Raw genomic sequence first — 243,793 nt, forward strand, 5'->3', positions numbered from 1 at the left:
GCACAGAGGGAAACCAATGAAGCAATGGAAGTTCTGAGGGGTTGGCATTGGCTGTGCATCTCTGCTTTCATGGCTGGAGCACATGAGACGTGAAAGGAGTACACTGCAGGTGTTCAATTAAAACCCAGACAAAACTGTCACAAAGTAAAATCCAGCCAGATTTGCTGACTAGCCAGAAAGGAGGATATGTCCAGGACAACCTGGACATGAGGTAACCCTGTTTCAGTCAAATAAGATTTTCTCTTGCTAGTATAAAAATTCAGAGGTCGTTTGTTAAAAGGTTGCCCTCTGGTGCCTTTTCAGAGGTATCACCACCAGCAGAAATTTCTGAGTATCAGCCTCAACTTCTGGATTAAAAAAAAAACCCAAAAACACTCCTGGCATTGTTCTTGGGTCTGTAGTGAGAGGGCACACACTTAGAGCTAACATTGTTTTCTTGCCCATTTTTTAAATATAATTTTAATGTATTTTCCAACCACTGCCTGAATTTCTTGAATGCTTGTCCCTATGGAAACGTCTTGCAGTATAAATGATCCTGCTGGGTTTACTCTGTCACCTCTTCACCAAGTTAACATAGTTTGCATTGCCATGTTTCAGAAACTTAGAACAGTGGAATAAAATCAAGAATGTTTTATTTCTGTTGTATATAATTTTCCCTCGCTGCTGGTAATTTTTAACCCTTAAAGTTCAAACATACTTAATAAATTGTAGTATGGTACACCAGAAAATTAAAGTAAGCTCTTCTGGACTGGTCCCTGCTGCTCAGATGCCATGGAGTAAATGGTGCCTAAAGATAGGCAATAAGATACAGGCTGCTAAGTGTGAATTCTATAATGGAAGTTCTTTGTGAAACTACTATTCCAGTGCAATAGGTGAGACATTCTAGACCAGTGGTCCCCAACCCTGTCTTGGAGGACCACCAGGCCAATCGGGTTTTCAGGCCAGCCCTAATGAATATGCACGAGAGAGATTTGTATATAATGGAAGTGACTGGCATGCAAATACGCTCCATGCATATTCCTTAGGGCTATCCTGAAAACCAGATTAGCCTGGTGGTCCTCCAGGACAGGGTTGGGGACCAGGGGTCTCAATGTCCCTGCTTGACGGCCACAATTAAGTCAGGTTTTCAGGATTTCCCCAATGAATATGCATGAGATCTATGTGCATGCACTGCTTTCAATGCATATTCATTGGGGAAATCCGACTGGATTGCGGCCCTCAAGGAGGGACTTTGAGATCCCTGGTCTAGACCATAGGATTATTTTCACTACTCGCATTTGCTGCAGAAGAAATCTATTCCAGGTTTTTCACTCTGTCTCCAGAGTACATCAGAGGCTAGTTTAGCGCCCTCTAGCTGTATTTTCTTCTGCACGCATGACTAGCTGTGTAGATTCTGCTCTCCCTATTGTCCAGGGGTGCTTTATCATGAGAGTCATCCTCTCTGTAAAGTGTCCAAGCACCAGTGGTACAAGTGTCGAAGCTACAGGTGACGGTGCTTTCTTTGAAACATAAGCTCGATGTTTTGCTTTGAGAGGAACTTGGGGACCATTTTCAATTACTGCTCCCAACGCTTTCCGGTACCAGCCAAGCCCGAGTCTAATGTTACCAGGATTTCGGTGCCGTCAATACTCCATCGGTGCGATCCAAGGACCCTCAACACTGTTCCAGTCTGACCAACCATGCATCGATCTCCTGCTCGTCTTCCAGACGTTTTGACAAGAGCTTGATGAAGTCCGGAAAGGTCTCACGCAAACGCAAGCATTTAGTGACCCTGATACCTGATTGATATGGCTCAAAGCATAGGTCTTCTGTCCTGCAAGATTCTGATCTACAGGATGACTCGAATCCTGACCCGTCACCTTCCACTACTGATGCTGATGACTCTCCGGCATTGAAGTCTGAGGCATTCTCTTGCTAGAGCTTCTCTTACTAAAAAGCTTTCCTTTTCTAGATTTATTCGTCAATTAGGAAAGAATCAGTGAAGTTGGAGGCTGACTCTTAAGTACAGTGAAGAATTTCTGGAAACTGGATTATGAACAGCCTCCCCGAGAGATGCTAAAACTGCTGTTACATGGAATCTTAAGAGAGACTATAAGAATTGTGAGTCCTCCCTGTCGGTACCAGTGGCTCCTAAGAAGTTGGATTTGACAAACCTCAACTCACGCATCAATCCTTAGTTAGAAATCTACTCCATCAAAGGTTTATGCATCGGTTCCTCCAGGGAGGGAGGGATGTACTATGGACAGGTTTGGTCAATAGAATTGTCAATTACAACTTCTATTTCTCCTGCTACTTAAACATCTCATCAAGCAGTTTCCAGCATATCAAAAGCATATTCCTTCTCGTAAGCTGAAAGGTTTTCAAAATCTCATCAGCACTGTCCTTAAGTTATGGAAGTACTTGGTTCGCTCGGCTTATGACATCTTCAAACTCACGTCCAGGGCTTTGTACATGTCTGTGGCCATGCGGAGGCTGGCATGGCTCAGAGTCTCTGATATGGATGTCAATTTACAGGACAGGCTGGCCAACTTAGGAGATGAATATTTTGGGGATTTTATAGATGTTGCAACCCAAAAACTCATGGCTCATGAGACTCTAGGGATACCTTAGTAAAGCCTAAATCTAAGCCCTCCTTATTGAAGCCTTTCAGACCTTCTTCATCTTAGCGGTGCTTTTCAGCTAAAGCTTCTGCTCCAGTGAGACCTCAACAGAGGAAACAAAAACAGTAGCATCCTCCCAAAGCTCAGCCAGCTGCTTCCAACAAGTCAACTCAATCTTTTTGACCTGTTGCTAGAGAGCATAGTTCCAATCCCCTTGCTCCAGTCTCTCCCTCAGCCAATTGGATGTCGTCTTCAGATTTATTGCCATCGTTGGAAACTCATTACCTCCGATCTCTGAGTTCTAAAAATTATTAAGGAGGGTTACTCCATCTCCATCCCTCCAGATCATCCTCCAAGAGAGTCTATTTTCAACCCTCCTCAATCCTCTCTTCAGGAGATTCAGTCCCTTCAACGCCATTGAGGAAGTGCCTCTCGACCAGCAGAATCAAGGATTTTACTCCCGCCATTTTTTAATAGCAAAGAAGACGGGAGGTCTCTGACTGATTTTAGATCTCAGAGCCCTCAAGTTTTTGGTCAGAGAGAAATTTTGAGTGCTATCTATGGCCACTCTATAACTGCTCCTGGATCTCAATGATTGGCTATGCTCTCTAGATCTCGAGAAAGCCTACACTCATCTCGATTCATCCGGCTTCCAGGAAATACCTCAGGTTTCGTGTGGCAAATCACCACTATCAATACAAGGTCCTACCATTTTGTCTGGCATCTTCTCCCAGTCTTTACCAAGTGCCTGGTTGTAGTGGCAGCAGCCTTGAGGTCTCGGGGTCTTCAAGTCTTTCCTTATATGGACAACTGGCTCATAAAAGCCCTTCCTCTCCGGATGTCATCCTTGCGACAAACCGAACCATCTTGTTTCTTCAGAACTTGGGTTTCGAGATCAACTTTCCCAAGTCACAACTTCTTCCATCTCAAAGACTCCAGTTCGTTGGAGCCCTTCTCGACACCATTCAAATGAGAGTGTTCCTTCCACAAGATCGTCAGAGCACTTTGCTTCAACTTTGTCATCAAGTGGACCAGCTCCAGACCATTTCAAGGAGGCAAATGATGGTTCTTCTGGGCCATATGGCTTCTATGGTCCACGTGACCCCTCTGGTGAGATTCCATCTCAGAACACCACAGTGGTCTCAAGCGACCGATCCTCTCTCGCAACACATTTCTGTGACATCATCTCTTCGGTTGCTTCAGTGGTGTATAATCTCTCCAGAGGCCTGCTTTTTCATCTGCTCTCCTCATCAAAAAGTATTGACCATCGATGCGCCAACTTACGCATGGTGAACACATCTGCATGGTCTTCAAACTCAAGGTCACTGGGCATCCAGAGAGTAGAAGTTCCATATCAATCTTCTGGAACTCAGAGCGATTTATTGTGCTCTCAAAACTTTCCAGCATATCCTAATCAATCAAGTCCTCTTGCTTCGCATGGACAATCAAGTAGCGATGTACTATATAAACAATCAAGGAGGCACCGGATCTCTCCTTTGCCAAGAAGCTCAAAAGATTTGGCTTTGGGTTATTGCTCGAAACATCTACTTAAGAGCAGTTTACATTCAAGGGGAACAGAATTTCTTGGCGGACAAGCTCAGCAGAATTATTCAGCCTCACGAATGGACGCTCAACTGCAGCTCTCCATCCCATCTTTTCTCAATGGGGCACTCATCAAGTGGACTTGTTTGCCTCTCCCCCACAACAAGTTGCCCCATTTCTGTTCCAGACTTTACCTCACCGCCTAGAGGCGGATACTTTTCTGCTGGATTGGACACACAAGTTTCTCTACACGTTTCCACTCTCATTCTAAAGATGCTTGTCAAAGTTGAGCGAGAGGCAGCCACCATGATTCTCATAGCTCCTCCGTGACTCAGGCAGCCTTAGTTCTCCCTTCTACTTCAACTTACTGCCAGGGAGCCAATGCCTCTGTCGATATTTCCATCTCTTCTTATGCAGAGTCAAGGTGCACTTCTACATCCCAACCTTCAGTCATTATACCTGACAGCTTGGTATCTCTCGGGCTGACTACAGCTGGGCTTCGCCTTTCTCAGCCTATTCGAAATATCATAGATGCCTTCAGGAAACCAGCCACTCAACAATGTTATCAGCAAAAGTGGACCCATTTTTCTTTCTGGTATCTTCTTAATCACTATAATCCAACATCCCTCTCCATTGACCTACTATTGGATTGCCTTTTTCATTTGTCTGACTCAGGGCTCAAGTGTACATCTATTAGGGTCCATCTCAGCGCTATTACTGCTTTTCATTAACCAGTTGAGGGTGAACCCCTAACTTCTCATCATCTGGTCTCCAGATTTATGAAGGGTCTTTTCAATGTGCAACCACCTCTCAAGCCACCTCCAGTAATCTGGGATCATAATGTGGTACTTGCTACGTTGATGAAACCCCCATTTGAACCAATGTCTACGGCTCATCTTAAGTATCTTACCTGGAAGTTGTTTTCCTTATTGCACTCACTTCTGCCAGAAAAGACTGTATTGTTTGATAAATTAATTTCTTAAATAGAAGTTATATTAATAAAAATAATTCTACTCTGACTATTTTTAAGAAATATGTTGTACTTTTGCTGTTTGTATTTTTACTTCGCTGATTGTCCAGCTCTCTTCGGTGTAAACCGCCTAGAAATCGTCTGATTGTGGTGGTATAGAAGAATAAAGTTATGTTATGAATTTCAAGCTTTGGTGGTGGATCCACCTTTTATAGTTTTTCACCATGATAAGGTAGTTCTTCACACATATCCTAAGTTTCTGCCGAATGTCACTGAATTTCATCTCAGTTGATTGTGATTCCAGTTTTTTCCCTAAGCCTCATTCTCATGTAGGAGAAACAGCACTTCACACTCTTGATTGTAAATGAGCTTTGGCCTATTATCTCAACAGAACAAAGCCTCATAGAACATCTCTATTTTTTGTCTCCTTTGATCCTAACAAGCTGGAGCATCCAATTACCAAGAGAACAATATCCAGCTGGTTGGCTGCATGCATCTCGTTCTGTTATACTCAGGCTGGGTTGCAACTGGAGAGTCGTATCACAGCCCATAAAGTTAGAGCTATGGCAGCTTCAGTAGCTTTCCTCTGATCTACCCCTATTGAGGAAATTTGTAAAGCTGCTACTTGGTCCTCGGATCATACATTCACCTCGCATTACTGTCTGGAATCTTTTTCCAGATGGGATGGGCACTTCGGCCAATCAGTATTACAAAATTTATTTTCCTAAAAGGCCAACTCTCCCACCATCACATTCTTGTTAGCTTGGAGGTGAGAATATTCTGCCTGCTTGTCCTGGGATAAAGCACGGTTACTTACCGTAACAGGTGTTATCCAGGGACAGCAGGCAGATATTCTTACAACCCACCCACCTCCCCTGGTTGGCTTCTTAGCTGGCTTACTGAACTGAGGGACTGCGCGATATCACGATCTTTCTAAAATCTTAAAGTGGCAATGCACTTTTGAAGTGCCCGTACCGGGGCTCTGTGGATGTCATCACCCACGTGAGAATATCTGCCTGCTGTCCCTGGATAATACCTGTTATGATAAGTAACTGCTTTCTCTCCTGTCCCCCTCCCTACCCTCAGACTATGCTGCATGCCTGATCTGTAAGTGGGATGGGCAGAGACGGGAGGAAAGAGAGATGCAGGCAGGAAGCATTCGGGGTGAGGGGGGGGAGAGGAGGTGGAGGGCAGGCAACAGTGGGTACAGCAATCCGCTTCAGAAAAAAAAAATTGATTTGGCAATTTAATTGATTTTTTGATACCATTCAATTCACTTGCTATGATATAGCTTTTAAATTAGCTGGCATGTTTATTTTGTATCTTCTTCACCCACCTCATCCCACTTTGCCCTCTCCAATCACACGTTGGCACTGACAAGTGTAAACAAACACTGTTAGGTCCTAGCTCGTGCTTGCTGTCTAACCCCAGCTCTAGCAGGATACACATTTGAAATCTGACGTACTGTAATCACAAAATAGACAATTAATTTTTCTACCTTCTGTTGTCTGGTCATTTTATTATTAAAATCATGTTGATCCCAGGCTCTGGTTTCTGTTTGTCTTCTGTTAACTGGCTCGCCAGGGTCTCCTACCATTTGACATTTTATTATTTCTCCTTTTCACCATCCATCTTGCATCTCTGTACCTTCCCTTCTCCTCCCTGCAGGTCCAGCACCCCTCCAAGGGTCCAGTCTTAAGGACAAATTTCTGCCTGTCGCCTCTTCTCATGTCCTCTATCCCTAGCTACCCCTGGCAGTTTGTGAGGAGCCAGTACCCTCTCTTCCCTCCAGCCCCCACCTACTCCATGTGGCTAGCACCCTCTCTCTTTCCTTCCCATCAGCTCTAGCCTCAGCCAAATTGCCCCCACCCCCACGAATCCAACATTCTATCTCCTAGCTCCCCTCTGGGTCCATTGCCACCTATCTGTACAGGCCTGCTCTTGGGCTTTCCCTCTACCAGAGTCCTGCAAAACAGGAAGTTATGTCAAAAGGAAGAACTCTGGCAGAGGGAAAGTCCAAGAGCAGGCCTGAATTGGTGGGTCTGTTTCCTCACCCCCCCCCCACCCTAAAATGAATCAATCAATTCAGCCAAACTGAATCAGTGAATCTATTTGAATTGTGAAACGAGCAGCACTAGTGGTAGGCACCAGTGGCAGGTTAGTTTGGAGGATTCATATGTTCTCCCCTTAACAGTGCTCCTCATTAGCTCCCTGGGCAAAGAGCCAATCCTGGAAGCAATTCTTGGTTAAACAGCCAGTCAAAAGAATGGGCTGAAACAGGAAAGAAGCAAATGGCAGCATGAGGAATAAAAAAGTAAAGGTAACTTGAGCAATTAGTTTTATAAAGCTTGATTAATATTTTTAATTGTGTTTAATAAATGGTGTTAAGCATGATTAATGTGCAACTGAATTGAATGATTAAAAAAAGCAGCTTCTGTAGTTTTTTTTATTTAAATAAATGAGCTACTGTTAAATAGCATCATTTCTATCTTGTCTGCCATTAATATGGCAACAAGAGTCTTGTCTGCTGATCAGACTCCTACCACCTGCAATGTTTTTCCATCATGTCCCCAGCTGCTCAGGCATCTACTGTTAACTGCAAGATTCATCTATCGTTGCTGGCATCGATGAACATTTCCAACATTTAACAGATATTTATTTTTCTGTTCATCCACTACATTTTAGGTTTTCTTCTATACCCATGTCTGAAAGATAATCCAATTACCTTCTTAGATGAAGTACAAACTGAATCTTGGGAAAGTTGGACCAAAATCAGATCAAAATGGAAGACTCTAGAGCAGACATGGGCAACTCTGGTCCTCAAGGGCCGGAATCCAATCAGGTTTTCAAGATGTCCCCAATGACTATGCATGAGATTATTTGCATGTACTGCTTTCAATGCTTAGTCATTGGGGACATCCTGAAAACCCGATTGGATTCCGGCCCTCGAGGACCGGAGTGCCCATGTCTGCTCTAGAGAGTTTGAGGACAGGACGTGCTGGAAAGTGTTGGAATTGAGAAATGAGTCTTCCATCTCTGCCTGCAGCGCTTACAGCAACACGGAACGCCTGGGTGTGAGAAAGCCGCGATGGAGCCTGTGCTGCTGACGATGTTGTTTGTTATAAGGTACTGTATTTCGGTTTTGCGGTCAGGGTTCGGATGGGTGGGAGAGATGAAAGGGTCAGAAGGGGAGGGATTTAAAAAATACTCCACGGGGAGGATGGGAGGGATATAAGCTGCAAGGGTTCTGCTGCACAGGGGGATGGGATAGAAGGGGGGAGGGTGTAGGTAGATTTATGCATGTACTAATTAGTTACATAAACAAGTCACGTGTTTCTTAGTTTTCTAGGGGAAACCATAAACTCCTTACCCAAGATTCGTTATCTTGCCAGTTTATACTAAGAATAGAGACCAAAGCTATATGAAGTATTTTATTAGAAATATAAAAATATAATTCACAAGCCAGCAGTAAATAATAACTATTTGTTCACAATGTCTCTGAATACATATATCTCATTACATAATTATTACACAATAATCCCAAAGTAAATGAGTGAATATACTAATTCTTACACACTAAATAATTCCTTATTATAATAATTCCTGCTTAGCAGCAACTCTAAAAATATAGCTTATGACCACAGGTACTTCACTTCATTGTCCCGTAGCACACTAGAATTCTATCTAACCCCAGCTGATAAGATAGATAAATTTCCTTATCTCACCATCCTATTAGGCCTTAGCACAGAATCCAGGGAAAGGAATTCGTCTTCTACTCAGCACGGAAGATATGAATTCTCCGCTCAGGAACAAAGTCAGTTCGTCACTGGAATAGCTGTAAATTAGGTTGTCAGCAAAGGTTTCCTTTATGTGATGGAATCCAGATCTGTATAAAAGTCTGGTTTCTCTCTCTCAGGCAGAGAGTCACAAGAGGTAACTTTTCAGGTCTCAATTATTATAGAAGATGTGCAGAGAAACCTATGATAAGATGCAAGCTCCCTTATATCCTAGCACAGAGTAATGAATAATTAGGCACCTTCTACTTGGTTCTCGTCAGATGACCTCTCGGGATCAATCCAGAAACAGAACTTAGATGAATAGTCTTTCTGTGTAAAGTCTCGCACAGGCCGTGTAACAGAGGCGCCTTCGGAGAGATAAGAACAGCACAGGAGCAATGCCTCCCCCAAGATTCACACAGACTGAGCATGTAGGCATAGCTGGATGTCCTTGACTAGAATACAGTTCTGGTACATACCCAGAATGCATCAGGCATAAACAGCAAAGATGTTTTCTTCTTTCTCTTTCATTCATGGTTCATGCTGGAAAGATTTCTTGTAGACAATGGTTCAGGCTTTATGGCGTCAGGGAGGCCTAACCTTCAGGTGTGAATAAGGAAACACCCCTACACGGGCTAGAAAGATATTGCACAAGGGGATGGGTGAGAGGGGAGGAAAGATGCTGCACAAGTGGGGGAGAGAAAGGAAATAGGAAGAATTGGGGTAGAGGAGAGGAAGGGAGAGAGAATCATTGTACATTAAAAGAAATAAGACCTAGTGCCTTTTTGGGGCCCAAAATGAATATGGCTGTCTTATTTTCAGGGAAACACGGTAAATAAATGGCAGGCTCTATTTGTGATTTATAAACCAGTTGTACTGAATATTGTTCCTTTTTATATTTTAATAAAAGAGTTAAATATAAAATCATAAGTATTCAAGGCTTTGGAAAATGAGAACAGAGCTGATGGAGCTAACAGGGATGGGGAAAGAGCCCGGGACGGAAGGGGGGGGGGGGGGACGACGATAGACAAACTTTATCCCCGTGTCATTCTGTAATGGTATCCTGCTTTCAATTCCTGCTGCTGAAGTCTTCATAAAAACTACTGCCACTGGGAAATTCCCCGCATCTTTGTCTTAATTTTTCTAAGTAACTTTATATTGTCACATTGTCTATAGAAAATTAATAATTCAACACTGCCAGCTAGAGGCTGATGTGAAAATTTTAAGGGGAGATTTATGCACCTGAATACAGATTAATGACCTTATGTTATAATTGTGGAAACTGTTTGTTTGCAGGGAGTCTCTCCTTACCTCCTTGTTTTCTGTGTTTAGTACTGTTCAATTGTTTTGGTAGTAAGTGCAAGGGCTCTACAGCACTGGACAAGGAGGTGGAGCTGAAGTGTGTAAATTTCATCCTGCAATCAACTTGTAAGTATGGGATGTTCACCTGTTGTCAGGACTCATATGCTGTGGTAACAGAAAGAAAGAATGAACCCACTCTTTTTTTTCTGGTAAATATTGAAGAAGACACTCTATGTTAAAAGGACAGCATGTTTTCAGAAGACATGCAATGGGTCCAATAACTGGTTTGTACAGATTGGAAACTCTATAGCAGATGTCGACTACTGCCAGAAGCAACAACTCACACAAGGGAACCTTTGCTTGACCATTCTGTTCTGCAAATTAGAAAAAAAAAAAGAAACTCAAAAGATATTAAAATAAAACTGCTTGCTTCGTCCCTCTGCACTTCCTTCCCTCTTCCGCGTCCCGCCCCCGGAAATAGGAAGTACGTCAGAGAGAACGAGACACCGGAAAAGGAACTCTCCGGAGCTGGTGGTAGGCAAGCTGTGTGAACTGGTAGAGATGCTGGTGAGCTAAAAGACAAGTTTGAAGGTAGGAAGAGGTGGGATGCCAGGTCCGGGGTGACACGGGGAAGAGAGAGAGAGAGACGACGGACGGAGAGGCATACTGGATTGAGGAGAATAGAAAAGACAGATGTCGCATCTCGGTGGCGAAGAGTCCTGGAAACTTAAATGTGTTTAACTTTTTAATCTCTGTTATTTAGCGACAAATCTAGTATTTTTCTCGTATTTCCAAAATCCGTGTCAGGTTTAGTACTGACTGCACTACTGGAAGCAGTAAAGTGTGTTTGGGATTCTGGGGAGTCTGTAGTGCAAATGGGAAAACACTGGTGGAGTGTTGAGGGAGGGAGAGAAGAGGCATTCCAGAGTTATGGGACGGGAAGAATTGAGGCGTGCAGAATGCCTGGTAAAGGGCTATAGGAAAGCAGGTGTGCCGAGGGATAGGGCTGATTCAGGCTGGAAAAGGGCTTGGAACAAGCCAAGAACTTTACATCATGCTGCTGTGTGGCTGTGTAAGCAGAGAGCTGGCGGACAATCGCCCAGTAAGTTGCCGCAAGAGAACATTAATGCGTATCTGAGAAGGGTCCAAACGTCTTTTTTATGTGCTTACAAATAAGTTGCCCTAGATGTGTTGGTGTGTACCAGGCTTACTAACTGTAGAAGATTAGCTGAGTGGTTACAGCAGCAGCATGAGAATCAGGGAAGAAGCTAGGGTTCAAATTCTGCTTCTCCCTCCGATTCCTCTTGTGACTTTAAAGCAGGGGTCTCAGAGTCCCTCCTTGAGGGCCGCAATCCAGTCGGGTTTTCAGGATTTCCTCAATGAATATGCATGAGATCTATGTGCATGCACTGCTTTCAATGCATATTCATTGGTGCAAATCTTGAAAACCTGACTGGATTGCGGCCCTCAAGGAGGGACTTTGAGATCCCTCGCTTTAAAGTGAATCACTGCCTCAGGTATAACTTAGGAGGAGGTGCTGAAGTTCTCAGCCCAACCAAGGAGAGAATGACATGGATATGGTTCAATCAAATGATCTGAAACAACATTAAAAACCATAGAATTTTGTTTCTGCACATTGGCATTTAATGAGATGATAGCGCTCTTTTCAGCTATAGTAACAAAATTTAGGAATTTGGTTGGTTGTGCTGAGAACGTTCTGTACATTGTTTTTCTGCCTGAATGGACTTGTGAGCTATCTACATGATTAATAAATCACAAAAACACTATAAACTTAATCTCCTTTTTCTGGTGAGAGGGAAGCAAAATTGCTGCCAATCAATGTAAAGGAGAAAAAGACCTCAATTCCATCAAGGCACTCATCATAACAGAGCAACGCTGTAAAAAGAGTGAGCCCTCAAATCATCATTAGTCATAAAAAGAACTTCAAAAACATCAGCAATATCCCTTCCCAATCCACAGCAGGAACATGCAAGAAGGGAAGAACAGGTTAAAAAGGAAAAAATGTCTGCTTTTATGAGAAGTGTTAGTGTAACAAAGTCAGTGTGAAGTAGACAGTCTGTATCCAGCAAGAAAACAGAGCACAAAATCCATGCCACATTAAATAGCAAACTTCTTACAAAATTGAAGCATAAAGAGCATATCAAAGATAAGTACTTATCTGGACAAGCTAGAACAGAGAAACTTTTGTAATCACAGTCCATTCCTTCAAACAAACACTGGAAGCACCCCAATGGGAGACCCCGTTTCGCATCTGTGTCATCAAGGGGTTGGGTTTTAAAATAGCACTTAGCAGCAGCACATCTCAGCAAATGGCTTTAAAAAAGTGCTAGTATATATAGGAGTAAATTCTATAACAAAGCACCAGTGTTTAAGCATTATATTTCTGTGGGTAGTGAGCCATTTCTATAAGAGCACCAACATAAATCTGCATCAGCATGCAAACATTTAGGCATTATTTCCCCTGTGTTTCTGATATCTCACTGTGTCTCTCCCTGTCTCTGCTGTGTTCAGTATTTCATTCCCTCTTCCTTCATCCGCTTAGTATGGCAACTCTTTTTTCCTTCTCTTCCCTTCTACCCCTCCCCTCAACAGGTCCAGCACCTCTCTACCTTCCCTCCAGCAGCCCCCTTCCATAGATGCTGCACCTCTTCCCCTTCCACAGGTGCTGTACTTCTCCCCCCTTCCTTCCAGTTCACCCTTCTGCAGGTCCTGTAGCTCTCTGCCTTCCCTTCAGTTCCAGCCCCCTCCATAGGTCAAACACCTCTCTCCCTTACCTTCAGCCCCAGCCCCCTCCTGTGCCCTTATTTCCTGCCCATCTGCTTTGCCTTGCATTCCCTCTCTCTCTTCCTTGGGCTGACGGCTCCAGCTACCCTGCCCGCCCCCCACCCACCCTTGTTTGCGAGTCCAGTAGGTCTGGCCCCCTCTCCCTCGTGGGTCCGGCGGGTCCAGCCTGCCTCCCTCCCTCTCTCCTGCTGGCACACACTTTGAAGAACGAGCTGATCTCTGCACACATGCCTACTTGACGGTACTTCCCTCTGCCAGGCTCCTCCTTATGATGCAACTTCCTCTCTTTGTGACCCGTGCCGAACCTGTGAGGGGGGAGGGATACCTGGAGCCATGAATATGCATAATACAAAACACAGTGGTACAATGTGAGACCAAAAGGGACATCCTAGTGCAACCAATAAACAGTGTTCTCCCCATAAATTTTTTCCAGCTGGGTGACATGAAAAAATAGCCGGATGGGATGGGGAAATTTGGTGGTGGGGAAAATTAAAACGTGCACTATTTTTATTAATTAATTATTATTCATTATTTTCCAGTGCTCAATATGACTTCCTTTTTTAAGGTTTGACAATTAGGCAGTGTTCCAGTAGCATTTATTCGTAAGTCACCCTTGAAAAAAAGTAATGCAGATTCTCTTATTCCGAATAACTACTTATTCCGAATAACTACTCTTATTCCAAATAACTTATTCCGAATAACCTTCCATTTCTTTCAAAACTACCGTACTTGACAGAGTGGTAATCAACCAACTTCAAACTCATGTTGAATCAGTTAATGCTTTGCATCCCCGGCAATCTGGTTTTTGTTTAAGAGATAGCACAGAGACAGTAGTTATTGCCTTAGGGCTCCTTATACAAAGCTGCGATAGCAATTCTGTCACAGCAAATGCACTGAAGCTCATAAGAAATGAATGGACTTTAGTGCATTTGCCATGGGAGAATTGCTACTGTGACATTGTAAAAGGGGCCCTTACTGAGTGAACTCCATAGTCACCTAGATCAGTGTTTCTCAACTTCAAGCCAAATACCCCCTAAGTCTAACAAATACCAACCGAGTACCCCAGCCCAAGCTCTGCCCCTGACCCCCATCCCCATTATAATTGTAATGCAATTTCTTCCGTTCATTTTTCATGTACACACAATATAATCTTATCAATTCATAATGGTAACCACAAAATTAAAAAAAAACACAAAGCACACTGTATGCAGAGAAACTGTTAATTTATCATTTATATTTGTTTTATTTTTCAAAGAGGTCAAGGCAGTTGACTTTAAAATATACAATGTCACCTCAGTAACAACTATAGAAAAATAGACAAATATAGTGCAAAATATAGACAGAAGATTATAAATTCTCAAAACTGACACATTTCGATTATGAAATTGAAAATAAAATCATTTTTCCTACCTTTGTTGTCTGTTGATTTAATTAGTTTCTGGTTGGACTTCCTTCTGACTGTACATAAACATTTTTTTTCTTTCTGCCTCCTGCATGCTTCCTCTCGTCCGGACCTCATTCCCTTCCCCATCCAACATCTCTCTCTGTCCCTCCATGAGTCCAACTTTTCTTCCTCTCTCCTCCACCCCTATTGGCAACATGTCTCCCTCTCTCTCCCTCCTCTGTTATGTTCTTGCATCTCTCTATTCTTCCTCAGGGTCTCTCCCCATCTGTCTGTTCTGTATACACCTCCCATAGTCCAGTATCTGCCGCCTGTCTTTCCCCTTTGGCCCAGGCCTTTCTCTCTCTCTCTTCTGCTTACAATCTCCCCCCCCATCCCATATGTCCAGCGTTTGTTCTCCTCTCTTTCTCTCCTTCCTCCCTCCCTGGTCCAGAATTTGTCTACCTCTCTGCAGTCTCTTTCTCTTCCCTCTATACACTCCCAAGTCCAACATCTGCCTTTGTTTCAGGTTTCTCCCTCTCTACATTTTCTGCTAACATTTCGAGTCCTTCCATCTTTGTTCCAGGACTTTGTCTCTCTCACTCTCTTTATTTTCCCCCTCCCCAGGGCCTCGTATATCTCTCTCCTCGGTTCAAGGTGTTTCCCCTCTCTACCCACTCTAGTCCAGCATCTGCCCTCTCTTCCCCCTCCCTTTTGGTTCAAGTCTGCTTTCCTGCCCTTCCTCAAGGTCCTTTTCTGTCTCTTTGCCCCCCCCCCCAGATCCAGCATCTCTATGGCAACCCCCATCCCGCCGGGGCCCTCACGATGGAAACAGCTTTACCCCAACAGGCGGGGCCTTACCTCCACTGTTTCCGCACCCAGCGAGAGAGCCGCTTGTTGAAGACCAACATTTAAAGCTAATTATGGCAGCCTGCAGAGGATCGCCGGTGCTATAGTGAACTTAGCAGGCTGTCGTCGACCTCCCCAGCACGTTCCCTCTGCCACAGTCCCGCCCCTCCTCTGACGTCAGGGGCGGGACCGCGGCAGAGATAATGTGCTGTGGAAGCCGACGGCAGCCTGATAGATTTGCTAGTATCCTAACATAGCTCTGGTGATCCTCTGGCAGGCTGCCGTTAATTAGCTTTAAAGATGAGACCAGGGGGAAACATGCAGGCTATTGGCAAATTGGGCAGCGCTGTACCGCGTAGGCAAGTCAGCCGTACAGACCCCGAAGCAGGGCCCTTGGATGTGTTTCAAAGGGAGCGTGGGAGAGGCGCCTTGAGGGAAGGGGATGTAGAAATGCCGGCATGGAACTTTTTTTTCAAAATGTTACTTAATCCTGAGGGGGAAGTGTGTCATTGGAGGAAGACAGCCGGGCGCTCACCTAAATTAGTTGGGCAGAGCGCCTGGCTAAAAGATGCTAGGAAGAACACTGCAATAAACTTAATGGACTGTCTGTAAGAACATGCAATAAAATGCTAGGAGACAAATAGTCACAGCAACACAGATGCCCACCATGCATATCCTAACATAGTATCCTAATTGTAAATACAGCTGAACAATTTTAGCCACTAGATTAACCATAATTTGCTACAAAAGAAAAATATGAGATAAAATAAAGCAACAAGAGAAAAGCAGAAAAATACCCCACACACAGTAAACCCTTTACATTAAGAGCTAGATACCCCTCTGCCCCTTCCCCTCAACCCCCCCCCCCCCAACCTCCCAACCAGAATCCTTAAGCTCTAGATCAGGGGTGTCCAACCTGCGGCCCTGTGAAGTATTTTGTCCGGCCCTGGTCAAGGGTGATGCAGTGTTTTCCTCTGCTGCCCCCAGGTGTTTACCATCTTGCCAGTTCCCTCCTCTGTCTTGCTGCAGCGTTTATGCAGCCCTAGAAACATTTTTTTCGGCCAGTGCGGCCCAGGGAAGCCAAAAGGTTAGACACCCCTGCTCTAGATGTCAATGACACATATTTCTTCCACAGTAAATAGTAGGCTTTATGAGAGTCCCTTCTGTGCTGAAATCTAGCCTGTTCCCACTGAGCCATCGGCAGCATTAACTGCCATTGTCTAAAAGGAGGCGGGTTTTCCCCCAACCAATGCAACAAGATGGTTTTCTTAACTAGGACAAGGGCCAGATGGATAAAATATTTTTGATAATCCCCCACCCCTTGGCTTGCCAGGTCCCTATCTAAATCTAAACTCATTAATAACACCTTGTAAGACCAAGTGAAATCCAACACTCTTTCCAAATCAGATAAGACTTCCAGCCAGAAAGCATAGAGCAGGCCCCTGTAAAGTATTTTGTGTGGCCCCGGTCGAGGGTGATGCAGTGTTTTCCTCTGCTGCCCCTGGGTTTTTACTGTCTTGCCGGCTCCCTCCTCTGTCTTGTTGCAGCATTTGTGCGGCCCCAGAAACATTTTTTTCAGCCAATGCAGCCCAGGGAAGCTAAAAGGTTGGACACCCCTGGCATAGAGGGTACTACACTTCACAAAGTGATGTGTTAGAGTGCCAGCAGTAAGCTGACACTTGATACGAGTATCAATCTCCCAAGGACTCATCTGTTTCCCCCTGATTTTAGTGATGTAAACTTTATGGAGTACATTATCTTGAACTGAATCTCTAGTAAGCCCACGCTGGGAGTGATGATAAAAGCATTAACAAAACCTGCTGATAATTCCTCCCTAGTATCCTCTTCCCCAAGTAATGTAGTTTAGGAAGAAGCCAGCTGATCCAGAAACGGATCCTGTCAGTGTTTCCTACCCAAGGCATAACAATGTGCCAACTTATTATGTTGAGTGGGTTATGACATCCAGAGCTGCCTCTGAGGGAGGCATAATAGTGTCTGAGCTGCAGATACTGAAAGAAATAGTGGTGGGGAAAGCGTCCACTGCTGCTAGGCCTGCGGAAAGGAAATACTAATACCATTCGCAGCATTATAGAGTTGCCCAATATATCTGCAGCCCCTCTCCACCCAACCAGAGAAAGCTGTGTCACCCTGGTCCACTGGGAAATTGGAACTGGCTTGAACTTCCAAAAACAGGGCTGGGCCCACCGCTCTCTCCACTTTAGATTGCCACCAATCCCAGTCCAATTTCAAGAGCTGCAGCAAAAAAGGGAGACCGGTGGGCATGATCAGACCAAAAATGATCCGGGACATATGTAAATACTCATGAATCCACTGCAAAATCGCTGCTACATTGTATAAAGGTAGGTCAGGCAGATAGACGTCTAATTTATGATGCTAAAGGCTCCAATGAGAGCATGAACAGCATAGTGGGCAGGGCAGCCCTGACGAGTTTCCCTCAAGCTGAAATACCAGGGTGAGAACACCATTAATAAGAATTTAAGCAGTAGGGCCACTATAGAACGTTTTCACCCCCTTCAAAATCTCCCCCATAATACCGAACTGCAGGAGGACCCAGAAAAGGTATTCCCAGAGTATTTTATCGAACACTTTTTCAGCATCCAGGCTCGCTATAATAGCATCCCCTGCTGATTTCCATGAGTTAACAGGACAGCGAACATCCGGAGAATATTAGTAGATGCACACCTTCCAGGAACGAAACTGGTTTGATCAGTATGAATGAGAGAAGGCAATACTCGTCCCAAATGCTTGGCCGTTATAGATGCAAATATTTTAATGTTTATTTAAGATTTGATATATTGCTCCCGCATTTTACTGACCTAAGCAGTTTACGAAGTATCAAACTAAAATGAAATTAGGTACATGAGAAAATCACCCTATCTGTCCCGAAGGCTCACAATCTAGCTAAAGTACCCAATAAACTAAAAATATGTAATAACAACATATAATACATTTCCAAGATCAAAATTCAAAGAAATAGAAATAATGAAAGAAGATTAAAAAAATAAAATAAAACAAATTTAAGAGATAGAAAAGTCTCTGAAGCGGCCTGATAGCAAACAGTCACATTTTAGTGCAAGTTTTAATACAACTCCCGGCACAGCACACGTCACAGATCTGCCACTGGCAGAGTTTGAGAGCATCAAATAAATTAACATTTCTAAAACATATCCACTAATGTCCTGATTGAGCAAGGAGATGGGCCTATAAGATCCCAAGAGTTCCTTATCTCTCCCCAGTTTGAGCAGCACTACGATATGCGCATGCATCATCTTCTCCCAACTCACAAAAATCCCAACATACAGCTTGCAATGGCTGAATTACTCAGGCACCCAAAATTTTATAAAATTCAGAACCCAATTCATCTGGACTAGGGGCTTTGGCAAGTTTCAGATGTCAGATCGCATGCATTATTTCCTCATCTGAAACTGGGGTGTTTAGGAGTTCCCTCTGTTCATGAGCAAGGCAAGGGAGCTGAAGATCCTGAAAAAAGGCATTTCTTTGCTCCATATCGGAATGACTTTTATCGTAAAGAGACCTATAGAAGCTCACAAAGTCAGCCTGGATATCCTTCTTATTTGTAAGTTTTTGGCCAGCCGGGATCTTAAATGTGTGTTATGACTTGTTTTGCTTCCCTTTGTCTCACCAAATTTGCTAGCAGCTTTCCCACCTTGTTCCCCTACCTGTGAAGGTTATACTTGTATAGAGAATGCACTAGGAAAAATTTGTCCCTGCCCCATCCTCATCAGTTCAGTCCCCGCCCCATCCCTGCAAACTGTCTGATCCCATCTGCACAAGTCTTGACTAGTTATGATTTTATATTGAACTTATTAAAGTATAAAAAGAAACAATATTCTGTTCAATTGTCATTTTATAAATACAAATAGTACAGAGTAAGGTCTCCTTTCCCCTTCACAAATATCCCCTCTACTATCGAGAAAACTCAATAAGCCAAATTACTACAGAATGCTACACAGAAAAATAATGCTAACCGAATACCTCAGCATAGTCCATCAATAAAATCAATCTTAAATATAAACATCATGTTGCAATAACTCTTTAAAGTAAAATATGTCTTCTTTGAAAAGTGCTTAGTGTCCATATCTCCTTCAACAGAGCTGCTTAGGATAGGCATAGGATTCAAGAAAACTTGATTTACTCCCTGATAAGTTTAACAGAATACTTCAGTCACACTTAAGAATAGCCTTACTGGGTCAGACCAACGGTCCATCAAGCCCAGTAGCCTATTCTCATGGTAGCCAATCTAGGTCACTAGTACCTGGCCAAAACTCAGAGTAGCAACATTCCATGCTACTGATCCAGGGTAAGCAGTGGCTTGCCCCATGTCTGTCTCAATAACAGACTAAGGACTTTTTCTCCAGAGCTTAGCTATTCTCGGAGTGAAAAAATATTTCCTCCTATTGGTTTTAAAAAGTGTTTCCCTGTAACTTCATCAAGTATCCCCTAGACAAGAATAGTGTTAGGAGAGTACAACTAGGGCAACTGCCCCCTAGTCAGAGAGAGCCCTAATATTACAAAATAATGCCCTATTATTTATTTTATTTTGATATTTCTTAAATGGTTCAAATTTCTAAAATGTTATTAAATATTCAAATGTGATGTGATGTGCTCAGTACACCTTTGTCACGGCCATGTCCGAAGATAATGGAGCAACGATAATGAAGGGAACCATCACGGCACACACATGTTCCTTAAAGAACCAACCTTCCTTCTTAGTTAATTGTTATTGAAGAGTTTTGAAGATACTAAAAGGGATTAAACAAGTGTAGCTATTTAAATGCCTATACTTACCTTAATCAGTCATAGTCATTTGATCTTACAATTTTTGGAGCTTTTCAGTTTTTAGAATTTCAGCTAAAGGATCTTGTACCTGTACTTTACATTAGCATTTTAGGTCAATAGGTCAACAGATTGTACCTTCTTATCTCTCAGTTCTTAAAAGAATATTTTCTTTTATTTTGAGTAGGTTGGATTGTAATGCTGGACCTCTAATTTGTGAACCATTTCACTGGATATTTTTTTAAAATGGTATATCAAATACCATAAATAAATAAATGATGTTGGAGAGGCTAAGCAATATGTAGGTTTTCATCGCTAAGTTTGCAAAGTATAGTCCCAATCTCATGGAATCAAATCAGTATGTTTTGTGATGTACTGGGCTATCTTTACATTTCTGTATTTATAGATGCATTAACTTTGTAAGACAATATTGCTTCCTTAGCATCAGCCCCATTGTTCTGCACAAGTCTGTGTTATCCCCTCCTACCCTATAATAACACTGTAAAGTACCTGTATAATCATCTTTAAAACCCTATATAATATGACCCCCGCATTTTTATTTAAGTTACTAATTCCATATTCTGCAAGGAGAATTTTAAGATCCAACGAACAAAACTTACTGTCTATTCCCTCACTGAAAATTATTAACACGAGACAACAATTTATTTTTTCATGTACAGCACCACAGACTTGGAATGCCCTCCCTATTTATTTAAGGGAGGAGAAGGAATTTGGGAAATTTAAAAGTAACTTAAAAACTTTCCTTTTTAAAGATGCCTTTGCAACCTAATTTTATTATCTTATTACTCCACTTTACTTTATTATACCTTTTTTATTTATTACCCTCTTGTATTTTCCCTTAATGTTTCTTCTTTACTTTATGAATTGTATTTCATCCCTCCTTACCCAATGTTTAGAATATGTTAAACTGAGTGCAACTTAGTCTTATTCAAGTATTTGTATGTATTGTATTGTCCCCTAACAAATGTAAATTTTAATGTGTACATCGCTTAGAAGTTTGATTAAGCGATTAATCAAGTCACCTAATAAACTTGAAACTTGAAACCTACTGTTAAGAGCAGAGTGTAACCATGTTCATGATTAATTTGACTTATCTTTAATCACCAATTGAAATGACTCAACTCAAAAAAACTAACAAAATAAATTAGCCTAAAAATATGGGTATATCATAGTGCATCTGTTACTCAGATCATAGGATCTCTTATAACACACTGTTATTCCAGATTCCCATCCTGGGATCACAGCTCTAATCATATATATCCCACCTTCTATCTTTAATCTCCAAAAATCTAAACTACTATAAATTAATAAATACATTTTGTGTCTCGTAATCTTCAAAAAACCCACAAATATGTCTACAAATGGCAGAACTTCAAAAACTCCCAACTCTCACAATCATTTAAGCCAGGGGTGTCCAATGTCGGTCCTCGAGGGCCGCAGTCCAGTCGGGTTTTCAGGATTTCCCCAATGAATATGCATTGAAAGCAGTGCATGCAAATAGATCTCATGCATATTCATTGGGGAAATCCTGAAACCCCGACTGGACTGCGGCCCTCGAGGACCGACATTGGACACCCCTGATTTAAGCATTTCAATCCAAATGATCTTCTTTAAAGGGAACATCTGTCATCGTTGCCACACTACAAAATATAGAAATTATTATGAAACCAGCAGATGGAGATAGAAAAAAACCTGAGTTTATCAGTAACCACCATTATTAGCTGGTAGTGCACCCTGGAGAGACCCAGTGTTTTCTCTATCTCAATGAATGGTAGGTCATGCTATCTAATGTTCCTGTCCATGGCTTAGCTGTACAGCTTGGTTACACTTAAGGGCCACGCCCTGATTATTCAGTCCCTGTACCAAATCTGGTCGAGCATGAATCTTGGCTCCACTATGTGTCTATTAGGTGAGTGTTATGCTCAGTCCTACTGGTATTCAGTCTCCTCATTCCTCTTTGTCCACCCATCCTGTTTGGGTGTCTTTCTCCTGGGCTTTCCTGCAGCTACCAGGCTATAAATAAATAAAAAATAAAAACCTAATTGAGTTGCCTGTGTGTGAGTCTCCTCGGCTGGGCCATGTGGCTCAGGGAACTTGGAAACAGGAGCAGCTTGGAAACATCAATCATTTGGAGACCCTGGTGATTCATCTGGCCCTATTGGAATTCTTGCCGTTCTTTTGAGGGAAGGTGCTCAGGGTGATGCAAGCCACTGTAGTGGCATTGTCTGACATTAACAAATAGGGAGGTACCAAGAGTCTGGTGGAGGCCTTGTGAGGTATTCCTCTGTTGGTGGGTATAGAGACACCTGCACACTTACAGCAGTCCATATTGTGGGCAAGGACAATCTGCAAGCTGACTTTCTCACTTGATCTGGGGGAGTAGATGCTGGGGAACTCATCCTGGCCCTTTGAGGACCCTGTGGTTCAATCTGATGTCTTCTGCAGCCAATGCAGAAACAATGTTTCTTCAGTTGGATAGAGCCAGCATCTCAAGGATAGAGGGTCTAATTCAACTGTGGCTGATGGAGGAACCTCTCCAGTGCCTTCCTTTGCCTCTGATAGGTCATCTGTTGCACAGGATTACGTGTCATCCTCATCCAGTCTTGCTGGTGACTCTGGATTGGCTTCACCAGCTGTGGTGCACAAAGCTTGTGCACCTTTTGAAGGTGACTCTCTCCCATTGCCCAGAGGTCAGGGTCTTCTCAGGCAAGGGCTGGTTGAAATGGAAGATCAAGATCTCTTATGGCTTATAGTCTAGCCATTGTGAGGAGGTGATTTGAAATGCATGGTTTTTCTCCCACAATAGTTTCTATGCTTCTCTACTCTTGGAAATCCTCCACATCTCTGTCTCCTTGGAGGGCTCATGTCCTTGATTATTCTAGGATTCTTACAGCGGGGACTGGACCAGGATCTGGCATTGAGCTTCCCAAAATTCCAGGTGGCTGCTGTGCCCAGCTTTTGGGGTAAGGTGAAAGGTACCGCCTTGGCTTTGCATGGGAAGATGTCCTGTTTCCTAAGAGGTGTGACACATTTGTGCTACCCAATGTGTGCTACCCTTTTCTTTGTGGGACCTCAGTCTAGTTCTCTTGAGTGCTGGCCGAAATTCTGTTTGAGCCTCTGTTCTTGGCCTCCATTAAAGATCTTGCTCTCAAGATGGTCTTCTGGTCACCATCACCTCAGCTCGAAGTTTCCGAGCTGCAGATTCTATCTTTTCAGACCCTATAATCTCCATTGTGGAGGATTCAGTTTCTCTTTGCATGGTCCCTTCCTTTCTCCCTAAGGTGCTCACTCTTTTCCATGTGACTCAGCAAGTTTGTTTGCCCTGCTTTTATGGAAGAGGGCTCTGCTGGAGACTCCACAGGCTGGACATCCAGAGGATGTTGTTATGTTACCTAGAGGAGATAATGGTTTTTGCCTCTCAGATCACCTCTTTATTCTTTTCCATGGCCCAAAGGAGGGCCAGGCAGTTTCCAAGGCTTCCCTAGTAATGTGGATCAAGGCAGCTATTGAGACAGCCTACATATGCAAGAATTGTCTGGTGCCTGGAGGCCTGGTTGCAACATGGTCATCGCTGGTTGCATGGCCATTGTCTGGTGCCTGAAGGCCTGGTTGCAACATGGTCATCGCTGGTTGCATGGCCATTGTCTGGGTGCCTGAAGGCCTGGTTATGACATGGTCATGGTTATTGTGATATGCGAATTTGTAGGGTGGCGACATGGTTCAAGTTCAAGTTTATTATTTGATGAATCGCCTATATAACATTCTAAGCGATTAACAAATTTAAAAACAGCTTATGAGGTAACAGACAATATTAGAACAGTTTTAAAACAACAATTTTAGACAACGGATGTTATTAAAACACAAATAAAAAGTCAAATTACTTATAAATTTTCTTAGGGCATGTGGTTTAGTGACAGACATAATTTAAAGGGGAAGAGGGAAAAAGTTACAATTTTATCAATCAGCAAAACACATCGCTCCATTCATTTGTCAAACACTACAGATTGGATAAGGCAGTCAGGACCTGTTTGGACTTTGGCAGGGCTGTCCTTCATGTTTATGTTTATTATGCACTTGATACCCCGCTGATTGTCGAAAGTCACAGCAACTTACAAAACAAATAAATCATATTAAAAGAAAAAGAATGCCAGATTAAGAAAGTAAAGTAAAACAATCACACTAGACATCCATTCAAAACTATATTAAAATAAACTTTATATCTAAAATTTATGTTATTACAGTTCTCCAGCTAATGCCTCAAACTGAGCCATGTGAGTCTTCAGTCTTTAAAAACATTGAAGGGTTTTTGGAAGTAGAATGCTTTTAAAAGTGATTTAAATCTTGGAAATGAAAGTTCTGTATGCATGTTTTCATGTATGTATGCTAGCCATGTGTTCAGGCAGCTCAACTGAACACATGGCTAGCAAAACCAATACTTGAAGCCACATCATACGTGGACTTCAGAAAATCTCTGAAGACCCGCCTCTTCAACACCACCTAAACCCTCCCCCTACCAATTATAAACCACATCGAAAGTCCTTTCCCCCAACGTCTTATGCTTTACCTCTCTTACGCTTATCATATATATCTAGCTGTAAACAGCACTGATCCTTAGTAACTGTTCATATTGTATCATCCTATAACTTAGTATAACATCCTGTATCTGATTGTAAACATCCTATAACTGTTCTCTTGTCAATATCTTGAACCTTACTGTAATCACCCCAGCACCCGCTCACCTTATACTTTCCTGTATCTTATTGTAAACATCCTGTAACCGGTCTCTTGTTAATATCTTGTACCTTTCTGTAAACACCCCAGTACCTCATTGTAAACACACTGTAACTGTTTTTCGTGTTAACCTTTCTGTAAACACCCCAGTACCCTGTACCTCATTGTAAACATACTGTAACTGTTTTTTCGTGTTAATATTTCGTACCTTATTGTAACCACCCAGTACCTGCCCACTTTGTAATATCCTGTATCCTTCTGTTAACCCTGTACTCCCTCTAGACACGATTTCACTGTAAACCGCTTCGAACTTAAGGTATAGCGGTATATAAGAAATAAATTATTATTATTATTATTATTATGTGTGATAGAAGATTGTTCCAGAGAAGCAGGGAGATAAAAAAAAAAAAATAGCAGCATGGGTGGATTCATAATGTGCTAATCTGGGTGGTAGAAGAACTAATCTGTTAGAATCTAGGGAGCACGGTGTTTGTGATGGTGTGTAAGGAATAGTAATTGAAGCTAGATATGATTGCCTGTTTGTAAAGCTTTAAAGGTGAGATGGTATTTTTTTCTTTTTTTGAAACAGCACCTGTACTGTACTGGAAGCCAGTGTAGATGAATCAACAATGGCTAAATGTGGTCATAAAGAGTTTAGCCTTGCAGAGAAATCTAGCCACAGAGTTCTGCAATGTTTGAAGACAGCATTAACTAACAGAAGAAATACCACAACAAACTGAGTTATATTAGTCCATCCTAAAAAGGACAGATGTGTGTAGAAGAGTTTGTAAAGGTTGAGAGTCTAAACAAGAACTAATAGATCAAATCCGTCTCAACCAATAGAATCCCTTTTTAAACACTTGTGGGACCTCTTTATCTACTTTGGTAGGTCCCACTTGTGCAGAACAATGGAGCTGATAGTAAGGAAAGAGAATTTATTTTACCTGATAATTTTCTTTCCTTTACTTAGCCATGCTGTTCTGCAGCCTGCCCTCAGAAGACTTGGGCTTGGGACTTCAGGTGTTTTGTAGAATTTCCCTTTCAGGAAGAGTTAAATCTTAAGTGTTACAATTTTAAGCTATTTGAGTCTTCTGTGATAGTGCTATATCTTGGAGTATGCAGGGTAGCAAGTGTCACTATGTGATATTCATTTATTTATATAACACTTATATCCTAAGTGGTTTACATTCAGTAACTTTATCATAGGGAAGTGACTTGCCCAGGGTCACAAGGAACAGTGAGGGATTTGAACCCACAGCCTCAAGGTTGTGAGGCTGTAGCTCTAACCCTTGTGTCACACAGTGCCTCTCTCAATGTTATGCTTATCCCAGGACAAGCAGGCAGCATATTCTTGACTGATGGGTGACGACACCGACGGAGCCCCGGTACGGACAATTTTAGAGTGATTGCACTCTAAGAACTTTAGAAAGTTCTAGCTTGGCCGCACCGTGCGTGCGCGAGTGCCTTCCCGCCCGACAGAGGCGCGCGGTCCCCAGTTTTCTTAATTCCGCGGAGCTAAGAAGACGCGTGTTTCCAACGGCTGTTGGAAGTTTTTTCTCTTTTCACTTGCCTTCCCGCTCGCGCGTATTTTTCTCTTCATAATTTCTTTCTTTCTTTTTTATTTACCGTTTGTGTAAAAAAAAAAAAAAAAAATCGTTTTATTTTTCATTTTTTATCGATCTGCCCCGGCGGGGCCTGTTGGCACCATCGAAGCCTCGGGCTTCGATTTTGCTACAGCAGTTTTTCCCTTCATGCCCCCGTCACCGGGTTTCAAAAAGTGTCAGCGGTGTGCGCGCCCTATCTCCCTCTCCGACCCGCACAAGTGGTGCCCCCAGTGTCTGGGTCCGGACCATAGGGCTGAAACCTGCACCCGCTGTAGTTCTTTACAAAAAAGAACTTTAAAAAATCATCAAATTCAGCAGCGGATCCTTTTCGGTACCGCTATGGAAGTTGCACCGGTATCGACGTCGACGACTTCCTCCAAATCGACTCCGACTGCCTCGGCACCACAAGATACATCGCCGGTGTCGACTCCTGTAGGTAAGCCGGCTAAGAAGCCTTCCCCTACTGTTCTAAGCCCGCCAGTCGAGCATGCAGTGAGCCAAGTCCTGCAGACTGAGCGCCGGCCCCGTAAGCGCTCCGCTCCCATTGAAGTCACTGCCTTGTCATCGGCATCGACTTCACCCGAGCATCGAGCGGCACCGAAGGTACTGAGCAAGAAAAAACCGGTACCGGTGCCATCGGGACCAACGTTGGATGAGCGCATTGCCTCTATCCTCCAGGTCCAGCTTAAGGAGCAACTCCAACACTTGCTCCCGGCTCTGTTGACTCCGAACCTTCCAGTATCGGTACCGACTGAGCCTTCGGTGCCGTCTGTCGATCAGCCTCTTTTATTAACATCGACTGTTTCGGCACCGCACAAATCTTTATCCATGCCTGTTCTGTCAGCGGAACCGAAGCGGCGTACTACTCCTATGGTTTCTGACCCGGTACCGTTCTCTGAACCCCGTACCGTACTACATTCCCCAGGTACCGTCTCCACCCGTTCAGGTAAATCGGTACGCAAGACTAAGCATACTGAAACATCTCCACTTTCCCAGGGCCGTTTCCAATCGGTACGGGACCCTGACTTGTGGGACGACTCAGATGATCCCCTCGGTACCGAGGAAGATTACACATCTGATGAGGATGAACCATCAGTGCAGGATCCTGCTGCTAAGCCAGAGCACTCCTTCACCAAATTTTTAAAGGAGATGTCAGACACCCTTTCTATTCCATTGGAGTCTGACTCTAAAAAATCCAAGGCATTTCTGGATGCTTTGGATTTTGACCAACCTCCTAAAGAGTTTTTAAAGTTGCCCCTCCATGACATCTTGAGGGAAACTTTTTATAAGAATCTGGAAACTCCTTTGACGATTCCAGGAGCCCCAAGAAAACTGGAATCTCTGTATATAGTGATTCCAATTCCAGGATTTGACAAGCACCAACTTCCCCATGAATCTCTGTTGGTAGAGTCAACCCTAAAAAAATCTGCAGGAGCCAGTGTATATGCCTCTGTCCCTCCTGGCAGAGAAGGAAAGGCCATGGATAAATTTGGGAAACGCCTTTACCAAAATGCGATGCTGGCCAACCGTTCAGGTAATTACGCATTCCACTTCTCTTTTTACCTGAAGCATCTCATTCAACAGGTGACCTCTTTTCAAAAGTATATTCCGGACCGTAAACTTCCTGCTTTTCAGCAATGTACCTCTAGTCTTTTGCAACTCAGGAAGTTTATGGTCCGTTCAATTTATGATACTTTTGAACTGACATCACGGGCTACTGCTATGTCTGTGGCAATGAGAAGGTTGGCATGGCTACGGGTCTCAGACCTGGATGTAAACCACCAGGACCGGCTTGCCAATGCGCCTTGCCTAGGGGATGAGCTGTTTGGGGAGTCCATGGATACCACCACGCAAAAGCTCTCGCCCATGAAACTAGGTGGGACACCTTGTTGAAAAACAAGAAGAAACCTCCTCCTCCTCGTCCATTCAGGCAACAATCTTCATATCAAAGGAGGTTTTCTGCTCGACCGGCTCAGCCTCATCCCCCTCAACCTCGCAGACAGCGTCAACAGCAGCAACAGGCCCGTCAGCAACAACAGCTTACTGTAAAGCCTGCTCCTCAACCTAAGCCGACACAGCCCTTTTGACTCTCTTCTCCAGGGCATTGCCAGTCTTCCTCCCTCATGTCCTCTACCTCAGCCCATAGGAGGTCGACTACAGGTTTTTCTTTCTCGCTGGGAAGCAATCACCTCCGACCAGTGGGTACTTGCTATCATCGGCCACGGCTACTCCCTAAACTTTCAGACTCCTCCACCATTAAGTCTGCCAAAAGAGTCTGCTTCCAACAAGGCTCAGTCCCTCCTCCTTGCTCAGGAGGTTCAATCCCTCCTTCTTCTCAATGCAATCGAACCAGTTCCTCTAGACCAGCAAGGCCTGGGATTTTATTCCCGGTACTTTCTCGTACCCAAAAAGACCGGAGATCTCAGACCAATATTAGATCTCAGGGATCTCAACAAATGTCTGGTCAAGGAGAAGTTCAAGATGTTATCTCTTGCCACCCTATACCCTCTTCTTTCTCAGGAAGACTGGCTATGTTCCCTTGATCTCAAGGAGGCGTATACTCACATTCCAATTCATATGATGTCCAGACAATATCTTCGCTTCCTTGTCAACCAACATCATTACCAATACAAGGTGTTACCCTTCGGCCTAGCCTCCTCTCCCAGGGTATTCACCAAATGTCTGATTGTGGTCGCAGCTTATCTCCGCTCCCACAACTTTCAAGTCTTCCCTTATCTGGACGACTGGCTCATCAAGGCTCCTTCTCCTCAGGCCGTTCACATAGCCACCAATCAGACCATTCACTTCCTTCGACTGTTGGGGTTCGAAATCAATCTACCCAAGTCGCACCTCATTCCAACTCAGCGACTTCAATTCATTGGAGCCATTCTGGATACTATTCGGATGAGGGCGTTTCTTCCTCCAAACCGCCTTCACACCATCCTTCATCTCTGTCAGCAGGTGTTCCAGCAAACTTCCATCTCTGCAAATCACATGATGGTGCTCTTGGGACACATGGCCTCCACAGTACATGTCACACCCTTCGCACGTCTCCACCTGCGTACTCCTCAATGGACCTTAGCGACCCAGTGGTCCCAAGCGACGGATCCTTTTTCACAACTCATATCTGTGACCTCGTCTCTTCGACAGTCGCTTCTTTGGCGGTTGACATCCTCAAATCTATCCAGAGGTCTGCTGTTCCATCTACCTCCTCATCAACTGGTCATCACCACGGATTCCTCCCCCTATGCATGGGGAGCTCACTTGAACGAGTTCCAAACTCAGGGGTTTTGGACCACCCAGGAAAAGAAACACCACATCAATTTCCTGGAACTCAGAGCGATGTTTTATGCCCTCAAAGCTTTTCAACATCTTCTTTTTCCTCAGGTACTTCTCATTTGCACAGACAACCAAGTTGCAATGTACTACATCAACAAACAGGGAGGGACGGGATCCCGTCTCTTGTGTCAGGAAGCTCAAAGGATTTGGACCTAGGCGACTGCTCGTCACCTATTCCTGAAGGCAGTCTACATCCAAGGGGAACAGAATTGCTTAGCAGACAATCTCAGCAGAATTCTTCAACCTCACGAATGGACTCTCGACCCTTCGACTCTCCAGTCCATTTTCTCTCAATGGGGCACACCTCAAGTGGATCTTTTTGCAGCTCCCCACAACCATCAACTGCCCCTGTTTTGCTCCAGACTTTACTCTCCTCACCGTCTGGAACCCGATGCATTTCTCCTGGATTGGACCAATCTCTTCCTTTATGCATTCCCTCCTCTTCCGCTCATGCTGCGCACACTATTCAAGCTCAAGAGGGAACAAGCCACCATGATTCTCATCGCTCCACGGTGGCCCAGACAGCATTGGTTCCCCCTTCTGCTTCAACTCAGTTCCAGGGAACCCATACCTCTTCCACTGTTTCCTTCACTACTTACACAGCATCAGCAAACGCTACTTCATCCCAGCTTACAGTCTCTGCACCTGACAGCTTGGTATCTCTCGGGCTGACTTCGGCTCACGCTCTCCTTTCTCAGCCTGTCCGTTCTATTATTGATGCCTCCAGGAAACCGTCTACTCTTCAATGTTACCAACAAAAGTGGTCTCGGTTTTCTTCCTGGTGCCTCTTACATCACCTTAATCCCATGTCTACAGCAGTGGGACTAGTGTTAGACTATCTTTTGTCCTTGTCTGACTCTGGTCTTAAATCCTCTTCGATAAGAGTTCACCTTAGTGCCATTGCAGCTTTTCATGAGCCGATTCATGGAAAACCCCTCTCAGCTCATCCCTTAGTTTCAAGGTTCATGAAGGGCCTTTTCAATGTGAAGCCACCTCTTAAGGCCCCTCCTGTTGTATGGGATCTTAATGTGGTTCTTTCTGCGTTAATGAAGCCTCCTTTCGAGCCCTTGGCCACAACGCATTTTAAATTTCTAACTTGGAAAGTGGTTTTTCTGATAGCTCTCACTTCTGCCAGGAGGGTCAGTGAGCTCCATGCACTGGTGGCGGATCCACCTTTCACTGTTTTTCACCATGATAAGGTCGTCCTCCGTACACATCCAAAGTTCCTTCCTAAGGTTGTGTCTGAATTTCATCTTAACCAATCCATCATTCTACCTGTTTTTTTCCCAAAGCCTCATTCTAATCCAGGTGAACAGGTTTTGCATACCTTGGATTGTAAACGTACTCTGGCTTACTATCTTGATCGCACCAAACCTCACAGATCATCTCCTCAACTGTTTTTGTCCTTTGATCCTAACAAGTTGGGTCATCCTGTATCTAAACGCACTCTGTCCAATTGGCTTGCTGCTTGCGTTTCTTTCTGTTATGCTCAGTCGGGCCTGACACTGGAAGGTTCTGTCACGGGCCACAAGATTAGAGCTATGGCAGCGTCTGTAGCTTTCCTCCGTTCCACTCCTATTGAGGAAATCTGCAAGGCTGCTACTTGGTCCTCAGTTCATACTTTTACATCTCACTATTGTCTGGATGCATTCTCCAGACGGGATGGACACTTCGGCCAATCTGTTTTACAAAATTTGTTTTCCTAATGGCCAACCTTCCCTCCATCCCTTTTTTTGTTAGCTTGGAGGTCACCCATCAGTCAAGAATATGCTGCCTGCTTGTCCTGGGATAAAGCACAGTTACTTACCGTAACAGGTATTATCCAGGGACAGCAGGCAGATATTCTTGCGTCCCTCCCACCTCCCCGGGTTGGCTTCTTAGCTGGCTTATCCTAACTGGGGACCGCGCGCCTCTGTCGGGCGGGAAGGCACTCGCGCACGCGTGGTGCGGCCTAGCTAGAACTTTCTAAAGTTCTTAGAGTGCAATCACTCTAAAATTGTCCGTACCGGGGCTCCGTCGGTGCCGTCACCCATCAGTCAAGAATATCTGCCTGCTGTCCCTGGATAACACCTGTTACGGTAAGTAACTGTGCTTTACTTGCAGTTCATTACAGCTGCAGTGGTTGATGGGGCATGGGTGCATTACAAAAAGGGACCTTCTACTACTTTGGCAGATTTATACTGGATCTTTCCAGGAGCACCACTAGCTAATACTGGTGAGGTCACTAGTAAAACTCAGTGTTTTCTGTACCTCTAACTGCTGGTAGGAGAGGATAACACCCACTTGTTATGTAATGTAATATAATTTATTTCTTATATACTTGTGCAGAACAGTGAAGCTGACTAAAGGAAAAAAGAATTATCAGGTAAGACAATTTTTTCTTCCTGTATTAGCATCACATTGTTTTAATTTCTAGCCTAGCTCCCTAAGGAGATGTTCAGCAGTGAGCTCCATGGAGTCACGTCACATGGAAAAGGTTCTGCTTCCTTTAAAAGCCCAGCCATGCAAATCAAGATATGAAAAGCACATTCCTTTTTCCCCTTCCCATACTGAGGATCTAGAGCATGAGCAGGCAACTCTGAAGGTTACTAGACGAGGGGGACCTGAAGTAAGGAACAGAAACAACAGAAGAAAGCAGGATGGTCAGTGGCCAGGTATGTTCTGTTATTTGTTCAGCAGTTTTATAAAGAGTAAAATGAGATCCATCAACAAATACAGTGGTACTTCGGTTTACGAGTGCACCGGTTTGCGAGTGTTTTGCAAGACGAGCAAAACATTCGCAAACTTGGTGCCTCGTAAACCGAGCTTGCTTCGCTATACGAGCACCTCCCCCCCGCGATCCGGCACCCCCCCTGCCGCCATCGGGCACCCCCGCCCCCATCGAGCACCTCCCCGCCATAACCTGAGATCCCCCAACCCACCCGAACCCTCTTCTTACTTCCAGTGTAGCCTCCGCATCGGCACCAGCATGTCCTGTGCCCAAAAATCTGCTTCCTGTGCCGGGCCTTGAGATTTTTGGGCACAGGACATGCTGGTGCCGATGCCGTTGCAGAGGCTACACTGGAAGTAAGAAGAGGGTTCGGGTGGGTTGGGGGATCTCAGGTCGCGGCGGGGGGGTGCCCGATGGCGGCGGAGGGGATGTACGATGGCGGCGGGGGGGGAGGGTGCCGGTTCGCGAGGGGGGCCTTCGGGGGGAGCAATGCCGGTTCTCATGGGGGGGGGGGAACAGCGCTGCTGGCCTCGGGGGGATGGGGTGGGGGATGGGAACATATCAAAGCAAGTTTCCCTTACTTCCTATGGGGAAACTTGCTTTGATATACGAGCATTTTGGATTATGAGCATGCTCCTGGAACGGATTATGCTCGTAATCCAAGGTACCACTGTAATAGCTAAGAGTGTGATATGGAACAGAACACTACTTTTAATATAATGCTAATAGTAATCTGTTTTCCATAGCCCCCCCTCCCTCCCCAGCTATAGAAATATAACATGCAATGTGGATAAGCATAGTCAGACTTTTTAAAGTAGCTGAATGTTCTGAATCTAGAATTTGTTTCAGCAGTGATCATATCTTTAATCATTTCATATTTTATGTATGAGCTAGTGTTTCATCAGAACTGTACATGAAGTAAATGTACTGTTATCCACGTTTTTAGAAAGGTTTGAATGGCAATGACAGTAAGTACTTTTACTAGATGGAGTTTATCCTCTCCCAAGACTTTCTCATAGCAGACTCGGTTAAATAATAACACCAAAATTCATGTTCCTCCTCGTATATCCATATCTTCTTCCAAGAATCATTCACCAATGGTAATTCAAACAGCATATGCTCCTAGGTTACCTAATCCAAAGCACAAGCCTAACAAAGATTGGAGTTACTTGAATGGATTGCAGTTTTAACCCGAGTCCAGAGCGCATGGTGACTTAGGAAAAAGAGTGACTGAGTCAAAGAAGTTAATCTGGTATACTGTATCCTATGTTACCACCAATGTTACCATTCTTCTGAACATATTTCTGAAACGTACTCGACCATATTTGACAAAATTCTTCCAGTTTAGTAGAAGTTCTAGTTTCCTTAAACACTTTATAACATTGAAACTCTTTATGGCCCACCTCTTGAATTTGTTGGTTGTTGAATATTCATCTGGCCATTTTGGAGTAAGATCTGTAATACATTTCTCTCTTGAAGCCATTTATAATAAGCTGAGAAGGTACATAGAAACTGACAAGGGGACAAATGTGGCCCTCGTCCTGCAAACCGTCTGATCCCATCTTCACAAGCCTCAAATAGTTATTATTTTATATTGAACTTATTTTATTTAATATAAAAAAGAAACAATATTCTGTACAATTGTCATTTTATAAACACAAATAATACAAAGCAAGGATCAACAAAACCCCTATCCTCTCCACTATTGAGTAATCTGAATAAATTAAATGATTACAGCTAAATGACTACAGAAAAATAATGCTAACAAAATACCACAGTCGCACATGACAGGGATAGTGTTAGGGGAGTGCTACTAGGGTAACTGCTGCCTGGTCAGAGAACGAACATAAGAATTGCAGCTGCTGAGTCAGACCAGTGGTCCATCGTGCCCAGCAGACCGCTCACGCGGTGGCCCCCAGGTCAAAGACCAGTGCTCTAAAATGAGTCCAGCCTCACCTCTGTACGTCACAGTTTAGCAGGATCTTGTCCAGCTTAGTCTTGAAACCCTGGAGGGTGTTTTCCCATACATCAGACTCTCGAAGAGTGTTCCAGCTCTCCACCACTCTCTGGGTGAAGAAGAACTTCCTTATGTTTGTACAGAATCTATCCCCTTTCAACTTTAGAGAGTACCCTCTCGTTCTCCCTACCTTGGAGAGTGTGAACAGTCTGTCTTTATCTACTAAGTCTATTCCCTTCAGTATTTTGAATGTTTCGATCATGTCCCTTCTCTGTCTCCTCTTTTCAAGGGAGAAGAGGCCCAGCTTCTCTAATCTCTCACTGTACGGCAACTCCTCCAGCCCCTTAACCATTTTAGTCGCTCTTCTCTGGACCCTTTCGAGTAGTACCATGTGTTTCTTCATGTATGGCGACCAGTGCTGGATGCAGTACTCCAGATGAGGACGCACAATGGCCCGGTACAACAGCATGATAACTTTCTCCGATCTGTTCGTGGTCCCCTTCTTTATCATTCCTAGCATTCTGTTTGCCCTTTTTGCTGCCGCAGCGCATTGTGCAGACGGCTTCAACGACTTGTCAATCAGAACTCCTAAGTCTCTTTCCTGGGAGGTCTTTCCAAGTACCGGCCTGGACATCCTGTATTCGTGCATGAGATTTTTGTTACCGACATGTATCACTTTGCACTTATCCACGTTGAACCTCATTTGCCATGTCGCTGCCCATTTCTCGAGCTTGATTATGTCACTTTGTAGATCTTCGCAATCCCCCTGTGTCTTACTATACTGAATAACTTTGTATCGTCCGCAAACTTAATCACCTCACTCGTCGTATCAATGCCAGATCGTTTATAAAGAAATTGAAGAGCACGGGTCTAAGCACCCTGCGGCACCCTGCTTGTGACACTCTTCCAGTCCGAGTATTTTCCATTTATCCCCACTCTCTGTTTCCTATGCTCCAGCCAGTTTTTAATCCATGTGAGTATTTCACCCTCGATTCCATGGTTTGCAATTTTCTGAAGTAGTCATTCATGCGGAACCTTGTCGAACACCTTCTGAAAATCTAGATATACGATGTTGACTGGGTCACTCATGTCTATCTGCCTATTTACTTCCTCAAAGAAATGCAGCAAGTTCGTCAGGCAAGATCTGCCTTTGCTGACACCGTGCTAGCTGGTCCCCCATCAGACCGTGTCCGTCTAGGTGATCAATGATGCGGTCCTTTATCAGCACCTCTACCATATTTCCCGGTACCGAGGTCAGACTCACCAGTCTGTAATTTCCCGGATCTCCCCTCAAACCTTTTTTGAAGATTGGCGTAACATTTGCCACCTTCCAGTCTTCCGGAATCTTTCCCGATTTGATCGACAGATTGGCTATTAGTTGAAGCAGTTTAGCTATAGTCCCTTTCAGTTCCTTGATGACCCTCGAATGGATGCCATCCGGTCCCGGGGATTTATCACTCTTAAGCCTATCAATCTGCCTGCATACTTCTTCTAGACTGACCATCAACCCTGTCAGTTTCCCGTCTTCGTTTCCTCCATATAGCCTGATGGGTTTCGGTATGCTGTGTAGATCCTCTTTGGTAAATATAGACACAAAAAATGTGTTCAGTTTATCTGCAATTTCTTTGTCCTCCTTTAGCACTCCCTTTATGCCATGGTCATTGCAAGTCGTTTCCCCTTAATATATCGAAAGAACGGCTTGAAGTTTTTCGCCTCTTTTAGCCCCTTTTACCACCTTATGGCACCTGCGTTGATGCTGTTTGTGCTTATTCCAGTTTTCGTTTTTTACTTTTTCCATTCCTTAAATGAAGTTTTCTTGTCTCTGATCGTTTCCTTCACCTCTAGAGTGAGCCACGCCGGTTCTTTGTTCTTTTTCCCTTTGTTGATATGCAGTATATATAGATTTTGCACCTTGGTGACTGTGTCCTTAAAAAGGGACCAAGCTTGCTCTAGCGTTTTTACAGTGCTTATCCTCTTCTCAATCTTCTTCCCTACCATGAGTCTCATCCCTTTGTAATTCCCTTTTCGGAAGTTCAGCGCCGTCAGTGTTCTCCCCAGAAATTTTTTTCAGCCGGGTGGCATGAAAAAGTTGCCGGGCGGGACGGGGAAATTTGGTGGTTAGAATAGGGTCATTAAATCCAGTGGCGTACCTAGTATATATGACAGCCAGTGTTAATCATTTTTAACAACCCTCTCCTCTATATAAAAAAGTTATTGTTTAGTAATAATCCATGAGTCACACAACAAGGGTACACCTAGGACAAAGCAGCATCTTAAACACTGCAGTGAGCACTAGAACACCAACACACACACTGTAAAACTAAACAAACCAGATCCTGCACAATCAATTGATCCTGTACAGTCGATGCTAACAGAAAACCATGTCCTTTTCATACACACAGAACACAGATACACCCTTGCCCAATATGGAATAATCACAAACTAAAAATAAAAATATGTAGACAAAAATTAAACTTAACCACCAAGAAACCAGAATCTGCCACCACAGAAACAGTGACACTTGTCCCCTAATACTGTGCAAAATATAAAGACAGTAAATGTAAATTTGAAAAAACTGATACATAACAATCACCACTTTACAAATTAACAAATAAAAATAAAACATAAATTGAAGATAAGAATATACCATTTTATTAGGCTAATCAATTTTTCAATTAACTTTCAGAGGCCACAGCCTCCTTCTTCAGGTCAATATAGTATACTGCTGTTACATTATACTGTCCTGACCTGAGAAAGGGGGTTTTGCTCTCTAAAAGTTAGTAAAAAATGTATTAAAATAAGTCCAGTAAAAAGATTACCTTATTTTCTGTTTCTAAAAGTTTTATCAATACAACTACAATATTATTTTATTCTAAAGCAACAAAAAATCTTTTTTCTATCTTTTGTCGTTTCTGCTTTAATCATCTTGTCTTCACTCTCTTCTTTCTAGCCAGCATCTGTCCTCTCTCTGTCTTCCATGCAGCATCAGCCCTTTCCATTCACTGTCTGCCCTCTCCCTGTTCCATATGGTATCTTCCCTCTTTCTATGCTCCTTCCATAAACTGTCTATCCTGTGCCCCGTCTCTCCTTTGTACATGATTGATTTCAGCTCTGCCAGCTCTCCATTTTTCTCTCTCTGTCACCACCTCCTCTGGCATCTCTCTCTTCTCCTTTCTTTCCTTCCCACCCCACGGGCTGGCATCTCTGTCTCCTTCCCTTCCCTGAAAAGCAAATTCTGTAGTGACAGTAAAGGAGAGGTAAAAGACTGCTCAGTTTGGCTCTTCTGAGCTGCCAAAAAAACAAAAAACAAACTCCAGCTGAAATAACTACCAAGAAAACAGCAGTATTAACAAGGGAGCTTGCAAGAATTTCCATTAAGATGGCAATTCGTTAGTGCACTTTTTAAACAAATATTTATAGCAGTTCAGCCACCCTGCTCACACTTTTATTTTGAAATTCAGATGGTTATAAGTAATAAAAACCCCATATACACCCCCAACAACCCCACAGGGCCTGATACCTTCTCACTCTGGCCACTTTCTACCCCCACTCTCGCGCTTCCCATGCACCTGCGTTGTAGAAGTGATTGAGCACGCCGGTCTCACCAAAGTCCAGTTTGTTGAAGTGCAGCAGCTCCAGGGCGGCTGTCACGCCTCCCGCAGGCACTGCAGCACCACCGCTGGGCTCGCCTCATTGATTACATAAGGCTACCATCATCCTCCTGCTGCTACTGCCTGCGCCAGTAAAGTGCTGGCTGTGGTAACCACAGCCGATGGCCCCTCTCTGCACCACTTCATAAAAACTAAGGAGCGATGTAGAGAAGTGCTGCCCGGTCCTGCCTTCGCGGAAACAGAAAGTAGGCAGGACCCAGCAGCAAGAGCAACAAATTGTAAGTTTCCCTCCTTAGCCCGTAGCGAACTCATGCTCCAGGGCTCTGACGTGTGTGCCGGTTTCCTTTCTCTTCCCCCCTCCCCGCCCTGGACATAACTTCCGGTTTCGGAGGGAAGAGAAGGGAAGCCAGCACGCACATGTTGAGAGCCCTGAAGCAAGCGTTCGCTACGGGCTAAGGCGGGAGACAGGTTAGTGAAGCATTTGCTCTTCTTGCTGCCGGGTCCTGCCTACTTTCTGTTTCCGCGAAGGCAGGACCCGGCAGCATTTCCCCCAATAGAGCCCTGGAGCATAAGCTCGCTACGGGCTGAAATCTCCAAGCCGTTTTTTTTTTTTTTTTTTTTTAAATGTTCAGCAGCGGCGGCAGCAGCAACAGATGATAGCCGGGCGCTTGTCTAAATTAGCTGGCCGGACCGCTCAGCTAAAAGGCCCTAGGGAGAACACTGGCCGTGGTCTTCATTCTGTACCGATGTTTCTCCCCTGCATCCAGGTCGAAGCGGATCATATTGTGATCGCTGCCTCCCAGCGGCCCTTCTACTTCTACATCTTATGCCGGTCCTCGCAGTCCATTTAGAATTAAGTCCAGAATTACATTTCCTCTTGTATTTTCCTTTACAAGCTATTCCATAAAGCATCCAGGAACTTAGTCTCCCTAGCGCAGCCGGAGGTGCCTAGATTCCAGTCTAACCCCGGATAGTTGAAGTCACCCATGATAACTGCGTTGCCTCCCTTGCAGTTGCGTTTAATCTCATCCATCATTTCTCCATCAATTTCTTCTGACTGCCCTGGTGGTCAGTATTAGATGGCAATCTTCATTTCCAGTCCATTTGTTCCCGGAATTTTGACCCATAGAGACTCTAACTTATCTGCCAGTTGTGGATCCAGTAGATTCGATTTCCTCTGGAAGCTAAAGAAGCACGGCCTGGGCTTTGCGGTAGAGAATGACATGGGGACACTTGTTTCCCTGTCCCCCACAGGAACTCATTTTCTCGTCCCCAATGGATCTTTTCCTGTTCCTGCCCCATTCCTACAAGCTCTGTCCTCATCTGCACATGTCTCAAGCACTTTAAAATCATGTGTTTGAGGCTTGTGTGGTTAAGGCAGAGCTTACAGGAATGGGGCAGGGACAACGACAAAACTAATGGGGATGGGATGGGAAAATTGAGTTCCTGTGGGGACGGGGAAAAATTTGTCCCGGTGTCATTCTCTGCTTTGCGGTCCCCAGTTATGTCTAACACCAGCTCTAGCAGGATAAATATTTCAAATCTGATATATTCTAATCACAAAATAGAAAATAAATATTTGTTTCTACCTTTTATTGTCTCATTTTATTTTTCAAATCATGCTGATCTCAGGTTCTGGTCTCTGTTTTCTTTTACCTTCTCTTAACTCACTTGCTAGGGTCTCCTGACTATTTGACATTTCTTCTTTCTACATGCTCATGTTTCAAGTTTCAAGTTTATTAAAAAAATTTTATACCGCTTATTCAAATTTTCTAGGCGGTGTACAGCAATAATAAAAGAGATATCTTTAAAAAAAAACAACAAATTAGGGTTAAAATAATTATACAAAACAGTATTAAATTAGTAGACATTTACAGTAAAACACATATACTAACATCACACAATTGGGAAAGAGAGACTGAACTACAATATTTGAATAAAGCACACTTAGGGGTAAAACAATAGGTAGGGAAAGGGACTGTAATTGATTTAGTCCTAAAAAGGACAGTTTTATCCAAAAGCATCCTGAAATAAAAATGTTTTGAGTTTTGCTCTAAATTGCTTTGTCAAAGATTCCATTCATAAATAATTAGGCAATGAATTCCAAAGGGAGGGTGCAGTGACGGCGAAATTATTGGATCTCAATGTATTAATTAGTTTTAAAGATGGTACAACTAGGAGATTTTGTGATACAGAGCGAAGAGACTTAGCGGGATAGTAGGGAGTAAGAAGTCTATCGATAAACTCGGGTTGACTGTGTGAACGAGTTGTAAAGGTTAATAATAGAATTTTATAACTAATTCTATGTTCGACAGGCAGCCAATGAGCATCGATTAAAAGGGGAGAGACATGGTCGTATTTCTTTGCACCATAAATGATCTTAATAGCAGTATTTTGTACTATCTGTAGGCGTCTTATTTCCTTTTTAGTAATGCCCTTATAAAGAGCATTACAGTAATCTATACAAGAAATTACCAAAGAATGGATTAATGTATTCAGGGATGATAGATCTAATAATTTGGATAGAGAACGTATCATTCTAAGACGGTGGAAACATTTCTGAACCACTGTACTAATGTGATTGTGATAGGAGATCTTGCAGTCAAAAGTAACTCCCAATAACTTTAGAGAAGGTACAACTTTAATTGGGAGGGATTCAAATTTCAAAGGGGCCTGAAGAGTTATTCCCTCTTTAAAGGGAAAAATCATTAGCTTGATATTTGTTGATGTTGAGTGATAACCTATTTGAATCTAACCACAGTTTGATTTTTTCAAGTTTTAGGTTTATGGAAACAACATCCGCAATGTTATTTAGATCGATAGGGTGGATTAGTTGCACATCATCGGCGTAAGCAAAGGTGGTGAAGCCGATAGATTGGCCCACCGTCAGAAGAGGGGACAAAAAGATGTTAAAAAGTAATGGTGATAGAATAGAACCTTGCGGAATTTCATGTTTAATGGAAGAAGGTTCAGATGATGAATTGTTAAAGATGACCTTGGATGATCTGTCTGAAAAGTAAGAGGTGAACCAGTCCATGACTTGACCTATTACACCTATTTCATAAAGACGGGATAGTAATAAACTATGATCGATGGTGTCGAAAGCAGAAGAAAGATCTAGGGAAATGAGCAGAACTGATTGATGATGGTCAAGATGGTAAAGTATTTTTGTGGTTAAGCCTAGCAAAGAGAGTTCAGTGGAGTGATGATGGCGAAAGCCAGTTTGATTAGAGTGTAAAACTTTTGTTTTCTCAATGAAATCGGATATTTGATGTCCATCTTCTATGTCCGTGTATGCATTCCCCATGTTCAAAATCTCCCTTCTTTATGTGTCCTATATGTTCCTTTCTAATATTTCCCCATGCCCATCTCCTTGCCTTCATCATCTCACCATTCTATGATTCCCCTCCCTCTGTGTATAGTATCACTCCTCTATCCCTATGCCCCCCCATCCAACATCTTCCTTCTGTGTTCTTGTTCTCCCCCATGTCTAGCCATCTTCTCTGTGTGTCCATATACCACCCCTATGCAGCATTCCCATTTTGTCCCTGTTCTTATGCTCCCATTCATGTCCACAATCTCCCTACCCTCTTTTTGTATATCTCCATCCTTTTGGAACAAGCTCCCCCTTTCTCAGAAGGTTGCCCAGTTCCTAACAAATCTAAATCCCTCATCCCTGCACCATCGTCTCAACCAAACATAGAGACTTCGGAGCTCTGCCTGCCGCTTGGGTCCTGTGCGTGGAACTGGGAGCATTTCTGAAAATGCTACCCTGGAGGTTCTGGATTTCAGCTTTCTAGCCTTAATTTGGCTTCCAGAACCTCCCTCCCACATTTTTCTATGTCATTGGTATCTACATGTACTAAGATAGCCGGCTCCTCCCCACCACTCTCTAAAATCCTATCTAAGTGATATGTGAGGTCTGCCACCTTCGTACCAGGCAGGCAAGTGACCAGGCAATCCTCATGCCCACCAGCCATCCAGGTATCTACATGCTTAATGATTGAATCACCAACTACAACAGCTGTCCTAATCCTTCCCTCCTGAACAAAAGCCCCTGGAGGGACATCCTCGGTGTGAGAGGATATTGCATCCCTTGGTGGGCACGTCCTGGCTATAGGAATATTTCCTACTTCACCAGGGTGATGCTCTCCTTTTAGGAGATCAGGGATTTGGTCTTCTCTATGTACTTCTCTGTCTCCCTCAGATCCTCCAAGTCTGCTACTCTAGCCTCAAGGGAACGTACTTGTTCTCTGAGAGCTAGAAGCTCTTTGCAGCGAGTACACATGTATAACTTCTCGCCAACTAGGAGAAAATCATAAATGTGACACTCAGTGCAAAAGACTGGATAGCACCCCTCTTACTTCTGGACTACTTACTATCTGTATCTTATTGAGTTGATTAATTAAACCTTATTAAGCTGCTAGGAATATATTAGATTAGTATAGAGAGCCTCAGGATTATATTATATGCTTCATTTAGTGTTTGTTTCTTAGAGAGCCTTAGGACTATATTGTATGCTTATGTAGTGTTTGATTCTTAGCAGGTAATGAAGTATAGTAAGAATATGTAATAAAGAGTTCTGATGTCCTAATTTGAATAATTGACTATAACTTAAGACTAAATCGAGTCTTTCATTTGAAAGGAAGCTCTGGAATGAGAGGGCATAGGATGAAGTTAAGAGGTGATAAGCTCAGGAGTAATCTAAGGAAATACTTTTTTACAGAAAGGGTGGTAGATGCATGGAACAGTCTCCCAGAAGAGGTGGTGGTGACAGAGACTGTGTCTGAATTCAAGAAAACCTGGGATAGGCATGTGTGATCTCTTAGAGAGAGAGAGGAAGAGATAATGGTTACAGCAGATGGGCAGACTGGATGGGCCATTTGGCCTTTATCTGCTATCATGTTTCTATGTATAATCTGTTTCTATGTATAATCTGTAATCTCTATCCTAAGCCAAATGGTGTCAGATATAACCTTTTTTGAAAGGACCTTAGCATTTCAGACAGGCAAACTACAATGTTGGCTCGGTGAATGTCTTCATCAAGCCATGTCTTACTGTTCTTTTCGAAAATTAGTAGTCTGCTTAGTTTGACAAATTTATCACATAATTAGGACTTTTTAACATTGTAATTATTTTACTAACTTTTAATCCTGTTTTTTTAAATCTCATGACATGTATGTACTTCGCTGATTATTTAGTTTCTTATGGTGTAAACCGCCTAGAGCTCTTGGGTAATGGCGGTATAGAAGAATAAATTTATTATTATTATTGTAAATAAATTTGGAACTTCCAGAATATACTAAATTACAATAGTCAATTTGAAAACATTAGGGATTGAACTATAATTCTAAAAGTTGTTAAATCACAAGAGGATTGATTGCAAGAGGACCTCATGAGACTGGGAGACTGGATATCCAAGTAAATGACATTTTAATTTGAGCAAGTTCAAAGTGGTGCACGTAGGAAAAAAGAGGAGCCCAAACTATGGCTAGATGATGCAAAGTTTCAAATTAAGAGTCACCACCCAGGAAAAGGTTCTAGGTGTCATTGTTGATGATACATTGAAACCATTTACTTGGTGTGCAGTGGTGACTAAGAAAGCAATTAGAATGTTAGGAATTATTAGGAAAAGAATAGAGAACAAACTGAGAATACTATAAAGTCTTTATATCTCTCCATGGTGTGACTACACTTCAAATATTGTGTGCAGTTTTGGTCACTGCATCTCAAACATACAGCAGAATTAGAAAATGTAAAGAGAAGGGTGACAAAAATGATAAAGAGGAGGGGATGTCGTTTTTGAGGAAAGGCTAAAGAGACTAGGGGCTCCTTTTATGAAGTCGCGTTAGTGGCTTTGTCGCATGGGACTTTTCATCACGCGCTAACCCCTGCACTAGCTGAAAAACTACCGCCTGCTCAAGAGGAGGCGCGGCCGGCAGTTTAGCGTGCACTATTATGCGCGTTAAACCGCTACTGCGGCTTCGTAAAAGGAGCCCTAGGGCTCTTCAGCTTGGAGAAGAAATAGCTGAGGGGCGATATAATTAAGGTCTATAAAATCCTGAGTAGAATGGAATGGGTAAACAGGAGGCACACTGGTGTGCCATGGTACACAGTTTGCAATACACTGGTCTAAAGTCTTGGTCTTTTCCCCTTTTCATTTTCGATCCACTGCTTTTAATTTTGTTAACCGCCTTGACTTGACAATAATTGTTAAAAAAAAAAAAAAAGTTGGTATATTAAATAAACTAACTGTTTATTTTCACGTTTATAGTGTCAGCTTTTTCAAAGTCCATCCCAGTGTTGTCCTTTGCTTTCTAACCACTGCTGTGCATTACTTCCTTAGTTAATACATATACACAGTCTTCTTTGATTCTCTCTACAGGCTGCCAGAGATTAAGGCCCTCTTTTATCAAACTGCGATAGCAATTTTTAGCGCAGGGAGCTGCGCTGAATGGCCCACGCTACTCCCGAGGCTCATAGAGTTCCTATGAGTGTCGGGAGCAGCGCGGCTCATTCAGCATGGCTATCTGCGCTAAAAACTGCTATCGCAGTTTGATAAAAGGGAGTATAAATATTGGAACAAATTTTAAATAGGTTTAACTGGGTAGACAGTAAATATAGAGTGTTTAAAATTGTCCCTCTCACAGTGCCTAAAATTACTTGTGTATTATCATTGTATGCATACTTATAGCTGGACTAAAAAAGAGGCATTCTTGTGTGTATTAATGATATAAAGGAGATAAGTCATTTTTAGTGAGGTAGACTGAGGAGCAACATCAGGTAATATGCTTTCAGAAAAATGTTGGGGAACTTGTGATTAGAGGATGAAACAGTACCGTATTTTCGCGGATATAACGCGCGCGTTATACGTGATTTTACGTACCGCGCATACCCCTCGCGCGTTATATGCCTGAGCGCGGTATAGAAAAGTTTTTAAACATAGTTCCCACCCCGCCCGACGCCCGATTCACCCCCCCAGCAGGACCGCTCGCACCCCCACCCCGAACGACCGCTCGCACGCGCTCCCACCCGCACCCGCATCCACGATCGGAGCAAGAGGGAGCCCAAGCCCTCTTGCCCGGCCGACTCCCCGACGTCCGATACATCCCCCCCCCCCGGCAGGACCACTCGCACCCCCACCCCGAAGGACCGCCGACTTCCCGACAATATCGGGCCAGGAGGGAGCCCAAACCCTCCTGGCCACGGCGACCCCCTACCCCCACCCCGCACTACATTACGGGCAGGAGGGATCCCAGGCCCTCCTGCCCTCGACGCAAACCCCCTCCCCCCAACGACCGCCCCCCCCCAAGAACCTCCGCCCGTCCCCCAGCCGACCCGCGACCCCCCTGGCCGACCCCCACGACACCCCCACCCGCCTTCCCCGTACCTTTGTGTAGTTGGGCCAGAAGGGAGCCCAAACCCTCCTGGCCACGACGACCCCCTAACCCCACCCCGCACTACATTACGGGCAGGAGGGATCCCAGGCCCTCCTGCCCTCGACGCAAACCCCCCTCCCTCCAACGACCGCCCGCCCCCAAGAACCTCCGACCGCCCCCCCAGCCGACCCGCGACCCCCCTGGCCGACCCCCACGACCCCCCCACCCCCCTTCCCCGTACCTTTGGAAGTTGGCCGGACAGACGGGAGCCAAACCCGCCTGTCCGGCAGGCAGCCAACGAAGAAATGAGGCCGGATTGGCCCATCCGTCCTAAAGCTCCGCCTACTGGTGGGGCCTAAGGCGCGTGGGCCAATCAGAATAGGCCCTGGAGCCTTAGGTCCCACCTGGGGGCGCGGCCTGAGACACATGGTCGGGTTTGGCCCATGTGCCTCAGGCCGCGCCCCCAGGTGGGACCTAAGGCTCCAGGGCCTATTCTGATTGGCCCACGCGCCTTAGGCCCCACCAGTAGGCGGAGCTTTAGGACGGATGGGCCAATCCGGCCTCATTTCTTCGTTGGCTGCCTGCCGGACAGGCGGGTTTGGCTCCCGTCTGTCCGGCCAACTTCCAAAGGTACGCGGAAGGGGGGTGGGGGGGTCGTGGGGGTCGGCCAGGGGGGTCGCGGGTCGGCTGGGGGACGGGCGGAGGTTCTTGGGGGGGGCGGTCGTTGGGGGGAGGGGGTTTGCGTCGAGGGCAGGAGGGCCTGGGATCCCTCCTGCCCGTAATGTAGTGCGGGGTGGGGTTAGGGGGTCGCCGTGGCCAGGAGGGTTTGGGCTCCCTCCTGGCCCGATATTGTTGGGGAGTCGGCGGTCCTTCGGGGTGAGGGTGCGAGTGGTCCTGCCGGGGGGGGGGATGTATCGGACGTCGGGGGGGGGGGGCATCAGGCTTTCAGAATGGGGACAGACCTTCAAGGGGGACAGGACTTCAAGGGGGGACAGTGCACGGAAAGTCAGGGGGGGTGAACGGAGAGTCGGGACAGCGCACGGAAAGTCAGGGCAGTGCACGGAAGTCAGGGGGGTGAACGGAGAGTCGGGACAGCGCACGGAAAGTCAGGGCGGGCGAAAGGAGCGTCGGGCATCATGCGCGTTATATGCCTGAGCGCGGTATAGAAAAGTTTTGGTACATATCATCGTGATTTCTGCGCGCTATACCCCTGTGCGCGTTTTACACAGGTGCGCGTTATATCCGCGAAAATACGGTAATGGGCTTCATTAGGATATGGGTTGATCAGAGGATCATTAAGGCAATATGAAGAGAAATTAAAAGCATGATTCAGTTGCATGTTTTAAAACACTTTACTCAAACTATTCAGCAAATGTTTGAGCTGTCAGAATGAACCAGACATAGGAGAACCCTTGAACCATTCACACACCCTCCAACCAAAAACGTCAAAAGAAAAAAACTATAAGACAACTATAAGACATTTATAAAAACTATAAGACAGCCACTCGAGCTGCAACACTTGACCCACAACTCTACAACCTACTGACCACGACCACAGACTACAAAACCTTCAAGAAAGAAATAAAAACCCTTCTATTCATAAAACAGAACTAACACAATCAGAAATGTCCCAAGCATCACCTGCATCACCTACAACTATGTACCTCCAATATCTTGACAACTCAGATGTAATCTTTAGCAACTCAAAGAAATGTACAAACTGCTCCCTAAATACTTCTAATCTCCGGACAATCTATTTGTAATCTACCGTGAACCGCAAGGTAATGGTGGAATAGAAATCCCTAATGTAATGTAATAATATAATGCATTAGATGCCCTAGCAGAAATATTCTCTTGTGTAGCTATGTATAGCAAGCTATACAGGGGACATAGGAGACTGGTTGATGGACAATATTTATTTATTTAAAAATTTATAAACTGCAAACAACTATGCAGTTTACATATTACATACGTATTATCCTGCACTCCCTACGATCACCCCACATGTAACATAGACATAACTGGACAAACACCTTTTTTTTTACTTCCCCCCCCCCCATGGTAGATATCAAAATACCGAGTCAGCATATACAGGCACTAATATTGGTAGGTAGTTAGATGATTATAAAGATATATGATTACCTATAGAAAAAAAGAAGAAAATTTTGGTATGAATTTAATGGGAAATAAACTCTGTTGGATAGAAAGAGATCTTGCAAGTAGTCATACTCTATCTCTGGGATGTATTTTTGTGCTGTGAACAAAAATAGCTGGGCAGATTGGGTCAGTTGGCCTTTTTCTGTTGTCATTGTTAATATAGATTTGATTCTCAAAACAGTGCTTTTACCTGCTCCCTCCAGAAGTTAGCTACCTACAGACATAGTAGATATAAAGTTATGAAAGCTTGTATATTGCCAGGTTGACCATAGTCATCATAGGCCGTCAACAATTAGCAAATGTTGACAGACATTTTGTAAACATGCACCCTATAAGCATTCCTAATGAAAACTATACATGCACCTTGCAACTGGGCAGTTCATTGAAAAATTAGCAATGGTGTCTTTTTGTCTCAAGATGTAGTACAATTTATTCCCTTCAGTCTGTCTAAATTCAAATCAGGCCTAAAAACTTTTCTGTTTCAAGACACATTCATTATTTAAAGTACGTGTTCAGCCCATGATTAACTCTGTCAGCAGGCCTCTTGCTGTATCCTCTGCCCCTTCTAGTTCTTTTCCTACCCTTTTGGTTTGTCCTTCCCCCTCCCAGAATTTAAGTGATGTATCCTCTTACCGTTCTTCCTTATGTATCCATCTTTACCCTTTAGTACTGTATGTCCTTTTTATTTTTATATTATGTTATTACCTTTGAAGCATTTGTACAAATATTTTCATTTTATGTAAACCGCCCGCAAGTCGGTATATCAAATACAATAAACTTGAACTTTAGTGTACTGTTTGTTCTGGTCCATTCTGTTTTATTCCCTTTAGTGTCCCTTTCAAGTCACTTCCTGGTTGAGTAGAATACATTGTTCAGATATCTTTTATATATTGTTGCAAATCGATTGATATATTAATCTTATATAATAATTTTTTTCTTAATTGTGATTGTTTGACAGCAGAACCACCACAGCCATCTCCAAATAATTCCACTCATTCATTGTCCTGGGCCAGCATAGTATCCCAGTCACCCAAGAAAACTGTCACTTCATCTATCTTAGGAAGATGTTCGGATTTCTCACCTGAAAAAGGACAAAAAGTTCAACATGTTGAGAAGGTAGATGGGGAAGAATCAGTTTTCAGGCTATTTGCAATTGCTTACATAAATGTTTTTATGTTTTCCTATGATATTTGCTAGTCTCTATTCTACAGTTATCTCTATGTCCATTGTGACTGTTAACAAAAAGTTTAATCACAAGTAGCATGTTTTTTTTATATAAAGAATATATTGAGGGGCTGCAGAGTGAGTGCACTTGTAGGTCAGTAAGAGGAGTTTAAACTGCATTCAGAAATGGATAGGGAGCCAGTGAAGTGACTTGAGAGAGGGGTAATGGAGAAAAGGAGAGGTCCCAAGACAGAGCCCTGAGGTACACTGATTGACAATAGGATAGTGGTGAAGGAGGTTTCCCCCTATTGCATACACTGAAAGTGAGAAGGGAGAGAGAGAGGATGAAAATCAGGAGAGAACAGAACCCTGGAATCCCAGCGAGGACAGCATATCAAGGAGTATGTGGTGATCAACAGTATCGAAGGCAGTAGATAGATTGATAAGGACTTTAGCAAGGGCAGTTTCTATGGAATGGAGTGGGCGAAAGCCCGTGGGTCAATAATAGCTTGAGATGAAAAAAAGTCCAGGCTTTCAACCTAGTTCTCTGGTTCCCCAGTCAAAGAAATCCATTCCGATTCATTTGGCAGGATCTTCCTTTAGAAAAACCATGTTGCCCCAGATCTTGGAACCCATTTGATTCTAGAAAGTTCATCCTTTCCCTTGAACGGTGTATTCATGACTTTTCCCACCACTGAGGTAAGGCTTGCTTCATCTCTTCTCTTTACCACTTTTTATGAAAGGAGACTACACTGGCTCATCTCCAATCTCACACCTTCATAGACCATGCTCTTTCATGGTGCACATCTGGATGCATCTTAAGCAGTAGCTTTTTTACTAAGAAACAGAGCCCTTACCACTGTTCATCTCACACTCTGCCTCAGCCAGGCATGTTTGACAAATATCTACAATATTATCAGACTTTTAGGACACATGGCAGCCACAGTGCACTTCCTGTCTCTGGCAAGATTGCATATCAGGCTATTCCAGTAGCATCTCAGGAGATAGTGGAATTGGCATAGACAGTCCTTCAACAAGAGGATTTCTATAACATCAACCATTTCATTCTCTCTCTAGTAGTGGACCCAATGTCAATTTCCTCGAAGGTTATCCTTTTCAAAGGCCACATCCACTAGCTCTCTCACCACAGATGTCCACCTGAAGTTAGGGAGATTATCATCATTTTGCCACAGAAGGTTTATGGACTTATCTCAAAATTTGTTCTCTTTACATTAATGTGTTAGAGTTCAGAACAGTATTCAGTTTCCTATGGGCCTTCAAGTCCTGAATAAGATACCAGGTGGTTGTGATCAGGACAGACAGCTAAGTAGTTATGTTTTACATAAGCAAGAAGGAGCAAGATTAGCAACTGTGTTGAAGTCCAATGAATATGGCACCTTACATGTTCCCCTCGTGCCATGCTACAAGAAGTTACTTCCCAGACTCAGAAAATCAACTTGATCCCACCAGTAGTTGCTTGATGATAGTTTCTTGTCGCTTCTTCCAATGATGGGTACATTGATAATCAATCTTTTTGCACATATAGAAAATGCAAAATACTCTCATTTTTGTTCCATTTGTCCAAGCTGTTAGACCAGTGGTCTCAAACTCACGGCCTGGTGGCTACATGCAGCCCGCCAGGTACTATTTTGAGGCCCTTGGTATGTTTATCATAATCACAAAAGTAAAATAGAACAGTTTCTTGATCATATGACTCTTTAGCTATAAATTACAATATTATTATTAAGTCTTAGCTAAAAGGAAAGATTTATAAACTATAAAGAGTTTTACCTTATGCAAAATTGTCATTTCTTTAATAAGACATTAACTATTTTTTCTGAGGCCCTCCAAATACTTACTAATCTAAAATGTGGCCCTGCACACTGTTAGACTAACCCATGATCCCTTTGTGATTCCAATGATCACAGGGTTTCTGCATGCTTTCCCACCATTTCCTCTATTCGATACAGTGCTCCTCAAAATACATAGAGACAAGGCTCACATAATTCCCATTTCCCCTATATTGACCCAGACAGATAAGGTTTCCATTATTTTTTTCACTTTCAATGTCACAACTGTTGTCACAGGAAGGTGGTGTATCAAGTCTCATCCCCTTCCCTTTTTAGCAGCCTACCATGCACCCATCAAGAGGAAATCTCTCTCTGTGCATCCTAGTGTGCCCAAGTTCGTTCACCCCCCTCCAAAATCAGCCTTACCTACTTGGGATTAGAGAATGACATGGGGACAAAATTCATCACCGTCCCCGTCTCCGCGGATAACCGCAGAAAACCATCTTCATGTCATTCTTTAAGGAGAGAGGGAAGAATCAGAGTATAATTGGGCACAACCACTGACCCACAAGCTTTGCTTTGAAGAATGCTGGTGTAGAAGGACTGAGGTTGAAATAGACACTAGAAAATGACATGGGATTATTTCATAGAAACATAGAAGATGAAGATGTCGGCAGAAAAGGGCTACAGCCCATCAAGTCTGCCCACTCTGCTTACCCACCCCCTGTCTATGTCCTAATGACCCAATTTCCTTATCTTGACCCTCGTAGTGATCCCACATGGGTATCCCATTTATTCTTAAAGTCTGGCACGCTGTCTGCCTTGATCACCTGCACTGGAAGCTTGTTCCAATGATCAACCACTCTCTCTGTGAAGAAATACTTTCTGGTGTCGCCATGAAATTTTCCGCCCCTGAGTTTGAGCGGGTGCCCTCTTGTGGCCGAGGGTCCCTTGAGAAAGAAAATATCATCTTCCACTTCGACACGTCCCGTGAGGTACTTAAATGTTTCGATCATGTCTCCCCTCTCCCTACGTTCCTCGAGAGTCTAGAGCTGCAATTTGTTCAGTCTCTCTTCGTACGAGAGACCCTTGAGCCCCAAGATCATCCTGGTGGCCGTCCGCTGAACCGATTCAATTCTGCGCACTCTTTACTGTAATGTGGCCTTCAGAATTGCACACAGTACTCCAGATGAGGTCTCACCATGGCCCTGTACAACGGCATTATGACTTCAGGCTTTCGGCTGACGAAACTATTGATACAACCCAATATCTGCCTTACCTTAGATGAAGCCTTCTCCACTTGATTGACAGTTTTCATGTCTGCACTGATGATTACTCCTAAATCTCGTTCTGCTGAAGTCCTAGTTAAAGTTTCTCCGTTCAAGAAGTATGTCCTGCATGGATTTCCGCTTCTGAGGTGCATGACTTTACATTTCTTAGCATTGAAGCCTAGCTGCCAGGTTGAGGACCAACTTTCCAATGTAAGCAGGTCCTGCGCCATATAATTCTGTAAACTGCATTCACTTACTATATTACATAGTTTGGCGTCATCGGCGAATAGTGTTATTTTACCTTGAAGCCCTTGAGTCAGATCCCCTATGAATATGTTGAAAAGGAGTGGACCCAGGACCGAGCCCTGCGGCACTCCACTGGTCACCTCCGATGTTTTAGAGAGGGTACCATTAACCACCACCCTCTGAAGTCTGCCACTCAGCCAATCATTGACCCATGCAGTTAGTGTCTTTCCTAACCCTATCGATTCCATCTTGCTTAGCAGCCTGCGGTGTGGGACACTGTCAAAAGCTTTACTGAAGTCCAGGTACATGATGTCTAAAGACTCTCCCAAGTCCAACTTTCTTGTTACCCAGTCAAAGAAGCTGATGAGATTGGATTGGCAGAACCTACCCTTGGTGAATCCATGCTGACTGGGATCCCGAAGATTCCCTTCATTCAAGATCGTGTCCAATTTGCTTTTAATTAGTGTTTCCATGAGTTTGCACACTATTGTTGTGAGACTCACCGGTCTATAATTCGCAGCCTCTGCCCTGCAACCCTTTTTATGCAGAGGAACGACATTAGCTAATTTCCAGTCCAGGGGAACTTTCCCCTTACTTAGGGAGAGATTGAATAGCTCAGCCAACGGTTTCACCAGGACATCGCTCAATTCTCTGAGCACTCTTGGGTGCAAATTGTCTGGTCCCATGGCTTTGTTCACCTTGAGTCTTGCCAGTTCACTGTAAACTTCACCTGGTGTGAACTCAAAATTCTGAAACGGGTCTTCTGTGCTTTGTGTTGCCTTCAACTGCGGACCGTGTCCCGGTGCCTCTCAGGTGAAGGCTGAGCAGAAGTATTCATTCAGTAGTTCGGCTTTATCGGAATCTGCTTCCACATAACTTCCGCCTGTGTTCCTTTTTCTGTCACTAATATACCTGAAGAAGGATTTGTCCCCCTTTTTAATGTTTTTTGCCAGAATTTCTTCCACTCAAAGTTTTGCCTCCCTAACTGCCATTTTGACCGCTGTAGACCTGGTCCTATATTCTACTTTTGCCTCTCTTTTCTCCGTGCGCTTGTAAGAGAGAAACGCTTTTTTCTTCTCCTTAATGAGGTGCGAGATCTCCGCGGTGAACCATTGGGGTTTATTGTTTCTTTGTCGTTTATTTACTGATTTTATGAAGCGGCTAGTTGCTTCATGTTAACCACTTAGCTTCTACATCATCGGTCTCCGCTTGGTCCTGCAGCGTCTGATGGACGAAATCTCCCATGCGTGCGAAGTCTGTGCCCCGGAAATTGAGTACCTTTGTTTTCGTGTTTGACCTAGGGAAGCCTTTCCTAAGGTTGAACCATACTATGTTGTGGTCGCTGGAGGCTAGCGAATCTCCTACTGAGACCTTTGAGTCGCTTTCTCCGTTGGTGAGTACCAGGTCGAGGATCGCCTGGGCCCTAGTGGGCTCCGTTACCATTTGTTTGAGACGTGCTCCCTTTATGGAGGTTAAGAGCCTCCTGCTACCACTGGTTGTCGCTGAAAATGAGTTCCAGTCTGCATCAGGCATATTGAAGTCCCCTAGCAGTACAGCTTCTCCTCGTAGAGTGATATTCTCTATGTCTTCAATTAATTCTGCGTCCATGTCTTCCAGTTGTCTTGGGGGTCTGTATACCACACCTAGATACAGGCATTTTTCTCTGCCTCTTGCCAGGTTTACCCAGAGGGACTCCCCGGTGTACTTGACATCTGTGATCCTGGTGGTTTTGATGTCCTCTTTTATGTATAGAGCGAGGACGGGGACGGTGATGAATTTTGTCACCGTGTCATTCTCTACTTGGGATTTCAACATTGTCCTCACTAAACCATAGACTCATCCTTTCAGATATTAGGCCTCATCTTTCTTATACACCTCAGGATTACTTCTGAATTTCACCTTGCTCATTTTTTTCCCTTCCTCGTTCTGCTCCATCAGATCAAGCTGTCCATTGGTTAGATTGCAGAAGAATGTGCTTGTATTATCTCCAAGCTACAAAGGATGTCAGGAAATTGCCACGGTTACTTATAATCCTAATAACGCACACAATCTGGCCTCAGAAAAAATGAATTTGGGATTTTTTTTTCCCTTCAAGCAGTCAGGCTCACAACTGCCACATTGATGCCCATCAACTTGGGTTGAAAGCAGCATGCTTTACTCTGGTTTTCTACCCAGTTCTCAGGACCACATGGCCAGTCGGGTTTTCAGGATACCCACAATGAATGTGCATGAGATGTATTAGCATACACTTTCTCCATTGCATACAAATATCTCTATACTTATTATGGATATCCTGAAAACTCGAATGACCAGGTGGTCCCAAGAGGACCCAGTGGATACAAGAACCCATTGCTCTAGAGCAATCTCCATTCAGGGATATCTATAAGGCAGCTGCATGGGTTCTACACACACTTTTTAAAACATTACTGTTTGTGTCTGCAGCCTTTAGCCAAATTTGTTTGCACGCTGGCATTTTCTCTGCCATCATCCTGTTCATTTTATGGGCCATGTTACTCTTATTTCGTTTATGTATTTCCCATGTATGTGGAGTCCATCCATCACTATGGTACTCAGCCAAGCACAGTTCATTTGCTTGTACTGTTGGGCCCAAAATCATATTGAATGGTATTGGTTCACTTTCTCTGATATTTTGTTCCTGTCTCTAGTGTTTCAAGAGCCTACCTACTACAATAACTTTCATTTTTCTTTGTGTATGATGGTGGTTCTCTACTATACTATTCTTCTTGCACTCAATTAGTTTTGTTCATTTTCTCAGGTGGCAACACACAATATTGCCAGAGAAGCAGAAGAACTGGCAGAAGGGAAAAAAAGGAAAAAGAAAAAGAAAGCAAAACCAAATGGTGCTGAAAGTGAGAAACTGCAGAATGAAAATCTTGTAGTACAGGATCCACCAAAGCTAGAGGTAATTTTGTGCACAAGGCTGAAAGGGAGTAGAAGATGATGGGATAGATTAGTGTTATTAATTTTTAGGAACACGTAGAAGTAGCCTAATTGTTGGAATAGCAGGCTGAGAACCAGGAAAGCCTGGGTTCAAATCCTGCTAATGTTTCTTGTGACCTTGAGCAAATCACGTCACCCTCCATTGCTTCAAGTACTCACTTATTACCATATGTATTGCAGGTCCCATTTTTATGCAGTGGGACAATACAATACATTCTTTATTTATATACCACCAATACCTCCATGAAGTTCATAGCGGTTTACATAAGTAATTATGGTGATACAAATTAAAAACAAGTATTACAAAATTTAGGAATTATTAGTAACAAATTCTTGAAATAGATAGGTCTTTAGGTTTTTTTTGAAACATTTAAAATTAGATCGTTGGATAATATTCGTTGGTAATGCTTTCCACAGTTTTGCTGCTTGAAATGCCCATGTGGAGTTAAAAGTTCTATTGTATCTAATGTTCCTAATGACTGGATACTGAAAAGTATCATTGTTTCTTAAGTTCACCAATAACATTTATTTGTTTACATTGTTTATAGCCCCATGATCTAAACATCCTCGACAGGTAAACATGTCCAAGTTTTTAAGTGGGCTCAAACAATGCACTCGATGTCAAAGGACCATTTCAGGTACGGACTAGAGAGCTGCACGGGAACGGGGACGACGGGAATCCCGCGGGCATCCCTTGGCTTCACCCTTCGGGTCTCGGGGATCCCGTGGGGACGCCCCCTAGGGTCGCGGGAATCCCGCGGTGACGCCCCCTAGTGTCACGGGGATCCCATGGGGATGCCTCCGAGGGTCGCGGGGTTCCTGCGGGGCTGGATGTACTCAGTCTCGCGGCTTCTCTTCTCTCTACCTGCTCTGCTTGCAGCACAGAGCCGAACGGAAGTCTTCCCGACGTCAGCGCTGACGTCGGAGGGGAGGGAGGGCTTAAACAAAGCCCTCCCTCCCTCCGACGTCAGCGCTGACATCGGGAAGACTTCCGTTCGGCTCTCTGTGCTGCAGGCAGGGCAGGTAAGGAGAAGGAGAGTAGCCTCGCGGCTCGAGTGGCTACCAAGGGAGGGGGCCGCCCCGGGTGCAGCACAGCCGGCCAGGTCCCCTTACTTTTGTGGCGCTTCCCCGACCGACCGACAACAGCTCCGGTCCGACAAACCTCCCTGCCCCATAGCCGCGAATCTAAATTACCTTCTTACAGCAGCTGTAAGAAGGTAATTTAGATTCGCGGTTAAGGGCAGGGAGGTTTGTCAGACCGGACCTGTTCTGTTGTCGGTCGGGCGGGGAAGCGCCAAGAAAGTAAGGGGGCAGGGAGAGAGAAAGGGAGGAAAGATGGAGTGGAGAGGAAAAGACGCTTAAGGGAAATGGGTAAAACTGAGGGGGGAGAAGGACGCTGAAAGCACTGGGGAAGACAAAGGAGTGGAGAAGGACGCTGAAAGGCCATGGGGAAGATGGGGGGGAGTGGAGAAGGACGCTGAAAGGACATGGGGAAGACAGAGGGGGGAGAAGGACGCTGACAGGACATGGGGAAGATGGGGGGGAGAAGGACGCTGAAAGGAAATGGGGAAGAGAGAGTGGGGAGAAGACGCTGGTAGGGAAGAAGACAGAGATGCCAGACTATGGTGGGAGCGGAGGGAAGAAGATGGGTGCCACACCAATTTGGAAGGGGGGAGAAAGGGAGAGGCACAGTAACAGAGCAAATGGAAGACGCAGAGGAAAGAGAGACAGTGGATGGAAGGAATTGAATGAGAACATGAGGAAAGCAGAAACCAGGCAACAAAGGTAGGAAAAGAATTCTATTTTTTTTTTTTTTGCTTCAGGATAAAGTAGTATATTAGTTGTGTTGATAAAAATTTATAAACATTAGAGGCTCTGGTAGAAAGCCATTTACAAAGTATGTATTCTTCCCAATTAATATTTCCAAATTAATAAAGTCTTTTTGCTTATTTGTAAATGGGTTTTTACCAGAGCCTTTAATTCAGTAGCATAATTAAATGAAATAACTATTTCTGAAGTTTATAGGGACGGGTGGGGACGGAGGGGATTTCTCGTGGGGACAGAGGGGATTCCTCGCGGGGACGGGTGGGATACCTCACGGGGACGGGTGGGGATGGGTGGGACTTTGGCGGGGACGGGTGGGATTTCTGTCCCCACGCAACTCTCTAGTACGGACCCACACAACTGGTATGTCTAATGCCTAGATCCTGAACACCGGAGTATTTCTTGCACACTGCTCCAAGTTTCTGAAGAGGTCACTTAAAGCCAGAAAATTGAGATTCGAGAAAAGTTTTGGTTCAGCTTTGGGAACATCAATAATGTCTGAAAACTCAAATGCCGACGCATAGCACCAAACATCTGTTTCTCCGGTGATGCCTTCCTTGGGTGAGCCTGGTAAAAAGCATAAATATATTTCTTCCGTTAGGTCTATATTCATTCAGTCTTCACCATCAAAGCACTCTATTAAGTGCCAATATACTGAGACTGAATCACCTATGAAGCATGCCTTGGAGTCACAAATACTTCAACACTTGACGCAGCCTGTGCCCAGGATAACTTTGCAAGTATTGATACCGGCACCATCACTGCATGATCAGTGCAGAGAACTATTACAGAAAGAACTAGCTGGGCTGCTGCAGGAGCACGCTGTGCAAATTCGTGCCTCAACATTCCAAGCCTCTGCTCAATCGGAGCATCAAGCACCGACATCATTGACACATGTCAATGCATGTCATGGGTGTTCATTATTGATACATGACATCGGTGCATGTCAGATGCACAATGTCGAAGCACATATTTGTTTATTAGTATTTATATACCGCTCTTTATTACAACATCAGTGCGGTATACATCAATTAAAAAGGAAAAGAACTCTGATTATTATAATACAGGTATAAAGAGAAAAAAGACCAAAAAAATAATTTAGTTACTGTTTGATTCAACATCCAACTAAAGGTTAAAAACCCTATTATGCTGTTCATTTGTGTACAGTGCCGAAGTACAACACTGGCAGCCACCGATGCATGATACAGATGCACTCATCACTGTTGTGCGTCATAGGTGTGCATTATCATCATTAAGACATGCATCCACATCAAGGGAATGGAGTCCATCACATCGCTCTTAAAGTTCCCTATGATCTGAATCTCCAAGATTTGGTGTATAGAAATATGACTCGGATTTATCTATCTGCTCTTCCAGCAGCTGTCCAGATGTGTTGGCATAAGATTCTTACAGTACACTGTCAAATTCGCATACAGGTCGCCCCCAAAAAGTCTTTCTTTTGCAAAGATTATCAGACAAATGGGGCAGACATTGCCTATAAAAATGGAATTTGAAAAACAACCACAAGCAGAATACATGGATACACTTGACTACAAAGAATGACCTAAAAGACTACCTAAAGGTCTCACTCCACAAACTCATGAAAGAGGCCTTATTAAAAAAAACAAACCAGGAATCTCCTCTTAACATCCAAGTAGTGCCACATAACCTCTACAGAATCCAATCCTGTCCTGGCTTTGATAGACCACAATTGCACCACCAGTCTTTGGTCATAGAGTCTGCTTTGAAGTAGGCATTCAGTACTAGGATTTATGCCAGTAATCCCCCCCCCCCCGGGAGAGAAGGTAGAACTCTGGATAAATTTGGATGCAAAATGTTCCAAGCAACCATGCTGGCAAACAGAATTTTAAACTACAATTTTTGCATGACATTTTATCTGAAATCTCTGGCCCAAAAGATATCTCTTTATGACCATCAGAACTTCTTCTCTCGTACCATCATTTAGTCAATGATCTCTTTGAAGCAAGGAAATACATGGCTTGTTCTACATTTGACACCTTTGAGATTACCTCTCAAGCCTCTGCAGTATCCATTGCAATGTGCAGACAAGCTTTGCTGCAGGTGTCTGATCTGGAAGCCAGTGTTCAAGGCCAACTTTCTAACATACCCTGTATAGGAGATAATTTGTTTGGAGACCATATAGAGGAGGCCATTTAAAAAATCAAACCTCATTCTGACTGCATGATGACCTTGTTCTCAAAATCTCGTCAATCTCATCTTATGTGGAGATAGTCATACACTTTTAAGTGCAGAAATTTCTACTTGAAACACATATCGCCAGCCTGCTACATCTACTCAACCAACAACACAAAGACAGTCCAGACAACAAAGGCAGCAGAAAGCTGTTGTGCCTTCTCAATCCAAGTCACAGCAGTCTTTTTGACTTTTTCTGGAGAGCGTATCCAGTGTTTCTTAACCTTCACTTCAGACTTTACCTGTTGGGGGTCAACTCACCCATTACCATCGACGCTGGGTCCTTCAAGTGGTGAGTCTGGTCTATGCCCTTCAATTACAAAAAAGACTCCTGAATCATCAAATAAGAGAATCTCTTCAACTCCCAGCAAAAGACCAGAATCTCTTAGCTCTACTCTATCTCAGTGTCATAGAAGAAATTCCCTTGCAGATTAGGAGCAAAGGGTTCTAAGCAAAGTATTTTCTCATACTGTAAAACATCAGAGGTCTCCGTCCAATTCTGGACCTCCGTGCCTTCAACAAATACTTGAAAGAGAAATTTTGAATGATCTCCTTGGGAACTGTATTACCTCTAATGAAGAATGAGAATTGGCTGTATTCTCTAGACCTCAAGGAAGTTTATATACATAGACCCATCCTCCAAACCCACAGGAAATATCTTTGCTTTCGAGTGGGAGGTGCTTCCTTTTGGACTGGCATCGGCACCCAGAGTATTCACAAAATGCCTTGTCGTGGCTTCAATCTTTCGCTCACACATTTTCATATGTTCCCTTACCAAGACGACTGGTTGATCAAGGCCTCCACACCTCAACAGGCTCACCAGGCCATGAATGCAACAGTTCGTCTGCTCATATTTCTGGAATTTGCAGTCAACTACAAGAAATCACATCTAGAACCCACACAGACTCTGGAATTAATTGGAGCCCTCTTAGACATGACTCAAACTTGAGCCTACCTGCCTCAACAGAGACTCTATACTACTTCAGATATGTCAGAGAGTCTCCTTACCTCATCACATAACAGCACAACAAATACTATGACTTCTAGGTCACATAGCCTTTACAGTATAAGTGACTCCGTTTGCCCGTTTACATCTCAGGAAGCCTCAATGGGCACTTTCGACCCAGTGGTTTCAAACCACTGGTCTACTATCTCAGTTGATCAGAGTAACCTCGCAACTGCAACAGTCTTTTCAATTGTGGCTGTCTACGACCAATTTTCCAAAGGACTGCTATTCCAGGCACCACCACATCAAAAGATATTGACAACTGATGCTTCCATGTTTGGATGGGGAGCCCATCTTGATTTTTCCCATACATAAAGCTCCTGGACTTCTCCCGAGAGAGCTCTCCATATCAATCTTCTCAAGCTTCGAGCAATTTACAATACTTTATGCACATTCCAGGATTATCTCCTCAATGAGGTAGTGCTCATCCGCATGGACAACCAAGTAGCCATGTACTACGTGAACAAATAGGGTGGACCAGGGTCATACCTCCTCTGCCAAGAAGCAATCAAAATTTGGTCTTGGGTGATACCTCGCAACATTTTCCTCAAAGCAGTTTAACTGACAGAAAAACAGAATATCTTTTCAGACAAGTTGAGCAGACTCCTGCAGCCACATGAGTGGTCACTCAACTGAACCACTCTACATGAGATCTTTGTGACTTGGGGGACCCCAGAAGTGGATCTCTTTGCTTCCCCCTACAATCACAAATTTCTACACTTTTGTTCGAGACTCTACACTCCAAATCATGTGAAGTCGGATGCTTTTCTCCTCGACTAGCAAGACAAGCTCCTTTATGCTTTCCTTTTAGTTCCTCTACTTGGGAAAACTCTACTCAGAATTCACCAAGAACAAGTCATCATGATTCTAATAGCACCTTGGTGGCAAGAACAACCATGGTTCCCTCTCCTCCTACAGTTCAGTGTTTGGGAACCCATCACACTTCAAATCTTTCCTACCTTGCTAACATAGAACAAAGGGTCTCTCCTTCATTCCAATCTATGCTTGTTGGCTCTCACAGCATGGTATCTCTCAGCTGCTAAATGCTTTAGCAATATCTGCACTAGCATCAGCCATCATTGAAGCCTCTAGAAAACTTAGTGCTGCTATCATTTCAAATTAACTTTTGTCTGGTACAATAACAAATCACTAGATCCAATCTCTTGTCCTCTTCCATCGATCCTGGACTACCTTGTATATCTCTCTGACTCTGGTCTTAAAACTACTTCAGTCAGAGTTCGTCTCTGTGGCGTTAGTGCTGTTCACACTCAACTAGAAAAAGCCATTGTCTGTACATCTTTGATTTCATGCCATACCAAGCCTCCAATTAAATCTCCTCCAGTTGGTTGGGACCCTTAATATTGTACTTTCAACTCTGATGCAGCCTTCATTTGAGCCTTTTTTGACTTCATCTCTGAAACATCCAATTTGGAAAGTGATATTCCTTGTACCTATCACATCTGCATGTCGAGTCAGTGAACTTCAAATGCTTGTATCATATCCACCTTTATACAAGATTCTACAATAACAAGATAGTTCTTCAAATTCATCTGAAATTCCTCCCAAAGATTGTCTCAGAATTTCATTTAAACCAATCTATAGTTCTTCCCGTCTTTTTTTTCCAAAACCACATTCTCACCCTGGTGAAGCTGCACTCCACATGTTGGACTGTAAATATGCTTTTGCTTATTACATTGATCACACCAAACCTCACAGGACTTCAACTGAACTTTTCCTGTCATTTGATCCTAACAGAGTAGAAGCTCCTGTCACCAAGAGAACCATCTCCATATGGTTAGCGAACTGTATCTCCTATTGCTATGCTCGGACTAGGCTGACGCGTGAAGGCTATGTTATTGCATATAAAGTTCAAGCAATGGCAACTTGAGTAACTCATCTACGTTCCACTCCTGTTGAGAACATCTGTAAAGCAGCCACTTGGTCCTCAATTCATACCTTCACATCCCACTATTTCCTGGACATTCATTCCAGAAGGGATAGTCTGTTTGGCTAAACAGTTCTACAAAATTTATTTTCCATTTAGAAGCAAACTTCCCTCCAACCCTGTTGTTTTCGCCAAGCTCATGGTAATTTTTATTGCCTTTTTCTCTGAGGTAAGAGCCTTGCAGCTAGGGAGTCCCACACATAAGAACATGATGCCTGCTTGTCCTGGAATAAAGCAAAGTTACTTAGCAGTTGTTATCCGAGGACAGCAGGCAGATAGTCTCATTACCAGCCCATCTCCCATATTTATTTTCTTGGCTTTGTAACTGAACTGATGGTCCCGTGAGCCAGCAGCAGGCGGAAAGGCACTCGCTCATATGTAGTATGGGCAGTTTGAGATTTTTTTCATTTTAAAAGTAACAGTACACTTTTGCATTGTCCATACCAGGTTCTGTGGATGATGCCACCCACATGATAGAATATCTGCCTGCTGTCCTTGGATAACACCTGCTACAGGTAAGTAACTTTACCTTCTGTATTCACATTGCGATCCCTAGATATGGTGCATGATATATCAAAATGCTTTACCCAAACAGGAGATTATACCCCCTCAAGGTAGAACAAAGTAAAACATGGCATTGTTCTCTCACACACAGTTGTTTAGAGAGTAATTGGAAACATGGTGCTCTGTATTGATGATAAAACCCCTGAGGCAGGCCTTATGGCCAAAACACATACGTGTCGGGTCTTGAGTGAATAAAAGGATTGCGCACCATAGTCCGCCTCTTTTTTTGTTTTTCTTTGTATTGGAATGCTTTAACACATACTTTGTCAAAAGAGGCCTTCAGCCCTGGAAATCCCAGAAAATCTCTGGCAGAAAGTAGTTCATGGATTCATTGGCACCATCTTGTTTTCAGGCATGTAGACCCAGAGGCATGAATACCTGGGTTTCTTTTGACATGCTGTAAAGGAAATGCTGCTGTTCTAATATCTACTAGTCTCCAATATATTTTGAGTAGTGTGCTCTTTTCTTGAATTATTTGTGCTTCCTTAGCAACAGCAGCTGATGAATCCAGAGACCAATGGGATAGCACACATCTACCAGCAGGCGGAGATAGAGAAACTGATTAACAGGTGGTCCTATTGGCTGGCACTCCTCCTGTATCTCCAGTATGCTCTATCTCCCAGCAGGTAATGGTCGCTATTCGAATAGCTCCTGGATTCTGGCTGTGACTGGAAATTTATTTCTCCTGTTGAGATTTTCTCTTCAGTGAGACTGCCATTCTATTTCTCAAGTTTCAAGTTTCAAGTTTCAAGTTTAATATTTATTTGTTTAATCGCCTTTTCAATATTCAAGGCGATTTACATGTTAATAAAATTACACAATAAAATAGTTAAAAAACTGACAAGACTAGACAATAACTATACGAACTGGGAACAAAAGGAAGGACGGGAAAGAAGTTACAATGTAATTAAGCAAGGAGGGGAACCAATTAAGGAAAACACGAAAGGATGGGATAGAAATAGTTGAATATATGAAGACAAGAGAAATAGAAGTAAATGAAATTGAAAAATGTTAAAAAGAAAACTGTAAATCAGAAGACAAATGCGTCGTTAAATAAAAAAGTTTTCAGTTTAATTTTAAATTTGTCTAAATTAAGTTCCTCACGTAAATAGATGGGAAGAGAATTCCAAGTTTGGGGGGCCGTTACTGAGAAAATATATTGACGGCGAGTATTGATTGTTTTTAATGATGGAATCGTTAATAAATGCTGTTGGTCTGATCTTAGAGTTCTATTGGAAGAATAAGGAATTAATAGTCTATGGATGAAAGCCGGAGTTTTAAACAGAAGAGATTTAAATGTGAGCAGACAAAGTTTGTAGGTTATTCTGTGAGCTACTGGAAGCCAGTGAGCTTCCTTAAGAAGAGGAGTTATGTGATCGAATTTTTTAGCTTTTGTGATCAGTCGGATAGCTGTATTCTGAATAATCTGAAGACGTCTGATTTCTTTTTGTGATATACCGTTAAATAAAGCGTTACAGTAGTCTAATTTAGAAATTACAAGGGAATGGATGAGAATTTTCAAAGAATCATTATTAAATAGCTGGGAAATGGAACGTATCTGTCTCAGTCTAAAAAAAGAAGATTTAATAACACTACTGATGTGATCGTGAAAAGTAAGTTGAGGTTTCTCTTCAGTGAGCTGGCAATGCTATTTCTCCTATTGAGATTTTCTCTTCAGTGAGACAGGGTGTCCGGCTGAACGGTGCCGGCTTTAGGTGTTACACCTGGGCCCCCCCCAGGTCCCTGCCTCACCCTCCCTCCATTGCTAGAAGGTCTGACAGGGTCTCGATTTTTTTCTTCTTTCCCCTTTCTGTTTAAAAATTTTTAAAAAAGGAGACCACAGTTGCTACATTCTGCTCTGTTAGTGCTGCACATCCAGCTCTAACTGGCTTCAACCACCCTAACAACAAGCTTGTGAGTATGTATGTATTTTTTACTATTGTTTGAACTTCAGGTTCTGTTTGGGAGTCTTAGTACTGTGGGTTTGGTCACCATACATTTAAGGAATGGATATTTTATGGAGGCTAAGTTTTTTTGACTAGAAATCCGTGGAGGGAGCCGGGACTTTCCCTCCCTTTGCATGCATGCGCTTAGTTTCCTTGTTGGTTACAGCGCGGCAGTAGCGGTGCGATTTCATGCTCGCACTTGTTCTCCTCGTTGAGTTTCAGTGCAGAAGTAGTAGTCCTGTTTATTCCGAGGTTCTCTTTCGTCGGTGTTTGTCATGGCCATGTGCAGATGATTGTGCAGGTGCCGGTTTATAGCAGCGCACATGAGATGGGACATGTTTTTTCCGGTGCTGTGGGAAGCACTGCACTGTTCTTCTGGTTATTCCCCGAGTCTGATTTTCTTTCTGTACAGGCACCATCTTGTTTTCAGGCATATAGACCCAGAGGCATGAATACCTGGGTTTCTTTTGACATGCTGTAATGGAAATGCTGCTGTTCTAATATCTACTAGTCTCCAATATATTTTGAGTAGTGTGCTCTTTTCTTGAATTATTTGTGCTTTTGCATTTGTTATTCTTGGAATATAGTTTGTGTTGTGCTAAGCCAAGACAGCTTTAAAAAGCTAAACATTTTATGTTGGAATATATAGTTCTCGTCTTGTATTTTCCAGTTTGGTCATAAAAGTCTTTAAAACGAAATGCATTGTTTTCTTTTTTTCTTTACTTCATTTTATCTCCATCTTTTCTGTCCCTAACCCTAATTTACGTTTCAACTGGTGCTATCTTTGGTTTCTTTGATCGCCAGCTTTATTGGTACTTACCAAACAACCCCCCCCCCCCTAAGCTGCACTGTCAAGCAGCACGAACTAAATGCCAAGTTGCCCATTCTAATCTTTTGGGCGGCTCGGCATTTAGCTCACGCTGCTTGGCAGTGCAGCTTGATAAATCGTGGGCTAAGACTCCTTGCTGGACATTTTATGATTTTTACCATGTTCAGAATTCCATTAAGTTAGCTATGACAAAATTACACCTAATTAATATACCAAATTATTTGCCCACTAATAACCACTGTTCAGGTAATTGAATGTTAAGTTTCTGTCCTGGTCCAGTAGCAACCTCTAACAATTAGATTATTTTCATGCGTGGCATAGTGGTTAGAGCTACAGCCTCAACACCACCAAGGTTGTGGGTTCAAACCCCGCACTGCTTCCTGTGATCCTTGGCAAGTCACTTAATCCTCCACTGCCCCAGGTACATTAAATAGATTGTGAGCCCACCGGGACAGATAGGGAAAATGCTTGAAGTACCTGTATGTAAACCACTTTGAATGTGGTTGTAAACTACAAAAGGCAGTGTTATTTTACCTTAATGGCTTCTTTGTGTTTCTTAATTGCTTTTTTTTTTTTCAGGATATTGAAGAGTTTCCTGACCTTGCAGCATCCATAGGTAAATTGGACAGAGAGTTAAAAGTAAAGGATTCAAAGTTGTTCTCAGACAGTCAAGTAACCCAGGAACAGCCAGAGGTAATATATATGCAAGTATTCTTGTAAACCTGTGTAATCTAATGGCATCATATTCTACTTCTGGGGTGTAAGGACTGAACTTGAAACTACAAAGTCCAAGTATTTCCAGGTGTTTCATCATGTCCAATGCAGAAAAGGAGGCAACAATTTTTGGTTTTGTTGTTGTTTTTTAGTAAGGTTTTGTGTGATACAACTAGGCGCATTATTTTGTTTGCAGTACTCCTGAAAATGCATTTATTAAATATCAATGTGTAAAGTACATCATCTTTGATCCAGATAAGTTGTCTGCCTTTTTTGAATTCTTAGAATAAGGAGCCTCCTCTCTTAACCTCTGAGCCAGCAAGAACTTCTGCTCCATAGAAATGATAACATTGCTCACCTACTTTCTGTTGTCTATTTATTTGTAAAAGTAATTTCTTGATATATTTCCTTGCTCCTCCAATACTGGGTTGAAGGGGTAAATTTATAAACATTCTTTTAAAATTTGTTACCTAATTATCAGTTTTTCCGTTGTATCTTGAACCAAAATAAGAGGAGATTTCATTATCTTGGAAGAATAATGTATATAAGCATATAAAAATAAAATAAGAGACCTTCAGCCCAGAGTCTGGAGCTTGCTTGCTATTCTGCCAAAATCAATTCCTCAAAATAGCTCAGTGGAACAGAAAAATCATGGAAGGCTTCTGAACCCCAGTAAGGCTCAAATGTCTAGGGGACGTGCAACATCTGCGTTAGAGAATGACACGGTGACAAAATTCATCACCGTTCCCGTCTCCGCGGGAAACCATCTTCATATCATTCTTTAAGGTGAGAGGGAAGAATCAGAATATAATTGGGCACAACCACTGACCCGCAAGCTTTGCTTTGAAGAATGCTGGTGTAGAAGGACTGAGGTTGAAATAGACACTAGAAAATGACATGGGATTATTTCCCACAGTTATCCGCGGGGACGGGAACGGTGATGAATTTTGTCACCGTGTCATTCTCTAATCTGCATCTTACTATTTATATACCCACAGCTATAACCATTTGGGCCATAAGAACTGGGAGCTTTTCTTTGTGGAACAACCAGATCCTCCTCAGTCTGATCTAACTCCCTCAACTTCAGTGCCCCAGAGGCCAATCCCCCTTTAGGACATTCTTCACATCATAACCCTCTGAAACTGACCATGAAGCACTAGATTATGAATCCCCAGCTTCAGAAGCCTGCTTAAGCCTATCGCTATCCAAGCTGCTACCTATCCTTAACCGGATGGCCCCAAGGATAAGGAGTTGTTGGATGAATAAAAGGACTTTTTATGGAATAAATGGAGTCCACCAGTCTTTATAGCACATTTCCACTCCTTTTTTTTTTTTTGCATCAAATATGGATATGCAAGGACATCTCTGTCACCATCAAACAAGAACTGATCACTGCCATTGTGTTCCCAATTGTGACGTATGACTGCGAGACATGGACACTCATGAAAGCAAATAGAAGAAAAATTGGCGCCTTCAAGCTGTGGTGCTGGAGAAGACTTCTACGAATTCCGTGGACAGCTAGGATAATAATAATAATAATAATAATAACTTTATTCTTCTATACCGCCACAATCTTGCGACTTCTAGGCGGTTTACAATCAAGAGTGCTGGACATTCAGCTAAATACAATAAGTAGATATTCAAAGGAAATACAGAGATCAGAGACCACAGGAGGCAATAGTATAGAAATACAATTTGCTGCACCAACAAAGATGTTCTTGATCATATAAACCCAGAGTTGTTCCTGGAAGACAAGATTACCAGATAGAAACTGAGCTATTTTAGACATGTGATAAGGAAAGGAGATACTACTTGGAACGGTCAGTAGTAAAAGGAAGCAGAAGAGACCAAAGGTCTGTTGGCTAGATATCATCAAGAATGACACGGGAATGAACATCAAGCAATTGAAAGAAGCCATTGAAAACAAGGAGGACTGGACTACAGAGTGTCCAAGGGTCGGACGCGACTGAATGGACAGTAGTAGTAGCTGCACCCATGTTGATGGGAGATTCATGTTTTGATTATCTCTCGAAATCCTTACAATTCTTCTAATACAAAAATAATACTGACTAATATAATATAGTGCTCAGTCAATTAACCATATCTACACTGGCAATGGTGTTTCAAGATGGTGTTATATCCAACATCATAGCACCCACCTGCCTCCTATAAACTGTACTGTGTGTAAATATTCAAAAACTGGTAGAAATAACAATCACATTTACCTTGTTCTTTGGATGATACTGTGTCAGGCGAGCGGGTGATCTTCAAACAGCATAAAATCTGCTCCATTGTTGCTGGGAGATACCCATGTGAAAAATCTAATATTTCAAAGTCATTCTGCCCCGTACTCAACAAAAAAGTGTCTTCAAAAAATATATCAAATCAACTATGATCTTCAAAACAAACTTCCAAAAGAGTCAACATGATCTGAATAATCCTTCACAATATATACTTCCTCAACAACACTGACTGTGTTTCACGTTTGCTTCGTCAGGAGGAAAACTTTCAGTCTACAATAAAACAAGCAATTTGGATCAATGATACCATTATTATGCATAACTTTTAATACTTTCAAAACATATTAAATTGAAATACGAACTTCAGGACTCCAATAGGAATGAAAAACAAAAACGCAGGTAGTTGTTCTGTTCCGCCTGCCCAAAAGAATTCCTCATAGCTACAAAAAAAACTGACATCACATATAATGACATTGATGATAGATTGCTCCTGTCTGTGTTACTGATAGATCGAGACGCTAAATGCATTAATCCACTTTTTAACATAGAAAAAATTTGATGAACAGATGTCCTTTTTTCAATAAAGTGTTAACCATTGAATTTCTTTATTAAGTCGCAGGGGAGCAACCGTTTGCCATGAATAAATGAATGGTTCGTAGTAAGTGAGAATTTGAGAGATATCACCCTTATTGTTAAACGAGAATTGTCTGATTATACAAAATTTCAGATCATTCAATAAATGATGCACTTGCTGCCAATGGTTTACTAAGGGCGCCTCTGTTTTGCCGGTATGGATGCAGCTAAGGTGTTCTGCTATTCTAAGTTTAATTGCCCTCTTAGTCTGGCCTATGTAGATTTTACAACATGGGCAAAAAAATCACGTAAATGACTTGAGCTGAGTTAAAAGTAGTCCTGTTCTTTAATTGATATGTAACATTCATATTAGGGATATCAATTTTTTCCGTGGTCAAAGAATAAGGGCAATAGCAACATGTGCCGCATCCAGAGTGGCCTCCCTGTTCAATCTGAACATTGCTCTTAAAATTGTGTTTTAAATGTTCTCCTAGATTCTTACCCCTTTTATAAGCAAACATGGGTGGCTCTACAAATTCTGGATAATATTTTAAAACATCCCAATGTTTGCTAATTACTTGTTGTAATTGAGAAGACATATTAGAAAAAGGTAACATGCAAGTAACCCTATGGTCAGATTGACGAGACCCGTATTTAGGAAGAAAAAGCCAGTCTTGATCAGCATGTTAACAGCTCTTTTCACAGTATGTGTTGGATACCCATGCTGCTGGAATCTTTGTGTCATTATGTTAGCTTGGGATTTGAATTCTGATGTAGATGAGCAGAGACGCTTCAATCTCAATAATTGTCCTGTAGGGGTACTATCTCTAAGGCATTTGGGGAGGAAACTTCTATAATGTAGCTTTGAATCCCTGTCTGTGGTCTTGCTATGAATGGTAGTCTCAAATTTACCAGTTTTATAGAACAATTGAACATTGTATGCAATGATTACAGCTATTTAAATACTGTATGGAATTGTCCAATTCAGAATGAGTGCCAAATGAAAATTATATCGTCTATAAAGCGTTTCCAGCTCAATACTTTAGAAAAATGAACAGATGGATAAGCGTGGTTTTTTTCAAATTCTGCCATATAAAGGCAGGAAACGAAGGGCCCCACAGTTGCCCCCATAGCCACACCCTTTATCTGGAGATAAAATTGATCTTCAAAACAAAAATAATTGTTCTCAATTACTAAATGTGCCTTAAAAAGAAGCAAATCCATCTTGTTCCCTACCTAACGGATGCAGCTAAATATTGTTCCAGCACAACAAGAGCCTCATGCTGTGGTATACAAGGATGTAATGTCCAGTGTAACTAATAGAGAACATCATCTTGTAATGCAACTGGGATAGATAAATTCTCTAATTGTATTAAGAGATCCATAGAATCACAAATGTAAGAAGTGATTTTTTGGACAAAAGGCTATAAGTAAAAATCTATGAATTGTGACAGAGGTTCTAATAAAGATTTCTTGCACGAGATGTCCCGGAGGTTTCAAATGAGACTTGTGAATTTTGGGGAGAAAAGAGATAGTAGATATCACTAGAAACTTGCAATAAAGATATTTGAACTCTTTCATTGAAATAATTCCCTCTGAAATAGCCTGACACAATGACATATGAATTTGTTCCTGTAACTGAACTGTAGGATTATGACTCAATATCTGATATGTCATCGTGTCTGATAGTTACTGCATAGCTTCCGATCAATATGTGGATACATCCATAACCACTACCCCTCCCCCCCTCTGAGGAGAAGCCAAAGGCACTTCAGAATCTGCAGTCGTGTTGTTCTGCTGTCCTTTTTTCCTTTCTGCACTTGAAGAGCTCTCATGGGGACTGACTAGCACAACAACTATGGAGGAAAACAAGCATGATGAGCAGTGCTCAAAGACTGAGTGCCTCACCCCACACTAGGAGCAGTGTTGTGCTGCCACAAGACTGAGCCTGCCTGCTGCTGAAAGCCTGATTCGATGCTTGAGCCACCATAAGCAAGGCTCACAGAGCTAGCTAGCTTGGTAAACTGGTAAAGCTTCTCTTCCCTCTCCTGGGAAAAAGTATTTCCAGTGGCCCCCCTTATGGCTTCAACTCTGATCAAAGCGTAGCACCTCTTGTTGCTTGAGATCCTCATTACAGCCTCCCAATATTAAGCGAATCCTGTCTCTTCTTTCATTTTTTTTCCTTTCTTTTTTTTCTTTAAAGAAGCAGAAGGCGGAGAACTGCAATTTATGTGAATGGGGAAGGGGGACCCCCCTGCCACCTGCAGCTAGTGCACTTCCTCTTTGCTCATCTGGGAACCAGTAACCAACTAGACCAGGAGCTGCAGAGCACATTGTCTACCACCTGCTGGAGAAAGAAAACTACTGAATTATTGGAGCTGCACACAGGCCCAAAGAGCACAGAACAATTCTCTATGCTCTTATCTCTATCTGTTGATCAATGGGCACAACAACCTGCAAGTTCTGGCTGGTCTGTTGAACATGCTAAGGAAGTATGGGTTATTTTTCTCTACCAGTATATGAAGGCAAAGAGCATCAAAATGCTGATGTGACCCTATATAAACATGCCCATGCAATGCCATCACTCTAATATTCTCATCAGAAAGCTAACTATAGGTGAAAAAAAATTATCTAGCAATTGAGCAGAACTGTGAGGTAACTGAATGACTCAACATCCCCCTTCTTTCTCAAATATCTACTAGATAATCAGCAGAAGACTTCACCGATCACTCCTGGCTTCAGTACTGTTATCTTTCAAAATGGTGGTGCCTGACCCCTAGCAGTGCATTCCAACTATTAGGCAGGATTTAACCTGCCTAATAAGGCATTTCTCTTTCCTTTACAAGGGTGTGGGGGTTGGGAGGTTGAAGGAATTACAGGAGGAGTGTTAGGGTGATATCCTGGGCAGTCAAAGGAGCGTTTGGTGAGGGGAGAGTGTCTTACAGGCCTTGCACTGAAGGACGGTGTCAAAAGGTGGACCCCTTCAGACTTTAAGAACATAAGAGTTGTCATTGTGACCAAAGGTCCATCAAGCCCAGTGTCCTATTTCAACAGTGGCCAACCCAGGTCACAAGTACCTGGCAAGATCCCAAGGAGAAAAACAGATTCTATGCTGCTTCCAGCACAAGCTTCAGATCCCAAGACTGCAGCACTGAATGTTTTAACACCAAGCCCCACCTCCTACCCCCTTATCCCCAGAAAAAAACAGGCATCATCTGGATGCAGTGAAAAAGCCACTGACGGAACCTTCAAGGCATTTAGGACCAAGTTCTTCTCTGACCCTTGCCCTAGAAATGCCAATCTGGGATATTAACACCTGGATCTACGAATTGCTCATTAAATGCGGGCTGCACCCCACAGTAGCTTTCTGCATCAGCCCCAGAATGAGGGGTATGTCCAAAAGTAATTTACCATTTATATCCTTTGTGAATGGTAGCAGAGGGATTGCATGAGAATTTCAAGAGCTTCAGTTACATTCTTGAAAGTGTTTCATTCTCAAAGTAGTGTCCTACTTGGGTTTTTTGTGGGGTTTTTTTGTTCTATCTTATCAGTAGGCAAATGCTACTCACATTTGACTGAACAAAGAAGAGTGAAATGTGAGTGCTTTTATTGTTACTAAACCTTCCTCCTTCTTTTTTTAGTCTTACACTGGAAGAGTGCTTGCTTTCAATGAAAATTATCATTCTTCTCATTTACAAACTCCTGAATCAGATAAAATACTGGGGAAAAAAATCAAGCCACGGAGTTCATCAGCATTGGAAACCAAGAAAATACAGGTGGTGAGTTAATTCAGATTTCTAATATAATTTTAAGGGAATGCTGCCATGTGTGAAAAAATTCAATAAAAGCAGCTTTTCAGTAAGAACATAAGAATTGCCATACTGGGACAGACCGAAGGTCTATGAAACCCAGTATCCTGTTTCCAACAGTGGCCAGTAGTAGTTCAAAGCAAGTTATATTTAGAACATAAGAATAGCCTTACTGGGTCAGACCAATGGTCCATCAAGCCCAGTAGCCCGTTCCCACGGTGGCCAATCCCTGTTCTTAGTAGCTGGCCAAAACCCATGGAATAGCAACATTCTATGCTACCGATCCAGGGCAAGCAGTGGCTTTCCCCTTGTCTTTCTCAATAATAGACTATGAACTTTTCCTCCAGGAAATTGTCCAAACCTTTCTTAAAACCAGCTACGCTATCTGCTCTTACCACAACCTCAGGCAATGCGTTCCAGAGCTTAACTATTCCCTGAGTGAAAAAACATTTCCTCCTATTGGTTTTAAAAGAATTTCCCTGTAACTTCATCAAGTGTCCCCTAGTCTTTGTAAATTTTGACGGAGTGAAAAATAAATCTACTTGTACAGTAGGTAAATAGAGCAGTTATCATAGTAGGTTTTGCAGGAGTCACCCTTCTACAACACACAGTAAAAACTAGATTATCTGTTTATATGAACAAAAATTTTTTTATGGCCAAATAAGAAAATGATGATTAAATAATAGAAACAGAGAAAGTGACAGCAGATAAAGACCATATGACATGTCCAGTCTACCTAGCCATACCATCTACTAATCTCTACTAACCCTTCCTCTTTCTGAGATATTCTCCATTCTTCTCCCATGATATTTTTGATTTCAGATATAGTCTTCATTTCCATCACTTCTGGGAAGCAATTACACATATCCAGCACCCTTTCATAAAGTATTTCATTAAATTGCTCCAAGTCTATCCCCATTTACCTTCTTCCTATGCCCCCCTCATTCCAGTGCTTTCTTTTACTTAAAGAGGCCCGTATCCTGTGCATTTATGCCACGGAGGTATTTAAATGTCTGTCATATCTTCCCTTTCACCTTTTTCCAAAGTATACATATTGAGATCCATATACTTTATGACAAAGACCACTGACTATTTTAATAGCTGCCTTCTTTTCCTGCTCCATACTGTTTCTAAATTATCTTGTCTTCAGAATCGTACATCAGTACTTGAAATGAGGTGTCACCAGAAGCACTATCACCTTCTTTTACCTGCTGGCCATTCTTCTCTCTATTCTCCCAAGCAGTCTTCTAACTTTTGCCCCTGTACCAGCGATCTTCACTATTTTTGAAGTGAGGACTTCAATGTGATAACCAGGACTTGTGCTGGATAAAGCAGATGATGCACAGAGCCCTGAATGGTAAAAGCATGGTCACTTTCTAATGATGCGGTTCAATAGTCTTCAGCATATATATATTTTTTAAGTCTGGGCCATTTCAGGTCCAATGCTGCTGAAGGAGAGCTGATGAATATCTTCCAGAACAGGACCATGACACTGACCAGTGAGTGCCAATGACATACATCCCTATCAACCTTTTCCAGGTTATCACCCAAAGGGCTCTAGACAAATGTGGCATAATCCAGGGCTCAACAAACTTCAGACGTCAGGTGCCACGGCAGCTAAAACAAATGCATCCTGACACCTAGGTCCTGTAGCCCTCAACATATGTGCACCTCACTGGGGGGAAGTTCTTTTTAAAAAAAAAAAAAGTGTTCCAGTACCTCTGACCTGTTAAGTTGCTTGTTGTGCACACAGTCCCTCTCCCCTAGCACTGATTGGAAGTGAAAGAAAGAGCGGCTTGTTTCAGGTCCCAGCTTCCTTCTCTGCCGCTTTGGCACAAAAAATAAAATCTGAACCACATGGTTCAAATTGTACTTTTAGCATCAAAATGGCAGAGTTAAAGTTGTTCCTTCTGCTGTTGGTCAAAACTGAGGGAGGAGATGGTTGGTGAGAGAGCAAGGTGTGAGTGTGCTACAGGGGTGGCTGTCTTTACACTGGAGAAGGGGAACATGAATGGCTGGCTATGTGCTTGGAGGGTAGGGGAAAGCAGGATTTGACTGGTTGTGTGCTTGGGGAGCAGAGGCGGCTCTCTGTGTGCTTGAGGAGGGGTTGGAGAGAGAAAACACTAAATAGAGAGTCCCTGCCCCATTCCTATAAACTCTGCCTTAACTGCACAAGCCTCGAGCACTTATGATTTTAAAGTGTTTGAGGCTTCTGCAGATGAGGATGGAGCTTGCAGAAATGGAGCAAGGACAAGAAAAGAACTTATGGGGACGGGATGGGAAAATGAGTTCCCCTGGGATGGGGAAAAATTTGTCCTCGTGTCATTCTTTACCTCCAACTTCTCTTTCGCTTTCTCCCCAGACTATGGCTGAGTACTTCTATGGTGAGGATCTTGACCAAATTGCCTCCACTCATCCTCCTCCAGTCCGTTCTGTCTACCCCTGCCACCTTTTTTTCCTTCTCTGAAATCACTGAAAAGGAAATTGCACATTTTCATTCCTCCTCCAAAGTCAATACCTATTCCTCTGATCCCATCCCCACCCGTCTACTGATCACTGTCTCTCCAACTCTCATCCCCTCAATCTGCCATATCCTCAGTCCATTGCTCTTCATTGCAACTGTACCTGATGCTTTCAAACGTGCTGTAGCTTTGCTACTCCTCAAACCTCGGTGGACCCTACATGCCCCTCCAATTACCACCCCATCTCCCTCTGTCCATTCTTTATCCAAGCTACTTGAACGTTCTGTTCACTGCTGTTCTCTTGACTTTCATATAGAAACATAGAAGATGACGGCAGAAAAGGGCTACAGCCCATCAAGTCTGCCCACTCTGCTTACCCACCCCCTGTCTATGCCCTAATGACCCAATTTCCTTATCTTGACCCTCGTAGGGATCCCACATGGGTATCCCATTTATTCTTAAAGTCTGGCACGCTGTCTGCCTCGATCACCTGCACTGGAAGCTTGTTCCAATGATCAACCACTCTCTCTGTGAAGAAATACTTTCTGGTGTCGCCATGAAATTTTCCGCCCCTGAGTTTGAGCGGGTGCCCTCTTGTGGCGAGCTATCCTCAACCCTCTTCATTCTATGGAAACTGCCCTTGCTAGAGTCTCCAATGTCCTGCTCCTGGCCAAATCCAAAGGCCTCTACATCAGGGATCTCAAAGTCCCTCCTTGAGGGCCGCAATCATAGAAACATAGAAACATAGAAATAGACGGCAGATAAGGGCCACGGCCATTCCAGTCTGCCCACCCTAATGACCCTCCCCTATCTTTACCTTGTGAATAGATCCCACATGTCGATCCCATTTGGCCTTAAAATCAGGCACGCTGCTAGCCTCAATCACCTGAAGTGGAAGACTATTCCAGCGATCAACCACCCTTTCAGTAAAAAATAACTTCCTGGTGTCACCTCGCAGTTTCCCGCCCCTGATTTTCCACGGATGCCCTTTTGTTGCCGTTTGACCCTTGAAAAAGAAGACATCTTCCTCTGCCTCGATGCGGCCCGTGAGATATTTGAACATCTCGATCATGTCTCCCCTCTCTCTGCGCTCCTCGAGTGAGTATATCTGTAATTTTTCTAACCGTTCATCATACGGGAGATCCTTGAGTCCCGAGACCATCCGGGTGGCCATTCTCTGAACTGACTCCATCCTCAGCACATCCTTGCGATAATGCGGCCTCCAGAATTGCACACAGTATTCCAGATGGGGCCTCAACATGGATAATGACCTCCGGCTTACGGTTGACGAAACCCCTGAGTATGCAACCCATGATTTGTCTTGCCTTGGATGAAGCTTTCTCCACTTGATTAGCAGCCTTCATTTCCTCACTGACGATCACCCCTAAGTCTCGAGATGCCCGCACCGCGCATGCGCGAGTGCCTTCCCGCCCGATGGTCCGGGCGTGTCTCCTCAGTTCTTTTCTTTCCGCGGAGCTGAGAAGTTTGCTTCCACTCTCTGCGCTGAGTGAACCCGTGTTCTTGCCTTCTAGTACTGCGGTTTTGAGTTATTTTTCTCTTAATCGTGTGTTTTATTCCTTCGATCTAGCGGTGGAGCTTTTTCGGCCTATGTCCCGGCCGATTATCGGTTTTAAAAAGTAAATCAAGTGCCAGCGCGCGATTTCGCTGACGGACCCGCATCGACGCTGTCTGCAGTATCTTGGTCCGGAACATCTTCCGAAATCGTGCCGGCCTTGTTCCACTCTAACAGCACGTGCGTTTAAGCGTCGCTGTTTCCTGTGGGAGTCGATGTTCAAGATGGAAGCTGCTAAAGAACCATCGGGGCTCTGTCAGATGACATCACCATTAAGGGTATAAGTCCTGCATGGATTTTGGCTACCCAGGTGCATAACTTTGCATTTTTTGGCATTGAAACTGAGTTGCCAGGTCCTAGACTAGCACTCCAGTAGGAGTAGATCGTGCATCATGTTGTCGGGCATCGAGTTTTTGTCCGTTGTGCTTTTGCCCACTACATTGCTTAGCTTGGTGTCATCGGCGAATAATGTTATTTTACCTCAGAGCCCTTCTGCCAAGTCACTTATGAAGATATTGAATAGGATCGGGCCCAAGACCGAGCCTTGGGGCACTCCACTGATCACCTCTGTCATTTCAGAGGGGGTGCCGTTCACCATTACCCTTTGAAGCCTACCTCCAAGCCAGTTCCCAACCCATTTTGTCAATGTCTCGCCCAATCCTATAGAACTCATCTTGCTTAGCAACCTGCGGTGTGGTACGCTATCGAATGCTTTGCTAAAGTCCAGATATATGATGTTCAGGGACTCCCCAACTTCTAGCTTCCTCATCACGAAGTCAAAGAAGCTGATCAGGTTGGATTGGCAGGATCTCCCCTTAGTAAATCCATGTTGATGGGGATCCCGTAGATTCTCCTCATTAAGGATCGTGTCTAATTGGTGTTTGATTAGGGTTTCCATTAGTTTGCTCACTATTGAAGTTAGACTCACTGGTCTGTAGTTTGCTGCCTCTATTTTTGAGCCTTTCTTGTGGAGTGGAATGACGTTAGCCGTCCTCCAATTCAACGGGACGCTGCCTGTACTAAGGGAGAGGTTGAAGAGCGCGGCCAACGGTTCCGCCAAGACATCACTCAACTCCCTGAGCACCCTGGGGTGTAGGTTGTCAGGCCCCATAGCCTTGTTAACCTTGAGCCTTGACAGTTCACTGTAGACACTGCTGGGTGTAAACTTGAAATTCCTAAATGGGTCAACTGAGTTAACCCTTGTCTGTAGCTGAGGGCCGTGTCCCGGCGCTTCTCAGGTGAAGACTGAGCAGAAATATTCATTTAACAGTTGTGCCTTTTCTGAGTCCTTTTCCACATATTCTCCGTCTGATTTCCTAAGACGTACTATCCCTCCTGAGTTTTTACTTCTGTCACTGATGTACCTGAAGAATGATTTATCTCCCTTCTGGATGTTCTTTGCTAGAGACTCCTCCACGTGGAATTTGGCCTCCCTGACTGCAGTTTTGACGGCTTTTGACTTGGTCAGGTACTCTGCTCTAGAGTCTTGTTTCCCTGATTGTTTGTAAGAGATGAATGCTTTTTTCTTCTCCTTGATGAGGTCTGAGATCTCCGCAGTGAATCACTGCGGCTTATAGTTCCTACGCCGTTTACTTACTAATTTAACATAGCGGGTTTTCAGGATTTCCCCAATGAATATGCATTGAAAGCAATGCATGCACATAGATCTCATGCAAATTCATTGGGGAAATCCTTAAAACCAGTCTGGACTGTGGCCCTCAAGGAGGGACTTTGAGACCCCTGCTCTACACCATCCTCATCTTTCTTGATCTATCTGCAGCTTTTGACACTGTAGATCACAGCCTATTCATCAGTAATACTGTTCTCCCTTGAATTTCAGGGCTCTGTTATCTCATGGTTTTCTTCTTATCTTTCTCATCCTACTTTTAGTGTAAGCTCTGGACGATCCTCCTCCACCGCCATACCGCCATCAGTCGGTGTACCTCGGGGCTCTGTCCTGGGACCTCTACTTTTCTCCATCTACACTTCTTCCATTGGTGCTCTAATCTCCTTCCGGGGTTTCCAGTATCACCTCTATGCTGGCAGTTTGCAAATCTAACTCTCTACATCTGAAATTTCTACATCTGAATCTAATCCTCAATCTCAGCCTGCCTGTCTGACATTGCTACTTGGATGTCTCACCACCATCTAAAATTAAACATGACCAACACTGAACTCCTTATCTTTCTTCCTAAACGCGCCTCTCCTCTTCTGTTTTCTATTTCAGTAGATAACACTCTTATCCTCCCTGTCTTGTCAGCTCACAACCTCAGGGTCATCTTTGACTCATCTCTTTCCTTATCCAACAGACCGCTAAAACCTGTCATTTCTTTCTTTCTTTACAACGTCGCTAAAACCCAGCTTTTCCTTTCTGAGCACACTGCCAAGTTTCTCATCCACACTGTCATCGCCTCTCACCTGGACTACTGCAACTTTACTCCTCGCAGGTCTTCCGCTAAGTCATCTCTCTCCCCTTCAATCTGTTCAGAATTCTGTTGCATGCCTCATATTCCACCAGTGTCGTTATGCTCACATTTACCCCTCTCCTCAAATCCCTTCACTGGTTCCCTGTCCGTTTCCGCATACAGTTCAAGTTCCTCTTATCGACCTATAAATGTATTCACTCTGCAGCTTCTCAGTATTTCTCCTCTCTTATCTCTCCCTATACTCAGCCCCGGGAACTCCATCCACCAGGTAAGTCTCTCTTGTTTGTACCCTTCTGTATCTGAATTCAAGAAGGCTTGGGATAGGCATGTGGGATCTGTTAGAGGAAGAGATAATGGTTACTGTGGATGAGCAGACTAGATGGGCCATTTGGCCTTTATCTGCCATCATATTTCTGTTTCTTTACTGCTAACTCCAGACGCCGTCCCTTCTGCCTTGCTGTGCCGTATGCCTGGAAAAACTTGTCTGACTCGGTACGTCAGGCTCTGTCTCTGACAATATTCAAATTCATGCTGAAAGCCCACTTTTTTGAAGCTGAGTTTAAGTCCTAACCCAACCCACTTGTAATGCACCCATATCTGTTTGTTATTCCCTCTATAGTTCCCGCATCACTTCCATTGTAATTCCTTACCTGAGTGGCATGTATAGAGTCACCCTTTTTGTCTTATAATTAGATTGTAAACTCTTTAAAGCAGGGAAGTGCTATAGAAATAATAAATTTTAGTAGTAGCTTTTTTTTTTTCTTTTATTTATGCACTTTTTGTAACATATCTACAAAAGATACAGGATATGGAAAAACAAAAAAAATACATATACATCATTTCATAAGGATAATATAATCCTTTAAACATTCCATGAAGTCCACATTATGAGAGAGAGGTGCTCAAATATTAAGGAGAATAAACAAAGGAAATCTTGAATATTAAATCCAACATTTTAAGGCACGAGAACTACTTTTCTTTCTTAAAAGATTTTAGTGCATTGTAATACCAGGTGAGCTCTGTGAAGTAATTCTTATTTTTCAAGTTCTCTCTTTCAGGAGGCTTCCAAGAATAAGAGCAATGGTAAGAAGAGTAAAGCTCCTGTTCAGTTAGATTTGGGTGACATACTGGCTGCACTGGAACATAGGCAGCACACTGAAAAACAGAAGCCATCTTCCAAACCTATTGTGGTGTCAGGTGAGCCACATCCTCTAAATTTCCTTCCATTACATTTTGAGTATCCAGTCAGGAAGATTGTTGGTCTTATCTATGATACATTGATCAGATTTGTACTAAGATCTTTAGTATAAGTTTCATTTTTAATACAGTTGGGATATAATTTAATAACAGGATGCCTTTGGCAAAGTTCTATAAAGGTTCAGACTAAGTCAAAATTTGAGTGCCAGGGAACTATTCACTTATAATGTAACAAGGATCAAAAGAAAAACTGGAAGCACAACTAAATGATCTCTTGTATAAGAATCTTGAAGAATTAAACCACCTGAATATAGTCCTATTGAAGGACTCACCACCCAATCACTTCATATGTAGCAATTTATAGTGAATATTCTGCTCTTTAACGTGAAGAATAATATTTACTTTAACTTGAAAAAATTAGCAAAATTTTTAAGCCAGACTTGTTTCAGGGGTCCCGACGCGGACCATGTTTCGCAGTCTTCCTCAGGGAGCCCAATGAAATATAGGTGTTTAAACCAAAATCAGGTGTTTAACCAAAATATAGGTGTTTAAACCAAAATATAAGTGTTTAACCAAAATCAGGAATATGAGCTGAATTTCAAATTTTCAATTCAAGCAGGAAATCTCTGCAAATGAAAAAAAATTATCAGTATACTGTTATAAACAATCAAAAAATGTTCCTTACTTTATACAGTCATGTGAAAAAATGAGGACACCCCATGAACATATTCAGTTCTTTTATAAGAAATGTTCACATATTGATGTCAAATCTTTTTTTTTTTTATCTCTGGTAAAGAAAGTGATTTAATTGCAGGTAAACAACAAAAAATTCCTTGATTTACTCATGAAGCAAAAAATATCCACAAAAAAGTGTATTCTGAGGAATTAATTAGGACACCCTAATAGCTAGTGTTATCCCCTTTGGCTGAAATAACTGCACTGATGCGCTTCTTGTAGCCATCTACCAGTCTCTGATATCGGTCTGAGGAAAGTTTTGTCCACTCCTCAATGCAGAATTCTTTCAGCTATTCTGATTGGCCCAGGTGTCTTAGGCCCCACCAGGAGGCGGGGCTTTGGTGCCCCTGGGCCAATCCAGCCCCATTCTTCGTTGAGCTGCATGCCGGACAGACGGGTTTGGCACCCGTCTGTCCGGCCAACCTAAAATAGTTATGGGGAAGGGGGGGTGGGGTGGGGGGTCGTGGGGTCGGCCGGGGGGGGGTCGCGGGTCGGCTGGGTTCTTGGGGGAGGGGAGGTGCGTTGAGGGCAGGAGGGGCTGGGATCCCTCCTGCCCGTACTGTAGTGGGGGTGGGGGTAGGGGGGGGTTCTCCTGGGCCAGGAGGGCTTGGGGCTCTCTCCTGGCCCGAACGAGTCAGGGGTGCCGCGGCTGCCACAGAGCAAGAGGGCTTGGGCTCCCTCTTGCCCTGATCGTGTCGGGGGGGTCGCGGCTGCCGCAGGGCAAGAGGGCTTGGCCTCCCTCTTGCTCCGATGTTGTGTTTGGGGGGGGGAGTGATTCATCACGGCAGGAGAGATGCCTCATCTCCCCTACCGCGATGCCATCACTCCTCTTCCCAAACTGCCGCAATGGTTAGGTTGCCGGGCCGCTGAACTGATGGTGCCAACGGCCATCAGCTCAGCAGCCCGTTTTTCGGCACTTAGACCTGGTTTTATTTCATCTAAGTGAAAAAGGTCTAATTGCCGACTAGGCAACCTTTAACTGTTTTGGTTATACCTGTTGTACGGCTAGGTGTAGGTCGGCCCACCTCCCGCCCTTTCCCCTCCTCTAAACACACCGCTTTTCTCTCTGTGCGTTTAGAGGCAGGGGAAAGGCCTAAGTTGGTTTTAGATACGTCTAAAAACCAGCTTTGATTATGAGTACTTGGACGATCAGGCTTTTTGATCGTCCAAGTAGCCATTTAGGACACTTTTTAGACTTTTTTTTTTTTTTATTAACCCCATAATTTTTAATTCTCCCAATTCATGTTTAAAATTGTCCACTTCATTCTTTAAGGTATCAATTTGTTTCTCATGATCTTGTATATGTAATTGATGTGAATTAATCTGTGGACATAAAGCTTGACCCAGTTACTGAATAGCACACCACATAGATTACAGAATGAATTGCTATGGATGTTGCAAGGTAATTCAGTATTTGTAAGATAGACTGACTTTACTTTCCCAAAGAAACAGCCAAGTATTGCTGTAAAGACTCTGGGATTCTAGGAGAGAAAGAGCTCTCAGGTTGTAGAAGAAAATTTGCAGCCTCCGCCACTAGAATAGCCGACACAAGTTACTGGATTGGCAAACTTGTGTTTGATTTGACACCTCAGACTTGAGAGACATCAATACTTCGAATTTGTCTCACCCAGATCTAGTGGGAGAAGCTGATAGTTGTAGCAGAGGGAAACGCTGATCTGGGCTTAGAAATGTATCTCCAATCTAAGTGCTTTCTGCTGCAGCCGGCTCTACCTCAGCATTAGCTGGTTAACTTTTGACTTGTCAAAGAAGAATCCCAGGAAGAACATGATGATCTATTGGGCCATACACGGTAGGGAGGGGTTGGAGTCACTGAGGGAAAAGCCTGAGCCACTTTTCTTCCCATAGAAAAGAGAATTTACGAGAAAGTCTTAGTTGTTAGACTTCAAACTGCCACCTTCCAGGCTCCGCTGTCCTACAGAATTACAGGTTTTATGTTGCAGAGAGTGGGAAATGGTGGTGCTTCTGCATGTGCCACCCTTTGTTTCTGAGGTGTATTTTGATCATTGTTTCGGAGCAAGCTGGGGGTAATGAAGGGCAGCATTTTTTTTTGCATCACTTGGATATCTAGAGATAATCGCACAGTTATCTGAAAAGAACAGGAATTCTTTCACTTGGACTGCTTGTTTGTCCTTTTATTGGGGGAGGGGGCAAGAAAAGGAAAGGTAGCCTCAAAAGCCACATTGGCATGGTGATTTAAGGAGGCCATTGCTTGGGCATATATTCTCAAGCAGTGCGAGGATCCTGCAGTGTTGAAGTCTCATTCTACTAGGGGGTCAGACAACTTCGGGGCAGAGCTAGTTTGATTCCTTCTCAGAACATTTGCAGGTCAGCCATGTGGTCTTTGCTATATTCCTTTGTAAATAGGCTAAATTTGCAGGCTAGCCAGAATGTGAATTTTGGAGCAAGTGTGTTTGACTGCAGGCATGGCAGCTACCCACCCTTAAGATTCACTGCTTTTTTCATGCATTTAGACTGGTTAGGAGGGATGCTAAGGAAAGAGAAATTAGATTTTACCTGCTAATTTATTTTCCTTTAGTCCCGTTATACCAGTCCAGAATCCACCCAGTTGCAGTTACTGGCACCTACAGAGGTGTACCTGGAAGTGCTGCCCATGAATAAGGCCAGACTCTCAAGTTTTCGTAAAACCATGTTGACCTTTCAAGGAGCAATGTGTTGGAATGCATTGCCTATTGAGATAAAAAAAAGCATCAAATGTTTTGCAGTTCAGGAAAATGGTAAAAACCATGCTATTTGATCATGCATTTTCTTAATGACACATGTAATTTGGTTTTGTTTTGTTTTTTTCAGTGCGCTGTTGAAAACTTGCTGAATTGCGTTGTTATAAAGAAATAGTATTAGTGATTTTATATTGCTTGTTTCTTAATATATTATGTATTGTTGTTACCTGTCCGGAATTGTAGGATGTAGCAGGATATAATTTTTTAAAATAAATAGATGACATGTTCAAGTGGGAGCAATAGGCTTTCTACCTTGGAGATTATCTTACAATTCTATTTTTCTGAATTGGTTATTCTTGTCAGTTGCCATTTGTTCCCTTGTTACAGGGATTAGTATTTGTTTTGCTTCCTGTCATGGTTTTTGGGGTTAAGGTTATCTGCTTTGGTATGACTCTGGGCTGCACAGGATACTTATAGGATCACTTCAGAGTCAGTTCTTAGTCTCCATTTTCTTGTAGGAGTTTGTTTGCCCAAACATCTGGACTGGTATGGAGGGACTAAAAGGAAAAAATAGCAGGTAAGATTTAATTTCTCCTTCTCTGTCTTAAAATTTACAGTTTATTTCTTGCTGGCTATACTTCTACTCCAGATTTCTACAGAGAAGCTAAGTACCTCAAATTTACTGTTCAACTCATGACTGTGCCGGCTTGGCTGATTTTGGACGCTCTTGTATCCTTGGATGAGGGGCAGAGACAGTCTAACTAACTTATTTATTTATTGATGAGATTATTCATATATATTTTACACTTTTAGCACACTAGTTTGTGCACTATTTTATTATGTTGAATTTGCACACGGGTTAGCCAGGGCATGTTTCACAGATAATACTCTTTTGGGTGTATGACTATGACAACTGGTGCATTAGGGGCGTGTTCCCACTGCAGGCTGTGTGACTGAGGACTTCCTGTTCACCTTTAAAAATTTGTGGTAGTTTGTTCTTGTTGGGCTGTCTCTTCCCTTCACCCCTCTTTTTGGGTCAGGGGAGACTTGTTCTCTTGATTAAAATTTACAGCAACTGCTCATTTGCTGTATACTCATCATGACTTGAGTTTGTGAGTCAAGTTTGTAAAAATAATTTTGGCCAAATTTGTCATGTGTTTAATATTATATTCCTGAGGTCTATGACTTATTTTGTTTCATTTTTACCTCAGTTGGTAGTGCTACCCAAGTGCTTCCTAAGGAATCTGTGACTGCAACCAAGCATCAGCAATTAAAGCAGGGGATGTTACCTCATAACCCGCTGGACTCCAGCGCTCCTCTAGTCAAGAAAGGGAAGCAGAGAGAAGTCCCCAAAGCCAAGAAACCAACCTCGTTTAAGAAGGTATAAATGGAAAAATAAAATAAATAAATAAGGTGATATACCAACTCAAGGAGTATAATATAAAGCTTTTATTTTCTTTAAATGTGCGTTTTTTGGCACCAGAAATTGGGGGGGGGGGGTGTTTCCTTTCATTTCATTAGTTTAGAGCAGTAGTCTGCAACCTTTTCATGTAAAGGGCCACCGTGTGAATATGAGAAAGCTCTGAGGGCCACCAAAAGATTTCAAGTTGACACATGGTACTACTTCTATAAACCTCCTTGTTCAGACTGGGTACAAAGCATTAAAATTTTATACTAATATTGATTCTTCAACACTTCAAGGATATGTTTTAAAAACTTAGTTTGGATTGTCAGCAGTAGCAAATTCCATAAAGAGCCACCTGAGTAGAAAAATGAAGGCAGATGAACATTATAGGGCCTATCTAGTCTGCCTATTTATGCCTTCTACTATTCTTTCCTCTCCCTTAGAGATCTAATTTACTTATCCCAATCTTTCTTGAATTTAGATAAATTTTTCGTCTACACCACCTCTACCGAGAGGACATTCCATGCATTCTCTGCCCTTTGCGTGAAAAAATATTTTCTGAGGTTAATTTTTAGTCTTTCCCCTTTCACCTTCATCTTATGCCCCATCATTCCAGAGCTTCCTTTCAAATTAAGAGACTCACCTCATGCACGTTTATGCTATGTACCATGTTTCTCCAAAAATAAGACACTGTCTTATATTAATTTTGGGTCCAAAAAACGCACTAGGTCTTATTTTCGGGGTAGGTCTTATTTTTTTCATATACAATTATCATCTCTCCCTTCCTCTCCTCCACCCCAATCCTTCCTCTTTCCTTTCTCTCCCCTATATGTGCAAGATCTTTCCTCCCCTCTTACCCATCCCCTTGTGCCTTCCATCTGCAGCCATCCCCTACCATCCCCTTTTGCCTTCCCTCTTTCTATCCTTCCCTCCTCCCATCCCTTGTGCAGCAGAACCCTTGCACAGCTTCAATTCCTCCCTTCCTCCCGTGCAGCATCTTTCTATCCCCCCTTGCACAGCCGAACCCCTGCTGACCCTTCCATCTCTCCCTCTCATCTGAACCCCGCCAACTGCGAGACCGATATACCCTGCAAACGGCAGCGGCAGCAGCAATGTAATCAGGCTGCTTTGCGGCTTTCTTCCACCCGGGCAGTCCTCTGCTGCATCACTGATGATATCATCAGCAACGAGGCACACGGAACACCCCGGGACATATGATCACACCCAAGTCCCACTCCTCTTTTGTGCCCAAAGTTCTTCACCTCCTTCAGACCATTCTTCAATCTTCACCAGGTCCTTCCTCATGTATTCCACACCATCAGGAGTGTCTACCCTATTGCAGATTTTAGTATCATCCTCAAAGAGGCAAATCTTAACAAACAGCAATATCGCTTATAAAAATGTTAAAATGAACAGGCCCAAGAACTGAAGAATATGAAGAGAAACTTGCCAAAGAGGCAAAGTCTCATAACAATTTATTTAGGTGCTTCACATGCAGAAAACCAGTGAGGGAATCTGTGGGACCTTTGGATGATCAAGAAATAAAAGGGGCACTCAGGGAGGATAAGGCCATAACGGAGAGACTGAATGAATTCTTTGCTTCGGTCTTTACGGAAGAAGATGTAAGAGATCTACCAGAACTGGAAATGGTATTCAAGGGTAGTGATGCAGAGGAACTGAAAGAAATTTCTGTGAATATGGAAGATGTTCTAAGCCAAATCAATAAGTTAAAAAGTGATAAATCACCTGGACCGGATGGTATACATCCCAGGATACAAAACGAACTCAAACATGAAATTGCTGACCTGCTGTTAGTGATCTGTATGTAACCTGTCGCTAAAATCATCTGTAGTACCTCAAGATTGGAGGGTGGCCAATGTTATGCTGATTTTTAAAAAGGGTTCCAGGAGAGATCCGGGAAATTACAGACCGGTAAGCCTGACTTCAGTACTGGGCAAAATGGTGGAAACAATTATAAAAAATAAAATTGTGGAACATGTAGACAAACATGATTTAATAATACAAGAGTCAGCATGAGTTCAGCTGAGGAAGATCTTGCCTCACCAATTTGCTTGACTTCTTTGATGGTGTAAATACACATATTGATAAAGGTGAGCTGGTTGATATAATGTATCTAGATTTTCAGAATGCTTTTGACAAAGTTCCTCATGAGAGGCTATTGAGAAAATTAAAGAGTCATGGGATAGGAGGCAAAGTTCAGTTGTGGATTAGGAATTGATTATCAGATAGAAAATAGAGGGTAAGATTAAATGGTCATTTTTCTCAATGGAGGAGAACAAACAGTGGAGGGATCTGTACTGGGATCGGTGCTATTTAACTTATTTATGTACGATCTGGAAATTGGAACGAGTGAGGTGATTAAATTTGCAGATGCGAATTGTGAAACATTGCAGGCAGACCTTAGGAAATTGGAAGACTGGGCATCCAAGTGGCAGATGAAATTTAATGTGGACAAATGCAAAGTGATGCATATTGGGAAGAATAACCTAAATCACAGTTACCGGATGCTAGGGGTCCACCTTGGGGGTTAGCGCCCAAGAAAGGATCTAGGTGTCATTGTAGGCAATATGATGAAACCTTCCACTGAATGTGCGGCGGCAACAAAAAAGTAAACAAGATGCTAGGAATTATTAAAAAAGGGATGGTTAACAAGACTAAAGATATTATAATGCCTCTGTATCTCTCCATGGTGCGACCTCACCTGGAATATTGCGTTCAATTCTGCTCTCCTTAGCTTAAGAAAGATATAGCGGCACTAGAAAAGGTTCAAAGAAAAGCGACCATGATGATAAAGGGGATGGAACTCCTTTCGTATGAGGAAAGACTAAAAAGGTTAGGGCTCTTCAGCTTGGAAAAGAGAAGGCTGAGGGGAGATATGATTGAATTGTTCAAAATCCTGAGGGGAGTAGAACGGGTACAAGTGGATCAATTTTTCACCAAAGTAAAAAACCCAATCTTTCCTTTATGCCCTCTAGCTTTATCATTTTCCCTTCTATGAAAAAGATTTGGTTCTATATTAATACCTTTCAAGTATGTAAACATCTGTATCATATCAATCCTTATCCCTCCTCTCCTTCCAGTCTCGTACATCTTTTGGCTCAAATCCCATACTATTTTCCTCGCCTTCCTCTGGACCGCTTCAAGTCATCTTGTATCCTTAGCCAGATACAATCTCCAGAACTGAACATAATGCTCTAAGAGGGGTCTCACCAACAACTTATACAGGGGCATCAACACCTTCTTTCTTCTGCTGGTTCCGCCTCTTTCTATAAAACCTAGTATGCTTCTGGCTGCAGCCACTGCTTTGTCACTTCAGATTCTCAGACACTATCTCCCCAAGGTCCCTCTCCCCGTCTGTGCATATACAGTACAATACAATCTTTATTTATATACCACCAATATCTCAAGGAAGTTCACACTGGTTTACATAAAACAAACAAGTTAATACAAAAATTGTCATACAATTATAACTTCTTAAGTACAAATTCCTCAAAAAGATAGGTCTTCAGATCTTTTTTAAAACTCTTAGGGCTCGTTTTACTAAGCCGCGTCAGGGCATTAACGCGTGGAATAGCATGCGCTAAATTGCCGTGCGCTAGACGCTAATGCCAGCATTGAGCTGACATTAGTTCTAGCCACGTAGCGCAGGTTTAGCACATGCTAAAATGCTGTGTACGCTAAAAACGCTAATGCAGCTTAGTAAAAGGAGCCCTTAAGGTTCATAGACAAGTCGGCGAAAGACAAAGGCGCGCGCCGACAACTGAGCGCAAGACGGAGGTGCACGCTGAAGAAAATTAAGTTTTTAGGGGCTCCGACGGGGGGTTTTGTTGGGGAGCCCCCCCAGTTTACTTAATAGAGATTGCGCTGGCGTTGGGGGGGGTTGGGGGGTTGTAACCCTCCACATTTTACTGTAAACTTAACTTTTTCCCTAAAAACAGGGAAAAAGTGAAGTTTTCAGTAAAATGTGGAGGGTTACAACCCCCCCCACCCCTCACAAAGCCCCCACAATGCGGCGAGATCTCTATTAAGTAAAGTGGGGGGGTTCCCCCCCATGCCCCCCCCCCGTTGGAGCCGTAAAAACAGTAATTTTGTGCAGCGCGCACCTCCGCGCTGCGCTCAATTTTCTGCGCGCGCCGTTGTCCCGGCGCGCTTTTGACCTGACACCGCCCTTAAAGTTAATTTGCTGAATAATCTGAATAGGAGAATTTTCCATAGTTTAGCTTCTTGATAAGCCCAGGTTGAATTATAAATTCTGATATATTTTATATTTTTAATTTCAGGAAACCAAAAAGGATGGTTTTGCCTTAAATTAAAAGCTTTCTCAGTGGAGAATTTAAAAAGTTATGGTATATGATCTGGAATGTCCCCTTAGCGAGTTTTAAACACTACAATAAAATTTATTATAGATCCTAGCTTCAACTGGTAAACAGTGAAGCTCCTGTAGGTAAGGTGTGATCCTATCACTCTTCTTCAATTTGAAAATGAATCTTATAGCTATATTTTGCAGAGTTTATAGTTTTTTTAAAATATTGTTTTGGAACAGTCTAAAAATGTAACATTGTAATAATCCAATAGAGACAGGAATAATGATTGCACCAGCAAACAGAATTGATGATGTTTGAAATATTTTCTTAACTTTCTTAGTTTACAAGAAAAACCAAATGATTTTTTAACATTTTGACTTGGGGTGACAGAGAAAGATTGTTATCAAAATGTACTCCTAGAATTCTGATTATTGCAGTCAATATTGTTTACTGATAACACTTTAACTTCACTCCCCATTTTGAGATGATTAACTAAACATAGATTTGTTTTATTTGTATTTAATTTCAGTTGATAAACCAGCTCTCTACTGGATTCATACAATGGTTTACTGTAGATTTGATATGTTTTAAGGAACAAGAAAAGTGGATAAGTATAGTAATGTCATCTGGATAGATGAAAGAAATAAAGTTAGCTTTTTCCAATGTGTAGCCAAATGGATAAAGGAAAATATTGGAAATTGAGAGAGATAGTGGGGAACCTTGAGGGACACCATAAGGGAATTCCCATTCAGTGGATATCATGGAAGACATTTTTACTTTATAAGATCTCTTCAAAAAAATTTTAAACCAATATAATATGTTCCCTGAGATAACAATATTCTTAATAATAGTATGTGATCTACTAAGTTATAAGCATTGTATAGGTTGAATTGAAGTAACAATACTCTGTAACCCTTAGAAATATTAGTTTTTAAAATGTCTAACATGGATCCTAAAATGGTTTCTGTGCTGTGACCCTTACGGAAACTAGATTATGTGGAATATAAAATATAAAATTTTTCTAAATAGGAATTTTATTGAATATTGACTAGGCCTTCTAATATTTTAACTAGTAATGGTATTGACTCTACCAGTCTATAATTGGATACCTGGCCAATTTGCCCCTTAGAGTCTTTTATTAAGTGTGTTAACGTTATGGGGCTTATAATAGAAAGAGAAAAACCTCCAAAAACTGGCCTAAGTCGGCACTTGGACGATCATAAATGAAAGACGTCCAAGCGCCGATAATCGAAACCGGTTTTGGACATGATTACAAACAACCTAGGCCTTCCCAGTGCCACTGAACGACCTGAGCTAAATGGGGCGTTTCAGGAGGAGTGTCAAGGGCGGGATTTGGGTGGGCCGTGCTAGACTTAGTTGTACTGAATGTATAACCAAATGTTTTACAACACAGCCTAGACAGAACTTGGACGTTGTAACTTAGGCCATTTAAAACATGGTCTAAGTCACAAAACCCAACCCAAAGTGACCAGATAAGCACTTCAAACACAAAGTACGGACCCTCACACATTACCCCAGTGATCACTGCCCCCCCCTAAAAATTGTAATAACAACTTTAAATATCTGTCTCCAGAACATCAGCACCTGGCAGCATGGCATAGGAAAGCCTAAGACAGAGATGTCTTAAGTCGTCTTGGGGGTGGTTTAGGGACCCATGGAGAGCAGGACCCAGGCCCATAAGCCACTGTAAACACTGCATTCATGGTGCAACATGTGCACGCCCCTAAACCTTTTTGCACTGCCCTATAAGTGGCTCCTGCAGCCATAAGAGCTATTGGGGTGGTAGATAGGTGGGTCTAGGATATTCTGAGGATGTTTTGGGGGCTCACCATGACCTATAAGGGAGCTGTAGTGAGATTATAATGTGGCACCCTTTTTGTGAAGTTCACAGCAGTGCCCACTATTCAGGTGCCATGTCTGGGTGTCCAGTGCATCACTTTGCTGACCCCTCTCACGTCCAACAGGGCTTATTCTAGGCGTTTTTGACTTGGATGAATATTTGGACGAAAATGTGGTATAAATTTTGACGATTTAGCTGCATGGACGATCAGATGGCTGGACGTATAGTTAGATGATTTTCGGGAAAAAAAATATTTTGGGCATATTTTTCGAAAATGTGTCCTAAGCTGTGTCAGACTTTGGATGACTTGTGACTTAAGCGAAAACGGACTTAAGATGTTTCTTTCGATTATGCCCCTTCTTCACGTGTTTTAAATAGTTTGGGAAAAGACCTCTATAGCCTCAATCACATGGCATTTTAATATTAATTAAGTTATTTACATGGTTGGATCAGGGAATGAGCGATCATGCAGAAAATCAGGCGGTGAGTTGTTTTCTGCATTGAGTCGGCAAATGCGATCATTGCTAAGATGTTAAAATGATCACTGAGTTTAGTGCATCTGGGCCTGTGTTAGGAGTCACTGCCCAGGAAAAGGATCTAGGTGTCATTGTTGAGGATATGTTGAAACCCTCAGCTCAATGTGCAGCGGCTGCTAAAAAAGCAAATAGAATTTTAGAAATTATTAGGAAAGGAATGGAAAACAAAAATGAAAATGTTATAATGCCCTTGTATTGCTCTATGGTACGGCCGCACCTCAAATATTATGTGCAGTTCTAGTCGCCATATCTCAAAAAAGCTATTCAGTAGTAGAATTAGAAGAGGTACAGAGAAGGGCAACGAAAATGGTAAAAGGAATGGGATGACTTCAAGTTTCAAGTTTATTTGATTATTTGATTAAACGCCTATCCAAAATACTAAGCGTTGTACAATAATAATTAAAACATTAACAAAAGTACACAGAGACTAACAATCTTAACATACTTCGGGTTTTTTTTTGTTTTTTTTGTTATTAATCTACAAAGACACAATAGGAATAAAGGGGGGGAGAACTACAATATTTATTAAGAAAAGATACAGCAAAGGAAAGAACAATGGGACAGAAAAAAATCAAGAGTAACTGGACTTGAAACGAATAGTCAATTGTAGGCATCTTTAAAAAGGAAACATTTTAAACTAGTTTTAAATTTCTGTAAATTGTGTTCAGATCGTATATATATATAGGAAGAGAATTCCAAATCGTGGGGGCGGTTACTGAAAAGATTGTATTACGTCGAGTACCTATTATTCTGTGAAGAGAAGCTAGGGTGGCTGGAGCTCTTCATCTTGGAGAGGAGATGGCTCAGGGGTGATATGATGGAGGTCTGTAGAATAATGAGTGGAGTGGAATGGGTAGATGTGAATCACTTCTTCACTCTTTCCAAGAATGCTAGGACTGGGGGACATGAGATGAAGCTACTAAGTAGTAGATTTAAAACAAACCGGAGAAAATATTTCTTCACACAATATGTAATTAAACTGGAATTTGTTGCCAGAAAATATGCTGAAAGCAGTAAGCTTAGGGTTTAAAATGTTTAGAACTTGGGGAAATCTACTGCTTATTCCTAGGATAAGCTCCATAAAAATCTGTTTTTACTCTTTGGGTTCTTGCCAGGTACTTGTGACCTGAGTTGGATACTGGGCTTGATGGACCTTCGGTCCGTCCCAGTATGGCAGCTCTTATGTGAGCCAAGTCTAGGACAATCAAGCCTCTCACCTCCCAGCACATACATCTCCCTATGATTTCTACTCTCCAAATGCATCACTCTGTACTTCTTAGCATTGAATTTCGGTTGCCAAATATTAGACCATTCTTTCAACTTTTGCAGATCTTTTATTCATGTTTTCCACTCCATCCATGGTATCCACTCTGTTACAGATCTTGGAATCATCTGCAAAAAGGCAAACCTTGCCTTCTAACCCTTCGGCAAACATATTGAACAGAATTAATCCTTGAGATACTCTACTACTCACCTTTCCTTCCTCTGAGCAAATTCCATTAACCACCACCCTCTGATGTCTGTTTGGCAACCAGTTTCTAATCCAGTTCACCACTTTGGGCCCAAACATCAGCCCATCAAGTTTATTCAAGGGCCTCCTATGAGGAGCCGTGTTAAAGGCTTTGCTGAAATCTAAGTAAATTATATCTAGCACATTTCTCTGGTTGCCCAGTCAAAGAATTTAATCAGATTAGTTTGGCATGATTTACCTTTAGTAAAACAATGCTGCCTCGGGTCTTGTAACCCATTAGATGTTAGGAAGTTCACAATCCTTTCCTTCATCAACACTTCCATTATTTTTCCAATAACTGAAGTGAGGCTTACCAGCTTGTAGTTTACTGCATCATCTCTACGACCACCTTTGAGAAAAGGGACCACATCCACTCTTCTCCAATCCCACGGAACCTCTCCCATCTCCAGGGATTTAGTGAACGAATCTTTAAGTGGATCTGCCAGAATATCTCTGAGTTCCCTCAATATCTTGGGATGGATCTCATCCAGTCCCATGGCTTTGTCCACCTTCAGTTTTTCAAGTTGTTCATAAACACTTTCTTCCGTGAACGGCGTGGTATCCATACCATTCTCATTTGACAGCCAATTGCAGTCCTCCAGATTTTTCTACCGTGAACACAGAACAGAAGTATTTGTTTAGTACATCCGCTTTTTCCTCTTTGCTTTCCACATAACAGTTCTCAGCATCTTTTAGTCTTACAATTCCATTTCTAGTCTTCCTCTTTTCTCCAATATACCTGAAAAAGTCTTCTCTTTTTACATCTCTAGCCATTTTTTCTTCCGCCTATGCTTTCGCCAATCGTATTTTTCTCTTCACTTCTGTGAGTTTTATCTGGTATTCTTTTCTGTGTTCCTCTTCTTGAGTTCCTTTGTATTTCTTGAACACTATCTCTTTTGCCTTTATTTTTTCAGCCACCCATTTAGAGAACCATAATTTCCTTTTCCTGTTGCTTTTATTAACTTTTCTTATATAGAATTCAGTTGCCATTTTTATAGCTCCTTTCAGCTTGGATCACAGTCTTTCCTCTTCCCTTATATCCTCCTATCCCATCAGTTTTTTCTTCAGGAATGCGCTCATTTTACTGAAATCTGCATGTTTGAAATCTAGGACTTTGAGTATTGTGTGCTCTCTGTCCACTTTAGCTCTTGCATCAAGCCATATTGTATGATGATCTCTGCTACCAAAGTGGGTGCCAATCCAGACATTAGACACACTTTTCTCCATTTGCGAGCACCAGATCCAGTGTTGTCCCTTCCCTTGTACAGCAAGAGTTTGTGTGTTTGTTTTTGTACAGCAGTATGCATGCCTTGTACTGCCTAGAAATGAAAATATCAGGGAGTCTAGATAAAAACCCATGCTCTATGCATCAGCATTTAATGGATTGAGCACAAAGGATTCCATGTGGTTCTAGCTCAATTAACTATTCATGATGTATAGAAACTTGGTTTCTCAGTAAAACCAAGATATCCTTTTGCTCTGTTGTATATGGTGTGGTTTTGGCTGCTTCTGGTTCACATGTAAAACTAGATGCGCTGAACATTTTACTTGGGCCACAAAATGGGGAAAATTCTTTTAGTGGTTTAATGGACATCTACAGTCCACTAATACAAATACAAGCTTTCTCTTAGGGAATAGCTGAATGCTTTGTATACAACCATTTTACAAAGTGACTCTTTATTTTTTAGATCATTTTGAAGGAAAGAGAACAGCGAAAGCAGCAGCATTTATTACAAGGGCATGAAGTGGTGGCACAGAGTAAAGGCATTGATCCACAGGATCAGCGAGTGAATTTTGAAGAGATGACACATGACAATATCCAGGAGAACATACTTCAAACAGGTGTTTGCTGCTGAAATATTTAATTCCACATTAGTTTGTGTTAGTGTTACTCCTAAAAACTGCTAAATGTGAAAGATATGGGAGCACCAGTGTTGGGCTACATCAGTTCTTTAAATTTTTTGGTGAAGGGGTTAGCAAAAAGAGAGACCAGAAGTTTAAATTTAAATAAGTAGTTCAGGGCATCTTTCTTGATCAGCATAAGTTATTCCCATGAGCTTTCAAGATCACAGATGTCCTTTCTTGAGATCCAATATAGCACAAATATTTATGTTCCCTTTAGAAGAAAACAGCATGCTATAGTAAAATGAATTCGTACACAGCTGTCTAACTATGTACCTGCCATCTGTCATGCTTTACTACTACTACTACTACTACTTATAATTTCGGTAGTGCTACTAGACATTTGCAGCGCTGTATGCTAAACACACATGAGAGAGTTCCTGTTTGAGAGAGCTTACAATATTTGTAAACCACTTAGAACCTTTCTGGAATTGGCATTCTATAAAAGTTATATTAAATTAGATTACACTTCCCCCTCCCGATTCACGGTTTTAAGACTCGCTATTTTGATTATTCGCAATTTCCTAAACGAAACTAAAGCTTAACTTTATATACCGGGCCATCAACCTAAGGAAGCTCAACTCGGTTTACAACAATTAGATAAAAACTAAAGAAAGTTTACAATGATTAAATCACTCCCTCCTGCCTCCCAGACCCCCCCGGACCTTACCTGGTGGTCTAGCAATCCTTCGGAGCAGGGGTGATCTTCCTACGCTCCTGCCCTATGCTGATCACTCATCCATAATTGCAGCCGTGAGTTCCCTTCGTAGTATCAAGAGACTATGGAAACTTATGGCAGCCATTTTTGATGAGTGATCAGCACTGGGCATGAGCGTAGGCAGATCGCTTCTGCTCCGAAAGACTGCTAGACCACCAGGTAAGGTCCAGGATGCTGGGGAGAAGGCGGGAGGCAGGGGTGGGTCAGAGTCGGCCCAAAAGATATTCGTGAATTTTCAGTATTTGCAGGCCGGCTCTGCCCCTAACCTCCGTGAATATTGAGGGAAGAGTGTATATCTATTTGAGACAAACAGGACAAATAAGGGATTCAGGAATTATTTATTATGGGAATGATTTAAACGGACAGGAGTACTGAACAGGTGAATAGAAATTAAAAGCAGCCTCGTAAAGGTAGGCTTTTAGCTTTGATTTGAATACAACCAAAAATGTAGTGTGATGTACTGACTCAGAAAGTCTGATCTGGGCATACAATGCAGTAAGATAAAAGGAACAGAGTCTGAAATTGGCAGTGTTGGAGAAGGATACAAACAAGAGAGATTTACCTGATAAACGGAGTTCCTGGGGAGAAGTGTAGGGAGAGATATAATTGGAGAAATACTGAGGAGCTTCAGAATGAATGCACTTGTTGCCAGAAGGATGCTGGGCTATATAAAGAAAGGCGTAACCGGTAGAAGAAAGAAGGTGTTGAAGCCCCTGTACAGGTCATTGGTGAGGCCCTACTTGGAGTATTGTGTTCAGTTTTGGAGACCGTATCTGGCAAAGGACATAAGAAGACTTGAAGCGGTCCAGAGGAGGGCGACAAAAATGGTAGGATGTTTGCGCCAAAAGACATATGAGGAGAGACTGGAAGCCCTGAATATGTATACTCTAGAGGAAAGGAGGGACAGGGGAGATATGATACAGACATTCAAATACTTAAAAGGTATTAACGTAGAACAAAATCTTTTCCAGGGAAAGGAAAATGGTAAAACCAGAGGACATAATTTGAGGTTGAGGAATGGTAAACTCAGGAGCAATGTAAGGAAATTCTTCTTTACGGAGAGGGTTGTAGATGCCTGGAATGCACTCCCGAGGAAGGTGGTGGAGAGGAAAACAGTGACAGTTCAAAAAAGTGTGGGATGAACACAGAGGATCTAGAATCAGAAAATAATAGTAAATATTGAAGGAGAGTACTGGGCTGACTGTGTCCATATATGACTGTTTGGTTGAGGATAGGCTTGGGAGGTCTTTGATGGCTGGGATGGTTTAGATCAGTGTTTCTCAACTCAGTTCTGGGGTATCCCCTTGCGATTCAGGTTTTCAGCATATCCTCAATGAATATGCTTAAACTTTATTTACATGCACTGCCTCCATTCTATGCAAATTTATTTCATGCACATTCATTGTGGATATCCTGAAAACCTGACTGGTAAGGGGGTACTCCAGGACCGAGTTGAGAAACACTGGTTTAGATGGGCTAGAGTGAGCTTTGACAGAGACTTCAGTAGATGGAACCCAAGCACAGTACCGGGCAGAGCTTTGGGTTCTTGCCCAGAAATAGCTAAGAAGAAGAAAAGTTTAAATTGAATCAGTAATTTAAAGAGTGGGTAAGGTTGGGCAGACTAGATGGACCATTCGGGTCTTTATCTGCCGTTATCTACTATGTTATGTTTTTCAATAAGAGAAGTTTGAATTGTTTGTGGAAGTGGATAGGGAGCCAATGAAACTACATGAAGAGAGGATTAATATGCACGTAGCAACACTGGCTCTGGTTGAATATAAGTTATGCAGCAGAATTTTGAACATATTGAAGAGGAGAGAAATGATTCAGTGGGAGACTTGTGATAGGGGTTTTGGTAGTGTGTTCATAAAGGAAGGGATGCATTTTGATGATGTCACAGAGAACAATATAAAAGGTTTTAGCAGTCTGTTGGATGTGTGCAGAGAAAGAGAGAGAGGAGTCAAAGACAATCCCAAGATTACAAGCAGATGAGAGAAGGAGGATTAGAGTATTATCCACAGAAACAGAGCATGGGGAAGAGCAGAGGTCAGTTTAGAAGAAAAGATAAGATCAGTCTTGTTTTTGTTAGTTTTCAGATGGCAGTGAGACATCCAGGCAGCAATGCCAGACAAGCAAGCTGAGATTTGGGCCTATATTCTTGACAAAATTTCTGGCATGGAGAGGTAGTCCTGGGAGTCATCAAAGGTAGTCCTGGGAGCCATCAAAGAAGATATGGAAAACCACGGGAGGAGATCAGAGCACCAAGGAAATAAGTATAGATGTCCTGAGATAGAGTCCTGAGTAAGATAGTAGTGGAGGAGGAGCCACCAGAGCATGCGCTTATAGTGCAATGGGAGAGATGAGAAGAAAGGCAAGACGAACATAGCCCCAAAATCCAAGTGAGGGCAGTGTATCAAGGAGTAAGTGGTGAACAACAGTATCAAAAGAAACAGATCAAGAAGGATGAAGATAGAATAGAGGCCTTTGGATCTGGCCAGGAACAGGTCATTGGAGACTATGTAGCAAAGGCTGTTTCTGCTGAACATAGCGGTTGAAAGCCTGGTTGTGGTGAAAAGAATAGCTTGATATTGAGGTCTACAAAATCCTGAGTGGTGTAGAATGAGTAAAAATGAATCAATTTACTCAATCAAAAATTACAAAGAGTAGGGGACATTCAATGAAATTATATGGAAATACCTTAAAAATATTTTTTACTCAAAAAATAGTTAAGCTGTGGAACTCCTTGCCAGAGGATGCGGTATCAGCATTTATCATAACTGGGTTTAAAAAAAGTTTAGACACACTCCTGGAGGAAAAGTTCATGGTCTGCTATTGAGACAGATATGGGGGAAACCACTGCTTGCCCTGGAATCGGTAGCATAGAATGTCGCTAATATTTGAGTTGTGGAAACAGGATCCTGGGCTAGATGGACTATTGGTCTGACCCAGTATGCTATTCTTACTTTCTTATAAAGGAAAGTCAAGATAGTGGTGGTGAACAGCACATTCAGATAGCTTGGATAATAAAAGGAAGAGGAAGATGGGGCGATAGTTGGAAGGGCAGGTAGGGTCCAGTGAAAGGGGGGAAGGTTGAGTTGTGATATAACCACAGCATGTTTGAAGGCATCTGGAACAGTTAAAGTGGAAAGAGAAAGATTGAGTATATGACAGTAGGAAAGATAGTGCTGAGTATATGGGTGGGAATGGGATCAGAGGAACAGAGAGGGATAATTTGTATAATGTTGGCACCCATGCACTTGTCTGTCTTAGAGAAATGTATAAAACTTTTAGATTATCTACTTGGAACCCCACCAAATAATGAATTCAAATGTAGTTTACAAAAACAGGAAATCCTTCTAGCAGTGCTAAGTAAATAAAAAGGATGATAGGAGAGAGGGAGGCACATGGCAAGTATACAGTTTACAAAATACAGGATTTCATTTAAGAATGCAAATTAAACCTGGTTTTCATGAAATGATGATTTCCTTAGCATCCGTACCAGACCAGTCCAGAACTTGTGCATAATGGGAATGGGACTTGTATACTGCTTTTATATATACAGGTACTTATTTTATACCAAGGTCAATAGAGGGTTAAGTGACTTGTCCAGGGTCATAAGGAATAGTGCTGGGATTCAATCCCATAATCTCAGGGTGCTGAGGCAGCAGCTCTACCACTAGGCCACCCCTCACCTCTCTATTGGGGATAAAAAAAGTAATTCTATATGATTTGTTCTTTAAGGGCACCATGCAGCCCTAGAATGCTCAGTATTTTTCTGTCTCCAGTGGATGGAACAAACAGCCATGTGACTCTGGACTGAATGATTCATACAAGCTCCTCAGGCAGTTTCCACTGGTACAATTGAACTAGGCTTTCTTTCAGCGTGAAATTCTATCTGGAATTGGAGTTTGGGAATGCTTAGAAGGCTCCAAGTTCCTTCCTTTTGCTCCCCTTATTTATTTATTTAAAAAATTTCTATACCTTTTAAAATGGAACGGTTTACAGAATTACATACATAATTTAAAACAAAATAATCATAACATAAACATACAATTGATCCTTAAAAATCATATCTACAAATTAAAGCCATGTTAAGAAAGGTCATGAACAGTTCATCAGCTAATACTTGAGGTTTAGGTATCTTGGAGTTGGAAGAATTGGCTATGTGTAGCTGGTTCCTGGACCTGATATATTTTTTTTCTGGTTCAGTCCTGGGGGTTCTTTATATTTTATTACAACTGAAGATTGAGCTAATGTACTGTGTAGGAATACTCAGACAGGTCGACAGGTCTGGGTCCTTTCCTCCCAATCTGCACGATCTGATGATTTCATCTGGGAAACTGCAAGTTTAATTTCTTATTTTATTTTGTGTGGCTAAGCTGTATGTATTTTTAGCACTGTTTACCATGAAAGCAGCTTTAGAGAAGGATTTCCCTAACGATGAGTCTGGGTTGCCAGTCATTTCATGGCTGTTTGCAGTTCTAATATTTCAGGACTTACCTATTCTCAACTTGGTTGTTCAAGTCCCTTCTTTTCCATGAGTGGTTTTCTTCATTGATATCTTTCATCTGAAAGTTTCTTGGGGGGGGGGGGGTGTTCAGAATGTCAGCAATGGCCATGACAGCTGCCTTGTGCCAATTTTGGCCTCTATAGCAAGGTTGGCTTTGAGTAAGCAAAGGGAATTATTTTTTTTCTAGCATTGATTTTTCCTTTACTTCATGAATTCACTTATCAGTCCTGGTGTTGTATAGCCATTGTTTGCCTTATCTTTACTGTTCAGTTCCTCTCCTGGTTGCTGAACTAATAGTTTTCAAAATATTCCTAATTGTTAATTTTCCCTGCTACAGCCTTTTTGGGCTGTCTTTTTCCTTGATTTCTAGTCTGAGTTAATCCAGCAGCTCACAACTAAGGAAACCTTGTTAAAGTTCCAGTATTATTTCTTATGCCCTCTAGCAGTTTTCTCAGTCTCTTTGCTTTAAGTACAGGACTTGTTCTGCCACTAAAGAACATAAGAATAGCCTTACTGGGTCAGACCAATGGTCCATCAAGCCCAGTAGCCCGTTCTCATGGTGGCCAATCCAGGTCACTAGTACCTGACTAAAACCCAAAGAGTAGCAACATTTCATGCTACCAAATCAAGGCAAGCAGTGGCTTGCCCCATGTCTTTCTCTATAACAGACTATGGACTTTTCCTCCAGGAAATTGTCCAAACCTTTCTTAAAACCAGCTATGCTATCCGCTCTTACCACAACTTCAATTTTGGGTGACCAGTTTACCCCGTTGTTTGTTCTTTCTTACAAGCAGTCTATGGGAAGTTTTATTGTATTATTGGTAATTTTGCTATTAGAGGGATTTTCCCTTCCTGGTTCTTCTGATTATTTCCAGGGGGGGTATCTGATCTGCTCAGAGTTCCCTCTCTAAGTATCATTTGGAAGCACAACACACCCTGTTTTGTTTCATATATATTTGGGAACTATTACTTCAGAGTGTGTTGCAGTCTGATAGTCAGCTGCTTTTTACTCTCGGGTTTATTCTATCCTGAGACAGCTATTTTCACTGATAGAACATTTTTATTGGGGTTTATATTTAGTTAAATGAAGAGAGTATCATTGGGTTGAAGGTACTATTGGGTGGGGAGGGGTGGGTGTGGAGAGGGACTGTGCGGGTTCAATCACATATAGATAAAATGAGGGTTTATTGACATTTGCTTTTTTAACTTTTAGATGTTACATTCATTCAGCTTATAAATTTCTGCTGCTCTCCATTTTACCCATTTTCAGATTGCAAATCTCAATTTTGCTTCAGCTTCATGGGATTATCCATGTTTTCACCATGAAAACTCAGGAGTGCTTCAGTCCCAGCTTATCTCCCTGCTCAAGAATTATCTGTATAGTAGACTCTGATATTTCCTTACTTCAGCTTAAGTATCAGGATCAGCTGAGGTTAACCTCACAGAGTTAAGCACAGCGCTTTGGCCTCACAGAGATTATGCAAGATTTTACAGAGCTCAGCAGGGTGCTTCATTCTGCAGATTTTCTGTTGGGAATTTACTTTTCCTTTAAAAAAAAAGGGAAGTGTCCTTCTGAAGTGAGTCCCTTTTTCATATCTTCCTTCTGTCAAGCTATTTGTTTTGTGGCAACCCTTGCTATATGCTGTTAGGTTGGTTTCATATTGCTATTAAAAAAATGACTTGAAGAGGAAGTAAGACAAACCATGCAGAATATTTCAGTGGACTTTTCCATCAAAGTCCAGAAAGCATGCCCATTATTTTTATCCTATAGTCTTCAATATCCTTTTTGACCTTAGCAGATACTGCTGCTTTGTCACAAGGTACAATTCCCTTAAGGGGTGAATCATGCAGAACTACTTTCTCTGTCTCCATCTTCTCGTCTGCATGCCTACAAGTTTTGGACTTGTCTGATAAGACTAAAGGAAAGAAACTTTTGTCAGTTAAGACAGAATTTTTCCACATGCTTAATAATATTGTCTTCTATGTTAGTGACAGCAGAAGGCAGCACTGCAGTCTCCCCTGTTTCTGTGACTCAGAGTGGATCACAGGTTCTTCAGGATTCTACAGAAATTAACTCTTCATGCCCACAACCATCCAATCTTCGCAAAATTCATAGCAGAAGATTTAGAGAGTAAGTACAGTATATTCATAGAAGGCTCAAATAGCTTTTTACTTCCATGGGTGACAATATAAAAGTTGTTTGTGGATTACCAAAAAGCTTGGCTGCACCTTCTGTATATGGAACAGTCTCACCAGGAAACAGACAGTACACTGTAAATCTTCATAGCCTCCACTCTGCAAAACTACTTCTTTTGCTGGATGGTATTCCTTCAAGTTGGATCATTTTGGGCTCCTGAATGAAGTTGTTGTCTATATATGAAGTTCAGGTAAAAAAATTAGGTGATATCTTGGTGAAAAAGATGATGTTGATACCTCAGTGTGAAGTTTCTAGATGAGGCAAGTCGAGCAAATTTTGCTCCTTAGAGGCTCTTAGGCACACAAAGTACCATAGGTTTCTATGATACTTTGTGTATCTAAGTTTTTTGAAAATAAGCCTCTTATTGGATGAAAAAGATCTTAGGAAAGTAATGAACATAAATTGTACTGATCTCCTTTTATCCTTGCCCAGTCCAGCCAAGTGGGTTATGTTACCTTGCGAGGAGATGAAGATAGAATAAATACTCAAAAATGACTTCAGCATCTTTGTATTTCTCTATCACCAGCAGATAGTGTAGCAGTTAGGAGAAGGCTATTCTTGAGCATAGACCTTAGTCTGGATACTCTCAGCAACAGCTCTGTTGAGACCAAGTTCTCCTCACTCTTGAAAACCAACTTGTATGGGTCTGAGTTCTCATATTGATAGGCCCAGCAAAAGGTGGTTTCTGTTGATGTTTTTATCCATGGTGGATCCTTGAAGGCACTAAAGATTTCTGCCCCACCCCTCCTAAAAAAAAAAGGCCTGCAATGCAGTCTCTTCCCCAGACTGTCTTCTTGTGCTATGTTGTATTTGGTAAAAGGTGTCTGAACTGATTGTGCTTGCTTCTGTATATTGGGGGCTGGGGTATGCTAGATGGGGCAAGGTGAGGGAGGCAGTTTTGTGGATTCTGTGGGTGCTCGAGCACCTACAATATTTTTGGGACCTCATGTGACAGCAGACACACTACTACTACTTTGGTGGCGTACCAAGGGGGGGCAGTCTGCCTTGGGTGCAGCTCATTGGAAGTGCTCCAGTCCAGAGTCTGGTCTCTCCACGCTGCAGCTTGCAAGCTTCAGGTTAATGGCAGCGTTAATGAGCTGAACACGCTACCTTTGGCGGCCCCAGAAGCTTTTGCTCTGCTGCAATGTCCTGCCTTTGCAGGGACAGGAAATTTAAGCAGAGGGAAAGCTTCCGGGTCCGCCAGAGACAGTGGGTTCAGCTCATTAACGCTGATGGTGGCCTGAAGCTTACAAGCGGCAGAGAGAGAGGAGTACGTGAAATGTCACACCCATTTGGAGAGAGGAAGGGATAAAGGAGAAAGCCACCAAATTGTAATGGAAGAAGGAAGAAATAAAGTCCACCAGGGAAAGGAAGAGAGAGATGCCAGACCACAAGGAAGGAAGGGAAGAAATGAGAGATGGAAGAGCAGGAGATAGAGATGCCAGACCATGGAGTTGAGGCTAGGACAGAAAAAGGAATAGTGAGGAGAAAGAGATACCAGTCCACAGGGAGGGAAGGAAGGAAGGGAAGCAGAGGAGAAATATGCAAAAGCATGGAGAGGGAAGGAAGAAGGGAGGGAGAGATGGAAGGTGACAGGGATGCCAGACCATGGGATAGGGACAGGGAAGAGAAGGGTAAGTGAGATGCTAGTAAGGAGGAGAGGCGCTTATAGGACATGCCTCTCATCAGCCGACGCTAATGACTCTCCTCCTCATCAGCTTCTCTCTTCCTCTCCCTGCATCTCTCCTCCTCTAGGATTCCCCACTGAAGTGACAGGTTCAGGGCCACAGCCAGATGGACCTCCGCACATGCGCAGACATTGACATGATGTCGTGCATGCTCGTGACATCATTTCATCGACATCCACACACTTCCAGGTGCCTTTCAGCTGGGGCCGGGGCCGGTTTAGTGTGCCACCAGCCAAAAAGTTTGCAGGACACTGCTCTAGATAGATGAAACAGGAAATTGCCTCTTTGTTTTATGTGTCACCATAGCCTGAGTACTCACTAGTCTCTCTTGATCGCACATGTCCCCACCTCACAGATGTCATCCAGTTTCTCGCTTGCTTACAAATATCCCCCCCAGCCTTCACCAAACATCATGCTTCCTAGTCCCCTGCTGTGATTCAGCTCTCGCGTAAACTTGGGCCGCACAGTACAGGAAGTTCAGACTGGTCTCTCGGTTTCAGTCCTGCAAGACTCCTGAAATTTCTACGTCATGTGGATCAAGCTTAGAAAGCTGAAATCATGGTGAGAAGGAAGGAAGGTACTGTTTGAAGCAGTGCTACAAAAAAAAAAAAAAAAGCTAAAAATCAGGGGGAGGAGGCATGAAATCCTCGGTGCTAGAGCATAGTTTCTAGGCGCCATGGTAACCTGGCATCCAAGATTTGTCGAGACCTGGCTTAAAGCATTAAAATGATCTTCACTTTGCAATTGCAGTTTTTGTAGGTTGTTTGAGGGGCAAAATGAAATGTTTGCAGTCTTACACTTAACCCTCTATTGCCCCAAATACCATAGTTAGATTATGAGTCTACCAGGACAGATAGGGAAAATACTTAGGGTTGTTGTTAGATGCCATCGACTTGCTTGCGAGACCTAGCCAAAACAACCTGTACACTGCACTGATCTTCTCCAAGATAGGGTGGTATATCAAATGCTGCCTTTTTAATGTGATGCAATGAACATACTGAACATATCTCTTAAGAAAATACCTACTACAGGAGTCCTACCTTGTTTTATTGTCGGACAACAAAACCAAATGCTCTTATATGTTCATCGTGCTAGCTTTTTCAGGAGTGAAGGGATAGTTTTTTGTTTTGTTTTTTTATAAGTTACCAAAGCTGAGAGTTCTGGTATACAAGTAAGATATGACATGAAAGCTCTGATCCAGAGCTCGACAAATCCTAGGTGCTAGATAACTGTGATGTCTAGAAAATGCACCCTGGTATCAATGATTTCTTGCTGCTAATGCAGCAAACATATTTCCTATTTCCATGCTGCAGTTTGGCTCTCTGAAAGCTTAATCTGTATGGTGCAGGAAGTTCAGGAAGTCTCACAGTTTAAAGTCATATGAGACCTGAAACTGCAAAACTAGCCCAAACTTCCTGGCTCAAACTCAAAAAGAGCTGCATGGATCAAACTCAAAAAGAGCTAAATGCAATAGAGAAGTAGGAAACATGATGTTTCTTCTGCAGCTGTAGTTGGCAAAGTGAGGGGAATAGCCTTTACCTAGTCTTAGAGACTAGGTAAAGGCTGCAGGGGTATGAGAAAGAGACTGAATTAAGGTTGGGGAGAGGTTTGAGAGAGGAACGACTTAAGAGACTGGGATTGTTCTCCCTTGAGAAAAGGAGACTGCGAGGGAATATGATCAAGATTCAAAATACTGAAAGGAATCGACAAAATAGAGCAGGAAAAAAAAATTATTTACAATGTCCAGTGTGACACGGACAAGAGGACATGGACTGAAACTAAGGGGGGACAAGTCCAGGACAAATATCAGAAAGTTCTGCTTCACGCAACGAGTGGTGGACACCTGGAATGCTCTCCCAGAGGAGGTTATTGCGGAATCCACCGTTCTAGGATTTAAAAGCAAACTAGATGCACATCTCCTTATGAGAGGCATAGAGGGATATGGGTGACTAAAATTACGCTAGGTGTACACCTGGCTAGTCCTCCGCATGTGCGGATCGCCGGACTTGATGGACCGAAGGTCTGATCCGGAGATGGCAGTTCTTATGTATGAGAGAAAGGTAATGACTCATGCCAAAGCTGATATGTGAAACAAGCAATTCTGGTTCACCTATCAAGTGGTTGATGTTACATAGCTGATTCTATGCTTCCGGATGTGCAGTGATATTTAAGAGACAGATTTACTACAGAGACAGTTTTGAAAGGAGCTGCTGCATTTTGGAGAGGATTCTCCACCTTCCCCCACCCCTCCACTTATACTTCATTGTGGAATGGTTGGATGTGGGGTAAAGGAGAAACAGAAAAGTTTCAGCTGCTGGCTCCTAGATTTAGGGCTCCTTTTACAGAGGCTTGCTAGGGTTTTAGCGCGCACTAGCTGCTACCGCCTCCTTTTAAGCAGATGGTAATTTTTCAGCTAGCGCACGCTAATCTTATGCATGCACTAAAAATGCTAGCGCACCTTATTACAAGGAGCCCTTAACTGAAGATCTATTGAGGCCTGCTTCTACACTTTTATAAGTGTATTTGACTAGAGAATATGTTTAATTTGCTAATCCATTCTGTCGTGCAGGTACTGCAACCAGGTACTAAGTAAAGAAGTCGACAGCTGTGTAACAGAGCTGCTGAAAGAGCTGGTCCGCTTCCAGGATCGCTTATATCAGAAGGACCCAATAAAAGCAAAGACCAAACGCCGACTTGTTATGGGGCTCAGAGAAGTCTTGAAGCATCTAAAGCTGAAAAAGTTGGAATGTGTGATTATTTCCCCAAATTGTGAGAAGATTCAGTCCAAAGGTAAAGATTTAATTTTATGAGACATGGAAGCTGGCTGATTTTCTCGAATTTAAATTTTCTCTCAAACTTAGGAAAGTAAAGTTATTCTGAATTATTATGTTTAAATGTACCAGTAGATTAAAACTCCCGCAGAATTCAACTCTTCGCCTTCCCCTCCCTAAAACTATGGCAATCAAAAAAATTCCTTGACAAAACCTTTGCTTTCCGGGCCGCCAAACTAAACCCAAGGCTAGCCCAAATGGTCTTCAAGGCCCCCAACTACCTTGACTTTAGAAAATTACTCAAAACCCACCTATTCCAAGACCAGGACCCTTAATTACCCCTTCATTAACCTCCACCTCTCCCCTAATGAACCCCCCCCTGACTCCCCCCTCTCCCCCTTACTTCTCTTCGCTGTTCGCAACTCTGATCAATCTTGTACGGAATCACTTGTAACTCTGTTTAATTAATGTGAACCGCCTAGAACTCATCTGGGTATGGCGGTATACAAAAATAAAGTTATTATTATTATGACATAGAAGAGCTAGATAGACTATTCTGAACTTCCTGCTCAAAACTTTAGGGAAGGAGGGGGTTGGAATTAGTTCATGGCAGGAAAACATTCTCTAGGTTGAGGAAAGAAGCAACTCATTTCAGTGCACATGATCTGAGTATTATAGCAACAGTCTTTCAAAATGCCTTCAGTTTTCTGAAGAATGGTCAACTATCAAATCATAGTATTAACTAGCACTAAATATACTTTTTCAATTGCAGTATTATCCCCTGTTTATCATCCTGATGTTTTGCACTGTCAGTTTAAAGCAGTATTCTTGAAAGCTTATTATTTCTGGTTCTGGTAATAGGGAAGAGAATGGAAGAGGTGCAGCATTGTATTTTCAATATCTTGCTCCTTGTGGCTTTTAAGTTTGAACTGCACAGTACCCATATTCCCATATTATTCTCACAGTGTTTGATGTGAGGCATTGAAGTGCCAAGTACTGGCATTGCGTAAAACAAAGTGAGTAATGAGAACCAGACAGAAGTGGCAGACAGTACGAAATGAGGACTATAGAGGAACAATATAGGGTGAGGGAGAAATGAAATATGGAGTAATGGGCGATTTGTATGGCTGGCCTAATTTACTAAATTTCTATTGTTCTAGTTTATATCCACTGAAATAAAATTTGTTTGCCGAGAAAAATCATTCTTTCCTTTTTCCTATTGATTTCTCCTGTTTTATTCTTTTAATAAACACCAATAAAATACCCAGTAAAATAAAAATTTTAAATGAAGATCCCTAATCATCTTTTGTTGAAGAAATTCAGCCACACTTATACAATAACAGTTCTGAAATTGTCCCTATTTTTAGTTTCTATCTCTAAGCAGAATTAGTGTCTGAAAGAGACAGCATCTGAGTCTGGATATGACTTTTCAGTTTTTTTTCATGAATCCTTGTAAATTGAAGGCTTCACTTTCGAGTGCATTTCTTGATGTAGTTTGTGTGTTAGAAAACAGAGAGCAACTTCTTTCACATGAGGCAGAATAAGGCAAAATAAAAAGCAAGAATTGAAGGTTGAGTTATACAAAGGTGCAGCCATCAAACTGCAGGAACAATATGCTTGACAGAGGACCAAATACCTGTAGATGTTCTGCATTCTGGTACAGTTTGAAAATAAACATTCTACATGGAACAGATAATAGCAGGGAAGAAGTATACTGATAGGACTGTATTACCATCCACCAAGACAGAATGAACAGACAGATGAAGAAATGTTTACAGAAATTAGAAAACCTGGCAAAATCAGCAAAAGTATAGTAATAGGTTATTTTCAGTTACGCAAATCATATATAACAATATCCAACTATACCATATTTCCCCATGTATAGGCCAAGGCCTATACATGGGTTTTGCAAACTGGCCTAGTGGGTGCGGCTTGCTTAAATGGGGCGATCTATACATCATCCTCCTCCCCCTCCCCCTGAAATACCTCCCTCGCCGGTAAATATTTCCTGGCCGGCTGCCTTCTTCTTTCTTCCAATCACGCTGTGCAGGGCAGGAGCGATGTTTGCGATCTCAAGCCTCTCCCTGCACCGCTTCCTGATTGGCTGCCATTGCAAGAACTGTCGGCAGCCAATCAGGAAGTGGCGCAGGGCAAGGCTTGAGATCGCAAACATCACTCCTGCCCTGCACAGCGTGATTGGAAGAAGGCGCAGCCTTCCAGGAAGTATTTACCAGCGATGCAGGGAGGTATTTCAGGGGGAGGGGGATGATGTATAGGCCACCCCATTGTATAGGCCGATTTACATTTTAAAATTCTTAGATAAGCTGCAGCTTATCTAAGAGTTTTAAAATGCAAATCAGCATTTCCTGCGGCCTATACATGGGGAAATATGGTAAGTACAGCCACTTAAACCAAACCTTAAAAATCATGTATTGCTAAACTTAAATCTCAACTTACTAAAAAATATGGAGGAAAAAAAGCCTCAGGACGAAAGGAATGAATCCTAATTAACCTAGGACAATTATCATTAACTGAAAATAACTCCACTTTTCACATTCAAAAACAAGCATATATTATACTTGAATATAGATTCAACAAAAAGTAGGAAAATTATATATGGTGAATACCTCCACCACTTCGGAAAACTAAATTATTAGTTAGTCCACAATCTTTAGAGGCCACAGAAAGAAAACTAATCAATAGAAACGATTAAACATCTTCAAAAGAGACGGTATTGGAGGTGTTAAACTGGCAACCAGTTTGCGTTAATCTGTGGGAGGAGCTACAGATCTTATTATTACTCCACCCCCTTCTTTAGCCACAATGAAATCCAGCAACTTTTTTTTCCCTCAAACATATTACAGGAAATTTTAAAATAAAAGTGGTGCCCTAAGCAACTCTAGGCCGACAAACCAAGAAATCTTTCCTCCTTCTTTGTGAAACTTGAGATATATCAGGAAATAGACAAATTGCCAAATCAAGCAATTGCTCATTTATGTATATGAAATAAGTCCTAAGAAATAAATCTCTATCATATTCCAAAGCAAATGTGACGATAAGAGTTCTTCTTTACACAACAACTTCCAGAGAGTTTTCCAAAAACTCCCCATGCATAGCTCCAATATTGTCAGTTGAAGCAGAACTTCCTGGTTTATTCTTAATAGTGAGATATTGAGCTCTCAAAATTGGTGGTAAACTCTGTAATAGTATCAATAAAATCTCACATAAGTACCATTTCAACAGCTGACATGATTGGAGATCTAGGAAAGTTCAACATTCTCAAATTATTTTTCTTTTGATAATTTTCCATATATTCCCAACTTAAAAAAAAAATCTCTCTTTAATAAGTTGCTTAGGTTGTTCTTCATGTTTTTTTAATACTCTCACTATGCTCCTGTAAGGTTTCACTTTGGGTATTCACCAACGAGTTGATAGTACCACAATCACTTCTCAATACTGAAATAGCATTTTTTTGAGGTTGGAGTCCATAACTTCAATAGCCTTCCATTGAGCATTCATATTGATTATAGCAGGCTTCACCATTTCTCCAAACTGCAAGATCTCATTTCCATTTGTGATTCCTTTCTCAGCTTCCATACAGTGTGCTAATGTTAAGGCCTCCGCTGGATAATTCTCCATAGAGATTCCCCCTGCAGTTCCTCCAGGTCTAGGCAATGCTAATTCCTCTTGGGAAAACAAACCCATTTCTGTTCCTGCTGGGCTCACACTTCCGGATTGGAGAGGGGCCTGTCTAAAGATCCAGGCTCAACGAAGCCCGATCCCCGCTAAGGTCAGCTGTTTGATCCAGCGTCTCTCTTGAAGCCGGTTGCATCTCCTTCGCAGTCCACAAAACTGCCCCCGGAATGGTAGTCTGAACAAGACTCTTCGAGACCGCAGACTTCGGAGGACCAGTACATGGAATCCCTTTTCGCTTCCCCATAGAAGAGACCACAAATGGAGGTAATAGCGTCACGTTAGCACCAGCCAGGGAGAGAGTGTTGTTTATGCGTCTGTCCCTGAAGCCATCTAGGCCCCTCGGTTGCTGCTTTTCCATACAAATAAAGTGCCCAGTTCATTAAATACAGTGACTATTAAATAATCAAAATTAATTCAGTCCAGAGACAAAAGAATAATCCAAAGAATGGAGACACAGTGGTTCCCCATGAAGTTCAAGACATAGAAGTCTTCAAGCAAGGTGTTGGCATCTGTCTTCTGGGACAAAGATGAAATTTTGCTTGTAGATTACCTGGAAAAGGGTGCAACCATCATGGCAAAGTACTTCACAGACTACTTTAGCCAATAAAACAGCGTAGAGGAGACAGTTGGCTAGTTCCCCTCCCCCCAATCAAGAACACGATAGGATTAGCACAATAGGGATATAAACAGACAAAGCACAGAAGCCAAGAAAACTAGACTCTGAGGAAGATATTTCAAAGATAAACATAAAACACGATACAGATACGTGTAAATAGATTATAGTTGAAATGGCCAACCTCCTTAGGAGGTATGTAAGTTTTGTGTACTTAACTGCAATAGTAAACCTAGTATTATATGTGAATATACATAGGACGATTGATTTGGTATAAACGTATGCATATAAATAAGATGATTGTTTTGCTGGTAACGTAAGTAGGATGATTGATTGTCATAATTATGCCAGTATTAATAAATCTGTATTGTAACAGCCCCTGTAACTGTATAGAGCCCATGTATTGTAACACCTTGCAGAAGCTCTATGTAACTCTGTATTGTAACACCTTTACAGAAGCTCATGTATTGTAACACCTTTATAGAAGCTCATGCAAACCGCTCTGAATTGACTCCCCAGTCATTAGTAGCGGTATAGAAGCTCACAATAAATAATAAAACATGTTCTGTTTCTCAAAAACTAGAGCTGATAGGAGAAAACTGGTGCCATTTTTGGAATCAGTAGGTCAAATATACCCATAAACAGGTCTAACATTTGAGGCATCAAAATGAGTGAGTGTTGGCCAGTGTTGTTCAAATTGTGCACTTTTGTATTTTGAGTTTTCAGTGGGACAGCCCCACATTATATGTTTTCACTTTTCTTTACGTTTGGATTCAAGAATCTGTGTCAACATAATTTGCTGTATTTCTTCAATTTCCATCACTTATGTAGGTTAGATTGAAAGATACTTTCTTTAACATTGTTGTATCAAGCAGCTTTGATATAGAATTCCCTTCCATCAAGTTATATGAGTTTTAGGGGTAAAGTAAACCTTTCTTTTTATCTAAAATATGTGGTTAAATATCTAGTGGAAATAATATATAAATGTTGTCATTCCTAGTTCTGTACTAGTTTTCTATCTTTTATTAACTGTATTGATCCAGTTTTGGGGAGATTTTAGATTGTATTGTATTGTGTGCCTGTTCATTTTTAGTGATACGCTCCTTTGTGTTTGCTCCAGGTGGGTTGGATGAGACTCTACATACCATTATCACTTGTGCTTGTGAACAAAATATCCCATTTGTATTTGCTCTCAATCGCAAAGCTCTGGGGCGCTGCTTGAATAAAGCAGTGCCTGTCAGCGTGGTGGGAATTTTCAGCTATGATGGTGCCCAGGTGAGCAAAGCAGAATTGTTGTTTTATCATTTCTTTTGACTGATTGCATTTATAAATAGGAAAAAGAACACAGAGTGAGGTGAAAAAGGAACCAAACAAAAATGTCCAAACAATGATCATTTTTAATTTGAAGAGTCTCATTTCAGTGAGGTTTACAAACGTGGAATCTCCTCACAAATTTAAAGACTTATGCTTCATGAAAAAGAACACATGTGGAAGCTTTATATGCATAAAGTCTCTTCACAAAAATGAAGACACACTAAGTAGAGATGTACAAGTATGAAGACTCGACAAGGCTGTGTTTTAGCAAAAACAGTGCCTGTATCAGGAGTCCAACCTCATAACATAATGTAATGTAATTTATTTCTTATATACCGCTACATCCGTTAGGTTCTAAGCGGTTTGTAGAAAATATACATTAAGATTATAAATGAGAAGTAAGAAGGTACTTAAAAAATTCCCTTACTGTCCCGAAGGCTCACAATCTAACTAAAGTACCTGGAAATTAATAAAGAAGAGAAAATAAAGATGGTTGAGAAAAGAAAAATTCTATGTGAACTTATAGGATGGAAATTAAACTGACAGTGAAGAACTGTATGAAACATATGAATGCAGTTAGAGAGGGTAGGTTACAATCTATTTATGGTATTTGTTTAATTGGAAGGTGTTAAGGTGGGTAATTTGGGGGAAGGTTATCTGAAGGTAGGTGAATCTTCTGGAGGTAAAAGAGGATAACATGATACAAGTACATCCCACATCAGCCACTTAAATATATGCAGTTTGCTTTCTCAGCAGCTCCCCAAGGCATGACTATCCTTTTTCAAATCTGAACTGAAAGTGAGTTACATTCCAGTGCACAAGTTATTTCCTGCCCAAATAGGCTTCCAGTCTAAGATGTTCTTGAGTGACCACAGGGCTTCCACACTGCCTTTGTTCTCATCTCTTTTTCTCACATCTCTTATTCATGAGTTCCCCAAAATTACTAGATTGCTTCCTAACAGTAGCTGTCCTGCCTCATGGCATAACTAGCTGAACTTGTCGGCAACTCCACTCAACTCTTTCCCTCCCAGCTTTTGCCAACTGCTTCAGCGCAGGCCTTCGAATATAATTCATGAACTGGAATGTAACTCACCTTTAGCTCAAATTTGAAAAAGGATAGTCATGCATTAGGGAGTCACTGAGAGGGCATACTGCATATGTTTAAGTGGCTGATGTTGGACTTGCTTGTAACTTGTCAGGTATGTTATGAAGTTGGGCTCCTGACACAGGTAATGTTTTTGCCAAAACACGGCTGTGTCAAATCTTCATATCTGTACATCTCTACATAGTATGAGTCTTCATACTTGTGAAGAGACTCCACATTTGTAAATTTTGTTAAATTGAGAATCTTATTTTTCCTTGCCAGAAACTTTTATTTATGCTGTCTTTTGTGCAGTCAGACTTCATGAGGCCATTTTAAGTTTAATTTCAGTTAATATTATCAAGGAGTATCTAGACAGATTCAAAGTGCATTCAAAGTACTTGATACATAAAGAACAGGCATCTGGGAGAACTTAAAGGTTAAGGTCAGTAACACCATGTACCTAGTTCTTCTGCTGCAGTTTCCCATGATTACGAAGGACCGATCAGTAGGTAATTCTAGAAGAGTGGAGTAGCTCTACTTCAACTGTTGCGCCTCAAGTGATTAAAAAAATTGTCAATATGAAAGGAGATAAAATGAAGCACCGTTACAGCAAACTGAAGCATTCAGTATGCTATAGAAAGAAAACATTTATAGTGAGAAGCTATTTTGAGCGCTTTCTCATATGCTTTCACCATTTGAGAAAGTTTATGCCAAGGTAGCTGTAAGTTGCAAAGACATTAGAAATCCAATGGCCAATAATATGGCAATCTTAAAAGTTATTTGGCCACTAGACTGAAGCATTAGATCAGTGTCTCTCAAAGTTTTTTAGATCCAGCACACTAAGGGCTCCTTTTACAAAGGTGCGCTAGTGTTTTAACATGCGTAATACCGTACGCTAAACCGCCGGCCGCGCTAGCCGCTACCACCTCCTCTTGAGCAGGCGGTAGTTTTTAGGCCAGCGCGGGGGTTAGCACGTGATGAAAAGTCATGCGCGTTAACCCCGCTAGCGCGGCTTAATAAAAGGAGCCCTAAATGGAGCAATTTTTTTTGGGGGGGAGGGGGCGGCACACTAAACAGAGCAAATGTTTTTCATGGCACATTATAATTGAAACTATAAAATTGCAAAACCAACAAAAAATTAAGTATGAGAGTTATTTATTTAAAGATATCTAAACTATACATGGGTAATTTTAATAATGGTGAAACTAAAGTAGAATAAATTTGTTAATCAATGTGATGGATGTACTTGTATTTTGAGTGCAAATTAACTCAAAACATAGCTCAATAGTTGACAAGCAAATATGCATTTCATCATCCACCATCTGCAGTCGTTCTCTCTCTTTTTTTAAATTTCTGTTAGAGCTGAAAATCCAAGTTCACAAAGATAAGATCCAAACGGTAACAAAGCCTTGATTGCATTGTTGCTCAAGTTAGGATAACTATTGCATAAAAATAACACTAAAATAATTTGCCATTAGTTTTCAAGGACCACTCACGTCAAAGAATGATGCTTCTCTGGGTGGTTGTATCTTTATGCTCACAGACACACATAACATTGACAAATTTATGCATATGCGACATACATGTAATCTATTCTAGTGTATACTTATGAAGGGAATTTTTAAATTCTGGAATCTCTCGTGGCACACTAGGAATTTCTTCAGGACACACCACTGTGCCGAGAGACACTGCATTAGATGATATATTACCAAATTTGGAAAATTTTCTGCTGCTGTTATAATAAGGATTCCTAAGCCTTAAACTTGAGGTAATATAATGAATGCAGTCTATCTCCATGAAGGTATGTCCCTGCTTACTTATCTTTTTATCTAATACCCTTTGCCGAGTCTCTCATTAGTTTTAGTATCTGATCTGGTAGCATCTCTAGAGATAACAGCTGATCTGGATTTTTCTGAATTTGTGCAGCAGTTGCTATGCAGCTGCTATCTGTGAGCTGCCTCCAGCTTTTTTTTTTTAGTTCAAGCTTACATCATGGAGAGCTTTCCTTCCTGCTCTTGCTATTTTCCTTTTTTAAACTTTATTTTTCTATACTTTTCCCCTAATCCCACTATCCTGGAATTCTTCGAGACCTGACACTACCAGATCTGCCCACATACTCAAACTATCTTTCCCCTCGTTAAAAGGTGTCATGTATGCAAGTAAATTAGGGAGATCCCTTTTCTTCAAATTCACTGAGCTTTGGAATAACCTTCCTGCCCCGCTGCAGAATCTAGGCTCATTCCGATTATTCTGAAAGCATCTGAAAACCTGGCTTTTCTCCAAAATGTAAAGCTATCTATTTAAAATGTAAAGCTAGCTATCCTCTTCATAACCTCTAATTTCTTATTATGTCCTTCCCTCATTTATTGAATTACCTGTAAACCGTGTCGAGCTCTATCTTTAAGGTTTAGTTTAGTTTAGTTTACTTTTCTGTAGATACAAAATAGCATAGAACCAAAATAAAACTGCAGAAAAATGTACAAGGTGCAGGAATTTATTCAATAAAAGTCATAAAAACATATATAACATAAATGAACCAATTGTATCCAAAAACTTATCCTTGTTCTCGTGTGTACTGGACCCTACATGGCCAGTGTTTCGATAAACACTTCTTCCTCAGGGGTCTCTGATGGATGGTATATAGAGTCAAAAGACCGGATTGGATGAAAATAACCAAAATCTCAAATGGAACAGTCGTGAAAAACTCCTGTCGAAAGTGCTGCACAGAGAAACACTAAGGGCTCCTTTTATCAAGCCGCGACTTTTCATCACACGTTAACCCCCGTGTGGCCTAAAAAGTACCGCCTGCTCAAAAGGAGGCGGTAGGGCTAGCGTGGCCGGTGGTTTAGTGCGCGGTATTAGGCGCGTTAAACCGCTAGCGCGCCTTTGTAAAAGGAGCCCTAAGTGCTGGATACAAAATAGCATAATATAATTTAATGTACTTCATCAAGGCTATACCAATAGTACTACCCAATCGCTTTTGCTATTCTTCAACAATAATTACTGAGATCTTATATTTTCCTCCCCTGAATCACCTCACACATCAAAAATAATGAAAACAAAATTTTATTTCAGCTTGATAGAGATCTATTCTAAATAACAAATTCCTCCCTGTTCTCCCCTCACCCTTTAGCGCAGGGGTGTCCAATGTCAGTCCTCGAGGGCCGCAATCCAGTCGGGTTTTCAGGATTTCCCCAATGAATATGCATGAGATCTATTAGCATACAATGAAAGCAGTGCATGCAAATAGACCTCATGTATATTCATTGGGGAAATCCTGAAAATCCGACTGGACTGCGGCCCTCGAGAACCGACATTGGACACCCCTGCTTTAGCAGATTCAAAAAATATAGATGTGGATGGAAAATGCTCATCACTAACACCTACAAGATCCTTTACAAGTATGAGGCCTGAATGGCATCCCCAGCTGTTCTTACTACGTACAGATGTCTAAGGGCTGAGTACTACAGGACCTTTAAGGTGTAGGCTCAGTGGCTTATTATCAGTGACTTCAAGAAAATTGGGGTGTCTAGGCCATGCCCAAGAATTAATCATTCTCCAAAGAGTGCTGGATTGTACAAAGAACTATACAAGAAAAGGAGGTTGAATCCTGCAGTACTGCATACCTTGTCACTGGATCTTTGGTGCTGAATAGGAAGAACAGAGACAGGACAGCTGATGGTATAGACAGCATCTTCTACCTAGTTTTCATATTAAGATATGAACAGCCCTGCCATTGGATCCACTATCTCTTCCTGCTTGTCATCCTTGCGCTTGGTGCAGTCTGCCACAGTCTTTCTAATCAGTACAGAAGTATTTTGGTGCCAAAGATTAAGGAGCAGCCTCCCTTATTACTGAAGACGGATTATGCTGAGCTTGGCTTCTCCAGGCATAGGAGCAGTGGCAGTATACAGGCTCCCACAAAACAGAATGTGGCAGAACCTGGTATTGTGAGCCTCAATTGCCAGAAAATAAGATCGAAAGTAGAGATTTCATCTTAGCACATGCTTTCATATAATGTAGTTGTCACCACATCAGTGGTGATAGCCCCAAAGAAAGCCAAGTATTCAAAGGTACATATGAACACATCATTTGGCGAAGATCCTAAGATTCTTTATCTTGCAGGAAAAGGTTTCAAGCTTCATGTTAAGTCTAAGAATTGAAATACAGTGGAACCTTGGTTTACGTGCATAATTTGTTCCAGAAGCATGTCAAATTACTCGTATATCAAAGTGAGTTTCCCCATAGAAAGTAAGGGAAACTCGCTTGATTTGTCCCCGCCCCTGCGAGGCCAGCGGCACTGCTCTACTCCCCCCCCCCCCCGAGAACCGGCATTGCTCCCCCTGCTCACGAAGGTGTGTCTCCCCCCCCCCCACACCCATCCACCCACACGAACACATCGCTTACCCCCCCATCTTGCACCCAGCACTGGCACCAATGCACAGAACATGCCGGTGCCCGAAGATCTGCCTCGGAAACTCGAAGGCCTTGAGCATGGGCAGATGCTCAAGGCCCAGCAAATAGAAGAGGACAGATCTTCCGGCATTGGCATATCCTGTGCGTTGGTGCTGGGTGCCAGATGGGGGGTAAGCAATGTGTTCGGGTGGGTGGATGGGTGCGGAGGGGATGTCGGATTGTGGCGGGGGAGCAACACGAGCGGGGAGGATGCCAGTTCGCAGGGGGGGGAGGTGCTCGTACATCGAGGCAAGTTCGGTTTCCGAGGCGCCGATTTTGTGGATGTTTTGCTCGTCTTGCAAAACACTCGCAAACCGGTGCACTCGTAAACCGAGGCACCACTGTATATCACTCTGTGTATAGGGTGATTATATGCACTGTTGTCTGAAGATAATTTGTATAGACTGTTCTATAGTTGGAGAGGTACAGATTTGTGGAGCAGCTATTCAGCAGTGGAAATACTTCATCATAGACCAGTGGTTCTCAAACCTGACCTGGATAAACCTAATAAATATGTAATCCCTTTGTTTGCCTGGACACTGGCAAGAGGCACACAAAATATTTTCTTGGTTTAGGGAGCAGCAAGCTCATACCAGATTTCCATTCTTACTCTGAAATAAATCAGACCACACCAAGGATGAACTGTTAACTTCACTTCTTCTTCCCAAACAGGAAGAGGTACACTCTTGAATGGTGAACAGTTTCTCTAAACATACAGTTCAACTATGCACAGCTTTTCAATTCCTTTACTCTCCAACATGTAGGTCCTAGGTTCAAACTCTGAGTGTACTGGTCAGTTGGTTGGGACTGGCCCTAAGGCTCATTCTTCCAAGAATCAGATATTACACTGGTCAGTTGAGCTCTGACGAAAAGACAAATTTACCACCAAGAACTAGGTCTTAAATCTCCTCTAGCGTGAGGTCATTTTCTAAGACCAACTTCCAGGAAATCCAAGGGCTTGGCTTCTTACTTTCCTTTAGGCTTCTGGAAACTGCTGGAACCCCAAAGGCTGGAGTCCCTGACGGTTTCAGCCACAAAATTTAAAAAACACAAAGCACACTGTACGCAGAGAAAATGTTAATTATCCTTTATATTTGGGAGTTTTTCAAAGAGGTAAAGGCAGATGACTTTAAAATATGCAATGTCACCTCAGTAACAACTATAGACAAATAGAGTGCAAAATATAGACAGCAGATATAAATTCTCAAAACTGACACATTTCGATCACTAAATTGAAAATAAAATCTGTATCTGAATGTGAAATAAAGTTTATAAAATAATTATACCATTCCACTTCCTAATTAAGGCCATTTAGTTTGAACAGTCAAATTTTCATAGATCCAAAATTACTGCTTTCAGGTAAGCTTGCCCACATGTCCCACCCTATCCAATGGCTAAATTATTGGCACTTGTAAATTATTGGAGCAGAGGCCAATAGGACACTGATCATCAGTGGGATGATTTGGACAAATTGATCTCTGTATTGAGATATTTTGTTTTGGCTCTACAAAGTGCCCATATTTTGAAGAAGCATTGGCATGTCTTTTTTAATGCAGTTTTTGTTGGGGTTTTTTTTTTCATTTTGGCCCTGTGTATCTCTTTCCAGGCAGGGGGAGCAATATTTTTTCTGATAGTCCATCTTACATTTTCTTCAGCTTCTTGCTGCCTTCCCGTATAGGCAACATTTCTGGCATAATCTAGAAATCACTGAAAAGTCAAAAAATTTCACCATTCACAGCCAGAGATCTTCTAGTTCTTTTAAAGTAATTTTTGGCCTCTTTAGTGTTCTTCCTCAGCAAGTTCTTTAGTCAAGCTGTACCTCCAAATCCATTAGATATGGATTGGGGAAATGTTTTCATGGTGTCAAACTGCTTTCATTTTTAGTGGTGGACCTAACAGTGCCCTAAGGAGATTTTCAGGAACACTGAAATTTTGTTATAGCCTTCCCTCAATATGTCCCTTTGAATAACTTTATCCCAGTTTTTGATGTCTCCATGTTTAGACCTTTGCTTCAAATCCAACTCATATACTTGAAACAGCTGGATGAGACCAGGGAAACAAACTCCTGCATTTTGAACTGTATTTTTCAAAAAGCAGAATGTCCAACACACATAAGAATGTGGAGACTTTACCAAGGCACTGAACATAATGGGCAGAATGATTGTTCTGTCTGCACTTCTAATCTGGGTATTAACATGTGGCATTTAATTATTGTGTTTAGATTACTGGTCTTGATCATACAAACTCTAAACTGGGGGAAAATTATAGTCGCTGAATAGTCTTTGCTATTGTTTCCCTAAGTTTTTGCATTTATATTATACAGTAGTTGTCAGACAGTTATCCATGCTAAAATTGGATTGTGATAACTGTCGCTCGCTAGTACACTGTTTTCAGACTATAACTATTGGGGTTAACTGATTTTGTTTGTGATCTTGTGGTATATTTTTTAGGATTATTTTCACAAGATGGTTGAACTTACAATGAAAGGTAGGCAGGCCTACAAGGACATGATCGCAGCTTTAGAGAATGAGCAGGCTGAAGATGAAAACAAAAAGGACCTATTGAATAATCTTGAAGGAAACCATAACATTTCAGAAAGTGACCAGACACCACTAGAAGATGAGCCAAACTATAGTAAGTAATATACCGATCTTTCTAGTAGCTTGAATTTACAGTACTGAAGCATGATTACTTAATTTTGCTCAATATATCACTTATGCATGCAGCTGTTCAGGTTATACAGCAATTTCAGATGCAACCCATGTTTTTTATTGGAGTATAAACACCCCCCCAAAAAACTAGTGGTTACCAAATTGTTAAATCTATCACACATCAACCACCAACATTACCATTTGAGGCCTGTAACCCTTATAGAAGAAATACCTTCAGTCTCATCTCTTTTCACCAAGTGTTAATCTTCTTCATAGCTATGCTATGTTAAGTGTTGATAATTCTTGGTGTTTCAGAAGAGTCCTATCTGAAGATGATCTCTGTGCCTTTTGCATATGCCTTTAATAAAAGTTCTTACCAGAAGTGACCTTCAAACCAAGTTAGCATCATGATAAACAATTGGTCTGTGCTCTGTTGTTATAGTTATGGGAGACTACAAGTATGTCTTTGATGTCTTCTAGATACCCTTCTCCCCTTCCCCAATTGGAGTATGCCAGACAATTGGTCTGCAGATAAGTTTGAGAGACTTATGGCAGGCATAGTAGCTGAATGCTATTCAGAATTCCCTTTTAGCCTAGAATATTAAAGAACAATTTGTCATCTTTTCTTTTTTTTTTGTCCTTAGTAAAATACAGCCTCCAAAACTAAACACAATGGAAACATAGAAACATGAAGGCAGATAAAGGCCAAATGGTTCATCCAATCTGCCCATCCACAACATCTACTATCTCCTCCTCTCCCAAAGAGATCCCTCATGTCTGTCCCACACTATCTTGAATTCAGATACAGTCTTCATCTCCACCACCTCCATCGAGAAACTATGCCATCCTTTCTATAAAGAAGTATTTTCTTACATTACTCCTGAGCCTTATCACCTCTTAACTTCATCCTGTGCTCTCTCTACTTTTTGGAGTTTTCCTTCATTTGAAAAAGACTCACCTCCTATACATTAACGCCACAAAGATATTTAAACGTCTTTCCTTCAGATTATACATATTAAAGGTCTCTACGTCTGTCCCTATATGGTTTATGGCAAAGACCACTAACTAGTTTTGTAGCAGCCCTCTGGATGGGGGTCTCCAAAATTGCACACAATATTCCAAATGGGGCTTCACCAGAGACTTATACAAGGGCATTATCATCTCCCTTTTCCTACTGGCAATTTCTCTCCTTATGCACCCAAGCATCTTCCTGGCTTTGACCATTATCTTTTCTACCTGTTTTGCCACCCTAAGATCATCAGACACAATCGCTCCCAAGTGCTCTTCTTCTGAGAACAGAAGTACTTTGCCTCCTATACTATACCGTTCTCCTGGATTTTTGCAACCCAAGTGCATGACCCTGCATTTTTTAGCACTAACTCTTAGTTGCCAATTACCAGACCATTCTGGAGTGTCTGCCTTATTACAGAGCTTGGTATCATCTGCCAAAAGACAAACTTTTCCAGACAGTCCTTCTGAAATATCACTCACAAGATGTGAAATAGAGCTAGCCCAAGGATAGATCCCTGGGGTACTCCACTAACAACATCCTTATCCTCTGAGCAAACTCCATTTACCACTGCCCTTTGTCTCCTTCCACTTAACCAGCTTTTAATCCAGTGTGTCATTTTAAGGCCCATACTGCATACATTCAGTTTATTTATCAATTACCTATGCAGCTCAGTGTCAAAAGCTTTGCTGACTCCTCAGGACAAGCTAGTATTCAGACTGTTACTCCCAAATCACTATATTCTTAATAGATGTTCAACCGACTCTCTCCCTGTGTACACACTGACTCTCTCCCTATGCATGCTTCAGGCTTCAAGTGTCTGCTAATCCAGAACAACTTCCTGTTGCTGTATAGGCGGGATAATGGAGAATGAAAGGTTCTGGGGCTGGTCAATGGCAGAAGGCTCAATTTGTTGTCGCTGCCAACTGCCTGAAGATTTAAAATTATGGCGACCAGGAAGGAGGTAGGTGGAGGGAGTCAGGAGAGCCATAACTGACTCTTCTGACCTCTAACTACCAGATTTGGGAAGGCCATGCCCCCCCTCCCATTGTGATGCCTATGCACACAAGGCCTCGCAGTTGTTGAGGCTAGCCCTGATTGTAACTAGGTGGGCTACTCTAATTGCTGAAAATCAGATATGCAAATGTAGCACTGAATGATATTACACTGAGTTTTAACACATTTTAATGACCATTGTCTGCTTTTATTTTAGTTAAAATCTGGAAGAGAATGCTTGATGAGGAGTACGAACCATATTCTTTGACCGGTGAAGAAAATGCAGATCTTTAAAGAAATCATTGGACATTTTGTCTGATCACTCATATATTACTGATTTCTAAATTTATGTAAATTTGTAAAATAAGATAAATATTGTTATAGAACACCATATATATCTATTCAAGTGTAACTAATTCTGTCCACCCCTCTAATAAATCTGATTATTTTTGCCATGTTTGAATACAAATGTTTTTTTAGATATAGATATGTGTGTATTTTCATTTTTTTTAAGTACCTGAAGGAAAGGTTGGTGAAATGTAAATTAACTTGAAAAAAAGTCAACATTTTTGTGAATAAGCGAATTCACGAAAGAGCATTAAGTATGTTAGCATGCGCACGCTAACTGCTAAAGACACCATTAGGAATATAGGGCTAGATTCACAAAGCAAACCGATCGTGTACCAATTGGTTTGCGACTCCTTTGCAACCAGATTTCCCTCCTGCACTATTCACTAACCTCTCCAGCGATCCACTTCAAATCTGTGCATGCAATGTGCGGTGGTGGCAAAAAGGGCAAACAGAATGCTAGGAATGATAAAGAAGGGGATCACGAACAGATTAGAGAAGGTTATCATGCCGCTGTACCGGGCCTTGGTGCGCTCTCACGAGTACTGCGTCCAGCACTGGTCGCCGTACATGAAGAAGGACACGGTACTACTCAAAAGGGTCCAGAGAAGAACAACTAAGATGGTTAAGGGGATAGATTCCGTACGAACGTAAGGAAGTTCTTTTTCTCTCAGAGTGGTAGAAAACTGGAACGCTCTTCCGGAGTCTGTCGTAGGGGAAAACACCCTCCAGGGAATCAAGACAAAGTTAACAAGTTCCTGCTGCAACAGAATGTACGCAGGTAGGACTAGTCTCAGTTAGGGCACTGGTCTTTGACCAAGGGCCTCCGTGTGAGCGGACTGCTGGGCACGATGGGACCACTGGTCTAACTCAACAGCAGCAATTCTTATGTTGTTATGAGAGGAAGCGCATGCAAAGCAGGCAGGGATGCGATTCACCAAACAAATTTGGGACACCGATTGGGCTGGCCGATCAAGAATAGAAGCGACTGCTCAGGACCAGTCGCACACGTCTCTGCTAACTCTCCTGCTTCATTGCCCTGCTCTCTGCCCTGATGCTGTGTAGGAAGAAAGGTGTGCAGCACCGGGGGAATAAACACATTCCTCCTCGTGGCTCCTGTCCCTGCTCTGCTCTCTGCCCTAAGATCTTCAACCTCCTTGTGGCTCCTGTTCCTGCTCTGCTCTCTGCCCTGAGCTCTTCAACCTCCTCACGGCTCCTGTCCCTGCTCTGCTCTCTGCCCTGAGCTCTGCCCAACCCAGCCCATGTGCCTAAGGCTACTGGGCCGATTTCGGCTGGCCCAGGTGCCTCAGGCTCCACCTGTGGGCAGGGTTTGAGGTGGCTGGGCCAATCAGGCCCTTAGGACCCATCCGGCCAACATTTTTACAGATACAGAGGGATGTCACGAGGTCGGTGGGTGGGGGGGATCGTGGGAGGGGGGTGCACCAAGGGCAAGAGGGCCTGGGATCCCTCCTGCCCATATCTTAGTGGGGGGTTGCCTGGGCAGGAGAGGTTGGGCTCCCTCCTGCTCAGTTTGGCATTTCAGGAAGCTTTTCATGAAAAAGAATTTCGCTCATTGTTGATCAGAGCTGTTTCCTATAAACATTTCAGAAAACAGTTGAAAACACCTATTTTCTAAATATTTGACTACTTAATTTATTCTATTCCATAGATTGTCTACTCTTTTTAATATTTTGTAAACCGCATAGAACTTCTGGTAACGCGGTTAATAAGTACATGCAGATTTCCCTCTGATACTAGGCAGTTAGTGGGGTGGGCCAGAAGCATATGTATATTTCCACAGAAACCACCTTATTAGGAAAAGAGATCCAGAGAAATAGAAAGGAGAAGGGATGGGGATTTTCTGCTTTACCACTAACTTGTGATGAGCACAAGATAAGAGGGAGAGTGTCTCCTTCTATGTCAGAGGTCACCCAGTAGCAGCAACTTTGCCTTATGAGGTCAGGAAGCCCTTTTCTGGTGATCAAAAAATAGACTGGGTCCATTTCTGATGATATTCTAGAGGCAGTTTTGGCATTCAGCTTGAGGTGGATAAAGCATAATTTGGGGCAGGTTGATGGGGTATGGTCAGAGCTACATCTCCATTCTATTGAGAGATGCGACTTGTGGGTATAAATTCAGACTGGCTGGCATATTGGAATCTGCAATGTGGCATGGTTTCAGTTTGATGAATTGTCTGTGATAATGATATTTAAATCTTTTGATTAGGCCTAGATAAAACTGTATGCAATATTAGAACTAACAGATCACCAAACAATGATATCAGAATACTCAATTAATTGGAGTGGAAAAGTGTAGATTATTTGGGTTTTCTATGTTATAGGGAGCTTTGGCTGTTGAAGTGGATGGAAATAAGATGAACACAAAGCAATTTCAACAACCGCCTCACTGAAAATAAATTTATAATGGTCCAATACTTTTCCAGATGAGTTTTCTAGGCGTGCACTGAAGATCAAATTTTACCGAATGTCCTCAGGAAAAACAAAATCCTGAAACTGTCATTACAGAAATGAAAACTGACTAGAGAAAAAAGTTAGGATAATTTGTTCAACTTTTATTGATTATCATGTAGCAGATTTTGAGACGGGAAAGTCTGGATGCACTGTCAAGATTATTTTGACTCTTCTCGTGGGTTCTTAACATTTTCCTGAAAAAAAAAGACAAAAATCTTGTTTTACTATTGTTATTTAAAGTGTGCTGGGACTGATGCTTTTTAACATAGTTATCAATGATCTAGATATGGGAAAAAGTAGTGAGATATTTACACCCCCCCCTCCCCTTTTACTAAACAGCGATAGTGGTTATTAGCGTAGGGAGCTGTGCTGCTCCCAATGCTCATAGGAACTCTATGAGCATCGGGAGCAGCACGGCTCCCTGAGCTAATAACCATTATCGCAGTTTATTAAAAAGGAGGGGAGGGAGGTAAATTTGCTAATGACACAAACTTGTTAAATTACACGAGGATTGTGAAAATTTAAAGAGCACTTTGCAAGACTGGGAGACTGGGCATCAAAATAGCAGATAATGTTTTAATATGAACAAGTGTAAAGTGATGCATGTGGGAAAGAGGAACCCCAGTTATGCAATGCAGGGTTCCACATTAGGAGTCACTGCCCAGGAAAAGGATCTAGGTGTCATTGTTAAGGAGATGTTGAAACCCTCAGCTCAGTGTGCAGCTAAGAAAGCAAATGGAATGTTAGGAATTATCAGGAAAGACATCAAAAACAAAGATGAGAATGTCATAAGGCCCTTGTTTTGCTCCATAGAGTGGCTGCAAATTGAATACTGTGTGCAATTCTGGTCACTGAATCTCAAGATATAACAGAATTAGAAAAGGTACAGAGAAGGTGAACAAAAATGATAAAGGGAATGGAATGATTTCTGACTAGGGCCTAGATTCACTAAGGGCACGGATCCAATCCAATCTGTGAGGGATCCGATTCAATCTGTGTCCGGGGGGCTGATTCACGAATCGCCCTCATGCAAATGAGGGCGATTGGAATCATGCCCCCAACCGCCTGCCCGGATCGCTCTATAGCGATCCCAACTCATGCACAGACCATCTGTAGCTGGTCTGCGCATGTGCTGGCCCTCCGTGCCCGGCAGAGCTAAATTTTACTTCTTTTTTTTTACTGGTTTTTACTTTTTCGTGAGCCCGTGGTTTTAACCTGCTTTAAACCCACGGGTTTAAACCATAGGCTTGTATAGCAGGAAAGGAAAGGGGAGTCGGGGGAAGAGATTCAGGGCAGAGCAGGGCGCAGGAGAATCGCTGCTTGAGTTGGGGCAGAGAGCAGGAGATTCAGGGCAGAGCAGTCACAAACGATGTGAACGGCTGGTCCCCAGTAGTTGCATGTTTGCTGATCGGCCAGCCCAGTCGGTGTTGCTTTTTTTTTTTTTTAGTGGATCGCTGCCTGCCTATATTTGAATGCCGTTCCCCCTCATTTGCATGCATGGATCAGAAGATGATCGGGAGAGAGGTTAGTGAATCGGGTTGGAAGGAAATCGGGTCGCAAAGGGGCGCTAAGTGGTCTGAACTTAATCAGTGGGCTTATTGAATCTAGCCCTAGGGCTCTTCAGCCTGAAGAAGAGACAGCTCAGGGGAGATATAATAAAGGTCTATAAAATACTGAATGGAGACGAATGTGACTCACTTGTTTACTCTTTCCAAAAATACTAGGACTAGAGGACACACAATGAAATTACTAAGTAGTTGATTTCAACGTGTAATTAAACTCTGGAATGCAGTGAAAGCAGTTAGCTTAGTAAGATTTAAGAAAGGTTTGGATAATTTCCTAAAACAAAAGTTCTTGGGAACATCAACTGCTTATTCCTAGGATATGCATCATAAATATGTTTTACGCTGTTGGCTGCTTTATTCAAAATAAATAAATATGTTTTACTCTTTGGGATCTTGCCAGGTACTTGTGACTTAGGTTGGCCACTGTTAGAAACAGGATACTGGACTCAATATGTAGACTTTGGAAGAAAGGCAAGAGAGGGGAGATATGATAGAGACCTTTAAATATCTACGTGGCATACATGTGCATGAGGCAAATCTTTCATTTGAAAGGAAGCTCCGGAATGAGAGGGCACAGAATGAAGTTAAGAGGTGATAGGCTCAGGAATAATCTAAGGAAATACTCTTTTACAGAAAGGGTGATAGATGCATGGAATAGTTTCCTGGTAGCGGCAGTGGAGGCAAAAATTCAAGAAAGTGTGGGACAGGAATGATGCATGGTCACATTAAGAACAGTGTGTGGTTTGTGCATGCTGTACCTTAGAGGGAGCATTGGTAGAGACTTGACCTTTTTGTCAGCTGGGAGCAGAGGTAAGCAGCAAAAATCTTAAAATCTACAATTTCTGAATTACATTCAAACCCAACTTAAAAACTAACTCGTTCTTAACCCAGGGTCTGCCTGTACTAAAGATGAGGTTGCTTCATGGAGCGATACAGAGGCATTATAATATTCTTGGGTCTTATTTACCATCTGTTTCCTAATAATTCATAGCATTCTGTTTGCTGTTTTGGCCACCAGTGCACACTAGGTGGAAGATTTCGGTGGTCCTGCAGAAGCAGGCCACAAGAGGGCATTATTCCATTTATGGACTAGTTTTATTCTGCCTTTTTTCTTCCTACCTATGAATGGAACAGGACCCCTGAAAAGCAGATTTAATAAATGCTCTTTTTCTTTACCTGAAACTGCTGTGTGCTTCTGTCTTACCTGGGCACCAGGCCTGCTCTTGTTTGCGTTAGCCTTGTTGTTTTTATTGTATTGCTTTTATACATTTTTCTTCATTTCTTTATCTTTATATAAATCATAACATAATAGCAGATTTCTAGACCGCATAGCCATGAGTTCAATGCGGTTAACAAAAGATTATGCTATGGAAAAATTCAGGAATAATATAATATACAGAAATCTGAACAAAAATTTAGAAAAAAGAAAAATTTTCAACAGTTTTCTAAAATGTTCATAAGATGTGGATCTAATTAATAATGGACAGATATCTTTGCCATAGCAAGATGTTTCTTACTTTTAGAGCCCTTGGCTGAAGGGAATGTAAATAGGGCATGAGATTTTCTACTATTCTTATGCACCACAATAACAAATCTGTCAGCAAGATATAATGGGGCAACACCAAAGGCAGCTTTATAATATAAGCATCCTAACTTAAAGATCGACCGGAAGCAAATGCAGCTCACGGTAATAGTTTTCAAGTTTTTTTTTCAAGTTTCAAGTTTTATTTAAATTTGATAATTCGCTTATTACCATCTAAGCGAGTAACATTAAAAGAAAAAGTATAAAACATACATTAAAATATATATTGTACTACATTAAAAGGGGGTATTCGACAGACTGACATTACGGACTGACTAAGATACATTAGGAAAGAACAAAAGGAAATAAAAGTTACAAAGTGATGTTTCCCAGAGGGAAGAGAAAGAGGATCAGGAGGGGGGGAAAAACATTAGGATTAGGGTTCGATAAATGAAAAGAACTATTTTTGGATGTTGAACATTAAGAAATAATGAATAAAAGAGGTATTTTAGAGATTAAAATGGGTTTTAAAAAGAAAAGTTTTTAGATTAGTTTTGAATATATTAAGGTCTTTAATTTCTCTAATATATAAGGGAAGAGTATTCCAAGTGAGCAGGGCCATGACTGAAAAGATGTCATGACGTCTAGTCCCTATGATTTTTAGAGAAGGAACCATTAGCAGCCCTTGTGTGTTCGACCGCAGGGAACGATTTGAAGTGTAGGGAACTAGAAGCCGATCTATGAATTGTGGTTCATTGGTAGTTAATGTTTTAAATAGGGGGTTATATGGTCATACATCCTCAGACCATAAATCATTCTTACTGCTGTGTTCTGAACCAGGGTCAATCTAGCCAAATTTTTCTTAGTACTCGTCAAGTATACAATAGTCCAGTATATTCAGTCGTATTGTCTGAACTAGAATTGTGAAAGCAGAAGCATCAAAGTAGGATCTGATGGTACATAGTTTCCATACGGTATGGTATCCCTTTTGAACCACTGGGTCAATCTGATTTTTCATGGTCAAGAACTGATCAAGAACAGATTTTAATTGTAGGGCTTATTGTGTATGACATTGAATTGATCTTAATTATTGGTTCAGAAATGATTTTTTGTGATGACACAAGGAAGAATTTTGTTTTGTCCTGGTTTAATTTCAATTTGAATTCCTGCATCCAGGATTCCATCGTGTTTCGCATAGACTTAATAAATTGAGTACTGTTGGATAGTGTTTCACAGCATTGGATGACTATTGTGATATTGTCAGCAAAGCTGAACACCCCCAGACTCAGGTTGCTGATCCAATGGCCTAATATTTTTCAAAGGTGGGTTGCACATGCATCTCTTGAGACTGTTCAGAGACTATTAAGCTTTGAGAAGGGACTGGTGGAGGAGAGTATAATGTTTTAGCCACAGACATCAAGGCGGCATTTCAATAATAGGATGCCACAATTTAAGCACCTTGGGGGTCAGTATGCAGCCATGTGGCGAATCGCCTTTATAGAATAGTGCTGGGTGCCATTTACTGAATCCATCCCTAAGAGTATATGCTGGGACTTTGGGAAAACTCTCCCAAAAATGTTACTACTCCCAGATAGATTTAATAAAATCTCAGGAGTTGAGCAGGAAGCAGTGGCTATGGCTCAGAAAACAATGTGAATCTCATACTTTCCTTGAACCCTCAAAGGAGTTTCACTAAAATGAGCCCAAACCTTCCTCAGCTGCTTTTTGCATCTGAACTGAAAAAGCTTGCAGGTAGGGTTACCAGACATCCGGATGGCTTTTCAAAACACGGCACTTTGTTCAGGTTTTGAAAAGCTTCTGGCAACGAGCGACATTGGGACAGCATTCATGCATGTGCAGATGCAATGCGGTGTGTCATTGCATCACACCAATGAATGCCTTCCAATGTTGCTCGTGCAGATCGAGGGACAGGGCCTGGGGGCAGAATGGGGCATGGCCAGCCGGAACGAGATTGGCCTGGGTGCATGGCCATGGATCCAGATTTTTTGTTTGGAAAATCTGGTAATCCTACTTATAGGATAAAGAAAAAACACCCGGACTGGATAGGGGGAGTGGCAAGATGGCGGGGGGGTGAAAACCGCTAGGGTGAAGCTATGGAAGACCCGGCGATTGCTGGTGCCTTTCATCCAAATTATCTTACTTCTTTCGCATTTTCAACATGCCGTATTCAAAGAGGAAGGGGCGATAAGGGCCGTACCTTCACCGGCTCTTTCTTCTATGCCCATGTAGCAAACCGTTGACCACTTAAGAACATAACATAAGAACATAAGCAGTGCCTCCGCCGGGTCAGACCATAGGTCCATCCTGCCCAGCAGTCCGCTCCCGCGGCGGCCCAAACAGGTCACGACCTGTCTGAATCACCAGAAGGGGCCCCTTGCCACCTTGGTTTCTCATTAAAGTCCTATCTTCCCATCAAAGTCCTCACCCTCCGGTCTTGCCCATGGTTGGCTTTCTATACTTGCCCATGGTTGGCTTTCTATACTTATTACCTGGTTAGCTTTCTATACTTGTGTTACATCCCAGCACCTCTCTCAGTATCCCACGATCCCTTTATCCCTCAGGAATCCGTCCAATCCCTGTTTGAATCCATGTACCGTACTCTGCCTGATCACTTCCTCCGGTAGCGCATTCCAAGTGTTCACGACCCTTTGGGTGAAGAAAAACTTCCTTGCATTTGTTTTGAACCTATCTCCCTTCAGTTTCTCCGAATGCCCCCTCGTACCTGTTGTCCCCCTCAGTCTGAAGAATCTGTCCCTATCCACCCTCTCTATGTCCCTCATGATCTTGAAGGTCTCTATCATATCTCCCCTGAGCCTCCTTTTTTCCAGAGAGAAGAGCCCCAGCCTATCCAACCTCTCGGCGTATGGGCATTGTTCCAGCCCTTTTACCAGTTTTGTTGCTCTCCTTTGGACTCTCTCAAGTACCGCCATGTCTTTCTTGAGGTGCAGCGACCAATACTGAACGCAGTATTCCAGATGTGGACGCACCATCGCTCGATACAATGGCATGATGACTTCCCGCGTCCTGGTTGTTATGCCCCTCTTTATGATGCCCAGCATCCTGTTGGCTTTTTTTGAGGCTGCTGCGCACTGTGCAGATGGCTTCAGTGATGCATCCACCAGCACACCCAAGTCTCTCTCAAGTCTGCTATCTCCCAACAATGCCCCCCCAATTTGTAGTTGAACAACGGGTTCTTTTTCCCTATATGCATGACCTTGCATTTTTCCACATTAAAGCGCATTTGCCATTTGTTTGCCCAGTCTTCCAGCTTGTCCAGGTCCCTTTGCAGGTCCTCACACTCTTCCCTGGACCTAACTCTGCCGCACAGTTTGGTATCGTCTGCAAATTTTATAACCTCGCACTTTGCCTCCTTTTCCAGGTCATTGATAAATATATTGAAGAGTAACGGCCCCAGCACCGATCCCTGTGGCACACCACTCGTGACTCCCCGCCAGTCAGAATATTGGCCCTTTACTCCGACCCTCTGCAGTCTACCCGACAACCAGTGCTTGATCCATCTGTGCACATCCCCTCCCACCCCGTGGTTCCACAGCTTCCTAAGCAGCCTTTCATGTGGCACCTTGTCGAAAGCCTTTTGAAAATCGAGGTAAATGATGTCTATGGGTTCCCCATTGTCCACCCGACTGCTTATTCCCTCAAAGAAGTACAGAAGGTTCGTTAGGCACGATCTTCCCTTACAGAATCCGTGCTGGCTAGTTCTCAGTAGGCCATTCCTCTCGATGTGTTCGCAAATGCCGTCCTTGATCATAGCTTCCACCATCTTCCCTATAATTGAAGTCAGGCTCACCGGCCTGTAGTTCCCGGGGTCACCCCTTGATCCCTTCTTGAAGATAGGTGTGACATTCGCCAATTTCCAGTCCTCTGGTACCTCTCCAGTTTTCAAGGATAGGTTGCAAACATGCTGGATTGTGCCCGCTATTTCTTGTCTTAATTCCTTCAGAACCCTTGGGTGGATCCCGTCCGGGCCCGGTGATTTGCCGCATTTTAACCTGTCTATCTGTTTGAGGACATCCTCCTTACTTACCTCTATGTGCTCCAATTTTTCGGCCTGTTCCCCACTCATGAGCTCCTCTGAGTCCGGTATATTAGATGTGTCTTCACTCGTGAAAACCGACGAGAAAAACGTGTTCAACCTCTCAGCTACCTCTTTATCCTCCTTAATCACTCCCTTCCTATCCCCATCATCCAACGGCCCCACCTCCTCTCTCGCTGGTCGCTTCCCCTTTACGTAACTGAAGAATGCCTTGAAGTTTTATGCCTCCCTGGCCAGCCCCTCCTCGTATTCCCCTTTTGCTTTTCTAACCTCTCGGTGGCATTCCTTTTGGCATTTCCTGTGCGCCTGGTGATTTTCCTCCGTTGGGTCCTTTTTCCATCTCCGGAAGGATACTTTTTTGTCATTTATTGCCCTCTTTACTTCAGTTGACATCCAAACCGGGTCCTTTGACCGCTTGTTCTTGCAGCCTTTCCTGAAACTGGGGACGTACATTCTTTGTGCTTCCTGCAGGGTGTCCCTGAATAGGGTCCATGCGCTTCCTACAGTCTCCATCCTAAAGATGTTTCTGAGCTTCCTCCTCACCATTTCCCTCATAGCAACATAGTTCCCTTTCCTGAAGTTGAGCGCAGTTGTTGCGGTCCTCCTTACTATGGGTGTCCCCCTTTCTAATGTGAATCTGATCGCGTTGTGATCACTGTTGCCTAGTGGTCCTCCCACTTCTACCCCTCTTGCAGGCCCCCCTAATCCGTTTAGGATGAGGTCAAGAGTAGCACCCCCTCGCGTCGGTTCCTTGACTAGTTGCTCCATGAAGCAGTCCCTCACAGCTTCTACAAATCCTGTTTCCCTAGTGCAGTTGGAGTGACCCGTACTCCAGTCTATCCCCGGGTACTTGAAGTCCCCCATCACTGTTACACTTCCAGTCCTGCATTCCTGTCTCAGTTCAGCTTCCAAGTCGTGTCCGACTCCTTCTGGCGTACCAGGTGGGCGATAGTACAGCCCCAGTTTTATGTCTGCACCCTTGTTTCTCGGCAATTTGACCCATAGCGATTCCAGCCCCTCTGCCTTTGTCGCCATATCCATCCCGACCGAGTAGATAGAGTCCTTTATATATAGTGCTATGCCTCCCCCCTTCTTGTGGGTCCTGTCCCTCCTGTAGAGCTTGTACCCCGGCAGCGCCACATCCCATTGATTTTCCTCTGTCCACCAGGTTTCTGTAATTCCAATTATATCCAGGTCCTCCTCCTTGGCCACGACTTCTAGTTCACCCATCTTGGCCATGAGGCTTCTTGCATTTGTGTATAAGCACCGCAGGTCCCGTCGTTTTTGCTCCACCTCTGCATTTACCTGGGCCGCCTCCCCTTGAGTTTTGGGCAGTTCTCCCGTTCCCTGTGCTTCTGCTTTGCTCTCAGCCTGTACTCTCGTAACTTTCAGCTTCCCCATATTCCCGCCACCCCACTTCCCCGCTTTTCCTCTGGGTTTTCTAGCCCTACCGGCCCCCTCCTGGGCTATCATCCCTTGAACCTCTGTTTGATCCCCCTCGCCTTGTGGCACCTCTATATTGCCCTCAGCTTTCGCCCTCGTGCCACCCAGTCCCCCTGTGTCTTCATGCCCCTTAGTTTCCTCCCAGCAAGCTCCCTTTACCTGATGGTTCCCTCGCTGTCTGATCACAAGATCCACCGGTCCCTCTACTTCCTTCCTGCAGTCAGCCCATTCAGCATCTGTTCTGGATACTGTTGTCCGAAGCGTCAACATCAGTTCAGCTGTCGGCTTTCCCCCTTTCCTCAGTTTAAAGCCCTCTCGATCTCCTTCCTCACATTGGCTGCCAGTAGTCTAGTTCCCGCTGTGCTCAGGTGTAGTCCGTCCCGCCGGTAGAGCTTGCTCTTTCCCCAGAAGGACGTCCAGTTCCTCACAAAGTGGAAGCCCTCCTCTTGGCACCATCTCCTCAACCATGCATTCACAGCCTGGAGGTCTGCCTGCCTCTTTGCATCTGCCCTCGGTACAGGCAGGATCTCTGAGAATGCTATCCTCCGTGTACTTCGCTTCAGCTTTCGTCCCAGGACCCTGAACTGGTCAGTCAGTGTGGCTATGCTGAAGTTCCTCCTGCTCATATCATTTGTTCTGACGTGGATTATCACCGCAGTCTCCTCTGTCTCTGCTCCGTCCAGGATCCTCTCGATCCTATCAGTGATGTCTCGTGTCTTGGCCCCTGGGAGACAAGTCACTAGCCGGTCCTCCCGTCCTCCGGCTACGTGACTATCTACCTCTCTCAAGATCGAGTCTCCCACCACAATAGCAGACTTCCCTTTCCTCAGCAACCTCCTCTGTCTCAGGTCCGTGTCCTCGGTGTAGAGCGGTGTCTCTCCCTCAGGGTCCTGGTGAGTTGCGGTCTCCTCCTCTTGCGTGGTTCCTCTGCTAGGTCCCTCCCCGGTGTCGCCTTGTGGATCCTGGGTCTTGTCTGCCGACATCCATCTGTACAGCTGCTGGTCCTGTTCCTCCACCTTCCTGTAGGCCTCCTCGATGAATCTCTCGAGGTCCCTCACCTGGTCCACACTGGAGCCTGCTCCGTCTGTGTCCTTGGTTGACCAGCTCGTCTCCTTTGTGGTGCGGGGTCCCTCCAGCCCCTCCAGTTCCTGGACCCTGACCCTCAGTCTGCCGACCTCCATCCTCAGGCTTTCCAGTTCCTGACACCGACTGCATATGTACTCCCGCCTTCCCAAGGGGAGGTAGTCGTACATATTGCACTCTATGCAGTATACCGGAAAGTACCTCTGGGATCCTGGGTCCTCCATCGCTCTTGTAAAGTGCTGGTGTGCTCCTGGTGATTATGGAATCCTTGGCTGTCTTCTCTCGGCCCTTCTCAAGGCCCTTCGCAAAGGCGCTCTCGCTAAGGCGAGCGCCTTCGCCGTGCGTCGAATGTCTGCGCGCCGTTGGCTCCACCCCTTTTCAAGGGGGAGTCCGACGCTGCCTCCGACGCGGTGGGGGTGGGCGGAGCGTACTCTCGCCGCTTCCCCGAACCTTCAGCTCCCACTTGCCTCCTTCTCCTGCTCTGCCCCGACTCTGGCCGCTTCCTGGTTGCTGAGCACGCTGCTTCCTGCTTCTCCTGTGCTCAGCACCAGCACCACTTCTTTGCGGTTTTGCCCTCAGTTGCACAGGATACCGTGACCTGGCTTTTGGGGAAGGTTTTGGAGAGCCCTTCCCCCTCTTGGGACTTGAAACATCTTTATCCCCCACGTTTCCATCCAACCCTATGTGTCCAGCCTTTGCCGGGGCTCAGCTACAGACCTATGGAGGTTTCCTGGCAAGGGCGCAGAGCCAGTAATGGCAGAGCAGCTTAAGATACCATCGGAGAGAGAGGGAACCTATCCCGCTCCCACGGAGGCTTCCTTAGGAGACATTTGATCACTCCTTCAACGGCTGGAGACTGCAATGGTTAAAACAACTGAGGAGGTAACAAATATTAATTCTAAGCTTGATAATCTTACTAAAACTGTCGACTCAGAGAAAATGGATTTCTCAAACCAATACAGGAGCTGCAACAATTAAAGATAATTTCTTTATACATAGAAAATTAGAACAAATTGAAAATCATAATCGGAGATTAAATCTTTGCAACTTGAACTTTCCATTTTCTCCAGGAATTCCACCTATAGATTTCCTCAAAAGATACTTAATTGAAAATTTAAAAATTTCCCTTGACAATATTCCTCCAGTAAATAAGATTTATTGTTTTCCAAATAAAAAGATGCCTCAAAAAGAAATGGAGGAGAGAAACAGATTGGCTTTGGGAATGTCACCGCTCTTTTGGAACAAACTTTGAATGTAGATACTAAAAGAGCTACTCTTCTAATATCTTTTGTTTTTGAGCAAGACTTAAATATGATTTTAAGATTATACTTTAAGAACTCTCAAAAGCTATTTGGAGAACAACAGATTTGGATGTATCCAGACGTTTCAAAAGTTACTCAAGAGCAAAGAAAATATTTTCTTTACGTCAAGAAACTCTTAAATTGGGGGCTACGTTTCTTTTAGCTTATCCCTGTAAATGTCTGGTGAGGTATTTGGGAATTAAATACATTTTTTTTTCTCCAGACCATTTGAGGGAGTTTCTAAAAGTAAAAAAGATCATTAAGGATTGATTAAAGAATGGATTATTAGTTAGATGGTAACCGATTTCACACTAAGCTTTTTTCCTTTGAACTTATTACTTTAATTATCTTCATTATTATGCAATTATCACTCCCCCCACATGGTCTAAGGAAGGGGTAAAGTTTTACTTCTGTATTTTGACAAGTTTTGTTTAAATGGTTAAAATTGTTTCTTTCTCTGTGTTACATGGAGCAAGATTTATTCTTGTGACTTAGGGCTCCTTTTACAAAGGTGTGCTAGCATTTTTAGCGCACGCACCAGATTAGCACGTGCTAGCTGAAAAACTACTGCCTGCTCAAGAGGAGGCGGTAGCAGCTAGCGCGTGCGGCATTTTAGCGTGCGCTATTCCGTGCATTAAGGCCATAATGTGCCTTCATAAAAGGAGCCCTTAATGTGAAAATCTAATAAATTAATAAATAAAAAATAAGAAAAAACCATGGAATTATGTACTGCAGAGATAATTTTTTTTTATTCTATTGCTACCATTTATTTGGAAAATCTGAACATTATTATGAATGTGAATATAGTGGGGTGAAAAAGCCTCAGATTATGGAGCAATTAACCCAGCTGGGTTTCAAACGTGAACAACTCACTCGCTCCCAATCATGACAATAAGCACTCTCTACTGATTTATATATATATATATATATATATATATAAATATATATATATATATATAAATAGATATATATCTTATTTTTATCTCTTTTTATCTTATATTTATACTATATATATATATAGTATAAATATAAGATAAAAAGAGATAAAAATAAGATATCTATCTATTTATTTAATAGGAAGGAAGGATTTTTTTGCCTATGATCTGATTGGGAACGAGTACCGTAAGTTGTCCATGTTTGAAACCTAGTTGGGTTAATTGCTCCATACTCTGAGGCTTTTTCACCCCACTATATTCACATTCATAATAATGTTCAGATTTTTCAATAAATGGTAGCTTTCCAAATAAAAGGTAGCAATAGAATAAAAAAGTTATCTCAGTAGTACATAATTCCACAGTGGGTGTTTTTTCTGTTTTCTATTACTTTTGGACCACATAGTCAGACAATTATTAGGATTTATTGGTTAGCCCTACTTATAGGACCAGATTCTATAAATGGCGCCTTAGTTAGGTGCTGCCTGGCGCCCTAATTGAGACCACCTAGTGATCCATAACTAAAATTCACATCTAACCTAAATTCGATCAGTTAGCTTAAATGGTATGATAATTGACCGTGCCTTTGAAGTTACTATATTTTTCGCTCCATAAGATGCACTTTTTCCACCCCCAAAAAGAGGGTGGAAATGTAAGTGCATCTTATGAAGCGAAGATAGAATTTTTTTTTAACCCGCCGCCACTGTAGCATCTTTTACCCCCCCCCGCATATTTTTTAACCCACTATTGCCGCTACATCTTTTAAACCTGTCATACTTGGTGGTCTGGCGTATTTCCCAGCGGATATCAGGAGCAAGTTTTCCATGCTCCCACATGGGCCCACGCAAATTTCTGAATGGCTGCAGTCAGTTCTCGTGGAACTCGCGAGAACTGACTGCAGCCATTCAGAAAGCAGCGTAGGGCCAGGCAGGAGCACAAAAAGCTCTTGCCTGACCTCCACGCTCCTGACCTGTGCACCGCTGGCTGGGAAATAGAGACAGCCATCTAGGGAGAGAGGGATTTAAAAAGGTGTAGGGTGTATGATTAAAAAAGGTACGGGGGATGATTTAAGGTACTGGGGGGTATGGGGGGATGATTTAAGGTAATGGGGGGTATGTGGGGGGTATGGGGCCTGCCTGTCTGCCACTAGTCCTGCCTGCCCTGTACTGGCCTACCACTAGAGGGGGGACAGGGAGCAGAGCCTAGCAAGGAGTGTGGGGTTGGGTGCAGAGCCTGGCAGGGAGAATTTGGCTCAGATTGTTTTTTTCTTGTTTTCTTCCTCGGGGTACATCTTATGGAGCAAAAAATACTGATAAATTGATTTTAAAAATAAAACTAAAAGGTAGGCATGTAATTCCACACAACTCTTAGCAATGTCTAAGTCGAGACACTTTGAATGCCTAATGCCGCCTATGTGAAAAGTAGGCGTGATTAGGGGCGAAGAATAGGCACGGTAGACTTAAGTATTCGAGTTAGGTACAGGTAAATTAGGCCACGTTAAACCCGGCTAATATACCAGCGCCTACCTCAAGGATGCATAGCAGCTCCTAAGCAGGATTCTATAAGCATCACCTAGTGATTGATTGACAACTGCGCCGAACAGCATCTACAGTGTAAGCGCCGCTAGGTGCTGTTTATAGAATTATTCCAGGGGTTACATGAATAAAAGTGCATGTAGTGACAAGAAGGCATACACTTTTTACATTAATTACTTTAAGGTAGGTTCAGGGATAGATCGCAGACAGAGCTGTGATTTCTGTGTATAGCTTATAAAATACATGTGTGTGTGCATATTTCGCATGCCAAGATTTTTCCCTGCTTCTGATCAGGCATAGATGTCTTTAGCTATAATCAGGGTGCAATTTCTGCCCATTTACTCCTACACTAGATGTGGTGTATTTAGATTTCAACAAAGCCTTTGACAGTGTTCCACACAGGTGTCTAATAAATAAATAGTGCCCTCAGTATAGGCCCCAAAGTGGTGGACTGGGCCAGGAACTGGTTGAATAGAAGATGACAAAGGGTCAATGAAGATCTCTTTGTGAAAAGGGATGCATGTTACCAGTTGTACTCAAGGCTCAAGGTTCGGTTCTCGGGCCTGTTCTTGTAAACATTTTTGTAAGTGATATTGCTGAAGGGCTATCACATAAGATTTGCCTCTTTGCAGATGATACCAAATCTGCAATAGAGTAGACCCCACCTGATGGTGTAAAGCAGTGGGTCCCAACCCTGTCCTGGAGGAACACCAGGCCAATTGGGTTTTCAGGCTAGCCCTAATGAATATGCATGAAGCAAATTTGCATGCATATCACTTCCATCATATGCAAATCTCTCTCATGCATATTCATTAGGGCTAGCCTGAAAACCCGATTGGCCTGGTGTTCCTCCAGGACAGGGTTGGGAATCACTGGTGTAAAGAACATGAGGAAGGACCTAGCAAAGCTTGAAGAATAGTCTGAAATTTGGCAGCTAAGATTTAATGCTAAGAAATGTAAGGTCATGCATTTGGGCTGAAAAAAACCCAAGGGAATGATACGGTTTAGGGGGTGAAAAACTTTTGTGCACAAAAGAGGAGTGTAACTTGGGTGTGATAATATGTGATGATCTTAAGGTGGCCAAACAATTTGAAAAGGTGATGGTAAAATCTAGAAATTTGCTAGGGTGTATAGGGAGAGGTATGGTCAGTAGGAAAAAGGGAGGTATTGATGCCCCTGTATAAGATTCTGGTGAGACTTCATTTAGAATATTGTATGCAGTTCTGGAGACTGCACTTTCAAAACAATATAAACAGGATGTAATCAGTCCAGAAGAAGGCTACTAAAATAGTTGGCGGTCTTCATCATAAGGCATATGGGAACAGACATAAAGATATCAATACCTTGGAGGAGAAGGGAGATATGATAGAGATGTTTAATTAAATTACTGCAGCAAAAAAGTTGTTGCAAAAATGTTATAAGCCAAGTGGTGGAACTATCCTTTGAAAAACCATTTAAGTAAAGTAGAGAAAAAAGCCTCAACTAATTTTATATGCAGACGGCAACCCAATGAGTTTTTAGCCGTTCTTACTCTGTATCATAGGCAAAAAAAACTCCACTACTTCTCTAAATGAAATCTTTCAAAATAGGAAAATATTTCACCACTGTGCACAGGGAACAGGAAAAAGAACCTTCAGGAAGATAACACTTATCTTCACAGCTGTTGATGTTAGCCAGGATCGTGATCCAAAGACGCAACGATCTTACTGCAGTCACATTTCTGGCATTGAAGTGAAGACAAGGAACCGATGTCCAGATCCAACAAGGCACTTGTTTCACCAACGAATGGCTGCTTCAGGGAATTCCCTCCTATTCCGTCCACAATCTGGCTCCACAATGGTGCCTAACTTGTAGCTCCCGATATTGTGACATCACTTCCTCCAGAGACTCAACAAAAATAACTTTATTGAAAAAACAAAATGTAAAGACTCATAACTTAATAGAAAGCATACCATTCTATTTTTTATTTAAATCATTGGGCCAGCTAGTATTAAAAAATTAAATTGATCTTTGCTCACTCTTGTTATAATTTGGTTTTTACATCTCCTTTACAGGCTGTTAGTGGAATATGATCAAGTACAAAACATTTGAAGTCCTCAAACGAATGTTCCTTTTCAGCACAATGACGAGTCAGCACATCATATTGTCTTCTATGGTTACTTTGCTACCAGACAGATTTAATAGGACATCAGGCTGCCCAGTGGTATAAATTAATTTCTGAATTTGTGAATAAAAAACCAAAAAATAGTCTTAAAGATATTTGGAGCATCGAGATTAAGCAGTATATTTCTGTATCTCGTTGGCCACGAATTTGAAATTGGAGGTTAAAATGTACGGTGTCAGCATCTATGAGACAAACATGGTTATTTTTATTGCACAGAATTTTTTGGACCCCAGTTCAGTTGCAAAAATTAGATAGCTCTAGATCAAATAGATGCTGGCATTATCATACTGGCATAGGGACTTTAGATCATCTGTTATTTTTTTGTCCGCTGATATTTAGTTTTTGGAAGTCAATTTGGGGACAAATAAATATAGTCTTAGAATCAGATATTCCATTAACATATGAAGCAATTATTTGTGGTACTATTTTACATATTAAACTCCCCTTGATAAATTTAAAAGCTGTCTTTTCATGATTTTAACTGGAATTGCGGTTCAAATGATCACAACAAACTGGAAAAATCATGACAGGTTAAATTATACATTTCGGTGGACAAATGTATTTAATACATATAGATATGAGAGAATGAATGCAGAATGTTTAGGGTTTAGTGTTTTATTTAACAAAATATGGAGTACATTGGCTTTATTTGCTGTTTCACATTAAAAGATAATATAATGCCTTCTGGGTTTTTTCATTACACATCTGGGATGGGATGGGGGTAGGGTAGGGAAAGGTACTGAAAATATAGATATTAATTCTTCATATTAAAGATGTTTAATATTGTCAATATTAATAATTGATGGAAAGGGGTTGGGTATAGCTATGATTCTATAATATTATTGTTTGAGATAGTGTATTCTTTGTAATATATTGTTACTTTCAATTAAATGTATTACACTATTGTAACTAAATAAAATAATAAAAATGTTAAAAAAAATAAAGTTCTTTTTGTTGAGTTTCTGGAGGAAGTGATGTCATGATATCGGGAGCTACAAGTCAGGCACCATTGTGGAGCCAGATTGTGGACAGAATAGGAGGGAATTCCCTGAAGCAGCCATTCGTTGATGAAACAAGTGCCTCGTTGGATCTGGACATCGGTTCCTTGTCTTCACTTCAATGCCGGAAATGTGACTGCAGTAAGATCGTTGCGTTTTTGGATTGTGATCCTGGCTTACATCAACAGCTGTGAAGATAAGTGTTACCTTTCTGAAGGTTCTTTTTCATGTTCCCTGTGCACAATGATGAAATATTTTCCTGTTTTGAAAGATTTCATTCAGAGAAGTAGTGGAGTATTTTTTGCCTATGATACAGAGTAAGAACGGCTAAAAAAACTCATTGGGTTGCCGTCTGCATATAAAATTAGTTGAGGCTTTTTTCTCCACTTTACTTAAATGGTTTTTCAAAGGATAGTTCTACCACATGGCTTATAAAATTTTTGCAACAATTTTTTTGCTGCAGTAATTTATTTAAGATTGTTATTGTTAGTATTGTTTCTAGAGAGATGTTTAATTACCTAAATGGCATAAATGCACATGAGATGAGTCTCTTTCATTTGAAAGGAAGCTCTAAAGTAAGAGAGCATAGGATGAAGTTAAGAGACTCAGAAGTAATCTAAGGAAATATTTTTTTTACAGAAAGGGTAGATGCGTGGAATAGTTTCCCGGTGTCTTAAGGAGAGGAAGAGATAGTGGATGCTGCGGATAGGCAGATTGAATGGGCCATTTGACCTTTATCTGCCATCATGTTTCTATGTTTCCATTTTGTAAGGGAAATACTGTACATGTTGACATTAAAAATTCTAGATATCAGCATTTACACCTGCCTCAAAGCAGCCCCCTCTCCAATCACCCCTTAGTATGAGATCCCCCACATAATCCAGCTAGAATTAAGCTTCCCAAATGGCCCTCTTACAGACACCAGACCCATTCCAGGCTCTCACTGGGATGCTTAATAGTTTAACATGATCAGGAGTGATCCAATCCTATTACTCTTCAGGTTTCAAAATGGAATCCATGACCCTAAATGGTATTTTCAGTCATAGGCCCCATTTTGAAACCAGGAGCCACTATGTGCAGGAGTGACTGGAGATTGCTTTTGCTCCCATTAGTCTACCAGCGACCTCGGTAAAAGCCAGGGATGGGATTAGGGGGATCTGCCTGTGGGGGAGGGAGGGGTGCATAGTAGAGAATGACACGGTGGCGGTATACCCGCGGCTACTGCGTTTAGCAGCGGGTAACCCGCCAAAAACGGGGAATGAAAATTAGCAGCCTCTGCGGGGACGGGGACAAGGCCATCACCGCCCTGTGGAGCGGTGAATGGTCTTGTCATCGCAGTGAGGCATAAAGGATCGTGCGGTTCCCGCAGCCCCCACCCGCCCACCCGCACGCCGGCTCGATTGTTTAACCAGCTTCCTTTCTCCACCTCACCTTAGTTTGCCGGCTTTCTTTTTCGGCGACCGGAACGCTTTCAAAAGAGCCGTGCACGCGCGGCTGCTCAGTATTCAATCTTCTGCTCTGACCCAACCGGAAACAGGAAGTTGCAGCAGAGCAGAAGATTGAACTTTGAGCAGCCGCGCGTGCCGGTCGCTGAAAAAGAAAACCGGCAAACTAAGGAGAGCTGGAGAGCAGTAGCGTACCAAGGGGGGGGGAGGGGCAAAAAAGATAATGGCGCCAGGCCTTGTAGCACCGAGGCAGACCGCTTCTCCCCCCTCCCAGCCAAAACCCCGCTGACCCTCCTATCTCTCCCCCCCCAAGTGAACCTTTCCGACCCTCCCAGCGAAAGCAGCAAACCTCCCTCCAGTAGCGTCGGCTTTCTCCTCCCTCTGCCGCATCACTGATGACGTCATCAGTGACGCGGCAGAGGGAGGAGAAAGCCGCGAAGGAGGTTTGCTGCTCTCGTTGGGAGAGTCGGAAAGGTTCACGGGGGGGGGGAGATAGGAGGGTCAGCGGGGGTTCGGCTGGGAGGGGGGAGAAGCGGTCTGCCTCGTGCTCCATTACCTTCTTCGGGCAGCAGCAGCGTTTACAATTCGCTGCTGTTGCCGGCTTCATGCCTTGTTATCTGCCAGGTCCTGCCTATTTCCTGTTTTCATGAAGACAGGACCCGACAGAAAGGAAGACCTGAAGCGGGCAACAGCAGTGAATTGTGAATGCTGCTGCTGCCCGATGAAGTTCAGGACATCAGGACATCGGGGAAGGAGCAGGGAGAAATCGGCTGCTGGATTGGGGGTGAGGGTAGGGAAAGAATCGTGGAAGTGGAGAAATTGGCACGATGGCTTTGTGGGGGCTAGGGGGAGAGAGAAAGAAAGGCAGAAATAAAGAGGGGTCAGAGGGAGAGAGAAAGAAAGGCAGAAATAAAGAGGGGTCAGAGGGAGAGAGAAAGAAAAGCAGAAATAAAGAGGGGGTCAAGAGGGAGAGAAAGAAAGGCAGAAAGAAAGAGGAGGGCCAGGGGGAGAGAGAAATAAAGAGGGAGGCCAAGGGAAGAGAGAAAGAAAGGCAGAAATAAAGAGGGGGTCAAGGGGGAGAGAAAGAAAGGCAGAAAGAAAGAGGAGTGCCAGGGGAAGAGAGAAATAAAGAGGGAGGCCAGGGGGAGAGAGAAAGAAAGGCAGAAATAAAGAGGGGGGCCAGGGGGAGAGAGAAAGAAAGGCAGAAATAAAGAGGGGAGCCAGGGGGAGAGAGAAAGAAAGAGGTGGGGGGCAGGAGAAGAAAGAAGGACCAGAGACTCATGAAATCACCAGACAAAAAGGTAGAAAAATGATTTTATTTTAAACTTAGTGATCAAAATGTGTCCGTTTTGAGAATTTATATCTGCTGTCTATATTTTGCACTATGGCCCCCTTTTACTAAAACGCAATAGCGGTTTTTAGCGCAGGGAGCCTATGAGCATCGAGAGCAGCGTGGGGCATTCAGCGCAGCTCCCTGCACTAAAAACCACTATCGCAGTTTAGTAAAAAGGGAGGGGGAATATTTGTCTATTTTTGTATAGTTGTTACTGAGGTGACATTGCATAAAGTCATCTGCCTTGACCTCTTTGAAAACCCGCGGAATATAAATGATAATTAACATTTTCTCTGCGTACAGCGTGCTTTGTGTTTTTAAAATTTTATTGTTGGTAGATCATTTTGACTTGGCCACAAAGGTAAGGGGGGGGGGGAGGGAGGGAGGGTAGCTGCTGAAAGACATCTAGTAATCTTTGCAGGCTTGACTGTGCAGGGAATTATTTTTGTAAAATCATGTTTTGTTATGTGACTGGCATTATCTAGACTTTAATTTCTATGAATGAATAAAATGAAAATGATATAAAATTACTTGCTTTTTGCGGGGACCGCGTGTTCCGGCTCACACAAGGAAGGAGGGGGTGAAAGGGAAAAAGTTTCTCTTCCTTGGAAATAGATTCTGAAGTGACCTCATCAAAGAAGACCAGCACCAAATGTACAAGAAATCCCTTAAACAATGTCAAAAGAGCACAAAATAGAAAACTGCTACTGCCTTGAGACTCCATTATTGAAGGAATCAACTTGAAATCACAGAAGAGACAGGAAAAGGTTAAATGCCTCATGGAATCCTCAGGTACAAAACACAAACCAAATTGTGAATGAAATCAGAGCAGACAGTAAGAATTATAAAATTGATGTCATTATCCATCTGGAAAAAAAGGCGTACTAGAAATAATGCCTCAGCAATACAATTTTCAGAAGTTCTATTTGCTCATGGTAAGGGAGAAGAGAGACTGCTAGTGATGGTGGGGGGACTGATAGAAGATATGAAAGAAGGGTGGTGGTGGAAAGGTAAAGGAGGGAGGGAAGGGTGGTGGTGGAAAGGAATAGAACAGACATTGAAAGAGGGTAGAGAGGAACAGACCCTGAAAGGAAATGTGGAAGGCAGAGTGGGGAGAAGATGCTGGAAGGGAAGAAGACAGATGCCAGACTATGGGGGAGCGGAGGGAAGAATATGGGTGCTAGACGGTGACGGTGACGGGGCGGTGAATGGGATGGCAGTGGCGGTGATGGGGTGGTGAAAGGGATGGCGGTGACGGTGACGGGGTGGTGAAGGGAACTGCGGTGACGGGGCGGTGCAGAGGATGGTGGGCCGGGGACGGTGCAGTGACGGGGACAGATTTTTTTCCCCGTGTCATTCTCTAGTGCATAGGTAGGAAGACTTGATATCAGCGTTCAGATAAGGGGATCTTATGCTGGGGGTTGAATCGGGGAGAGAATCTTCTGTCAGTGGTGTGATTGGGAAATGCATTGATTTTGGGAGAGGGTAAAAAAATGGGACTTGATACTAGAGTATGTTGAGAAGTGAGGATGGTGGATGCTGTTTTAGAGCAGGGATTAGAAAGTTGCTTCCATGTACATCTTGGAATAAATTGCATATTTTCCCCCTACAAACAATCATTGCTCCTGCTGGATATGGCAAAACATTGAGATACAAACCTGCACATCCTTGCATGTATATTCCACACAATGACCTAGAGATCTTATTTCCCCTCTTCATGATCTGCCTACAACTGGTCTTTTTATGTATATAAAATAGTCTAAAAAATAGGCTCCTATGTGGCCTTAACACAAAGGTGATCTGTTCTAAAATTACTTAATTTCACATAAGACATCAGAACCTTTATCCTTATCATGATTGTCTTCTTCATTTTCTCTGACTCATCTTAACCAAGGGAGGATTTGTACTTTATTTGGCTCTGTAGGCTATTATGCTCCACCAGTCTTCTTAAATCTTTGCTTACAGCCAGAAAAATGTGCCAAAGGTGTGGCTAGGCAACAAAGTGGAACAAAATTTCAAAAACAGCTTTGGGAGAAAGCCTTGCTATCAGCTGAAGGCAATCAGAAAAAGAATTGTTTGAATTAGTCAAGAAATAAGTATTTTCCAAATGGATTTCAGGAGCTACATGAAGGATCTTTGGGCTGGAAGCTATACTCATCAAGGTGACACAGATTCAATCTGTTATATCTATGGATGTGATCGCTATAACTTGGGAGTCTGAGCAGTAGAACCTTCTATTACTACCACTGCTATTCTTTGACTCAGCTATTACCTCTTTCAGGACATAGCTCCACAATGTGCTGAACAATGTATTGAGAAAATGTATTGTTTAGCCCTTCTTCTTCTGAGATGCAGTGGTAAACCCCAGTATCAGCCGGCTTGAAATTAATGATGAGAAGCGCATCTTTCAGAAATAAATACTTGGACGTATTTATTTCCAGGATCTGGTCTTCAAATTTCCAAACTAAACGGGCAAGGTTTGATTTTGGAGAACATTTCAGTTCCGCTGTACTTTCAGGGTTGAACGTATGATAAAAAATCTCCTCTTTTATTTTTTCATGACCTAGAATAACAAAGTAAATGAATATTAATGAATTGTTAAAATAAAGAAATGCCAACTCAGTGAAAGTGTATCCTATCTAGATAAAGTGATGTTTAATAAAACAGTGGGAGACAGCTGCAGATGCACATTCACTTGGAAGAATGAGAGTTAATATGGAGAAATACAACATCAACATCTATATGTATAAACCTAAAAGAAAACCAACATACAATATTATACAGATGGGTGATAAAAATATATAGAGGGACATATTCAATATGACGTCCAAATCCAATGCTGGACATTTTGCAAAATAGCATCCAGAAATTGATCTTGTTGGTTCAAAAATTGCCCTATTTTAGACATATTTCTGCTCAGTATGTCTATCTTTAAGAGCCATTTTCAAACAAAAAGTTCCAAGAGAAAAATGCACAAAAATATGCCATTGGGACATCTGGGAGCAAGCAGTTTTACTAGACTGACCACACAGACATCCCAGAAGAACAGCAGAATAGACTAGGGAGCACTGCAGTGAACTTCACATAAGGGGGAAATGGATCAAGACTTGTATACTGCCTTTTTGTAGTTATACAACCACAATCAAGATGGTATTTACAGGTATTTACAGGTTTTTCCCTATCTGTCCCAGCATTTTCCCTTTCTATCCCAGTGGGGTCACAATCTATCTAATGAACCTTGGGCAGTGGAGGAGTATGTTACTTGCCCAGGGTCACAGGGAACAGCAGCATGGGTTTGAATCCACAACCTCAGGGTGCTGAGACTGTAGCTCTAACCATACAAGGTCCTAAGTACAATCACATAATCTACTTAAAATTGTATGGTGAGTCTTCCAGGAACAGCAAAAAATAAATAAATAATAAAGTACTGTGTCCAACTGTACACTACTACAATAGCACTTATGCCTGCAGGGTTCAGTAGGTATTTTTGTGGTTTTGAGGACACTCACAATTTCTACCTCAAGTTTACCAGTCAGAGTGGAATATGATAGGGGGATGGGTCCCTTTCTCTACAGTCCACTGTACCAACCACTAGGCTATTCCACTTTCATCTCTTAGAATGGTGGGAGGGGGGTCAATGACCATGTGGGGATTAAGAGGAGGAATCATGTCTTTATCCCTCCCACGGTCATCTGGTCTCTTTGGGCAACTTTTATGCACATATCCGGACATTCCTTAATCCATCGCTCCAGTGCCACATTGCCCTGAGCTCCCCATACCCACTCTCCCTGAGAGAGAGCAGCTGTCTTCAGAAGAGAGCAGCAAGTCAGAGTGAGAGAGACATAGTAGATCCAGTTTACAATATCAGTGGTGCAGCTGATGAGAGAAACCCATACTATCCAAACCAAAAAGACCTCAATGACTTGATCGGAGGTTTTGGTCTCACCAAGTCCAATGTTGAGCTTTTGATGTCTAGGCTCAAGCAGTGCAAGTCACAGATCAGAGGAAGTATCACTAAACCTTTTCCACCTTCTTCACCCATCAAGATGGACTCTACTTCTACCACTACATGACCAGTCTGTTTGAGGCAATTGCCTGTAACCTGAAAAGTGGCATCTCTTTACGTCAGAAATTCTTACCTTTTTAAGAGATCTTGATCTTGTGCCATTAATAACCAATTCTACTCACATAGTCCAAGCTTCTCTATATAACTCCTTTTAAGTCCACAGTCCAAAATTAAAATCTAAAACTATTTCCTCTAGAAACTATAATAACCTGGAAGCTTTGTCCATTCTGACTAATTTTGACCTTACCTTAAACAAATTATCTAGTCTCTCTATCGACGACAAAACCCTAGAATGGAATAATTCTATTACTAAGCTCCTAGATTCACTTGTACCTGTTACCACCTTTACAATCTCCCCCCGCAATGTAAAAAATCCCTGGTATTCAGTTAATTTGAACCTAATCAAAATACAACTACGCTCCCTTGAATGTAAATGGAGACGGAACAAAACACTCTTCAATCTTAATAAGTTTAAGGAACACGCAACATATTACAAATCTGAAATCAATAAAGCTAAAAGAGAATACTATTCTAAACAAATCAAAAAAGCAAAAAACACGTCCGCCCTATTTGCAATAGTCAAATCTTTAACTTCAAAGCAAAAAGAAACAAATAAAATTAATCAAACACCATCAGCACAAGCCCTTGCAACTTACTTTGCAGACAAAATAAAAAAAATCAGAGAGAATTTTTCACAAATTCCTACCCCTAGCAATGCCAATGATTTTGCTGACTCTATTGCTATCAATCTGCCTTTTTCAAAATGTTCTAGTTTCACTCTCCCTACTTTACAGGAAATACAAAGATGTCTAAACTCTCTTAATATAAAAAGGACCAGCTCAGAAGTCATTCCTCTTTTCCTATTAAAACGCTTTTTTACCATTTTTGGATCATACATCAAAGAGTTGGTCAACTCTAGCCTAGCATCAGGCTCTTTACCCAAACTCTGGAAACAATCAGTCATTTATCCAATTGTTAAGGACCATACTTCTAGTATTCAAGACATGTCTAACTATCGTCCCATTGCTAACATACCATTCATAGGTAAATTGATGGAAAAAATCGTGTTCCATCAAATATCAGATTTCATTGAGAAAACAAACGCCTTGCACCCTAATCAAACTGGTTTTCGCCATCATCACTCCACAGAACTCTCCTTATTAGGATTAAGTACAAAAATTATTTACCATCTTGACCATCACCAATCAGTTTTGCTCATTTCTCTAGATCTTTCCTCTGCCTTCGACACTATAGATCATAGGTTACTACTATCCCGTCTTCAAGAAATAGGTGTTACAGGTCAAATCTTGGACTAGTTCACCTCTTACTTTTCCGATAGATCATCCAAGGTCATTTTCAACAACTCATCTTCTGAACCTTCATTCACTAAATAAGGTATCCCACAAGGTTCTATTCTGTCACTACTTCTTTTCAATATCTTTTTGTCCCCTCTTTTGACAGTAGGACAATCTATCAGCTTTACCACCTTCGCATATGCCGATGATGTACAATTAATTCATCCTATCGACCTGAATAACATCGAGGATGTCATTTCCATCAATCAAAAACTCGAAAAAATTAAATCATGGTTGGATTCAAATAAGTTATCACAACGTTAATAAAACAAAATTAAAGATCTTTCCCTTTAAAGAGGGACTAACTCTTCAGGGCCCTTTGAAATTCGAATCGCTATCAATTAAAGTTGTATCCACTCTAAAGCTTTTGGGAGTTACTCTTGACTGCAAATTCTCCTACCACAATCACATCAGCACGGTGGTTCAGAAATGTTACCACCATCTTAGAATGATACAATCTCTAGCTAAGCTACTTGATCCATCATCTTTGAACACATTAATCTACTCTTTGGTTATTTCCTGTATAGACTATTGTAATGCCCTTTATAAGGGCATCACCAAAAAGGAAATAAGACGCCTTCAGATAGTACAAAATACTTCTATTAAGATCATTTACGGTGCAAAGAAATATGACCATGTCTCTTCTCTTCTAATCGATGCTCATTGGTTGCCCGAACATAGAATTAGTTATAAAATTCTATTGTTAACCTTCACTACTCGTTTAAACAACCAACCAGAGTTTATTGACAGACTCCTTATTCCTTATCATCCCATTATATCTCTTCGTTCATCACAAAACCTCTTAGTTGTACCGTCCTTGAAACTGATCAACAAGCTGAGATCTAATAATTTTGCAGTCAACGCATCTTCTTTATGGAACTCATTGCCCAATCATTTATGAGTGGAATCCTCGATAAAGCAATTTAAAGCAAAACTCAAAACATTCTTATTTGAGGATGCTTTCGGATAAAACTGTCCTTTTTAGGGCTAAGCCAACAATAGTCCCTCTCCCAACCTATTGTTTTAATCTTTAAGTGTGCTTTATTTTAAATATTGTAATTCAACCCTACTTTCCTAACTGTGTGTAGTTTGTATATGTGTCTCATGTCAAAAGTCTATTAATCTAATATCGTATTGTACTATATTTTAATATCCACTTGTGTTGTTTCTTTTTAAGATATCTTTTTATTAATGCTGTACACCGCTTTGAAACTTGAGTTAGCGGCATAAAAAATGTTTTACTAAACTTGAAACTTGTCTCTTCCACTGGCTCACTCAGTGTACCTCAAAGAGAATTACAACAGAACATAAGCAATGCCTCTGCTGGGTCAGACCTGAGGTCCATCGTGCCCAGCAGTCCGCTCACACGGTGGCCCAACAGGTCTAGGACCTGTGCAGTAATCTTCTATCTATACTCCTCTATCCCATTTTCCAGCAGGAAATTTTCCAATCCTTTCTTGAACCCCAGTACTGTACTCTGCCCTATTATGCTCTCTGGAAGCGCATTCCAGGTGTCCACCTGGGTAAAGAAGAACTTCCTAGCATTCGTTTTGAATCTGTCCCCTTTCAACTTTTCTGAATGCCCTCTTGTTCTTTTATTATTCGAAAGTTTGAAGAATCTGTCCCTCTCTACTCTCTCGATGCTCTTCAGCATCAATACCTTACTAGGTGCCTTGAAGTATGATGATTATGGCTGGGAGGGCATCGGAGACTTAAAAATGGTGGCATTCCTAATGGATCACCATGGTGGTTTTACCAAGTTTCTCTGCTATCTCTGCCTTTGAGACAGTAGGAACACAAAGGCGTACTACCAAAGGTGGGATTGACCACAGCAGACTGAGTTCTCTCTGTAGGGAGAAACAATATCAAATGGGAACCACTGGTAGACCCCCGGAAGGTGCTGATGCCACCACTGCACATCAAATTGGGCCTAATGAAATAATTTTTCAGAGCTTTAGCTAAGGAGTCAGCAGCCTTCAAGTACCTTCAAAACAGCTTCTTTAATCTGTCTGAGGCAAAGGTCAAAGCTGGTATCTTCGACGGACCACAGATAAAGAAGATCCTGGAGTGCAATGAATTTCCCAAGAAGCTATCTAGGAAGGAGAAAGCAGCTTAGATTTGTTGCAATGGATCAGGGCTTTCTGGACAATTACAAGGTCGATAACTACGTGGAGTTGGTTGAAAACTTGGTGAAGAATTATAGTAAAATGGGCTGTAGGATGTCTCTCAAAGTCCATAACCTTGATACTCATCTTAAGACATTCAAGGAGAACATAGGAGCATACTCGGAGGAGAAAGGTGAGCTTTTCCACCAGGATCTACAGGACTTCGAACGCTGCTACCAAGAATAATATAATGAGAACTACATATAGGGGCTGAATTGTGAAAGTGACTTACAATATAATCACAAATCTCAAAAAACTACTCACTTCTAAATCTACTGTGGTCATCTCAGTGATGTACAAAGGGGGGGGGGGGTTGATGGGGCGGTCTGCCCCAGGTGCAGCCTTAGGGGGGGTGCACAGCCGGCCAGATCCGGAAAATGATCGATTGCCTTGGCGATCGACCATTTTCCGGACCTGGCCGGCTGTGCACCCCCCTAAGGTTGCCGTCGGAGAGGAAGTTCGGGCCAGCCAATCGCTGCCTGGCTGGGCGGAACTTCCTCTCCGACGGCAGAATTGACGTCGGGGGGAGGAATGCTGGTCGGCCCAACTGTGGGAAGCAGAGAGAGCTTGGGACAGCCACGGCGGTGGCTTTGGGGCCTATTTCCCCCGATGGTGGCAGCAGTGGCTTTGTGGAGGGTAGGGAGAAAGAAAGAAAGGGGGCAGGCAGGGAGACAGAAGGGAAACAGAAAAAAAGAAAGGGGGCATCAAGAGAGAAAAAAGAAAGAAAGGGCAGGGAGAGAGGAAGAAAAAGTTAGGGGAGGGAATGAGGTCTGGAGGAGAGGAAGCATACAGACTGAAAGAAGGGAAGAAAGATTGGATGCACAGTCAGAAGATGAAAGTGCAACCAGAGACTCATGAAATCACCAGACAAGGTAGGAAAAATGATTTTATTTTAAATTTAGTGATCAAAATGTGTCTGAATTTATATCTGCTGTCTATATTTTGCACTATGGCCCCCTTTTACTAAACTGCAATAGTGGTTTTTAGCACAGGGAGCCTATGAGCGTTGAGAGCAGCGCTGGACATTTAGCACAGTTCCCTGCGCTAAAAACTGCTATTGTGGTTTAATAAAAAGGAAGGCGGGTATATTTGTCTATTTTTGTATGGTTTTTACTGAGGTGACATTGCATAGCGTCATCTGCCTTGACCTCTTTGAAAAAAAAAACAGCATAGGAATGATAATTAATATTTTCTCAACGTATAGTGTGCTTTGTGTTTTTTAATTTTATTGTTGGTAGATCATTTTGACTTGGTCATTTTAAAGTAGCTCGCAAGCCCCAAAAGTTTGGGCACCCCTGAGCTAGATCGTTGAAGCTGTGTGTGGCTGCCATGAAGGTCATCTCTGACACAACCGGAAGTTGCATCAGAGACGACCTTTACGGCAGCCATATGCAACTACAACGCTCCGGCTGCTGTAAGAAGGCAGTTTAGACATCGTCGGCCACAGGGCAGGGAGGTTTGTTGGACCAGGCCTGTTGTCTGGGGGGGGGAGGAGGGGGGCGTTACAGATCTTGTTGCCAAAATCGGAAAGGTGAGGAAGGGAGAAAGATGGGCCTGTGGTGGATGGAGAGATTGAGAGAAGGGGGCAGATGATGGAAGTGGGTAGAAAGGGGAGAGAGAAGAGGTCAGATGATGGAAGTGGAGAGAAGGGAGAGCAAATGCTGAATGGAAGTGGAGAAAGAGAACACATACTGGATGGAAAGAGGGATAAAGAAAAAGGACATATGCTGGATGGGGGAAGAAGATAGAATTAGTGAGATAGTGGAGGGGTGAAGGAAAGGGGTGGCATGCTGTGGGTAGACATAGTGAAAAGAGGGAAACTGAGGACTGCATAGTAAGAAAGAATTTAATTTAAACGGAGGCAGAAAATAAAGAAGGAAGACCAGAGAAGGAAAGGGAAGAGAGAGAGAGGAGAGAGAGATGCCAGAGAATGGGGAAGGAGATAGAGATATCAGATCTGAGTGGAGGAAATGAGAAGAGAGAGATGCTAAAAACCACAGGGGGGAGGGAAAGAGAGATGAAAGGAGAAAGATGCCAGACCATGAGGGAACAGAGGGAAGATGATGGATGCCAGACCAAAAGGGGGGGGGGTCTAGAGGAGAGATGGAAGGGGGAGGCATACAGTTTCTGGAAGGGGCATAGAAGGAGAGAAGATGCCATATAGAGAGGGGCAGAGAGATGGCAGACAGTGGATGGAAGGAAGACAGTAACAAGAAGATGAGGAAAGCAGAAACCAGAGAAGACAAAGGTAGAACAAAAAGTTTCTATTTATTTATTGCTTTAGGAGACATATGTCACTGTTTCTGTGGTGTTGCATTTTATGCAGAGCCAGCTTCTTGCTGGTTCAATTTAACCTGTCTGTGTATTTCTATTTTATCCCCCCTTTTACAAAAAGGTGTTTTTTAGCGCCAGCCGTGGTGGTAGCAGCTCTGATGCTCATAATTCTATGAGCATCAGAGCTGTTACCACCGTGGCTAAAATCCACACTACAGTTTTGTAAAAGGGGGAAGGGTTAGTTTGTGATGACATATTCCTTACTAGGCGAAGGTGTTTTCTGTGTTCTGTGTGTTCGAAAGACATGGTTTTCTATTAGGACTGACGGTATAGGATTGATCTGTGCTGGTCTGGCTTGTTTAGTTTTACAATGGGTGTATTGATGTACTGCTCACTGCAATATGTAAGATGCTGCCTTTTCCTAGGTACTCATGTGTGACGTGTGGCTTGTTACTAAAAATCATGTTTTTCGTACAGATGGGGGGAGGGTGCCAAAAAATGATGGGCCCCGGGTGTTACATATGCTAGGTACGCCATCTTTTTATAACTTCAATATAAATACATGTTAATTGTAAGTCATATGTTGCTTTTTATAATTTATAAGAATGAAAAGATGAAAATTCAGCATTTTCATATTTTAAATAAATAGATAAATTACAAAATTTGACTATCGGCACAAAAGCAAAGTTTTATGGAAATAACAGACATTGTCTATACTTCTTAGGCATGAGCAAATAGGAAATTACACTTAATGCCAAGGAACAAAAATTGTGTTACATAGTGCTATCATTAGTCTTTCTTCTCCCAGCTGTGAAATGACTATTTATTTATAGAAAAATAACTGCAGATAAAGGCCAAATACCAAATCCAGTCTGTCCATTTGCAATATCCACTATCTCCTCTCCCTAAGAGATCCCACATACCTGTCCCATGCTTTCTTGAATTTAGATACAGACTAGATCAAATAGCAAAGGCTTTTAGACCTGGGTTCTCAAAACGGTGTCATTCGGAAAGCGCCGGTAGGTGCCCAAACAGTGCCATAAAGTGTGTCATTAAGTGTGTGGTAATTGATAGCCCTGTTAAAAATCAACTAAAAATTAATTAAGAAAAAAAGTAGATGCCACAAGGCGGCTACAAAAAAGGCACCTGAATTACATCTATGCAGATGCTTACTGGCGCTGAATGTCAAAATAGGAGTGGTTATGGGTGGGGTTGACATTTGGCACCATTAAGCGTGATTATACGTCAAAGATAGGCACTGGAAATGTAGGCCTGTAAAAACCTTGCCTTCATTTCTGTAACCTATCTTTGACACAGACCACGATACTGAAAATGGCATCGTAGTTTGAGTAATGTGCAACTGGTGCTGTTTTTTTAGGTGCTGACAAATTCCAGCACCATTTTGAGAATCTGGGCCTTAGAGAGAACTTTGCTAACCTCTACACCATGAATTTGAGCTCTCAGCAGTCACTGGTGTATTTGGAGGACTTCCACCTTCCTTGCTTTACTTCTGAAATGCTGGAATTGCTGAATACACCACTAAGGGCCATTGAGATCTATAAGAACATAAGATTTGCCGCTGCTGGGTCAGACCAGTGGTCTATCGCGCCCAGCAGTCCGCTTCTGCGGCGGCCCCCAGGACAAAGACCAGAGCCCTAACTGAGATCAACCCTACCTGCGTATGTTCAAGTTCAGCAGGAACTTGTCCAACCTTGTCTTGAATCCCTGGAGGGTGTTTCCCCTATAACAGCCTCCGGAAGAGCGTCCCAGTTTTCCATCACTCTCTGGGTGAAGAAAAACTTCTTTATGTTTCTACGGAATCTACCCCTTTTAACTTTAGACAGTGCCCTCTTGTTCTTCCTACCTTGGAGAGGGTGAACAACCTGTCTTTATCTAGTAAGTCTATTCCCTTCAGTATCGTGACTGTTTCTATCATGTCCCCTCTCAGTCTCCTCTTTTCGAGGGAGAAGAGGCCCAGTTTCTCTAATCTTTCACTGTACGGCAACTCCTCCAGCCCCTTAACCATTTTGGTCGCTCTTCTCTGAACCTTTTCGAGTAATACTGTGTCTTTCTTCATGTACGGTGACCAGTGCTGGACGCAGTATTCCAGGTGAGGGTGTACTATGGCACAGTACAGAGGCATGATAACCTTCTCTGATCTGTTCATGATCCCTTTCTTAATCATTCCTAGCATTCTGTTCACTCTCTTCGCCGCCGCCACACATTGTACGGACGGCTTCATCGACTTGTCAACCAGTACTCTCCAAGTATCACCCCGTACATCCTGAATTTGTGTATAAGATTTTTGTTACCAACATGCAACACCTTACACTTATACACGTTAAACCTCATTTGCCATATCGCAGCCCATTTCTCGAGCGTGTTTATGTCCTGTTGTAGGTCTTCACAATTCTTCTGCGTCTTCACTACTCTGAATAACTTCGTATCGTCTGCAAATTTAATCACCTCGCTCATCGTACCAATTTCCAGGTCGTTTATAAATAGTTGAAGAGCACGGGTCCAGCAGACTATTCGCAAAATGAAATTATCCACAGCCCTGGGACCTGATGGTTTTTCAGTGGAATATTTCAAATCCCTTATGCAACATATAGTAGGGCCTTTAATGAGCTATTATAATCAATGCATTACAGTACATCCATATACTTTCCTAGGGAGGGGGGGCAATGAAGCACTAATTTCTTTGATCCACCGTCTAGGATTTAAAAGCAAACTAGATGCACATCTCCTTACGAGAGGCATAGAGGGATATGGGTGACTAAAATTACACCAGGTGTACACCTGGCTGGGCCTCCATGTGTACGGATCGCCGGACTTGAAGGACCGAAGGTCTGATCCGGAGATGGCGGTTCTTATGCAACTTATGTAACTTAACCTGGGGAAAAACCCTTGCTCGTAGACTCATATCGCCCCCATCTCTCTGGTAAACATGAATGTTAACATTCTTTCCTGGGTTCTTGCAGACAGATTGGCAATGTATCTCCCCATATTAATTGGTGAGGAACAGGCAGGCTTTGTGAAAGGGTTCCACTTGGTCATGAATGTTCGGAAAGTATTGTTGGCCCTCACACGTTTTGCAAAGCCAGAATTGTCCAGGCTTATTAGTGAACTTGGACACTGAAAAAGCCTTTGATAAAGTTGATTGGTCCTTTTCTTTTTCCACATTATAACATATGGGTTTTGAGGGATGATATATATGGGGGTTACGAACATACTACCATGAACCCCATGCTTCAGTGATGGTCAATGTTCATTGCACATCCCCCTTTTCAATCACGCAAGGCACACAGCAGGGATGCCCCCATTCACCTTATTGTTTCTTTAATACCTGAAGCTTTTGATTTGTACCATACAAAGAGATGTTCATATCATGAGAGAAGTTGGTGAACCATGTGGTCAAAACATTGGCTGTTGCAGACGATCTCCTGCTGGTACTCACAGATTCAAAGAGGTCCCTCGTGCACCTACTAGATGCAGTTAGCGGAATTTGGGATCCACTCGGGGTTCACTTTGAACAAGCATAAATCCATAGCATTGCCATTCAAATGCAATCTGCTCAATGGGGAGTGCCCTTTTACTTGCTGTGGGCAATAGATTCTTTGTTATATTTGGAGGTAACTATCCCTAGGGATCTGAGCTGTTTATATGTCCTGAACATAAAGCCACTGGTGTTCTGTACCAAATCTCAGCTGCTTACAAGGCAAAATTATCCAGTATCACTGTTGGGACACATACTTGTAAACATGATGGTGATTCCCCAGTGGATGTTATGGGACACTTGTCAATGTATAACTTAACACTAGCCTGCCACCTGAGACATATTTATGATTGGTTTTTGTCAGCCTCCCGTTTTTCACTGTCCTTAGTTGAGATGACACTGGAAGCCTTATCATTTTAGTTATCTGCTTCATGTGGCACGTCTACCAAAAGAACAACTAGGGAATCCTTTCCTTTTCCTGTTGAAACCCCTCCAGTCCACCTGGAAGAATCTCTGTAAACAATTCATAAACCCCCCATTGTTACTCCATTATTGCCAATATGGGGGGATGATAGTTTTTCCCCTGGCATGACAACAGGGATGTTTCACATTGTCTGTTTAGATTATAAGCTTTTTCGAGCAGGGACTGTTTTCTTCTTTTTTGTGATAGGAGGAGGAGGATTGAAATATCTCTACCAGGTGTTGACTGATGAGGGTACCATGAAAAGCTTTGCTGCTGTAACAACGTGGTTCAACTGGAGACACATGGACGCTCTTGCCTATCTATAGCTTAAGCACTGGATGGGGTCTTTGGAGGTAGCCCAACTGCAGACACTTATGAAAGCTTGTCCAAACTTCTCTGCTTCAATGCTCAATTGTAAGTGCCCCTGATATTTTTCCATAAGTACTTGCTAAAGCTACCATCTGACTTGGACTATGACCAGCTGGTGGTGGCTGTGACTTTGCATGATGAACAACTGCAGAGGTACTGTGGTTTGGTACAAGATGTGTCTTATTATGAGATGGGATATAAGTTTATCTGTCGAATGTATATAACCCTATGGCGAGCCTACTGGGATAAATCACCAGGGTGGGTGCATGCAGTGGCGTACCAAGGGAGGGGAGGGGTGGGGGGGGGGCAGTCCGCCCGGGTGCAGCCTTAGAGGGGGGTGCACAGCTGGCCAGGTCCAGAAAATTCAGCGGTGAATGGTGTTGAAACAGCTCCCTTTCTCCCTCCCTGCCCCTTACCTTCGTGGTGTTTCCCAGCCCACCCGACTGACCGACCACAACAGGCCCGGTCCGACAAACCTCCCTGCGTTGTGGCCGCGAGTCTAAATTACCTTCTTACAGCAGCTGGAGTATTGAAGCTGCGTGTGGCTACCGTAAAGGTCATCTCTGACGCAACCGGAAGTTGCATCAGAGACGACCTTTACGGCAGCCATATGCAACTACAACACTCGGCTGCTGTAAGAAGGTAATTTAGACTCGCGGCCACAGGGCAGGGAGGTTTGAAAGACCGGGCCTGTTGTCGGTCGGTCGGTCGGGCGGTGGGGGGAAGCGTCACGAAGGTAAGGGGCAGGGAGGGAGAAAGGGAGGAAAGGTGGAGTGGAGAGGAAAAGACGCTTAAGGGAAATGGGTAAAACAGAGGGGGAAGAAGGACGCTGAAAGCACATGGGGAAGACAGAGGAGGGAGGAGGACATTGACAGGACATGGGGAAGACAGGAGGGATAAGGACGCTGAAAGGACATGGGGAAGACAGGAGGAAGAAGGACGCTGAAAACACATGGGGAAGACAGAGGGGGAGAAGGACACTGACAGGACATGGGGAAGAGAGAGTGGGGAGAAGATTCTGAAGGGAAATGGGAAAGAGAGAGTGGGGAGAAGATGCTGAAGGGAAATGGGGAAAAGAGAGTAGGGAGAAGACGCTGGCAGAGAAGAAGACAGAGATGCCACACTATGGGGGAGCGGAGGGAAGAAGATGGGTGCCAGACCAATTTGGAAGGGGGGAGAAAGAGAGAGAGGCACAGTAACAGAGCAAATAGAAGACGCAGAGAGAAGAGAGACAGTGGATGGAAGGAATTGGACATGAGAAAGCAGAAACCAGGCAACGAAGGTAGAAAACAAATTCTATTTCTTTTTTTTGCTTCAGAATAAAGTAGTATATTAGTTGTGTTGATAAAAATTTATAAACAAAGCAGTGGCGTACCTAGCATATGTGACACCCGGGGCCCATCATTTTTTGGCATCCCCCCATCTGTACAAAAAACATGATTTTTAGTAACAAGCCACACGTCACACATGAGTACCTAGGAAAAGGCAGCATCTAACATGTTGCAGTGAGCAGTACATCAATACACCCATTGTAAAACTAAACAAGCCAGACCAGCACAGATCAATCCTACACCGTCAATCCTAACAGAAAACCATGTCTTTTGAACACACAGAACACACCTTCGCATAGTATGGAATATGTCATCACAAACTAACCCCTCCCCCTTTTACAAAACTGTAGTGTGGATTTTAGTCACGGTGGTAACAGCTCTGATGCTCATAGAATTCTGAGCATCAGAGCTGCTACCACCACAGCTGGCGCTAAAAAACGTTCCACAGTTTTGTAAAAGGGGAGATAAAATAGAAATACACAGACAAAGGTTAAATTGAACCAGCAAGAAGCTGGACTCTGCATAAAATGCAACACCACAGAAACAGTGACATATGTCTCCTAAAGCAATAAATAAATAGAAACTTTTTGTTCTACCTTTGTCTTCTCTGGTTTCTGCTTTCCTCATCTTCTTGTTACTGTCTTCCTTCCTTCCACTATCTGCCATCTCTCTGCCCCTATCTATATGGCATCTTCTCTCCTTCTATGCCCCTTCCAGAAACTGTATGCTTCCCCCTTCAATCTCTCCTCTAGACCTCCCCCTTTGGTCTGGCATCCATCATCTTCCCTCTGTTCCCTCATGGTCTGGCATCTTTCTCCTTTCATCTCTCTTTCCCTCCCCCTGTGGTTTTTAGCATCTCTCTCTTCTCATTTCCTCCGCTCAGATCTGATATCTCTGACTCCTTCCCTGTTCTCTGGCATCTCTCTCTCTTCCCTTTCCTTCTCTGGTCTTCTTTCTTTATTTTCTGCCTCCGTTTAAATTAAATTCTTTCTTACTATGCAGTCCTCAGTTTCCCTCTTTTCACTATGTCTACCCTAAGCATGCCACCCCTTTCCTTCACCCCTCCACTATCTCACTAACTCTTATCTTCTTCCCCCATCCAGCATATGTCCTTTTTCTTTATCCCTCCTTCCATCCAGTATGTGTTCTCTTTCTCCACTTCCATTCAGCATTTGCTCTCCCTTCTCTCCACTTCCATCATCTGACCTCTTCTCTCTCCCCTTTCTACCCACTTCCATCATCTGCCCCCTTCTCTCAATCTCTCCATCCACCACAGGCCCATCTTTCTCCCTTCCTCACCTTTCCGATTTTGGCAACAAGATCTGCAACCCACCTCCCCCCCGGACAACAGGCCTGGTTCGACAAACCTCCCTGCCCTGTGGCCGGTGATGTCTAAACTTCCTTCTTACAGCAGCCGGAGCATTGTAGTTGCATATGGCTGCCGTAAAGGTCGTCTCTGATGCAACTTCCGGTTGTGTCAGAGATAATCTTTACGGCAGCCACATGCAGCTTCAACGCTCTAGCTCAGGTGTGCCCACACTTTTTGGGCTTGCGAGCTACTTTAAAAATGACCAAGTCAAAATGATCTATCAACAATAAAATTTTAAAAAAACACATAGCACACTGTACGCTGAGAAAATCTTAATTATCATTCCTATTCCGGTGGTTTTTCAAAGAGGTCAAGGCAGATGACTCTATGCACTGTCACCTCAGTAACAACCATACAAAAATAGGCAAATACACCCCCTCCCTTTTTACTAAACCAAAATAGCAGTTTTTAGCGCAGGGAGCTGCGCTGAATGCCCAGGGCTGCTCTCGACGCTCCCTGCGCTAAAAAACACTATTGTGGTTTAGTAAAAGGGGGCCATAGTGCAAAATATAGACAGCAGATATAAATTCAGACACATTTTGATCACTAAATTTAAAATAAAATCATTTTTCCTACCTTGTCTGGTGATTTCATGAGTCTCTGGTTGCACTTTCTTCTTCTGACTGTGCATCCAATCTTTCTTCCCTTCTTTCAGTCTGTATGCTTCCTCTCCTCCAGACCTCATTCCCTCCCCCAACTTTTTCTTCCTCTCTCCCTGCTCTTTCTTTCTCCCTGCCTTTCTTTCTTTTTTTCTGTTTCCCTTCTGTCTCCCTGCCTACGCCCTTTCTTTCTTTCTCCTGCCCTCCACCAAGCCACTGTTGCCACCATCGGGGAACAGGCCCCAAAGCCGCCGCCACCACAACAGCTGCCCCAAGCTCTCTCTGCTTCCCTGCGTTGGGCCGACGTCAATTCTGCCCTCGGAGAGAAAGTTCCACCCAGCCAGGCAGCAATTGGCTGGCCCAAACTTCCTCTCTGACGGCAGCCTTAGGGGGGTGCACAGCCAGCCAGGTCTGGAAAATTTTTGATTGCCAAGGCAAAGTGAGTCGATCTGCGATCGACTCACTTTGCCTTGGCGATCGACCATTTTCCGGACCTGGCTGGCTGTGTACCCCCCCTAAGGCTGCATCCGAGGCGTACCGCCCCCCCTTGGTACGCCACTGAAACAAAGCCCTGCCAGCTGAACATCTCTTTCTCCAATTCAGCAGCCAGAACTTTGATTTATAAGGAAGGAATAAGCTAAATATTGCAGTACTGAGGCTTGTATGGATGCTGCAGGGACGGTGACGGGGCAGTGAATGGGATGGCGGTGACGGGGCAGTGAAGAGGATGGTGCAGTGATGGGGACAGATTTTTTTCCCCGTGCCATTCTCTAGTGCTCATGTCAAAAGCTTCCCTCCGACTCAGCTTCCTGTTTCCGCTTTTGACTGAGCACCGCGTTGCCGATCTGAAGTTCTGTTGATGCCAGGGGTAGAAGGAGGCCCGTTGCCGATCTTCAGTGTCATCGCGGGGGTGGGGGGGGGAGGGTTTCAGATCTTGTTGCCAAAATCAGAAAGGTGAGGAAGGGCGAAAGATGGGCCTGTGGTGGATGGAGAGATTGAGAGAAGGGGGCAGATGATGGAAGTGGGGAGAAAGGGGAGAGAGAAGAGGGCAGATGATGGAAGTAGGGAGAAGGGGCAGATGATGGAAGTGGGGAGAGAGAAGAGGGCAGATGATGGGGGAAAATACTGGAGGGAGTGAGGGAAAGAGGTGGTGAGCTGTAGGTAGAGAGTAAAAAAGAAAATTGATGAAAGGGTAGTAAGAACGTAATCTAGATGGATGCAGAAAATAAATTGAAAAGGAAAAGGAGGGAAGAAAGGGATTGCAGAAGAGAGGTATGAGAGAGGGAAGGAAAGGAGAGAGATGCCAGACCAATGGGGTGAAAGGAGAGATGGAAGGGGGAGGCATACAGTTTCTGGAAGGGGCATAGATGGAGAGAAGATGCCATATAGGGAGAAGCAGAGAGATGGCAGACAGTGGATGGAAGGAAGACAGTAACAAGAAGATGAGGAAAGCAGAAACCAGAGAAGACAAAGGTAGAACAAAAATTTTCTATTTATCTATTGCTTTAGGAGACATGTGTCACTATTTCTGTGGTGTTGCATTTTATGCAGAGTCCAGCTTCTTGCTGGTTCAATTTAACCTTTGTCTATGTATTTCTATTTTATCCTCCCTTTTACAAAACTGTGGAGCTTTTTTTAGCGCCAGCCGTGGTGGTAGCAGCTCTGATGCTCAGAATTCTATGAGCGTCAGAGCTGTTACCACCGTAGCTAAAATCCACACTACAGTTTTGTAAAAGGGGGAGGGGTTAGTTTGTGATGACATATTCCATACTAGGCGAAGGTGTTTTCTGTGTTCTGTGTGTTCGAAAGACATGGTTTTCTGTTAGGATTGATGGTGTAGGATTGATCTGTACTAGTCTGGCTTGTTTAGTTTTACAATGGGTGTATTGATGTTGTACTGCTCACTGCAATATATAAGATGCTGCCTTTTCCTAGGTACTCATGTGTGACGTGTGGCTTGTTACTAAAAATCATGTTTTTTGTACAGATGGTGGGAGGGTTGCCAAAAAATGATGGGCCTCGGGTGTCACATATGCTAGGTATGCCACTGGGTGCATGCCCTAAATATGTGAATCCCAAGGCTATGCTATCTCACATGTTCTGTACTTGCCCCTATGAGCGCAGCTTTTGGTCTCAGATATTCATTCAAGTAGAGTGCATGTGGCAGATTCGGTGGGATATGAATAGCTATAGCTTCTTTTGGCTCTTTAATATCCAGCATTCTGTCCCAAAAGGTTTAAAGATATCCTTAAAAGAGTCATGTTATTGGGGATGAAGGTGATATTGACTAAATTGTTAATGTCGGACCCTCCAACTAGCCAACACTGACGTACAGGATTGATCCAGCTTTTGATTATTGAGCGCATGGATGTGACTGGGAGCATCCACAGGCAGGTTATTGACCACTATCTGGGAGCCATTTTGGAAAACACTGCCTCACAAGCCTTGTAGTAGAATGTGGTAATAAAGTGCTAATCCCTTTCACAGTGTCTATAGAGAAGGGGGAAGAGTTGGGAGTTTGTGTGCCATAGTTATTCTTTGATCTTTGCAACTTACTTGAGAAAGAATGTTAATTGCAGATCAACTTGAATTCAATAAAACTATTTAAACATAAAGGGCTAGATTCACTAAGTAAACCGATCGTCTACTGATTGGTTTGCGACCCCTTTGCAATTAGATTTCCCTGGGGCCCCATTCACTAACCTCTCCTGCAATCCACTTCAAATCCGTGAATGCAAATGAGGAGAAATTCATATAAAGTAGGCAGGGATGCGATTCACAACACAAAATTCTCAATCTGACTGGGCTGGCCGATCAACTGAAGAAGCGACTGCTGGGGACCAGTCAAAAACGTGTTTCCAACTCTGGAAGCCCTGCTCTCTGCCATGCTTGATGCCCTCTCCTGCCTGCTCGCCGCATCGGCGCCCCGGTTCTCCTGCCCTGACTTCCCCGAATCTCTCCTGCCCTTCCCCATCCTGCAAGTCCATGGTTTTAACCCATGGGTTTAAAGCAGGTCAAAACGACGGACTCACAGGGCTAAAAACTAATAAAAAAGTTTAAAGTTAAAAAAAAAAAAAAAGATTGCAGATCCGATGGGCATGCGCAGACCATCTACAGATGGTCTGCTCATGAGTGGGGATTGCAGAAAAGCGATCCGTGCTGGCAGATGGGGGTGTTCCTTCGATTGCCCCCATCTGCATATTTTAGCTTCCAGAATTTGTCAGACCTGCCCGGATCGGGCCCAATTGGGCAGGTTGATGAATCTAGCCCAAAGGCCTACATTTCCAGCGCCTAAGTTTTTTTTAGAGAATCATGCCTAGTGGCACTTAAGGTCATCTCAGCCCCTAAACATACTCACTTAGACCTAGGTAGTGCTAGGTGCTAGTGCTGCCCGATTCAGGGGGGAAAAAATTTCAATTCGATTCGATTCAGCCTATTGAATTGGTTTTTCGATTCGATTTGGTTTTCCTGCCCAATTGGGTGGTTTTTTGTTGTTTTTTTTTTCAAACATCCTGGTGGGTTTATTTTATAGCCTCTTCATCCCCTTTGCCTTCTCCTAACCACACTGGCGCTGTGGTGTAAACAAAATAAACAAACAAAAAAGACTTTTCCTCTCTCTGTTAAATCCTAGCTCACGTTTGTGGTCTAACACCAGCTCTGGCAGGATACACGTTTCAAATCTGACATATTGTAATCACAAAACAGAAAATAAAATTGGTTTTTCTACCTTTTGTTGCCTGATCATTATTCAAATCTTGTTGGTCCCAGACTCTGGTTGTCTTCTGATAACTTGCTTGCCAGGGTCTCCTTCCTTCTTCTTTCCCTGTTCCAACCATCCATCTGCCATCCCTGTCCTCCCCTTCCGTTTCCCTTCCCTCCCCAGGAGGTCTGGCATCTTTCCTTTTTTTCATCTCCCTCCACAGATCCACCTTTTTTTAACTACCCTTTCATCCAGCATCTATCCCCCCTTCCCCACCACCCCAGGGTCCATCATCTCTCCATTTCTGTAACTTTCTCCCTAAATCCCTTGGTCCATCATCTCTCTCCCTCTCCTCTATTTTCAGAACCATTATTTCTTCCCCGTAAAGTCCGGCATATGCGCGTTTCTTTGAATCCCCCCTTCCCTGCCTCCCTCCGTGTACTTCTACACCAGGGCCCCCCTCCCCTGAAGGCCTGTCCCCTCCTTAAAGTCTGCTTTCTACCCCTCAAGGCCTGTCCCCCCCCCCTTGAAGGCCTGCATCCCCCCAAAGGCCTGCCTGCCTGTCCCCTCCCTTGAAGGTCTGTCCCCCCTGAAGGCCTGCACCCCCCCTGAAGACCTGTCCCCGTTGAAGGCCTCCCCCCCCTTGAAGGCCTGCATCCCACCCCTGAAGGCCTGCCTGCATCCCACCCCAAAGGCCTGCCTGTCTCCCTTAAAGGCCTGTCAGCCCCCCGGAAGGCCTGCATCCCACCCCAAAGGCCTACCTGTCCCCCTTAAAGGCCTGTCTCCCCCCTGAAAGGCCTGTCTCCCCCCCTGGAAGGCCTCCCCCCCCTTGAAGGCCTGCATCCCACCCCTGAAGGCCTGCCTGCATCCCACCCCAAAGGCCTGCCTGTCTCCCTTAAAGGCCTGTCAGCCCCCCGGAAGGCCTGCATCCCACCCCAAAGGCCTGCCTGTCCCCCTTAAAGGCCTGTCTCCCCCCTGAAAGGCCTGTCTCCCCCCCTGGAAGGCCTGTCCCCCCCTTGAAGGCCTGAATTCCCCCCCTGAAGCCCTGTCCCCCCCTTGAAGGCCTGCATCCCCCCGAAGGCCTGTCTCCCCCCTTGAAAGCCTGTCCCCCCTGAAGGTTTGACTGCTTGCCCCACTCCCCACCCTGAAAGACTGCTCACCCCCCTGGCCTCCCTGCACCCGCGTTTACCTTAACGAAGTAGCCTGCGATCTTTGCACTGCTTCGGAGCTGTTTCAGAGGAGGGGCGGAACTGCGGCGGAGCAAACAGTTCTGAAGCAGTGCAAAGATCGCGGGCATCGCGATCTTACTGCAGGCTGCTTCGTTAAGGTAAATGCCGGTGCGGGAGGCCAGGGGGGGAAGCGAGATGCCGGGGGGGGAAGCTGGACGCCAGGAGGGGGGGAACTGGACAGCAGCACTAACTGGCTGAGGCTCCCCCTCGCCTTCTAAAGCAGGTGCGGCAGTGGCCGGCCAGCAAGAGCAGCGCTGCTGCTCCTGCTTTAGGGGACTAGGGGGGAGGGTCAGCCGAATCGGGAAGCTGATTTTTTTTTTTGTTTTGAATCGATTCAAATCGATTCACCCGAAGTGAATCAGTGAACCGATTTGAATCGTGAATCGGGCAGCACTACTAGGTGCCATACTGTAGACATGATTGCAACACTTGCTTTTTAATGTATTTTTAATCATTTTTAAATGGTGCATTCAATTACCATGCCAATTACAGCTGATTAATGCAATTAAGTGCTGGTGCCTAACCTTCAGTGCTGGTTACAGAATTTGGCCCTTGGTGCTGACTTATTTAAGCTTTGCAAATATTGCACAACTAGTCAATTATATACCAAATATACATAAAAATTTTATTTTAGAAGCTCTAGTTATGTTTTGGACATCTGAAAACTGGTATTTAGAGATCCATATTGCATAGACATCCAAATTCCAATTTTATAAAGCTGGGATATGGACATCTAAACCTGCAGTATGTCCTTATTGCAAGAGATCATGGTCTCAGCATATCTGGGAATGACTAGGGAGAGACCAGAATACGGATGTTCAAATCTCATTTCAGAAGGTTGAAGGGATGTAGTATGTTAAAAAAAAAAAAAAAGAAGATTGGTCTAGATCAGGGGTGCCCACAATTTTTTGGCTTGCGAGCTACTTTTAAAATGACAAAGTCAAAATGATCTACCAACAATAAAATTTTAAAAACACAAAGCACATGGTACGCAGAGACAATGTTAATTATCATTTGTATTCAGGGTTTTTATCAGAGATTAAGGCAGATGACTTTAAAATATGCAATGTCACCTCAGTAACAACTATACAAAAATAGACAAATACACCCCCTCCCATTTTACTAAACCACAATAGAGGTTTTTAGCGCAGGGAGCTGAGCTGAATGCCCCTCGCAGCTCCCGACGCTAAAAACTACTATCGCGGTATAGTAAAAGGGGGCCATAGTGCAAAATATAGACTACATTGAAAATAAAATCATTTTTTCTACCTTTTTGTCTGGTGATTTCACTTCCTTCTTCTATAAATCCAATATTTATTTATTTCTGCCTTTCATTCTGCCCCCTCCTCTTTTCTTTCTTTCTCTCTCCCCCTGCCCCTTCTTTATTTCTATCATTCTCTTTCCCACTGCCTGCCTGTCTTTCTTTCTTTCTCCCCCTGCCCCCCAAGCCACCACACTGATTTCTCTCTGCTTCCCTAAGCCAGGCCTGGCACATACAAGCGCTGGACCCACAAGCCTTCACCTCCAATGTCAATTCTGACGCCGGAAAGGAAATTCCAGGCCAGCCAGGCAGCAATTGGCTGGCCCAGAACTTCCTCTCCGACATCAGAATTGACATCGGAGGTGAAGGCTTGTGGGTCCGGCACTTGTACGTGCCTGGCCTGGCTCGGGGAGGCAGGAAGAACAAGAACGCAAAGGCAACATGATCGACCCGCGTTGGCCTTGCAATCTACTAGTCGATCATGATCGACCATTTGGGCACCTCTGGTCTAGATTACAGAAAGATGCTCTGACTGAGCAGTTTTCCACTGGAGGGACTAAGGAAGTCTTAATATGTATTTTTCAATCCCTTGAGGGCTCACACTTAAAAAAAAAACCCCAAAAAGAGCAAAACTAAGAAAATCACAAAATACTGCAGTGGAATTTGAACTGGTATCCTCTGGTTCTCTGCAGCGGTTTGCAACCTGTTGCTGTAATCTTTTGGCTACTCCTCCAAATGACTGTCTATGCGGCCATTTTATAACATGGAATTTTTCTAAGCTGCTTTAATAAATCCATGTCCCTTATTTTGACCTGTTCATAGTCTAGTCATCTCAGATTATAAAATTGTTTTTTATGCTGAATGTATCAAGCACTTGGACATCCATGGTTTCATGTCTTTTAGAATAAGCTATACCTCAGCAGATCAAGTTCTAAACTACATGAGAAATGGACATCCTATGTGATGTGCTAACACACTCTGTGTGTTATATGGGTTGACCTTTCATTGGCTGCAACATTTTTAATGGAGAACATTTGCTCTCCTCATTTTATGTATATTCTGGTCTCCTGACTATTTGTAAACCGAGTAGAGCTCTGATGAGAGATGACCCAGTATATAAACTGAAGACTAGGGGCTCCTTTTAGGAAGGTGCGCTAAGCATTTTAGCGCACGCACTGGATTAGCGTGCGCTAGCCGAAAATTTACCGCCTGATCAAAAGGAGGCAGTAGCGGCTAGCGCGTGCGACAATTTAGCACGCACTATTCCACACATTAATGCCCTAGCGCGGCTTTGTTATTAAAGACTTTTAGATCAAGAGAATCGTATCCACAGTTTCTTTTTGTGTTTGTGCTAACTTTGATGCCCATATTCTGAGTTGGACCTCCTTTTTAATGACTTACCAATGCAGGGAGAAGCATCGCCATTTAGTTCCTGAATCAAATCCCTGCAAAACAGAGTATAACCCAGTTGGTCAAAACTCATATGCCTTTTGCACTACAAATGATTTTCTAAAAAGAGAATGTTTCAAACTGGAAAAATATTAACAACTGAGGGGTTGATCATCATAATTAAATGGGCAAGAGAAACTCCTTTTCAATCAAAGTGTGAGCCATCCTCAGGATTTCAGTGCTGCAAAAAAATTTCAATGTAACCACTGTGGTATCATTGGAGAGTTTTGGGGTGGTCTGCTGGCAGAGTTGGAGAAGAGCCAAGCATTATGGTGGCCCTAGTGTAAGTGCTTGCATAGTTAATTGGGCATGTAGAACCACACAAAATCAGTTCTAACTTTGCTGATTAGCTATATGGGTACAATATTGAATATCGTCTATACCCACATAATTTTCAGGCATCGCCAAGAACCTGGCTGTTCAGTGCTGGACCATATCCAGGCACTGGCTCTGAATATCTGAGTCTAAATGAGCCAGCAGTGGTCAGCATTTAAAGAAATACTGACCAACACTGGCTGAATATTGACAGATAAGTATTTTATTTGTTCAAGATTAAATAACTACGGTCCCATTACCCATTTATGTGTTCTTCCTTTAGAATGTTAACACAGGTGAGTTCATGTGGATTCCATGCACAGTAGGGATCTCTGGCTAATACACAGTCTATGCAGGTTTGGTACTTCTCACAGAATGCAACTGGAGTCTGCGCCACCATAGAATTGGAGCCTGCGTAGATGTATCTCTGGTTCTATGGCCAAGATAAAAGAATAATTATGTTTATTTAGGTATTTATACCTTTGTGAGATCATCAAGGCAGTTTTTCCATTCAGGTATTCTAAGTACTTAATTTTTCCTTATCAGTCCTGGAAGACTCTCAATGTACCTGGGCCAATGGAGGGTTAAGTGACTTACCCAGGGTCACAAGGAGCAGCTCAGGGGGTTGAGGCAGCAGTTCTAACCACTAGGCCACTCCTCTCTACACTTCATACCTGATCCAGAAGTGACTAATTAAGAAGAACACTGTATTTCATTTTAGAAGATATATTTATTTATTGCCAGCAGATTAATCGTTCCCCTGAACTGTATTCATGACATCCTGTTTGTCTGTCTTGTCTGTTTAGATTGTAAGCTCTTTCGAGCAGGGACTGTCTTCTTTGTGACTCTTTACAGCGCTGCATACGCCTGGTAGTGCTATAGAAATAATTAATTATAGTAGTAGTAATTTTGATTTATTTCCCACCCTCCCATAAAGCTCAGGGCAGGTAACAGTAGAAAAAAACACAGTTTCAGAGAGTGGGGTAACAAAGGACTGGTAGGGTTACAGAAAACAGAGGGAACCTAGGTACAAATATTAAAGGCTCTCAAATTATTATCAAGGAGAATTGTACAGATTCCTTAAGCAGTGGATCTAAGTACAAGGTGAGGCTAACATGTTATCATGCATGGAGGGGAACCAAGAGGGACAAAGGGCATGCATAGTTTAGGGGGAGGGGACTTGGGTAACATAGCATGGGCTGAAAAACATATTGGAGGCATATAGAGGGGAAGTCAAGCAGTAGTGTAATCTTGTTCATATAAGTGTCCTCAGGATTTTATTTTAGTATCCATATTAGGATGCTAAAATAAAAATCCTGAAGACTCTGCAAACAGCAAAGCAATCAGAATAGCCTCAGATCTTTTCTACCCAATAAGGGCCACAAATTTGAAATGTTAGAAGCTTTCAAACTTCGTTTCTTTTTAATTAGAGAATTGTAAATTCCCAATGTTATATTCTTTTTTTCTTACTGTAAACCACTGGACCAGAGTAGTCTTCTGCCCTTGCTGCACCTACTTCCTTTGTAGTTTAAGCAAACAATATTTGCTGAGCCTAGTAGGCTGGTAGGCTGGTGAATCAATACCTTAGATTAGGCTTGTCCAAACTATGGCCCTGGGACGAGAACCCAACCGTCCATGTGCTTTTTCCTGGCCTTCAGAAGTTTGGTAATTCATGTGGTATTTATAGCATAGACGTTGGAATGGGGGAGGCCACAGGGGTCATGGCCTCCCAAAAAATTGGCAGTCGCCAGTTGGTGCCTGCCCTCCCACCCGTTTCCCAACGTTGTACTATAAATCTTTGGGGCAGTCGACGCACAGTGTCAACAAGCAGGCCTGCTCCAGAACCCTTCATTCTACTTCCAGGGGCAGGCTTGCTCGTTGACATTGTGTGGCAGCTGCCCCAAAGATTTAAAGTACAACACCGAGGGGTGGCAGGAGTGGAGTCAGGAGCTGGTGACAGGCCATGCCGCAAGATTCCATTGGGGCTAGGGTGGAGCTCCTGGCCCCTCCCCAAATCAAACAGGATTCCACTGCCTATGGCTTATAGCAAGATTCATAGAAGCCAATCCAATCCAATCTTTAGGTTTTTATACTGGGTCATTCCTAAGAAAGGGCTCAACTCGGTTTACAAGAATTGGTTCATCACAAAAAGATAGATCATTATAATTAAAGTACATAGAATGGAAAGCATCATTATTTATGATCTTCTAATGCAGATTAGGAGAATCTATTAGTGATTTCTGAAACAATAGTATTTTTAAAGATTTACGAAAACTTTGAAGTAAAGAATGGATTCTGATTTCAGAAGGAAGATCATTCCAAATTTTTGCAAAAATTAATACAAAAGAACAAACTGTATAGCCTAGTATTTTAATCCCATTGAAAGAAAGGAAAGCAAGTTTACATCTTTGAGAAGTTCTTGAATGTAACGACCATAAAGAATTAAGAGACTGAGACCAACGGAGAAAAAAATTCCATGAAGAATTTTAAATATTATGCTAGCACATTTCTATAGCGCTGAAAGGCGTACACAGCGCTATACATTTAACAAGTAATAGACAGTCCCTGCTCAGAAGAGTTTACAATCTATTTTGGGCAGGCACATAGGACATACAGGGTTGGGGAGTTTCTTGCAGAGAAAATGATAGGATGAACATAGATATCTTATGGTGAGTGGGAGTTATGTATTGAAAGCAGCCTTGAAAAAATGGGTTTTTAGCTTGGTTTTGAATAGCTCTCTCTTTTGTGGCGAGCGCGTGAAGATGGCGGACCTGAAGGTGAGGCGAGCGGCATGAGCGCCCCAAACACCCCCTCTTCCACTATATACACTAGGCAGAGGCTAAGCCCTTACTAGGTATAATCCCCCCTCCTATATAAAGGATTTGGAGTGAGCCTTTCCTAAGCATTATTCCCTCCCCCTCCCCCCGTATAAAGTATCTACAGGCTGAGCCTTTGATTGGGATAATCCATCCCCGTTAATAAAGCACCCAGGGGCTTACTCATTCCTAAGTATAATCCTCCCCCCTAGTATAAAGGATTTGGGGTGAATCATTCCCAAGCATTATGCCCCCCTATATAAAATGAGCCTTTCCTTGGGATAACCCCCCACTTAGGTATTTTAGGCAAGATATCAATTTTTTTATTAGGTAAATTATAAAATAGCCAGGGGCAGAGGGAAAACATTTTAAAGACTGCTCCATCTGGAGCCAGAGCCCCTCCAAGTCCGACGGCCAAGGCGTGCGGGTGAGCCCCGCTCTGCCCCTCCCCCAAGCCTGGGAAAACATCTTAAAGACTGCTCCATCGGGAGCCAGAGCCCCTCCAAGACCAGGCCCCTTTGTGACGCTGCGAAGAGAAGCTGCAAAGAAACAGAAAAAACGCTGGACTAGAAAATAGACACAGTTCCAGCAGCAGATGCTCCAGCCTGCACAACAACCTCAAGGAAACATTGCGGCAGCCCCATTCCAACAAGAAGGAGAGGTAAAATACCCCTCACACAAACACCACCTACATAAACACAATGGCAACCCCCACATCTAGGTTCATTCATGTCCTACTACTGCTCTCCCTGCTCCTTACAAACTGGAAAACAGCAGGATACCGCATAACTCCTATCCCAACTGTGATATCATCCCACAGACAAATTCAACCATCCAGGAAATCTCTCTCCCCCAGAAATTTGATACCCTGCCCATTGACCACCAATGATAGCATCCCCCCTTTCTGGGGAAAAAGGCCACCTCCAAAGATCAAGACGACAATCCAAAAACCTTGGACACTACCAAGAAACCTTCTCCACCCAAAGATTATCTCCACCCCCCACTCAAAATTCACTTCAATAGCCTGTGCGTATATGAACATAAGATCAATTAGCCCAAAGGCAGACCTAATAAAGGACTGGTTAGTCAAGAAAAACTAGGCTGCCTCTTCCTAGCCAAAATCTGGCTTACCTCCGACTCAGACCCAAGCATAACTGAATTCTGTCCCAGAGGATACAAACTAGAATTAACCTGTCGACAAAACAAGCGAGGGGGAGGTCTAGCTATTCTAGTAAAAAACAAACAACCTCAACCTAAAAGTCCTAAATAAACACTTCTCCCCCCACATGGACCTACTAGCCTGCCAACTATCCGATGACACTCTCACAGGTACCATGACATGCCTTCTTTGCTACATTACTCCAGGAAAATGGAATGCCTCAAAACACGAACTCGAAGACTTCATCCTCCAAAATTCTCTAACCTCACCATATAACTTACTCCTCGGAGACGTTAATCTACACCTTAAAGACCACACCTCCAAACAAGTCGAGGGTTTATTCACATACCTCAATGCTCTATCCTACCAAATTCTCAACTCCCAACCCACGCACGAAAAAGGCCACCAACTTGATATTGCTGCATACATGACCCAAAATTCCCACACACCAGACATCCATATCTCCAATGGTACCTGGCACCCCTCCCTCTGGTCAGATCACTACAAATATACCTTCAACATTAACTGGGCACAAAACAACAATAAACCCAAACCCCAAAAAACATCCTTCAAAACCCGCCAAAAATTCAAGCCCTCCAAATTTTGGGGCAAAGTAGATCCTGAAATCTGTTCCACAGACCCCAAAGAATTCATACACCACTGGCGTAACATAAGCGAAACAATACTGAATGAGCTTGCTCCAATAAAATCAAAAAACAGAATCTGCAGACCATCCGACAAATGGTTCGACACCGAACTTCTACAACTGAAAAGGCACTGCAGACAGCTCGAAAGAGCCTGGAAAAAACAGAACCACGAACAAACCAAAGTAGCATGGAGAAGCCTAATCAAACAATACAAGCTCAAAATCAAGGAAAAACGAAAAGCCTACTACTTCATACTAGTTGGCACCGAAACTCCTGACACTAAAATACTCTTCAATCTAGTAAAGAATCTCACTAATACCAAACCTCTCCTAGCCACACAAGGAAACCACCCACCAACAGCCTCCCAACTAGCAGACCATTACAAATGCAAGATCACCACAATCAGATCCACCTTCAATAACTCACTAACCCAACTCGATGAGATAATAACAAACCCCACAATGGAAGAAGCCACAGCAGCCGACAGGACATGGACCAATTTCCCACCAGTCCAATGGACCGACATGGACCGACTCTACAAAAAATACAGCAAAGCATCATGTGATCTGAATAACTGTTCCTCATATCTCCTAGCAAACGCTACCCCTAAATTCAGAGCGAACCTCATGCAATGGATGCAATTAACTCTCACGGAAGGTCAATTCCCACCAGAACTAGGTGAGATCATAATCACCCTTCTATTGAAAGATCCCAAAGGCTCAATAGACAACCCCTCCAACTATAGACCCATCACCTCAATCCCACTGTACGTTAAACTGATAGAAGATCTAGTCGCACAATACCTCACCAACTACCTTGAAGACCATAACTTACTTCATCCCTCTCAGTCAGGATTCAGAACCAACCATAGCACAGAGACACTACTGGCAACTCTACTAGATACAGCCCAACAGCATCTTAGCAAAGGAAGAATGATGTTGATAATCCAACTCGATCTCTCTGCTGCATTTGACCTGGTAGATCACACCATAATACTTCAAATACTAGACGCTATAGGGATCTCAGGCGGAGTATACAACTGGTTCCAAGGATTCCTCAAAACAAGATCATACAGAGTAAAATCAAATGATCTAAAATCAGATCCCTGGTCTAACCCCTGTGGAGGTACACAGGGCTCACCATTGTCACCCATGCTCTTCAACCTCTTCATATCTTCCCTCGGTACCACTCTAGATATTCTAAATGTTACATCATTCAGCTACGCAGATGACATAACCATACTCCTCCCCTTCAACACCCAAGATCCCACCTCAACAGGCAACCTGAAAACAACACTGGAAGCAGTGGAAAAATGGATGTTAGACCACAAACTAAAGCTAAACTCGGACAAAACAAAATTTCTACTTCTTGAAAAAGACAAAACCCCATCCATAACAGAATTAGAATTAAATGTCACCAAATACCCCATACAATCTTCTTTAAAAATCCTTGGAGTATCGATAGATAGATGCTGCACAATACAGGACCAAATCAACATAACTACCAAAAAAGCATTTTTCACCATTCACAACCTACGAAAAATAAGAAAATCCTTCGACAAACATAGAAACATAGAAAGATAACGGCAGAAAAGGGCTACAGCCCATCAAGTCTGCCCACTCTATTGACCCACCCCATTAAGTCTGAATGCTAATGACCTAGTTCCTTAACTCGACCCTCGTAGGGATCCCACGTGGATGTCCCATTTATTCTTAAAGTCGAGCACGCTGGTGGCCTTGATCACCTGCACCGGAAGTCTGTTCCAGTGATCTACCACCCTTTCTGTGAAGAAATACTTCCTGGTTGTCACCACTAAATTTCCCTCCTCTGAGTTTGAGCGGGTGCCCCCTTGTGACCGAGGGTCCCTTGGGAAAGAATATATCGTTTTCCACCTCGACACGCCCCGTGACGTACTTAAATGTCTCAATCATGTCACTTCTTTCCCTGCGCTCCTCTAGGGTATAGAGCTGCAGTTTGCCCAGTCTTTCTTCGTATGAGAGACCCTTGAGCCCCGCGACCATCCTAGTGGCCATCCGCTGGACCGACTCAGCTCGAAGCACATCTTTCCGGTAATGTGGCCTCCAGAATTGCACACAGTATTCCAGATGAGGTCTCACCATGGTTCTGTAGAGTGGCATTATGACTTCAGGTTTACGGCTGACGAAGCTTCTATTGATACTTCCCATCATTTGCCTTGCCTTTGATGAGGCCTTCTCTACTTGTTTGGCAGCCTTCATGTCTGCACTGATGATTATCCCCAAATCCCGTTCCTCTGAAGTCCTAGCTAGCGTTTCTCCATTCAAGGAGTATGTTCTGTATGGATTACCGCTGCCGAGATGCATGACCTTACATTTTTTAGCGTTGAAGCCTAGCTGCCATGTCGAGGACCAGTTTTCCAACGTGATCAGATCTTGCGTCATACTATCCTTGAGGTTGCTTTCACTTACTATGTTACACAGTTTGGCGTCGTCGGCGAACAGTGCTACTTTACCCTGAAGCCCCCGGGTCAAGTCCCCTATGAATATGTTGAAAAGGGATGGTCCCAGGACTGAGCCCTGCGGCACTCCGCTAGTCACCTCCGATGTCTCAGAGAGGGTGCCATTGACCACCACCCTCTGAAGTTTTCCACTCAGCCAATCACTGACCCTTGCAGTTAGTTTCTCACCCAAACCCATCGATTTCATCTTGTTTAATAGTCTACGGTGTGGGACACTGTCGAAAGCTTTACTGAAATCCAAGTATACTATGTCCAGAGACTCTCCCGAGTCTAGCTTTCCTGTCACCCAATCGAAGAAGCTTATAAGATTGGATTGGCATGACCTGCCTCTGGTGAATCCATGTTGACAGGGATCCCTTAGATTCCCTTCATCCATTATCGTGTCTAATTTACCTTTAAGTAGAGTTTCCATGAGTTTACACACTATTGATGTGAGACTCACTGGTCTGTAATTTGCAGCCTCTGCTCTGCAACCCTTTTTGTGCAGAGGAACGACGTTAGCCATTTTCCAGTCCAGGGGGACTCTCCCCGTACTTAGGGAGAGATTGAAGAGCATGGCTAACGGTTCCGCCAGAACATTGCACAGCTCTCTGAGCACTCTTGGGTGCAAATTGTCTGGTCCCATGGCTTTGTTCACCTTGAGTCTTGAAAGTTCTCTGTAAACATCAGCTGGTGTGAACTCAAAATTCAGAAATGGGTCTTCCTTGCTTTCCTTTGCTTCCAGCCGTGGCCCATGCAATACAGGATCATAGTCCAATCCCTTGTCTTGGGACTATTGGACTACTGCAATATCCTCTACCTACCATGCCCCACAAACCTGATAAAACAACTACAGCCCATTCAAAATACTGCCCTCAGACTGATCTACTCACTCAGAAAATTTGACCATATCACCAATGCCTACCTAGACTCCCACTGGCTACCAATAAGAGCCCGAGTTCAATTTAAATTCTACTGTCTACTATTCAAAGCAATAAACGGAACTTCACCTATCTACCTACACAACCGCCTAAACCAAAACCTCACATCCAGACTACAGAGAATCCAGACCCCATTCTCCTACCCACCACTCAAGGGAACTCAGCGCAAGAAGATGTATGGCGCCCTCCTAGCGACGCAGGCAGCGAAACTGGACCCCTCTATCTCCAACCTGCTGACAGCAACAAGAGACTTTAAATCATTTCGAAAAGATCTCAAAACTCTGCTATTCAAAAAATCTTTAGAGTCCTCTTAACTTTCTTTACCTATAGAGCTCTCCTTCTCTTCCCCGCAATCTCCCCGGTGTCTCCCTCCCCTCTTGCTATCTTTCCTCAATTACTCCTCAAAGCCTCTAGTATGCATCCAACCCATTTTGTAATTTCCTGGAAATGTCCAGCCATCTTCTAATGTAATCCGCTTAGAACGGCAAGGTACAGGCAGAATAGAAGTCACTAATGTAATGTAATAGTACTAGAGATGGAGCTTGACGTATTGACTCAGGATGTCTGCTCCAGACATACAGTACAGCAAGATAGAAGGGATGGAGTCTGGAGTTGACAGTGGAGGAGAAGGGTATGGATAAGAGGGACTTACTCGATGAACAGATGTCATGGTGGGGAGGGGGGACATAGAGGGAGATGAGTGAGGAAAGATATTGAGGGCTGCAGAGTGGATGCATTTGTAAGTCAGTAAGAGGAGTTTGAACTATATGTGAAAATGGATGGGGAGCCAATGAAGTGACTTGAAGAGAGGGGTAATGTGAGCACTGTGGCTCTGGCAGAATATAAGTTGTACAGCAGAATTTTGAATGGATTGAAGGGGGAGAGAAGGTTGAGCAGAAGACCTAGAGAAGCAAACTGCATTAGTCTAAATGAGAGGTGATAAGAGTGTAGATAAGGGTTTTGGTTTTGTGCTCAGAAAGGAGAGATCAGATTTTAATAATATTATAAAGCATGGGTCTCAAAGTCCCTCCTTGAGGGCCGCAATCCAGTCGGGTTTTCAGGATTTCCCCAATGAATATGCATGAGATCTATGTGCATGCACTGCTTTCCATGCATATTCATTGGGGAAATCCTGAAAACCCGATTGGATTGCGGCCCTCAAGGAGGGACTTTGAGATCCCTGTTATAGAGGAAGAAGTGACCAGCTATAACGGTTAGTTGGATTTGAATGGAAAAGGAGAGAGAAGAGTCAAAGATGACACCGAGGACGAGGTTATGAGTTGACAGAACAGAGAGGAGGAGAGTGTTGTCCATAGAAATAGGGATCGAGGGGAATGGGGAGGTGGGTTTAAGCACTATCACATTTGAAATAAGAGCCACACAGCAATCATCTTCCACAGGTATACCCAAGCAATGAAAAAAACAAGTTACTGGCATCTAATTAGGACATTGCAATCTTTTTTCTTCCAGGTGCTACTTACATTTTTGGAGGACAGGAGCAGTGTCTGAATGGGCTGAGAATCCTGGAAAAGCATTATTTCTTCTATTATATGTGTTCCATGCTCAGAAATAATAACCTTATGAAGAGTTCCTTTATCTGAAATCAGAAGAAATCGTTCAATTGCTTGTAGTGTCAAGTTTCAAGTTTATTAGGATTTTATATACCGCCTATCAAGGTTATCTAAGCGGTTTTTACAATCAGGTACTCAAGCATTTTCCCTCTCTGTCCCAGTGGGCTCACAATCTATCTAACGTACCTGGGGCTATGGAGGATTAAGTGACTTGCCCAGGGTCACTAGGAGCAGCGCGGGGTTTGAACCCACAACCCCAGGGTGCTGAGGCTGTAGATCCAACCACTGCGCCACACACTCCTCCAGTGTCTATAGCAGTGTATGTCAAACTGTGTGCCAAGGCACACTAGTGTGCCTCCTGAGATTCCAAGTGTGCCACTCGATTCACCGAAGGCCTGCATGTTTCCCCCTTCTCTCTAGCTTCCCCCCCCCCTGGCTTCCCGGTCTCACCTTTAAAGCTAATTACAGCAGCCTGCAGAGGATCGCCAGTAGATAAAATGATTTTATTTTCAATATAGTGATTGAAATGTGCCAGTTTTGAGAATTTATATCTGCTGTGTATATTTTGTGTATATGAAAAATGAATGGAAAAAATTGCATTACAATTAGTAAAGGGGATGGGATCTGGGGCAGAGCTTGGGTGGGCCTAGGGAGGTCTGTGGCTGGGGTACTCAGTTGATATTTGTTAGACTTAGGGGGTACTTAGCTTGAAGTGGAGGTGGCTAATTTTTGGTGGACCTGGGTCTGAGATCCTTGTGTGTTTAGTACAAAAGAAGTGCATATCTGGTTTTATTTCTCCAGTGTTGTGATACTTGCTGAGTATAATTTTTTGGGGTTCCTAGTTCAATTTCTATTTGTGATCTCTTGTTCTATATTTGGTAAAGGTCTGTGTTTTGTGTGTGAAGAAACAGCTGCGGCAGGGAGAGGCAGAGCGGTGAACAAGGCAGGTGCACCTGCGTGGTCCCATGCACCTGCCTGAATGGCTGCAGGCAGTTCTCTCAAGTCGCGAGAGCTGACTGCAGCCATTCAGGCAGCCGTGCGGGACCAGGCAAGCGCGCCTGCCTTGTTTGCCGCTCTGCCTCTCCCTGCCGCAGCTGTCTGGTGAAGGAAGCACCGGGATTAAAAACAGGTACAGGTGGGGAAGCTCACTGCTGGGAAGGAGGGGGAAGCTCACTGCCAGGGGGGGCTCACTGCCACAGCCGTCCAGCAAGGGAAGTGCTGGGATTAAAAGCAGGCACAGGGGGAGGAGGGGAAGAGGACAGGCTGGAAGGCAGTGAGGGGAACATAGGAGGGAGGGAGGGAGGAAGGGACAATTGTTGGGCCTGAGGTGGGGGAGGGGGGGAGATGACAAAGGCAGTGAGGGGAACAAAGAGGGAGAGAAGAAGGGACAATTGTTGGGCCTGAGAATGGAAGGAAGGAAAGAAAGAAAGAAGGAAAGAAAGAAATCACCAGATAACAAAGGTAGGAAAAATGATTTTATTTGCAATTTAGTACCGTGTCAGTTTGTAGAATTTATATCTGCTGTCTATATTTTGCCTTATATTTGTCTATTTCTCTATAGTTGTTACTGAGGTGACATTGCATATTTTAAAAAGTCATCTGCCTTGACATCTGTGCCCTTTTCCTGCCCGCCCTGTGCCCTGTCCCAGCCTACCACTAGACCACCGGAGGGGGGACAGGGTGCAGAGCCTGACAGGGAGAATTTGGTTCAGAATGTTTTTTTTCTTGTTTTCCTCCTCTAAATTTAGTGAAATGGAGTGAAAAATATGGTACATATTGTATTTCTTTATTATTATTATTTATTTATACAAATTTATAAAATTTTTCCAAGCATAAATATCTTGTACGGAAAAGTACGATCAAGACACTTATAATTTAAGTTAACTTTCAATTCTGAAAAGTAATTCACTCAATTATTAAAGGAAAAGAAAAAATCAGCTTCCCTTGATCACACACCAGTCCTCTAAATTAGATTAGATCCAAGATTTAATGAAACTCAAATTATAAAGAAGCACATTAACTACTACTTAACAGAGAACTAATTATCAATAGGCACTGTTGTTACTTAATTCTCAAGGCGTTTCATTGAGATAAATCTTATCAAATGAGATAGATCTACAAATACATATTTCAAAGAACGATATCTAATGACACATTTACATGAGTATCTTAAAAAGAAAAAAACCCCAATTTGAGTCACTCCAGGTTTCAGATTTAGGAATTCTCTTCTTCTTTTTTGAGTCTCTCTAGAGACATCTGGGAAAATTTGAATATGGAGACCCAGGAAATCCTTGGATCTATTCTTGAAGTAAAGATTTAGGATCCAGTCCTTATCTGGAGCCAAAGCCACGGTCAGCAAAAAAGTGGCTGGTGTAGCCACTTCTCTGTCTGATTGTTCTAATATAGCGGAAATATCCAATGGATGTTACTGAGGTTCCTCAACTTTTTCTTCTTGAAGAGTTTGAGATTTAACAGGAAGGTAATAAGCCCTTGTAAGGGAAGGTAGAGAATTTTCAGGTATCTTAAGAATCTCCATAAAATATTGTTTTATCATATCTTGAGGGGAAATTGATGGAATCGTAGGAAAGTTTATAATCTGCAAGTTGTTAGCCTGAGTATTGTTCTCCAGAGCTTCCAATTTCCTCCTCATAATTAAATTATCTTTAACCAGTTGGTCTTGGTTTTAACAGTTATTAACTCTTTATTGGTTTCCTGCTTTAACAAAGATAGATCTTGTTTTAGAGTTAATTTCTTCTTTCTGTACTTTTGTTTCTCTATCCAAATTTTTTATTTGAGGATTTAGGGTATTCCCCAAATTCACCACCAAGTCCCAAAGAGCTTCTAATGTGACTTGTGGAGGTTTAACCACTGAGAATAAATGTGTTTGTGTGGTTAGAGTCAGTTTGGGGGGCTGGTTTACCTCAATGGAGCCTTGTCTTTCTTTAGTGCTAGATGTCCCGGTCGCAGGATCATGTAGTGCGAGTAATTCTCTCTGAGGTGTTCCATTCAGTGAGCCCTCCAACATGCTAGCCTCTCGAGAAGAGAGTACTTCCTGTCCGGCTGCACTCTGCTCTTGCGGTGAGCTGGCTGCCTGCTGCTGCGGCTGGAGAGGTGGCGTCCGTACATCAGGGCTCAGAGAGATGTCAAGCCCTAAGGTATTCGCTGCAGCGCTACTTTCCGGTGGTGTTACCAGTGGGCATATCCCTAGCGATTCTTGTTCTCATTGCTGGCGCTGTAGGAAATCGTTGATTGTAGCCAATGGAGGTACCAAGCGTCGGGAGGCAGTACCAGCGCTTTTCCCCCTTCTTTTCGGCATTTCTTAACCGAAGTAAGGCTAAAAGTTAAGGGCGTCCGAGCAGCAGTTAGCTAGCGGCAGCCATCTTGGATCGTCTAGGGCACTTCTAATATGACATATTGTATTTCTTTTATTGTGAATATGATTATTTTATGTAAATTGCTCTGAAAGGCTCTTTGAGGGTGGTAAATCAAATATGATTAAACTTGAATGAATGTTAATACCAGTTGGGTTTTTTTTTTAAATCTGCTGTTTACCAGACATCTGTAGATTCTGTTAGAAAGAGCTGGAAGCTGTTATTTACCTCATAGTTGGCCGCAAAGGTGATAAGAACATAAGAATATAAGAATAGCCATACTGGGTCAGACCAATGGTCCATCAAGCCCAGTAGCCCATTCTCATGGTGGCCAATCCAGGTCACTAGTTCCAAACCCAAGGAGTAGCAATATTCTATGCTACCAATCCAGGGCAAGCAGTGGCTTCCTCCATGTCTTTCTCAATAACAGACTATGAACTTTTCCTCCAGGAACTTTCTTAAAACCAGCTATGCTATCCGCTCTTACCACAACCTCTGTTATAGGAAAACATTACAACATTGCTATATTGTAGTGGTCTTCGCAAATTTTTAAATGAGAGCCATTTGGGGTCAAAAGGGCTGACAGAGAGCCAACAAATATCTTCCTTCTTGGGGCCATGATATCTGGCCTTGGTCACACGTGCAGAACATAGATAAACCCTATGCAAATACAGGACCACAAACTAAAAGTCCTAGTATTCACAAACAAAACCCTAAGATGCCAGACTCTGCATGCAGTACACCAGAGAAATAGAAAAAATTACATTTCTTCCTGAACAGTGCAAAATATAGACAGCAGATGTAAATTCTCAAAACTGACACATTTCAATCACTAAACTGAAAATAAAATCACTTTTTCTACCTATGTCGTCTGGTGATTTTATTTGTCTTCTCATCTTCCTTGCTCTTAACTCTGTTTCCAGGGCCTTCTTATCCATTTGCTGTTTTTCTCTTCTTCACTTTCTGCCCTACATCTATCTTTTCACAACAACAAACTCCACATTTAAAGTAATTTCTTCTCACAGCATTGTATAAGATGTGAAATGCTTTAATTGAAAAACCTCATGTGCACCATACGGTGAAGACTTTTCACCAGTGGTGCATAGCATATTCAAATCATCACACATGAACTCTATATGAAAAAAGTGGAAAAAAAATCTCAAACACTTATCTTGCAAAGGCTATCAAAGGGTTAACCCCAGCTTTAACATGAACTGTGTTTCACATTTGATGCCTCAGAAAGCTGAGCAAAAGAGTTTTATTCAAAGTGCCTGTGAAAAAATAACAGCCTATAAAATCAACATATAACTTGTACTCACAAACTAGTAAAATCCACAAAATAAACGTGTTGATTGTTTATACATTAAGACCACAGCAAACTGGATAGTACCTCAATCCTTGGACGAATGAAAAGATGCCCCGCAAACCAGCACCACAATGAGGCTTAAGATGCCGGCAGCGGTGACATCAAGAAAAGCCCGCTTGAAAATCCAAAGATGAACAATCTGAATGTGAAAATGATGACAACTGTATCGTGTTAAAGCCGGGGTCATCTCTTTGACATCCTTCGCAAGATAAGTGAGATTTTTTTTCCACTTTTTCATATAAAGCATACTGGTGAAAAGTTCATAGATCATAAATTAGAAGTAAAAATATGAATACCAGAGCTGAACTGGAAAATTCCCAAAAGTTAAACTCGGCAAGTATTGTACTTCATTTTGAACACAATCAGTTGCACAACCATGAGAGGGGGCTGGACCTTCCACTTTGAGCTTAGGCCCCCTCAAAATGAACATTTTCCCTTGCTGTAGCTGGTGGGGATGCAGGCACCGTCAGTACTGAGAATTGCAACTTTTTATCCATAATGAGTAAGATTTAATGATTATCCTTTGCCATTTTCTCTTTCCTAAAACACAGACTATTATACCTGAATATACTTATGGAAATAATAAAACCACATTTCCGGCACCATACCTGTACTGATGAACATAATGTTGTATATGTTGCTATCCAATGCTTTCACCATGTCCACAACAATTTGCTGATAGTTCACATCCTGCATGATTAATTGGGGTTTTTTCCCAAGAGGGCTCACTGAGTCGAGCATCAATTGGTGGTGCTTAGCAAACAGCAGAGTTCTGTCTGGCAGGTCAAGGGAGCTGGTATAATTCATTGCTCTGTCATCATTGTTTATGCACTGTCACAACATTAAAAGGGAAGAGATGAAGCTATGTTTCATCTTTTAGTGCACCCTTCAAACTCTAGAACCCATCCCACTCTGTTTCCTTTCTTAAGGAGACTGAGGGGCAGAAGCACAAAGCCCTCTGTGCTGGCAACCTTTCATTTAGACTGGTTTTACCCAGTTTAAATGAAACATTATTCCGCGGCCAATGCACAGAGGCTTTTGCCCACTGCTGTACCGTGCATGGAAGCAGTGACTGAAAGTTCCATGCTAATGAGCTTGCTAGTATTAAAATGAGCTCATCAGCAGATCCATGCAATGCCCAGAACCACGGGACACTGCAAAGCTACCCACAGCTCAGAGCTGTCAGTAGAGTTCTCTGTCATACTTTTCTGTCAGTGCCTGAACGCTGATTGGCTTAGGCACTGGCAGGACAGTCAGTCATACCCCTGAACCTTTCCCACCCTCTCCCAGCCTCTCAAACGCTTAAAAAAAAAAAAATTGTTGGTCCAGTGAACCTCTCCCAACCCCATCCCAAGTTTAAAAAAAAATGCTTCCTGACCCCTCCAGGGTGAAAAAATATGCTTGTTGAAGGTTCTCGGGAAGGGGTAAAACGCGGACCTCATGGACCTGACGGACCTCGCGGTTCTAAACCCGCACGGCCTTAAAAATCTGAGGTCCGTGCCAGTTTTAGGATCCGTCAGAGTTAAATTGTCATAGAGCTCTGTCAGAGCCAGACTAAAAGTGCGCGGATCTCGGATTTTTAAGGATGTGACGTGCAGTTCAGATCTGTGAGGGAGTCGGGGGCCTGAGCTGAGCTGCAGGGAAAGCGAAGGCGGACTTCAGATCCTCCCGCAGTTTGGGTTGAGGAAAGAGAAGCCCCAGTTTGGGTGGATTGGCTTAATGTTATGTTGTTAATGGACAAACAATGGACACATCTGTCCTTTCTTTAGAAAGCTAAAAGCTCATCCTCTTCAATTTTTTTCCCTCGCTCGGCTAATGGTAGAAACTAGTAATCAGTTTTAAAAGAACTAATAACATCTGTGTATTCAGCTAGATCACCTCTGTGCTAAAGACAGGCAAAAAAGGGGGGAGGGTTTCTTTGTTTCTACCATCAGAACTGGCTATCGGGAGGATCCTCTGAACAATCTATTCGTCCCCTTCAACAAATCGTTCAGGGGTCCTACACAACAGGACCTCACGGATCTGAACTGCACGTCACATCCTTAAAAATCTGAGGTCCGTGTCGGTCCGTGTCCCTGCCGCTGTAGTTTCTGTCGCTGACAGACCTTGATTGAGATTTGAGCGCTGACGGATCCGTCTCAGCATAGGGAGGGAAAAGTGTTAGGATCCGTCAGCGCTAAAAATCTCTTCAAGGTGTCAGAGCCAGAGACTAGTGCTGGAGTTTGGAGACTTCTTTTCCCCGCTCCAGCACTAGTCTCTGCTCTGACACCTCGAAGAGATTTTTAGCGCTGACGGATCCTAACACTTTTCCCTCCCTATGCTGAGACGGATCCATCAGCGCTCAAATCTCATCAAGGTCTGTCAGCGACAGAAGCTACAAGCGGCAGGGACACGGACCGACACGGACCTCAGATTTTTAAGGCCGTACGGGTTTAGATCCGCGAGGTCCGTCAGGTCTGTGAGGTCCACGTTTTACCCCTTCCCAAGGTTCTCCTCCAAAGCTTGGGGCTTTCCAAAACCTGGACAAACTGCCAGACAGTCCTCTAAAAAGAGGACATCTCCAGGTCTTCCCAGACATCTGATATCCCTAAACATTGGCTCCTAAAAACAAACTGGTGTTTCTTCAGCATTATACCTCTACAGAGCCAGAATTTTGTGCATCTGCCCTTCAGTACTAAATCTGGTTAGACTTATCAGGTCTTTAAGCTCTGAAGGTCAGTGGGTGAGTTAATTGTTTTTTGACTTCCAAATAGACACTCCCTTGCAGTTTGCTTCCAAATTTCACTCATGTGGATACTTCTTTTGCACAAACATCTTGCAACAAAGTTATCCCTAATAGTCTTTTGATATACTGAAAATCTGGTAAAGGTTCTTATTTTATATTTTACAGCAAATGGAGAGGCAGAAAAAAAAAGTTGGCATTTGGCCTTGACCAGAAGTGGGCAAACTTTTGTAGCCAGGGCCCAAAGGCATAGGATCCTGAGTGGAAAAAATGAGATAGCCCCCGCCCCCCATTATACTATCTCTTCGAAGAGAGTGGGGACGGAAGTGGGAAGATGTACATTTTCCAAAGCATTCATATTACAATCAATAAATTCAGAAATAATATTTTATTTTCTATCTTTCTTATCTGAGCATTGTTTTGGCCCTAGTGTCTTCTGTTTTTGTTTTTCTTAACTCTCTCCAGGGTGTGACAAACCCAAGTCCATTTCAGGTTTTTCCCATAGCAACCCCAAATCCGTCCTGGGTTTTGTCCCAAGAAGCAGGAGAAATCATACTGAGCCTAGGTTTAGGAGAGCTGATCAGGTGATTAATCAATTAACTGAGCAAGCAGATTCCTGCTCAGACTATGATATGGAGATAGAAGAAGCAGGGCAGGAAAAGGTTAAGGGAAAAACTTACACTCTGTGCAGACCTGTCCCTGACAATGTCAGAAGGCTGAGAACATTTGAGCAGCCCGTTAGAGACAAGGCTAGAGAGAAACTTGCTGGTGTGTGGAAAACCCTTCCCCCACCTTCTCAGAGGGGGAGTGGTTTTCCACAGGATATAACGTGGCTTCTGAGAACAGGAAGGGGGCACACAGGAGAGAAGCAGACAGGAAAGTGGAAATCTGAGGAGAGGCAGTCCCTCTCAGACTGTCCTATGTTAGAGACAGAAGAGTTGCCTCCTGTCTGGAATACTGGAGAACAGCCAGAAGGAGAAGCCATGGAGGTACAGGAAAGCTGTTTAGGAGCTGACACACAGCCAACTGCCATGGAAACGCAGTAAGCATGAGATTGGGGTTTTTGGCTGTTCATTTCTCTGTACTGCCAGCTGAACTCTTACCTGTTTAAAGCCAGTCTGGAATCTCTCCTGAAAAGCTATGTTTTGGAGGCTTTCTGTAAAGCAGGAAGGTGTGGGTTATTGACAAACCGTTTTTGAAAGTATTTCCTGAATGTTGAAACAAGCTAGGAAATCTCATTGTCCCTGCACAGCTGTGCCTGATAACTGCAGTAGCGTTTTCCAGAGGAAACGTATGTCTGTTACTGAGGCTTTGATCAGTACAGGATTTGTGGGTGATAAGAACTGTGTGGTGAAACATTACTTGCTAAAACATTACTGCTCTGGTGATGAGGACGATGGTTCTTACCTGATTAAAGTCCCGAAGCAGAGGACTGCATATCATTTAGTTTGAACCAAACTCTAGCTTACTGAGTGCATTATCAGAACTGTTTTATTATGATTTCGTGCAATGCAAGTTCATCCTGAGTTACAAGGCTGAAGTCTGTATTTTTGGTTTATTCAACCGGTGGTTGAAAATAAAGCTATTTTGTTTTTGCCATTTCTGATTGAGATTCTTTTTACCTTGCCTGCTCATGAGACTGTTAATGTGCCTGATTTAAGACCTAAAGGATCCCTTAATGGAAAGGGATACGCCAGATCTGAGCTTTGGTCACGTCCCCATGTGCTCGCTGCACCTTACAGGAGCACGGGTGGTGACAAGGGTCTACTGTTCTTTTGACATTTCTTCTTCTGTGTTCACCATCCATCTCTCTTGTTTGCCTCTATCCATCCTGTCTAACATTTCCCCTCTGTGCACCTGTCCCTATGCTCCCTCTAGAACCAGCATCCTTTTGTTTCCCTGTCCCTCTCCATATCTCTCTCAATTCCTTCTGCGAATCCCCCTTTAGTCCAACATCCGTCCCATTTCTTTCCCCTCCTCTTTGGTCCAGATCTCTTTCATTGTCTTTGCTCACCTCCCAAGTCCATCATCTTGCTCCTCTTTCCCTGACCCCAAACTTGGGATCTGTCTAGCTTCCTTCCCTCATACACGAGTCCAGGACCAGCATTTCCCCACGTTGGCCTCTGTCTACCTCTTCCTGTCACGCCTGTAAATGCTGCAGCATGATGCAGCAGTGGCAGTGTCAAAAGCTGCTCTCTGGTGGAGTCTTTACTCTGCCATGTCCTGCTTCTCTGATGCAACTTCCTGTGGGCAGGATGCAGCAGAGGAAATACTCAACCAGAAAGAACACAAATGCCAAGATAGTAAGATGCTGGACCCAGACCCAGGTGCATGAGAAGAAGAAGAGGAGAGGAAGGAAGGGTGCTATTTCAGGTGGTTCTTATTAAGCAGTCTTGGGCATTTTGCTGAGCTTGCTCAATGGTAGTTAAGCCCCTGCCAGGACCATATTAGTGGCTATCATTATCAGGAATAAACAGGAGGTCCCCTTCAGAGCACAAAGTAAGAGCAGAAGGTCTGTTTGCTGGAAGATTTGTTTGCTGGAACTCCCAAGAAAGCGACAAGAGGCCTCTACTCTGACGCAGTTCAATCGAAACATGATCATGTCGAGAGGCTACTTCAGTTGACTTGTATCTACTTTTTAAGTCAAGTAGAGAAAGCTTATATTTTCAAATATCACAGATAGTTTGAATTGGAAAATTAGATATTCCTTGTGGATCAATGAAGAAGTCTGTGATTTTGCTTATGCAAATAATATTGCTAAATTCACCTTCTGAGGATCTAGTGCAGTGATTCCCAACCCTGTCCTGGAGGAACACCAGGCCAATCGGGTTTTCAGGCTAGCCCTAATGAATATGCATGAGAGAGATTTGCATATGATGGAAGTGATAGGCATGCAAATTTGCTTCATGCATATTCATTAGGGCTAGCCTGAAAACCCGATTGGCCTGGTGTTTCTCCAGGACAGGGTTGGGAACCACTGATCTAGTGAATTAGTATCATTATTGTGAGTTCATGATTTGATTGTCTCTCTAAATAACTGCATACTCCTTGTAGCACTATATAAATGATATTTATGTGGTCAGAGTAGGAAACTTATCAGTTAGTCAATTAAACATTACTTTCTTCCAGAAAGGCAAAGGAAATAGCTGCCAACATATCTCAGTGGAGAAAAAAAGGACTTCTATATATACTGTGCTCAGTTAATAATAGCATTTGCTCCAAATCAACCACAGCTTAATCATATGTCATTAAAAAAAACTCCACAATTATTGTAAATGTAGACCAGTGGTTCCCAAACCTGTCCTGGAGGACTCCCAGGCCAGTTGGGTTTTCAGGCTAGCCCTAATGAATATGCATGGAGCAGATTTGCATGCCTGTCACTTCTATTATATGCAAATCTCTCTCATGCATATTCATTAGGGCTAGCCTGAAAACCCAACTGGCCTGGGGGTCCTCCAGGACAGGTTTGGGAACCACTGATGTAGACCATCCCAAACCAACTCTGGGAAAACTGACAAACTTTTTCTCTCAGTCTTATATATAATGCAGAGACAAAACAAAGGACTTAGCTTATAGGATATCCTTTTCAATCATCGCCTCATCACGAGTCTTAACAAATCCATTTCTACAAAAATACCAGAAAACGCAACATCAGGGAAAATCAGTAAGAGTCCAGACTTGTAGCTTTTCCAAAATGGCGACTCCCATACAAGATGCGGACATTTCAATGCTACACATTATGACATTGATATCAATTGCAAGATGGAAACTCCCATACAAAACACCAACATTTCAATTTTTTACATCATGACGTTGACGTCAATGGCATTATAGCAAATTTAAAAAACCTTGCAGGTAAAATTAGAAAAACACTTTCTACTAAATAGATGAATTAAGTCCTTTTGGCTGTATTGTTTATAGAAAGAAAATCCAGCGTTGCTCCCACATTCTTAATTGCTTTCTGATATCCCCACGCCGTTCATTGGGAGGTAAATGTTCAAGCACAAAGCTCTTAAAAGTAGAAAAACTGTTTTTTCAACTCACTGTGTTCTACTAATAGCTCCATAATTTTCTTAGATGTTACACAGTGTCTATTTTTAATTATCCTCATTTTTAGTTGCCTTAATGTTTGCCCAATATATAACAATTGGCAGGGGAATACCAGTGCATAGATCACATTACTAGTAGTGCAAGAGGTAACCGATTTTAACTTTATTAATCTCTGGGTGTTAATATCAAAAAACTCTAATTTCAAAATATAAAGGAGCACACGGAACAATGGCCACATTTCCTGTGTATATCGAGGACTTATCATGTTTAAGGATGAAATGGAATTTATTACACAGTGGAACATGATATTGAATTATTGTTTGCTAGATTTAATATTATTACTGATGAAAAGATTGCAGAAAAATATGGAGGAGGAAAAGAAGAATTGTGATGAATTGTTGAAAGAATTAAAAACTGAAGTAGATTTTGAAAGTCAATTATAGGATTTGAATAGGAAGATAGATAAATTTCATTATGAGCTAAAGTTACAGAAGAATTCCATAGAGATAAACAAGATTATAAAGTGGGTTATGTGTATCCCTGGATGTAGAAGGAACTGGAAGATCAACAGAATAAGTTGTCAAGTTCCCATATACTTCAGCAAGTTCGGACAGCAGTGATAGTAGAAAAACTTTATGACAACCTAATAGCCTCCAAAGCAGCTAAACTGGACAGACAAATCACTACTCTGTTATCTTTGACTTCAGACTACAAAGCCTTCAGGAGAGATATTAAAACCATACTCTTCAAAAAACACATAAAACCTATCCAGCACAACCAATCCCAACCAAATATCTAACACTCTATTTACCCTTAGATCTCTCTAATACTCTTTTATCTATCAAACGTTATCTAAAACCCATAATTTCACCATATTCTTATCTCCTAAAGACCTCCACTTCCCTTTGGTAACTCTTTACCCAATGTTTATTACCTTAAAAAATTATATGTCATCGCTTATTCTATTCCTTTTAATTTGAATGTAATTCTTGTTTTTAGTTTGAATGTAATCCGCCTTGAACTGCAAGGTAATGGCGGAATAGAAATCACTAATGTAATGTAATGTAATAGTAGAACAGGAGGACTGGAAGATCTGACAAAAGGGGGAAGAGGAAGTCAAAGATGGAATTGGAGGTCTCGGAACAGAGGAAAAAGAGGTGCTTGTTCAGAGACCCAACACTCAAATGCAGCCGTGGTGAATTTACCTAAACATGTTTTATCTGAGTCTGAAGAACAGGTTCTACAAAAAGGATTATCCTTTGCTCCTTCCTGTCTTCACGATGCATTTCAATTTAGAATTGATTTTTTTAATCTTCCTATTCAAATTCTGTCATTGACCTTCAAAATCTACTTCGGTCTTTTATTCTTTCAACAATTCATCACAATTTTTCTTTTCTTTCTCCATATTTTTCCTGCAATCTTTTAGTCCCTGATTCGCTAAAACAATGGCCAATCAGGGACTTCCTTAGACTCAGCCCTAAGGAAGTCCCTGATTGGCTCAGGTGCCTCAGGCCCCTCCCAAAAGAAGGAGCCCGAGGCACCTGAGCCAATCAGGGCCTTAGGATCTTCCCCGTGCATTACATGATGCACCAGGGCAGGGCCTAAGGCTGTTATTGTGTAGGAGGCCACAGGAACAGGAGGGACTGAGCACCCCTCCTGCTCCCAACTTGTTAAAGGTATGGGGAGGGGAGGTGGCATCCACTGTCCAGTAGCAGGAGGGAGTGGGCATCCTTCCTGCCATATTTTTAAGCGGGTGTTTGGCGTGCAGGTGTTCGGCTGGCCACGGGTGAGTGGGGGGGGGGGGCGTCTGGTGGCAGGAGGGAATGGGCATTCCTCCTGCCATAAATTTGGCATTTTTTTGGTTCAGGGAGGGAGGAAAGGAGGGAGGGGTTTTGTCGTGGGACGTTAGGGAGGGCTTTTAATTTTTTTTTATTGGGCAGATATTTTGCATGTGTAATATATGCAAAATATCTGTGCCATTTAAAAAAAGAAAAAAAAAGCCTGGTAGACCTGTCGGTAACACAGTTTTCCGACAGATCTGCAGCAATTGGGATTTAGGATAGTAAAACCTGATTCAAAATAGCTAAGCAAATGTTAGTGAATCAATCGATTGGCTATTTTGCATGGGGTTTTACTAATTTGCATGGCCAGATCGGGAAATGGGCAATCAAGGGGGAAAACACGCGGTGGGCAGTTTTGTGAATCGGGTCGATCGCTGACTTTAGTGAATCGTGGCCTATACTGGTTAACCTCTGATCAGGATATCATCAGAGGTGATATACTACCTTCAGACTAAAAAATTATTCCGTTATCAAGAATCAAAAAAAGAGGAGGTGGTTTAGCAATAATTCTCTGAGACCACTTAAAGTTCCAAGTGTTAGACTCCAAACTGACTACTGACCTGGAAATTCGGTTCATAGACAGTAACGCGGAAGACAAAGGCGTGCGCCGACAACTGAGCGCAAGATGGAGGTACGCGCCAAAGAAAAAGACTGTTTTTAGGGGCTGCGACGGGGGGTTTTGTTGGGGAGCCCCCCTACTTTACTTAATACAGATCGCGGCGGTGTTGTGGGGGGTTTGGGAGATTGTAACCCCCCACATTTTAGTGAAAACGTAACTTTTTCCCTAAAATCCCCCAAACCCCCCACAATGCCCCCACAACGCGGCGCGATCTGTATAAAGTAAAGTGGGGGATGTTCCCATCCACCCCCCCGTCGTAGCCCCTAAAAACAGTCTTTTTCTTCGGTGCGCGTCTCCGCGCTGCGCTCAGTTGTCTGCTCGCGCATTTGTCCCGGTGCGCTTTTGACCTGACACTGGAAATTCTCACCTGTAAAATATCTAAAGAGGATTGCAAAGACAACTTGATCCTCACAATATTTTACATTCCCCTCAACAAATGGCACCTAGCAAAAGAGGAATTCTATGAATTCCTCCTTGCAAACTCGGTAGCCGGTGCCTACAACTTTATAGCCTGGGATGTTAATTTACACCTTGAACAGGCAGACAATTCCAATGTAACTGACCTACTTTCCTTCCTTACATCATTAGGGTTCTTCAAACCTTCCCTGACTTAAAATCCATCAGAAAGGTCACCACTTAGATCTGATCACATTCCTTTCTAATGCCCCAACAACCCCCATCTCTTATGCAACTTTGAACTATGCAGGATTAAAAGACAACTTAAAACAAAACCAAGGAACAACTTCAAAGAGAAAACTATTTGCACAAGAGGACAGCTGAACCCAGTAGAATTTTGGATGCACTATAGCTTAATCTCCAACCCAGCTTTTGACCCTAACTTCATTTTAGGATGGAAAAACTTTAGTGATCAGGTCTTAAACGACATAGCCCCTCAGAAAAAACGTAAAAAAAGACATTTATCAGACAACTGGTACGATACCAACTTAATGGTATTAAAGCGAGAATTACGCAAATTGGAAAGAATATGGTGCAAAACAGGGAAAGATGAGGATAGACTTACTTGGCGACTAAAGGTTAAAGAATACAAAATAATAATCAAAGAAAAGCTTAGCAAACATTACTCCCAAAAAATTAATTCTCCTATTTTAAATAGTCACGAACTCTTCAAAATAGTCAATTCTTTGTTTGATATTGAATTCTACAAGCACTCCAATACAGACTCTCCACCCCCTGCAGCGATCTTAGCTGACTTTTTCACTACAAAAATCCTCAAATTGAGATTGTCTCATGCAGGTTCAAGCATAGATTTACCTATCATGTTTCCTGCCTTAGACAAAGAAGGTAGAGTTGTTGATATGATCTGGAATCACTTTGAAAACCCAGACTGAAAACCCCACTTCCTTAAGCTTTACTCAAAATATGTAAAATCCAATTGCCTATTAATAATAATAATAATAATAATAACTTTATTCTTATATACCGCCACAATCTTGTGACTTCTAGGCCTATTGGACAACTGCCCACCCACTATTATGATAACAGCTCCTATCTCCTTCAAGGCTAAACTTTTTAACTGGGTTTCATCATGCATATGTACCGGTAAATTCCCATTGGAACTTGGTCATATCCATGTGACTCCTATTATCAAAAACCCAAAGGAGTCCGTTTCCTTGACGGCCAACTACAGACCCATTGCCAACATACCATTCTTTCTTAAAATAATGGAAGGTCTGGTTAACATCGACCTCATGGAATATTTAGAGAAGTTTAACATTCTATATGATTCTCAATCTTGCTTCCGAACAAATTACAGCACTGAAACAGTTTTGGCTTCCATGACTTACCATCTTTTCCATTTGTTTTCCATCTTTTCCAGTTCGACCTGAGCAGTGCCTTCGACCTTGTTGTTCATGACCTCCTGCTTAGGTGCCTTGTATCCATCGGCATTTCCAGACAGGTACTAAATTGGTTCATGGGTTTCCTAAAAAAAAGGTACATGCCAGGTCTACAGCGAAGGAACCTACTCTCAAGCTTGGTTCAATCCCTGCGGAGTGCCATAGGGATCCCCACTCTCCCCATCACTTTTCAATATCTATATGGCTTCACTGGGAAATATGCTATCCGATTTAAAACTGAAATCGTACATATACGCGGATGATATAACAATTATTATTCCTATAACCTCATTGACCCAAGAGACAGAACAATTCATCTCATCCGTCCTTACCTAGGTAGAACATTGGACTATGCACTCCAAACTAAAACTGAATCCCGAAAAAACCAAGATCTTCTTGGCAAGTTCCAATAACAAGATCGTGAATACCTACTTGAGACTAAATGGATCAGATTACCCAATTAATCCCACAACCAAAATCCTTGGCGCCACCCTGGATCGAAGCCTGACGTTTGAAGATCACACTAATGCTCAAGTCAAAAAATGTTTTCTCACTCTATAGAAACTTTGTACCATTAAACAATACTTTGATTTCTTTTCCTTTTGACTGCTTGTTCAATCCCTGATCTTAAGTACCTTAGACTATTGCAATATTATATACTTGGGATCTCTCAAGAAAACCATCAAACGACTGAGAGTCATCCAAAATGCTGCAGTCCATCTCATTTATGGCCTCAAGAAATCAGACCATGTAAGCCCATATTACAAAAAAACTACGCTGGCTGCCAGTGGAAGCAAGGGTCATTTTTAAGTTTGCTTGCCTTTGCTTCAAAACCATGACAGGTTCATCCCCATCCTATCTGTCTCACCAATTCAAATTCCCAGGCACAACTAATACACGCAGTACCTACTAGTTCACTTTTCCATCCCTAAAGGGCTGCACCTACAAGAGATACCTCGATAGAACACTATCATTCCAAGCAGCAAATGGAGCAAATGTTTAACCAACTTCATCTCAAATGCACTTTCGTACCAAACGTTTAGGAAGTCAATAAAAACTTATCTCTTTGACAAATTTCTCTGACCCCACTTCAACCTAATGTACCTCAACCTGATGTACTTCTAAAACACTTCCAGATAAACCTGACTAAACTTAGCATATCAATGTAATTTTGAAACTTCTCTGTAATGTTGCTTTCTGTAAACAGTCTCTTCCCTTGTAAACCACTTAGAACTGTTTATGGTATGGCGGTATATAAAAATAAAGTTATTATTATTATACTGTATACTGAGGTCTTTTTTTCTCCACTGAGAAATGTTGGCAGCTATTTGTTTTGCCTATCTGGAAGAGAGGTGTTTAATTGACTAGCTGAGACTACTGCAGCCCCATGGCAGAGGAGAAATAGAAGTAAACACCAAAAAGTCCAACAGGACAGAGAACCCACAGGTATAAAACAGTACAAAAGGAAGTGGGAACAGACAATGAACATCCCACTGAAGATCACTGATGTAAAACCAACTTGTTTATTTCATAAAAGGACACAAGCAGAAGCTGTGGACCCGACACAGCACTGTGTTTCAGCGTCTGAGGAATGCCTGCATCAGGGGTCACTATGGCGTATATGTTCACAGATGACAGGTCTGGGATAAAACAAAGCTTGGTCCAACTAACATGCCAGAGTAACCAAAGTCACTGAAAAGCTATGGAAGCATTTTCAAAAAGGAGGAGAAATAGAATTCATGTCCCACTTACGGCTCCAGGTCGGGGTGTAGGGATCTCTCCAGTGTCTTGCAGCCACATGGTTTCCCAGTTTTCCACGCTGACCTGTTTCATGTATTGTCCTTCAGCAAAAACCTTTTCCACAGAAGACATACTGTATGTGCATACAGCTGACACCTCAAAATTATTTCTTTAATAGAGGAATACAAGTATCATGTTTCAATTCACTGTTTTAATTTTTTAAAGCCAACTGAATGAACACTAAGGGGCCCATTTTAAAAAAAAGATAGATGTCCAAAAGACAGCATAAACCAGCACTTGAATGTCTTACTAGTCAAAACCTCCAAGTGGGTATTTTAAAAACAGACTTTCTAGCCACCTTTCTGGTCACTTTCTCTCCAGTTCATCTAAATCATAAGAGGGTGTGTTAGAGACGTATTTTGGGCAGGCGTAGGACTTTATCGTTCTGTAGGCATAATCAAATTTTAAACAAAATGGCCAGACACCATTTAGACCAGGGGTGTCCAATGTCGGTCCTCGAGGGCCGCAGTCCAGTCGGGTTTTCAGGATTTCCCCAATGAATATGCATTGAAAGCAGTGCATGCACATAGATCTCATGCATATTCATTGGGGAAATCCTGAAAACCCGACTGGACTGCGGCCCTCGAGGACCGACATTGGACACCCCTGATTTAGACGTTTGAGGTTAGACCTGTTTTTAAAATGAATAAGGATCAAAAAGGTACCCAAACTGATCAGATGACCACTAGAGGGATTAAAGCATGACCCTTGGTCACCAACCCCCTCCTAACACCCAAACATGTAAAATAAACCAACCCCACAATACAGATTCACATGGCTCATAAAATACATCTCCACAGCCGAGCAGAGGAATACTCCAAGGGTTAATGCAGTGAGTGTCACATTAAAAGTCCCAGGTCAGATGCCACTATAACTTGCTTATATTGAATGGTGAGCCCTCCAAAACCTACTTATACCTACATAAAGATGACACCTGTAGGTATAAGAGCTATTGTTGTGGTGTACAGGTGAGTACAGTAAGTTTTGGATGGCTCACCATACAATATAAGCAGGATATAGTGATGTGTACCTTGGACATTTTATGTGACATTCAATAGCGTACCTCTTTAAAATGCCCCTCTACTGTGCTCAGCTGTCTGAACAGTTTGCTAAGAATGCTGCCTCCTTGGAGGTCCAAAAAGTTTGCGTTTGTGCATTTTTCATGTCGACATTTTTATATTCAAGAAGGGTCAAAAAAGATAAATGTACTAGGGGCCAAAACATCTACATAAGTCATTAAAAAATATATATATATATAGACGTCTTGCAATTTTGAAAACGAACATTTTCTCTACTGGAGTTCTGGGCGTCTTTCTCAAAACATCCAAACTCAGATTTAGACACCCTATTGAAAATGCTCCTCCACGTAAAAATGCTACTTACATCTGTGTGGTGAAAACCCCATAAATCAAGGGTTCTTCCAAGTCTGGTGATTTCAGAATAAACACATCATTAACCACATTAAAAACATAAATCTCTTTTGGCGTGAGGCACAACAATGCAGCTTTGAGAAAAGTTGTCCACTTTTTTTGTAAGATCCTTAATCCTCCTTGGTCCCCCTAGAAAACAAAAGTCTAAAGATTTATGCAGTTTACTAGCAAAAAACTGAAACAGAAGTGAAAATAAGTATCAAGGTCTTTGATTTATATCTTTTTTTGTCAAATTGTGAAAACATTGAGGTCAATATTCAAAACCACTCACATAGAAGCAGTGGTGGCACCTGCCACATAAGTGTTTTTTTATTTAGTTCAAGTAGTTTTTATTGGTTTTATAAACAAGAGAAATACAGAAATAGAAGAGAAACTTCAGAGAAAAAAAAATACTGGGGTGCTAAATGCATAATTTGGAATGTTTAAATAGTTATATGTCCCACATTATCCATCTGAAAAGAGGGTGAAATTAGGGCATTCATGGGGGTGGCACCACTTAGACATATGGGAGATAATTCTTTAAGGAACCACATTGATTTAGGCTCAAGTATATATATAAATAACAGTATTTTAGTCATTTACCCTGAAATCTATTATTTCAAATCAAAATTGTGTCACATCTAACTATAAGCAAGCCAAGGTAAATAAAAATACTGACTCCATCTCATATCTGCCATAAAACTAAATATGTAGGTGGTGAATCCACTGAATGGGCAAAATAACCAGCTAATTGTAGCATGTTATCTTCAGGGGCATAGGGCTAGATGCACTAAAGTCAGTCGGTAATACCGACTGGATCGCTTCTGGCCGATTCCCTGACTGATTCTGGCCGAGTGATCGATGCACTACCAAGTTTGCATGCAAATTCGACAGATCAGTTGCTCAGTTAGCAATTGACACATGCGCAGAGCCCTAACTGCAGTGACAGGGGAAGCAGCCTCCTGTCACTGCTGTTATAGCTGCTTCTTTTTTTTTTTTTTTAACAGTCTAGCAAAGTACCCCTGCGCCATGCCCCCACATGGTCCTGGACCCCTGCACCACAGATCCCCTCCAATCATCCCCTACCCTACCCCTTCCCCCCCCAAAAAAAAAGGAAGGAGAGATACCCACTGCTTCCTGCCACCAAATGCTCCCCTGAAACCCCCTGTACCTTTGGTAGACGTTGGGAGCTGGAGGGAAGCACAGTCTCTCCAGTTCCAAGGCCCAGCACATGGAAAAGGACAGGCCTTCCCTTCCCCAGTGTACCATGTGATGCATGAGGAGGAGCCTAAAGACCTGATTGGCTCAGGCGCCCAAGGCCCCTATGCCAATCAGGGTCTTAGGCTCCTCCCTCTGCAGTGGCGTACCTAGGGGGGGGCGGGAGGGGGGCGGGCCGCCCCGGGTACCAGCCCTGAGGGGGTGTTCCCGGCCTTGCCGCTCAGTCCCCCCCCACGCCCGAAGGACCGCTCGCCCCACTGACCTTCCAGCACACCTATGAAGCAGCCCGCAGCAGGATCGCGACGTCAGCAATCCCTCAGCTGCTTGGGCGCTGCTTCCTGCGCCGCGGTCCCGTCCCTCCTCTGACGTCAGAGGAGGGGGCGGGACCGCGGCGCAGGAAGCAGCGCCCAAGCAGCTGAGGGATTGCTGACGTCGCGATCCTGCTGCGGGCTGCTTCATAGGTGTGCTGGAAGGTCAGTGGGGCGAGCGGTCCTTCGGGCGTGGGGGGGGCAGTAGCTTAAGGTAGCCCGGCGCAGGAAGCAGCTCCTAAGCAGCGCAAAGATAGCTGACGTCGCGATCCTGCTGCGGCTGCTTCATAGGTAGTGCGGGGAGGCCAGGGGGGCGAATGGTCCTTCGGGGTGGGTCGGGGCATCAGGCCTTCAGGGTGGGGCGGGCGGGCGGGCAGGCAGACTTTCAAGGGGGAGGGGGGTGACAGGCAGGCAGGCAGGCCTTCAAGGGGGGGTGCAGGTCTTCGGGGGGGGGTGCAGACCTTCAAGGGGGTGCAGGCCTTCAAGGGGGGGACAGGCAGGCAGGCCTTCAAGGGGGGGACAGGCCTACAAGGGGGGGGGGGACAGGCCTACAAGGGGGGGGGGACAGGCCTACAGGGGGGGGCAGGCCTACAAGGGGGGGGGGACAGGCCTTCAAGGGGGGACAGGCCTTCAGGGGGGGTGCATGCCTTCAGGGGGGGTGCCGACCTTCAAGGGGGTGCAGGCCTTCAAGGGGGGGACAGGCAGGCAGGCCTTCAAGTGGGGGGACAGGCCTTCGGGGGGGTGCAGGCCTTCGGGGGGGGTGCAGACCTTCAAGGGGGTGCAGGCCTTCAAGGGGGGGACAGGCAGGCAGGCCTTCAAGGGGGGGACAGGCCTACAAGGGGGTGGGACAGGCCTTCAAGGGGGTGCAGGCCTTTGGGGGGGTGCCAACCTTCAAGGGGGGGTGCAGGCCTTCAAGGGGGGGGACAGGCCTTCAAGGGGGGACAAGCAGGCAGGCCTTCAAGGGGGGGACATGCCTACAAGGGGGTGGGACAGGCCTTCAAGGGGGTGCAGGCCTTTGGGGGGGGGTGCCAACCTTCAAGGGGGGGACAGGCCTTCAAGGGGGGACAAGCAGGCAGGCCTTCAAGGGGGGGTCAGGCCTTCAAGGGGGGGACAGGCCTACAAGGGGGTGGGACAGGCAGACCTTTAAGGGGGGGACAGGCCTACAAGGGGGTGGGACAGGCAGACCTTTAAGGGGGGATAGGCCTTCAAGGGGGGACAAGCAGGCAGGCCTTCAAGGGGGGGTCAGGCCTTCAAGGGGGGGGACAGGCCTTCGGGGTGGGTGCAGGCCTTCGGGGTGGGTGCAGGCATTCGGGGTGGGTGCAGGCCTTCGGGATGGGTGCAGGCCTTCAGGGGGGGGACAGACCTTCGGGTGGGGGGTACAATCCTTCGGGGAGGGTGCAGGCCTTCAGGGGTGGGGTTTAGGCGTTCAGAGGGGGACAGACCTTCGGGTGGGAGGTAAAGTCCTTCGGGGGGTGCAGGTCTTCAGGGGTGGGGTGTAGCCCTTCTGAGGGGGGACAGACCTTCGGGGGGGGGGGGTCCTGGTGTAAAAGTACACAGAGGGAGAGAGGGAAGGGGGGGTTCAAAGATACGTGCATATGCCAGACTTTGGGGGTTAGAAATAATGGGTCTAAAAACAGAGGAGTGGGAGAGAGATGGTGCATAATGGGATTTAGGGAGGGAAGGAACAGAAAGGGAGAGAACTTGGAAACAGGGGATGGTGTGGAGGGGGGATAGAGATACTGGATAGGAGGATAGTTGGGAACAGAAAGGGAGAGATGGTGGATCCTGGGGTGGTGGGGAGTTGAGAAAAGGTGAATCTGTGGATGGAGACAAAAAAAAGGAAAGATGCCAGATCTCCGGAGAGGGAAGGGAAACGGAAGGGGAGAACAGAGATGGCAGACGGATGGTTAGCACGGAGAAAGGAGACCCTGGCAAGCAAGACAACAAGAGCCTGGGACCAACAAGATTTGAATATTGATCAGAGAACAAAAGGTAGAAAAAATAATTTTATTTTCTGTTTTGTGATTACAATATGTTAGATTTGAAAAGTGTACATGAGACAGCTTGAAATGGGAACTTTTCTATTTTTGTGAATGGCAAGGCTGAGTTCAGTTAAAATATATGCTTTATAAGAAAATATAATAATGTGTTTTATAAAGTTTATAACTTATTCCTCCAAGGATAGCAATACCTTCAGCTATCTTGGTATACCCTCATGCATATATAGTATTATACCGTTCTAAAGGATCCTCAGCGGCACCACTTAGGGCTCGATTCACTCTCATTGCCCAAAGCTTTACGTGTCAGATCTTCATCGGGTCCTAATTTAACTTAAATATATCATTTTTATATGTCATTTTTTACTTATGTTTTAATTTTATCTATTTGATCTAATTTTCAAAAAGCAACACTTAGCTTAGTGACTTGTGGTCTCTGGCCCAGGGATTGTCATACCGACATGTTTCGCTATTAGCTTTATCAAGGAACTTCCCCTGGAGAACAACAAAAGTATGCATTAAGTAGTGTACATTTATTATAGCCCTCTAAGTGCCCTAAGTATATTTAAAAGACACAAAAATGGCAAAATGTATTTTACCAGATATTCAATCGCCAGCAACCCGACCACTCTACCTAAAGAGATGGCGGCGGCGTTCTAAACTGCAGTTAAATAATGCCGAGCTCAAGTACACTGTACACCCGTGATTACGTGGCAACAGCGTCACGAGCCGGCCTGCCGGTTTTAAAGAGATAGTAACATTTTACTGGATTAGTCAATTCTGTATTATAGGAGCCTCCCACCCAGATGGTTAGATCAAGGAACTCCACTCCAATTCTGCATTCAAACCAAGAGGACTCACTGTGTTTAAGGAATATATCCATCTCTGTTCTTTATAATTTAGTAATTCATCATAGTTTCCCACCTCCCTCCCCATCTCCACCTTATCAATAACTCTCCAGCGGACTTGATCAATAGAGTGCTGACTGTTTACAAAGTGTTCCACCAAAGGGGCCTGCATGATTTTATTTTTGAGCCGTGATTTATGCTCATTCAATCTTATGCATATGGGGCGTGAAGTCCGGCCCACATATACAAGGTTGCACGGGCACATTATAATATATACCACCCCAATCGACTGGCAATTAGTATCTGAAAAAGATTTAACCACTTTTCCTTTTTGGGGATCAGTCCAATAAGATCCCGTGATGGTAGTGGCGCACCATTGGCAATGGCCACATTCCCTGTGGTTTCCCACAGTGTACTCTTTAAAATTACCCAATTTTTGTTGAATTAATGTTTGGCCTATAGTTTTACTTCTTTTAAAGGCAAACATGGGAAGAGCACTAAAAATGTGATGTATTTGAAGGATATGCCAAAATTTCTTAATTTGAAATATCAATTCTTTAGCTGCCATCGAGAATGGGAGGACGCAAATTAGTTTATCTGGTTCCTCCTCATGATGTTTTTCAAGCAAGAGGAGGTCCCTGTTCGCATATTTAGCCCTAGTGTATGCCTGCTTAATTGCCTTCGTGGGATAACCTCTCTCTGTAAAACGGTGTTCCAGCTCTTTCGCTGCAATTCTAAAGTCTTGCTCTTCTGAAGAGATCCTACGAGCTCTTAGAAATTGACTGACAGGCAGATTAAATTTGAGATGGTAAGGATGGTAGCTGCTAAAATGTAGGAGGGTGTTGCGTGCAACCGGTTTTCTGTATAGTTGGGTTTTCAACTGGAGGTCTTTCTTAATAATTAGTATATCCAGGAATTCGATCTTATCCAAACTAAATGTGGGAGTGAATTGCAAATTAAGATCCCTCGTGTTAATCCATTCAAAAAACTGTAGTAATTCATTCTCCGTGCCTTCCCATAGAAAAAATATATCGTCTAAAAACCTCTTCCACAGGCTGATCTTATCAAAGTACGGGGAAGGGTAGATTACAGTACTTTCAAATCGTCCCATATATAGTGTGGCTACTGACGGGGCTAGCGTGGCGCCCATAGCCACCCCCTGGATCTGCTGGTAATAATTATCCTCAAAAGTAAAATAACTATTTTCAATCACCCAACAGGCTAGCTGATATAAAAATTCAGTGCTAATCCTCGGATTAGGGTCTCTATCATCTAAGGTTTCCTTAATAACGGATAAGGCTTCAGATTGTGGGATCTTAGTGTATAGAGACACTACATCAAGAGAGACCATTATTGTCCGAGGGCCAATATCCAGATTTTGAGAAAGGATACGTAGAAAATGAGAGGTATCTTTCAGATGAGATGGAATCATCAAAGCTTTGTTGGATAAGAAAACATCTAAAAACTTAGATAAAGGCTCCAATAGGGAACCTATAGTATTAACTATAGGTCTCCCTGGGGGGGCTTTAATGTTCTTATGAATTTTAGGGACGAAATAGATGTTAGGAGTACGTGGATATTTTTCTAATAAAAAGGTGTATTCCTTTTTAGTCAGCATTTTATTTTCATAATGAAGCGTAATCCAATCAAAAATCTCCTTCATCAATTTTACTTCAGGATTAGAATGAATTACACGATAAGCAGTGGGATCAGATAATTGGCGCTTAGCTTCATTCAAATAGTATTCTCTATCCATAATCACGGTAGCCCCTCCTTTATCAGCTTTCAAAATCATAATGTCCCTCCTATTTTTAAGCTGCATAAGGCCTTTATGTTGGTCATAGGTTAAATTATATACCATCCGCTGATGTTTAAAGGATTTCTCAAACTCTGAAATCCCTGCTAATACCAAAGTTCGAAATACTTCCACCGCGGGGTCCATTGGACCAGGAGGGCACCATCTAGAGGCTACAGTGACTATGGAATCATCATTCTCAACATTAGTCCAGTCAGAATCCTGAAAAAATATTTTTAGTTGTACTTTCCTCAAGAATTTATGAAAAAAGATCTTCAGTTGAAAAAAATCAGGGTGTTGGCAGATGGCAAAACCAAGGCCCAATTCCAACACTTCTAATTGTTCCTTGGACAAGCTGACTTTAGAGATGTTCACCACTGTAGATTCTATTTTGTTTTTCCGTTGGGCTGGAGCTTGCCCCGGTTCCGAGGGGCTCCTCTGGATCTTCCTCTGGTGCGTCCGCCTCTCGCGGACCGCCCCTCGTCCCCCGAACTCTTTGTGGAAGGAGGGTCCATAGACTCACCGCTAGCGGCATCCGATTCTTCCGATGAGGTGTTAAATGCCACTTTCTTTTTTATGGGGATAGCAGATGTTTTCTTGTTCCATGTGTACACTCGCCCCATTTGGTAATCCTTCTCGTCCCTTTTCCATTTTCTGATCTTGGTCTGTTTTATTGAGTCTTTAAATTGAACCAATGAGTCTTCAAACTCATTGCGCTGTTTTTCAAACTCACTCAAAACCATATTTTCTTTCATTTGGAGTTCCAGGGAGACAGTTTTGGATCTAAGTTCCAGCTCAATATCAGCCGTGGTTTCTACCAAAAGTATCATCAAGTCCCGTGAACATCTATTTAAAATAGCTGTCCACTTATCCATAAAGGTTCGATCAGATGTGGTGATCTTAGGTTCCTTCAAGATGCGTAATCCACGAGGGATCATGCTATTCTTCAAGTATTGAACCATTGTACCAAGTATTGAGTCAATTTCTAAGAGCTCGTAGGATCTCTTCAGAAGAGCAAGACTTTAGAATTGCAGCGAAAGAGCTGGAACACCGTTTTACAGAGAGAGGTTATCCCACGAAGGCAATTAAGCAGGCATACACTAGGGCTAAATATGCGAACAGGGACCTCCTCTTGCTTGAAAAACATCATGAGGAGGAACCAGATAAACTAATTTGCGTCCTCCCATTCTCGATGGCAGCTAAAGAATTGATATTTCAAATTAAGAAATTTTGGCATATCCTTCAAATACATCACATTTTTAGTGCTCTTCCCATGTTTGCCTTTAAAAGAAGTAAAACTATAGGCCAAACATTAATTCAACAAAAATTGGGTAATTTTAAAGAGTACACTGTGGGAAACCACAGGGAATGTGGCCATTGCCAATGGTGCGCCACTACCATCACGGGATCTTATTGGACTGATCCCCAAACAGGAAAAGTGGTTAAATCTTTTTCAGATACTAATTGCCAGTCGATTGGGGTGGTATATATTATAATGTGCCCGTGCAACCTTGTATATGTGGGCCGGACTTCACGCCCCATATGCATAAGATTGAATGAGCATAAATCACGGCTCAAAAATAAAATCATGCAGGCCCCTTTGGTGGAACACTTTGTAAACAGTCAGCACTCTATTGATCAAGTCCGCTGGAGAGTTATTGATAAGGTGGAGATGGGGAGGGAGGTGGGAAACTATGATGAATTACTAAATTATAAAGAACAGAGATGGATATATTCCTTAAACACAGTGAGTCCTCTTGGTTTGAATGCAGAATTGGAGTGGAGTTCCTTGATCTAACCATCTGGGTGGGAGGCTCCTATAATACAGAATTGACTAATCCAGTAAAATGTTACTATCTCTTTAAAACCGGCAGGCCGGCTCGTGACGCTGTTGCCACGTAATCACGGGTGTACAGTGTACTCGAGCTCGGCATTATTTAACTGCAGTTTAGAACGCCGCCGCCATCTCTTTAGGTAGAGTGGTCGGGTTGCTGGCGATTGAATATCTGGTAAAATACATTTTGCCATTTTTGTGTCTTTTAAATATACTTAGGGCACTTAGAGGGCTATAATAAATGTACACTACTTAATGCATACTTTTGTTGTTCTCCAGGGGAAGTTCCTTGATAAAGCTAATAGCGAAACATGTCGGTATGACAATCCCTGGGCCAGAGACCACAAGTCACTAAGCTAAGTGTTGCTTTTTGAAAATTAGATCAAATAGATAAAATTAAAACATAAGTAAAAAATGACATATAAAAATGATATATTTAAGTTAAATTAGGACCCGATAAAGATCTGACACGTAAAGCTTTGGGCAATGAGAGTGAATCGAGCCCTAAGTGGTGCCGCTGAGGATCCTTTAGAACGGTATAATACTATATATGCATGAGGGTATACCAAGATAGCTGAAGGTATTGCTATCCTTGGAGGAATAAGTCATTGATTTGAATCCCTTGTGAAAAGTTACTGTTGTGCTATTGTGAAAATTATAAAGTTTATAAGCATTGCTGGCATACTCGGTGAGGTGTTCCTAGTGTTGGTGGTGGTGGTAGCATGTCAGTGTGTTGAGAGGAAGAGGTAGTCTGGGAAATTCTGCTGAGCAAACTCTGGGCCCATTTCCACCCCCAGTTAGTCCACTCCACTCAACTGGTTCACACACTGAGTGGGTCTTTGGGTGTTATTTCTGGGTAGTTGTTTTAGAATCTCTTCCAGTGGTTTGTCAGTATCTCCTTCTGGTCCAAGGAAGGAAACTTTGTCAACCTTAGCATTGACCTTCAGAATATGTTTGTAACAGCGCTGCTTGTGTGGCATTAGGCTATGTAGTGATCGAAAGAAAAAAACAGACCTTTGCACATTTTTGCACTATATGGTGGGTGTATGAGGAGATTCATTTCCTGCACAGTTAAGTCCATGTGAAGTTACCTTGTGCTGTATTTGACATCTAGCAAGGTCTCTGTTTGGAAGGAAAGATCTAAGCTTAAAAATGAAGTGGCCAGAAGTTATGTTAAAAGTAGATAGCGTAGCTGGTTTTAAGAAAGGTTTGGACAAATTCCTGGAGGAAAAGTCCATTGTCTGTTATTAAGACATGGGGGAAGCGTCTGCTTGCCCTGGATTGGTGCACTCAGCAGCAACAAATACTAGTTTTGGCTGGCTCTTTCCCCGCATTTCTCCTCTCTTCCCCACGATTTAATATCCAGTTCAGGCAGTAAGTAAATGCATCGGCAGGGGGGGTCTGGTAAGTCTTGGGGGCTGGGGATGGAAGGTGAGAATCTGTTCTGTAGGCTATCAGAAATTTGCTTAATTATCTACTCACACAGAAAAGCAGTAAAGTCACGCTGAGGACACCCTGCTTCAGTATAATCATTTATATGATTTATCTTATAAACATTATTACGTGGTCTTTTCCTCAAGTGCTGAGACATCAGGTTGTTCCCACTTGGAGAACCTATTGACTTTTACTGCTTTTCTGTGTGGCTTTAACATTTTTGCTATTCAGTATACCTAAACTATTATTCAGTAGAAAAAATATGGTTTGTTCAATCAAATCCTGTGTGGACATTGGACTTCTATGAGTGAATGTTCTGCTTGATTGAACAAACTAAATTTTTTCTACTGAATAATAGTCTAGGTACAATGAAAGTAAATAGCAAAAATGTTTGAGTAGATAATTAAGGAAATCTTTTTCATATTGCTTGCTTATGGACTGGGAAAAAAGACTGTTCAAGCAAATGTCTCCAGAACTGCTTTAATGGAAAAATGTGATTTTTTTTTTTTAAGTACTTTGTGAAATTTATTGTTGTTGTGAAATTTATTGTTATACTTTGTTTAAACTTAAAAAGCGGTGTCATTAACAGTGAATCTAATCGAAAAATCGATTCAACAGGGTGAATCGAATCGAATGAAATATTTTTCTCTGAATCGGGCAGCACTATTGGCTACCATGAGAATGGGCTACTGGGCATGATGGACCATTGGTGTGACCCAGTTAGGCTATTCTTATGTTATGTTCTCATCTGTAGGGGCCTTTGTTTTCACTTCTTATTTTAATGTATTTTTTTCCTGGGAACTTATCAGTGTTTTTTTATAATGGGAACAAAAATGGAAGAGAATTAATGTGTGTGGAATGGGGGGGTAACTAATTTCTTCAGCTAAATAATTCAATCCACTTCAAACAGACATAGGAGAACTCACGCACCATTCACACACCCTCCAACCAAAAACGTCAAAAGAAAAAAACTGTTCGACAACCTCCTAGCCATTCGAGCTGCAACACTTGACCCCCAACTCTACAACCTATTGACCTCGACCACAAACTACAAAACCTTAAAAAAAGAAATAAAAACCCTTCTATTCAAAAAACACATAAAACCAAACTAACATAATCAGAACTGTCCCAAGCATCACCTGCAACTACTCCATATGTACTTCTGATGTCATGACAATTCCGACATAATTTATGTTATGTTATGTTTGGAATAATGGTTACATAAATGAGGTTCAATAAAAGAAAATTTTCACTGCCTGTTTCTATTCTGACCATTTATTCCATTTCATGGTTATTGCAAAAAAAAAAAAAAAAAAAATTTTTTCCATGGGGGGGGGGAGGTGTGTGTCAAAAAATGATGGGCCCCGGGTGCCACATACCCTAGGTACGCCACTGTCCCTCTGTATTCCATGTGATGCACAGGTCTGATGTCTGAGCAAATCAGGACCTTAGGCCCTCCCTATGCATCACATTTTTGAGGAGGATAAAGCTTAAATTTAGCCAAGGGCACATGGAGCTGAGCAGTCAACTGGCCATCTTGCTAGCAGACTTTGTCCAAAAATACGAGGTGGTATAGCGGATTTGACTTGGAGTATGATCTGTGATGGATGGCTCAATCTTCCGGCAAAACGTTGCGTGATTTTGTATTTTTTCTGCTGAGTTCTGATCCGGCAAAGATGGCTCTAAAAGGCAGAGATGAGGCTGCGCCGACACTTGCAGTAGAGCACAATGCCACTGAGGGCTAGGCTGCTGCACCACCTGACCCTCTGACGGTGGTTCGTGCATTGTTCCTGGAAATAAAGAACAAAGTAAAGGACCTGAAAGGCGAATTCACCATGCTTGCAGCGGAACTTCGAGGCAAAATTGTAGGTGAAATGGAGGTACAAATGGAAGAGAATCACAAGGCTGTGTTTGAAGTTCTCTATAGCGTATGTCCACTTGTGATGCTCTTCCATTTGTACCTCCTTTACTTTGTTCTTTATTTCCAGGAACAATGCACGAACCACCGTCAGAGGGTCAGGTGGTGCAGCGGCCTAGCCCTCAGTGGCATTGTGCTCTACTGCAAGTGTCTGTGCAGCCTCATCTCCGCCTTTTAGAGCTATCTTTGCTGGATCAGAACTCAGCAGGAAAAATACAAAATCACGCAACGTTTTGCGGGAAAATTGAGCCATCCATCACAGATCATACTCCAAGTCAAATCCGCTATACCACCTCGTATTTTTGGACAAAGTCTGCTAGCAAGATGGCCAGTTGACTGCTCAGCTCCATGTGCCCTTGAAGATCTTGAAAATAGAAGCCAGTGGGCAAATCTCAAAATATGGGGCATCCCAGAATTGGCAGGATACAAGGATTGTGAGAAGATGGTACAACAGATAGAGCCACACTGTTTGCGGAAGAAGCGGAGTCACGACTCATGGAGGCAATACAAAGTGAGTGTGCCCTTGCAACCCCATGGGGTAATAAACCCAGAGACATTATTGTCTGTTTCAAAGACTTTAAGGTGAAGGAAGCTCTCCTGTGGAAAGCCCGCTCCTTACCGGTGCTTAAATGGAATACTATGGAGTTTGAAATATACCAAGACTTATCATCGGTGATGCTGTGTCACATAGCAGAGCTGAAACCTCTACTTAGATATCTCAATGAACAGAACATAAAATATCGACGGCGTCACCCATTTGCCCTCCTTTTTTACCTTGAGAGCACTCTGCGTATGGTGAGGTCTCTGTTGGAGGCCTCACAGATCTTTCCAGGAATACAATTCATAGAGTCCTCTCAGCAGCAGCATAATAAGGCCTCTGGTGGCCGCTTGTTACAGCCTCTACCTCTCCAGCAACATTGGCAGCACATCCACAGAGAGGGTGAATGCCTGAAAAGGCAATCGATGGAGTAGCAGACCATCTCTGAGATTGGTACCTGAAATGATTGAGCTAGAGGGCTCACATTTGAACTGAGTGTCCTGAGGCTATTGGTGTGCCTATTGCCACTATGGATCTTGATTATCACTGGTAGTGAAAAAGCTTTATGTATTGATTGGTTGGGTTAAAGTTTGGATCTCTTCAATGAGCGGCTTTTTTTCAAGTGAGAGGGGGTGTTGGATTGAGAACCCCCTTGTTTATGGGGTATATGATCGAGAAGATGTAAGGGGGAGGGACCCTTCCCCTACTGTGCATAGAGAGCACACTTGTACATGTGCTCCCTTTTGTGGTTGATGGGGGAGGGAGGGAGAAATTTGGTGGGGAGGGGGGCAAGGAGGAAACATTGGCTATTTTTTTTTTGGTGGGCTAGTTACCCTGACATTATATAGCATGGGAAATGGGGAAATGCTCATGACTCTTGACCTAAGACTGCTTTCCTTAAATGTGAGGGGCTTGAACATTCCTGTGAAACGCCACTTCTTGTACAAAGAATTGGCATGTCAACAGGCCCATATTGTCTTCTTTCAGGAAACCCACCTGCTTCACCCCCCCCCCTCGTTCCCTGATATTTATTGTGCCTCCAACCAACACAACAAGAAGATCAAAGGGGTAGCAATTTTGTTCTACAGAGCGCTCCAGGTATGAGTGGCAAAAGTGTTGCGGGACCCGAAGGGCATTACCTATTAATGTGTGTGTTTATTAATGACCAACTGTATACACTCTGTAATATCTATGCTCCCAATGTGGGACAAGGTGATTTTTTCCTAAAACTTTAAGCAGTTTTGCAACATCACATTAGAGGGCCTGCTGCTCTTAGGGGGTGATTGCAATTTAGTGCTCAATCCTAAGCTTGATAGCTCCTCTCAGAGGTTCCATGTGGCTCCCTCCGATAGAAGTGCATTGAAAAAGTTGCTGTTACGATGGAGGCTACATGACCTTTGGAGGACCCGGCACCCCGGGGAACAGGAATATACCTTCTATTCGGCAGTGCATAACTTAGAAACCTGCATAGACCTATGGTCGGGTGGCAATGTGGTGTGTCAGAAAGTAGAGCAATGTGACATTCGCTATACAGTCCTGGCGGACCATGCCTTCGTCTTGCTAGTGTTAGATAGTGGAGTGGGGGATGGGCATCCTGTAGATCCACTCAGTGACAGTTCCAGGATAGTTTGTAAATTGACCCTAATCAGGTGGCTCGACTAGATCAAGATATTACAGAGTATATGGAATTGAACGACACTGATGATATTGACCCCATAGTTTTGTGGGAGGCCTTGAAGGCAGTTATCAGAGGGAAAGTAATAGCACTATAAGCACATGAAATTGAAAACACGAGATGAATAAGCTAAGAGACTGGAGCTGCGGGAGCTTGAAGCTAAGGTGAAGGGAGAGCTAGATCGGAACAGGTAAGTGCAATTAACTAAACTTAAATTGGAACTAAAAGATCTAGAGTTGGCTAATATTGAAGCGGCCCTCAGTAAACTCGCCATGAATTCTTTGAGTTCAATGATAGAGCAAGTAAGCTTCTGGCTCATAGATTGAAATTCAGGGAATGAGAAATGATATCATGAGCATCCTTGATTTGGAGGGGGTGAAATGTACAACGATACCTGCTATAGGGGAGGCCTTCATACAATTTTACAGTGATCTATATCAAGCAGACTCAATATCAATGGCAGAGATAGAGGGGTATTTAAATTAGGTTCACCTGGAGGCGCTCTCAGAGAGGGAAGTGGCCTGGCTTTCCAGGTCTATAGCAACCAGTGAGGTGGAAGAAGTCATCAGCTAACTCCCCTTGAATACTGCTCCGGGATTGGATGGGTTTACCCAAAAATTTTACAAAAACACCCAGCAGCTTTTAACTTCGTTGTTGGTACAAGTATACAATGTGCAAGAGGAACACCATTGGCTTCCCCAGACATGGAGAACGGCAGCAGTGACTTTGATTCATAAACAAGGGAGAGACCCAGAAAACTGTGTTGCATAATGCCCCATTTCATTGCTTAATGCCTATTATAAAATCTTCACAAAAATTTTAGCCATGCAATTGCAGAACTATATGCCTAAATTGGTGAATAAAGATCAAGCAGGTTTCATTTCCATTCGGCAGTCATTTGTTAATAACAAAACTGCTCTCCACTTAATATGCCATGTACATGGGGAGGGCTCCCTGGCAGTCATACTACCCCTTGATGCTGAAAAAGCATTCGACAGGGTGGGTTGGAGTTCTCTTTTTAAAGTGCTTCAGACAATGGGCATTAGCCAGAGGTATTATCATTGGCTACAGCTACTTTATGAAGCCCCTGTCCTGTCTAAAGATTAATGGAATTCTGTTGCCCCCTATTAGATTAGCATGAGGGACGCGTCAAGGGTGTGCCCTCTCCCCCTTTACTTTTTGCACTATCGATGGAGCCTCTAGCGAGTCGTACCCGGCATCAAGCAGATATCCAAGGGATTCAGCTAGGGACACAGCAACATAAAATATTGCTTTATGCAGATGATGTTTTGCTCCCTTTGCAGTATCCAGAGAGCTCGTTACCTAATATGATCAGGGAGCTTGGGGAGTTTGGTAGACTGTCAGGGTTCAAGGTGAATATGACAAAATCTGAAATACTGAATGTGACCGTGGCTGATGAAGTGGTTCGTCGCTTACAGGCTAGCTTTCCTTTAACATGGGTGCCTCAATTTATTAAATATTTGGGCATTAATCTAACTGCAAACCATATGTAAATTAATTGTCCTGAGCGTTTACATAAGCCATTTGCTGAATTGGAACGATGGGAAGGGTTGAATCTTAGTTGGATAGGCCAGATCTCAGCTATAAAAATGGGTGGTTTTACCCCAATTATTATTTGCCTTCTTGGCCCTACCTATTTCTATACCGAGAGGTTTCTTCCGCCAACTGTTGCGCAAAATGTTTGAATACATTTGGAAAAAGAAGCCACCCAGGGTCCGCCATGCAATCCTGTATCAACCTACATCGCGGGGGGGGGGGGGAGGGGAGATGGGAATACCAAATTTTGAATTGTACTATAAGGCAGCACTTTTGCAGGAAGTAGTAATGTGGCTAACTTATGAGGACCACCCGTGGATACATATTGAGCAGAGATTCCTCCCACGAACTTCCCTTTGGAAATTGCCTTGGGCTCCTACAGCTCATTTATGGGCGGCAATGAAGCTACCCAATCCAGTCTTACATAATAGTGTGATATACATTTCGCAAACAAATGTTTCCTGAATGTTTGTACTTTTCCCGAATGGTTATAGCGTTCCTGTTAGTGTCTTCCCTGGGAAGAGAGAAAGTAATTAGCTGATCTTGGGTAAAAGCTGGCCTACGTACTTTAGGACAACTCTGAGAGGAGACACAGATGTGCCTTTTTGATGCTTTATAGGTTTGGTTTGGAGAGGCAAGATTCCTTTCTGTATGCACGCCTTCACGCCTTTTTACATAAACAGGCCTTTTGGGAGCTTTCCTTGGGGGAGACGTGGTTGGAACAGGTGCAGCAGCGGGCAGGCGCTGGGAAAGGAGGAGTATCCCGGGTACATTTAACATAACATATGAAGTGATTTCTAAACCGCAGTTACCGTACAGTTCAATGCGGTTTACACAAAACTAACTACAATACATGATTCAGAATGATAGATTTGTTAATATTGCACCTTGTTACATAGAGAATCCCCACTGGATCCCTATAAAGCACGATGGGAGCAGGACCTACCGAGTGAACGAGTGCTGCCTAGGTGGAACTTAATATATAAAAACTTGTTTAAGTTGATATTATCTATCAATTATTTTGAGAATGGTTATAAATTGTACTTTAGATGGTACTACACCCCCCTCCCCTGAGAAAGTTTATCGGCTGCTTGCACTGGGCAATGACTGCTGCCGGAGATATTGTAAGGAGAAGGGGGATTTTATACATATCTGGTGGAAATGTCCAAAGGCGCAAGGACACTGGCAGTAGGTGGGGGTACTAATGGAATGTTGTTTTCTGAATGTGAGGGTTCCAGGCTTGGTGCCACCTGAACAGAAACTGGTAGAGTGCACTTTCGCCGTTGCATGGTTGGCACGGGCACAGTGCTGGCGTACAGATAAATTACCCGACCTCCACAGAGTTTACACCAGATTTTGACTATCTTCAATTGATGTCAAAATTAACGGCTTTAAGACATAATACTTTACCAGCGTAAGGGCTGGGATAACTACGTACAGTGGAGGAAGGAGTCAGGTAGGATTTGAAATGTATAGTATAGTGAGCATTTTAGATTATGTATTGTTTGGGGTTATTTAGCATTTCCTCAGGGGAGAGGGAGTTGGGGGAGGGATTAATGATTATGAAAAATAACAGGGTTGTCTAAGCATTTCTATGTTTGAATGTTGTGCACACGATGGATACTTATCTGTAAAAATTGTATTATGTTGTATATTTGCTATGGTTCTCTGAATAAAGAAATAATAGGGAAAAAAATTCAAATTACATCTGGGTTTAGACCAACCTCCATCCGCCTTCCCTCCCAGCTAATATTCCTCAGAAAACTGATACCAGAATAGAGAAATTCCCTTTTTCCTCTCCATCCTGTTCAATACAGGGCACAATTCCTTAATGAAGAAGAGGGAAGGAAGCAGTGGCATAGCAAGGATTAGAGGCGCCAGGGGCAGTGACACTCCCCACTCCTTCCCTGACCCCCCCCCCTTTGCCGCACGCTTGTCTTCCCTTCCCCTGCACGTCTAATTCTTCGTCGGCACAAGCAGCGTCTCTAACCTGCTGCCTGCGCCGGCCTCAGCTCGCCCTCCGATGTCACTTCCTGGTCCCACCAAGATATTTTTTCTGAGAGCTAGGAAAGGAGAAGTGTGAATGTCCAGTGGGCCTTTGGAAGCACAGTTTAGCATTTATATGGGAGAAGAGAGGGAGAGAAGGGCTAGAGCAGTCCAGGGACAGAAGTTTATATTTAGAGACAGAGAAAAGGGCAGGCCAGCACCAAGGCAAGTTTTTAATGTATTGAATGGGAATGTTACCCTAACATTATCTGGATAACTTTAGGATAACCCTCTCTGAGGCCAGATTTACTCCAGAACACCTCCAATTTCACCTCCATTTATCCATTAAATTGGTGCAGTCAAGGACCTCACTAGACAAAAGTTAGCTGGTCAGCAGTGGCACAATTTCAACTCTATAGATCTGAATGGGTAATGTCTAATGTTATATGGATAAATATTGTATATTGACTCCCCAAGTTGTCTTCTTTCTAAAAACAAAACAAAGCAGAGATGCAGGTAGACGAGATGCCATTACTTTCATTGCTCAGCCCAGACAGTGCCCCCTATCTGATGTACAAAACTAAAATAAACCATTATCTTAACTGGTGGGGAGAGTTCAGAACTATGTAACCTGTTGCTTAAGTTACTTACCTGTTTCACAAAACAAAGAACACCAGAACTCAAGCTTAAATATCATCCTAAATTGACCTGAGCCAAATATGCTGCTTATATCAGAGTCCACACAATGTACAGTTAAACTGATGGGCAAAGGCACACCAACACCAAAGGCGGATGCATGACAAGCCACTAATCTGCCTATTTCTAGTATTTCTTTGTTTACTAAATTGCTTTTTAAATATAACATGTATTGTGTACATTCTAGAAATTGATGCATCTTTTTGAACTGTATATTCGCTGGATGTTCAGCCTTATCTGCTGTGAACCGCCTAGAACCATTCGTGGTCTGGCCGTATATAAGAATAAATTATTATTATTATTATTATCTTCACACGTGATAGATCGAGTTAAAATAGATTGAGTTAAAAGTGCAAACGCATCCCAATTATATAAAAAAGAAAAAATTGCTTCTTCTAGAAACTTTGAAACAACCATGAGAAATTTATCGAAGCAGACTTTCTACAAGCTGAATGGGATTTCCAGCTCACCTTGCACACTCTGGCTACCCTTGGAATCATCATTTTGTCAATAAACTGAAACTCCACTGAATTCTCGGTGAAGAAAAAGTAAATTTTATCATCATCTCCGTTGGGGTCATTTTCACTCTCTCTTATCACATCAGCAGAAACAAATCTGGGCGCTGTGCATCAAGAGAAACAAGGAGCCATCACACACAGTCACAGTAAATTAGAGCAGCATTCCAAGTGTCATAATGATCCAGGATTAAAAAAACACCCAACATTGTATACAATACAATAAATCAATTTCTAGACCGCATAACCAGGTTTACAAAAGATTAGTACTACGTATCTGTAATTTAGGACGCATATCCCATCATATCCCATAAAATCCTCTTTTCTGGAATGGTATATCAGGAATTAGAATGTGCAAGAATTTTATACAATTTAGGAAATTGCTTAAAACACATTTCTTTATTAAAGCATATGCTTAAAGTAAAAATTGTGACTGTTAGACCACAGTTAAAGGGACAGTTCAAGAATGTTTTAAGAGCTACCTGTGTGGGATGATTTGATTAATTTTGTATATTATGTGCTCCTTTTACAAAGGTGCGCTAGCGTTTTTAAGCGCATGCATCGGATTTGCGCGCAAGCTGAATAATTACCGCCTGCTTAAAAGGAGGTGGTAGCGGCTAGCGCGCTATTCCAGACGTTAAGGCCCTAATGTACCTTTGTAAAAGGAGCTCCATGTTTGTTTGTGCTTTGTATGTATGTTTTTTTGGAAGCCGCTTAGGTCTTTAAGCGGATTATAAATAAGTGAAATAAATAAAAAATAAAAATTACAGTATATATATTAGACTTCTGCAGAGCCCATTCAGGAGCCTCAATATATCAGAGACAAAAGACAGTAAGTTCTTTGCAGAGAAAACAAGCGAAGCATGGTTTTTTTCCCTCATTTTCCCCCAAATCAGCTGGAATGGATTTACTTCCTCCTGCTATTGCAGGGCAGCATATGTTTTTCACATAAACACTTAATATTTCGTAGCAGATTAGGTAATGACAAAGAGCAAGTGAAAACCAAGGCGAGTTAAGACATTCCATGAGAAGGTTAAAGAAGTATGTTTAACCTTACAAATGCTGAGCTTCATAATAGTAACCCTCCCCCTTCCGATATTCAGCCTACAGTGGGGGTTTTGTGCCTGGGTATACAGACCTGGGTCTACTTGGATATTAGTGCTGGATATCTGGATATAAAGGGGCAGCTGGCGCTTATCCAGGTATTTGTACCCACATAACTACCCAGATCAGATAGGGCAACCTTTTTCTTATCCTAACATTATCTGGATACAGTTACCAGGTTAGTGGATTGAGGGCTCCTTTTATGAAGGTGCATTAGGGCCTTAAACGCGGAACAGTGCACTCTAGCCGCTACCGCCTTCTCTTGAATAGGCGGTAGTTATTCGGGTAGTGCGCGCACTTTTCTAAAAGAAGCCCTGAATGTTGCTGCTAACTGGGAAATTCTTGGTTCTGCCTTAGATCCACCTCTGGACTGCCTTGACACTATCTGGGTAGCATCAGGGTGCTCAGAGGTCATTGTACAATTCTGGAGGCCGCATTATCAAAAAGATGTGCGGAGAGTTGAGTCGGTTCAACGAATGGCCACCAGGATGGTCTCAGGACTCGAGGATCTCCCGTATGAGGAACGACTGGGTAAGTTGCAGCTATACTCACTCGAAGAACGCAGAGAGAGGGGAGACATGACCGAGACGTTCAAATAGGTCACAGGACGTATCGAGGTGGAAGAGGATCTCTTTTTCCTTAAAGGACCCACGGCAACAAGAGGGCATCCGTTGAAAATCAGGGGTGGGAAATTTCATGGCGACACCAGAAAATATTTCTTCACCGAAAGGGTGGTTGATCGCTGGAATAATCTTCCATAACCACATTTAAAAGAAAAATAAACATAAGCAGGAAAGACAGGCTCCTACCATCTCACTTGTAGAGAGACAGCTGAGGAATTGGAGGTCAGCCCAGAGAGATGGGAGGTGGAGCAAGAGAATGCTAATGAGGATCTCTACAAGAATTCTCATGGGAATAGATTGACTACTTGAAGGTTCAGGAATAATGTGTCTGTCACACTAGAATGTTGGTTATTTCAGACCTCTGTTATGTACTGATCATTGAATTTTAATGACTTTTATAGAAATATCTATTTATTTATATTTATAGTATATACTTTCTAAAGGAAAGGATGTATATACATTCCTTTTGAAAATCACCCTTTGACAATACTTGGACAGGACTTGAGTATTAGTGCCTATTATACATCCCTGTAGAATCCATTAAATCACAGCCTGGAAGTGGTGGCCTCTTGGTTATATTCACACAGATTAGTATTAAACACTGATAAAATTGTAGCATGCTGGTATTCAGGTCATTTAGATTGCCCATCGATTGACCCTGTTCAACAATCATCACCTCTGGTCTTTCCTCCACCAACTAGCCTAGCATCGACTAGACACTCAGTATTTTGCTTCCTGGAACCTGCCCTACAGAGTTTGTTGACTTTAAATTTACATTCGGAAATATTTTTATGCACACTTTAGAGTCTCTTAATGAACTTTTGTGTTTCAGTGGGCATTTGGGGAACCTGCTATGAGGCTCAAGTGACTACAGTGCTGCCTGTAATTCTTTCTCTCTAAAAGAGTGTTAGACTTTCATATCTGTTATGGATTTCTTTTCATTCTTCTGTGTACCTTAGCCTATGTAAACCTCTTCACGTTTTGCTACAAAATGCAGCATAAAAAAGTTCCTCATAGGCAATAAACAATAAGGAAAGTATCTGCATACTTTTGCATATTATGTTTAGTATGCACACATTTTCAGTATATTTTCTGCAGATATGCATATATTTTATAAATTATGCATGAAGATGTTAAACCCCTCTCCTGAACTCCACCCTCAAGACTGGCTAACCTTATGTTCATAAAGGCATTGCTGGTAAGTTCATGTGCGTATAAGCCAGGCAATTTTATTAAAAGCTATTTTGGTACATAAAATGCTGCTTTAGCCACAAAAATGCTTTTGAAATTTATCCCATAAATATTTATGGATGGGGTCCTACTGTTCAGGATAATACAAAAAATAAACCAGAACAGGGAACTTTATTACATATAAAAACAATACAGCTGTGCCTTTGACAACAGAATCCCCCATTGACATACAGTAGATATGTTTCATTACTCACCAGTTCTACTTACCATTAAGCCAATGTGCATGGTAGTCAGTCTTCAGCTTGCTTTGTTGCGACTGTCTAAAAATAATGTGCTCACTTCCCAAGAAGTTAAAGGAGGTTCCTGAGTAAAGTTCTCCATCTTCAATGCATGCAGAGAGAAAAAAAAAGAATTACATATATAAACACACAAATTTAGACTGTGCTAAGGCTAAAGAAGAAAGAGAGGAAACATATAGCAATGGACCCAACATGGTCTGTGTTTCAGCTCACACAAGCGTTCCTCAGGGGTCCTGGTCAGAGATAGCTCAACACAAATATGGATGAGTATTCAAAGCAAATTTAAGATACCTTGCTCAAAGATGAGCCTGGAGTAAAAATGGAGCAACTTGCTTTGAATACTCATCCATATTTGTGTTGAGCTATCTCTGACTAGGACCCCTGAGGAAGGCTCGTGTGAGCCGAAACATGGGCTGTGTTGGGTCCACTACTATTTATTGGGTCATCTGATCCTTACAATTGGATATGTGTATGTATTTGTTTTGAATAAGACCATTTGCTTTTAACCAAGATTATCTCAAGAACATTGTATTCCACAGACTTTTCCTCTTTTGGACCTACCTCTATTTCTGTAGAAACCTTGGGCATTCTGTTGTTTGTTGGGGTTTTCCATTAGCAAGGAATTTCTGTGTAGCATCTGTAGTAATTTGGCTTGCTTTTTCCCCCCCGATAGATGTAACAAAGTAATATAGTAAATGATGACAGATAAAGACTTGAATGGTCCTTCCAGTCTGCCTAACAGTTACACTCATAAAAATTTATGCTTAAATTGAATCGTCTTTTTTTTCTTTGATATTACTGGGTGCTAGACCACAGACGTCCACCCAGAATTAATGGAGTTACTGTCAAAGCTTGATACCTTGGGTTCCAACCACTGGGACTGCCCTCAAAGATCGCTTCAGCCTATCCAAACCATCACATCATATATGGGATACAGACCGTAAAAGTCCACCCAGCACCTTCTTCATGTTTTAAATTATTGGAGTTTCCATTGAAGCCCTCTCCAGCCCATCATAAACCAAATTGCCATATACGGGACACAGACTGTGCAAGTCTGCCTAGTGCCAGCCCTTGTTCTTCATTTAATGCCATTCTGTTCATCCCATGCTTTTTGGAATTCTGTCAATGTTTTCCTCTCCACCACTTCCCTCGGAAGGGCATTCCAGGCTACAACCAACCTTTTCATGAAAAAGAATTTCTTAACATTACTCCTAAGTCTACTACCTCACAACCTCACTTTATGTCCTCTAGTTTTACCATTTTCCCTTTTCTGAAAAACATTTGGTTCTATATCAATACCTTTCAAGTATTTAAACATCTATATCATATCACCCCTTTCCCTCCTCTCCTCTAGAGCAGGGGTGTCAAAGTCCCTCCTTGAGGGCCGCAATCCAGTCGGGTTTTCAGGATTTCCCCCAATGAATATGCATGAGATCTATTAGCATACAATGAAAGCAGTGTATGCAAATAGATCTCATGCATATTCATTGAGGAAATCCTGAAAACCTGACTGGATTGCGGCCCTCAAGGAGGCAATTTGACACCCCTGCTCTAGAGTATACATATTCAGGTCATCCAGTCTCTTCTTGTACGTCTTTTGGCTCAGACCTCCTACCATTTTTGTCACCTTCCTTTGGACTGCTTCAAGTCCTCTTATATCCTTAGCCAGATATGGCCTCCAAAACTGAACACACCAACAACTTGTACAGGCGCCTCAGTACCTACTTACTTCTGCTGGTTCTGCAAAAGGCCCTTTAGTAATATTTAGGACACTGCCTTTTTATAAGTAGGATTCTTGTTTTGGATGTTAGTGCTAGCATGTTAGATTTGTTCTAGGTCCTGAGTGACTTTTCTGTTTTATAGATTTTTATATTGCTTTACAATATACCTGTTATTGAAATTATACTAGAAACAAAAATATCATTGTAGTGTGAATATTTAAGGAAATATCCTAGATCTACTCTACATCTTTTTTATTTTTTTTTTTTTTTGGGGGGGGGGGGCTATGGGTTCTGTGAATGCAGAATGTATTTGTTTTCAGTTCCATAAGGAAGAAGCATATGTAGGGTTATCAGATGCCCGTATTTACCACAACATGTCCTCCTTTTAGAGGGCATGTCCGGATGGCTTTTCAAAACCCGGCACTTTGTCCAGGTTTTGAAAAGCAGATCATGTTGGGAGGGGCATCCATGCATGTACGGATATAATGCGGTGATGCCATTGTGTCACATCCACGCATGCGCAGGTGCCATCCCAATCAAGATGAGCAGGCTGAGGGGGGTGGGGCTAGGGGTGGGGCTAAAGGCAGGGTGGGGGCAGGGATGGGTGGAACTGGGTGGGCCTGGGGGGGCGGATCTAGGGGGTCCAGATTTTACATACGTAAAGCATATGGGTGTTGGAGGATCGTGGCTCATGTGAAGAGTACAGTTTCTTGTACATCTAGCTCTCTACTGAAGCCTGCACTGCTAGTCTCATTGAAGATATAGGGAATAGGACAGGGGAAGAACATGGGGTGGGGCAGAGAGAGGGCATGGGTCCATCAGGTGGTGGGTTTTTTTCTCTTTGAAAAAGTTTGGTAACCCTAGTGCCTACCCAAAAATTGCCTTCTGGCTATACTACTCTTCAATGTTAAATGTGTAAGTTTGAGTCCTGCCCATTCTCCACTCAAGCTCCGAAGAACAAACCAAAACACCGAAATCAATCCCAAAGTCAAAGAAAATCCAAAAATGAAAAGTAGGGGCAGAAGAATGCCTCCACTCAGGATCACGTAGTTTCACGGTAGCGTTTATTCATATGTGTATATGGCAAGAAAAAAAACAAACAAACTACACGGCCAGTGTATTGGCACTATATTTAAAGTTTCTACCTCATTCTTCCTGCCTGCTTTCTCAGGCCTCAATGCACCTAATATCGTGAATCAGAAAACTGTCTGTATTATATTATAAGAAGTTTCTGAAGATTTGGGAGCCAATGACAAAATTTTGCAAAGAGTAATTGCTGATTATGCCCTTTGGCACGTCCAGGGTGGGTGGGTGAGAGGGCAGGTTGGAATGCATTTTTCAATTCTCAATTAGAGTTTAGTTCTTAGATATAATTATGGGAGGGGGGGATAATCTTTTTGTCATAGATTATAATTGTAATTTTATTTAAGTGCTTTTATAGAACTATATGATTGTATTTTATTTTGCACTTACTTATGACTTTAAAATGAATAAAGAAATTTTTTTTAAAAAAAGTGCCTTCTTACGGAGTCAATGTTCACAGCAGCATGGATGCAGACTGTTCTTACTACCAACCACAAATATTTGCTACTGTGAAACTACCTGATCCTTCCAAAACAAGCTTTGCCCATGTGTATACCCCCTTTGCAATTACAGTGGTGCCTCACACAACGAACTTAATTGGTTCCAGGAGCAAGTTTGTTATGCGAAAAGTTCGTTATGTGAAACGCGTTTTCCCATAACAATACATGTTAAAAAAAATAATTTGTTCTGTAGCATAAACTATGCTAAGATGACATAAAAAAAGATAAATTTTTTGTTATTATTTTTATTTAGATACATCTAAAAACATAATTGTTTTTTAAAACAACACACATTTTTTAAATTTAAAGACAGACTAAGTAGAGTCTAATTTTACAGTGAGAGAGGGCAGAGTCTCAGCGGCAAAAACTGGGACTTAACTGTTCATTTTTTTTTTCTAGCATCGGGGAAGCGGCGAGAGTAGCTCCGCCCCCCCAACGCATCAGCAGTAGGCGCCGGGCCCCTGCGAGCCGACGGTCCGCCACTGCACAGGGAGCCAGGCGGAGAGAGGGCAGTTAAGCGCAGTGCCTGCGCGGAAGGATGCAGCTCGGGCGACTTCGTTGTGTGAAACGAAGTTCGTTGTGGGAAGCAAGACATGAAGTTCGTTGTGCGCAGCGTTCGCTGTGCGAGGCGTTCGTTATGCGAGGCACCACTGTATGTGCCACGTAAATGACACAGGTAGTTATAGTGTAGTGCTTTACAGAGTGAAGGAGTGGCCTAGTGATTAGAACAGCTGCCTCAACACCCCAAGGTTGTGAGTAGAGAATGACATGGGGACAAATTTATCCCTGCAGGTTTTGTCACTGTCCCTGTCCCATTCCTGTAAGCTCTGCCTTAACTGCATAAGCCTCGAACACATATGATTTTAAAGTGTTTGAAGCTTGTGCAGATGAGGACAGAGCTTGTAGAAATGGGACAGGTACAGGAAAAGAACTTGCAGGGATGGGACGGAGAAATATTTTTCCCCATGTCATTCTGTAGTTGTGAGTTCAAGTCCCCCTTCAGCTCCTTGTGACTCTGGGCAAGTCGCTTAACACTTCATTGCCCCAGGTACACAATAAGTACCTGTCTAAAATATGTAAACCACTTAGTAATCACACAGAAAAAGCAGTATATCAAATCCCATCCCCCCTTAAATGGAATTTTGGCAATTATATTAATATATGCATATGTGCACATATATGTGCATAAATGCCCATTATTCCACACACAAGGAGCACATAGATATTAATACCTATGTTATAAAATTTTCCCCCCCACCTCGACTGCCCTTAAATAATATGGGGCCCTACCTTGTAAAAAACGTGTTTTGCACATTACCCACTTAAAGAAAAAGAAAGTATCTCAGTCTTACCCAGCTTACTCTCAAAGTCTGCTGAATGACTTTTTTGTACTATAGTAAAATCCAGACCCCCCAAGACCCGCCCACAGGCCCACTCAGTTCCACCCATCGCTGACCCTATTCCAGCTCTAGGCCCACCCCCAGCCTCACCCCCTGCGGCCTGCTCTCATCGGGCAGGAGGAAATGCGCGCATGCGTAATTTAGAGGAGGCTTTTCAAAACCCGGATGTCTGGTAATCCTATTCTAGTATGACAATGGATGAGTTCCTGTGACACTCTGCATTTCTATGACCTGATGGTTTGTCAGTAGCAGAACAGCAGCTGTAAACGACATCTAAAAAATTATACAGCAAGGTGTCTACTCACCAACCATGACTGACGTATAGCTTTCCGAGGGATTAAATGGACTGCTTCCTTTGCCCTCTTCATTTCTACCCTCCATTTGAAATATATTTAGATCCTGTGACAAAATGAATTTTTCAAACAATCAAAATAAGAAAAGTGAATTTTTCAAACAATCAAAATAAGATTTTTTTTTTAGCAAAAACAGTTGAAATTCATAACAGTGTCAGCCAATTTCTGGAAATGGATACACTGAGATACTCATGCTTGCTAGTTAACATCTAACATTAATAAAAGGGAATAATTGAACTACCTTCAAAGCACCAATGACCCGACTCCCTCCCCCCCCAAAAAAAAAAAAAGTTTCATTATAGATCTTATGCCTAAGACTTCAGTTAATTTTGACTTTGTAATTTTAAGCATGAGCATATATATCAGCCAGGCCTGTCAAGGCGTCTTTACTAGGCAGGTCTACATTTACTTCTGGGTTGTCTCTATTGTTATTGCACTAGTTTTTACAGTAAAGGCTTTTTTCTCTCACAAAGTACTTATACCCAGTGATGGATTCTCTGATGAAGAGAGAATATTTCCCATGTCATTTCAAATGAGTGCACATCCCTGCTTAGTACAATCAATTGAAAGGTCCACAGTGGGAGAAATGTTGGATGTGGCAGTAGAGGTAGTTGCAAAGATGCACCTTGGATCCCTTTCTCTCTTTCCCCACTCCCTTTGCAGCAAGGGAGGGAATGAAAGAAAGAGAGATGGTGGACAGTGAGAGAGAAGGAGACATTGCATATAGGGATGGAGGAGAGAGGAAGAAATGCTCTGCAGGGGTGGGGAGGGGAAAAAAGAGTGTGATTCGTGTAGTTTAGTTTTATGGTTACATTATGTATTGTTATTAAGATTATACTGTGTGTATATGAAAAATGAATGGAAGAAATGGCATTTACAATTAGTTCTATTATTATGGGGGCAGAGCTTAGGCAGGTCTGGGTCAGGGTCTAGGGCAGAGCTTCTGGGCCCCCCCAAAGGTGAACATGTCATTAACATCTTGTTCTCACTGATCATTGCTGTTTAATATATCCTTTTATTGTGTCATTCACTTACAGAAGCACACCTACCAGATGGTCGCAAATAGGCCGAAATGCATTTGTCCCACAAACATATAGAGTATTTTCATCCAGTAGTTGTAAAACACGAATGTAGTTGAAGCACTCAGTCTGGAATGAAATATACAGAAACAGAATGTTGACAGAATGCCAACACACAGGGTCTCTATGAATTTTCAGTGGCACCAAATGGACAAATTAAATACGTATATACCAAACAACATCTCAAGGTGGATTTAGCAATTGGATACAATAGAGCCTGGGGGTTTAAATGCTGAGACAGAATGGATATCTTCGATTTAGCTGGCATATTCTGATGGATGAAGAGAGGTCAGCTGTTTTTGTGAATAGGGGATTTAACGGGTTGAAAAGATGATGCCATCTTGACTTACAGCAAGAACAACGAGTTGGATGACAATGGACAGCTTTGGTAAGCATTTTTAAATAATTTTCAAATTTGTTTAGGTTTAGATGTATAGATTAAATATATAATAAAGGGATTGTGATAGAGATAGTTTTCTGATTATAGGGAAGGATCCTTGAGAAAACTGAGGCAAAACATGTTGGATTCCACCTTCCTGGGTCGAACCATATGAAGATTTATAAGATAAGTTAATCATCAAAACTACTACTAATTTATTATTAAAAATTATTTTAAAAATATAAAATTCTATATATGAGAGAAACTTTACAACCTTTATAAATAGAGGTCAGTGACGAGAAGACACATGTTTCCTACCGCTACAAATTTTTGTTGAGCGGTGGAGATGTGATGCTGAGGCCTGAAAGAAAAACTTGAATGAAAATTTGAGATGTTCAGTATTTATTTAAACTTGGAGGATATCTAAATAGATATAATTGATTACCCCTAAGTATACCCCTAAGTATAACATTTGCCATTTGAGTGTGACCATGACCAAATGGATAAGGGCACCGAAAATTCTTACAGACCTCCCTGGTACTATCTGGATAGTGTCAGGGTGGTGCCAAATCAGAGCATAGGCAATCTGTCTAAGTCTACGAATAGTCGATGATATTCAGCTACCATTGGAACACTTATGCTGCTTAATGTAGAACAGCAAGAAAGCTGTTCTAATGTAAACAACATAGCTGTAAAGATTCCAGCTGATATTTTCTACTTTCTCCGTGCTCACCATCCATCTTCCATCTCTGTAGTTTCCCTTCCACTGACATATCCAATATTTCTGTTTCTTTCCTACTGTCTACCATCTCTCTTCTTTCTTTCTTTTTCTCTCTCTCCCTGTCTTGTGCCCTGGGTCAAACCTCTTTATTCCTCTCCATGCAACATTTTGCTGCTCTTCCCCTCCATTATCATGTGCAACATTTCTTTCTCTCCCATGCACCATTTCTCCCTGCCCTCCATCCTATGTCCAACATTTCTCCCTCTCTCTTCTCCATGCATGTCTGCCATCCCTCCATCATATGCAGGATTTCTCCCTCTCAACACTTTCTACCTCTTTGTTGCACTTCTCCCTTCCTCTCCTCTAACCCATGTCCAACAATACTTCCTTTCTTCTCTCCTCATGTGTAGCAACTTTCTATCCCTCCTATCCCCCTGTGCAGCAGCTTTCCATCTCTCCCTCCCATCCCCCTGTGCAATAGGTTTCCATCTCTCTTTCCCATCCCCCTGTGCAGCAGCTTTCCCTCCCTCCTCTCCCCCTGTACAGCAGCTTTCTCTCCCTCATATCCCCATATACAGCATTTCCCGACTGACCTCCTCCATCATGAGATCTGACATACAGGTCTCCCAAAGTAGCAGTGGCGGTGGGTGGTGGGAAGAGGCAGCGCTCTGAATAGGCTGCTTCTCGCCTGCCTTGCCTGGGCTTCCCTCTGCTGCATCATCAGTGATGTCATCAGTAACGTGACAGAGGGAAGGCCCCGGTGGGGCAGGCCAGGAGCAGCCTGTTCTGAACACTGCCTTTTCCCGTTGGCCACTGCCATCACTGCTGCTGCTTTAGGAGACCCAGAGGAATCAGGACTCACTGAATCAGTGAGTCCAATTTTTTTAGAAAGCAAATTGATTTGAATCGGCAAATCAGATAGCACTAGTGCTGAATATATGTGATTTAGTTAAATACCATGGTTAGCACATAGGTTTCTAACATGAGAATACTATGGTGTAAGTAATGTTAGCAAGTGTAATTCAAACTGCTTCAAGGGAATTTTCAACACATGTCTCATCCAAATACAGAGACGTGTAACAACTCCAATGCTCCTCTTGTAAGCTGGTTGTTCAATGGGTCATGGACACCTGACATCAGATACTTAGAACAGCCATCAAAAACCAGTGTGTGATCACTGTAAAGCATTATTTCTCTGTAGATAACACTGCAGTGTGTAACCGCCTTAAAGAACGTTGCCTGTGCTGCTGGCATTTCCCTTGATACTAAAATTCTGGAGATCTATTTGGGATCAAGTTAATAATTTATTAGAAAATCCAGTGGCACTATCATATGATACCATTTTATTTGGAACATCTATGAGGGCAAAAAGTCAAATTTCGGCACAAAATAACAAACTTTTGTTTATAATGACCGGGTTTGCCATGCAGCTTATCTTAAAGAATTGGAAAAATTGGGATAGATTAAATTATTCATTCTGGTGGGAATCCCTATGTTGTGTCTTTAAAATGGAAAAGTTTTTGGCCATTCAGAAGGGATATTATAAAAAATGTATGGAAGTTTGAGAACCATTAACTGATTTATATAAATGAGGAAAACATACACATCCAGGGGAGGGGGCGGGGGCATGTTTTATCACTGTTTAAGAGGTATAGATAAGTTCTTTACAGGTAATTTTATGAGTTGTTGGTCAATTGGAAAATGGGTGGAGGAAAATATGTCATCATTATTTCTATTAAGTTTATTGTGCTATAATGTTTATATTTTATGTAAATGTATTATCTCTTGTGCACAATTGTAGTTTTAAAAATTAATAAAGAATAATAATTAAAAAAACAAACAAACAGGTTTCTAGTTACTGGTTTGGTTTATTTATATTCTGCCTTTACCCGGGGCGAGTTACAAACTTACATACAAAAATACAAAATTACGTACAAAAATACATACAAGATCGACAATAAATACACCCACAAAACAGAGCAAAAAATATAAACAATAAAATACATAGGTGACCAGCACCTTACTGTCATCATCTCCTCCTCATTAACAACACAGTCTCATACCCTATATTTCATCTGGCAAAACAAATGCCGTTTCATCAATCTGTTAAAGTTCTGTATATTCTTTTGCCGACGGATGTACTCAGGGAGCTTATTCCATTCCCTAGGCCTCACAATGCTTAGCCAAAAGTCATATTAAGGTTTTGTTACCTCTATGGATTTGCCTTTCATGGCACATTCATCTTTTTGATCTTCACTGGCCATCCAGTACACCTAGAAGAAAGCAAAACCAGTTTAATACCTTCTTGCATTTCCTCATATACAAGAGTGCAGAGCTCCCTCTCAGCCATTTTGGTTTAGGAGAAAAGTGGTGTTGGTGGGTTGTTAGATTTTCTAAAAGGACCAACAGAAAAAATATGTTGTAGCTTAGAATGTGCTTGGAAAAACTTCTGACTCGTTTCATTTTCCTGCTGATGTTCTTGTTTTCTCATTTTTATTGGGGGGTATTTTATTCCTATGGGTTCTGTTGCAGATAATGTGAACGAAGCTTTAGTAAAGACCCCCAATAAGTGTGAAAAAAACATAAATCAGAAAAAGAACAATATACTGTAACTAGTATTTTAGCCCGTTACATTAACGGGTGCTAGAATATATGTCTGTGTGTCTTTATTTCTGTCTCTCTCTCCCTCCCGCTGTCTGTCTCTCTCCCTGGCCCCCTTTGTCTGTCTGTCTTTCTGTGTCTCTCCTTGCCCCTGTGTCTTTCTTCTTTTCTTTCTATCTGTCTCTCTCCCTGCCTCCTATGCAGCAGCATTTCTCTCCCACCACTTCCCTGTGCAGCAGCCACAGCAGGATTTCCTCCCCCTCCATCTCCCTCCCCCCACACCACTTCCCTGTGCAGCAGCAGCGTTTCACCCTTACCCCCCTTTCTCTTTCCACGGTCTGGCCGGCTCCTTTAGTCCCTTACTGCCCCCTTCCCTTCCCGCGGTCCCGACTAACCTTCCGATTCCAGCAGTGTAGAAGGCCCCGAAGCAGCGTGTGTGGAGTGCTGCAGACGCTGCTTGAATCAGAAGGTTTCAGGACCCGCAGCCCTTGCCGGACCCGAAGTGAGCTCTGGGTTTGTTTTATTTTTACGCGGGCCCAGCCGGAGCAGGAGGAGAAGCCTGGGAGGCAGCAATTAAAGTCCGTTCCGGCCCCCACTGACGTCGCCCTGGCCAGTTCACATCCATCAGACTTCAAGAGCCGCCACATCTGACAGGCTCTGCGTCGCCACGCGCAAGCGCACTCCTACCTGCGGGTCCCTACAGCTCACGGAAAACGGGAGCACGCAGGTGGGAGTGCGCATACGCGCTTAGGGTTTTATTATATTAGATTGGGCCAACCTTTGCCAACAGAAAATACCACTCTGACACTTCTTCCTAGAAAAGTCTAGAACAAATCGAAGAGATGTTCCTATTGTGAGTGGAATATACGGGGCCTAAATCATTCCCAAAACATATTAAGATGACAAAATGCTCTCTTGGGATTTTCTGGAAACACTGTATTAACAGGCCACATAGAGTGAGACTAGAAACATAGAAACATAGAAAAAGATGGCAGATAAGGGCCGCGGCCCATCTAGTCTGCCCACCCCAATGACCCTCCCCTATTTAACTCTGTGCAGAGATCCCACATGATGATCCCATTTCTTCTTAAAATCAGGCACGCTGCTTGCCTCGATCACCTGAAGTGGAAGTCTATTCCAGCGATCAACCACTCTTTCGGTGAAAAAGTATTTCCTGGTGTCGCCGTGCAACTTCCCCCCCCTGATTTTCCATGGATGTCCTCTTGTCGCTGTCGGACCTTTGAAAAAGAAGATATCCTCTTCTACCTCGATACGGCCCGTGAGGTACTTGAACATCTCGATCATTATCTCCCCTCTCTCTGCGTTCCTCGAGTGAGTATAGCCGCAATTTATCCAGCCGTTCCTCGTACGGGAGATCCTTGAGTCCCGAGACCATCCGGGTGGCCATTCGCTGGACTGACTCCAGCCTCAGTACATCCTTGCGGTAATGAGGCCTCCAGAATTGCACGCAATATTCCAGATGGGGCCTCACCATGGATCTATACAACGGCATAATGACTTCAGGCTTACGGCTGATGAAACTTCTACGTATACATCCTATGATCTGCCTAGCCTTAGATGAAGCCCGCTCCACTTGATTGGCAGTCTTCATGTCTTCACTGATGATCACCCCTAAGTCCCGTTCTGCAACAGTCCTTGCTAGGATCTCGCCATTTAGGGTGTAAGTCTCGTATGGATTTTGACTGCCGAGGTGCATGACTTTGCATTTCTTGGCATTGAAACTCAGTTGCCAGGTCCTTGACCATTGCTCCAATAGGAGTAGGTCGTGTTTCATATTGTTCATTGTGCTCTTGCTTGTTATATTATATAGTTTGGCGTCATCGGCGAATAACGTTATTTTACCGCGAAGCCCCTCAGCCAAGTCCCTTATAAAGATATTGAAAAGGATCGGGCCTAAGACCGAGCCCTGTGGCACTCCGCTGATCACTGCCATCGTTACGGAGGGGGTGCCGTTCACCACCACCCTCTGAAGCCTACCACCAAGCCAGTCCCCAACCCATTTTGTCAGTGTCACCTAATCCTATAGAACTCATTTTGCACAACAACCTGCGGTGTGGGACACTATCAAACGCTTTGCTGAAGTCCAAGTATACAATGTCCAAGGACTCTCCAACATCGAGCTTCCCCGTCACCCAGTCAAAGAACCTGATCAAGTTGGATTGGCAGGATTTCCCCTTGGTAAATCCATGTTGACGGGGATCCCGTAGATTCTCCTCATCCAGGATCTTATCTAATTGGTGTTTGATTAGGGTTTCCATTAGTTTGCTCACTATAGATGTGAGACTCACTGGTCTGTAGTTCTCAGCCTCTGTCCTGCAACCTTTTTTGTGGAGTGGAATGACGTTAGCCATTTTCCAGTCCAACGGGACTCTACCTGTACTAAGGGAGAGATTGAAGAGTGCGGATAGTGGTTCCGCCAGGACGTCCCTTAACTCCCTGAGCACCCTGGGGTGTAGATTGTCTGGCCCCATTGCTTTGTTAACCTTGAGTCTAGACAGCTCACAGTAGACACTGCTTGTTGTAAACTTGAAATTACTAAACGGGTCTCCTGAGCCATCCTTTTTCTGCAGCTGAGGGCCGGAACCCGGCGCCTCACGGGTGAAGACTGAACAGAAGTATTCGTTTAACAATTCAGCTTTTTCTGAGTCTGCTTCTACATAGTTCCCGTCTGGTTTCCTAAGGCGTACTATCCCGCTTGTGCTGCGGTTTCTGTCGCTAATATACCTTAAGAAGGATTTATCGCCCTTCTTGATGTTCTTTGCTAAAGTTTCCTCCATTCGGAATTTGGCCTCTCTAACCGCTGTTTTGACAGCTCTTGCCCTAGCCAAATAGACTTCTCTAGAGTCCTGAGATCCTGTATGTTTGTAGGAGATGAACGCTTTTTTCTTCTCTCTTATGAGGTTCGAGATCTCCGCAGTGATGAATATTCCCAGAGGCATAATTTGGCAAAATAGGGAATCTTTGTTGGGAAGTGTCTGATGAAGCATCTCTTGTACATTTGGACATTGCATCTTATAAAGCTAAATATATATACTGTAGTGTAGATCATCTCCTTAACTTTATGTGGCCCCCTATCCCACTGAATATAGACTCCCTTTTTTCTTTATTTTATGTACAGCTAAACTGGTTTAAATTCAGCTCTAGATTTGTTGAGAGACTTGGAGTATTTGAATTAAAATTCATACCTCATTCTGTTTTTCTGCAATGTTCAGTGAATTTAGGGCAAAGATTACTTCTCGAGCCCCCACATATAAAATGTCGTCGTCTTCACTTAGCAATAATATTGAATAGTTGAAAACCTGAGGCTCATGAAAATAGGTTAGCTCCCCTTCTGCAAGAAACAAAACAAAGAAGGGCAGAAGATCATTTAGAACAGGGGTGCCCAAAAGGTTGATCACGATCGAGCAGTAGATCGCTAAGGCAACGCGAGTCAATCGCGAAGCCCATCCCGGGTTCCATGATAGGCTCACGTTGCCTTCACGTTCTGCCTGCAGAAGCTCCGGGCTGATCAGCCTTCCTCTCCCCGACATCAATTCTGATGTCAGAGAGGAAGTTCTGTGCCAGCTAATTGCTGCCTGGCTGGCCCGGAACTTCCTCTCTGACGTCAGAATTGACGTCGGAGAGAGGAATGGTGGTCGGCCCGATGCTTCTGCATCGGGAAGCAGGGAGAACTTGGGGTGGCGGTGGCTTGGGGGCCTGTTCCCCAATGGAGGCGGCAGTGGCTTAGGGGAGAGCAGGGAGACAGAAAGAAAGAAAGGGGGCATAGAAAAAAAGAAAGGGGGCAGGGAGACAGAAAGACAGACAGAAAGAAAGAAATGGGAGGGTCAGGGAGAGAGGAAGAAAAAGTTGGGAGAGGGAATGAGGACTGGAGGAGAGGAAGCATACAGTAGGCTGAAAGGGAAGAAATATTGGAAGCACAGTCAGAAGAAGAAAGTGCAACCAGAGACTCATGAAATCATCAGACAGCAAAGGTTGGAAAAATGATCTTATTTTCAATTTAGTGATCAAAATGTGTCCGTTATGAGAATTTATATCTGCTGTCGATATTTTGCACTATGGCCCCCTTTCACTAAACTGCAATAGTGTTTTTTAGCGCAGGGAGCCTATGAGCGTTGAGAGCAATGCGGGGCATTCAGCGCAGCTCCCTGCGCTAAAAACTGCTATCACGGTTTAGTAAAAAAGGGAGGGGGTATATTTGTCTAGTTTTGAATAGAGTCATCTGCCTTGACCTCTTTGAAAACCCCCCAGAATATAAATGCTAATTAGCATTTTCTCTGCGTATAGTATGCTTTGTGTTTTTTAAAAATTTTATTGTTGGTAGATCATTTTGACTTGGTCATTTTAAAAGTAGCTCGCAAGCCGAAAAAGTGTGGGCATCCCTGATTTAGAGGGTAATTCTATAAAAGGTCACTCACATTAACATGCTACTTGAAGACTTAAGTGCACACTAAACAAAACTAAACTAAAACTTGAATTTATAGACTGTGTCATTGTCATATAATAAAGCTCGACTTGGTTAACAATAAATTAGAAAATTAAGAAAATAAATGTAAACGTACAATTTTGAGAATAACCAGGTTAAGTTTTTGCGGAAGGTCAGTAGACACACTATGGGGCTCATAATTTAAAAAAAAAACCCCAACACATCCAAACAGTGGCCTAAATCGTTACTTGGACAATCAAAAAGCCAGATCGTCCAAGTACCGATAATCAAAGCTGGTTTTAGACGTATCTAAAACCAGCTTAGGCCTTTCCCCTGCCTCTAAACGCCTAGAGAGAAAAGAGGCGCTTTTAGTGGAAGGGAAAGGGCGAGAGGTGGGCTGACCTAGGCTTAATCATACAGCAAGTATAATCAAAACCTTTAACAGGTTGCCTAGTCGGAACTTATACGTTTTGACTTAGACCAAGTCAAAACAGGTATAAGTTCTGAAAAGGGGCCACTGAGCTGATCACGCCTGCTGCAATCAGCTCAGTAGCCCCGCCAACCTGCTCACCCCCTCCCCCCCCCCCGCGGCAATGATCACGGCAGAAGAGATGCCTCATCTCCCCTGCCGTGATCACGATCCTCCCCTGAACTGCCGCAGTTCGCAGCATTCGGGGGATCACGATCGCAGCAGGAGAGATGGCCAATCTCTCCTGCCATGATCACGATCAACCTCCCCCATGCAATACCGGCAGGAGGAAGCCCAACCCCTCATGCTGAGACACACCCATGACCCCCCCTGAAACAATACCAGCAGGAGGGAGCCCAACCCCTCCTGCCGAGGTGCAAGCCCCACAACCACCCCACCCGACACAATACTGGCAGGAGGGAGCCCCTCTTGCCAAGATGCGAGCCCCATGACCCAACCAACCCCCCTTAAAATTCGGGTAGGAGGGAGCCCAACACCTCCTGCCCACGGTGCACCTCCCCTAAAATACAGGCAGGAGGGAGTCCAAGCTCTCCTGCCCACGGCGCACCCCCCCCCCCGCAAATGCCCCATGAACCCCTGATAGGCTCCCAACCCACAATCAGCCAATATATCAAGTCAAAATAAATATACATATGTGACACTGAGGTGCCTAAAAGGAAAAACTTTGGAGTTAAATGTGATAGAAATTAGGCACAGGGGTTATAGAATAAGGCGCAAGGCACTTCCACATGTAACCACTAATTGGCTCCAATTAACATTAGTTAAGGTCAATTGATTGATCTGTAGTGCCAATTAAGAACCAATTAAGATATTAAGTTACAAGAGAAACTGTACATCATATTCATATTCCTCCAAAAACCAGTTATTGATTTATGTAAGCATTGATTTTTTTTTCAGCTGATATAATGTCTCGTAGTTTCCCCACATCTTTGACTAGGAGAAATTTGCATGTTATTTTCTCTTAAGGATTTAGGATGTCTTTCAATCACTTGTTTTTCCAGGAATTAAAATTAAAACCAAAAAACCCCAACATGCAGGATCCATTGAAAATTCACATCAATAATGAATTCTTCTCAGTCTATAAAGAAAATAAACAAGTGTAAAGGTTTTCAGCATAGATCAAACCCTTTATTATCTTCATTAACTCAGTTGGTGATCTTTTGAATGTAATTTACAAAATTAGCATATCCTTTCTAAGACTATAGAAACTCAGAATTTCATACTGTCAGGTGGTAATTTTATTAAGTATCTTATGCATGAAAAAAATGTTTTAGATGTGGAAAAGTATGTGCCTAACAGGTCCCTCCGCTACCAGGATGAAATACGCCTCAAAATGTCCCCGGAAATGCCCTTCAATTGAAAACCACCAAATGCCAGTGAGAAGCTGCTCGTGCTGGCAAAGAGTTAAAGAGGTATGGGGGTGGATGTGAAGGAGAGGAGGTGGCATGGAAGGAGCAGGTGGAGCACAGAAAGAGCAGGGCGGGGGACGGAGAGGAAGGCGTAAGGAGGCACCTCTGCCCCAGGTACTTCCTATCTTCACTTTGCAACTGTTGTTAAGCCATTAATTTCTCAGTGAATCTGCCCTTTTTTCATCCAGTGATATTTGGAAAAGCAAAAAGGTTTGTGTTGCGGGATTCTCATTGAGGATTGGTGAAAGTGAATCTCTGAGGGCTGGATTCTCAAAACTCACCAGTAAAATCCAGCAAGTCAATGTAATGGCCATAGTGGGAGCGATTTTTATTTTACAGGTGATTTTCAGCATAATAACATGCATATTATATGCACGTTATTTGTGCAAAGAATCGTCAGTAAAGAGAGAGAGGAGCTATGCCTGGTGCTTGCTTAGAAGAGCAATCGCTAAGCACAGCTCCTCCCTTCTGTCAAAGTTGCTCTCCCTGCCCCGATCAACTGAGCCACAGTTCTCATAGAATCTTGTCAGCTCAGCTAATTGACCCCCCTTGACAGCCACCCCAACACCTCCGACAACCCCCTGACACTCCTGGCCGAAGGGATGCCTACTCCCTCCCACCGTCAGGGTCCCCCACCCCCATGACAACCCCAAACACCCCCGGAAAGAGAAATGCCCACTCCCTCCCTGCCAAGGTCCCCCGCCCCCCCTGACAACTCCCACTCCCCATAACTCTATGACAAAAACCAGCCAGAGGGATGCCTATTCCCTCTGCCTGGCAGGCCCGCCTCTTCAAAATAGTGGGCCATTCCTTTCCTGGTGCATCCTGGGATGCACCAGGGAGCGACCTAAGGATTTGATTAGAGGTGCCTTAGGCGCCTGGGCAAATCAGAGCCTTAGCCCCTCCCTGGTGCATCCCAGGTGCACTGGGAAGGGGAAGGCCCGTTATTTTGAAGAGGTGGGCCTGCCAGCTAGAGGGAGTAGGCATCTTCTGGCTGGCCTTCCTTTTAGAGGTATGGGGGGATAAGGGGGTATCAGGGGGTTGCTTGGGTGGGCAGGGGATTCTGGTGAGGAGGGAGTAGGCATCCCTCCTACTAGGGGAGTTGGGAGGCTTGGGGACCCTGGCGGCGGGAGAGAGTGGACATCCCTCCTTCCAGGAGTGTCAAGGGCTGTCGGGGGTGTCAGGGCATTGGTGGGGGATGGAGGAGGACCCTGGTGGTGGGAGTGGGCATCCCTTCTGCCAGGAGTGTTGGGAGGGCAGTTGGAGGTGTTGGAGTGTTTTCATGGGGCAGCGGAGGACCCTGGCGGCATGAAAGAGTGGGCATCCCTTCTGCTGGGAGTGTTGAGGGGGGGGGAGGTGGATCCTGGTGGTCTGGAAGGAGTAGGCAAACTGGACATCCCTTTTGCTGGGACTGTCAGAGGTTAATGGGGGACCCCGACAGCAGGAGGGAATGGACAACCCTCCTGCTGTCCTTCGATTTGGCAGTCTTTTTAAAATTTGTGTGTGTGTGTGTGTGTAGGGGGGGGTTGAGCTGCCAAGTAAATAGGCAGTTTAATAAAAACAATCTGACTGACAAGTATTGCAATCAAAATATTGTATCAAAGTGATGAACACCATTGAAGGAAAATATATTACAGCGATTATATTAATCCTGTTGGCATAACCTTCTGGCTGCTTGATTTCCAGTTTATTGGTCATCACAATTACTCATTATACTGGCATTGTAATCCAAGCCTGCCAACAGGATTAATATCATCGCTGTAATTTATTTTCCATCAATGGTGTTCATCAGTTCGATACAACATTTTGATTGCAATACTTGTCAGCTGGATTGTTTTTATTAAACTGCCTATTTTACTGTTTTTATTTGTCTGTTTTTAATCAATTGTTTTCCTGATTGACTCACCTGTTTGAACAAACTTGGTTACTTCAGCCATCTACTCCACTTTTTCCCTCTCTTGGTTTTGTGGAATATTGGAGAGGACCATATTTATCATTAAATAATAGCATAAAGATAAGAAGATGACCTGATCTCTTTTCCATACAAACTACAAGACTTACCGTCAGATGTCCATGTCACCCTTGGTACTGGGCTGAATGCTTCTAGCCTGACTAATAAATCCAATACCAGGTACAGAATGCTCATAGCCATGTTAAAATATCCTTGATCTCTAGCAATAATGCAAAACTTGATAAGCAAGAAAAAATGGATTTCAAAATAAGCATTCCTGATCTTCAAAAATGAAAAACAAAAGACTCATGATGAGTTCTTCTAAGCATGTGCTTCTGATTATTTGAATGCCCCTTTCAGGCTGGCTAGCAAACAGGCATTTATCGTTGGGGCCTTCCACAATCACCAAAGCCTTTCCCCTTAACTGCTCAAGTATCTTTGGAAATCTTCCTCTCTCATGCACCAGTGTCACTACAAGAGAGAATAGAATGTGAAATACTTTACATGCATCAAAAACTATTTTCTATAAAACAAACCAACAGTCTATATCCTGGCTACAGTTTTACTACAGGTCCTTATTCCAGATGTACTGTTATCATTTGTGTAATAATCCAAGAAAAGAAACCTATGGGTCCTTTTATTAAGGTGTGGTAGCCGATTTAGCACATGCTAAATTGATTAGCGCCCCTTTGTAAAAGAGGGATCAAGTCTTAGAAATTGAGTTATTCAGCTGGCTAAGTAATCAAGAAGATGCTGGTTCAAATGCAAAAAATCACATCTTTTTGTCATTTTATTTGTCAGAGTTATACCGTTTCAATTAACATACATTTCTAATTATAAATAGAACTCAACTGATATTGTTGCCTCATTTCTCAAGTAAGCATGCACTAAGACTTAGGGCTAAATGCACTAAAGTCAGCGATCATTGCTAAAACCTTTTTTTTACAGTTTTAGCTACGATCGCTTTTTCCGAACCGATGCACAAAACAGACCACCATGAGTTTTTTTTCCTTGATCATCTATTTTCCACTTCGGCTATACAAATTAACTAAAACCCCATGCAAAGTAGCCAAGCGATTGGTGCGCTTACATCGCTTGGCTATTTAAAAAAAAAAAAAAAAAAGGTGAGGTTTTAATGATCAGAAATCAGGGGGGAGCCTGAGGCCCTAATTAGCTTGACCAATCAGGGCTTTAGGCTCCTCTTCAGTATTCTGGACATAGAGGGAGGAGCCTACAGCCCTGATTGGCTTGACCAATCAGGGCGTTAGGCCTCTCCCTCAGTATCCTGGATACAGAGGGAGGTGCCTAAGGCCTCACCCCTTGGGAGGGGCCTTAGATGTCTTAACCAAACAGGGTCTTTGGCCCATCCCCGTGCATCACATGATGCACCGGGGAAGGGAAAGCTCATCATTTAGCACTGGTAACCCGAAGCAGGAGCCTCAGAGCGGGCTTCTTGCTTCCAACTTTTTAAAAAGGTACGGGGATGTTTGGGGGGTGGGAGGGAGGTCTGGTGGCAGGAGAGAGTGGGCATCCCTCCTGAATTTTGGGGACGGGGAGGGGTTTGGTTTAGGGGAGTCAGTGGCATGGGGTAGGGGGGGTCAGCGTGAGGGGGCTTTTTTCTTTTTTTTAATGGGGCAGGTTATGTAGTTATGTATGTGCGAAGAGCTAGAGTTACGGTGGCGGGGAATTGAAGGTGCGGATGTAGCAGTTGAGGAGTGGGAAGGAGTTGAGTGGGGCAGAGAGGAGGAGAGGTACTGGTGCCCCCATCAAAACAGCATCTGGGGAGCTCCGCCCCTCCTAACCCCTTGACTATGCCACTGCCCTCACACCATGTCAAAGGCCGATTTAAATGCTGGTGCATAGTGTCAGAGCAGTGTCAGAACATTTAGTGCTCTGGGCCACAGTAGAACCCTCTACCATGGTTTAGTAAAAAGGGGGGTTAATTAATAAACAAATTAGCACTGATAATTTGGTATTAATAATAAATTATTTAAATCACAGAACTTGCAGTTCTTATATCTTTATCCTAAGAAATATAACACAATATCTACTACAGGATATTAACTACGGCAGTATCTATGCACAGATTAACCAAAGAAGGCTTAGATTACTCCAAACAGACTTCAGAAGTGTCCCTCAAAGCTCAGATAACCTCTCATTGCCATGAGATTTACACACCCACCTCGTCATTAGTCTTTTATATCTATTCTTTTTAAATACTTCAATTGTTTTTATAATCTCCCCATAACTCTAAACATCTTAAAGAGTAAATAGAGACAAAACAATCACTTATCTTTTAGACATTCTGTCCATCAGGCAGGGGGAATACATCCAACATATTTCACCAAAACAAAGTAAACAGTTTTTTTCAAGGACTTCCCCAATTTCTGCTGTATTCCACTGAATGTGCCCGCAATGTCTATTTTTTTTTTTTTAATTATTATTAATCTTTATTAAATTTTGAACTTTGACAGTGCCATACAATTAATTTAAATGTAAACACTACAGAAAAGGCACTTTAACTACACAAATTAATACAGAAAACAATCATTTCCCCCCCTCCTCCCCATAACTTGTTATATTAATTAATCTTTATTCATTTTTAAAGCTCCCAGTAAGTGTAACATATAATACAATCATTTATACTTAAATCACACTTAATATAACATCAAATTCTTAACTATATTGAATAATCCCTCTCCCTTGTAGCCTATATTTATTCATAAATAAAAGAAATCATAAAATAATCCCATCCCCCCCACCCCACCCTGGACATATATGAACCAAAGAAAAAATTAATGTTTATTCTGTACAATACTTTCAATCTTTGCAATATTTTGTTAATGGCTCCCAAATAACCTGAAACCCGCAATGTCTATTGATAAATGGCTTGTCCTTCAAACATGAGACTCTTCCCTGTGCCCCCGTCCACTTTTCTCTGACCTGAGCCTGGTAGAGAGGTAAAATAGCAGGGAGGGCGGAAGACATGAAATTGGGGCTGCTACTGGCCTCCAGTCCTTGCATTGAAGAACACTGTTTTAGGTCATCTGAGATGGCTACTTCTAAATTTATTTTCTGTATACACGCTCCCAGTTCTGTTAAGGGATTTTTATGTCTTAAGTGTATTCTTTTTCCCTTATTATCACTGAAGCATAATTGTCCAACAATTTACTGTTTTTTGATTTTTTACAAATCCCTTTCAATTTTTTTTGCCCTGCTGTATCTAGTGTGTGACAGCGTCTCACTACAAGCATATTTTTCCTCTATTCTCACTACAGAATACCAATAAAGTTTAATAAAACCATGCTAGAATCTGACCTTCATGCATTTTAATATGGGAATTTTATGCATACTAATGCCAGATTCAGTGGGGCATTATTTCAGGCCATAATACTCCCTCACCCAAATAAGTTTTTTAAAAATATAAATGACACACAGCATATGCTGATAGATAAATTACCACAAAATACTATATATTTCAGTAAGCCTTTTTTAGCAGGTTAGCACTTACTCAGTTTAGTAAAAGGGACCCAAAGAATTTGAAAAGAACCAGTCCCAAAACCAAGTTCTGGGAAGCAGAGGAGCCAACTTTTCAAAATGATTGGGGGTGCCCAAACTCTGCCTCAGACCCTGCCCCCACAATAATGCCATTTTTTCCATTCATTTTTCATATATAATCTTATTAACAATACATAATGGTTAACGACAAAATTAAACTACACAGAGCACACTGTATGACACTTCTCAACATTCATTCATATCAGAACACCTGGCCTTGGTCACACATGGAGAACACAGATAACCCCTAAGCAAACACAGGACCATAAACTAAAAGTCATAATATACACAAATGAAACCCTAGGATGCCAGACACCACCTGCAGTACAACACCTCTCTCTCCTCCTTCCCTGGTCTGGCATCTCTCTCTCCTTACCTCCAATAGTCCAATTTTTCTCTCCTTCCCTTTCTCCATTCTTGTTGTCCTCTTCTCTCCTTCCCTCCTATTCCTTCCTACCATGGTCTGTCATCTCTGTCCTCTCTATCCCTATCCCTTTCCTCCCCCGGAGATGTAGCATCTTTTTCTTGTTTTTCCTCTCCATTCCCACTGTCCAGCATTTCTCTAATGACCACCCCTACCCCCCACGACCCCCCAGTGACCCCAATGCATTCCTCCCCTCCACGGGATCCAATATGGCAGCTACTCTTGCACTCTTTGGGCCGCCGGCAACATGAGTGAAGTAAACACGTTGTCTTCGGCAGTCCAGTGGCTTTCCCTCTGCTACTGATTCGTGCCTAAGCGGGGACAGGAAGCAGTAGCAGAAGTAAAGTTTCCAGGCCTCGGAAGGCAGCATGTTTATTTCACTCACGCTACCAGTGGCCCGAAGAGTGAAAAAGCAGCTGCAGCAATGGATCTCACCATACCCAGATCCACCATCTCTCCTTTTCTAGAACATAAGAATACCCTTACTGGGTCAGACCAATGGTCCATGAAGCCCAGTAGCCCATTCTCACGGTGGCCAATCCAGTCACTAGTACCTGACAAAAACCCAAAGAGTAGCAACATTCCATGGTACTGATCCAGGGCAAGCAGTGGCTTCCCCCATTTCTTAACAACAGACTATGGATTTTCCTCCAGGAATTTGTCTAAACCTTTCTTAAAACCAGCTACACTATCCGCTTATATCACAACCTCTGGCAATACATTTCAGAGCTTAAGTATTCTCTGAGTGAAAAAATATTTCCTCCTACTCTATCATCTATCATCTCTCTCCCTCCTTTCCCACAACCCCAGGATCCACCATCTCTCTCTTTCTCTTCCCAACTGCCCTCATATCCAATATCTCT

At 42.9% G+C, this 243,793-nt stretch overlaps 2 protein-coding genes across 5 annotated transcripts; one reads left to right on the forward strand and one right to left on the reverse strand.

The window, feature by feature from the left end:
* The first annotated feature begins 10,640 nt into the window (after nt 1-10,640).
* On the forward strand, nt 10,641-123,444 carry SECISBP2 (SECIS binding protein 2). Of its 4 annotated transcripts, none has more exons than XM_033928797.1 (14): nt 10,641-10,781; nt 32,155-32,392; nt 48,511-48,668; nt 54,800-54,946; nt 65,892-66,005; nt 72,481-72,618; nt 80,168-80,306; nt 84,952-85,121; nt 95,066-95,219; nt 102,497-102,638; nt 106,962-107,182; nt 112,593-112,747; nt 120,776-120,959; nt 123,199-123,407. In XM_033928797.1, the coding sequence occupies exons 2-14, from the start codon at nt 32,191-32,193 to the stop codon at nt 123,273-123,275; spliced, it is 2,001 nt and encodes a 666-aa protein (XP_033784688.1). In that variant the 5' UTR covers nt 10,641-10,781; nt 32,155-32,190; the 3' UTR covers nt 123,276-123,407. The 4 variants fall into 4 exon arrangements, with proteins under 4 accessions (XP_033784688.1, XP_033784681.1, XP_033784665.1 ...); XM_033928790.1 differs by having other exon boundaries at nt 10,675-10,757; XM_033928774.1 differs by lacking the exon at nt 10,641-10,781 and adding an exon at nt 11,182-11,292 and having other exon boundaries at nt 123,199-123,444.
* A 2,459-nt stretch (nt 123,445-125,903) lies between these two features.
* On the reverse strand, nt 125,904-238,934 carry LOC117369059 (semaphorin-4D-like). The gene is made up of 15 exons (XM_033962981.1): nt 238,904-238,934; nt 233,861-234,006; nt 230,264-230,326; nt 226,924-227,022; nt 225,827-225,920; nt 220,786-220,899; nt 217,556-217,707; nt 199,256-199,431; nt 197,825-197,981; nt 185,593-185,815; nt 180,158-180,273; nt 170,898-171,070; nt 170,275-170,318; nt 147,469-147,759; nt 125,904-125,994 (listed from the first exon to the last, which is right to left on the reverse strand). The coding sequence occupies exons 1-15, from the start codon at nt 238,932-238,934 to the stop codon at nt 125,984-125,986; spliced, it is 1,890 nt and encodes a 629-aa protein (XP_033818872.1). The 3' UTR covers nt 125,904-125,983.
* Between the last annotated feature and the right edge of the window lie 4,859 nt (nt 238,935-243,793).

This window comes from Geotrypetes seraphini, chromosome 1 (genome assembly GCF_902459505.1).
Source record: "Geotrypetes seraphini chromosome 1, aGeoSer1.1, whole genome shotgun sequence".
Classification (NCBI taxonomy): Eukaryota; Metazoa; Chordata; class Amphibia; order Gymnophiona; family Dermophiidae; genus Geotrypetes; species Geotrypetes seraphini.

Excerpts from the sequence above, each read along its gene's own strand:
- SECISBP2 (XM_033928774.1), top strand. The coding sequence starts at position 11,245 with ATGCTGCTGTGTGGCTGTGTAAGCAGAGAGCTGGCGGACAATCGCCCA. Across the intron at positions 72,619-80,167 it reads AAACCAAGAAAATACAGGTG|GAGGCTTCCAAGAATAAGAG; the intron begins GTGAGTTAATTC and ends TCTCTCTTTCAG. Across the intron at positions 112,748-120,775 it reads TCAGCTATGATGGTGCCCAG|GATTATTTTCACAAGATGGT; the intron begins GTGAGCAAAGCA and ends TATATTTTTTAG.
- LOC117369059 (XM_033962981.1), bottom strand. The coding sequence starts at position 238,934 with ATGGCTGAAGTAACCAAGTTTGTTCAAACAG. Across the intron at positions 217,708-220,785 it reads CCATGCACATTGGCTTAATG|CGCCCAGATTTGTTTCTGCT; the intron begins GTAAGTAGAACT and ends CTTGATGCACAG. Across the intron at positions 199,432-217,555 it reads GGGTAGCCAGAGTGTGCAAG|GGGGACCAAGGAGGATTAAG; the intron begins GTGAGCTGGAAA and ends TTTGTTTTCTAG.